The sequence below is a fragment of the Meles meles genome, chromosome 17, assembly GCF_922984935.1.
Source record: "Meles meles chromosome 17, mMelMel3.1 paternal haplotype, whole genome shotgun sequence".
In the NCBI taxonomy this organism is placed as follows: domain Eukaryota; kingdom Metazoa; phylum Chordata; class Mammalia; order Carnivora; family Mustelidae; genus Meles; species Meles meles.
In genome coordinates, this window is record NC_060082.1 from 27,039,604 (window position 1) to 27,324,539 (window position 284,936).

At 48.5% G+C, this 284,936-nt stretch overlaps 4 protein-coding genes, 1 long non-coding RNA gene and 1 other non-coding gene across 37 annotated transcripts; 1 reads left to right on the forward strand and 5 right to left on the reverse strand.

Moving 5' to 3' along the window:
- Positions 1–4,613: 4,613 nt before the first annotated feature.
- SNRPE (small nuclear ribonucleoprotein polypeptide E) lies at positions 4,614–10,260 on the reverse strand. Its single transcript, XM_045983403.1, has 5 exons — positions 10,147–10,260; positions 9,615–9,641; positions 8,282–8,344; positions 6,964–7,042; positions 4,614–4,837 (listed from the first exon to the last, which is right to left on the reverse strand). Exons 1-5 carry the CDS (start codon positions 10,198–10,200, stop codon positions 4,782–4,784), a joined length of 279 nt encoding a protein of 92 aa, XP_045839359.1. The 5' UTR covers positions 10,201–10,260; the 3' UTR covers positions 4,614–4,781.
- Positions 10,261–10,447: 187 nt separating this feature from the next.
- Positions 10,448–36,453, forward strand: LOC123928299. Its single transcript, XR_006815659.1, has 2 exons — positions 10,448–10,806; positions 36,334–36,453. It is a non-coding gene; the product is annotated as an uncharacterized LOC123928299 (long non-coding RNA).
- Positions 20,798–62,838, reverse strand: ZC3H11A (zinc finger CCCH-type containing 11A). Of its 23 annotated transcripts, none has more exons than XM_045983399.1 (20): positions 62,712–62,832; positions 62,137–62,198; positions 56,825–56,878; positions 55,393–55,452; positions 47,197–47,393; positions 45,954–46,073; positions 39,268–39,391; positions 37,970–38,173; positions 37,732–37,848; positions 37,180–37,260; positions 36,277–36,387; positions 35,404–35,466; positions 33,983–34,081; positions 32,239–32,307; positions 26,962–27,465; positions 26,543–26,622; positions 24,471–24,801; positions 23,069–23,235; positions 22,637–22,704; positions 20,798–22,217 (listed from the first exon to the last, which is right to left on the reverse strand). In XM_045983399.1, exons 5-20 carry the CDS (start codon positions 47,248–47,250, stop codon positions 21,959–21,961), a joined length of 2,451 nt encoding a protein of 816 aa, XP_045839355.1. In that variant the 5' UTR covers positions 47,251–47,393; positions 55,393–55,452; positions 56,825–56,878; positions 62,137–62,198; positions 62,712–62,832; the 3' UTR covers positions 20,798–21,958. The 23 variants fall into 23 exon arrangements, 21 of the variants coding, with proteins under 21 accessions (XP_045839355.1, XP_045839344.1, XP_045839353.1 ...); XM_045983388.1 differs by adding an exon at positions 61,891–62,042 and having other exon boundaries at positions 55,393–56,878; XM_045983397.1 differs by having other exon boundaries at positions 62,693–62,827.
- On the reverse strand, positions 23,761–23,866 carry LOC123928534. Its single transcript, XR_006815746.1, has one exon. It is a non-coding gene; the product is annotated as a U6 spliceosomal RNA (small nuclear RNA).
- Positions 62,839–82,004: 19,166 nt separating the features above from the next.
- On the reverse strand, positions 82,005–91,115 carry LAX1 (lymphocyte transmembrane adaptor 1). Of its 6 annotated transcripts, none has more exons than XM_045981934.1 (6): positions 90,860–91,115; positions 89,367–89,546; positions 86,451–86,563; positions 85,929–86,039; positions 85,264–85,349; positions 82,005–83,585 (listed from the first exon to the last, which is right to left on the reverse strand). In XM_045981934.1, exons 2-6 carry the CDS (start codon positions 89,447–89,449, stop codon positions 82,791–82,793), a joined length of 1,188 nt encoding a protein of 395 aa, XP_045837890.1. In that variant the 5' UTR covers positions 89,450–89,546; positions 90,860–91,115; the 3' UTR covers positions 82,005–82,790. The 6 variants fall into 6 exon arrangements, with proteins under 6 accessions (XP_045837890.1, XP_045837886.1, XP_045837888.1 ...); XM_045981930.1 differs by having other exon boundaries at positions 89,367–89,607; XM_045981932.1 differs by having other exon boundaries at positions 89,367–89,623.
- A 7,824-nt stretch (positions 91,116–98,939) lies between these two features.
- ATP2B4 (ATPase plasma membrane Ca2+ transporting 4) lies at positions 98,940–195,743 on the reverse strand. 5 transcript variants are annotated; one of them, XM_045982284.1, is made up of 22 exons: positions 195,347–195,743; positions 151,364–152,006; positions 140,187–140,384; positions 139,289–139,546; positions 138,486–138,611; positions 137,933–138,058; positions 136,799–136,834; positions 135,072–135,233; positions 131,778–131,992; positions 131,182–131,424; positions 130,376–130,617; positions 126,852–127,083; positions 125,744–125,923; positions 124,793–124,880; positions 123,112–123,218; positions 116,595–116,786; positions 115,923–116,136; positions 115,145–115,356; positions 114,024–114,131; positions 111,912–112,088; positions 108,648–108,755; positions 98,940–103,461 (listed from the first exon to the last, which is right to left on the reverse strand). In XM_045982284.1, the coding sequence occupies exons 2-22, from the start codon at positions 151,554–151,556 to the stop codon at positions 103,150–103,152; spliced, it is 3,729 nt and encodes a 1,242-aa protein (XP_045838240.1). In that variant the 5' UTR covers positions 151,557–152,006; positions 195,347–195,743; the 3' UTR covers positions 98,940–103,149. The 5 variants fall into 5 exon arrangements, with proteins under 5 accessions (XP_045838240.1, XP_045838236.1, XP_045838237.1 ...); XM_045982283.1 differs by having other exon boundaries at positions 103,303–103,461; positions 108,575–108,755; XM_045982280.1 differs by lacking the exon at positions 108,648–108,755.
- Positions 195,744–284,936: the final 89,193 nt, after the last annotated feature.

A 284,936-nucleotide genomic window follows, 5' to 3' on the forward strand; every position in this document is an offset into this window, starting at 1 on the left:
CTAAGAATTCAACTCACAGAAATTCATGAGTGGACAAAAACAGGTATGAAGATGTTCTTACAAAATTCTTATTAACAGCAAAAATCTGGAAACAGCCTAAAATATCCACTAATACAGGTGATTACTTAAACTGAGAGGCCCATCAAGGAATACATCACAGCTGTTTGGTTTTTTTTTTTTTAAAGATTTTATTTATTTATTTGACAGACAGAGATCAAAGTAGGCAGAGAAGCAGACAGAGAGAAAGGGGGAAGCAGGCTTCCTGCCGAGCAGAGAGCCCGATGTGGGGCTCGATCCCAGGACCCTGAGATCACGACCTGAGCCGAAGGCAGAGGCTTAACCTACTGAGCCACCCAGGCGCCCCTACATCACAGCTGTTTAAAATAGAAATATGTCCAAGTTTTGTTGGTAAGAGTCAAGCTTCAGGGAGTATACATACAAAAATAAGTTAAACTTACCTATGACACCAAAAGCACAGGCAACAAAAGTAAAAATAGGTAAGCTAGGTTACATCAAAATTAAAAATGGATTCCCATCAAAACAATCAACAGAGCGGGCGCCTGGGTGGCTCAGTTGGTGGAACGACTGCCTTCAGCTCAGGTCATGGTCCTGGAGTCCTGGGATCGAGTCCCGCATCAGGCTCCCAGCCCACTGGGAGTCTGCTTCTCCCTCTGACCTTCTCCTCGCTCATGCTCTCTCTCACTCCAAGAAATAAATATTAAAAAAAAAAAAAAAGATTCTCTCTTAAAAAACAAAAAACAAAAAACAAAACAATCAACAGAGCAAAAAAACAACCTACAGAATGGGAGAAGATATTTATGAATTGTTTATCTGATAAGGGGTTAATATCCAGACTATGTAAAGAACTCCTTCAGCTCAACAACCAAAAAGTAACCTGTTTAAAAACGGGCAAAGGACTTACAAAAGACATTTCTTCAAAGAAGATAAATGACCAATAAACATCCAGAGGCTAGCACCACCAATCATTATGGAAATGCAAATTAAAATCACAATGAGGTATCACATCACAACCACTGAGATAGTGGCTATCAAAAGTAGAAAGTAAGTTTTGCCAAGGGCATAGATAAACTGGAAGCCTTGCACACTACTGGTGAGAATGTAAAATGGTGTAGCTGCTGTGCAAACTCTATGATGGTTCTTCAAAAAGACTTCAGGTATATGCTCTCAAAAAAAATAAAAGTCGGGTTAATAGTAACGGTATGACCGTTCCTCAAGAGAAACCATTTTGGGTCAGGCGCCTGGTGGCTCCAGTTAAGCGTCTGAGTTATTTCTGCTCAGGTCATGGTCTCAGGGGTGTGAGACTGAGCGCCCTGTGTGGCTCTGCACTGGGCCTGGAGCCTGCTTCAGATTCTCTCTCTTCCTCTCTCTACCCGTCCCCGACCTCTTAAAAACAAAACAAAACAAAAACCATTTGGGGATATACTCAAAAGAACCGCCAACAGGCTCTTCAAGTGTAGCATTACTCATGACAGCCAAAAGGTGAAAGTAACCCAAATATTTACTGACAGTTCAATGCTAAAACAAAATGTGGTGTATAAACATATAAAATATTATTCGGCCTTAAAAAGAGAGGAAGGAAATTATAACACAGTCTACTACATGGATGGACCATGAGAACATTATGCGAAGTGAAAACAGCCCATCACAAAAAGACAAATACTATCCGGCTCCGTTTCTATGAGGTATCTGGATCAGTCAAATTCACAGGAACAGAAAACAGAATGTTTGCAAAGGGTTGGGGAGGGGGAGGGATGGAAGTTGTTGAATGGGTAGTTTCAATTTGGCAAGATAAAAAAGTGCAAGAGACACTAGCACAACAACGCCAATGTTTACACAACAATGTGAGTGTACTTAACATCACTGAGCTGTTCGATTTTACCAAAAACTGAAATTTTAAAAATTTTAAATAAAAATAACAAGTTGATAAACAAACCAAATTCTATGTACCTGTAAAGAGCTTAGAAATAACCACCTAACTCCTAATAGTAGTTATGTATGGAGAATACTAATGGGAAAGGGAAAGACTTTTTTTTACTTTGTATCTTTCTGTACTACTGGCATTTTAATTATAAACATGCTCTAAGTGGGGCATCTGGGTGGCTCAGTCAGTTAAAGCATCTGATTCAAGATTTTGTCTCAGGTCAGGATCTCACCGGTTGGCTCTACACTCAGCGGTGATTCTGCTTGAGATTCTCTCTCCCTCCCCTCTCTTCCCACTTTTATTCTTTCTCTCAAATAAATCTTAAAAAAAAAAAAAAAAAAAAAAGAAAAGGGAAAGAAAGCATATACCAAGCTAAGATTTTTTGAGTCAATTTTTAAAATTTTAGTGGATTAAATTTAAATTAAACTCTAGGTACAATATAGACTTAAGTTCTAATGCCACTTTAAAAATGTTACCACCCATATCTCCTCACAAAAGCACACCATGAGTAGGTTATGATTAGTTCTAAAAAGAATAATTAATTAAGGAGAAACTCCTGGCGTCATCCAGTTAACAGGAGATGCTGCCATTAGGCTTACCCCAGGAACTGCCCAAGACACTTACTAGCCAATAATGTCTAAATCCAAATTAGACAAAGATCCACTCTCTAATCCTGGAACTGACAAACCTGATACAATGACAATAGCTAGTGCCTGCAAATACAAAAATCCCAGGGTTTTCAAACTATTTTTACCCTTCTTCTCCCCTACCTACTACTAATAAAACACAAGGCCTGCAACAGTACTTAACTTTTTCAGAGCCTTATTCTCCTTCCACCCCCACTTCAAGAATGTTACAAGAGAGTTAGTGGGTGGTTAGCAAGACCCCATCAGAAACCAACAGCCATTCCAGAAAAATAATTGCTCACATACCAAGGGCTGCCAACAAGAGCAGCTTCCCAGCAGCATGTTTTAATAACCTTAATGAAGCAGAGAGCAACGCCTCCTATAATACAAATTCTGGTTGGAAAAAAGATCCACAGATTGTGGAAAAGTACAACTTAAAAAGCAAACACCACAGGCTCCAGTAAGGCAGGAAAGCAAGCAGAGATTTCTAAATACAGAGCTCAATTGTAAGAGTTCACTGTACCTTATTTCTATCATCGTTTGCTCTGTCAAAAATAGAACCTTCCATGTCTTGATCCATTCAGAGTAAGCCACAGCAGGCACAGCTTTGCTTACACAGGGCAGCCAGGTCAGAAAGGCCACACAGGGAAATGGAAAAGCAGCCAGCAGGTTTTCTTAGGGATTATACTGCTCCGGCTTTTATCCTTCTTCCCAGCTATTTTGGTGCCAAGAAAACTGCAGGGAGGTCTTTGCTCTGAAAAATCTTTTACTAGAAAGACTAAAGCAGTCCCAGGGCTGCAACTCCCTCTGCTGCCCAAGGTTTTCTTTGCATGCTGTCGCAGGTTCAATGCATTTCAAGCTCAACTATGTTAAAAGAGCTCAAGTAGCCCTTTATTTCAAAATGTGCCCCAAAAGGAACAGGTTCTAATAGTAGAGGAACCGCTAGAATGCCCCCTTCTGAGCTGCATGAATTTCTACACTTACCTACAAACCTGCTCTATCTCTTGAAGTGTTTCTTTTAGTTTAAATGAAAGTTCTCCATCTCCCTCACAGGCCCTTGGAAAAGCAGGAACTAGACTTCTTGTTCCCTCTTCACCCACCCTTAAGAATGCCCATTACCAAAATCCAAGGCAGGCCTTATTCACCTTCCAAGTCCTAATTTAAATAGCACTTAGCACACAGAACTGAAGCTATTTGTTTGGCAGTCTGTTTCACTGCATTAGATTTGTACCTGTGTAACAGCAGAAGCTCCATAATCACTTATCAGAATTCAAACTAGAAATCCCTTGAGATCTTTAAGTTTATTCAAGTAATCCCTACACCCAACATGGGGCTCAAACTCATGACCCCACGATCAAGAGCCACACATTCTATTGACTGAGTGAGCCAGGCGCCCCAAACTAGAACCATCCTAAGGTACTGGGGGAGTAAAAGATTTGCCCACATAATTCAATTTGGACATAAGCAATTACCAGGGGGAGGCACCAACATCTTTAGAAGAGTAAGAGGCAGGTGTTGCTCCCAACTAACATACCATCATTCTGTCTAACAACTCAGCAACACTGCTTGTGGTCTTTTTCAGGTTACTGATCTCATCAAGTCTCTGTCCTGGTAACTGTTAACAGACTCATTTTACATGTACTTTTAGGGCACTTTATTCTTTTCTTATACCCAAACACTTCTCACACTGTGATCTTAGTGGTACAAGAAGACACAGAGACCTCACAGAGTGACCGTGAGAGTGCTATGCAGATATGGAAGCTGTTCCAGCATGCCCAGCCTACTGTGGTCAGGAGCTCTTGGTGTCCCAGCAGCCAGAATGAGGACTGTTGATGAAGACACACATTAGTGCAGTAACCTCCTCTTCCCCACCACCCAGTGCCAGGAGCTTACCTGTCAGGTCGAAATCCCACTCTCTGCCTTAAGAATCTATACATCCAAGCTATGGAAAAAAACAAATGCCCAGGGCAACGGCCACCCTCCAGAAAACTTAGCTCCCACTGAGTGAAAAGTCTCTATCACTGGACAGAAGAAAACAATGTAAATTTTTAAATAAAAACAATACCACAGCATTTATTGTCCTCTGGTAATAACATAAAGATAATCAAAACAATACGAACAAATGTTTTAGAAATACACCCTCAACAAAGAACATCTCAGAAAACCCAAAACTACATGGCCTTCTCAAGCATTTCTCACTTCACTGATCATTTCTAGTTGGAGACACTTTGGAGCAGGGTAATATTATCTCCTTTTAGCATGATCCGACCTGCAACACAAAAGTAAAAAAAAAAAAAAAAAAAAAGCTATTAATAGCGACTCAGCAAGCATGTAACCACCATTTAGCCTTAGAATTTTGGATCATATATTTAAACAATTTTGAAAATGCTTTCTCTCTTGAGCAGGTATGTGGAAATTTTCAAATATCCATATATTGAAAGGCTGTGCATACTAGAGCCTATGAACTTCTCTAGCAATAACCTAATGAAGGTAGAGAAATGTTATTTTATGAAAAGTAGCACCATTTTTAGAGTTCTTAGTATATTCCTGCAATTAATAAACCTGTTTGAGCTTTACCACCATTTCTTAACCTTACTTGACCAAAGAATAGTTTTTCCCTGAGAATGTCTATAAAAATTTTCAGGGAACATTGATATTGAGTAAAATCAGTCTGAAAAATGTTCATCAATCCCAAAGATGAAGTTGTTTCACTTTCCGAAACTTCTATAACAGGTAATACTAATATATTCTGCAGGATAAATACTACCATGGGAATTTAACTCTCCAATCAATTTATAAAGAATAGGATGTCAATAAGGCCAGTTTGCCCTTCCTGGCAAGAGAAGTTTAATTGTGAAAATCCAGGCTTTCACAAAAATAGCCCAAGGAGAAAGAAGCATAGCAAAACACCATACCACTTCTCAGATTCCACTTTCCACATATCTACTTTAGGATCAAGAGAATCCTCAGGGTTTGGAAAAAAGAGGCACCTGAAGCCTACCACAGATAAAAGTACTAGTGAGCTGTGAACTGGGGCATTAAACAATTAAAAACAAAGTATCCAAATAAACTCCAAATGAATAGGATTTTTAAAAGAAAGGACTCTGTCTTAAAGTCATGAATCCTAAAGATCCTTTGTTAACTGGGTTAAGAAATTGCATTCATTATTTAAATATTTCTGAGTTTCTACTACATAGCAGGCACTGATTCAGGCAGTCGTCTTATTAGAGATCAAAAAAGATTAGGACTTATAGAACATCTGGCCCAGTGACAGAGACATGAATAAAATAACCCAACTAATGAGTGTTCTACTACAAATTCAGAGAGCACAACACATCTTGCTTCCCCCATCCCTACTCTAGTTAAACAAAACCAAACTCTTGACATTTGACGTCTAAAGCAACAGCACAGACCAAGATTTACAGTGGGGCAAATGTGCACATTCAAAGAACTGAAAGAACACAAGCCGGATGAAACTGAGAAAAATGAAGTGGAGTGATACAAAATGAGCAGAGGGGCAAAAGGCCAGATCATGAAGAACCTTGCAGAACACATTAAAGATTTTCTTATCCTCCTAGCAACAGGAAGTCACTGAAGGATTTCAAGTAAAAGGACGACCAGGTCAGACTGGTGCTTTTAAAAGATAACTGTGGCTTGAAGAGCAAACTGGAGGGGGATGAGGTAGTTATAATAAAAAAATCAATCAGTGAAGTGAATGGCGGCTAGTGCCATTCAGAAAGACAGGGAACACTAAAATAGCTCCAAGAGTGTATTAAGGGGAGGGAAGTGAGTTTGAAATCTTACATGCTAACTTTGAGGAGTCTTTGAGACATTCAGGCAGAAATGTTGAATAAGCTCAGAGAGGTCTAGGGCTACAGAGGTAAATCTGAGGTCAATATATAGATGGTAATTGAAAATATAGTCGAGTGCCTGGGTAAGTAACACGGAATGACAAGAGGACCTACAACCAAGCCTTGAGCAACTCAAAACATTTAATGGCTGGGTCCCAGAGAACAAATATACAGAAGGCTGAAAAGGAATAAACAGAAATGAAAAGTGAAAATCTGAGTACAGTACCACAGAAACAAAGGAACAAAGTGTTTTAAGGCCAACAGTGCCAAATGCTGTTCAGAGTCTGAGGAAGACTAATATTGACCGTTAGCAGATTTAACATCATGTCTTCGGTGACCTTGGTGAGAGCTGAGTGGAAAAACAAAAGCAGAAATGGGAGTGGGGTTAGCAGTAAGTGGCAGAGAATTTCAAGAGTGAACTACTCTCCCACACAGTAAATTTTCAAATGCAAACTAAATTTAAAAATGGACTGAGTTGCAACTCATTCAATTCTGCAACTGAATAAAACTTTCCACAGTTCCCAAAGGCCATCTATACTCTTACCCAGTTGTTTTCTTGACTTTGTTTTAGAATGAATCTCTTCGGCATCATCTAATACGAGGTTCATGTACTCATCGAAACCCTAGAAAAATAAACCAACTGAATGTGATTTTCAAGTAAAATCCTACCCAAACCACTCCAGATGAATACGCCAACCTAGATACAGAAATGCCAACTAACTTCAGAAACTCATCTTCCACCAATCTTTTAGCTAAAATACTATATCCCTCCTAAAGTTTTTTTAAATAACAAGAAAGCCAAATGTACTCCAAATTACCTTTGGAGCCTTTTGGATTTAAGATCTGATTAGCTATGCCTAAGACCCACTGTTCCTATCTTTTATAACTTGTCTAATATAGAGTATGTGTGTATACATGCGGATTAACTTCCACTTGCCACCAGTCTTCCCACGCTCCCTACAAAACACTCTTACTATTACCCATAACGTGTTTTTTTCCCCATAAACAGGGGAGAATACTTATAGAACTTACAATATCTAAAGGTATCAAAGTATCCTAAAACTTTTCAGACATATTTTATCTTTCCTTAAAACATTATTTAGGGGCACCCAGGTGGCTCAGTTAGTTAAGTGTCTGCCTTTGGCTCAAGTCATGATCTCAGTGTCCTGGGATCAAGTCCTATATCAGGCTCCCTGCTTATAGGAGAGTCTACCTCTTCCTCTCCCTTTGCTCCTCCTCCCACTTGCGCACTCGTGTTCTGTTGCTCTCTCAAAATAGTGAACAAAATCTTAAAAAACAAAACACCACATTATTTAGGGATGGGATGTGTGGGAGGTGCAGTTGGTTGGCATCTGATTCTTGGTTTCAGCTCAGGTCATGATCTCACTCCTGGGATCAGGCCCAGAGTCTGGCTCTGTACTCAGCAGGAAGTCTGCTTGAGATTCTCTGTACCTCTTCCTCTGCCCCTCCCCACCTCTGTCTCTATAATAAATCACCCACCTACATTATTTAGGATATTCTGTTATCCTGAAAATCTTATTTAACTAAACCCACCCAGCTCTATTCAGGTATCAGGTAATATAGAATATACCATTAGTTTTCACCCAACTCTAATGTTATTTCTTTTGTTCCCTCCTTCAAATACTAAATTGTTATTTAAATAATTTTTTAAAATTTATTTTCCCTCTTTTATAAATAACCCAACAGCCATCAAATAGAACAACGAGACAAGAATAGTGGCCCTGAAGAACTTTGCTTGGGTTGCGTCTTTGACTTTTTGTACCCTGCTCTGGCTGGGCATTTTTCGTGAAATCATTTTCTGTGAACAAACTGCTCTGAGAGAAAACATCCTGGGTACTCACAATGATACAGCCCTCTATCCGCATGTTCACTTGCTCATAAAGCCACACCTGAATTCGAGATCTCTGAAAAATTGAAAATAGATATGTTAAAAAAACAAGTACATAAAACTCAATCACTCCAGTCAAACAATAGAGAAATACGACTCCTAAACAAAACCTTACAAAGTAAACGTCAAGAATTTTAACTACTTGATTCATATCCAAGAATTGATAACCAAGACTAGTTACTTGCCAAGAAACATTCTCAATAAATGCTATACTAGGACTAAGTTAATAATTTTCCTGTCATCTTGGAACTCAATCATATTTCTTACTGCTTCTCATCTCAATGCATTTAGAGTGCAAATTGACAGTGTAGCACAATGCGGTAATTTCCAATGATCAAGGGCTTTCTCATCTGCTTTAGCAAAATCCAGTTTCAAAACAGCTTTCTCTAGGTTCCTAGCTTCCCTCACATTTAACAACCTGGAGAAGGGCCCTCAGATTTGGTCTGGGGCAACTGACTGGCTTGGTTGGTGAAGCCCGTGACTCTTGATCTTGGGGTTGTGGGTTGGAGCCCCATGTTGGGTGTAGAGATTACTTAAAAAATACAACAGCTTGAAATTAATCTGTTTCCAACTACGTTATCACATACTAAAATTTATCAGGAGTAACAGAAATTACATCTTATTTCCAAAATAATTCCAATACTTTGCCCTACCACCTCGCAGTCTGGGATGCCAGAAATTCTCCCAAAGGAAAGGAAGCTGTCACAAAATCCTCCGAGGCTATCCCTCCTCTCTTCCTTTTTTGGCATCTTTTCTATATTTAAGTATACTACCCCCCCCTCACCTTACTATGTGGTTTAAAGTCCACAGGAATCTTCTTCCAATGTTTCATCCCAGGGGAAAGAAAGGGGAGAGGTTCCAATGTTCTAGCCATAATGACTACTAAAAAAAGTACCCAAACACCAGTCATGTTTGCCAGTAATTACTTTCTGAAATTAGTGATTCTGGCCTTGCAAAGTAACGATGACACAATTCTTTCAACGCTTGGGCTGGCACTTCATCACATTAGAGCTTTCCCTGAGCCCCTTCCCCTCAAGCACCCCTCCAACCTCAAGTTTCACTTAATATTTATTTTTTAAAGTACTCTCTACACTCAACATGGGGCTTGAACTCACGACTCCAAGATCACGAGTGCATGCTCTACCGATTAAGCCAGCCAAGCTCCCCAGTTTCACCGATTTTTAACTCGAGGGCACACTGATCAGACAGGATGACACACACAGCCAAATAAATTCACCTTTTAAAGAAGTAATTACAAAACAACAAAGAACATATAACTTACGTACATTCTGCAAGTATCTGAAGATGAGGTTCTGCACCAGTGGTTAAGGAAAAAAACACACGCATAGAGCAGATAGGGCTCCCCGATACTGGTCGATCTTACCCTCATCTCGCCTTTGTTTTCTGAACACGAGGTCTGGTGCGCATGAAACGAACAGTGTCCAGCCGGGCACTCGTCTGGGGTTCCCGAAAGGTTCGGAAGGAATTCCCGCCCACTCTTACTCCCCAGCAATTTCTTGGCGCCCGCATCTTCCTCGTCTCCGAGACCGCTAACTCCCACTTCACTCAGTTCCTAATTAAAGCTGCCTTCCTTTCGCTCATCCGCGCCACTCCTGCCCTTCCCACCACAGGGGTCTGTCTGCCCAAGCCCACCTCCCACCCGGTCTTCAACTACCCGCGCTTTCTCCCGGCCACGGTCGCCCCGGGGGCTCATGGGATGTGGGCCGCACTCCGCTCCCCAGGCCCGCTGTCGGCCGGCTCCTTCGCCCCCCGCTTTCTGGCCCGAACCTGCTAGTCCTGACACGCTGCGTAGGATACGATGGGCTGAACCATCACCTTCTGCACTTTTTGGCCCTGGCCACGGTACGCCATGGTGGAAGCCGACAAAGACCGCACGCTACCTCAGAAAGCAACTTCCGGAATAAAGAACCGGAAGTGGAAGTCCATGGCGCCCGCGAGGCGACCTGGGCGGCTCCTGGGAAATGCCTCTCTAGCCTTGGTTGTTGCTTTTCTCTGTGCTCTATATCCCCTGGGGCAAGCCGGAAGGGGACTGTGCGCTTTGGAACGTGAGTTAGTCCTACAGCGCCGCCTGGAGGGACCCGGGAGGAGGCTCCCGCGCGGCTCCGTTTCCCGTGTCGGCTTTAGGAGTTGCACCTCCGTGTGTGAGATGGGTTGGTCTAGTGCTTTTCCCAAGGCCGGTTTCCCCGGAATTTAGGCATAACGGGCCGCACCGCCGTCTAGAGGGTATGGCGGCGAGAAGCCCCAGCTCCGGGGGCCTCCACACCTGGCCCTCGCAGCCACAAAAAATCCGAATTCAAAAGCCAGGCGCTGTGGTTCGCAGTGTAATCAATTCCACTCTCGTCTCCTTTGTGGGGCGTTACTGTAAGGTGGCGACAGGGCATGGCTAGCGGGGAAGCCCTGAAGTCTGATGGCTGGGCCCGATCAAGATCAAGATCGCTGACGCTGTGTGACCAAGGGGTAAGTTCCTCATCCTTGCTGTGTGTCGGTGTCGCTGTCACCAAGACGGAGATGACCCTGTCTTTCGTCGCGGGGCTGGAGATTCGGTGAAGGAGTAGCATGTGTGTGGACTCAGCAGGGCCTCCGTGTGGGAGCACATCGTTTCCAGGGTAACACAGCTGGAAGGGGAGGAGCCGAAATCTGTTAGGTTTTGTCAGTGACTTGTGGCCTGGCAGAAATGGTATTTGACCGGAAAACCCATTTTACCGATGGAGAAACTGACGATCAGAGTTGAAGGGATTCCTCCAAGGGTACCCCACGTAGGCAAGTGGCAGAATCGTAAGTTGCTTAACTGAGGTCTTCTGTTGAGGATGATATTAAGGCTGAGCTAGAAAACGCATGCCCTCCCCCAATCCCAATAGAGAGTTATGTTGTCCAGAGACTAAACAGGGCATTGGTTGAATTCAAAGGTGGTATGGCTGGAATAAACTCTCAGACTTGTCTCATCTCAGATGCAGAGATGCTTAACTAGCCTTACACTTTCCTGTCTCTGGAGTCACGATTCCTAAACTTTTGTGGATTGATCCCTATAACCAGTCATCTGATTATACAACTCATGAGATTTGTTTTATCCTTTATTTTTTAAAGATTTTTTTATGTCAGAAAGAGAGAGAGAGGAGGAGGGAGAGAGAGAATCTCAAGCAGACTCCCGGCTGAGCGCAGAGCCTGATGCAAGGGTCTATCTCATGACCCTGAGATCATGATCTGAGCCTAGAACATGACCTGAGCAGAAATCAAGAGTGGGATGCTTAACTGGCTGAGCCACAGAGGCGCCCCTATTTTTTCTAAGTGATTTTGCTTTCTTACATTTAAATCTTTGATCCATCTAAAATGTTATCCCAGTATATCCTAGAACTGATACAACTTTATATAATATCTATATATCTATCTACCCAGTTTTTCTTTAACCATTATAAAAAATCTGTTGTTCTCCCTTTAAAATGCCACATTTATAATATACCAAGTGTATGTAAATATGTATAGTTTATATTTTGCTCAATTGATTTTTGTGTGTATGGACCAGTGTCACTGTTACAAGTACTGTATAATAATTCCTTATTTGGCAGGACTAGAAGTCGATAGAACTTTCTTAGCTGTTCATATTTGTTTTTCTTACAAACTTTAAAATTATCTAATTAAAAGACTCCTTTTGGGGGCACCTAGGTGGCTCAGTGGGTCAAGCCTCTGCCTTCGGCTTAGGTCATGATCTCAGGGTCCTGGGATCGAGCCCCGCATTGGGCTCTCTGCTCAGTAGGGAGCCTGCTTCCTCTTCTCTCTCTGCCTGCCTCTCTGCCTACTTGTGATCTCTGTCTGTCAAACAAATAAATAAAATCTTAAAAAAAAAGACTCCTTTTGGTATTTTAACTGTGATTATATTAAATTTGAGAACAACTTAGAATCCGTTTTTTTTTTTTTTTTAACTAACTACCTGATGTCTATTTGTTCAAATTTTCCTTTGAGTCTTTGGAAATTTTTCAGTTTTCTTTAGTTTTCAGCTTCCTCTTGCAAGCTTATCTCGTTTAATCATAGATATTGCCTCTTTCTTCTTTTTAACAATTATCTTTTCCTCAGTTGTATGCTCTCGCTGGTTTTTAGAAGAAAAAGTGACAAATTCAATTATGTAAAAATCACATAAAGTTTTGGGTGACTAAAACACCACCACAGTAAGCAAAATCAAAAGATCAGGGAGAAGTTTGTCCCACATCAAAGACAAATGGGTAATTTTACTAGTATATAAAGAGCTTTTTAAAAAACGCTTTTCTGGTTCTCTATTGCTGTGAAAGAAATAATTCAAAACTTGGTAGCTTAAAACAACTTTTGTTATAATTTATGAATTTGTGAGTCAAGAATTTGGGCAGCGCTTAGATGGACATTTTTTTTTTTTTTTTTTTTTTTTGCTCCAGAAGGCCTATTTAAGGGTTTGGGGCGTGTGTGTGGAAAGCTGGCTTCACTGGAGTCCATCTCCATGTCTGTGCAGCCCTAGGGCCTCATACCTCATCTCTCTTGCAGAGTAGGATGGTTTCTTTGTTTTTGTTTTTGTTTATTTAAGATTTTATTTATTTATTTGACAGAGATCACAGGCAGGCAGAGAGGCAGGCAGAGAGAGAGGAGGAAGCAGGCTCCCTGCTGAGCAGAGAGCTCCGATGCAGGGCTCCATCCCAGGACTCCCGGATCATGACCTGAGCTGAAGGCAGAGGCTTCAACCCACTGAGCCACCCAGGCGCCCCGGTTTTTTGTTTTTGTTTTTTTTGTTTTTTTGTTTTGTTTGTTTGTTTTTTTTTTAAAGATTTTATTTATTTATTTGTCAGAGAGAGAGAGAGAGCGAGAGTGAGCACAAGCGGACAGAGTGGCAGGCATAGACAGAGAGAGAAGCAGGCTCCCCGCCAGGCACGGAGCCCGATGTGGGACTCGATCCCAGGACGCCGGGATCATGACCTGAGCCGAAGGCAGCATGAGCACATGCCTGTTGTGTGAGGGCCAGAGGGAAAGGGAGAGAGAATCTTAAGCAGGCTTCACACCCAGTATGGAGCCTCAATCTCATGACCTGGAGATCATGACCTGAATAGAAATCAAGAGTTGCATGCTTAACCAACTGAGCCACCCAGGTGCCCCTAGTCTACTTTCTTTTCTTTTCTTTCTTTTTTTTTTTTTTTTTAAGATTTTATTTATTTATTTCACAGAGATGGGCAGAGAGGCAGGCAGAGAGAGAGGGAAGCAGGCTCCCTGCTGAGCAGAGAGCCCGATGGGGGGCTCGATCCCAGGACCTGGGATCATGACCTGAGCCGAAGGCAGAGGCTTTAACCCACTGAGCCACCCAGGTGCCCCCCTAGAATACTTTCTTAAATGGTGGCCCAGGCCTCCAAAAACCAAGGCTGAAGCCAACAGTACCTTTTAAAGGCCAGGCTCAGAACTAGTGTCCAGTTCACACCTCAAGCCAGATTCGAGGGCTGGAAAAATAGAGCCCATCCCTGTTAAATATTACAGCATTTGCAGCGACAAACTGACACAAAGATCCAAAACAACAATTGGCAATGGAGGTGAACATTCAGTTTATAGAAAAGGAAATACAGGGGCACGTGGCGTTAAGCCTCTGCCTTTGGCTCAGGTCATGATCCCAAGGTCCTGTGCTCCCTGCTCAGCGGGGAGTCTGCTTCTCCCTCTGCCCCTCGCTCATGTTCTCTCTCACTCTCAAATAAATAAAATCTTAGAAAATCATAAGAGAAAATAAAATTTACAGTGTATTGTACACATATTCATTGAAAAAAACTTGAGTATAGGCTGGGCAGGCAGGGAGGGGACAGGGTTGTGGCAGGCCTGGCCCGGGTATAATGGTGGAGGCCTTGGTTTAGCAGGGCAGCCCCCAGGTGGGCCTGTGGGTTGTGACAAGGGCCAGGATGCCCAGTACATCTGCCCCAGTGGCCTGGAGGAGTACCACAGACCCTTGGCTATCGGCAGCTGCAGCCACACGTGAGTTAACTGGCCTCTGGGAACTTTCGGGGAGAAAAGGCACAGAGGACTCAGGGATCAAAGCTCCCTAGACAGTGCCATCTCTGCCCTTTGCGCTTTTGGCTCAGCCCACGCTCTTGCCTGCCAGCCCTCAGCACTCAACTTGACCACCCCAAAGGCACACAGGGCAGCCTACTGCTCTGCTCGGTCCTGGGGCTTCCAGGGGCTGCTGATGGCCTCAGAGGCCTCCCGAGGGAACTCAGAGGGCAGCAGCCTCGACGCTGCCATCAGTTGCCTTCTGTTGGGTCCCATGAAGACTGGGGCAGGGATTGGTAAATAAATGCCTTGTGGATCTTGCTGTCAATTCTTTAAAAAAAAAAAAAAGTCCATATATGAGTGGATCTGTGTAGTACAAACCGGTGTTGTTCAAGGTTCAAATGTGCCATCATTTCCATAAACTCATTAGGTAGTGGAAGGTACTACGAAACCAGTTTCCCTTTTAAATTACAACTAATCAGGGGCGCTTGGGTGGCTCAGTGGCTTAAAGCCTCTGCCTTCCGCTCAGGTCATGGTCTCAGGGTCCTGGGATCGAGCCCCACCACATTGGGCTCTCTGCTCAGCGAGGAGCCTGCTTCCTCCTCTCTCCCTGCTTGCCTCTCTGACTACTTGTAATCTCTACCAAATAAATACATAAAATCTTTTTTTTTAAAGATTTTATTTATTTATTTGACAGAAAGAGATCACAAGTAGGCAGAGAGGCAGGCAGAGAGAGGGGGGGAAGCAGGCTCCCCGCTGAGCAGAGAGCCCGATGCGGGGCTCGATCCCAGGACCCTGAGATCATGCCCTGAGCGAAAGGCAGAGGCTTTAATCCACCGAACCACCCAGGCACCCCAATAAATAAAATCTTTTAAAAAATTACAACTAATCATAAAGTTCTTGCAAAATTTGAGATTTTTATGATACTCCCAAGCTGTCTGCAAAATAGGCTAAGAATCACTGGTCCAAAGAGATATGCCCTGAGGGGTGCCTGACTGGCTCATTCAATGGAGCGTGCAAGTCTTGATCTTGGGGTTGTGAGTTCAAGCCCCATTTGGGGATAGTGATTACTTTAAAATAAAAAAATGTTTTTAAAGATTTTTTATTTATGTACTTACAGAGAGAAAGAGAGTGAGAGAGGAACATAAGCAGGGGGAGCAGGAGAGGGAGAAGCAGGCTTCCTGCAGAGCAGGAAGCCCCGATGTGGGGCTCCATCCCATTTTTATTTTAAAAATAAAATATTCACGGGGAACCTAGGTGGCTCAGTGTATTAAGCCTCTGCCTTTGGCTCAGGTCATGGTCTCATGGTCATGGCCCAGGGTCATGGGATCGAGCCCTGCATCGGGCTCTCTGCTCAGCGGGGAGCCTGCTTCCCCCTCTCTCTCTGCCTGCCTCTTTACCTACTTGTGATTTCTCTCTCTGTCAAATAAATAAATAAAATCCTAAATAAATAAAGTCTTCAAAAAACAACTACGAATACTGAAAATAGAAGAGTCAGCTCCAAGCTTCTCAAATACTGAAGAACATCCTTCCTCTCAACTTGAAGTTCCTTCCATCTCACAGCTTGCTGAATGGCTGTGATGGATACAACCCCAAAGAATGGGGTTGCAAAGACAGGGACAGTCGAGCAAAGATCAGCAGCCCCTGACATGGGTACATGTGTCAAGAGCTTTTTCATTCATTCAGCAAATGTTTATTGAATGCCTTTTGTTATGGGGTGAAGCGTGCTCCCTGAAATGTGTATGTTGAAGCTCTAACCCCCTAGCACGTCAGCATGTGACTGTTGTTGGAGACCGGCCCTTAAAGAGGTAATTAAGGTTAAATGAAGTCATATGGGTGGGCCCTAATCCAAGATGACTGGTGTCCTTATAGATACATTAAAACACAGACACGTGGGGCGCCTGGGTGGCTCAGTGGGTTAAGCCTCTGCCTTCGGCTCAGGTCATGATCTCGGGGTCCTGGGATCGGGCTCTCTGCTCAGCAGGGAGCCCGCTTCCCCCTCTCTCTCTGCCTGCCTCTCTATCTACTTGTGATCTCTCTCTGTCAAATAAATAAAATCTTTAAAAAACAAAACAAAAAAAACACAGACACGTGCCTGTAGGGGATAGACCGCGTGAAGACCTGGTGAGAAGGTGGCACCTGCAAACCAGGGAGAAGCCTCAGAAAAAAAAATTTCAAATACCTTGATCTTGGACTTCTAGTCTTCAGAACTGAGAGAAAATAAATTTCTGTTGTTGAAACCATCCAGTCTGTGGTATTTTGTTATGATACTAGGTACCGAGAATATAAAGGTTAGTAAGAATCTCTGTCCCAAGTTTATAGTGTAATGAGGAGGACGGACAGGTAAAGAATTTTAAAACGGTGGGGTAGACAGTGTATGCCTGGTGGATGGCACCAAACCCGAGTCTGGGGAGAGATGAACAGGGTGTTGGGACAGTAGCCTGGAGTCCAGAGGATATGTAGAGTTATCAAAAAAAAAAAAAAGAGAGAGAGAGAGAGAATTTTAGGGAGAAAGCATTAACAAAGGCAAGGGGCTGGGGAAATATCAGGGTTCCAGGGAAGTGGACAGCTTGTAGTTTTGCTGGAGTGGAGAGCATCACAGGTGAGGCACCAGCCATGGTGAGGGACTGTAATTGTGGAGGGAGAGGGAAAGATTGGACGACTTTTCAAAGCAGTGACTCAGATTTTCAGTTAAAATAATCTTTGTTTACACTAAAGCCAGGAATGGTTGACAGCAAACAGCCAGAATAAGACAGACCAGAGTCTGAGAAAGTACCAGTGGGATAGTGAGAGGTCAGTGAAAACAAACCTTGCCTGTTGTGTTGGCCTTCTTAGCAGCTCACACCATCTCCTTTGCGGAGCAAGCCACACAGAACTCCGGCTCTCACACCTCGAGGAAGCCTTCCCTTACCAGTTTCAGACTGACTTGTCATTCCCTCTGTAGCATCGTCTAATTACACTTGCACCTACTTCATTCCTGATGCCTTTTGACGTACTTTTGCACTTCCTCGGCCAGTATTTCTTGGGCAGGGATTTGGCGGCAGTAGTGCTAAGTGATGGTTAGAAGTTAGCTTCTATTTGGAGCCTCTTCAAGGGATGGGAGTCCAAAATACTCTACGGGAGTTCTGCTGATGCTGATTAATTTCAAATTTCCTCAGTTTTTCTAAGCTCGGCCACCCTCCTTGAGATCCCGTCCCAAAGAAGGGACCTCCTTCACCATATGCACCTGTCAGGTAGAGGAATTCCTTCCATTCTGCTTCACCCTTCCCTTGAAATTTGTCTCGAGTCTTCTTGATCCAGCCAATTGCCTATTTCACTTATTTATTCAACAGACAAGAGGCTGTTTGAATATCTTTTCTTCTCTTTTTTCAGAGTCTGACTGGCTCTGCGTACCCTTACTCTTAACTCTACAGACTGTTGTCTTACTCCTGAGGACAAACCAGTCACGGAGTCAGACCAGAAAACCCAGGAACAGACAATGCCAAGTTTGACTCTGTGGCTTCTTACTCATCACCATGGATTCAGCCTCTGTAACACCTAAATACAACCTAAGTACTTTCTTCTTAGGCTCCCAGCAAATCTTGTGACTGCTTAATTAACTTTTGCTGATTCTTTGCTTATTTTATTGTACAATGTTAAGAAAATGGTCAGGATCAAGTGTTTTATGCTCATGCCCATAACGTCATTTTGCAAATTCAAGTAAGTTGATGCACAGTTTGGAGAATAAGATATTAATGGGTTGCGGGAACTTGCAAAGATTTATCAAGCATCTTCCTAAAATCAGATTTAAGAAATAAAGAGCTCTTGAAAGTCAACGAATCAAACCCAATTGCACATAATATACCTTCCTATCGTGAAACCTGACCACACTGACACTATGGTGGGGATACAAAGCAGCGGTTTTCCAGGGCCACAGAGCATGTTGTGTCACAATGGATATGTGAATTAAGAGGTGCGTAATAAATACTCAGTAAATGTTAAGTTTTATAGGCAGCAACTGGAGACCACCCATTTCCTATTGCTAAACTAACAAAAGCAATCCGTTTTAAAGAATTGCAGAAATATTCTGAAAAAACGAGGCCACAGTTCTAAAAAAGTAACTGTACTTTGATAAACATAGATCAAAGTTGTTTTTAATGATTTCATTTGACAGAGTGAGCACAAGCAAGGGCAGCAGCTGAGGGAGAGGGAGAAGTAGACGCCCCATTGAGCAGGGAGCCCCAGGACCCTGGGATCATGACCTGAGCCAAAGGCAGATGCTTAATGGCTGAGCCACCCACATGCCCCTCAAACTTTATTTCTGAAATTGTATTATCAATCTTAGCTCTGTGGTGGTTTCAAAGATTGGAAAGGTGAAAATAAACTCTATCTGAGAAGACATGTCAGAATTTGAAGTTAAGGTCAGAACTTCAGGGATCATTTATCTTAAGACAAATACATGCATCACAAACTATCATGAGGCTTCTGGTTGGGGCCGGACTGCAACATTTGGCGTTTTCTCTTTTTTTTTTTTTAAAGATTATTTATTTTTCAGAGAGCAAGAGAGAAACCAGAGAAGGAGAAGCGGGCTCCCTGTTGAGCAAGGAGCCGGATGTGGGACTTGATCCCAGGAATCTGGGATCATGACCTGAGCTGAAGGCAGATGCTTAACCGACTGAGCCACCCAGGCATCCCCATTTGGGCCCTCTTTTGTTAAAATTGAAAACCATCATTTAAAACCCAATATACTGGGGCACCTGAGTGGCTCAGTTGGTTAAACATCTGCCTTCGGCTCAGGTCATGATCCCAGGGTTCTGGGATTGAGCCCCGTTATCAGTCTCTTTGCTCAGTGGTGAGCCTGCTTCTCCCTCTTCCTCTGCTCTACTTGTACTATTTCTGTGTCAAATAAATTAAAAAGCCTTAAAAAAATACAATCTTTTTTTTAAAAAAAAAGATTATTTTAGAAAGAGAGGCTGTGCACGAAGGGCCTTAGGGTCAGAGGGAGAGAATCTCAAAGACTCCGTGCTAATGTGGGAGCCAGCCACCAGGAGCCCCAATCTGTTTGCTTTTTGTTACAAGTTGTACTTGTTTAGACTATTAGAAAAAATCTTTGTTCTTTGGTAGCTAACAAATTTCTATTTCCTTAAAAAATTGACACACTAACACTTGGGTTTTCTGAAAATTTAAATATAACTTCATGCTTCAAATCTCTTAATTGAATCCATCTAAGATCACTTCTAAATCCTCTCCTTAAAAAAAAAATTAATGGCATTGGGGTCCTCGGGTGGCTCAATCATTAAATGTCCAATTCTTGATTTTGGCACAGGTCTTAATCTCAGGGTCATGAGATGAAACCCTGCATCATGGTCTGCTTGGGATTCTCTCTCCCCCTCTGCCCATCTCCCTGATGGCATGCACACCCTTTTTCTCTCTAAAAAAAAAATTTTTTTTTAAAGATTTTATTTGGCACAGAGGGACACAACAAGAGAGGGAACACAAGCAGGGGGCGTGGGAGAGGGAGAACAGGCTTCCTGGGGAGCAGCCCAATGCGGGGCTCGATCCCAGGACCCTGGGATCATGACCTGACCTGAAGGCAGACGCTTAACGACTGAGCCACCCAGGCGTCCCATAAATCTTAAAAAAAAATAAATGGCATTACCTGAGCTACAAGGATACTGATTCTGTATTAGTACTGGGTAAAAAAATCCTCCCATTTAATAATATTCTTTCCTGAAGTATATGCGGCTAAAACAGCACACTTGTTAAGTTTGGCAATACGTCCTCGTGAGCAGTTTCTAAAGCCACACAGTTATCTGTGAAATTTGAGCATTTACGCAAGAGACCAACAACATTCTGACTGGACCCCCATCGAGGCAGATCCTAGGCTGAAGGGATGTATGACCATTTAACTCACGACGTCCAGACTTTCCTACACCAGTTTTATTTAAAACACAAATAAGTATTTATCTTTCTTGTAATGGCAATTGGTTCAAATAATGCTGAACATGAATCATTGACTAATACAAGGACTTTAAATATGAAACAAAATTATTTTTAAAAAAGCAAAAGGATAAAGGTTATATACAAAAGGGACCTGGAATCTTTAAGTGGATTCCAAAAATGAAATGAGTAGAAAATCTGTGGTGAAACCAGAACATTCCACCCCTGCTTTGGAGAAGGGCTATTATACAACATTCAGTCAGCTGAAGATGGATTGGTGGAGAGGTGTCTATACATAAATTTCAAGTCATTTTTGCTTGTGCAGAATCATCCAGATCTTCCCAAGACTGAACGGGCAGTCCTGTGGCTTTCTTCCGTTTCCATGTTCCCAACAAGGCTACGTGAGGTGCAACTCTTGATGAGCCGCTTACAACAGCAGTTCCTTAGGAGCCAACGCGACAGGTGGACCAGATTTCCCTATGAGAAACAGAACTGGCCACCTACAGCAAAATTGCAAATCGGACAAGTCCTTCTTTCCTCTTCCTTCTGATTATGTACAATATGTCTCCTTTCAAGACTCTTATCCCCATCATACTTGTTCCTTCACAAGTCTAAACCTTGAGGTGGTATGAAGGAGACTGACATCAAGAAAAGAAAATTCAATTCAGAAATGAAAACTGGAAGGTATACAATACACCCCCAGAGCATCTCAATCACCCCCGCTACAGTACAATTCAGTGTACTGCTACAGTCCAGAGACAAATACTGGCAGCTTGGAGTAGTTCATTTTTTTTTTCCCTCTGGTTGTTAATGGGCATCAAATAAATACTGGGCAAAAGGAGTTTGCTGAGAGAGTTAGAATAAAAAAATTAACCGACTTTAATCCCTGTGATAATTCAATGCCAGTAGGAGGCAAGTACTGAAGAAGAGAAGGGACAACTTTCATGCTAAAAAAAGAATTCCTCTAATCATTATGTCACCATCTCTTATTAAGAATCCAGGGAATCCCAGAAATAGAAAATTAGTTTCAGAGGATCCCTGAGGCACTTTAAAGCCTTACAAAAATTACAGTAATAATAAATTAGCTATTGCTCTTCAGAGGCTTACAGAGCAGCAGAAGCATGGAAATCAGGTCGAAAAAGTTATGTCCAGATTATGAGCTTCCGGAGTTGCTCGGCCTTCTCTAAAGCTTAGGTGAATCTCCAAATACTTTTAAAAAGACATACAATTTAACGCAGACGGAGTGGATCTTTTGTTTAGTGATAGAGTGAAATTTGGTCCTTACTGGCAGCAGCTGGTCTTCATCCTTTTCAAACTCAGGTTACATGAATAAGTACATTAAGACAATACATAAAAGAAATACTACAGCAAAACGGGGGGGGGGGGAGCCCACATTGACAAACACCTCAAGGAGTCACTAAGTTCTCTTGCACCCTTCGACTTGGATCTCCCTCTCCGTTTTTTTGTGGAGAGGTCTAAGACAGAACATTTTTCTCACAGATGCTAAACCATGGCATCGAATGGACAAAATGGTTATCGAGGGACTTTAAAAATCTGACCCCAAGGAATCCAGGACACATACAGGCAATTCAGAGGTATACTTCTGATTTGGGGCAAATGCTAGACTAAAGAAATGATCATCTTGGGTAAATGTTATAATAGACGAAACTAAGTCCAGTTTTTTTTTTTTTTTTTAAATGTTCTACCGCCTTCAGCTATCAATCATCTCTGACAGCTCAAGCAGAAGGTCGTCTTCATCTTTCCCAGGATCCAGGTCGATCTCAGCTTCTAATTTGCCTCCTGAAATCTCCCATATTAGTTTCTCAAAATCATCCTCCACAGAAAGCGGGGGCTTTCCTGTCGAGGTGGAGCTGAGTCGGCGAGTTTTCGTGGCCATCTGAGAAGAAGAAGGGCCAGATACTTCTGGTGGGGAGGAATCTGAAGAGGACTGGGTTGGAGGCAACACAAGACTGCAAGGGAAAAACCCAAAAGATTATTAGAAACCTGCCCTTTGCTGATGGTTGACTGATGGTCCCGCGTGGTCTCAGGAACAGAGTTAGCAAAGAGTCATCTCTGATAATAAAATACAGATACTGATTTGAGACAAGGCATTTTCAACCTTTTAAAGAACCATTCAAACAGATATTTAAAACACTGTAAAAATAATGCAGTCAATATATATAAACAGTGGCACCTAAGGAGAACAGCAACCCTGTATGCATGTTTTCTTGTAATTAATTGGAAGTTTAGCAGATTTATTTAAGTTGGCTATTAAGTTGGTGTGAGTGGCTAAGCTGGACATGTTTGAAGATTTATTTAAGCACTGTCATTCTCTAGAGCGCATCAATAGTGGCCTAAAGTTTGGTTAGGAAGAACTGCAAGGTATTACCTGTCTCTAGGTTTTTCCATCTCAGGCACAGTGACTGATTTGTCCTCAGAAAGGAGTGGGACAACTGCCTAAAAAGTAAAAGGAAGGTAGTTCAGTGGGAGTCATTTGAGCATATTCATTTACTTTGCCACTTTCTTAGAATCATGGTTATCATTCCGTAAGCTTGGAAATCCAAGAATAAGTAATCTAAAGGTTGAGTGTAGAAATAAGCTAAGTATCTTGCCCCCCACAAAAATTAGTTAAAAAAAAAAAAAAATCCGTTCTGCCACTCCACAAATGTCTGTGAATGTAAAATACAGTAGCAACCTAAATAACTAAGATGCTTCGGAAATGGCAGAAGTAGCACAAGGACAGAGAGCGCTAGCAGAGTGACTGCTCCCCGCTTTCCTACCACACTGCGCAAAGCACCACCTAGCCAGATCGACTTCTTACCACAGCTGCTTTTTTGGTGGGGCTTTGCTGCAGGACACTGATGGAGCTGAGCGGCTTCACAGCTGCAATGACAGCAGGGTGGACCTCCACTGCCTTGCGTTTGGGGGCCAATTTGGGGGATGAGACAACTTTAACCACAGATGGCTTCACATTGACTTTGGGTTTAGCTATAAGGGACAGAAAATATCTGATTAATAGCTAGAATAATTTCTCTTTTACACGGAGAATAACTTTAGAATATCTAAATTCCTTCGCACTACTAGAAATACCATACACACCCCCAAACTGAAAATAATCCATAAACAATGTGCACTACAATGTGGCCATGAAGTGTATACTCAAATAATTCTTTTCCCTGGCTCTTGACTTTGCTACTGTTCTTCCACTCCCCGGTGTTTTTCTTCTTCAAAACCAGAGGAAAGATGCACCACAGAGAGTTTTTATCCCCCCACTAAGGTATAATTGACATACAACATGGTATTAGTTTTGGGTATACAACATAATGATTTAATATTTGTATATATCATGACTACATGATCGCCACAGTGAGTCTATTTAATCCATTACCATACGCACCTACAATTTTTTTGTGTGAGCACTTTTAAGATCTACTCTCCTAGCAACTTTTGAATATGCAATACAGTATTGTTAACTATAGTCACCATGCCATGTTACGTCCCCATGACTTACTTAAATATATGGAATGCTTCATGTATTTGTGTATCATTCTTGCAAAGGGGGCCATCCTAATCTTCTCTGGGGCATTCCAATTTTAGTATATGTGCTGCCAAAGTGAGCTTTAAGCAAAGCTTTTTATTTATTTATTAAAAAAAAAAGATTTTATTTTTAAAGAGCAGGCGAGCAGGGGAAGAGGGGGAGAGAGAGAGAGAGGGGAAGGCACAGACTCCCCAATAAGCACGGAGCCTGATGAGGGACTTAATCCCCAGACCTTGGGATCATGACATGAGCCCAAGGCTTAATTGACTAAGCCACCTAGGTGCCCTTAGACAAAGCTTTTTTTAATATTTTATTTATTTGTTTGACAGAGAGAAATCACAAGCAGGCAGAGAGGCAGGCAGAGAGAGAGGAGGAAGCAGGCTCCCTGCGGAGCAGAGAGCCCGATGTGGGACTCGATCCCAGGACCCTGAGATCATGACCTGAGCCGAAGGCAGAGGCTTTAACCCACTGAGCCACCCAGGCGCCCTAGACAAAGCTCTTTAAACAGCAATTTTAAATTCTGAGAAAGATGATTTGTCCTTTTAAGTACAATTATCAGAAATACTACTTTTCACCTATGTGACAAGTATACAACACAAATGGAATTTAACTTGTTGCTAGGGAGTTACTAGAAACTTGGTAATTTTCAAATCCTAAAGCAAGACACACTAGAAAAACGACTTACCTTTACTCCGTTTTTCCAAGCTCTGTGCTGCACACTTCACATTCAATATCGAGTCCCCAGTGCCTGAGGTTTCCATCTCTGCCTTTGGGGATGACTTTGTGGAAGGCCGCTTTGCCAGGTGCCGTGTGAGGCCCGGCACAGGAGTGAGCACCGGCTTCTCTCCTATCTGAGTATTGCAAGAGTCTACGTCTCCCCGGAGAGGTGTCAGAACTGATTTCTCCTTCTGTGAGGTTCCCCTCTCCAGCTGTTTCTGCATGTGCTTCTCTCTCATGGTCTCACATCTCTTGACCTGAATTTTAGTAATGCCAACTCCTGTGGTCTCTTCTGAAACCTGAGCGTAAATTTAAATGAAAGATTTAAAATTTGATACCTCTAACAATCTGTATGATGATTATTATTTGTAAGTTACCAGGCTTTATAGCTCAATTAAAACAACAACCGAAAAAAAACTTGGGGTCCCTGGCTGACTCAGTTGGTAGAGCAAGTGACTCTTGATCTCGAGGTTGTGAGTTCGAGCGCCACGCTGGGTGTAGAGGTTACTTAAAAAATAAAATCTTAAAAACAAAACAAAACAAAAAATTTGTTTGAAAGAAAAATACGTCAATTTTATCTCGATGAAGAAAATCTGGTTTAGAGCGCCTGGGTGGCTCAGTGGTTTAGGCCGCTGCCTTTGGCTCGGGTCATGATCTCAGGGTCCTGGGATCGAGTCCCACATCGGGCTCTCTGCTCGGCAGGGAGCCTGCTTCCCTCTCACGCTCTCTGCCTACTTGTGATCTCTGTCAAATAAATAAATAAAATCTTAAAAAAAAAAAAAAAAAAAAAAAAGAAAATCTGGTTTATAATTTACCGGGCTGACATCTATGTCAAGCAAAGTTTAACATGATCCATAACACAAGAGCTTTTGCTCTTTGATATTAAATAGAAAACACCTACCTGAAGATGAAAGTTAAAGATGTATGAAACAATGAAAACCCCAATTTTGTAGGCATAGACAATCATGGCCCTAAGTCAGATACAAATGCCTCCTAAATAATCAGACACTTGCACCAAGATTTATATACAATGATGTTCATTGCTTTAATTGTGTAAAGCAAAATCTAAATGTCCAGAAGCAGACTATACTGACATAATAGAACATTATGTTGTCAGTAAAAATAAACATCCTGAAAAATTATGAAAACAGAAAAAATAAAGCAGGCTGCTAAGTGTTACACTATAGAGTTCTCAAGTACTTTCTAAACATGAGTTAAACAATGAACAAGTTCACATACATATGTACATAAATGAAAGACTTGAGAAAAACACATGAAAAAAAAAAAGCTAATGGTTGTTTTATCTGGGTTGCGGAATTATAGGATTTTTTTTTAAAGATTTTATTTATTTATTTGACAGACAGAGATCACAAGTAGGCAGAGAGGCAGGCAGAGAGAGAGAGGAGGAAGCAGGCTCCCTGCTGAGCAGAGAGCCCGATGTGAGGCTCGATTCCAGGACCCTGGGACCATGAACTGAGCCGAAAGCAGAGGCTTTAACCAATTGAGCCACCCAGGCGCCCCGGAATTATAGGGTTTTATTAATTCTTTTAAAAGATAAAATTCCCCAACTTTTGTACAATGAGTGCCATTATGCTTAGTTAAAAAAAAAAAAAAAAAAAACAACAACAACTTTAAGGGGCAGAGAACAGATAAAAACACAAATACAAAAAATTCTCATAAAAAAGTATAAGCATAGGATGCCTGGGTGGCTCAATTGTTGGGCATCTGTCTTTGGCCCAGGTCATGATCCTACGGTCCTGGGATCCAGCCCACATTGGGCTTCCCTGCTCAGGGAGCCTGTTTCTCCCTCTCCCTCTGCCTGCTGTTCCCCCTACTTAGGCGTGCTCTCTGTCAAATAAATAAAATCTTAAAAAAAAAAAAGATGAAATTTAAGAAAGTATAAGTACAACTGTTTACCAAATTTATTGTTAAAAGCATTAAAAAGAAATGTATTAGCTAAAACTAAAAGGCACGTTTTATCATTCACCTGGCCTTTGCCTGCCATGAACAAAACCATGAAATGATCTTAAATAAACTCACCTCTTTAGCTTCTGTTCTATTAACCCCGCTCTGGGAAGCAACTTCACTCCCTTCTTGTAGTTTCTTCTCTTCTTTTATACCTATATTCACATTAAACCCACCATTAATTATTTCACTTAGGCTGCAACTTTAGAAACAGATGAGAGCTAAATTTTTCTTAATGAAAATAAAGGTAAGATAGGACAAATACAATTGTAGATGAAGCCTCATCATCCTCATATAAGTTTCAAAACATACCTTAAAATATCAAAGGTCTATATAATAGCGCTCTTGCAAAGAAAGAGCTTAACTGCATTTGACCCAGTGGTTGGAAGTTATCTGAGTAAAGTTCTCACAGAACTCCTAGGAAAATCCTGAGCAATACTGCCCTTTGAAATATGATCTGGGGAAATGGTACTACAGACCAACAGTGGTGTTACCTGTTTTTTTTGTGATTCGGAGAAGCCGCCTTGCCCCTGGGGTGGCCTCAGGCTGAGGCTGGGAGCTGGTGCTGCTCTCAGAGCTCTGCTGTACCCGCAGTGCCTTCTCCTGTTTAATTTCCTCCAGCGTCTTGATGTGCACCTCCTTCATAGACTTCGCTCTACCTGCGGGCTCCTCTGATTGTCCTTTGCTGGTAACTACAGGTGGCAAAACCACTGTTTTTTTAATTTCACTATCTGTCTTTAGCTTGATGCAAGTTACATCCTTTTTGCTTTTTTGTCTCTCTGCTTCCTGCTGCCGATGTTTCTTTTCAGCCAGGACCTCAGAGAAGGTTTTGATTCTGATGGTGGAGGGGCTTCTTGTTCCTAAAGTAGCTTCATCAACTTTTGAAGGTCCTTCGGCCTTCAGTTTAGGTTGCAATTCTCCACGTTTCTGACTAGCTTTTTCAAGAAGAATTTCTTCTAATGTCTTCACATGGATTTCACCAACTTTAGTGCCTCGCTCTGTTTTCACGGGGAGGGAGAAACAAGTCACTGTATTTAGAGCTCACCGCTTAACAACTTAGGCTCTAACTATTCTTAGATCAGGGCAGAGTCCTAATAGAGCGCTATCTTGTAGGCAGGTAATTAAAATGATCAAAGCATATTAGTTTCAATTTCAGTTTTAAAATACTGCACATTTCAGGTAGTGGACCTCAAAGAAAACTCTCAGGTGACAAAAATTTGTTGGGGTTCTAGTCAAAAGCTTATCCCTGAAGAATCTCAAAGCCATTTATTAGTTGGAGACGGCTGTCATTGTAAATCTTAACAAAATGGCAATAAATTAATTCTTCCATTCATTATAAACATGTGCTGGACACTGTGCTAGAAATATAATGATAAGACAACGATGAGTCTCTGACCACATTTAGTTTACAATATGATAATAGTAACTTTGTGGGTTTTTTTTAAGTCAGCTCTAAGCCCAATGGGGCTTGAACTCATGATCCTGAGATCAAGAGCTGCACTGCATGCCCTACTGCCTAAGCCAGCAAGGCGCCCCAATAATGACAACTTTCATACAGGAAGTAGATAGAATACTACAAAGAAGCAAGAACCCCAGCCTTTGTCTAAGAATTGGTTGAGGCAATCTTTTCAGAGGAAGTAATGTTTAAGTGACATCTGAAGGATGAATAGAAGTAAAACAGGTAACAAGACAGAAGAAAAATGGGGAAGGCCCAGAGACTGGCATGACACTGAAGAGCTTTTTTTTTTAAGTCACTGGTGTTTTATTTATTTAAAGAAATTTTCATTTATTTATTTATAAACATATAATGTATTTTTATCCCCAGGGGTACAGGTCTGTGAATCGCCAGGTTTATACACTTTACGGCACTCACCCCAATGTTCATAACCCCACCCCCCTCTCCCGACCACCCACCCCAACCCTCAGTTTGTTTTGTGAGATTAAGAGTCACTTATGGTTTGTCTCCCTCCCGATCCCATCTTGTTTCATTTATCTGAAGAGCTATTTTTAACGATATGTTAGTCATTCTACGTCTGTTTAAAGAGCAACTTTCACACTTGACAGATATGCTCATCTTTACTGAGGGCTAGAAGAAATAATGAAGTGATGTGGGAAAAACAAGAAAAATATGGAGATTGTACACACGCATTTGTTAACTAAAGGACAGCTTTTTTTTTTAAAGATTTTATTTTTTTATTTTTGAAAGAGAGGGAGAGCACGAAGAGGGGAATGAGGCAGAGGGAGAGGGAGAAGCAAACTCCCTGCTTAGCAGGGAGCCTGCCCCAGGGCTTGATCCCAGGACCATGAGATCGTGGCCTGAGCTGAAAGGCAGACTTAACCGACTGAGCCACCCAGGTGCCCCTGAGTAACAGCATTTAATGAAAGATCCGAAACAAAAAATATCCTTTAACAACCTTAAACACATCATGTTTGGCTTCACCTTCTGATCTTTTGAACATGCTGTGCCTTCTACAGAGAATGTGCCCTATTGGTCTCATTATCTTGCTGCCTAGTTTTAACTAAGTTTGGTTTAGAACCTGACACCCACCAATCTAGTTTGTTTCTCTGATCACAGCACTGCTCCCACAGTACGCAATGTCCTGCATTTCCAGCCATACTAGATACTTCATGAAAACTGACTAAATGTAATTATCGGAAGTATTTTAGTATATAATGGTACATAGGAAGCACTCAAACAGATACTGAATTACTTCCTTAGGCTTTAAGAAAAATTTTTTTTCCACTTTAAGATGGTGGAGTGATCTCAAAATAACCACTCCAAGGAATTGTGTGAATGGTTGAAGATCTTATTTCCCCACTCTACCAAAATTTTATCAAAACAATAGAGAAGACATTAAAAATAGAATAAATCCACAACAGCAGTGGAAAATAAGCTGCCACTGACAGAGCATAAATCTTGAGGGATTTCTGAGAGAAGAGAGCAGCTATATGAATTTACAGAAAAACAGAAAAAGAACAAATGAAACTGTAGGATTGAGATCTGTTCTTCCCAGCAGCCAAAGAAAACTGCCTAACTAGTAAGAAAAGCAACCGTGGGTAGAAATATAAGGATGTCATATAGCACAGGTGGATCGGTCATGACCACCTCCTGGGAACTGCTCCCTGGAAAGAGGAGAATCTGCTGGGAAGGGGAGCGAGTTAGGAGGTTGGGGCTGAAGGGAGAAGATGAACAAATGCCAAGCAGAAAAACAACAGGGGAAAAGAGGAAAAAGGAAAGCAAGGGAAGGAAAGAATCTTTCTTACTGTGGCAATGGTATGGGCCCCCAGACTTCTAGCCTGCAACCGACACAAGCTTTTATTTATTTTTATTTTTTTAAAGATTTTATTTATTTGACAGGCATAGCACAAGTAGGCAGAGGCAGGCAGAGGGAGAGGTAGAAGCAGACTCCCCGCTAAGCAGAGAGCCTGATGTGGGCCTCGATTCCAGAACTCTGGGATCATGACCTGAGCCAAAGGCAGACACTTAACCGAATGAGCCACCCGCAAGCTGCCTTTTAGCATGCCCTCCCCAACTCAGGCAGCCCTCACTTGGGCCTCCCAGTCAGGAGAGAGGACCACTTGGGAGTAAGACCTTTAGAACCGCCACAGGAAACCCAAGTGCTACGAAACAACATTAAAAGTGGATCAAAACAAACAAATGATGAAGATGACAAAATAATACACACATTTTTTTTTTCCTCTTTTTAAATGATTCCAAGTAGTAACTCTAGGGGAGCCCGAAATCAGGCTATAAAACGGAGAAAACAGAGACAAGAAAAAAAAAAGGTCTTTGGAAGACAAACGCACAGGTGCCCTTGGGGTACCTGGGTGCCTCAGTCATTAAGCGTCTGCCTTTGGCTCAGGTCATGATCCCAGGGTCCTGGGATCAATACTGGCATCGGGCTCCCTGCTCAGTGGGGAGCCTGCTTCTCCCCCTCCCACTCCCCCTGCTTGTGTTTCCTCTCGCTGTCTCTCTGTCGAATAAATAAGTCTTCAAAAACAAACAAACAAGACACAGATGCACAAATAAACCCTACCAAAGGAACTGAAAAGCATCAAAAAGACAAGGCTGGTCAAAAATCAGCCATCTAGAAGAGGCCTGGCAGACTACAGCAGATGGGCCCACTGTGGCCACAGCCTCTATCATGTAAATACAGCTTGATTAGGACGCAGTCGCACAGACACACGGATGGACAGACGTACTGCACAGGACTGCTTTTGCATGACGATGGCACAGTGCAGTAGCTGCGAGGAGAATGCAGCGCCAAAACCGTAAACGTTTACTATCTGACCTTCCACAGGAAAAGTCTGTCAATTCCTAACCTAGATAATAAAGCCAAGCAAAGACCAGAGAAGGTGAGGCAAAAATCAAAACCAAACAAAGAGACAAACAAAAAGCCAAGGAGTGGAGAGCATGACGGCAAGGTTAAAAGAGACGTGAAGCCTATGTCCTGCCATTCCAGCTTCTGTCTGGTAAGAATGCACAGAGAAACCAAAGGAAGTGTGGGAAGACATACTCAGAAATGAGAGCAATGTTTTCTAGAACTAAGTCCTCAGACTGGAAGGCCCAGTAAATACTGGGCTGAATAAACCGAAAGTGCCATGTTTAGACCTACTGTACTAAAATTCCAAAACAGTAGGGAGGAATACAGAGAAAATTCTAAAAGTTTCTGAAGAATAAACCTAGGTTCTTTACAAAAGGGTAGGAATGTCTGACATCAGACTCTCCTTTTGTGATGCTGGTAAAAATCTTAATATACAAACTAGATAAGGATAGGATGAAAAAACACAGGCTAACACCGTTCATAAACATAGACATAAAAATTAAAAACCAGCAAACTGAGGGATGCCAGCCTGGCTCAATCAGAAGAGTGAGGTACAAAAGAACAGGATGGCTGGGGTACAGGTTCATTTTACTGTTCTTTAAACTATATACATACAAACACTAAGTGGTTAGATCTTACGATTTACAAGGGTTAAAAATCAGAGTACAGGAAGAGTGTAGAATATAGAGAAGAAAATTATTTTGGTGTATTTTTTGCAGTGTTTTCCCCAGGCATGTATTTTTATCTTTACAAAACTGAATCATCTCATACATAAGGATGTTATTTCTGAGAATGAGTTTTTACAATAAGAAAATAAGCTTTGTCACCCCCACAAAATAAGATTCTTACCCTAAATCCAAAGGTCAAAAGCAGTTGTGTTCTTTCGTAACCTTTTTTCATTCAATACGAGGTGAGAAGTTTTTCAAATCATTATTGTTCAAAATATGACTTGTGACAATATTTTTGTACATAAGCACCTTAGTCGAATTTTTGTTGGATGTTTAGGTGGTTTCTAGTTTCTAGCTACTAATGCTGTGGTGAAGTCATCATTTCACCATCTTTTAAGAGGAGGATTCATGGGGCCCCTGGGTGGCTTTGTCAAACATTTGCCTTCGGTGCAGGTCATGATTTCCAGATCCTGGGATTGAGTCCCTGGGCAGACTTCCTGCTCAGCAGGGAGTCTGCTTCTCTCTCCCTCCCTCCCCACCCTCTGCCCCTCACCACTACTCATTCTCTCTCTCTCTCTCCAATAAATAAGATCTTAAAAAAAGAATTCATACTAGTGAGTTGTCAATTACTTAAAAAATATATATATAAAACCACAAAAACCACAAGCCCTAACCTAGCCACAAGTCCTAACCTAACAAGAAAATAAATCAGAGAAAAAGTAAAGATTGTTACAGGAAAGAAAAAAAATATTAGAAGCTGGTCTTAGGGTTTACTTACCTGCTGCCTCCTCACTGTTGGGACCAGCTGATATGCCTAATCGCTCCTTCAGAGACTTGGAAACGTGAACTGTAAAAAAATATATTTTAAAAAACCAAAAGTTGAATAGAGACCTTTTTTTTCAAAGTTCACAAATTAGGATTATGTATTATGCAAATACTTAAAAAAAAAATCTCTTAAGGTTCTTAAAATTTTTCTTTTCCACAGAACAAGACCTCTGCGAATCATGGATTCCCTAGAGTACTTGGAAAGGCTTAAAAATATATAATCTTTTTTTAGATCTGAAAAGCAAAAACTATTGAATTCAGGGAAATAATTTTTTTTTTTTTAAGATTTTACTTATTTATTTGACAGAGACAGACACAGCCAGAGAGGGAACACAAGCAGGGGAAGTGGGAGGGGGAAAAGCAGGCTCCCCGCTGAACAGGGAGCCTAATGCGGGGCTCAATCCCAGGACCCTAGGATCATGACCTGAGCAGAAGGCAGACGCTTAAAGACTGAGCCACCCAGGCGCCCCTCAGGGAAATAATCTTTTTATTACTATACAAACTTTTATACTCTTAATGGCATCAAAAGGCTCCCCCAATCTATTTAAACTGTATTTTTTAGTTATGAAAATTTTTAGTATAATCAATAGGCAAGGAGAAAAAGGTTATGACTGCAAAGAAAAAGTAGGTTGTTTGCTCTGAGAATCCAAAGAAAGACCCTAGATGAAAACATCTACTCATCAAAGCCTCTTGGGCTACAGGAAAAGTAGAAAAAAGTTTCTCATTTTCAAGAGAAGTTAAAACTAAACACAATAAAAGGGAAAAACCCCACCTATTCTTTTAGTAATTAACACCAATGTTTCCCTGCCAAGTCATAAAAGGAAAACAAATTCCAACCTTGACTTCTTTCTATAAATAGAACTTCAACCACGTAATCATTCTAACTCCCAAATATCTCTCAATTTAGTCCACATCTCTCCATACCAACTTTTAAGAACACTAAATCTATGCCACTAACTCCTCTTGTCTAGATTATTTTATAATAGGCTGCTAACTCATATCCTGGATAGCACTTTTGTCCTTCTAACCTTCCTCCATATTTTAGGCAGGCCGATGGTTCTAAAACGCAAATCTGAGCTTCTGATTTTGTTCATAACCTTCCCATGGTTTGCTACTAAGGCCAAACTCTCTACTATGGTTTAAAACGCTCCAAATGATCTACATCCTTCCTCCTTTCCAGTCAACATGCTCTTTACCCCAATTCTATGTTTCAACCACACTCAGTCCCTTGAGTACAACCTGCTTTCTTAGCTCTGTGCCTTTGCATATATTTTTCTCTCTGCCTCAGCATAGCCTCTGGTCCTTCAACATTACCTACCTATTCCTAACTCACGTTTCTGGTCTAGGTTTCAATATAATTTGCCCTGGGAACCCTTTCCTGACAGATGGTAAGAAGTGCCTTTCCTGTGTGCTCCCATAACACTGTGTATACTTTTTCTATCACAGAATTTATCACAATATATATAAATATTCCTATCTGCCATTATACTTAAGTTCCTGAGGACTGTGATGGTATTTATTCTATCCAGTGGCATCTCCCTAGAATCCAGCAGAGTAAATACTCAAATGTTTGTAGAACAATGCAGACACAAGATAATCTAATTTACCTGAACAAAAAAGGGTGACGAACAATGCCTGTTAACATTACAAGGGACAAGTGTCATGATCACACACACAGTGTATTACAACAAAGGTACCTTTCTTTGGTGCTTTGTCAGTGTTCGTTTCTGTAGCTTCCACTTTCTTCCCTAACCTCTGTGCAAGGCTACGCTTTAACGGAGGATCGCTGTCACCCCCTACAAACAGAGAGAACTTAGTTCAAACACATCTTCAACAAGGTCAAGAAATACAAGCAAAAGAGACAATGCAGAATATATGGTGTGTTCATTCACTAGTGTGCTCAGAGAACTCTATGTTAGAGAATAAAAATGTCCCAGAAAGAAGAAATGAGGAAAGGGACAAAGAGTAGAATGCACAAATCAACATCTATCAAATAATGGACTAAAACTACAAATGGAGAATGATAAGCCCTGATTAAGGCCAAAATTTAGCATTAATAATATGTGAAAAAAACTTCACATACAAAAAACATCTTAAATGGCCACTTGGCAGAATTCTAGGCGTATCTGTGCTTTAATGCACCTGGGATGTTCCTGGCAGACAGCAAAGGAAACTTTGTATTTTTTCCGTGACATGAAAAATGGGAAAACCAAATAGCCCCCCCTCTTCAACTATAGATAAGACGTCTAAGGTTATGAAAAACTCTATCTTACTCAAGTCACCAATTAGTGACAGAGCTAAGACCTTACCAAGTTTCCTGACTCGTGGTTTATTATATACTATTCAATATGAGTTGATTAAATGTCACAAGTTTAAAATTGTCTTTCACATTGCTCAACTAAAGATAATCTTTATGGCGTCCCATTAAAAATTCAAAAGACCCTACACAGGGAATGATTTTTCTCTCTACTCTATTTTTAATTTAAATGTGAAACAAAAAAATAACAAAGTTTACATGCATGTGGAATTTAAAAAGCTGTTATTTTTTACCTAAAACTTCTTAGGCAGTGAAAATGGTATCAAAGATAACACAAAATAGGTAATATTTCATATTTGTAACAATACTTTAAGAAAAGTATGAAGAAATAGCTGAAATCAGACAAAATTTTCAAAATTCTTTTGAGACAGACACATTAGGGTATATACATAACAATTCAATAATATGATAAAACACTTCCCTAAACATAACATAGCATTAATAAATTCAGGGACCAAATTATATTAACCAGACACTTTTTTTCCTCTAAGAAACTCAAATTTCCATTTGTCCAAAGAGACAAAGAGGTATGTTCTTTACTGTTTTTTCAACAGAGTATCTTCTAAAAAACTGGTTATAATCTACTTAAATTCTAACACTCTAAATTTCTGTAAATCAGTAACAGGTATAATGCATATGTGAAAGACAAAGAAATTTTATAAGTTATTTCAGCCAAGCATTTAGAGGGACCAGCAAAAAAATTAATATCGACAGGACATTGTATAAAGGCAGTTTGGGGGAACATTAGCTGTTAATGCACGAATGGAAGAAAACAAAGGATCTGCACAAAATTCATCTCACCTACTGAAAATTTTCGTTTTCCCAGTCTCTCGGTGAGACTCAATCTTACCAACGGTTCTTCTCCTAAAATGGCAAAAACAGAATTTCTCTAAATTAGCCAATTTTTCTGTATTCAGTAATAATAATGGGTACAAAATATGTTCTGATATCATAAGCCCACCCAGAAAGTCTCTTGAAAGTCAGATCTCAGTATTAAGACTGTCATATGGGGTAAAAAAAGATTTAGTCTATTAAATAGCAATTTAAATAGCCAAATGCACAGCCCAAAGGGAATCGGTAATACAGTCCTAATTATTAACAGTTGCCAAGGATATGAAAACAGGTGTGTTATAATCAACTGCTTACAAAACCCAACCTATACTTTTGCTTGTGCACTTCGATATGCTAAAATGAATCACACTCTACTCTCTCACTAACTCTAATGTAGAACTTTGATAACCAGGAAAAGGTGAGCTCTCTTTCCTCTAATTCTTTGTTGTTTGAACAGCACATTTAAATATATCTGTATACTATAATTACTTGTGTCATATTTCTTACCAGGTTTAAAACTATTAAGGGAAAAGTCCTACATTTTTCTAGAACTTACAAAGTTTACTATAGCTCTTTACCCATAATGGGCAGTCAATAAATCTGCTGAATGGATACTGATAAAGAGTAACTAAATACACCTAAATGTGAGGGCTGCTTGAGCAAGAATTTCAACCTTTAAAGTAAGAGTCAAATGCACTGATTTTTCTTTTCATCCTTCTATCTGACCAACATAACTAAGGTCATCCTGCAAACCCATCAAAGGCACACTACACTCAAGGACTTTGCTCTCTCAATTAAAAAGTGGCAGCCTGAACTCTCAACCTAGACCTACCTATACCTCACCTTGTTTGCTGGAAAGAGTTACTGTCCTCACTACAGTCCGGACATTCTCTTTTTCAGGACCTGGAATGGGCTGAGGTTGGAGTAAAAGACTGGGAACTCCGGAAGAACCTTCTGAATAAAGCAAGTCAAAGAACAGCATATAATTTATGGAAAATAAAGCTATTATAAGCCAAGAAATTTTGCTTCTGTGATCAGTTAAGTTCAATACCGACCACTGGATGACTACAAGCCAGTTTTTCTGTTCCTATTTGCCTATGGTGAGTTGGGGTAGGGTGGGAGAGAGGAGATAACCCCTATCTCTTATCTACTTTGGACATAAGGTAAAAATAAAATACAAAATTTTCAGTGACTCAGGCCCTCAATCTACTTTTATTTACCGAAAAGGCTAACATTCTAAGGTTAACCTGAAGCACACCACCAAGCCAATTTAACCTTTTAAAATTTATATTCAATCACCTGCAAAACACAACTCCACAGTTCCTACAGAACAAGCTTTGGCAAGCAAATACTTAAAACCAACCATTTGATCCTTTTTAATTGGTACATTTCACACTGTATCTGCAATTTTTAGGGATGGAAATACAGACTGACCAGGCTGAGTTAACCTTAGTAAATTCTAGCAGCTCCTAAGAAGAATTCATCTACTACAAAATAAAAGTTTTCCTCTCAATATGATTTTTATATGTAGTTCTTTGGAGTTGTATTTCTGAAGATAAAGCAGTTCCTTCAAGTACTAAAAAAGCAGCCCTGATTTAAATAAGTCTGTGTTTTACTTCAAACAAGCCATAGAAGTCAAAATCTATGTGCTCATTTTGGCTGTTGCCAGTGTCCTTTTTATCAGAAGTCTCCTTGTTACTCTTCTCCAGCAAACTTCAACTGTCTGTGTCATAACTGATCACTTACCACCTTGCTTCTTGGATTTGTCCTTCATTTTCTTTGACTTAATCTCTTCAAGAGTTTTTATTCCAAAATTCAAACATTCACCTGAGAAACCCAAACAGAAATCACATGAGGAACTAACATCTCATGCCCTTTGCATTTTATTTGTGCACAAGCAAATGTTTTCTGAATGAGTAAGAGAAAGCAAGTGTCAGTATGGTGGGTGTGTGTGTATTGTGGAGTCAGGGATAGAGAGGTGGTAGTGATCATGATCTAAATTTCTTTTTTTTCTTTTAAGATTTTATTTATTTATTTGACAGAGAGAAAGAGCACACAAGCGGGAGAACAGCAGAGGGAGGAGGAGAAGCAGGCCCTCCATCAAGCAGCAAGCCCCATGCAGGGCTCTATCCCAGAACTCTGGGATCATGACCTGAGCTGAAGACAGCAGCTTAACCGACTAAGTCAGCCAGGCGCCCCTGTGATCTGGATTTCAAATGTTTTTCAAGTAGTTTGGGCACATTCAACAGTGCTTTTAGATTGATGAGCAGGAAACAGATCAATGCAGCCTCTTCTTACCTTGCTTCAAACTGACTCCAGGTTTCCGGGCAGAGGCTGTCCGTAATCCATTATGAGCTTCAGGAGGCGGTTGCAGGATGGGTGTTTTGGTTTCATCACCTTCCTCGGAAAACTGATCTATGTATCGACATGTGAGGCAAATTTACAATTAACAGAGGGCCTCAAGTTTTAATCCTGATTCCAATTCACTGAGTGACCCTGATCATTTATTTGCCTTAAAGAAAGAGCTAAAACTTACCATCATCATCTTCATCATCATCAGCAGCATTGATTACAACTGGTGGATGGGTGGGGCTAGGAACATTTTCTGAACTTTCTACTTTCATAACACTTCGCAGCTGAGGGGAGGGATTAGACTGGACAGACAATTTGTTCTGCTGAACTGTGAGCTGGTTAGCCTTCACTTCCTCTTCTGGTGACTCAGGCACAGTAGGCAACACAGCTGAACATACAACATCAGTCATAAATTAAAAATAGAAGATAAAGTCCCGATTCATCAAAAATCTCCTACCACATATGCTAAGTTTGGTGCTTTTCCTTCGACCACTTTTGTCTTTTTACCTGATTTCTCCATTCTCACAATTAGGTTCTCAACTCCCAGGGAGGGAAAAAATGGTTTTTACCTAGTAACTCTTCACTGTACACAACGTTCAAAGTATGTGTTCAAAAGACAGAATAATCTGGACACCAGATGCATAAAACTTTACAAATTCTAGACATTTAATTTTAATATTGAAATTCGAGGCTTCCTGCTCAGCAAAAAAGTAGCTGTTAAAAAACATGGTAGGAAACACTTCTGAACTAAACCAGAGAGACGCAAGCCCACTTTTTTCTCTTAAATAGAGGGGACAAAATTTGATGTAGCCATAAAATTTTAATCACATAAGATGTGGCTTTTAAATGGCTGATCATTCCAGTAGGAAATGTTAAAGGAGATATGGGAAATAAAAACTAGCTTTTGGGGGAATATAAATTTTATTTTAGATTATAGCCTAGAGTTGGGTTGGCAAACCTTTTCTACGAAGAGCTAGATATTAAGTATTTTAGGCTTTGTAGACCTCTGTGTCTCAACTCTGTGGAGAAGGAGCACAAAATCCGGCCATAGAAAATATGTGAATGAACAGGCATGGCTTCCTTCCAATAAAACTTTATTTTATAAAATGGGTGAAGGACCAGATTGCCAAACCCTGGCCTGGAGAATCCAGTTTCTTTTGGAAAACTCACTGGATCGTCTAAGAAAATGGGAAATGAAAGTATAGTAATCTAAACTGTCATGCCAAGAAACATTTGGGAGGCAGCATGACCTTTGGTAATGAAGTTTTAATCCTGACTGTGATACTTAATTTGTTTATGACTATGACTATATACAAGTCATTTAACCTTACTTAAAAGTTCAGTTCCTTCATCTGTAAAGTGGAAGTAAAACTGCTCTCTCCCAAGACTAAAAGGCAATGTTGTAAAATACTCTGTCCAGTGTACATAGCAGATGTTCATTTAATAGTAACTATTCTTTTAAAAATTAAAAACACATCTTACTTTTGCTTGGAGGTAGGAAAAGGCCATCAACATAACGTCCTCTGTTGTGATGGAAAGCGCAGTTTAGTTTCTGACATCCCATTGGCTGATTTTCCCAGTAACAAGGAATCTCACTACGCTTTTTCTATGGGAAGAAAAAACACATTGTTTTCAAATAAAAAATGAGGTGTTTGGTCATTTGTTTTCTGAATAAAGTTCATTCAGGCTTTAAAACTCTGAGGCATGTGAGCTGACTGTGAGCAGGAAAAAGAGGGGTTGCTGAAAGGGGCCTTCCATGCTCGAGGGAGAGATGAAGGGAGTAGGAAAGTAGCTCATCTGCTGTTGGTGGAAGCCCGAGGTGCCTACGTTTAATTTAGAGAAGGACAATATCTTAGTTAAGATTATGGAACCAAAGATAACATTATGCTACATACTGGCCATGTGATGTTGGACAAATAATTTAATGCCTCTCAGCCTTAGTTTCCTCAGCCATAAAAATGGCAGTAAACAGGAGCTACCTACCTGGCTTCTTATGAAGATAAAATGAAATAATGTATATGAAACACTTAGTACATGGAAAGGACTCAATAAACTGGAGTTTATTTAAAACTGAGAGCTCACGGCTTTGAGGAAAATTTTCCCTTTCGTGACTTCTCAAAGTAAGGCACAAATAACACGCTAAGGATGGTACTTTTCCTTCCCAAGTTACCTCACTCTTATGAAGGGGAATGAGGATAAAGACACCTTCATATCTAGAATAAACTGCTGGATCATAGGACATATGTCCAGCCAAAATATATACATCAGTTCTCAGATATACATTACATGTGTATAAAGGGGGGCACCTGGGTGGCTCAGTGGGGGTCTGCTTCCCCCTCTGCCTGCCTGCCTCTCTGACTACTTGTGATCTCTCTCTCTCTCTCATAAATAAATAAATAAATAAATTATCTTAAAAAAAAAAAAGTGTATAAAGAATGGTTCAAGATAATACTATTTATAATAGCTCCAAAATGGAAACTCAAATGTACACTATTAGCAGCATAGATAAATAAATGCATTGTAGTTTATTCAAACAATAGCATGCTATCTGGTACTGAGAAGGAATAAACCGTCCCTACGCTTAACAGGACAGTGCAGAAGGAAGAAACCAGGAGCAACAGTGCACACTATGTGATTCCACTGATGGGGATATCAAAGCAGGCAAAATTTCTCTATGGTAGAGTACTCAGGATAGTGATAACCTTGGAGGGAATGGTTAGTGACAATCAAGGGACAAAGGACAAAGACAGATTTGGATCTGTTGGATTACGTAGGATCTCTCATCAAAAGCAAGCTAAGGTTTAAAATTCTAGGAAAGCACAGCAGCATTATTTCAGAAGCTGAAAATATAATGAGAGAAACAGAAATAATGACCATCACAAACAGATCCTCAAATGTACCAGAAAGGGCAAAAATGAAAATCTATTACAGGGAGAGACTGAAAATTTGACAGTACACCGTGTCAGCAGGGATGCCGAACCACACAGTCCAAGAGTACTGATAACAAAAACATAAATTAGCTCAACATCTCTGAAAGGCAGTTTGGTTAAAAAAAAAAAAGTATTCAGAGGATTTATGTCCTGAGTTTATTGCTACATGTATGGATTGCCCATTTTAAAGATTTATTTATTTATTTGACAGAGAGAGAGATCACGAGGAAGCAGAGATGCAGGCAGAGAGAGGAGGAAGCAGGCTCCCCGCTGAGCAGAGAGCCTGATGTGGGGCTCGATCCCAGGACCCTGAGATCATGACCTAAGCTGAAGGCAGAGGCTTAACCCACTGAGCCACCCAGGCGCCCCTGGACTGCCCATTTTAAAAAAGTACAGCAAATGCCTTTACCTTTCAAAGATCTGGATAGAATTTATCATTCTCCTGGCACACCCAAAAAGTTAAATATAATAACTACCACTGTTTTTTAAATAGAAACTACAATTACTCAATTACTCCCTCCTCAAGGTAGAACCTAATGCCAATCTTTCTTGCTCTTGGGTCTGTCTTTGCTTAAGTTTTTCATTCTTGGAAGCAGTTTTCAAATTACTGAAGGACTTCTGTAATGTACCCTCTATATACAGGAGTCACATGACATTTATTGTCAGTGTCGTATTTCAACTGACAAAATCTCCGAATCCTTCCATATCAATAAAGTTTCCCTTTTAAAAATGTACTTACTGGATTTTGTTTCTAAATGCAAAGTAACATACAAATAATGAAGACCACTTGGAAAATGGTTAATAATGCCTGACAAGCTATTACCCGAAGAGAACCACTTGAGTATAGAATTTTCAGACGTAAAAAAAAAAATTATAGGTGCGCCTGGCTGGCTCGATTGGCAGAGCATGTGACTCTTGATCTTGCGGTCATGAGTTCAAGCCTCACATTGGGCGTAGAGCTTACTATTGAAAGAGAGAGAAAGAGAAAGAAAAAGGAAGGAAGGAAGGAAAGAAGATTGATTTAAGTGTTTACATGTACACTTAAAAGAATATTTATCTATCTCAGCTGGCAGTATGTAAGTCAGGTGACTCCAATTTCTCAGTGCTCTGTACATGTCTGCAGATGGCCCATGAAAGCACAGCAAGTACTGATTTGGGGGGTTACAAGTAAATTTTAGCGAGCAGGCAAATTTGCAAACATGGAACTCATGAGTAATGAAAATCAACTGCATATGGAAGGGTTACAGTAAAAAGGCTCTTTTCCATTCCTGCCCCACTCCCTGACAGCTACTGTTGTCAAGTTTCTCCTTTATGCTCCCAGAGATTTTTTTTTTAAAGATTTTATTTTATTTATTGTCAGAGAGAGAGAGGGAGAGAGAGTGAGCGAACACAGGCAGACAGAGTGGCAGGCAGAGGCAGAGGGAGAAGTAGACTCCCTGCTGAGCAAGGAGCCCGATGTGGGACTCGATCCCAGAACGCTGGGATCATGACCCGAGCCTAAGGCAGTCGCTTAACCAACTGAGCCACCCAGGTGTCCCTGCTCCCAGAGATTTTAAAAATACACATGTGGATCAAAAACACATTCTTCTACCTTTTTTACACAAATGACAGCATATTCTGCACCTTATTCTGCCCCTCGCTTTTTCACTGACAATATAGCCTGATCTTTCCATACCAATTAAGTTTCCCTTTAAAAAAATGTTTAAGAGCTGCCCAGCACTTCACTGTATGAATGTAGCAAATTGGTTTTAAATGAAGGTATTTCGTATATTTTATTATTACAAATTATGCTCTAGAGTAATTCTGTATATATCTGCTTCTGCACACAGGAACAGAGATGAGACAAAGGTAGGGAAAGCATACAGTATTTTGAAAAATGTAGCCAAGTCAGTCTGTGCAAAAAAGAGTGAACCCAGCAGCCCTAAGACTGCTCCCTAAGATACCTTGCTTGCAAAGTTGACCCTTAGGATGTTCCTAGTCCGTCAGCTGATTACAGTGCCTAGACTGTGCGTGTGCTGAACACGTGCCATCCTTCTGTGAGTCTAGAATTTCAGTATGTGATAGGTAGAGGGTGCTTATGTGACAAGCCCCATTAAAAACCTTGGATGTCTGAGTCTCTACCGGGCTTCCTTAGGCAGACACATCCCACACACAGTGCTGCATTTTCATCACTGGGGAAGTGTGTGCTCTGTGTGAACCCTCGTGGGAGGGAGATCACAGAAGCAATCCACACATGGATTCCTTCAGACTCTATGTCTTTTTCTCTCTTATGATCAGTGTTATCTCCTCTCCCCATCACTGTAATAAAACTTTTGAAAATTTATTTATTTTAGAAAGAGGGAGAGAGGGAGCGAGAATCTCAAGCAGACTCCCTGCTGAGCTCAGAGCCAGACATGGGGCTCAATGACCCTGAGATCACAATATGACCCAAAATCAAGAGTCAGATGCTCAACCAACTGTGCCACCCAGGCGCCCCTCATGTAATAAAGCTTAGCCATGAATGTAACTATATGCTGAGTCCCAGGAGAGTCCAAGGAATCTCTCAATGTGTCAAAGACCTTGACATACCCTTTAGGGAGCTGAGTCAATTTAGATTGTGCCGGCAATATAACAGTGTGCATTTTCAAAAGCAGCACAGTTATTTCTCTGAAATTTATTCAGTGAATCCCCTGCTCTTTGGAAAAGGCAGCACAGAATGCAGCTAAAAGGCCATAAATCTGGAGCCCACATGGTGTAGCTCTGTGAGCCCAGGCCTAAAACTGCAGAGTCAGTCTCTACCTTCCTTCCCCACCTCCCTCAATTTAGTCCGAGGGCATCAGATGAGGCTGAGAGGTAAGAGGTAGGCTCTTGCTGGGAGAGGGAAGGGCACATGGCCCAGACCAGGGTGTTAGAGCCTGACTGTACGAGGAAGGCACCATTTGACAAGGCTGAAGTGACCTAGAGCATCAGAATTAAGGAGAGCTTGGGAGGGCATCTGTGTAGGAGCGTGCTGGAGCCTGAGCAGGGTGAGGAAGGCTTCTGTGCAGAAGAAATCCCTGTGTAGGATGAGGAGTGTGTATTTATGGAGGGTGAGCGTAGAATGGACAACAATGACTAAGCGGCATTAAAGCAGGCAGGGTCTTCCCAAGTGGGGACCTGGCACAGAGCTGGAACATAAGCAGGGTGAGAAAAGCATCTTACATGGGAGGGCTGCCACACACAGAGTAGTGGCGTCCAAAGGTGTGAAAAGGGCATTCATGTGGAGAGGAGTCAAGAGTAGGATGTTGGTCTCCGCATGGTGAGGACGAGGTGCTTATGGTGGAGCAAGGAGAGGCGCCTGGACAGGGTCACTGGAACCAAAACAAGGTGAGAAAGTTGTCCCTGTAGGAGAGCAGCCTCATGTGTGATGTCAGAGCCTGAGGGGAAGGAAGAGGCTGGCAACGGTACTGGCTTACCCAACAAGGGGACTGATAAAACCAGTGTTCTTAAGGACAAGTTTCTCACTTTTGGAGAAGAAAGTTACGAGTATGGAAAAAAGAGAAGCCTAGACTAAAACCTGCAGTGCCATCTATGTGAACTCATGACTTTTAAGACACAGACATAAAGAATAAATGATGGAAATATGTGTCTATGTAAATCCATTTATACATTCTTGTTCTGTCCACCGCAGTCCTGGAAGCAGTGAGACTCCAGGAGCTGCCCCAATCTTATTTCTATATATATCATTCTTTACCGAAATGATCCAGGGCTCCTTAGAGAAATGACTAATTCCAGGACAGGAGGAGGAAAAATATAGGATGAGCCTGAAAAATCTTGTCAGGCCAGAATGCACTAAGGTGTTCAAAAAATGAAGAAAACATCGGAAGGACACAAATCAGCTTGAACAGCTCTTACTGGGCAAATGTGGGTCAATCTGAGGATTAAAAATGATAGTAATGGAGTACAACACACTGAATAAAAGAGGAAACCATGAGTTCACAAACACAAGTACGTGGGAAAAAACTGAAAATTTGGTGAGAAATGGGAGAGCAGGGTCTCAAAGTACCTCTCCACAAAATGTGTATTAGTTACAAAGAAAAAACCTTTACAGTCAACTAATTTGGTAAAAAAAGTGATGCAAGTTACCACCACCAGTAATGGGATAATGAAAATTGTATGTCTGTGCAACCCAATAGTGTGCACTGAGAAGAATTATGATATTCCTGCCAGTGGTACACAACTTGAACTTAGTAATGAGGAAATACCAGAGAAACCCAAATTGAAGGACATCCTACAAAATAACTGGCCTAGAACTACCAGAAGTGTCAAGGCGAATGAAAAGTAAAGAAACACTGAGCAACTATTTAAGAATGAAGGAGAACGAGAGAGCAATGCCAACTATATTTGACACTCCATTCCGGACTTGCTCCGTCTGCAATAGAGGACGTAACTGGTACAGTGGAAAAACTTGAACAGCTTCTGAGGTCTACATGAAGGTACACTATCTGTGTTAACTTCCTAATTTTGATGGCTATATTACAGTTATCCAGAAGAATGTCCTTGCTTGTAGGAAATATTCATGAACGTATTTGGGAGTGACAGGGAATGTCAGTTTACTCCCAAGTGGCTTAGAAAAATGTTTTATAATGTACTTGAGGGTTTTCTCTAAGTTTGAGACTGTTTAAAATAAATGGAGAGGGGCACCTGGGTGGCTCAGTGGGTTAAAAGCCTCTGCCTTCGGCTCAGGTCATGATCCCAGGGTCCTGGAATCGAGCCCCACATCGGGCTCTCTGCTCAGCAGGGAGCCTGCTTCCCCCTCTCTCTCTGCCTGCCTCTCTGCCTACTTGTGATCTCTCTCATATAAATAAATAAAATCTTAAAAAAAAATAAATTAAATAAATGGAGAAATAGAAATATTCCCCAAAGACACACGTATCATTTTTACACTTTAGATACATTACCAAACTGGCTACCAGAATGATACCAACTCATACTCCAAAATATCAAGATATTAAGTGAGCATTATAACGAAATTTCATTACATCATTAAAAAAATTTTAATCTGTACATTATATAAGGTGTCATTTCTTAAGCAGCCTCCATGCCCAGTGCAGAGCACGACATGGGGATTGATCTCACAACCCTGAGATCATGACCTGAGCCAAAATCAAGAGTCAGATCTTAACTGACTGAGCCACCCAACTGCCCCTTTCTCCCTATATTTTTTATTGGCCCATCACAACACCAGGCTGCTTATTAGAACACAAACTGAAAACTTACGTCAATCTCCATGTGTCGGAACCTGCACACCTGTCGAAAACAGCGCCCCTCTTGCCATAATGTGCAAACAGTTTCATTTCCTAGCGCAGCTTCACAGTGACGGAAGGGACAGCTGTCACCCTGTAAATGAAAAGAATACAGAAAAGAATTGTGGTACCAAAACAGATCCTAGGTAAAGCGTGCACCGTAACAGTGTCCTGGCATCCAGACAAACAAAAAGGAGTAAGGAAAGACAGGCAAGGTACAAAACGGAGATGGAAGACAAGAACAATCTGAGGTCAACAAATTTATAATTTCCTATGACCTACTCCTTGATAGTTTTCTTCATTTGATTTCACAACATAAAGTGACATGAGCGGAAATGGGGCTGAAAAAGATAAGTGGGAGTATTTTAAGTGGTACTCTTTAAAAATGTATTTATAGTTCAAAACCATTTTATACATCTTGACTTGTGTAACTAGCTTTTGGTGGAAAATCACAAAGAGATGAGGCTTTAAGTATAATTCCATGCTTCATTATGTACTTCTACAACAGCAGTGTCTGAAACACAATGCTGTATATGCTCAGAGCTTTGCTCAAAACGGGTAATTTTAAACACAGCCCTGAGATAGTTGAGAAGTTTTTCTAACAATATATACACGTGTAGAATTAGTCACAAAGGAACAGAAGAGTGGACAGATCTGAATGGAGCTGCGAAAGAATCAAGCAGAAAAACAGGAAGTTTTGACAGAAAAAGCAAAAATGCTACAAAAGCATATTTAGAAGAATGCTTTATTATTCAGCAAGAAATCTGGAAAAAAAAAAAAAGTCAAATTCAACCCACGACAGTTTCTAGAAGTACAATACAACCCACCCATTCATTTAATACAAGTAAATAAAACCGAAGTTTACAAGCCAGGCCAAAGCACTCCTAATTCAAATCAAATGCACCCTGAACAGGGGTAATGATTAATAGGTAATTATTAATTATGAACAGATGATTATTACCAGTAAGAGAACCGTGAACGATGACTATATGCTGTGGACTTTTTCACTTTTGTAGAACATGAAGAACATAAATGAAGAGGGAAAAAAGATGAATAATGAATTCTCCTAGGAGTACTATTCTCTACTAAGAAAACTGTAGCAGATAATAAATGGCTGAACAAAACAAAACATGAACACTTAGTATACTGGGAAAATCTTATTAGATTTTATTAGAGAAATTACAGAAAGAACTGATTTTAAAGATGCCAATTCTTACTTTGGTACATGTAGAATAGAAAAAAAAATAGCAGTCTTCTCCTTGATTAGGCATGCTGAGTAGATCCTTATATCAGAAATGGCTTCTTGAAAACAAGCCACTGCTTCCTCAAGGCGAGGACCAGCTCCAAGTCCTCTCGAAATGGGTTTAATCTTCCAAAAGAACTCAATCAGAGAAATCGTCTTTAAAATGCAATCCTAAAATGAGGAGACACGAATTTAAGTATTTCAGATAAATTCCTTCAACTTCTTCCTCTAAATCATCTCAACTTAGAGCACATTGTTAGCCTATTTAGAGCTTTATGAACCCTGATTAATACTGTATTCTTATGTGAACATTACACATTCTCATTTATAATGTAAAACTTCTGTTAAGGACACCTAGGCCCTTTTTTTGTATTCTCTATGGAGCTTGTTACATGGCTTCAGCATAAGATTAAATAAGCCCTAACTCCATAAACAATCTACATTTTAGGTCATGAATGGGACTTAAACGTTATTTTACAGAGTATTTGTTAAATCTACAATCCTCACAAATCAGGTATTTTTCATCTGACAGAAGTCCCAATATTTTCACAAGCATTTTTATTTCAAAAGTATGTAATTTTAAGTAGGTGGGAAAAATTGCCTCACTAGAATAACTGAAACAATTTCCCTAGAATTAGCCTATGTAATGAAGATGGCCAAGGAATGTAACTGCACACCAATCACAACAAGGAGAAGTGGTCATTGGATTCTTCCTGTAAGACAGTGCTTACAAAAAACCAACTGACCCCACCCTCAGCCCTTGCCACACCCAGGCCCCACACTGAAGTGTTCCAGAAAGCTTCTACGAAAGTAAAAACACACCATAAGAGCACATATCAGAATGTGGAAAGGGTTTCTGTAGACTCATACATCAGAAGACAGAAACACTGATCTACAACTTGAAATCAATTAAATCAAAGTCAATCATATCTCCCACGAATTAATAATCCTAATCCAAGAAAAGGCGGCCACAATAAAAATCAGCCTTGAAGTCAGCAACCTAGGTTAGGAATTAAGAGTCTGCCATTAGGGCGCCTGGGTGGCTCAGTGGGTTAAGCCGCTGCCTTCGGCTCAGGTCATGATCCCAGGGTCCTGGGATCGAGTCCCGCATCGGGCTCTCTGCTCAGCAGGGAGCTTGCTTCCCTCTCTCTCTCTCTGCCTGCCTCTCTATCTACTTGTGATCTCTCTCTGTCAAATAAAAAAAAAAAAGAGTCTGCCATTAAACATATACTAAAACCTTTAAAATCTGCAATACCCTCTGACTCACAATTTCATTTCTAGAACTTATTTTGAGGTAAATACCCAACCAATATGCAAGGTAGTATACACAAAAAGTTCACTACCACTTCGCTTCTAATAATGAAAGCACATCTAGACATCTAAACGTTCAGAAACTGGGGTCTGTTTTAAAAACTTACGGTACACCCAAGCAATGTGATAATATGCAGTGTATTATAAATTCTGGTACCAGGAAATGAGGTGTGGCTGAAAAAAAAAAATCTAAAAATGTGGAAGAAGCTTTGAAATCAGGTCACCAGTCGAGGCTAGAAGACTTTTGAGGCACTCAACAGAAAAAGCCTAGCAGAAACTATTCCCAGAACATCTGACACTAAAGGAGCTTCTGATAAGGCTTCTGCGGGAGCATTAAGAGAATTAAAGGACAAGTCACAGACTGGGAGAAAATCTTTGCAAAATACATAACTCAGAAAGGACTGGTATCCAAAATATACAAAGAACACTTAAAACTCAACAAGAAAACAACTCAATTAAAGAATAGGCAAAAGATATACATAGACACCTCATCAAAGACGACACACAGGTGGTAAATGAACATATGAAAAGATACTCAACATCCTATATCATTAGGGAATTGCAAATTCCTTTTAGAATAGCCAAAATCCTGACCACTGACACCACTAAATGCTGGTAAAAATGAAGCAAGAGGGTTTGGAAGAGTAAGTCCAAAATGTTAGCAACGATTACTACTCGAGTGGTTGGTAGGATTGTAGGTGGCTATTTATTATTTTGTTTTATGCTGAGAATAGCATTTGATTTTCCAATACAAGGCAACATATATATAATAAAGAATTTAAGTCTGCCTTAACTAGCTTGCCAATCACTGATCCACTACAGAATGGGACAAGGACTGGACCTTTAATAGCATCCCACTGATCCACTAATAGGATTTCTCTGACCCCAAACACAAGGAATGTATTCTGTAATGGAGGGTACACCAAAAGGTAATTAAATAAACTGCCTCAAAAAAAGACCCAAAATGCCCCGCAAACATAAAAACTGCCTTAAGTGTCTAAAGGATATTCAAATAATTACAATGACACATACACAAAAAGTAGAAGTATTACTGAGAAGAGAAAAAGTTTTACAATAGAAAAATATTTTTAAAAAGACAAAAAAAAAAAAAGGTTAGGGATCAATTTCTTTTATTTATTTATTTGACAGAGAGGAAGCAGGAGCAGCAGAGGGAGAGGAAGAAGCAGGCTCCCTGCAAGCAGGGAGCCCCATGTACAGCTTGATCCCAGGATCCCAAGATCACAGTCTGAGCCAATGGCAGCTAGCTGCTTAACTGACTGAGCCACCCAGGTGCCCCCATAGTGATAAATTTCTTAAGCTTTAAAAGTTAAAACAAAAGTATTCAGGATGCCAAGAAAATATGAATACTTTTCAATAGCAAAAGTAGGGAAGCCAAGCAGAGTGACTGACCCTCTCCAATCCCACTCCTAAATTAATGTAGGAAAAAGGAGAAACTCCTTTAAAACTGTCATGTTCTCAATAAGCTTTAAAGGATACAGCTTGAGGGGATCCTGAGTGGTTCAGCTGGTTAAGCCTATGACTAGATTTCAGTTCAGGTCAGGATCTCGGGGGGTTGTGAGATCAAGCCCGATACTGGGTACCACACTGGGTGTGGAGACTGCTTAAGATTTTCTCTTCCTCTTCCTCTGCCCCTCCCCACCCCAACAGAATACACCTTGATACAAATGAATGTATCATTATGAAAAAGAGTGGAAACAAAAGAGTTCAAAAAATAAGAAAACTCAAATTTCTAGCTTCCCCCAAGAGATTTTTTAAAAAAATTACTTGAGAGGGGCACCTGGGTGGTTCAGTGGGTTAAGCCTCTGCCTTCAGCTCGGGTCATGATCCCACAGTCCTGGGATCGAGCCCCACATTGGGCTCTCTGCTCGGCGGGGAGCCTGCTTCCTCCTCTCTCTCTGCCTGCCTCTCTGCCTACTTGTGATCTGTCAAATAAATAAATAAAATCTTTAAAAAAAAATTACTTGAGAGATAGAGCATGCATGTGTGTGCAGTGGGGGGGCAGAGGAAGATGGGGAGAGAGAAAAGCAGATGCCCTGCTGGGCGGTGAGCCCAACGCAGGGTTGGATCCCAGGATAGAGATCATGACCTGAGCTGAAATCAAGAGTCAGTCGCTTAACTGACTAAGCCACCCAAGAGAGATTTCAATACAAGTAAAAGCACAATAAACTGATGGACAACACTAAAACTGAATTTTAAGATACTGTCAGGATATCTCTCAGAATGCTTAAAGTATCAACACAAGAGAAAAGGTATAGAAGATGGAAATGATTCCAGGAGATTCAATGTCTATACAATGGAAATTCTAAAAGGAATGAAATTGATAGAGATAATAACAAAGTAACAGAATTTCCTTAAAACGAATACTTTAGTTATTAAATTAGAAGGAGGTTCATCAGGGACGCTTGGGTGGCTCAGTGAGTTAAGCATCTGCCTTCGACCTGGGTCATGATCCCAGAGTCCTGGGACTGAGTCCTGCATCCGTCTCCTTGCTCAGCAGGGAGCCTCTTTCTCCCTCTGCCTGTTGTTACCCCTGCTTGTAGTCTCAGACAAATAAATGAATAAAATCTTAGAATACAAAAACAAAAACAAAAGGAGTTCATTAAATGCCAGGCAGGAAATTTCTTGAAAGACATCTCTACTGGGGTGCCTGGCTGGCTTAGTCAGTGGAGCATGCAACTCCTGATTTCAGGGTTGTCAGTTCAAGTCCCGTGTTGGATGTAGATTGCTTTAAAAAAAAAAAAAAAAAATCAGGGACGCCTGGGTGGCTCAGTTGGTTAAGCGGCTGCCTTCGGCTCAGGTCATGATCCCAGCGTCCTGGGATCGAGTCCCACATCCGGCTCCTTGCTCGGCAGGGAGCCTGCTTCGCCCTCTGCCTCTGCCTGCAACTCTGTCTGCCTGTGCTCGCTCTAATAAATAAATAAAATCTAAAAAAAAAAAAAAATCATAAAGACATCTTTACTGTACAGAGATATGCTGAGAATTTTGAATTCCAATGCATAAAGATAGAATCATACAGATTTCTAGGAAAGAGTAGAATAACAGAAAATCAGACGACATCTAACATCACCTGACTCTCTACATGCTAAAAGACAAAACGCTACATACCAGAATTTAAAGGGAAGATTATGCCCTTAGATTTGGCCTTTCAAATTACATTTGAGTATCTCAGGATTTGGAAGAAGTTTTAGACATAAAGTCTCAAAAAGTGTATCATCTATATACTCCACATATTGAAAAAATTACTTAAGGAAGTATTCTAAGTTGAGAAAAAGAACTTCACTTCCACTATTTCACTGCTTTTTAAAAAGTTTTAAAACAACTGCTTAAGATAGCTTATTTGGGACACAGCTGATAAATCCAAAATAAAGCAAATCGAACCACACTATATTTAAAAAAATTAGATCACATAATCAAAAAACATTTATTCTAGGACTAAGAGTGATTTAACATAAAAAAATTATTCATAAATGTAATGAGTAAAGGGGGATAAAAAGAAAAACTCTGGTATCTTAAAAAATTTTTTTTTAAAAAGATTTTATTTATGTGATAGAGACAGAGATAGCAAGCATGAGCAGGGGGAGGGGTATAGGGAGAGGGAGAAACAGACTCCACGTTGAACGTGACATGGGGCTCCATCCCAGGACCTCAGGATCATGACCTAAGTCAAACGCAGATGTTAACCAACTGAGCAACCCAGATTCCCCAGGTATCTTAAAGTTCCAAAAAAGAAAACAAGGTTTTACAAGACTAATGCTCTAAACCCTGAGCTATGGAGTCAAGCCTGCTTCCTCCTCTCTCTCTGCCTGCCTCTCTGCCCGCTTGTAATCTCTGTCAAATAAATAAATAAAATCTTTAAAAAAAATAAAATAAACAAAAAATAAAAATAGTATTTAAAAAAGGTAAAAATACAGCATATAGTTCTGATAAAAACTCAGTAAATTACAAGTGACTTTCTTGGCATACATGCACTCAATCATCAGAAAACATGAGCACAAGCAATATGGCAAACAATGGAAGTGACCTCATTCTGGCCAAAAAAGGAGCCCTTGTTGTCTCCATTATCTCTCAACACTCAGCGTCTAATACATGAGTTAAGGAAATGTATAAAGACTAGAAAGAAGGCAGAAAAAAAAAAATTTAGTACAGATTATATGCTTACAAACTAGCAAATCCAGCAATCAACTAAACCATAATTAAAATAAGGTATTTTTGAGGCACCTGGGTGGCTCAGGGGGTTAAAGCCTCTGCCTTCGGCTCAGGTCACGATCCCAGAGTCCTGGGATTGAGCCCCGCGTTGGGCTCTCTGCTCTGTGGGGAGCCTGCTTCCTCCTCTCTCTGCCTGCCTCTCTGCCTACTTGTGATCTCTCTCAAGTAAATAAATAAAATCTTTAAAAAATAAAACAAAATAAGGTATTTTTAAAAATTGGTAAATTTCCTATGTGCTAGCTTGGTAACAAAGTCCCATTCACAATAAAGCTATAAAATATATAGGAAGAAAACGAACTATACAAACCTACAGTAAAAAAAAAACACTGAAAAACTATGACACTAAGGCACTGAAGATCTAGATAATGAAGAAAGAATGGAGTAGAGGCTTAAAGCAGTTGACTTCTCCAAATAATCACATCAAGTGAAAATAGTTTATTATTGGAACCTGATGGACTGTAAAATCATCTTGAATAACCAAGAAAGATAAAGAAAAATTTTAGAAGTGGGGCACCTGGATGGCTCAGTGTGTTAAGCCTCTGCCTTCAGCTCAGGTCATGGTCTCAGGGTGCTGGGATCCAGCTCCACATCGGGCTCTCTGCTCAGCAGGGAGCCTGCTTCCTCCACCCCGCCCCTGCCCTCTACCTGCCTTTCTGCCTATTTGTGATCTCTCTGTCAAATAAATAAATAAACAAAATCTTAAAAAAAAAAAAAAAAAAAAATTTTAGAAGGACCGCACTCTCCTTGATATTATAAGGGATGTGAAATATATCATTTAAGTGTAGTATTTTCAAATGAGTGGAAGAGCCACAGAATTTAAGCAAGCCCACAAATGTGATTTGTGAAAAAAATAGCATTTGAAAAAACTGGCCTCCCATTTGGAAAAAAACCTTCTACTTCATACAAAGAGGTTCCAAGGGAATAAAAGCAAAGATGGAAAGAGGCTTTTTAGCTCACTAACCAAAGCACTATACTAAGATTCTGAGAGTGCGTAAGGTAGCTCAGTTGGTTAAGCCTCTGCCTTCGTCTCAGGTCATGATCCCAGGGTTCTGGGATTAAGTCCTATACTGGGCTTCCTGCTCAGCGGGGAGTCTGCTTCTCCCTCCCCTCCACCCCGCTCATGTTCTCTCTCACTCCCCCCCCCCCCAAAAAAAATTCTGAATAATTGTGCTCAGCAAAAAGGAAAGCAATATTTGACACCTTTATTGACCATACTCATGGGAAGGAGGGGCAATGCCATATAACTACAATACCTAGATTACATTTTTAAGTTTTTATTTTAAATTCCAGTTAGTTAACAACAGTTTAGTATTAAGTTTCAGGTGTACAAGAGTGATTCCACACTTCCATACCACACCCAGTGCTCAACACAAGTGCACTCCCGTACTCCTTAATCCCCATCACCTATTTCATTCATCATCCCACCCACCTACCCTCTGGTAACCATCAGCTTGTAGTTGAGTCTGTTTCTTGGTTTGCTTCTCTCTCTCTCTCTCTCCCCGCTTTTCCCCTTTGCTTGTTCTGCTTCTTAAATTCCACACTATGAGTAAAATTATATGCTATCTTTCTCTGATTCTTTGCTTAGCATTATACTCTAGCTCCATCCATGTCACTGCAAATGGCAAGATTTAATTCTTTCTTACAGCTAATTGTATACTGTATGTGTGTGTATATATACATATATATATCCCCCATCTTCTTTATCCATTCATCAATTGATGGGACACTTGGGCTGTTTCCACAATCTGGCTATTGTAGATAATACTGCAATGAACATTGGGTGCCCGTAACCCTTTGAATTAGTATCTGTGTGTTCTCTGGATAGTAGCGTGAATGCTGGATCATAGGGTAGTCCTAGATTGCATTTTTAATATAAAAAATATAACCATCCAAGTACTGCAAAAAACATTATGTAGGTTTTTTTTTAATAAGCTCAGATTGAAAAAAAACTTTTCCTAGCATGAAACCATAGTTAAGAATCGTAATAAAATTGATAGATTTTGACATAAAATGAAAAACACTTACATAGCAAAGGATCAGCAACATGACCAAATATTAATATTTTTACTAAAAAGGGTATATCGAGGACTTTTACAAATCAAAAAAGGCATCATCAATTAGTAAACCGGTACAACCTCTTTACAGAATTTGAATTCTACAAATTTACATCTGAGAACTGGTTCTAGGGAAACAGCTCACAAAGGGCTGTTACTGGATATGTGCTATTTTTATTTTTAATGGCAAAACCCCAAATGTCTATCAATGAGAGATCTATTAAACTATAGCACTTCCATACAAAGCAGTAACATCTTGTCATGAAAAACAACAAATGAGGCACAACTCTGTGTACGGATATGGAACTACGTCACGACACTGATAGTGCTTTCCTAGGAAGAAACGCAATCACAGGAGATTCCACCTTGGTATACTGCTTTTCCCTTTTTTGTGCATGTACTATCAAAAAAAGGGGAAGGGGAAGGAAATGTTTCCATCCCTAAACCAAAAGCTTGTAAGTAATTACAAGAAAAAAAGAGCTTGACAATGATTCCTTTCCTTGATTCAGGAAAATTATGCCTTAAAATTACAAAAATATTCACTCCTTTAATGAGAAAAAACCCATTCCCGCACTTACATTAGCTGGTTGCTCTCAACAGGAACCTCTGTGTCTTCACTGAGTTCCAATCTATTACGCCTGTAGGTCGAACCAACACTCAATCCATGAATTAATAATAATGGGGCAGAAAGAATTTTCCTCCTCACATTGCCAAGGAAACCTCTCAGCCACAATTCAAACACAGGACGTGTTTTTAAAGCATCTCCCAACTACTGGAAGATTAAGTCCATTCGAATAACCTTTGTCAGACTGGAGACAGCTAGGCTTAGTTATCTCCTCAAAAACAAAAATAAAAATAAAAACCAACAAAAACAGAGTTCATTTAAAGATGAACTTCAGAGTCAAAGGATTATTGGGAAAAAAAAAAAAAAAATCCATCTTCCATAGCCGAACAATATAATTTAAAAAGAAAGAAGAAAAAGAAAAAAGAAAAAGAACACCAAAATTCAATAAGATCCAATTTCTGGTCTTCAAGATTTCTTCACCTATTAAGAAAAAAACAGAAACCTTCCCCCATCTTTATTATCTGTATAATAAAAGCATACTTGTATGAAAAAATATAAAGTGTTTTATGTATATAATATACATATACATATATACTAACTGGCTTATAAACACACACACACATATACACAAATGTGTAGAAATAAAACATCTGGGTAAGTTTTCCCTTTTAAAACACACTACAAAAGCCTTCAGATTTGGGTTCATTATAAAAATAGTGAACTTACTCTCATACCAAAGTATCATGACGTGTATCGGTATTTTACACTAAATTTTGCCCAACCCACAGAATAAACATGAAGGGAAAGCCTTACACATGAATCAATGTGTATAATACGGATGTACGTACATCGTTATCATATTTATCATCTTCAGGGAGTGTTTAACCAAAAAAGATAGAAACGTATAGTTATCGAGTAACTACAGAGTGGTGCAGCAAGCTGTAGAAGGCAGAGCAGCATTATAGCCATCCTGAACTGGCGCTGTCAAAATACAGAAATCTTCTATCTCAGGGAAGACTTTTTCTTCCAGTGTCACTGGCATGACATTCAATATTGGCCCTGCGAAGGCTTGCTTATGCAGCCTGGTTTCTTTCTTTTTTTTTTTCCCCACAAGTGATGGCTCAGCTAGAGACTTTGTAATTATTCATTTACTCCAGTTAGTAAAAGGGTAAACTTTTGGAGTTGAAATTTCATTTCACAATGGTACATTTACCATTTAAGAATTAAAAAAAAAAAACCAAAAAACAAAAAACCCAAAAAACAAAAACAAAAAACGATTTTGATACATAGAAATGAGTTCTAAATTTTGAAACCAGCCCCGTAACAAAGCAATTTTGATTCTCATGTAATAAATACTACATAATTTCTAGGCTAAATCTTGCCAAATACTATCCAAGACAAAACTAAAATCAAAACTTAAAAAAAAGTGGACACCTTTTACTCACACTTAATACTAGTCAATTTTCCAGGAAATTTTTGGGCAGGGAATATCCCCAAATCTAAAATGAAAAAAAGGAAAAATTGGGATCTCACATTAGTTATTCAGTCTGAAACTTGTAATAGACTTTTACTAAAAGTCATCATTTTCTGGCCTCCCACTCAACCACAGAAACATACTTTAAGAGTGGAAAGGGACTTTAAAGATCACTGAGATCAATTCTCTCATTTTACCAGTGAGGTAATGATTCCTAAAATCTGAAAATATTGAGTGCTTATGTTTAGCTAAGATTAAAAGCCAAAAAACAATCTCATAGTTAAGAATACAGCATTATGGATCATTCAGCATATATATTTAAAGACATTTAAGATCACTTAAAATTAGAGAAACATTCTTTGGGAAATGGACACTGTATTTGTCAAAAGTATGCTCCTGGGGCTTTTACTCCAATTTCAATTTTTGTAAACTTTTTAATGTCATTTGCCCATACATTTGTAAAAAGTTCCCATACAATCTTTTGTTATTTTTACACTTTTTCTTAAGGTTAAAAAAGGCAATTAAAAAACTGAAAGTAATTTTTTTTTTCTGATTGTTTTCTGATGTTTTCCTTTTGCACAGATCCAATCCTAAATATAAAGGGTAACTCTATCACACTCAGTAAGTTGAAATGATAAAGCTGACCAGTATGAGGAGGCAATAGAAATTTCCAAATTTCACTTTGTTTTTGCCAAGCTACTTAAGTATGGATCAGGGTTTTCAAAGAAATAGAAAAATGGGAGCAAGGGGGAGGAATAAACAGCTTAGGATACTTTTTTCCCTCAATTTCAATGGTTTCAGAGCAAACTTCTCATGATGGGAGAAATTTTTAAACTTAAACTTAAAACCAATTACAAGTTTAATCTACCAGCCAGAAATAGTCTAAAGCCTTTCAATGCTGCACTATATTTTTTAGGTCAAAAAATATCTTTTCTCTCTTAATTGGTATAAACAAAATTTCAAGAGACAGCTACATTGAGTCACTACTGTGGAATTTTTAATCTTCACTTTGTCAGCATTACTATTACCACTGAGGAATTTTCAGCACGTTTTGTGTTTTCAGGTTTCCCCAGATTTGTGTATGAAGAATAATTAGTATAACTATATATAACAACTATAGCGATTCAGATACAGTAACATAGGTACAAGTTGCCCATTTCAAATGGAAAAAGGAAAAAGAAATTAAGGTAATATTTCTTTTTCATTGCTTTGAATAACTTCATTCCCAGGATCCCAACTCAGAACCAATGTAGAATAATCATAGTTAACATTTTTCAAGTTCATTTTCAAAAACATCAGCTGTTCTATATTGTCAAAGTCCAGGCTCATGATCTGTTTTGGATGAAACTGGCTATTTGCAGTAAAGATACATTCAGACTGCCAACTACACATGGGGCAGCTTAGATATTGAATGGCAACTTGGGTCAAAGCTGGCCATATGCTCACCTTCCTCTGCCAGTAAATCAAAGGGTCACCACCTCCTGAGATATCTGAATACTTCTCTTTGAAGTATTCATCCACTACTGCTATGGCGGAAGGAAACATGAAGCTTTTGCTTCCAATGGCAACATTATCTACAGCTGAGCTATCAAAAGACCCTGAACTGGAGGTGCCTTCTCTTATAGATGAGGTAAACGAATCAGCTCCTGCAATGGCTGGGGGACCAGAAGCATCTGACGTTGCAATACGGCACACCTCTGAAGATTCCATGTAACTGCAAACTTCTTCTGCAAGGATCTGCTTATAAGTTTCTAAATCAGCACCTTGAGGGAAAAAGTCTTCCAAACTGTTTTTAAAGCAAGGGTCTAACAAAGCAGCCAAGATACAGGGCTTGGATTTAAGCATGGCACTCAGCAGGGTATCAGTTTCAAGTTTCAGAGATAAACTGTCCACCAGATTGAGTGCCTGGGTAATACCTCTTATTTGAAAATCTTCTCTGAGTTTCTGCAGAGAAAGGAGCAGATGATGGATTAGGGGGAGCACCTGGTTCAATCCTGTGGTTTTGACACTCACTTTCTGGGTGGCTTCCTCAAATGGTTTAAGAATATCACAAACATAAGTCATTAAAGTCCACTGAAGTGAGGTGAGCACAACCCCACTAGCTCTACCCAGACTATGGTGAACTGAGTAGCAATGCTCCAAGAGCCATTTTAACATATAAAAGGTAGAAATCCAATGGCCAGTTTCATCCTGCTTCAAATTCTTCCACGGAAGCTGGTGATCATTTTGAAACTCCTGCAGAATCTGACGGGCCTTGACTGAATGACTAAAATGATGACAGGTTTTCCTAGCAGCTACTAACATATTCTCAATGCTTTTGTGCTCACAAAAAAAGTCCTGAATGACTATATTTAAACAATGCAGGAAGCACGGCACATGGGTAAAACCTCCATCTTTGATTGCATGTACCACGTTAGAGGAATTATCGGAAACAATAAAGCTAGGAATGAGAAAATTAGGAGAAAGCCACAAACCAATCTGGTCATTTAGTTCTTGTAAAATGTTGGTTATCAAGCAGTCTTTGGCCAACCCTGTTACACAAAGTACTGCCCACTTTCTGAAATTAGGGATCCTGCCATTACTGGAAGGTGCAGTTTCCAAAGAGACCCAGTGCACAGTCACGATGAAATAGTCAGTGGATGGGTCATGAGTCCATATGTCCACAGTCAGGTGGATCTTTTGACTTTGAACATTCTCCAAAGTTAAGAAAATTTTTTCTCTGACCCAATCGTATAATTGAGGTACAGCCTTTGTGAAAAAGTAAGTCTCAGATGGTAACCTATAGTCAGGGGCCACAATCTGCATGAACCTCTGAAAGGCTGGGGTTGAGAAGTAGTTGTAAGGATGCATATCCTCCACGATCATCTGAATAATTGCCTGACTTATTTGACTTGAGACTGAATTTTCAGAATATGTTGTTTCTCTCTCCTGTGCATGTGTCAGAGTATCTTGCTCTGCAACAGGAATAGGACTCTCAGATCTTCTACTATTTTCAACCTCTAACACAGGAGGTTCATCTGAATCTGAGTCACTAAGATCCTCAGCTGTTAAATCGTGGCTGCCTGTAGACTTCTCTCCACGCAGGGGATCCCTTAAGAGATCATTTCTCTCAGTCTCTCCCTCATCTAATCCATTTCCAACCGCACCACTGTCTTTGTTGGCAACAGCCCAATGGATGGGATGTGTGGCCTGCAGGTGACGTTGAAGTGTTGACGTTCCTAAGTGAGAACCTGGCCTACCCCGGCTCACACTTCTTTTACATATATTACACACAGCTCTTGAGATGTGCTGAGGATCAGTATAAAAAAAATTCCAAACTGCAGATGTCTTGGCTCTTGTTCCAGGAATTAAGGCATGCTTGACAATGTTACTTTTGATGAGAAATCTCCCTCTTTCTGCCCTCAGGGCATCAGACACTGATTTATCACGTTTCTTACCCATTCTATTTTCATCTAATGGATCAGTAGACATATATTCGAAGCTTCCATTGCTTCCAGCAGAAGAGGGAGATAAAGGCACATCCAAAGTAAAATCCTCTTCCCCACTAGTGACTCCATATTTGTTGGCCCTGGTCCAGTGAGGTGAATGCCTTGCCTGCAGATGTCGTTGTAGCGTAGATGTCCCCAGATGGCTGCCTGGTTTACCCCTGCTAACACTTTTTTCACAGAGGTTACAAATAGCCCGCCAGGTATACTGGGGGTCGACATGAAAGAAGTGCCATACAATGGAGGTCTTGGCTCTGGTACTAGGTAGATAGATCTGTTTTTCTATATTGCTCTCAAAAAGACTTTCTTCATCCTGCTCATGGGCACTGGAAGCTAATAAAGCAGGGGCATCTGCAACAGGCCTCCCAGACCCCAAATCCTTACTGAACTTTTTTGCAAGGATCAGTTTTTTTCTTCGCCTCTTCCCCTTAATCCGTAAGCCCTTCTTTCTTTTCTTTTTAGCGGGCAATTTTGCCTCTTTATCCATTCCTTCTGCCACCATCTTTCCCTCTACCACATCTTCTTCATCTGTATTAGAATTAATAGGAACACATCCCAGAATCCCAGCACCACTAAAAGTGCTGCATCGTCTTCCAGAAGAGAGTGAGGAAACTGGTACACTTAAGGTACATACACTCATTCTCTTTGTGTCTCCAAAATTCGTACCAGAATCTGTTAGTGGGTTTATTACTCAAGTAGAAATACAGCTGTTCCTCTCTAATTGCATTACCTTGTCTCCAATTTCTATGGGGAATCAAATTCCCTTTGGAACAATGACTTCCAAGCCAGGTTATTTTTGGAGGAAAAGTGACAGCAATGGAGAACATTCCCAAACTCTTTTCTTATGATCCCTTCCAACTTCTGAGTTCTGAATCTGATTTCAAATAGTCCAATCTCTTCATGTTATAGAAAACAAGAACTTGAGGTGCACTTTCCCAGAGTCAGAGTTAGTAGCAGCTAGAAGCCAGGTCTTCCAAATCCCAGGCCCATGTTCTTTCTGCTTCATCAAGAACTACATCTTGAAATGCCTTCAGCTTTAAGAATATATATTTTAATGATGCGTCATGGTAGCAACATCAATTTCCCTTAATTCTGAAATTATTTTCAGGAAATTTCACTTAAACAAAAACATAGTGCATCATTCAACATTCATCATTTAGGACTGTGATTTGACAATACAACCCAAAAAGTCAATTCTGGGAATATAAAGCAGACTCCACATACTGGTCATTAACAGCAAATGCTAGTTGAGCCCTTTCAGCTCTAAATAAAAATAACACAATTTTTTAAAATGTGGATGGCTTAAAAAAAAGTGTTTTGAGAATAAAAATTTAGGTCACAAGCTGCATTTTCAATTTACTGTTTGTATCAAGAGTTAATCCAAATTTAGTTTTCAGACATTTTTAGACTGGAGAAGCTTTACTGCCTGTAAACGAGTTAACTCATGAGTTGAACTCTATATGAACAGCAAAAACTGAAATTTGAGCTTTAAACCACTTTCATTCCTTTTCGGTTGATCCCTCCCCTTCCCCCAATACCTACATACATTTACCCTAAAAAGCATCGCTATCACTAGTTCCACAGCCTCCTTCTCAAGGTCCAGAACCAAGGCCTGCAAGATGTCAACAACATGGGCCTTCCCCATAGGAATCCGCACCGATTATGGGACTTTAGGGGGTGTTCTTCATTACGATTTCATCAATCCTACAAGGAGAACGGAAGTGTCCCTGTTGTTCTTGACTCCGATGCGGAGGGCTGGGGTGGGAGTTAATTAAGGTAGGGAAGGGGTGTAGGATACCGGATTTAGGTCGGTGGCTTTCAGTATGTGGAGTTTGAGAGTATCTCCCAAGTAGTGGGACCCTGGAGAGGAATGAGAGTAGGTAAATTCAGCTCCTGGCACTCAGTTTGATTTAGGCAGTGGGGGTCCGCTAAACTAGGGAAAGTGTCGCGAAGAAAGCAATCTAGTGTCAGTTCTCTCTCCGGGAGACCGGGAACAAGTCGGCTTTCCGGGGCTGCTCCCCGCTCCTACGGTTTCGCCAACACCGGATGTGGGGGAGGGGAAGAAGGTTGTTGGGAAAGGAGCAGGCGCCGTGGGGGTGGGGTGCAGGGGGTGGGGGTGGGGGTGGGGTGGATGGAACTGGGAGCGGGAGCCCCGGGCTCCCAGCTCGCCCCGGCGAGGTTGGCGGGCGGGAGGTGGGGGAGGAGGGTCGTTACCGCGGGGCCTAAGGACCCGCTCAGACTTCCCGGGCTAGGCCGCAACCCAGGGGCGAGGGGAGGCCGCGGCCACTCCCCTCGCCCTCTCCCCCACCTCCCTTGCCCCGAGCCACCGGGAATCAAAAAACGGGTCTAGTTACCAGAGAACAGAAACTTTACCGAACCGCCGACACTGTCCCCGACTCCCGCTTGCTGCCACGTCTTTCTTCTTTCTCAGCCGCTGCCGCCGCCGTCCTCACAGCAGCAACACCAGCAGAAATCCAAGACTGCCAGCGTCAAAGATGGCGCCTGGCTACGGGCTCAGATCTAAGACCCGGCCAGTAAAAGTGCCAGCACGACGCAGCGCGAGAGGATTCTGGGAGTTGTAGTTTCCTCTATGAGGCGATGCTTAAGATGGCTTCCCTGGGTCACGGGTCACGTGAGAGGGGAGGCGTTACGACGTGAAGCGTTTTCGTTTTGGAGAGAACGCGTTTTTAGAAATTTACGGGTTTCTTGTAACTGTCTTTGATTTTAAAAGTTTTTTAATCAAATGAGGCGATAAGCAAGAAGGCCGCGGGAACAGTGTCTACCAGACAGTAGGCCCCTGTAGAATTTGGTTCATGAATAAATCACCTGAACCATGTATAATTTTCATTTAGAGATAAACTACTTTTCCCATGCAATGTTGAAGGATTTGTGCCTTTATTTTTATTTGAAGAAGCAAAATTGGGCTTGGGGGAATATCTTTTGTTTCTTAAAACAAGTTTTTGTATTGAAAAAATAATTCATGCTCATAAGTTTCGTGGGTGCTGGAGTAGGAAGAGGGAAAAAACCAGTGGTCGCCTGCCTCCATTATTAACATCGTTCTGTACTTTACAATTTGAATGTGTTTACCTTTTCCCCCTCTGCTTATAAAAGTGATACATATAAGTGTTTTTTAAATTTTTTAATACGCAACCATAGAACATTTAACTCTATTGATTTCATCCCTGCAAAATGATCTCTCACTAATTTAGAATATATTCTTTCTAACGTTTTTGTATGCAAATATACCTAAATCTACTACTATGATGGACTAGGAGCCTGAGATCCCTGCTGGATTAGTGGCTCAAAAAAACTTGCTTGTGTGACAACATCGTACCCAACTTGGATAAAGGATACAGTTCTATCACTAAGCAAGCATACATTTGATGGTAAAGCAGATGGGACTCCAGGCACCTTTTCTTTCCTCCCAAGGCTTGTTCCGCCAGATACCAGCTTGGTGTGGGAGCCTCAGCTGGTACCACTCAGAGCGGTCTGGGGTCTCCTCACACGTGGGCTTTTACCTCCTTTCAAAGTGAGACGACACAACATTAGAATCCTAGCCCCAGTCCCTGACTTACAGGACAATACTCTGTGATTGCCATGTCAACCAGGCCTAACAAACAGGTTCCTGATAACCAGTTTCTGCCTGTGCCACAACACCTAGGATTTTTCAGTTTAGCAGAAGGCTAGCCAAACAGCTGAAGGGTTTTTCAGCCCAGGGCTTTGGGAACTGCAGTTCTGTTCTGATTGACATACTATATATAGTTCATTATATTTCATCAAATCTAAAGCAGTAAAACACATTTTATAGAACTCTAAGACCAAACAAAAACAACCCCCCCCCAGCCAATTAAACTCCGACAGCCATCCATTCATTAATCAGAGATGTTAAAAGTTGAAAGGTTACATGTTTTAGAATGAAAGAAATACAGTATTTTTAAGATATGAACAAGCTAAACTATCCATACTATCCATATTGTTTTGCAGTTTGCTTTTTTCCCCACTGTACGGTGTATCTTGAATATTTTTTAGTGGTCATCAGGGGTTAGAGGCCTACCTTATTCTTTTTAACAGTTCTCATTCCACTGTAAGGCTATTTTGAGTTTGTTTCAGCAGGGTATGAATAATGTGAGGCAGCGATCATGGGGTCTATCTTGGATGCTTGCTACCGTAGCAGGTATTAGTGATAACTGAATCTTCCACTGATAATTTTATAAGTGCAATGGTTGAAAGAATTTTCCACAGACTAGCTTCTGCCTCCATACATTTCAAACCTTGTCTCTCCTCCATAATCTGTATGCCCTTACATCAAGATCTGACCTCTGGCCCTATGACTTTGGGTCATAATGCCAGATGAGTCCACACAGTGGATAATAGGAGTATTCTTGAAAGCCAGTTCTACACCTACATGTCTCCAACTCAGTGTCGATTACCAGTATCCATCATTCCTCCTCTTTTCCTTCCTGCCTTTGGGGCTCGGTTGTCTGTCATGATGGAGAAAATAGGGACCAACAGAGCCTTGTAGCAAGAAACCTTAAACAGATAAATTTCAGCATCTTACTCTAGCTACAAGACCAGAACTGGTTTCACTGAAATCAACCTTCCTAGGACTGCCTTCCCCTCTTCACCCCCTAGTGTGTTCTTAGGTGGTTTTATTTCCTTATATGATTTTTTTTCCCTTGGTGTTTAATTTTGGAATGGGGTAACTGGTTTTACTGGGTGATGGTTATTTAAGAAAAGACAGACCAGTTTTCATCCTCATCATCCTGAATTACCTTACACTAACTATACTCCTATGTTTAGGTTGTGTGGTAGGCTTTGTGGGCAATCCCGAATGGGCCTAAGGTGTGGAAATGTCCATGTGGAAGTTTCTGGAAGACGTGATAAATATAAAGCTAAATAACCACCAAGTAGCGCACATCAAGTGTCCAGCCATGGTTTAGACTTGGCGTTATAAACGCAAATACTTAGATGAGCCAGGAATACGTGTATATGGGTATGTGAGCAGCTGCAAGGGTAAAACTTGCAGTCGGTGCCCTAGCCAAAGGGCCAGCTGTCACCATGAACTCCACCCCATTCTTGCCAGAGGGGGGATGCAGACTTACTGTCACCACATCTTCTTACTTTTAAAGAGAAACTGGAAATTCAGAGTTTTATGTGAAAATTTCTGATTCTTCAACTTGCGAGCTAATCCAAACAAAACAGCAACAACAGAAATCACTTTGTGGACTGATCTGAGAAAGGAGAAGGTGGCCATGGAAAAATGCAGTGTTTCGGGACATGCTTTCTGGAGGGAGTAAGACTTGACTTGCCCGAACATAGACCAGAGGTGAGAGGTAGGTGAAGACAAGGAAAGAAGCTATGTAAGGACACCCCTTGAAGGGGTGAGGAGAGAAATTCAACTGGAGGAGTCCCCAGGTTAGAGAAAGAGAGAACATTGTAAAAGTAGGTGGGAGCAAGAATTTGGAAGACCTTGAATGTTGGGAAGGCATTTGAATAATATTGTTTAGACAATAGGGGTTCCTTGAAGGTTTGGAACAGGAACAAAAGGGCAGAAAGTTTGTAGAAAGGTAGAAAGTGTGCAAAGTTGTGTCTCAAAGACTGAAATAGTGGTGATGTGATGTTCAGTCCCTTGTATTTTAAACTTTTCTCTCTATAATTGTTCCTCAAAGCCTAGAAACATAAAAGACTCCCCCTTCTATTTAAAAAGAAAAATTGGGGGCACCTGGGTGGCTCAGTGGGTTAAGCCTCTGCCTTTGGTTCTGGTCATGATCTCAGGGTCCTGGGATCAAGCCCCACATCGGGCTCTCTGCTCATCAGGGAGCCTTCTTCCCCTTCTCTCTCTGCCTGCTTGTGATCTCTCTCTCTCTGTCAAATGAATGAATAAATAAAATGTTTAAAAAATAAGTAAATAAAAAGAGAAATTGGATGGTGAGGAAGTCTCATGCTCAATTCCTTATATTTCGCTGGCACACCTAATTTCTCATCATATCTTTTATTTTTAAGATTTTATTTATTTATTTGACAGAGAGAGAGAGATCACAAGTAGGCAGAGAGGCAGGCAGAGAGAAGTTTGGGGGAAGCCGGCTCCCTGCTGAGCAGAGAGCCCAACACAGGGCTCGATCCCAGGACCCCGAGATCACGACCTGAGCCGAAGGCAGAGGCCCAACCCACTGAGCCACCCAGGTGCCCCTCTCATCTTATCTTAATTGCCAATGTCCTTGGCTGCTTTTTCACTTCCACATACACTATTCAATGTATTTCATTTAGATTTACATTCTCATGACTTCTCTGAAATTACTACAGTGGGGTCAAGTTTAAATTGAATGGCTCCTTCTCAGGGCCTGTTTTTCTTCTTCTTCTTAGTAACCAGCTTATACTGACAGTTTATCATGTGTCAGACCCTACGCTCACAGTTTCTTTATATACATCATCCAATTGAATCCTCAAAATTACTGTTAGATGACTACTATTATCTATTACTATTAGATAAGTAATTATCATTAACCTTCTTTTAGAAACACAAAGTTCTAGTGATGACTCCAAGGGTCATTGCTAGTGAATAGCAAAGTCAGGCTTCACACCCACATCTGTCCAACTCCAAATCATTATGCAATCATTTGACACTCATTCACCTTTTTTCTTTTCTTTTCTTTTTTTTTTTTTTAGGTTTTTGGACAGAGAGAGAGTACGCATGCCCATGCCAGGAGGTCAGGGGAGGGGAAGAGGGAGAGAGAGGGAGAGAATCCCAAGCACACTGATAGTGGAAGACCCTGAGATCATGACCTGAGCCAAAATCAAGAGTCGGATGCTTAATGGACTATGCCACCCAGGCGCCGCCATTTTTTCTTTCTTTAAACTCCCCCTCCCATAGTTTAAAGAACAAAATTGGACCTTGGTTTCCTTCCAGATGCTCTGGCTGCCTGTTCTCTAGTCTTTTTGCATGTTCCTCTTTCTCTGTCTCTCACTTAATCGTTGGTGTTTTCCAGGATTCAGTCCTCAGCCCTCATCATTTCTCACACTGCATTCTGTCTCTGGGTTATCCATCCATTTCCTTGGTTTCAACTATGAATTAATTTTATGTGGTGACTCAGACCTGTATCTCTGACCCAGATCGCCGTCCAGCTGCCTACAGGAATCTTCATTTGCATGTTTCAGAGTCATTTTAAATTCAGCTTACCAAAACGATGTCTCCCACATCTCCTCCTCTTCCTGACGTCTTTGTCTTAGTGGAGGGCACCACCCACTATCCACCCAGTTACTGAGGTTAGAAATCTGGGAGTGAACGAGAACGCCTCTCTTTTCCTCACCTCCCCTGTCCAAATGCTTAAGAACCTTATGGACTTGGCCTCCTAAATATCTCTTGAATCTGCATTTTTCTTTTCCATCCCCATTGCTTCTGCTTATAGAATGATAAAATTCTTTGCTCATTTTTTGGGATTGCTGCCACACCTCTTCACTGGTTTTGCTGCCTCTCCGCCTTGCCCTGTCTCATCTTTCAAGGAACCACAGAATTTCTCTTCCAAAATGCAAGTACAAGGGCGCCTGGTGGGCTCAGTTGGAAGAGCCCGCAACTCTTGATCTCGGGCTTGACTTCAAGCCCCACACTGGGTGTAGCAATTTCTTCAAATAAATAAAATTCAAAAAATAAAAAATAAAATGCAGGTATAATCTAAACATCACACTCTCACACTCACTCACACACCCACACACCTGTGCAAGGAATACTTTCTGGAGCATCTATTAAAAGTGATGAACGGAGGAAAGTGGAGCTGGATATGGGAGGTAGAAAGGAAACTTCTCACTGTACTTTTTTGGTACTGGTTTGAATCTTGTTTTACTATATATATGTTACTTTTGTTATTAAAACTAGTAAAAAATGGACATCTCTATACTTTGACCCAGGAATTCTACATATAGAAGTTTGTCCTGTACTTATACTCACACATGAGCAGAAATGATATACGTACATGGCTGTGATTTAACCTATAAATATGATAATGGCTTGATTCAAAATAGTGCAGCCGTACGACGAAGTTCTATGCTGTCAGGAAGAGCAAGGATGTGCTTTGCGCCGTTCACCTGTATTAACATGTATAAACGCGCAAAGGACTATTATAAAGTGTTACCATTTGTGTATTATAGAATGATCTTCAGAAGAATTTACAAGAGTAGTTGCCTCTGGGGAAGGTCAAGGGGGCGAGGAACCTGCTAGGTGTCATGGGGAGAAGCTTACTTTTCACTGGCTTTTGGTGTTTGAGTTTTACACTGTGTTTATGTATTAATCCACTCACATTTTTTCAATGCATATAATTTGAATAGGTAATCTAATCCATCCCATGAGAGGAGGCAGAGTTCCCTTGTATGGTCCTACACTAATTGGAAGCTGTTTCTTCAAACTTGCCTATCCCTGCGATGAATGAATTAATACTGATTCTTGGCAGATAAACAGTATTATGCAAAATGAAGGGCGATTATGCCAGTAATGACTAATTTTTCATTCCCTGATGGACTGCCTAATTATTGTTTTTATAGGACAGACTCTGATTCATGTGGTATACTCAAAACTATACGTAGGTCACTCCTCTTAGCTTTCCTTCCATGTTCACAAATACCAATCTCTCTGTATTGTAAGATCCTTAAAACACATTTTATTTTAGTTTTTTAGAAGATTTTATTTACTTATTTGAAAGAGAGAGTGAGCAAGAGAAAGGACAAGCAGGGGGAGCGTCAGAGGGAAAGGGAGAAGTAGACTCCCTTCTGGACAGGGAGCCCCAACTGGGACTCAATCCCAGGATCTGGGTATCATGACCTGAGCTGAAGGCAGACGCTTAACTGACGACGGAGCCACCCAGGCCCCCCCAAAACACATTTTAAACATGAACCTTAATTTGGACTTGTCCATGTATCAGAGCAATTTCAAACCTGTATAGTAAGATTAAAATTTACTTCCCTACTGAAAATCCTTCAGCTATGGCCCATTAACCTTAGGATCAATCCTAAACTTCAGTGGATATCTACTAATATGCAAAATCTTACTCTTGCCTACTTCTTCATCCCCCCAAATTGTAGGACCATTCTCCTCTAGCTCTTTGCTCCCTCATGTTGAATGACCTGGAGTGACCTCAGTGTGTTCTTCTCCTCAGGCCCCCATGTTTTTGCACATCTGCTTTCTTCTGCCTCAAATGCCTCTTCTCCTCCCTCAATCAACCTACTGACTGGGATCCAGCAGCCTAGGCCTTCTTACTTCTTGGGAGTTGGCTTATTCCTCATTTGCTTCCTTCTGTACACAGTGAGCTCACTGAGAGCAGCAATGTCTTGTTCATCTTTATAGTCCCAGTACCTGAAGACATTTGATGTGTGTTTGGATGGATTTGGGGCACAACATGCTAAGATTGGAGAGATAAGGGAACAGGGTTGGAAGGCCAGGGAGAGGAGTTTGGATGATTACAAATAGGGAACTGTTGTTTCTTGTTTAAGAGAAGGGTAGGACAAAATGGACTTGGGGAGAGAGATGCTGGAGGGACAGAGATTAGGTAGTCAAGTGCTGGGCACAAGTTGGGTGGGAAGAAAAGAGAGTGGAGATTAGGTTTGTGACCCTGGGATGGACAGGAAAACCCCAAGGAGAAACTGGGTTGGGGAGAAGAATGCATTCGTAGGGCAGAAACAGGCAATAACACTAATGGCTATCACTTCTTGAACATCTGTACCATGTATATGTTAATGCTTTACTAGCCTGGGAGGACCTTGTGTTCTTGTGGAGAGGAGTTTGACAATGACTTTCCTCCAGTGTATCTGCTTCCTTTGGGGATTTGTTTGCCTTCATCAGTGAATTGTGGTGAAGTCCCTTGTATCTTTCTGCAGCCACAAATTTATTGAGAAACAAACCCATCCCACAAAACAGAGGGACCAGGAACTCTGACCGCTTCCCCCCCCCCAACCCCACCACTGAGATTCAAGGCTGCAAAGCATGACTGATAGGTGGGGAAGGCCCAGCTGAAGTTGGACTTCAGGAAAGGAGGGGCAGTTTCTCAAGAGAAAAATCCCTATGAGGGAAAATAGTTCTGGGGCCAGTGATCCGCACTCAACTTAATGTCCTACAGGGCTGCCCCTTTAATGGTGTGTTGTGTGTGCACCAAAGGTGAGTTCCGGTGGAGGTGGCAGGAGGCAACGCTAGAGTAGTGTATGTGTGTGAACTGAGCGAGCTCACCCCTCGGAAAGCGGGGCAGCCTTTGCTGTGGGATGGCTCTGACTGGGTTTAGTAGGGTTGGAGCATGTTCCTTCCCACCGCACTGAAGTTTTATCATCTGGGGAAATGTAGGGATGCCCACATTAAGGCCTACAGAAGTCAGGAAACTAGAATTCGATTCCTTCAGGACTTCTGGGATTTAAGCCAAGAAATGGACACCAGTGACATTAACAGGTTTCTAGTTCTACCGAGTGGTGGTTCCATTATTAGCAGCCGCAGCAGGTGCTTGGCTGCCCCAAGCTGGGCAGAGGCCAGCAGGCATGGGTGACTTGGTCAGAGTGGCATCTGTTAGGGGCTGTTAGGGACCGGGAATTACAGAGACTAGCTCCCAGGGTATTCTGGTCTCCTTCTCACCAGGGTGCTGAAGTAGCAAACAGTGACCCAGACTATTCACAGACACAGAGGCACCATGGGGATTCTCAAAAAAGAGCAGAGGTAACCTTTGGAAAAGACTGTAACTTCCTATTTGTCAAACAGGATGAGGTTCAGCAACATCTGGAATGTTGTTAGGAATGCAGTGTCAGGGAATGCCCGGGTGGCTCAGTCATTAAGCCTCTGCCTTCAGTTCAGGTTATGATCCCAGGGTCCTGGGATCAAGCCCCACATTCGGCTCCCTGCTCCGCTGGAAGCCTGCTTCTCCCTTTCCTATTCACCTGCTTGTGTTCCCTTTCTCACTGTCTTCTCTCTCTCTCTTCCTCTCTGTCAAATAAATCAATAAATCAATAAATAAAATCTTAAAAAAAAAGGAATGCAAAGTGTCAATCCTAATGAATCTGAAAAGCTGTAGTTTAATAAGCTTTCCAGGTGATTCTAATAAACACTGAGGTTTGAGAATGACTGATAGACTATGGCTGCAGAAGTCATTTGAACTCAGACTGATGATGTCTTGGATACAGACTCTCCATAAGCCATACTCCTCAGAACAACACACTTTAGTAATGGAGGAAGTGAAGTCACCAACTCCTCCAAGTGGGCTAATCCAGATTCCTTGTCTGTGCCCCTTCTCACTCAGGCCCTCAGCCTCACTGGCCACAGGGACCAATCGTCCTTGGAAACAATCTCTCCGCATGGCTTCTGTGACCAGAGACTCTCCCGGTCTTCCTCCTGGGGCGTATGGGAGAACAGTGAGAAAGGAGGATGGAGACAGAGCCAGGTCACGTGGCACTGCTGAGCCCACAAAAGGACATCTGGGTTTATTCTAGTTGTCAAAGGAAGCCATGTAAGGGCTTTACGCAAAGTGATGTGATTTCTGCTGTAGAATGTGCTGTACAGAGAGAAAGACTCTCAGTACAACGACTGTGCGAAGACTGGAGGAAGTGGGGAAAGCAGTCCGGGCGCTTTTGCTGCCATCTAGGAGAGACACGGCAGTGGAGGCAATGGCTGTGGGCAGAAGCAGAGAGGGGGCAGCTTGAGACAGAAACAAGCTTTACACCATGTCAGGGATGACTCCTGGGTTTGGGCCCAAGCAAGTAGATGCCGAGGAGATGGTAGGCCATTTATTGGGATGTGGAAGGCTGAGGAGAACCAGATCTAGACATGGGGATTTAAGATCTTTATTTATTTATTTTTAAAGATTGTATTCATTCACCTGTCAGAACGAGAGCACGAGCAGGCAGAGTGGCAGACAGAGGCAGAAGGAGAAGCAAACTCCCCACTGAGCAAGGAGCCCGATGTGGGATTGATCCCAGCACCCCAGGATCATGACCCAAGCCGAGGGCAGTGGCTTAACCAACTGAGCCACCCAGGTGTCCTAAGATCTTTGCTTTAGATGTATGACTCTTGTTATAGTATCAGAGAGCTGGGTAGGGATGTCCAGTAGGTAATTAGATGGGATGTGTGGAATTTAGGGGAGTCATAAACCCACAGACAGACCATTCCTGCCATGGAAGGAGAAGTGGTCACCTAGGGAGAGAATCAGGCCAGAGGAAAGAGATGCAGGTCCCAGCCCTGGAATCCCAACATGTGAAAGCTGGAGAGAAGAGTCAGGAAAAGGAACCAAGTGCTTGATGAGTTGCTTGGTGGCCCTAGGCACCTAATGCAATCTAGTAGGTCTTAAGACACAGAAAACAGGGATAGCAGATTTTTATAATTTTCTAGTTAATTAAGAGGCTAGGCCTGTTGAGAATAACATTAAAAAAAAAATCAAGCCTGGTCCAATGAGGTAGCCAGCTGAATGTGTTTCTGCTGACTCCTGGTTACAAAGTGGCCAGAACTTAAACTATAGCTTGTCAGATCGTGGTTCCCGACCTTTCTATGGAACATCCTAACCATCACCTTTCCAAGAATATTATCCAAACTGCTTTCATCCTGGGAGAAATTATATCTGATGGAAGATACAAGAGTTTCCAAAATGGACTGTATGGGGCTGAATGAGCTAACCATTTTCATTTTAATCGAATAATTCCACATAAAAATAATAAAAGTGAGGCTTCTGGCTCTGTCCAAGATGGAATAAGCCCACTACAGCCACTGTGCCATAAATATTACAACTAAAAACTCTGGACACGGGGTGCCTGGGTGGCTCAGTGGTTTAAAGCCTCTGCCTTCGGCTCAGGTCATGATCCCAGGGTCCTGGGATCAAGCCCTACATCAGGCTCTCTCTGCTCCTCGGAGAGCCTGCTTCCTCCTCTCTCTCTGCCTGCCTCTCTGCCTACTTGTGATCTCTGTCTGTCAAATAAATAAATAAAATCTTTTAAAAAATAAAAACTCTGGACACAACATAAAAAGCAAACACATGAGGGGGCACCCTGGTAGCTCAGTCAGTTAAGCACCTGACTCTTGATTTCGGCTCAAGTCGTGATCTCTGGATCATGGGACTGAGCCCTGTGTTGGGCTCCGCGCTCCGTGGGGAGCCTGCTTGAGACGCTTTCCCTCTCCCTCTGCTCCTCCTCCTGTTCTCTCTCAAATAAATAAATATATCTGAGAAAAAAAAAGGCACGCATACAAGGATCTTGAAAATCAACAAAAGGGGATGAATTGTGGAGAGAAGTGAGCTACAGAAAGGAATTTTGTGTTTTCAAATTTTTCCCTTTTTCTCATAGTTTTGGCCTGAGGGCAGGTACCAGTTGCAAAAATGAACATGTGTTGAGGGAAGGGGAGAGCAGAGTCGAAGCCTAAGGTGGAAACTGCATCTTCCTAGAAAGAAGAACCAGGAAGAGGAGACTGAAGAGAATGTATGTATATAATCCTCATTTCTTTTGCCCTCTCTCAGCTTTTCCCTGAAGGTGGGCCCTTCCTGTGGAGCTGTGCTTTGGTGGCAGGTCAGGCCATTAAAATTCCAGTTGATATCCTCTGTGACCAGAGGCACCAGAAAGGTGGCTCTGAGGGCTTGGGAGCCAGGAGAACTCATGAGGAGTTTTTGTATAGGAAAACGTCCACACCGTGGGATCACGCTCGACCAGGACTTGAATGGATCAGACCCAAACCAGCATAGAAAAGTCTTTGAGAACTGAGCCACAGTGACATCACTGCCCACAGAACATGAAGCATCACTAACAGTGTGAACTTCACCGGGCTGATTATCTGCTGTCAAGGAACAAATAATTCTTCAGAGGACTTTGATTGTACCCAGAGTTTATACAACAAATATTAAAAGTATCGAGGATTGGGGCACCTGGCTGGCTCAGTCCCTGGAGCATGGGACTCTTGATCTCAGGGTCATGAGTTCAAGCCCCCACACTGGGTGTAGAGTTTAGTTACAAATGAATAAACAAAATCTTTAAAAAAATATCTAGGATACAATATAAAATTACTTAGCATAAAAAGAATAAGAAAGTGTGACTAGTTCTCCAGAAATAACAAATGCCAACCTGAGATGACCTTGAACTTGGAATTGCCACGCAGACTTTAAAGTAGGGAAGCAACGGTGCTTCATGAACTAAAGGTAAACATGCCTGAAATGAATGGGAAGATAGACATTCTTGGTAGAGAAATAGAAACTATAAATAACCAAACAGAACAATTTTGGATCTGAAAAAATGCAATATGTGAAATTAAAAAATTCATTTGATGGGCTAACAGCAGAATAGAGATGATAAAAGAGAGAGTCAATGAACCCAAAAATAGATCAATAGAATGTATTCAATCTAAAGAACAAAGAGAAAAACAATCGGGAAGAAAAAAGAATAGAATCCCAGGGATCTGTGGAACAATACCAAAAGTTCTAAATATTGAGGTGCCTGGCAGGCCTGGTCTGTAGAGCATGCAACTCTTGATCTCAGGGTTGTAAGTTCGAGTCCCACATTAGGTGTGGAGATTACATAAAAAACAAAATCTTTAAAAACACAAAAGTTCTAATATTTATGCCATTGGATTTCCAAAGAAGAGAAGAGACAGACTGATGCAGAAAAACGTTAGAAGAAATAATAGGTCACAAAAGACAACGCAATAGGGAGGAATTGCCATGGATTGGAAGAGATGAGGTTGTGTAAGTACATGTTCTGTGGGATCCTGGAATGGATCCTGGAACAGAGAAAGGACATCGGTGAAAAGGTGATAAAATCCTGGGAAAGTGTCTAAGTTGGTTAATAACACTGTACCAATGTTAGTCACTCTGTTGTCATCATGATATCAAAGTTATGCAAGGTGTTAACATTTGGGAATGTTCGCTGAAATGTATGTGGGAAATCTCTGCATTATTTTGGAACTTTTCTGTAAGTCTAAAATTATTTCAAAATAAAAAGGTTTTAAAATTTTTAAGTGAAAGGAAGGAAGGGAGGAAGGGGTCGTGGTTACATTAATGGCAGATGAAATACACTCCAGAACAAAGAAGATGGCTGGCGATAAAGGGGGCCATCGTCTGATGATGGAAGTCAATTCACCAAGAAGACCTAACCGTCCTAAACGTGCATGCAACTAACAACAGAATGTCAAAATACATGCAGACAAAGGGAGTAAAGCAGAACGGATAACTAGAAAAATCAACAATTACATTTGAAGACTTCAACACTTCTCTCTGAGTAATTGCTAGAACCCACGGAAGGAAAATCAGTAAGGGTATAGATGATCTGAAAAGCACTACTGATCAACTTGACCTAACTGGCATTTGCAGAGTACTCTACTCAACAGCATCCAAACACATATTCTTTTCATGTGAGATTCTGCAAAATTAGAATACCCTGGAAGAATTATGTCTTGACTTGGGATCATCAAGAATGGATTTCGCAGGGCACCTGGGTGGCTCAGTGGGTTAAAGCCTCTGCCTTCGGCTCAGGTCACAATCCCACGGTCCTGGGATCAAGCCCCGCATTGGGCTCTCTGCTAGGTGGGGAGCCTGCTTCCTCCTCTCTCTCTGCCTGCTTCTCTGCCTATGTGATCTCTGTCTGTCAAATAAATAAATAAATTCTTAAAAAAAAAAAAAAAAGAATGGACTTCCCCTCTTAGAGATCTCCAGGACACCTGGCACAAACCCGAGTTTCCGTCAGAGATTCTTGGCATCTGAGCGTCAGTGGAGACCTTCTCTGAGGTGTCTGCCTGCTATTTCTCGGAGCATTGGTGGTTTTCTGTGGCTGCCTTCTGCTTTGATGTTTGCTGTGACTTCCAGGAAAGGAAGTACTTCCTCTAAATTAATGCTGTATCTGGTACCTAATCTAAATCAGCTCATCAGGAGATCAGCAAGTGCACCGGCCTAACAGCGTTCTTCTTACTTTCTCATCTTTTAAAACCCAGGGTGTGTGAATACGTGTATGTGTGTGTGTGTGTGTGTGTGTGTGTGTGCGCACACATCTTTGAGTTTTATAACTCGTTTCCGATATTATCAGGTTCGTGTGTCATCAGATATTGAACTGCTGTGCAGTCGTGGGGGACAAAATGTGTTCTCGTCTTAATCCCTGGAACCTGTGAATATGTGACCTTACATGGTAAGAAGGACTTTACAGGGTGATTAAGTTAAGAACTTTGAGATGAGATTATCCTGGGTTATCTGAGTGGGCCCCATGTAATGACAAGGATCCTTATAAGAGGGAGACAGGAGATGATGAGTCAGAATCGTTAATTCCACTTCTTGATACGCCCACATTCTACTAACAGTCTCCACCGTTAACTGATGAGAAAGGGAAGACTGAAAGAAAAAACAAAACAAAACAAACTATGGATTGCCTTATTTTTCCCTTTCTTGCCAGGCCATTTTTGACATAAGTGGTTAAAACTAACATAAAGAAGGAACGGAAATGAGGAAGGATGTGGTAGGTCATCTGTGCTAGAACACTATTGCCTTCTTTCTGTAATCCCTGCTTATCAATTGCTTTAATAGTCAGAGTTTCTGGAAGTATTTGCACGTCACTACAGGCCCTCAGCCCACAGGGAAACCGGAAGTGATAACAAAGCACCATGATGGCAGGGGAGTGCCCAGGGAGGAGGCTTGGCAGAGGGACAGCAAGACCTTGACTTCTGCTCACCATTAAAGGGTGAATTATAAAGAGGAAGGAGACTTAGCAAACTGTATTTCATACTAAACAGTGTTCTGAATGAGGTCCAATTAAAATAATACAAACTTGAATAATTAATTTACTGTATTTAAATAATTAAGGAATCATAACGGATTTGTTATGTTCCTACTTCCTCATCCTTATCTTGAAAAAAATTACCTCCTCCTTCGCATTGTCCGGCTCAGGAGAGGAGCCAGTTACCGCACTCGGGCATTCAATTTAACTCAAAATTTCCTGGCAACTAATGTGAGAAGAATAAAACTTAAAGGGAAAGCACGAATTATAATGTCCTGCACAGTTTTTCATTCACTTGTTTGTAAAAAAGCTCAGAACAAGAAATAAACAGGAAGATTCCTCTCTCATACAGTTTAGTACTCATTCTTAATTTGGGAGAACGTACGTGAAGTACAACTGGCTTATTGGGGGTGTAGACATAAGCTGGCTTTATTTTTTCCAAGGCCTGCCCCCTGAAGGTGGTTGGTTCAACTTCCCTTTCTTACTGGGCGGTAGCCCTCTTTGCCAAGTCTCATTTTGATCGTTTCATTTTTCATTCTCCTCCTGGCTGTGAGAATTCTGTCAAGCCATTATGTAAGATTCAGTTCTGTTCAAGTCTTCATTCTCCCCTCTGACCCTCCCATCTCCTTACTTGACCAGGTTGGGTTTCTCCCCTCCCTGGGCTTGTCCTTACTTCCCTGCAGAGCCCCCACTGGCCGGTAGCCCAGACGTGGTGCATCCTCTGAGGCAGGAATGTCAACGCTGGTTACTCATGGGGTGAACCCGACAGCCCTGAAGAAATCTGCCCATGATACTGTCACCAGGTGTGGGAGAGTTAGATCCTGGAACCATCTGCCTTTACCCCCCTGTCTGAGTCTGTTCAGGCTGCTCTAACAAAAACCATAGACTGCATGGCATAAACAACATTTATTTCTCACCGTTCTGGAGGCTGGGAAGTCTGAGATCAAGATGCCAGCGGATGTGTGGTCTGGTGAGGCCTGCTTCCCAGTTCACAGATGGCTGTCTTCTCCACGTGTCCTCACGTGACAGAAGGGACAGACAGAGTATATTTCTGAGGTCTTATAAAAGCACTGGGCTTTTATATGGGCAATTCCTTGGGGTGCCTGTGTGGCTCAGTGGGTTAAAGCCTCTGCCTTCGGCTTAGGTCATGATCCCAGGGTCCTGGGATAGAGCTCCACATCAGCAGGGAGCCTCCTTCCCCCTCTCTCTCTACCTGCCTCTCTGCCTACTTGTGATCTCTCTCTCTGTCAAATAAATAACTAAAATCTTAAAAAAAAAAAAAAGCACTAATCCCATTCCTGAGAGCTCCACCCTCGTATCTAATCACCTCCCAAAGGCCCCTATCTCCTATCTCCCAAAACCCCCTATCACATGGGGGTTTCAACATATGAATTTTGGGGGTCACACACATGTTTGGTCTACAGCACCCAACCAAGTGCTTGTGAGGCCACCTCAGACGGTCTACATCTAACAGAGGCATCCTGGAGGCCCTTTACCTGGCACACTGTTGAGTGGCCCAGGCCCAGCCACCTTCCCCTGGTGATACTTTTATTGCTGTTCTGCCCAACAGTGGGTGACCGGCTGCTTCACAGAACACCCCCCCCCCCCAAGCCCCCTGTTCTTATAATACTGTCTTCTTCCTTTCCCAAGGATGCAAGGCACTCTGCAGAGGGAGGTGGTTACTGGCCCAGGGATGGGGACAGGGAAGGAGGAAAGAACCTCTCTTCCTGACCAGCATACTCCTCAAAGGCCGGCCTCCAACCCCTCGGCCATGGAGCAGGGACATGGGGTGGTGGAGGCGGTGTTTGGTAGGATTTATTTTCCTGTGCTCAGTAAACCCTAGGCTGAGGCCTAACAGCTCACGGCATGCTAAATTCAGAATGTGGGGTGTTTTATACCCAGCTTTAGGCCTTAGCCTGGATTCCTGAATGACAGGGAAAAACCCTCCCTCAACATTTTATGGCCTAAGTACATGTGCTGAAACCGTATCGTCAATCATCAATTATCGATAACAGGCCTCTACCTTGGGCCTTGGGCTAAGATATACGGTGGATACAAAGGACTTAAATATATTTTCCTGCGGGCAAAGTGATACAGATTAATAGGGAGACTGATCAAATATGTTAACAAAACAATGCAGAAAATCAAAATACCCAGAACAATTATACTAGCATATGCTTTAATGTTATGCCTGTTTTGCAGAAGAAGGGACAAGGCATATTTCTTTAAGTGGGTTGAAACTAGATGTCTTCACTTTAGCCATGCTTTAAAATAATTTTTTAAAATTTGGGAATAATTTACAGAAGAGTCACAAAAATAGGAGAGAATTTCTATATATCCCTCATCGAGCTTCCCCCACTGCTAACATCTTCCATAACCATGATACAATGATCAAAACTAAGAACTCACATCAGTGTAATACTATTTACTAAAATGTGGGCTTTTTGAGTGCTATCATTTTTTTTCCCCCACTAATGTCCTTTTTCTGTACCAGGATCCAGTCCAAGTTACCATTATTCTATATTTAGTCATCAGGCCTCTTTGGTGTCCTCTACTCTGCAACAGTTTCTTAGTGTTTCCTTGTCTTTCATGACTTTTACCACAGTTCAGAGTTCAGGTCAGGTATTTGTAGAATGTTAGGCAATCTGGATTTTCTGACTTTTTTCTCATGATAAGAATGGGGTTTGGGGGGTGCCTGGGTGGCTCAGTGAGTTAAAGCCTCTGCCTTCGGCTCGGGTCATGATCCCAGGGTCCTGGGATCGAGCCCTGCATCGGGCTCTCTGCTCAGCAGGGAGCCAGCTTCCCCCTCTCTCTGCCTGCCTCTCTGCCTACTTGTGACCTCTGCCTGTCAAATAAATAAATAAAATCTTAAAAAAAAAAAAAGAATGGGGTTTTGTGGATTTGGGGGAAGAATACTACAGAAGTGAAGTACCCTTCTCCTTGATCATAAAACAACCTGACTTATTACTGGCCAGTTAACCTTGATCACATGGTTAATGTGGCGTCTGCCAAGTTTTTCTGGTCTAAATTTGCCGCCCCTCTCCATCCCCACCGGCCTTTCTATAGTCTATTTGTTAGAAAAGAGTCACTAAATCCAGCCCACACTCCACACCAAAGGGAAGGGGAATTAACTTCCAGTGGAAGTATTGACTAATTTGTGGAGAGACATGTTAGAGTCATCCTCGCAATGTATAAATATTTGGGGGGAGATCTTTGAAGCTATGCAATATCTTATTTCTCTTTAAAGTGTCATCCACTAATTTTAGCATTCATGAGCACTCAACAATTATTCAGTGGGGTCTTCTTTTTATTATTAAGTTTTTATTTTAATTCCAGTATAGTTAACATACAGTTCTGTGGTGTCTTAGTAGTGATTTTCTTCCTTCTTCTATATTTATTATTCAGAATTCATCAAGAAAGAAGAGTTCTCCCTTTCCTCCATTTTATTCACTTGTTGGTATGGACTCAAGAATATTTACTTTGTTCTTTGACATACAAATTTATATTATAATTAATTTTTATGCTGAAATTGTTCTAGCTTTGCCCCCAGGAACTCTTTTAGAAAGCTCCTTTCGAGGTACCTTCATATTGCCTTGTCTTTTCTTCCCCTGACACCATCCTTTTTTTTTTAAAGATTTTATTTATTTATTTGACAGGCAGAGATCACAAATAGGCAGAGATGCAGGCAGAGAGAGAGGAGGGGAAGCAGGTTCCCTTCCGAGCAGAGAGCCCGACGCGGGGCTCGATCCCAGGACCCGGAGATCATGACCTGAGCTGAAGGCAGAGGCTTAACCCACTGAGCCACCCAGGCGACCCTCTTTTTTTTTTTTTTTTTTTTTAATCTACAAGATGGTCAAGCTCCCTGTCCCTGTGTTTTCCCTACCCCATCCCTAGAACTGGCCATTTCTCCAAGGAGCTCTGATTCCTTCTACTGACAATGAGATTTAAAAACCAAGACCTGGGTGCTAAGTGTGTTCATTGCTTCTAGGGTGTCAATTCTTCTAGACCCTCTAGTGGACAGAGCTAAGAAATATATGTCTGCTAGCCTACGTATACACATATCTATATTTCTGTATCTATTCATATATATATTAAAATAAACAAGAGTTCAAACTATAGTTCCAACTCTAATTCAGCACCACAGAATTCATTGTAGCCTTTTAAAAAAAATGTTTTATTTATTTGACAGACAGAGATCACAAGTAGGCAGAGAGGCAGGCAGAGAGAGAGGAGGAAGCAGGCTCCCTGCTGAACAGAGAGCCCAATGCAGAGCTCCATCCCAGGATTCTGGGATTATGACCTGAGCCGAAGGCAGAGGCTTAACCCACTGAGTCACCCAGGTGCCCCCACTGTAGCCTTTCTAATAGTGAGAAACCTGCCTCTCCTTATCTATATTTACTTGTTTGTTCAATCTTAGTATACATTTAAAGTAGTTTCAAGATTCCTAACCTATATACCTCTGAGATATGAATTTACCAACTAGAGTATAGTGTTTGTGTAGTTTTTTGTGTGTCTCTATCTTACAGTTTCAAGTGAAAACATTATTTCCCAAAGTTAATTAGGCCAGCTCCTTTTCCCTCCCACCCCATTCATCTGTAATATAGTTAGCTTTATTTGTCTTAATCTGCATTCCACCATGGCTTCCCCTGACAGCGTGGTTAATTAAAAAAATTTACATACAATAAAAGCCACTCGTGGTGCTATATAGTTTGTGTTTTGACAAATGCACCGAGTCCTGTATCCATCACCACAATACAATACGGAAGAACCCCACTAACCTAAAAATTCCTCTGGAGTAAACTTCCCTTTCCCTAAACCTGGCAGCCACTGATCTGTTTTCCATCCTTATAGTTTTGCCTTTTCCAGAATGTCATATGAGTGGAATCATACAACGTGTAGATTTTTAGGTCTAGGTTCTTTCACTTAGCAAAACATATTTAAGATGTGTCCATGTTGTTGCACAAACCAATAGTTCATTCCTTTTTCCTGCTGAGTATAGATAGCTTTATTACATGGATTACATCGATATGCCACAGTTCATTTTTCCATTTACCTCTTGAAAGACATCTGGGTTATTTCTAGTTTTGGCATTTGTGAATAAAGCTGCTATAAATAGTCATATATGGGTTTCTGTATGAACACAAGTTTTCAGTTCTCTTGGGTAAACACCCAGGAGTGGAATGGGTTGGCTGTATAGTAATTGCAGGTTTAAAAGAAACTGCCAAACAGTTGCAATGAATGACCCTTCTGGTGTCCACATCTTCTCTAGCATTTGGTTGTCCACACTCTTTTTCAACGGGAAACTGCCGCCCCACCCCAACTCTGACTTCTTCCTTCTTTTTGGCCTCTGCCAGGATTATCTGTACAGATACAGATTAATCTGTATTCTTGCTTTGTGTCCTGTTGGTATTTGCCAAGGTAACAATTTTGGACACTTCATGTTTCCACTGTGCATGAAAGTACTCTCATTTTTAATCTAGTAACCATCCTATAAGGCAGTTTCAGCAAACATTCTTAGGTTGGTATGAGAGTTACCAGCACTCTGCTTGAGAAGAATTCCTTTCTGGCTTTCCCAGATGTTGGCTTTTGTGAGTCCCTTAACTTTTGTGTATCTCAGCCTCTTTGTAGTCTACCTGAAAGAACCCTGAAATACAAGGATGGTCAGTGGTCTACACCAGCCCCTGTAGTGGCTATGGATCCAGCAGGATAGACTACTCCACGGGACTCTCCAGCTGGGGGCCTGGGTCCTAATTCGTCAGGAAGGAACTATGTGTGTGGCCTGTGCTTGGAGTCCCCGTCTCCTGACTTGGCAGGTAGCACATTCTCATAGTCGTTAGAAGTGTCATTTGACATTTCTTCGCCATGTTCTGTCTGACTAGTCTCACTCTGTGCAGATGGCTGACAGGTCACAGGTTCCCCTAGAGCCAGAACGCTCCCTGATTGCATGACAAATTGGATGTGGGTATCTGGACCCTCTGTCCTGCCTTCTATGTGGTCTGAGTTTGAGGGGATCACTTCTTCTTCCACCTGCTGCTGGTTTCCACTGGTAAGTGCTGATGGGACATTTTCATAATCTCTACAGCACTGGAAAGCCATCCGGGGCTGCTTCCCCTGGAGGGTCTCAAGATTCAACCCTGCCATGTTGACATAGTCATTCGAGGTCTCAGAAGAGCCTTCCTCATCACTGAGTGGATCATCACTCTTGGATCTTGGAGACCAAAAACTGGCATGCTCATTGCCATTCCCATAGCCCTTGTCTTTTTCGTCAATAAGCTCCAGCTCCTGGGCACTTGGGAGGGCGGAGAGGTTCTCAGGGGTACTGTTGGTAGAAGCTAGAGCCTTAGCAATCTCCTCTGCTGTGGGGACATTAATGTAATCTCTTGAATCCTCTGAAGAAATGCTCCGGCAGTCTCTGGCTATTTTGATATTGACATAGTTTGCTGAGGGAGTGAGGTCCCCACACATCTGGAGCCATGTGGCATTGTCATAGATGCCCACTGCATAGCCGTTGGCAGGAGCATGGTCTCCGTGCAGCCAGAGGCCACTGCCTGCTTGGGAGGGCTATAAGCAAGAGGAGAAAGCCAGTGAACAGGACGGAAGCAGAAATATGGGGGAAGACTTTCTCCTTCCCCACCCAGTATCGCTATCTGATAGCTCCTTCACTGGGTTTTCCACCTTGGAGAAGATGTCTAAGTTGGGGGTCTGCAAATGCAAAGCCTTAGATCCTAGGCAGGTATGAACAAAGTGGGTGAAGCTTAAGAAAAGCAACAGTATAAATGTGATCATAAATTCCTACTGGATTTTGGCCACAGTGTGGGTGTTCAGTGGAGAGTCTCTAGGGGGGAATATTAGAAGCTGGAGAGAGTTGGCTGCCTCAGAGCCCATCACAAGGCAGTACAGCCTAGTGTCCAAAGGTAGCGACTCAGCCTTAGACTCAGGGTGCGAATCCCGCCTCACTACTCTGTGTGGGCAAGTTACCTAATCCCTTCATGCCTTTTTTCCCTAGCATATAAAATGGGGACCATCATAACACCGCCATAATATGGGTTCTGTGAGGTGTTAGTGTATGACTACGTGTGAAGTGTATGGAAGGTTCCCCATCCATGGAAAGCACTAACACTCTTGGCATTATTAGTAAAGGGGCAGCCAACATAGAGACTCAGCCCCTCACAGCCATTTAGGGACGCCGGTCTACTGTTTCCAGAACTTCTGACTTTTCAAGAAAAGCTGGACATCCAGACTTTAATGTGAAATCTTTTCAATTTTTAGATGTTGGCAACTGGCTCAAAGTATCGTTCACACGCTACAGAGTCCAAGCCAAATGTGTTGTGGCCTTAAATGGGGTTGGGACGGAGCGCCGGAACTCACTTTGGCAGCGGAATTTCCTCTTTCCTGCATGTTATCAGTCAGGAGGACCTGCAACCCCAGGAAGTCTTGGAGATGGGAACAGAGCCCAAGCGTGGGACACATAGGGGTGGGACCAGGAGGTGGCCGCATGGTAACCGAACCCAGAGCTCTGGCTAATGAGAGGCTGAGGAGCATTGGGAGCAGCAGCCGTGGTAAGACTGTGCTTTCTTGAAACGACCGCAAATCAAAGGGACTGATTCTTCGAGGAGCAAGTGAGAACTTAGCTATGAGGATGAGCCCCCGAGCTTCAAAGGCCTCCTTTTACTGTCTCTGGGGTCTCTGCTCCACAGTGTTACAGGACTCCTACCTGGGGGCTGCCTTCAGATCATATGACACATACGGTCATGGTCATTCACCTTAGCACTCCCCTGGTAACCTTGGAAATCCCCCGATTAATCACTTTCTACACCAGCTACAGTCCTCAAGGACTTACAAAGATACCTGCCCTTGAGGAGAGGCTGCATTGTTGGAATATTTGTGTCCCCTCCTGAGGTGATTACTTGGAAAGGGACAATACTCTATTGGGATAAGCCGTTACCCGTCTTTCTTAGAACAATCCACTTCTGTTCCGACATCACTTCCTTGAATACGTGTGTTCTGATGCCTTCCCCCAAATCCCAAACAATTGTTTCCACCTTTCTTAATTTTTCTCCCTAGGCTGTAGGGAGGTCCTGAGCTTGTCTTCCTAATATATTAATAGGGTCACAGGGCACCTGTCAGGGGACATGCTGTTTGTCAGGAAAGGAGATCCGTGACCTGAACTCGTTTACCTCAGTTCTGTCAGAGATATGCCATTTCTCCCAAGGGGCTCGTCCCTTCACTTGACTCTTACCACAGGCTCAGAAGGAGGGCTATCAGAATTTCTGGACAGGAGGCTCTCGGTACTAAACATACGGTTACTTCTTGACTGACGTCTCCCTGAAAGAACAGAGAATGAGTCCTGAAGCTGGCAGGCCAGTCCCCAAACGCTTCAGCCTAAAAAGTCCCCGCAGAGAGGGTGAAGTGGGTTCCTGTGGTGTCTGGTATTTGGGGCTCAGTGTTCTGTGGCAAGAGAGTCAGAGCTGGGGGAATGATGTGCTCTGAGGCCTGGAACTGTCCTCGGCTTCTAGCAAGGACCAGAGGGCACTAACTAGCACAGTGGTTCATGGCTCCTGAGGCAAACCTTACCCACCTGTAATCCCGGAGGCCATGTTTTCCTTCTGTATGTCTCCCTCATCCCTAGACACATCCATCTGACTTTGGCCAACTTCGTACCAAGATAAAACAACCCCTCCCCTGACCCAGACGACCCCCAGCTCCCCTTTCAGAGCTCTCTAGGCCCCCAGTGGGGTTACATCCTGTTTCTAGTCTAGCTCATCCTCCTCCATGCTCCTTGAAGGGCAAAAGGGTTGAGGGTTTAAAGGAAGCTGCCTCTGGGTGGTGAGAGGTACATTCTGGGGGCAGAGGAGACATCCTCTGGTGACATACGTGCTCCATAGATTAGAAAGAACAACCTACCCAGCTCTTCTCGCCTCTGGGGTAAGGAGTCGTAAATATTTTTGGCTCCTTGTCTGGGTTGAGACAGAGACAGTAAGGGCATGACGGTAACTCGAAAGTAAGGAGCTTGTCCTGCAAGACAATGAGAGACCAGTGTTACAGAATGTGGGGGCCCCTGGGGGTGAGATGGTCCCTGAAAATGTTCCCCACTCTCACTAGGTATCATAAAAAGGACATTTTCACACTTGCCCAAGTCGCTTTGAGCTAAAAGACTTGGTACACAGAAGCAGGAGGAAGAAATGGGGGAGTGTGGGACACTGGGCATGAGCGTCCCAGGGCGACAACTTTCAAAATGGAACTCCAGTCAGCACGGAGCCTTTTGGAGCCACAGCTTAGACGAGTGTGACAGTGACCAGTGTGTCAGAGAAGAACGGAGGATTTCCCAGTGCAAGAGCTTATCCTGGAAGAATAAACGGGGCTTTGAACGCCAGGCTGTGTGACTGATGCCTGTCTGTCTCCACTTGGGACAATCAAGGGACTCACGGTACTTCTTCCATTTACTCCAGTTCCACAGGCTGTAGAAAATCACAGTGGTCAGGAGGATGGCAAGGAATCCTGCAAACCCAGAAAAGATGGCGCTGCTCTGGTCTTTCTCTCTGTGAGGAAAAATAAATGGCATGTCTAGCTGTAGGAGGCTGAGAAGGTTGGAGAAGAGGCTTCCTGCAGGAAATGGAGCCTGAGGACTTGGAATGGGAGCCTGAGGTGGGTGGGCTGTGTGGCTGGAGAGAGGGAGACTGGGCACAGGAGAAGGGCACTGTCCCTTTGGAATGCCTGCTGGGTGCCTCAGGTTTGTGTGTGTGTGAAACTCATTTGATCTTTACAACAGTCCCATCTCTTCTTGGGGCCAGAAACCTGAGATTCAGACTCAGCGAGGCAGAGTAATATATCAAAAATCACACGGTAGGGAGGAGCCAAGATGGAAAGTGAGTCTAGGTCTGTTGGGGCCCAAAGACCATGCTCCTTCTACTGCATCCCCCTGTCCTCCAAAGTTACCAAATCAGGTTCATCTGCCCTTACTCACCCTCATTCCCTCCTCCTGGGCGTCCTGTCTTGTGTGGAAGGAGGGGTTACCCACCGTGCAGGGAGGGAGCTGCTCCGTGACAGAGTCTGCCTTGTGGGCATTTGTTCAACCCCCGTTTACCAACTTGTGGACCTGGTCTCCAAGCAACACTTGCTGTTTTGCGGAACGTAACCAGTGCAGATGCAGGGGTGAGTTCTTGCTGCTTGTGATTCCCTGACAGGGCTGGGGTTACTGCCTTGCTTTGCCTACTGTAACGAGAAGTCGCCGGTGGGAGTGACTTCTCTATTTATTTATTTATTATTCTCTATTTATTTAGGTCTTATTTATATCTATTTATTATTCTCTATTTTTTTAGGTCTCTAGCAGACCTAAATATTAGAAACCAGATCAGCTACCAGGGAAGACTTTTGTGCTCTTGAGTCCTAGGCTTGTTTACCCAATTTATACCAGACCTTTCTGCTAGGCTGCCCAACGGACATCTCAAACCAGATACATCTGAAACAGAATGCCCGTTCTTCTCCCAGAAGCCTGATTCTCCTCTGGTGTTGCCCATCAGCTAGCGGGTGGGTCAGAAACCTTGGAGCCATTCTTGACTACTCCTTTGCTTTCACACCTCATTTCCAGTCAATGAGCAGATTCCATCTGCTCAACCCTGGGCATCTTTCCCAACAAAATCACCTGTTGCCTCTCCACAGCCGCAACCACTCCACCCCCCCACCCCCAAGCCACTGTGTGCTCCGCACGGACCCTTGCAGTAACCTCCCTAACCATTGTCTTGCTTTCACTCTTGACCCCAACATCCTATCTTCACATAGGAGCCAGTGTGATCCCCTTAACAGTAAGTTAGATCATGTCTCCTCTCTTCTTGTGACCCATGTGACTTTGATCACACTTGGGATAGCAGCCACAGTCCCTACCCAGTGAAGACGTCATGGCACCTTATGTTCTGGCCTCTGTCTACTTTCTTCTTCCTCTTTTTAAAAAAAAAAGATTTATTTAATTAATTAGAGAGAGAAAAAGAGAGAGTGCGTGCGCACGCATGGGGGAGTATCTCAAGCAGACCCCGGGTTGAGTGCAGAACCAACGTGGGGTTCGATTCCATGACCCTGAGGTCATGACCTGAGCCCAAATCAAGAGCCAGATGCTTAACTGCCTGAGCCACCCAGACACCCCTATGCCTACCATCTGACCTCATTTCCCACTACTTCCCTTCTGACGGCGGCAGCCAGGACTCCTGGCCTGTCCTTGTCCATGAACAGCACATTCCTGCCTCTGACCAGCAGCTCCCTTTCCCAGGTGTCTGCGTATGTAGCTCAGTGCATTTCCCTTGGTCTCTTCTGAAATGTCACCGGCTCAGACAAGCCTATTACTCTCAGGTCCCTTAAGTCTGTTCTGTGTTTTCCTCATACACTTAAGACTGATGGACATTATATTATACATCTCCTTGTTTATCTGTTTATATCTGACTTTCCCATTTGACTGTCAGCTCCAGGAAGCCATGGACTTGTGGATCCTGTTGATCTGGTGCCTGGAACAGTGCCTGGCAGTTAGCAAGGGCAGGATAGATAATTGTCTAATAAATGAGTGAATTAACAAACATGAATGAACACAGAAGTGGATATTTTGGGGGGGCTTCAGGGTTCTGACAGCTTTTGAATTCATTCCCCATCAGCGCTCCTGTTCACTGGCAGGGGACACATCTTTGTCACGGTAATTGCATTTATTTCCCGAAACGACAGCGATTTTAAATTGCTGAGTTACCCGTTATCACAGAGCTGAGAGTCATAGCTACAGCTGTTGCCGAAGCTCTAACTGCTGTTGGACTTTTTATTTTAGTATGATCCTGAAAGTTTGAGCAGTAAAATTTATAGCCATGATTAGTTCTGTGAGATTTTATATCCTAAAGATGTATCTTGATCACATGTATGATTACGTTTCCCACTCATGGAAAGTTTTTAGAACCTCGAAACACATCGTTGAAAAAAACGGGCCTTTTGTTTCCATCATGGTGGGGCCTAGTTTTTTTTGAAGGTGGGGGAGAGTGGTTGTTGGGACCTGAGACAGGAAAAATTGAGGACAGCAATCGGGGCCTCTGCGAGGTGAGAAATCCAGCCAGGCCAGGCAACTGAGGTCTTAGGAAATCCTGTGTTAACACGGCTTTCCCTTCCCCCCCGCGACTCCCAATTCTCTTTTAAACCTATTCCTTTCCTCCCAGCAGTCCTGAGCACGCTTCTCTAAGCCTAGAGTTTGGTGATCTCAGTGGACCTGAGTGTGGTTGTGAGGGCTAGGAGCACTGCTGGGGTAGAAACCCACAGGGTTGCCCAGGGCTGTCTGTCTAAATCAGGGGAAGGCGGAGCTCATCACCCCGAGTCACTTACCTGTCCAGGCTGCCTTGAGTCACCTGAAGAGTCCTGGCCTCCAAGGTCCTCCCTCCGATTTCGGAAAGAGTCGGGGTGATCATATCTGCTGTCACGGCAACCTCTCTGGCTTCAGCTTCTCCTCCTAAGCCTTTTCTTAATTGTCAACAGCTGACATGTTGCCACTTCTCCTGGCTCTTCCTAAGTCGCCATCCCACAGAAGAAAAGGCCAAACTGGTTTTACATACCATCGTAAACGCTTCTGTAAGTAGACAAGACTGAGAGAAATCCTCCTCGTCTCCCTGTTTTCCAATTTTTCTAGAACTTTCTTTCCCCCCAAACGTGCATCTCCCTGGCCTCTCCCCCTGAAATGTTAGGCTGCGTGGACCCCAAACACAAAAATGACGACAGGTTTGGTTCTACCTGGATGTGGCTACAGTGCCCACTGCGGGAGGTGAGCGCTCAGCCGGGTGCGGGGCTCCCCAAGAGAGGTGGCTCAGGGAGACGGCGCGCTCTCAGCCCTCTGGTGCAAGTGTGAGGGCACAGAGGGGGAAACTGCCAAGAGGCTTGAGAGAGACTCTGTGAGAAACTCATCCTCCCCCAACCCCCAAAGCAGACAGAAAAGAGCAAACATTTGCCAGAATGGAAACAGAGAGTCGTCACAGGAAACGACACCACCAACGTGCTTATGAAGCCCGGGGCACAGGAAATGCTGCTCAACTATAATAAGAGAGAAGAAAACATGTCTGCAGCCCCTGTTCCCCAGGTTGGCCGGGAACGCTGTGGTCTGTAGGGAGTGTGACTAAAGACAGGGCAAGGTGGTGGGGGATTCGTGACTACTTCTCTGGGCTTCTACAGGGGGAACAGGCGGTTTTCATCGACACTTCCCTGGGTGATTTTGACAAAGCTTGTCTGTGTTTCACATTTGGAGACTCTCTGGAGATGACGCTCAGAATGGAGCCCATGCTGGGGCAGCCGGGGCCCTGGAGGACATTTCCTTCTTGAAGCCCTGCCCTCCCTGGCCCCTGGCTGCCTCGCTCTCGCAGGGCTCTTCTGGAGATCCATCCCAGTCCTGCTTGCTGTGCACCTCAGAGGCCGGACCCCTCATTCCCTGTGTCGACCCAAAGTGTCCCAAACATAGACAGTTGTTCAAAATTTGTTTCTAGCTGCCTTCTCTTTCCCTTACCCATCTCCTGACACTCTTTGCAGCTTGGGGGAGTCCAAAGAAAAGGGGTCACTGAGACTTTTAGGAGGCTGTGACGGGCCTCTGACGAGGCTTTCCACAAGGAAATGGACTCCCAGCGGGCGGGCACAGAAGACAGCCAGTGCCTCAGCACCGTGGCTCTCCCCCATCTCTTCCCAGTGGACACCAAGGCTCCCGGCTTCCACGGGCGGTCCACCCCTGCCTGCGCATCCAGGCTCTCACAGGCCCCCAGGGGAGAGGGGGTCCTGCCTGGCTCTCCCGGGAACACTGCCTTCCAAGCCCTTTCTGCCCTCCTTCCTCACGGCCTTACCTGGCAGGAAGCGGAGGCGATTCCAGAGGTAGCTGGTCCCGAGAGCTGGAAGCTGGGTCTCTGCCCGTTTGTCCTCCGGAATGGGTCTGAGTAGAACTAGGACTCCTCAGGAGAAAAAGATCCCTCACTCCCTGGCCCCTGTGGCCAGGACTAGTGGGTGAGACAGCGAGGCTCCCCGAGCCTGTCCTGAGCCACTGGTACCAGCGGAAGGCTGTGTGTGAACTGGGAGCTTGGGAGGCGGTACGAAGAGAAGGGCCAACAGGACCAAGCCTCAGAACCCTGACTGCTACTTTAAAAAAAAAAAATTTTTTTTAAAGAAATTCTCCTGCATGATCATCTTAAGACTTTGCTCTTATCTATCCAGAGCGCTTGAGTCAGACTAATCTTCCCTCCAGTCTCCCGACTCCTTCCTTCCCCCACACTTGAGGGAAGCAACCTTCTGAACCGAGGCTCTGCGGTGGTTTCCAGACTGGGTTGAGTCCTGCCACCTGCTCTCCTCTCCCTCCAGGCTTGCCACGACCAACCAAATCAACCAACACAAACCTGCTGTGTGAAATCATTCATCATGATAATGGCAGAAAACGACTCATTCCCGGGCAACAGGGCACATGGTATAAACCGGATTGCTCTGGTGCTTCGCTTTAGCCACTTTTAATGATTTCAGGGTTCAACGTGACATATGATCCTAAAGTATTACGATTAGGGGCTCCTGGGTGGCTCAGTCGGTTGCGCGTCCGACTCTCGACATAGGCTCAGATGTTGATCTCAGGGTCATGAGTTCAAGCCTGGCATGGAGCCTACTTTTAAAGTATCAAGATTGGTTTTAAACGACAGAACTTGTGCCTCCAAGTCAGCAAAACCCCTTGAAGGGGAGGGGTTCGCCCCAACTCAGCGATGTTACTAATACTAAAAACCTTTTGGAATCCTCTGGAAAGACAGAAGTGCTGTGTCAAGAGCATCCACACAAGTTCAGATCCTACGTGACTGCTAGGGTTATCTGGGACAGGTCCTCTAATCTTTCTGGGTGTTTCCTTGGGTGTAAAATAGCAATACCACTACTAAGGCACTGCTGTTGTGAAAATTAATTGGGCTAACAATGAAAATGCTTGGCTGAGGATTTAGCATACGCAAGCTCGTTAGGTGGGGGCTGTTGTTAATCTGACTATCTCATTAGGCTCTGGGCTCAGTTCTTTATACTTAAAGGACTGCCCCCTTCGGACTTTGTGTCTTCCTCTCTTGATGCTCAGCCTGCCTTCCTGCTACGTATCACTTTATACCTTCGGTGCGGATTTACGGGAAGTCTCCCACCATCTGGCACTGGGCAGCCGGCTTTGCCCATGCACAGTGCAGTCTGGCCCGCAGGCAGTGCTAAGCCTCGGTGAGCACCCCTGTGCCGAACCCCATGCACACCCGGCTTTTGTCACTTCCGTGCTCTGGGCCTTTGCACTGGTCCTTCACTGTGACTGCAGTTCCTCTGTCTCATAAAATCCCAATAAAATCCATCTGAAGAGTTTATACCGGTTATCTCTGGGTTGTGGGGCTTGAGGTATTTTGCTACTTTCTTCTTTGGACTTCTGTTGTTGAATTATTATAAAGGTCAGGTGTCATTCAAAAAAATATTTTATTAATTTATTTGACAGAGAGAAAGAGACATCACGAGCAGGCAGAGAGGCAGGCAGAGAGAGAGGAGGAAGCAGGCTCCCTACTGAGCAGAGAGCCTGATTCCGGGCTTGATCCCAGGACTCCGGGATCATGACATGAACCAAAGGCAGAGGCTTAATCCACTGAGCCACCCAGGTGCCCCCAGGTGTCATTAAAAAAAAAATTGTGATTAAAAGAAAAATAATGTCATAAGTGTCACACTTATGGGGTGGTGTGCTGACAGGCAAGGGGAAGCAAAGACTTCCCCTTCCAGAATTGGGTTTTGCCCTTCTGGGTCCCCATGGCAACCAGGCATAAACCAGGCAAACCAGGGTCCTCTGGATTGTTGGGATTAGTTGTTTAAATGCCTGTCTCCTCAAATAGCCTTTGAACCCCTTTGGGGCAGGACTTTGATTTATTGAATCTCTATGGATGCCTGGGGGGGGTGGTCAGTCAATTAGGCATCTGCCTTCCTCTTGGGTCATGATCTCGGGGTCCTGGGATCGGGTCCCACATTGGGCTCTCCACTCGGTGGAGAGTCTGCGTCTCCCTCTCCCTCTCTGTGCGAGTGTGCTCTCTCTCAAATAAAAAAATAAAATGAAATCTTTATTTATTGCATCTCTGGCGTCTGGCCCAGTGCCTGACCGTCAGAAGAGTGGGCCCCCTGAGGTCTCTTAGGGGCCCACTGTTGCTGGGAATTTATGACCCTGAGTGTGTAGCGGGGGGAGCTACTGAGAAAGAAATGGGCATCTGGTATTTTTTTCCCACTGTGTGCTCAGCTGTGAAGGAAAGAGACAAGCCTTGCGTGGCCCTCGCTGCCCCTTGTAGGAAGGGCGACGTGGCTCTGCGTTGGGTCTCCTTTGCCCCAGGAAGGGGTGAACGGTGGCTTTTATATTTCTGGGCCCCCAAATGCCGAAGTTGCCCTGTGTGAAGGACAGCCCCAGCCAGGCTTTGCTCTTGAAGGTCTGGGGGCTGAGACAACCCTAGCCGGCGACAGCTGCGGCCTTAGGGGCGGCAGTTCTCTCCACCTCCTGTTCACTTGCTTCTGGGCTGGAGGCCTGCTCCAGTCCAGGCAAGTCTGAAGCCGAGAACAAAGGCAGCAAATACTTCCCTTTTAAGTTAAAGTTGAGAGACAGCAGGGTTAGGACAAAAAGATTTGGAAAGTATGAAGGATTTCTCTGCTCCCTGCCCCCACTCTGCCGGAGGCCCTTGAGGAGCAAGGGGAGAATTTGAAAACCAGGAGTGTGAGCCGTCTGGGGGATCGCTTGAACTCACTTAGGCTGGGCCTTGGTGGAGGAGGTGGGCTGGCATTGCTGACAGGCAAGAGAACCCTTTCCTTAAGGCTGGCGTCCTGAGAGCGGGGCACACCTCTGCGCCCGGGTCCTTCTGGAGTCTGTGCTTGGCAGCCCCCCTTGAGCCCGGGCAGCGGCAGAGCTGCGGAGCCGAGCAAGCTGTGAGGCGTGTCCCGATGAGCAACTATCTTGCCGACAGCCCCAAGTCTCCCCTCAGCTTCAGGGCTGCGGGTACGCTGCTTCCCCTCAGCCAGCCCACACACGCGGGGAGGCTCTGACCCTGGGGCTCTCAGCAGGAAGGGGGCCTCTCCTCCACAGCAGCACCGGGGTGGGTGGGCAGTCACAGCAGGGATCAGATGAGGCCCGGCCTACCTCAGAGGAGGCCTGAGGGCAGAGGCCCGGCAGGGACGAGCCAACCAGTGCGGCAATAGGAGTGGGAGGCTGGAACAGGAAGGGCACAGGTGGAGAGGGTTTTCTTTGTTCCCTTCTTGCATGAGTGAGTAGAAGATCATTTCCATCACTTCGTTGATCCGGGCGTTCCTGAACTCGGGTGACGAGTCATAGATGTGAATTTTCTTGGAACAAGCATTTTCTTTTCACTCTTCTGTGTGTCATAGGACACCAGCGTGACAGGGGGCTCGGATTCACCTGTGTCCTTCAGTATTAAGTTGGGCCCGCACGTGTATGGCAGTCGCACTCGTCAAATCTACATTGTCCTTGTGTTTCCTGCAGCTGGAAGCCACACGACAGTCCCTTCAGCCACAGGGCAGGTGACTGCAGTCCGCAGGTAACATCTTCCGGCTGTTTCCGGCTTCATGAAAGCCAACCTTACGATGGCTTCCAGGCTCGGCCGGGCTCCGGGCTCCGCGCCAGCCCTTCCCCGCTCAGTCACTCCATTCGGACTCCTGTCTCCCCTGTATGTCCTCAAACACATCGCGGTCTCCTGAGGCAGGACCTTTGCCCTTGCTGGGCTCTTTGCCTGGAATCTCTTTATTTATCTAGCTCACATATTTATCTAGCTCTCTCTCTGGCTCCCTTCACGTATCTTCATGAGTATCTGTTCATCAGAGAGGTCTTCTCTACAGAAGAGCAGCCCTTGGGGCGCCGGGGGGGGGGGGGGGCTCAGTCAGTTGACTGTCCGACTCTTGCTTTCGGCTCAGGTCGTGATCTCCTGGGTTGTGGGATCAAACGCCCTTTCTTTCTTTTTTTTTTTTTTAAAGATTTTATTTATTTATTTGACAGAGAGAGATCACAAGCAGGCAGAGAGGCAGGTAGAGAGAAAGGGGGAAGCCGGCTCCCTGCTGAGCAGAGAGACCCATGCAGGGCTCGATCCCAGGACCCTGAGATCATGACCTGAGCCGAAGGCAGAGGCTTTAACCCACTGAGCCACCCAGGCGCCCCAACCCCCTTTCAAGCTCTGTGCTCCGGGGAGTCTGCTTGAGATTCTCCCTCTCCCTCTGCCTCTCTCTCTTTCTCTAGAATAAATAAAATCATCAAGAGGGCCACCCTCATGTCCCATTCACCCTTTCCCCTTACACTTTCCCTTTCTCCCTGGTCCTTGTCGTCATTTGACATGCTACGTGTATACTTCTTTGTCTTTCCTCCATGAGACCAAATTCAAAGAGGGCATGGGCTTTGTTTTGTTCCCTGCTGCATCCCTGGGGCCTACAACAGCGCCTGGCACAGCACATGCTTGGTGAGCGATGAGAGGACCACTATCCAAGGGGAGGAGGTGAGACCATAAATAAACCGATAAGAGAGACCCTCCTGCAGATGTTGGTGAGTCGCTAGCTAGTTTGGTGCTAGAGTTTATTGGCTTTAGAGAAGAAACTGATTTCTTGTGCTTTAAGGACTGTGAGCAATTTGTCTTTGTTGCAGGTGTAAGTGGCCGACCTGCTTACACACGTCCCGGCATGTGCTCGTGTCCAGAGCACACGTGGTGATGCCGCGTTCCAGGGGAGATAAAGCAATGAGAGTGCAATGTCACTCAGGCATTCTCCCGTGATTACTGACAGCAATTTGAGACACTAGACTGAGAATGGCAAGAGTGTCCGTGTTGGGGAGACCCTTGGGTCAGGGTCAGGGTTATAACCTAGGTCTTCCAGTTCCCAGGCTGGTGCACACCACCATAGCTTAAGGGAGCCGGCTCGCTTCTCCTCTGTGATTCCGTGCCATTCCACCGCGTGAGATCTCTGCATCTCCCGACCACTGTTCTCTTTACAACAAATTCTGAAGGCGAATCAGCTAGATGGCCATCTTAGCAGGGTGGACGGACGCCAGTCACTAAGTTTGACTCTATTGCGTTCATGCTTACATGGGTGATTATAACGGGAAACCATCAAGACAGGATCCAAATAAGGGTTGCTCGTGTATCTATTCCCACAAGTCTTGCTGTTATGGTGTCACCCACGTTTGGATCATTTCGGAGCCGGTGGGGACCTCAGAGAGGACCCATTCACAGTAACTTTAAGTCATTTTTTTTTTTTTCAAAGCTATCGCTGACCTATAGGCTAAATATGATTTTTTAAAAGCTATTGCTCTGAATCATCTCTAAAGAATGTCTTTCGGATCTTCAAAGTGTAATCTGGAAGTCACTGATGTGCTTCACTGTCTCCTTGTCCAGATGGAAAATCAAGCCACTCGAGAGGCATGGTTGGGGATGCGGGTCTCCTGCCCCCGGGGCATCTTACTCTACCTCCCCGACTTCTCTGTTTCAGAACCTCTGCCACGGGGTGGGCAGCAAAGATTCGAACCCCTTCTCTCTCCTACTCGATCGGCAGCAGTTTCATTTCCTAAGGTTAGGTAGGGAAGATGCGGGGATTCTTGACTCACATGAAGGGTTCTGGATTACCACGGGAGTATTCGTTCTCCCGCTTACGGGAGCTGAAGGCCATTGCTAGTCCCTGACCCTGATGTCCTCAGCTTCACTTCCTCTTTCCAGTAAGCTTTCACGTGTACTTACTTTCAGTAAGGCCAACCCATGGGCATCTGGAGTTCAAAAACACGCCTCACGGTCCTTCAACATGGTGTTCCTGGGCCCAGTATGATGCCAAAAAACCCTATCAGCTGACCGACAGTGCTGCGTCTGGAGGGTGGACCCTGAGGCCTCTTATTACAGGGGACACAGGAGAAACTGAGTTTGGAAGAGCCTGAACGCAGGGGCCAGGTCTATCCAAGGGCAGAGGTGGAGGCACCCGCCTTGGAGTGTGAAGCCTCAGTGACTCAGACGGTTCTGGTCACTCCCCAGGCTCAGACGTCATGAGCAGAAGCCAAGCTTCCAGCGGTCGTTTGGCTTTTCTAGGAGGCGGGTCTCATTGTCAGGGTGAAGCGGCATTCTTGTTTTGCTGCTAGCCTCTGAGGAGATGGCAGAGGGAGGTCATTCCAAAGGGACTGCTCCCTTCTTCGTGTACAGCTTCTGAGGACAGGAAAGTGTTCTCTGACACAAGTTTGGGAGAGGTGAAGCTGTAGGATTCGTTCTGCATCAGGATATGGCCAAGCCCAGAAGGCACGCCCTCTCAAGGCTAAAGGACGGCGGTCTAGGGATCCAGCAGCCTGTTATCTCTCACGGCTCAGGTTCATGTCGGGGACAGCTGAGCGTTCATGGCACCACCAATATGGCAACATGTGTACAGATTTTACTTATAACAGGGTTTCCCAAGTATTTGCTGGTAGAGGCCGTGCCATTTCTATCTTCCTTCCTGCTTACAGTGACATGAAGGCTATGCCCTAATAGACCCAGGTCAGGGGCTGGTCACCAGCTCGCCGGTATGCAATGACCTTTGGATGGGCCACCAAGTTAAGTCAGCAGGGAGTTGCCTGGTTGTGGGCGCACTTGGGAGGGAACCAGTGAGTCTCGGTGGAGAGCTTCAGACAAACCCAGTGACCACAGGGAGAGAATACGGTGGCTCAGGAAGGCTTGCAAACCATTATTAAAGATGGAGGGCGGGGCAATTATACTTTTCTAGAATTGGGGGTGGGGAAAGAGACAGAAGAAAAGAGCATGTGCTTTTCTGTGCCGTCGCTCAGGCCAAGGAACTGAGCTGGCTCTAAATGCCATTAAAACAATACCCGACGATCCACTGGTCTCGGCCAGGGAGCTACTCTGAAGCTTTCTCCACACCTCACCGTGCACTGGGGTTAGGAGGCGTAGACGTTTAAGATTCAGTTTGGCCTCGTAGAGAGGCACAGATCCTAGGTCCAACCAAGACAGGGTGAGAGCAAGAGGCAATCCAGGCCCAAGCTTAAGACCTATCTCCCTGTTGTGTATTATTTACTTTTTCTCCCCTAGCCTGTTTTAAAGAAAGGAAGTAGGCAGTGTGCCTGTGCCCCTGGAGTGCAAGCTGGGGCAGGCAGGAGACGTGGGGATGAGAATTCATACTCCAAAAGCTTTTCCCTCCAGGGCTGGCTCCGCCTTCAGAAGTAGCCTGTTCAAACAGCCGGCAGGGTTTGGCTGTCTTTCTCTATCATACTTTTCCTAGCAGACCACGGGGAGCCCACAAAGTCCTTTCCTCCCTTTGATGTGTTCAGAGAGAGCAGGGAACTTGATGGAGCCCGGGGATGAAAGGTGCAGGGAGTTCTGAGGTCTGAGATACGAAAGTTCAGAACCCAAATGACCTTGCCAGGAAGCTGTTTTGGCCCGAACCTGGGGCCTCATCGGTCGGTGAATGGAACAATTAACAGAATGGAACAGAACAAAAACTTGGGCAAAAGGAGGGACAGGAGAGCCCCAGAGCAAGATAGGAAAAAACGGTGCTAGTATCAGAGGAATGAATTGGTCTAGAATGTATTTCATTAACAAAAACCAAACAAACAAACAAAAAGGGCAAAGAGAATAAGAAAGGACTGTCATCCTTCCAGGTTCACCCTTTCTCAAAAGCTCCGGCTTCATGTGTCCCAACTATGGATTCCGCCCAAAGCAAGCTGAGCCAAGCTTGTCCTGAGAGCACGCAGACCTGGCAAGCAGGACCACGAGGGGCCAGAGGGCCCTGCTGGCGGGGGAAGCGTGGAAGGGGCCAGTGACAAGCTGAGTCTGGGCTTGCACGGTCAGGGGCCTCGACGCGGCTGTGACGGGTCCCTTCTCAAACTCCAACAGATGCCGCCCCCCGTGACATCACCCACGAGTAGAGACACATTGAGGACAGTACAGGTACTGGTGGGCACGGGTTTTTATTCTCGGTGCACAGCAGTACTGGTTTCTGCTCATCAGCAACAAGCTTTATTGGTTCCAAAAAAAAAAAAAGATTATCCTTTTTTATCCCATCTTTTCAAACTCCTCTTCTTCCCGTCTCAGTGGACAACATATTTAAATTTCAGATTTGCCAGTTTACAGCATTTCCCCCCCTAAGAACCATATAAATACATGCAAAACGCTGTACAGAGAGCTTAAATAAGAGCTGAATGCAAACACCGTTAAGCCAAAGGCAGATTATGGCAACACACGCTGGGGTACACATTGCTTGGATGTCACTGTGTTTGCTTTTAAGTCATGCAGACCACAACCGTCAATCTTTTGTTTGTTTTCCTTTTTTGTACAAAAATACCAGTGCTTGTTATACTCATTACTGGGGGGAAAAAAAAGAAGAAGAAACTCAAAATTCCTATCTGCGTGCTGATCTGAAAAGCACAACGTAGATAGATTCTGTTGGCACGTACGTCCGGCGTATTCACATATGGCATATATACAGATGGGGAGCAAACACGAACCAAAGGCCAATTCGGTCACCGGAGCTCCCTTCCCTCAGTCTCTCCTCATCAGGAGGAAAGGGGACAGCAGGCCTGACAGCAGGGCCGGGCAGGCGAGGCACTGGCCCTGAGCTACATGGAAGGGCATCTGGTCTATTCTGAGGGAAAGGCTGGAATGGCTTCAGAATAGCAGCCGTTGACATGTGCCTCGTCCCTGCCGCCATGGCGCGTGGTCCCTAGATGCGGGAAGTGAGGATGTGCGCACTTTGTGATGGTATCACGGGCTGCTGAGAGCCATCACCAGGCCAAGGAAGCAGGAGAGGAAGGAGGTGAGGCATTTCGAGGCTGCATGCGGACTTGCCGCACCTTCCCGGGTTTTCGGCAGTGAGGTAATCGTGCAGAGACCACTGTACAGACTCTTCCCTCTGAAGCTCGAGTAGAAGAAGAATCTCAGACCCTACAGAACCCATGGGTGTCAGAAGGATTGCGAGGTGGTCTCGCTGACACCTTTGGGATGGGGAGTCATCATTTCGGAGGGCAGAGGGCACCTCTGGGAAGGACCTGGCCCCGAGATGGTCGCCGCAGGTTAGAACGGGCCTTTGTGACTTCCACTTGGAACTCTCTCCCCCATCTCACAGATCACACACGACCTTTCTAGGGGAGGGGAAGTCCCAAATCGGAGCCTTGCACAAAAACTCACTAATGGAAAACTCCTGGGGCGAAGAACCCGTAAAGCATGGGTGAAGGAACCCATGTTCCTGGGTGAATGCAAACCCCCATCAGAGCATCCTTGCAGCCCGAGAGATAGTCACGCCTGGGTAGCACTTTGCTAGCTACTCATTAAAAGAAACACATCCAGGCAAGGCCCCTGACACTGACTGCTGGTTACTAAAAAGCCTGGCACCCATCTTTATGGCGGTGGGGGTGGGGGGGATCATACACTCATTTCTCGCTGGCTGCTTTCCTTCCCATCCACAGTCCACTGCCTGCTTTCCTAGGTTTCTCTAGGAGAATTATCTCACCTTCTCCCCATCCGACCCTTTTCAGATCGAAAGCACCATATGGGCGGAAAGCTTTATTAACTTACGCCATATTTACTCACTGCCATTGGATCACTAAAACTGAATAGAAAAAAACTTATATAAAAAACATATGCACATAAACACTTAAACTTACTCAATTCCATATCAACAAAATTTATATTAAAAAAGTATAGAACCCAACACATTTTTCCCCCCTCAGTATAAAGATGGCTGTTTGGAGAAAGGAAGTATGGTGTGTGGGTTTTAAAACCAGTCGCAAATATACGAAGTCGCCTGTCATGTCAAACAGCTGGTTTTGTGCTCCTTCCACAGGGTAACACGACAGCACTTTACGTCAAATCCTTTAAACAAAATACATATGGCTGACTCGAAAATATCCATTTCTGAGCTAAAGAAAACTATATATTTTTGCATAATATTCTCTATTTTCTCTCCTACCGTGGGAACTAGAAGACACACAAAAGCCATTGACTTTAAACAAGTAGACACAAGCCTTCAAGAGGAACCTGTCAGGCACCATGAGAGTCTTCTGGGAGCAGGAATGGTACGATAGCCTCTGAAGTTTGTTATTGGCTTGTTTTCAAAACTGATCTGAGGTAAGAAAAGACTTGACAGAACGAAATCTCCCAAAGTACTTAATAAATATGTGTACACCTAACACCTCCGGTGAGCTGTTTTACTCCCACATGAGGACTTAAGACAGAGAAAAGATTGCCGAAGCATGTGACCTTTACAAAACCCAAATCAAATCTGGCGGGTTGCGCAGTAATGGGCTTGGGCAGGGGGTATTGGTTCTTTGCTTTTCCTACCTCAGACAGCCCGGGTGGAAGGGGTGAGGGAGGAGGGAACCCGAAGAGAAGGCCGGAGAGCATGGGTTCAGGCCGCCTTACTCTCACAAGTGGAAATTTGGCAGTTCACAAGAGCCTCAAGCCCCATCCCCCACTCCCATCATTTCTTTCATGGGAATCGGTAGACATGAGTTCATGGACCCCTGCACAGAAGAGCTGATGTCAACATCAGCAGGGATAAAAATGGAGCTCCCGCAAATGTGGTTCCACCATGTCCCATTAAGGAACACTTTAAAAAGTCTCCTAGTGAGGTCCCCAGCTCCAGAGAGGCAGGTGGGAAGGGGATGCTTTGGGCAGTGTTCAGGGAAAGAAGGCACAGGGCTTAATCGTGCAGCAGTCGAGCACATTCTAGAGAGGGCCTTGAGTGGGGCGTGTGGGAGAAAGGAAGAGAGGAAGGAGAACTTTTCAGGGTGGGTCTTTTGCTCCTTTAAGTCAGCAAACTGTCACTGGAGCCCACTTGGGATGCATATTTTCGAAAGCAGAACGACAAAGCTGAGGGGTGTGTCAAAGCTGGTACTTGGGCACCTAAGCTCAAGGAATCTGGTTTCTCAGAGGAAGGTTTCTCAGAACCTGCTAGTATGGCCCTTTGGCCTCTCCCAAGACTTCTCAGTACTCACTCCCCCAACAAGCAGGTCCTGTCCTAGAAAGAGCCTTGGCAGAAGGCTTCAAAAGCAGTAGTGGTCAACCCAGGGAGGATGGTAGAAGAGATGGCTTTGATGGTCTGTCTTGTCCTGGACCTGCCTGCTGCTGGTCCTCAGGATTCCAGGCTAGTAAGGAGGCAGGGCCATTCTCAATCCATTCTTTTGCCAACCCTTTAAGAATAGGAGAAAGCTCGGGCTTACGGTCAAAACTATATAATGAGCCTATGCAAGCTTCATGGTCAAGGCTCATCTCCCTAGCACTTAGAAAGGACACACACCTGAGAAGATGGCAGTTCAGAAGTGGAAGGTAACCTGGCAGCCACAGAAACACATTCTTACCAGCTCTCAATTGCTTCAAGGGGATCCCATTAGCAAAGCAACCTCCCTGCCTCTAGGACTAAGTCAAGGATTCCATTGGGGCCAGAAGGGAGAATGGCCAAAGTTGACCCAATTCAGCCATGTTCCACCCCACTTTCCTAATCATCACAACTTTAAAAAAAAATAAATAAATAAAGACGAATAAAAGTAAAAAAGAACAAGAAAGAGCGAAGGTAGGACAGACAGTGGTCGCAAAAGACCAAAAGAACCTTAGGCAGGTTTGACTAGAAAGGCAGAAAGAGCTAGAGGGCTTTAGGTGTAAGTTTTGAAAATGGGAAAGTCATTTTAAAAACAATTGCTCTATAGGCTGATTCTATACATTCCATTCCTGCCTCTGCACATTTCATTTGGGAACGTTTGTCTCTTGGAACCCTCGACTTAGCTTACAAATGGCACAGACTCGTCGGGTAAAATCCCGAAGTCAGGGGACGGTGACATAACTATGCACACTGGGGAGAGTCTGGGCTGGGGAAGATGCTGAGAGAATTGTCATCATTTCTTTACAAACGACAGCAGACACGCCCAAGGAGTAGACCCTACCCTTCGCTAAGTGCCTGGGGCTTGACTGGGTCCCGCTACAAACCCAACTCAAGTTGAAGTTGAAATCCTTGGAGGTCTGTGCTCTGGCCTCTTCACGGTCAGGTGGGGGTTCACACATACTTGGGAACAGCGGACACGACAGTGAAAAGTCCCGTCGTCACCTTACAGATGGGACAGATGAGAAAGGACACGGGGAAAGCGGGGATGGGAATCAGAGGACGAAGTTCAAACGGACGTCTCCAGGCTGTGCAGAGGGCTGTCTGAGTGGGAGGCGACAATTTGCACTTGGCTGCAGTCCACCGCATTGTTGTTTTTGTTGGCGTATGGCGTGACCTCACCATCCAACAGGAGCACCCTCGTCCCGGACATAGGATTGTCAAGATTTTCCTCCTCGTGCTCATCCAGGAGCGGTGTTCGTGGCACTTCCTCATCTATGGCGAATTCAGGGTGGGTCATGAAGTTGTGGATGGAGTTTTGGTTCTTGGGTTTCTGAATGCTTTCATGGAGGGAACTATGGAACGCTTTGACCACTTTGATCTACACCGGGGGGAAGGAAAAGGGGGATGAGAAAACACGAAGGTGAGAATTGGCTAGGAGAACCAAGAACTGGTGGCTTGAGGAGAGAAACGAAACCCCAACTACAAAACACTACAGCTCGGCAACCAAAACCAAACACACGAGAAGAGACTAGGGAACACGAGGAACGTCAACTTTCAAGCATGGGTGTGGCGTAGGGTGAGTGATGGCAAACAGCTGCATTAAAAAAAAACAATAATAAAAAAGGAAAAAAAAATGTAGAAAACCCAAAGCAAAGTTAGCATTCCCAAACAATCCATTCTTCAAACGAAATGGAAAATAAGGATTCAGTAGTTCTTTTGGATGAGGGCAAGGACGTGGGAACCGGGTGCAAATTAACAGCCGAACTTAAAAGATGATTCAGACATGTGGCTTTCTGTGTCGAGGCCAAGCATTTTGTGAATGTGGGATGGAAAACCTGCACACTGGAGTTATCTGTTTAAAACCCTTAAAGAGTCAAACGCGTACCAGTCCGCACAGAAGACACTTCAGGCGGTAAGGGGCTATGGATACCGTGCAGCAAGGCAGACAGAACACTCAGCATTTGTGTTAGCAGCATGCAAGAAACTATACTCTCCAGTTTAATCATTGCTCTTTCGGTCAGGAAACATGCATATATTTCTATCTCACAACTTCTGCCATGTCCCCTTCTTCCCAAGAGAGCAGAACACGGCCCCTTCCACGCCCCCCTCCCCCGCCGGCAGACGGGGCTGAAACACAGGTACGAGAAGATGCCTTCCTCCTGACTACGGGGAGAAGAGCCGGCTCTCACGGTTCAAGTGCACGTCCACGCCTCTGGTGCACTGCATGTGTTCCTGGCCTGCAGCTTTCTGCAGCTGTGGCTACATCGGGAAGGGGAGCATGACCTTGGGGGGAGCAGGGAAGGGACGGGACCAGGAGAGAACCCACCCGGGTGGAGGCTACAGAGAAGTGGCTTTTCTGAGGAGGTGGATGGAGAATGGAGGAATGGAAATACCACGCGGCTTCAGTGGGCAGAGGGAAACGCATGGCCCTGTACATGTCGAAATCTCTCTTACCGCACAAAAAAAGGAAGGGATTCAGTCAATTGGGAGAAAAGGAAAAAAAATTAACGGCAACTGATTCCCGTGGCCAGCCTTTGCCTCATCCACGGGCACCAGCTCCTTTGGCAGCCTGCTTTTCTGAATGGTAGGCCTCTCTGAAGTCTGGTTTAGAACCTGGGTTGGCAGAACTGGGGTCGGGGCCGTAGGCTGGATGCCGAGAGGGTGGAGAGAGAGGCCAGGGGGAAGGAAGGTGGCTGGAGGGCAGTGTTAGTCATGGGGAGGTGGCTGATCTAGTCTTGTCCAAAAATTCTTCCCTCGGGAAAGAAATGAGGCTGATGCAGGAGAGAAGGCTGTGGTAGGAGGGGCAAAGGAAGGAATGCTGAATGTTGGCCTGGGGCCCCTCTTCCGTGCCTCTGCTGTTTCAGCAAAGAATATGTCCCTGGAGAAGAGGCAGGAATGTGCAGACAGCAAAGACAGAGAGAGTCAGGCAATGCTTTATATCACTGGATAGACTCTCCAAAACCAATACACAAAGAGGGATTTACTGAAGTTGTGTCTTTGCTGGCTAAGGCTTTCCTTATCTCGCCTCACTCCAAGACAGCCTGGCAGACCCACCCAGGATGGAGGGTGCCCAGAGTTTAGAAGCCAAAGGACTGGGGCACCTTTGGCTCAGGTCATGATCTCAGAGTCCTGGGATCGAGCCCCACATCGGGCTCTCTGCTCGGCAGGGAGCCTGCTTCCCCCTCTCTCTCTGCCTGCCTCTCTGCCTACTTGTGATCTCTGTCTGTCAAATAAATAAATAAAATCTTTAAAAAGAAGGCAAGGGACTCTCTGGCACTCAGTAGAATTGGCTCCACGCTTCGGCCAAGAGGAAGCAAGGGAGCTGGGCGCACATGTGCCCGGTGGAACAGAAAGTAAGGACCTACGTTTCCATCCTTCTGTGATTGCTGTTGACTGTCTGATGGGTGAGTTTTACCTGTCATGTTCTCTTTGCTCCAGACCCGGGTGAGATCAGATGGAGCAGAGGCTCCGTCTGGTCTTCCGGAGGCCCGAAGGTTTCACTGATCTCTGTCAAATCTGAGAGCAAGGCAACTTGGATGAAGTCAGCCCAAACCCAGTGCTCTCTCCCTGGTTAATAGATGGGTTCAAAGTCATACCAGCCCCTGTAGGAGGGACGACAGAGCCCACACTTTGGACCCGCTCCTGCGATTTCCAAGTTTTTAACAAGTGCTGCAGAAGAAAGGTACCTTTATCCCACCAGCTGGTCAACTTTAATATCAGTGATTTTCAAACTTCTTGCTTCTATTTTTTTTTTTTGAAGAAACTGAATACTTAATGAAAATAATTGTAGGTGAAGTCCAGTAGAGAAAAAAGATTCTTAAAAATTGGGGTTAGGGTCAGGGTCTGGAGCCCTGTTTCCTGGCTTTTCCTCTCACCTGTTGGGGTGATCAATAACACTGTTACAGGCAAACAATAAGGGAGATGAAAGTGGATCGGAATGGGTAGATGGAAAAAACAGGGAAAATGTCTTCTTTGGGGGAGCAAGGAACAGTCATCCGGCTAGACTGCAGGGCTTCTAGAATCTAAAGGGAAAGCAGCATCCTGCAAGGGAAGGTCGAAGGAACAGGAGTCAGGGAGCTAGGCGGCCCATCTAGTGGCCTGGTGGCAGAGAGAAGGGTTAGGGGTGGAGGGCTCGGGGCTGTCACAACGCTGCTCAGCTCCAACATGGCCTCAGAGAATACGTAACACGTGCTGATGATCACACAGGTACATCCCCATCGATCCGCCCCAAGCAAAGGGGGCAACCTGCTTCCCTGAGGCCTGGTGCGTGAACGGGGTACGGGGAACAGGACGTGGGTAGCGGGTGCTGGGAAAGCTGTAGGCACTCTCCACTCAGCCAGTCAGCCCTTCCTTCCCCAGTTAATGTCCCTCCAAATCTCCTGGAAGTGGCTCTTCTGGGGTCCCTGCCTACAGGTAGAAGTGGCTGACTGAAGGGCAAGTCTTTCTCGGGTCTCAGGAGTCCCAGTGAGGTCGGACCTTTCAATCAGGCATGAAGGCTAGAAGCACTCCCTGGAGCCTAGTGAATGGGCAGATGAAGACTCCCTTTCTTCTGCCAGATTCTAGAGGCTTCTGTTCTCCTTTCAGAAACCAGGGGAAAAGAAGGGATTAGAGCTTTCCTAGAGAGGGAAATCTTCAAGATTTATTTACTGAAGGTTAGACAGATAACTGAATTCACTTGGAGATCTGGAATGGGGGCTCGGGTCCTGAAATGCGTGACTGTTTCTTCTAGGACATCCAGGTAAGGAGGAGGATCTGGAAAGAGAGCAGGTGTGGCTGTGTCTCCTGGCTGAATTTCTGTCTTTGAGGGTCAGTGGCTTACCCTCTACCAGCAATTCCATAAGAGCCCGATGGGCTCTGTCTTCTGCTTAGTCTCTTTCCACCTTCAGATTGCTGGGACGGCTGACACTAGCCCTTCCGCACAGAAAGGCATGATTCAAGAAGAACAGACACTAGTTAGAAGGACAGGGAAAAGCTAGAAGGAAAAGAGAAGCAAGAGAGGCATATGGAAGAACTAGAGGGAGAAGCTCTTAGATATTTGCAGGTAAGACTTACTCACTTCTTTGACTGCTTTTAGGCCTAAAGAAATATGTGTCTATAGTAAACCCACCCCTCATACCTCACAGCAGAACATTTTACATTTGGCCACAAAGACAACAAATAATTTAAGTCTGGTCTCTGGTCAGCCTGTTCAGCTCCCAATCACGTGAACCACGGACAATGCACCTGTTCTTTCCTTAGCACACCCCCCTTTAGGGGTTTTGGGGGCCTTGGTGGGGGTAGGTTGGAAGTGGGGGAAGAAGAGATAAATAAAATAGTCAAGTATCTGAAGCTCACAGTAGACTTAATACACAGAGACTTCTTCCCACCAAATACCGTAACAGCACTATCAGCAAAGAGCCTTCTCTCCTCTCTGTCCCATTTTGGGAAGGTAAAATGACCCGGAATAGGAAGGCATAAGCGTTAGCAAGAATCCCACCATCTACTGGCGGGAACTCCAGATCTTAGGTCAAACACTGACAGCATTCCAGCAGACAGGCTGGCTGAGAAAGGGGCTCCTGAAACTTTATGTGCAAAATAAGGCGTGAAGGGCTGGCTATGGGTGAGACAATCGAACTAGAGGAAAAGGGTAGGCAAAAAAACCCAAACCAAAACAAAAGTTGCTCTTCAGAAATTCCTAAAAAGAAAAAAGCTGGAGTGAGAAAAAGTGAGTTATTTGGACCTTTGCGTATACGTTTGTCCTGCACAGATGTGAACACATTGATTCTTAAACCAGAGCTTGGTCTGACGTCCCTGAAAAGTGAAACCTCGGGGACACTCAGCCCTGTGTGTGTGAACTGAACACCTTCTCTTCCTCACACTCAGCTACAGCTTCCACGCCAATACTGTCAGCTCACAACAGAGAGGTAACCCGGAAGGACCATTATTAATGGCCAAGTTCAATGTTGGCTCAGTGATGAGGGATCTCCTGGTAGAAAAACCCATGGAAAGGGTAGTTCTTTTCGTATTCTCTTTCAGGAGATCTGACACTTGTCCCCTTCCCCGCCCCATGAAGAGAGGGCTGGGTTTTCCCTGGCCTAACCTCACCTCTAACCTCAGGAGATCAAGTTCAGACTCAAAGGAGCAGGAGAGGAGAGGAACACCAACATATCCAAACAAAGAAAAACCAATCAACAAACCAACAACTCAAAGTAAAGCCAAACAAACAAAAAAAACTCAAGGAAGAAACAAGCAATGCAGAGGAACGTTCAGAAAACAGGATTATTGTCTTTAAAATGGTTATGGTTTAATAGTTTCTCAACATAATAAAATAAAATATAAGGGCACACAGCCTGGTTTGGGAGTGGGATTTCGGTCCCATCTTTCTTCCCTTAAGTCAGAGAAAAAGTGAAAAATCAAAAAGGAAAAGATAACCACAGTTGGTTAAAGTGGATGCCACGTGCTCTCTTGTGGTCATTTTAGCAAATCATGCATCATAATAGACTCTCACTCACTGCCCAGAGTAGGAGATGAGACAGCAGCAGGAACAGAAGTGGCGGGGGGAGATGTGACTGGCGCCACTGTTACATAGGATGAGCTAGGAACATGTCTAACGTCAAGGTGCTGCCCCATGGTCTGTCGCTTTAGGACTCCCTTAAAAGAGGCTCCCGTCTGGAATGTGTTAATTACGTCGATCTGCAAAGAATCAGAGAGTGAGACAGCTTTGCTCCACAGTCCAGAGAGAGGAAGAAAGGGGGAGGGTGGGGGGGTGGGGGGTGGTCCTGGAGGATCAGGGAAGGGGGTGGAAAGTGCTAGGAAAAGGGGACAGGAGCAAGAGCAAGAGAGAAGTTTCCCTCGTACACAAAGCAATGGTGAGGAGAAGGGTGGGGAGGCGGGGGAACCAGTAATCGCGCTGCACACTTCATTTAAGGAACAGTTTGCCATGGAGGCCAGATACCCAGCCAGAATCCGGTCTCCTCTTCCCTTGCAGTCTATGAAGGACGTTTTAAGTGTGCAGGGGTCCAGAAGTATTTACAGTTTAAAGGGACTTCTCACCCCGTGACTCCTAACAGAGAGTGACAGCTTATTCATTGTGTTGACCTGTACTCTTAAAAAACAAGGCATGCCATTTAAGATAGAAGGGAAAGTATATATATCAACTGAATTTTGAGCCTCAGGAACCTCTGAACCAATTAAGTTGACTACTGATTTTTGAAGATTTTGCAGGAAAGTAACTCCTGCGTTCAAAGAAAAAAAGTGAGGCATGTCGTAGACCACATCCAGGTGGTCGGGGCAGAAAGGCACTTAGACCACGACTGCTGGGCTCACCTGCTTCTGGGTGTCTGCTCTGAGAGCCCCCTCTCCTTGGGCTGAAACGGACAGGGCCCGAGAAGGGAGCTCAGGAACCCAGCAGCCAGGCTCTTTAGCAAGAGTGCCACCAGCCCCGGGGGTCCTAAAATGTCTGGCAATGTCTGACAGTACCTCAGTAGTTAGACTGAGGGCGGGGGAGCACGACATGCTGGCTGGCGGTGATCAGTGACAACAGTCTAGCCGGTGGTCTCTAGTTTTCTGTGTCCTACTTCTCGGACACAGGGGATTATGTGCCATTTGATTACCGATGACGGTCTTGGTTTGGGGCCTGGGACAAAACTACTGTCCTGGTCCTTGACCACTAGGTGACAAGGAACAAATCAAAAGGAATTCCTTTATCCTTTAGGATCTGGTAGAATCGTCATAAAACTACCCGCAGGCTTAAGACCAAGGGCTGATTCCATTCATCGGAATGGCTTCAGTTCCCCAGGTGAGAAGGGGACAAAGCAGGCGCCTTATGAGGCAGACAGCTGTTCTTATTTATAAAGCTTCCTGAGAAGCTACGAAATGTTTAGGGTTGGTTTCTGGATTCAGACCAAAGTCTGAGCTAGACTACCATCCCTTCATCGGGTTACATGGGACGGAGGAGCCTGATCCTGTGGGAGGGAAAGGGCTGCACGTGGGGAGGGGACCGGTACAGGTCCCCCCACCTCCACAGGGGACATGGATCCCAGGGTTACCTTCCCAAAGCTTCTGCTCCCCAGTGCTTCTGGGTCTCCCTAAACTAAAGGGACCAGGAGGGGACCATGGTTGGGCCACCCCTACCACTGCCCAGGTGTTTCAGTGAGAGTGACAGCAAGGATCAACAACCCGATGGCAGGGGGCTTTGTCTGAACCTGCTCAGGCTGACAAGCTGCTGCCAGGAGAGAGCTCCAGGGGTCCGGGCTCATCGGCTTATGGGGCCAGGTGTGCACTGGAAGGGCAGGGACTGGGTGCCCGTGGCATCTTCGAGGGCTGCGTTTGCTGCCTAGGTGTAGGCCTCAATGCCACTCTCGCCTAGCCACCCCCGGCTCCCGCAACGAAAGGCAGTCTGCCCAACGCCGTGAGGCCATGCATCTGAACCCAGGGTACAGTGTCAAAGGAGTGGGAACTGGTCGTGGAGGGGAAGGAAGATCCGTGAACCTCAGCACCCCCAGGACAGAAGACTGGTGAGGGGCCAAGGAGATGCTGGAACGAGGGAATCCTGGCTAGGAAAAAAAAATCACATAGGAGGAGAGGAGGCAGGGACCCTGAAGGGAAGAAAAGCAGACAGGTTATTATGAAAGGAGCAGACCTGAAGGAAAGCACCAGGGCTTCGGAGACAGGAGCCAGTGGCCTAGAGGGCGGGGTGGTGTCTGCAGGTCCTGGGGAGTTTCCCTCTCTGGGGGGAAGGAACCTGAGAGAGGGGAAAGGAGCCCCAGTGGTTCCCTAACTAGCCCTGCCCTCCCACCTCCATCATGGTCTTGCCTATGGGAGACAAGTTCCCAGGGGGTATGCAGTGGTGAGGTTTCATTTGATCTCTCTTCCCTATGACTGAAGGAGGTGGGCTTGACTAGGGAACTTCCTATGCCGTTGGCAAGGCCGATTTTAAGACTGGAACTTCTTTCCGGAATCTCCAGCCAACCAGCAGAGAGGAACAGGCCGGCTCTCTGGAGACGGAAATCTCAGCACTGATACAATAGAGGCATATAGGGCAAGAACAGGGAAAGTGATAGAATGACCAGGGCCTAGACCAGCCGCCCACCCAGGAGCAGGTGGTTACAGTTGCTGCATGGAAAGTGGGAAGAAAAATGTTACGGCAAGGCTCCACAGGCAAGGGGGCCTAAGGGCAGCATCTCTGCCAGTTCAGAAATTTCGAGAAGGGAAAAGGTTTGAGGAAATTATAGCTTCTTCCTTTTGGGGAAGCAAATCTGAATCCTGCAAAAGATACTCAGGCCCTGAGAGACTTTTGTCATTTATATACACTGAGCCGTCAGATTCCCCACCAAGGCCTTAAAGTACGAGTGGGGAAGATATGAGAGGGTGAGTTTCTCTGGCAAAGATCCCTCCAGATAACAGCTACGTTATCCTCGCAGCAGCTGGAGGACTTACACGAAGTGTACGCTGGCAATGCTGGTTTAGAGATGCTGCCTAGCTCCTTTCTCCAGAAGGGCGGGGAAGGACGCGGAGCATCTCCCACCCCGAGGTCAGGTCTGGTGCTTGCAAGAGACCTTACACAGGGAGCTTGCTGGCCCCATGAAGGGTAGCAAAATGGGCTCTAGAACCAACCAGAAGCTGAAGGAAGAGGCTACCAGTTTGTGTTCAGGGCTCTGGGCCCTCTGACTACTCTCCTATCAGAGGCGACCAGGCAGCTGGTCCCTGAGCTAGGGGAGCTCGGGCTGCCCACCAGCGGCGAGCCTCAGGGAGGGAAGAGATGTGAGCCACCAGGAACGGCTACTCCCCCACACCTCCCCAACAGAGGGATGGCTTCTCCCCGGTGAGGACAGGCCACTGTCAGAGTACCTGAGTCTGGATGCGGTTCAGGCCCCGGAACCACAGGATCTGGCCTCGGCGCAACTCCATCTCCGCATGGTCAATCTCGTCCAGCCCCTCCGCGTCCTTGGTGATCTCCTCTTTGGTGGTGCCATGCCCAGCCTCCTTCAGGAACTTCAAGGATTGGGTAGGTATCGTGGAGATGATCTGAGAACAGGTGCAGTGGAGGGGAGACACCAGAATCCGGGTGAGAAGGCGGTCACGCAGCTCACGCGGTCAGGCCCTCATGTAGGTCACTCTTTGCCCCATCAAGCACCGGGGCGGGGGGTGGGGGGCAGTGGGAGAGGTGCCAACCCGGCCAAGCAAGCACCCCTCAGGGCCTCCCAATGGCAGGCCCTCAGGAAGGTTTTCTGAATTTGTGGACACATGAAGGAGAACTTATATTCGCGTGTAAGTTTTCCAGCCATCTGCTTGGTTAGTTATACACTTGGTTCTCCTTCCGTCTCACTTCCTCCTTCCCATTTTGCCAGGAAAGGGAAGCAGAACTATAGCGCGTGGCACAAGGTAGGAAGGGACAGAGACCAGGGCCCGAGGGAAGACAAGGCTAGGGATAGGAGAGGGTGGTCACGTTGTTTGTGTATAGACAAGGGGAAGAGAAGTCTTGGAAGGGAAGGATCCTGTTCTAGTTAGCACATGCAAAGTAAATTCCTGTGTTGAAACAAGGGTGAAAAAAACAAACAAAAAAACCCACCCCAAAAAACAAGGGTGAATGGATACTAGAGCTTTTCTAGGGCTTGGGGTGAGACAGACCAGGGAAGAAGGGATATTCGGGTATCATCAGACATGGGGCAGTAGGCTGGGCTCAGGAAGCGTCAATCAGCTCTCCCTGACACACAGACAAGGAACAGACAGGATTGGGATGAGAGAAGGACTGTAGGAGCGGCCCAGCATGGAGTCGAGGATTCTGAAAGGGGAAGAATGTCTGCTTTTGGATGACTGGAAGGAGCCGCTGGGACACAGGAGCAGCGCTGGTATCCGGCATCAAGGCCGCGTGGCCACATGTGAGACTAGACCCAGGTAGGAGTTCCAGACAGTTAGTGAAACAACCAAGCTTCAGGTGTAAAAGGGTCCCACTGGTAAAGTAACGCCACCAAACGGGACAGGGAGGAGGGGCTCATGGTAGGAATCAGGACAGCAAGTCAGGGAGGCTCTGGGACACAGGAAAGAAACAACCAGCAGGTCTATGGGGAAGGCCCGTGGTCTCAGGGAAGGGGCCACTTAGAGCAAAGCCGTCACCCAGGTGGCTTGGCGCCTGTCGGTAGAGACTGGAGGTCCGCAAAGCAGAGCTTCTCCCAGCCCAGAGCTGGGGACAAGAGGGTGTGCAAAGTGCTATCTGGGAAGGAACAAAATTTGCCAGACCTGTTCCTATAGCTAAATTTTACTGTGTCCTTAGATAGTACTAGAAATTGTTCTAAGTCATTTCTGTGTTGTAACAGATTGGCCGATTAGCAATGAGGAACAATGATCCTGTTCTCCTAAGCTGAGGAAACTGAGGCACAGAGTGGTTAAGATGCTTGCACAAAGTGATTCAACTTGTAGAAAGGAGATGTGGGATTCAAAGCCGGGGAGCCGGCCCCAGCGTCCCTGCTCTTAACTGAGTGCTATGCTGCTTCTCGAGAGCCCGCGTGGGTCCGGATTTATCTCAGGTGAGAGTCAGCCATTCGACCCCGTCAACCCGCTCAGGCCATGGTGAACACGAGAGGCAGGGGAGCCCTAAACTAGGTCAGCCCAGTGGCTCACAGCCAGACAGCGGCTTCATTAAAATAGACTTCCGCTCTGTAAACATCTACTTCTAAGACCCTTAATTTTGTTTTTCTCTTTTTAACAAAATTCCATTGAATATTTCCACTCCCATCTCAGAGACACTAAGGGATCTGCCTGCCACTAGGCATGCTTAGAGATCCACAGCCTCCTAAGTTGGGGGCACTGACATGATCCTGCAAGATGGAAAGACCTGGAAAACTGGGGGGAAGAAGCTGATGGCGAGGAGCTGGGAGGCGCCACCGTCACATGTCCCATCTCCACCAGAGGAGAGAGTCTGCCGGCCGTGCACCCGCACTGGGCGAGCCGGCTGCCACTCACCTGGCCCCATAGCAGTTCTCCGATGCCAATGAACAGACACCAAAACCACTGAGACAGGGTGAGCTTCGTGCAGCTGAAGGGTTTACCCCCAAATTCCACAATGAGAATCTAGAACCGAGAAAGGCAGCCCACCATCAGGGAGGCGAGTCATGGGCAGCTAGCCCTTCAGCCGAGAACACCAACATGGCGTCAGCGCCCTGGCCCGTGATCCCTGTGGGCCCAGGCCCAATCTGCTTGTTGGAGGAGGAGAAAGAAGAAATCCAGGGGGAGGGGGGAAGAGAAGACAGACACAGTCTTTCTAGAGACTCTGCTGGGGAGAGAGAGCTACTTACTATGAATATTATTAAGGTAAGAGCTGGCGGATCCAAGGGACTGGAAGCTTCTGGTGACCATAGCTAGTGGGTGAGGTGCCAAGAGAAGGCACAGTGAGGGGGAGGAGGAACTGAGGAGGTGGGCCAATGAGGGGGACCCTGGCAGGGGAAGGAAGGACCCTCTGGTGTGGGGGAGTTCCTAGTCTCCTGTATCTCCTGTATCTGTAGGTGTTTAGTGTACCCGAGACTAGGGCAAGGAGGAAGGGACCCGATCTTCTACCACTGGGGCAGCCATGCCTTGACCCCGGTTCTACGAGAGGAACCCAGGCCAACTTTATCTGTCCACTGCTCGTGCACCCTGCCACCCCTTCTCTCTTTGTGGACTGCACCGTGTCTTCTGCCAAGGGCCCCCCACGAATGCAGGGGCAGGGACAAGGAGGGAGCCCATACAGCACGTGTCTGCCCATCTCATGTACGCTGGCAGGAGGGATGGAAAGGGCCTCGGCGAGTGACTCTCTTCTTGGCCACTCTGGGAAAATTCTGTGCTTTAGAAAGACAAGGGAAGGATCCCACCCATCTCATTTTATTTGCTACCAACGTGTTGCCTTGCACCACGGCACCTGACCCAGCAGGCTCCAGTTCCAGAACAATGTGCAGATGGAGGCCAGCTGGTAATCCAAAAGCACTTGATCTGCAGCCCGAGTCCCCATCATTCTCTCACTCCTTCTCCCGGGTACCTAGGCAACCCCACTCCCAGCTTCTGCCCTCTGCCATCCCAGCCCCCTGCCACGACTCCAGCTGGAGGCTCACCTGGCTGATGAAGGTGCCCAGGACCACGGAGCAGAAGATGAGGTTGCGGAAGATGCCCGCGAAGACGTTCCTCTCTCCGTGGATCTTGCGGGAATTGATCTCGTTGAAGAGCTGCATCAGCACGAAGGTGTTGAAAATAATGGTGTAGTGCTGGCTGGGTGGGGAGTGCAGGGGTGCCTTCCTCCCGCTGTCGATGTCAAAGAACCTCTCGCCTAGTGGGGACAAAGGAAGCGTTAGCGGGTTAAGCGCGGTCTCCACGAGGGCCCAGCTTGAGTCAGGACGACATGCTGGGATGGCCAAGCCGGGGTCCTACGGGCAGTGTCCATTCTCACGGGTTGGTATCTGAGCCACACTAGCTAACAAACACTCTGAGTGTCAGCTCTGGTCTCAGCGTATCTGACTCCCTCTCCGCGTCCGCTGCAGTGACTCTGCTTATGGTGCGGCGTTGGGGGGTGGGGGGCTGCGCAAGCGTCTGGCAGACACAGGTTTGATCTTAGTGCCGCTGTATACTCACCACGGGACCCGCGCTTCAGTTTTATAATCTTAAAAAGAAAAGGCTACAGAAAGCCACCCTGTGAAATTCTTAAGAGGAGTACGCCAAATCGCGCAGGGCGGCACAGAGTGGGGCAAGGGGACACACCCCGTGGGGGACACTGCTGTCATCACCAGTCCTGTGCTCGGCTTGCTCCCATGCCACCTTCTCTCCGCGGGCCGTTCTCTGCCCCCGTCCCCGCCGCTTAGCAGCCCGATCCCTGTCCCCAGCGCCCCCGCGGCTCACCGGCAAAGACGAGGAAGAAGATGACCGTGAGCTGATAGACGGCGTGGCCCAGGATGTTCTTCATCATCGTGCGCGAGATCAGAGGCTTGTTGCGGCCATAGGGGCGACGCTTCAACAGAGACTCCGTAGGAGGCTCCGTGGCCAGCGCCAACGAGGCAAAAGTGTCCATGATCAGGTTAACCCACAACATCTGCACAGCTTTCAGTGGGGAATCCTGGTGGGAGGAATCACCCGTCCTTTGAGCTTTCCGGGAAAACCAGCCCCTGGCTCACTCGCAGCCTCAGCTTTGGCCTTGCAGTGGCCTCGCTCCCGCCGTCTACCCAGACTTTGGATCCGGCCGTTCATTAGCTGAGTTACCTTGAGAATACTACCTAACCTCTTTGAGCCTTGGGTTCCTCCCCTGCAAAATGGGGGGGGGATACCCCTTCGCAAGGTGGTTTCTTAAGACCACAGAGGTACTCATCACAGTGGCTGACAGGCACGTGCTAAATTTGTGGTGGATAAGTTCTCCTCCCCCACGTGGGCAGATGGAGACCTAGGAGAGCTGACTCCTGCCCCTGCACCCCCAGGGGAACGCCTGTCCTTAATCCTTAGTAGCCAGGACCCCACCCCCCACGTTCCCTCGCCCCTGCCTCATCCCTCTCCTCCCAGCCCACCCCGCACTCCCTTCACCTGAGTGATACAGGCCCCGGTGAAGGCCACGATCACGGCTACCACGTTGACAGTGAGCTGGAACTGGAGAAACTTGGAGATGCTATCATAGACGTTTCGCCCCCACATCACTGCCTTTACAATGCTGGTGAAGTTGTCATCCGTTAGGATGATGTCTGATGCCTCCTTCGCCACGTCTGTACCTGCAATACCCTGAGTGAGAGAGGGAGGGAAAGCAGTGAGGACCTAGATAAGCAGACTTTATCTCCCTTCTGAACCCAGACTGCATTTCCAGACCCCCAAGAAGCTTCCGAACCGGCCATAAACACTAGAGGGCGCATGCGCCACACTAATGCCAATGACCAAGCCACGGTATTTTGAGTTCTTTCTTTCCAGAGAAAATATGTCGCCCTCAGGCAGGGCTGGGGCCTGATGCCACCGTCTTACTCCTGAACCCAAAGTGGAAATGACAGTTATCTTTGATATTCCTTTCTCCCTTCTTCGCTACTCCCCCACCTTAGAAATGAGGGAAAGGACAAGGAACCTACGTCCTAACTATTCTACCTCCAAATCCCTACACTCTCCCTACAACCTTCCTTCCTTCCTTCTGTCTTCCTTTCCTTTTTCCTTCCTCCCTTCCATCTTCTTCCTCCCTCCCTCCCTCCCTTCCTTCCTCCCTTCCCTTCCTTCAAAGATTTTATTTTGAAGTAATCTTGACACCCAACGTGGGGCTCAAAATCACAAACACCCCAAGATCAAGAGTCACACGCTCCACCGACTGAGCCAGCCAGGTGCCCCAAAATTCTTTTTTGCCCCTAAATTCTTATATTTCTTTTGCCGCTGCCAGTGTGTCACTTACATCCTTGTCTTCTCCACACCTCAAAGTCACTTTACATTTTTTTCTGGGGGGAGTAGTCTGGGAGCACAGTTCAGATGTCCTATCCTTGTTCAAGTTCCTGTTCCTGGGGACCCACTAAAGGTTTCTCAATAGAGAATGGTTGAAAGCTGTGCTTATAGAAACAGTAAAATTTCTAAGACTTGTAGTCAGAGCCCTCAACAGGTGAACTGGGATTCATTTTCCAGGCTGCTCCTACATCCTCTTTCTGCTCAAAACCCACTGGTTATTCACAATTCTCTGATTCTCTCCTTCACTCGAGAGTCTAGACTTCTACTCACACCATTTCCCTAAACCTGGAACATCCTCCTTCCTCACCTATTTAAACCTCTATCTAAATCTATCTTTAATGGTCTCTGGGACACAAAACCATCCCTAAGGTCCCAGCCCCTACTTCTATGCCATGTCTTGCAAAGCCTAAAACCCACAGAGGAGCGTGTTCATTGATTTGGCTCGCAGTAGTACACGATTTGTCCTCTTTACCACGTAGTAATGTTTTCCTATCCAGAAATAAACAAACATCTGTTATAGATTATACAATTCGGTTTCCCCATCTAACACATCCCCACAATGGGTCACATGCCCTGGAAAAAGAAAGGAGAGAAAAAAAAGAAAGGAGGACTATATATACTTTCTACCAAGGAATAATCTTCAGGTTATGTTAAATGAAAAAAAGCAATGTGAAAAAAGAGAGTGGATGCTATGTGTGTAGAAAAGTATACATACGAGTACAGATAAGTATCATTTATCGAAGAGGATAGGATGCAAATATATTATACATTTGATTATATTTTAGAGGAGCAAACAGAAGCATACACCAAAACAAAAGAAATGGTACTTAACTACAGTTAAGAGGGGGAGGCAATAGGATGGAGGAGATAGTGGTAGAAGCTGGATTTCTGTTTTGTATATTTGACTTTAGAACTATATAGCTACTTTATCTGAGTATAAATCAAGACTAAGATTAAAAGCAATCTCTAGGGGCACCTGGGTGGCTTAGTGGGTTAAGCGTTTGACTCTTGATCTCAGCACAGTTCTTGAAGGTCATGAGTTCGAGCCCCACATGGAGGCCCAATGTGGAGCCTACTTTAAAAAAAAAGCATCTCTAAAATGGAAAGCAACATGGTATGAATGAACTGGTACAACCAGTGGGTAGCACAATCACACAAAGGAAAAATATTCCAAATGACTTTTAAAAAAACACAGTACCTTGATGGTAGAACCTAGCAGAGTATAACTATAGGATAAAAAGAATTATAGGAAAAATCTTGAACTGTTTTTTGTATTATTAGATAATAATAATATATAATAATACATAATACTAATATATAATAATAATAATACAAGAGTATTTGTATTATTATTGCTATTTTGAGACTGTTACCTATATTTTAGGGCAAAATAAGTAAGGATTATGTTAATGCCATTAAGAATCAAAATTTTCAGCTTAACAGATACAAATATAAAATTAGGGAAATTAAATAAAAGTAGCTAGAGTTCTATAATTCTAAATTTAAATTGAAAATACCAACATGGGTTCATGAAGTGTTTTATCTTTAAAACAAAGAAATGCAAAAACAAAAAAGAGACATAAAAGATATATTTCCTAGCTCTGCCCATTGAAAAGATCTAGAAAAAATGATTTCCTTGATAGTAAGAACACTCTGACATTCAGATTGTGTTCTCTACGCACCATTTCTTTTTTTTTAAATTTTTTTTTTTTAAGATTTTATTTATTTATTTGACAGACAGAGATCACAAGTAGACAGAGAGGCAGGCAGAGAGAGAGGAGGAAGCAGGCTCCCCGCGGAGCAGAGAGCCCGATGCGGGGCTCGATCCCAGGACCCTGGGATCATGACCTGAGCTGAAGGCAGAGGCTTTAACCCACTGAGCCACCCAGGCGCCCCTCTACGCACCATTTCTTACTAAAAAGCAGGACTTTGAGAAATGGATGATTCCAGATCTAGGATGAGAAATATGTGTAATGATTCTGGACATGTTATCAAGCTAGAAACCAAGTAAGGTATTAAGGACAACTAGGGCTGTAGCTAAAGGACCCAGCAGGATTCATGAGGCTAATGACAGGTCAATGTGAATGTCAAAATAATAACAAAGGCAATGGATTGAAACACATCAAATGTACTTAAATCTGTGAGTTCATAATGATACTTTAAAAATGAGCTGTTTTGGGGGCGCCTGGGTGGCTCCGTGGGTTTAGCCTCTGCCTTTGGCTCAGGTCATGATCTCAGGGTCCTGGGATCGAGCCCCGCATCAGGCTCTCTGCTCAGCAGGGAGCCTGCTTCCTCCTCTCTCTCTGCCTGCCTCTCTGCCTACTTGTGATCTTTGTCTTTCAAACAAATAAATAAAATCTTTATTAAAAAATAAAAAAAATAAAAATGAGCTATTTTTAGTAGAGTAACTTAATAGGGTTATTTTAAAAAATACAATTCATGGGTGCCTGGCTGGTTCACCTAGTAGAGTATGCAACTGTTGATCCTGGGGTTTTAAGTGCAAGCCCTGCGTTGGACATGGAGCCTACTTAATAAATACAATTTAGGGGCGCCTGGGTGGCTCAGTCAGTTAAGCGGCTGCTTCTGACTCAGGTCATGATCCTGGGGTCCTGGGATAGAGTCCCACATCGGGCTCCCTGCTTAGTGGGGAGCCTGCTTCTCCTTCTCCCTCTGCTCCTCCCTCCTGCTTGTGCGCGCTCTCTCTCAAATAGAATAAATAAAATCATTTAAAAAATTAAAAAACATATATATATGTATGTATATATATATATATATATATATATATATATATATATATATATAAAACTTACTGGTTATCTTTGGGAGTATCCTAAAAAGTCGACTCACTTTGAAAACTAGTAAATAAAGAAAAAGGATCAGACATTTAGCAGCCTTTCATGTAGGAACCTGAACCTGAACCTCAGAGTTACCAAATAATCCTTGAGGGCAGGTTTCTTTCTATAGAAGTCTTCAAGTTAATCTGGAAAGAAAATCTGGACATAATTTTGCAGCCCCTAATGAAAGATGGGATCTAGAATCTGATTGCATATGACAAGAATACAGTCAACAAAATCCATGTTATGCATTATTCTAGGTAAACAACCAGCCTGGTTCCTTCAAAACTAAATAGCTAGGACAAAAGATGGAGGGGGTTGGGCAGGAGAGCTAACACCGCATCCTGTTATCCTTAGAAAAGGCTATTTGTGAGGCTGGCCCTCAGCTGGCATCTGGGACCTTGGCTCTCAGAATGCCGCAGTCAACAATTAACTGAATATTAGTTGGTGGTTCATTGTGCCTAGACTGTGCCCAAATAGTATGTTTTCTCTTGAACACCTCTTTTCCTTCTAGGAGTCTGGAATCTCTCTTAAAAAAAAAAAAAAAACCAAACTAACTAAAAAACATTTAATTATTTATTTGAGAGAGAGAGGGAGTAGGAGCATGCACAAATAGGGGGAGGGGAGAGGGAGAGAGAGAACTCAAGCAGACTCCCTGCTGAGTGGGGAGCCCAGTGTGGAGCTCAGTCTCACGATGCTGAGATCATGACCTGCGCCCAAACCAAGCGCTGGTTGCTCAATGGACGGAGCCCCCTCTAGGCGCACCTAGGAGTCTGGATCTTAGCTCATATTAGGCAGAAAGTGACTATATGACCAAGCCCAACAAAAACCTTGGGTGCTGCGTCTCTGATGAGCTCCCCTGGGTAGAAACACGCACATGCGCTGTCAGGGCGGAAGAGCGTGCTCTACGTGAGCCCTCATGGCGGGAGAGAACAGAGAGCCTGCATGCCGGTTCCTCCAGACTCTGCCTGCAACTTTCTGCCTTACTACACCCGTGCAATAAAAAAATCTTAGCCATGACAAACCATAAATGACTCTTAATCTCACAAAACAAACTGGGGGTTGCTGGGGGGAGGTGGGGTTAGGAGAGGGGGAGGGGGTTATGGACACTGGGGAGGGTATGTGCTATCGTGAGTGCTGTTAAGTGTGTAAACCTGGCGATTCACAGACCTGTACCCCTGGGGATAAAAATACATTATATGTTTATTAAAAAAAAAATTGGAAGGGGAGGTGAACTATAAGAGACTATGGACTCTGAAAAACAACCTGAGGGTTTTGAAGGGGCGGGGGTGGGAGGTTGGGGAAACCAGGTGGTGGGTAATAGGGAGGGCACGTACTGCATGGAGCACTGGGTGTTGTGCAAAAACAATGAATACTATTACGCTGAAAAAAATAAATAAATTTATAAAAAGAGTTCAAAAAAAAAAAAATCTTAGCCATGAGGACAGCTCTGTGCTGAGTCTCATGAGTCCTTCCTGTGACTCTACAAATGTAAAGCTGCTCTTGGGGACCCCTGACAAAAGGATCCTACAGGACCTGTGGTTCGCAACCTTTAGGGTATGACAGAAATGTCCAGAGCTCGTGAAAGCACAGATTGCTGGGCTCCAACTCCGAGCTGTCAGATGCAGGAGAGCTGGGGCGGGCCTGAGAATCTGCATTTCTATAGGTTTCCAGGTCCAGCTGGGAGGAGGCCCACGCTTCCAAAACCGCTGCTATAGATTAAGAGCTCTAGGAGAGACAGTCAGTGATTGCAGCCAAGGATCTTATTTAGATCTGATTTGGACAAAGAAAGATAAAAAGAGAATAAAGATAAAGAAAGAGAGAGGCACTTGGGGCAATGAGGGAATGGACCAGATGATTAATGATGATAAGGGTTCGGATTATTGTGAGACAATGGTGGTCTGATTCTTCTAGATGTATGCCCTCGATGCACACTTATCAGAGGCGTATACTAACATTCTTCCAAATGAAATGACGGGGCGGCCCTTATTTGCTTCAGAACAGGTCAGCGGCAGATGGGAGAAGTGGTGGGGCGAAATGTTCAGTGAAACAAGATGGGCCAGGTGTCGATAATTAATGTTGAGTGACAGGTACATGGGGATTCATGAAACTATTCTCTCTACTTCTGTGTCTTCTTGAAATTTCCAAGAATCAATATTCTTGTGGGTGTTAAAGGGAACACGGATTACTTCTTGAATCTCTTTCCACTGCTTAAAAATCACCAATAGTTCAATACACATGAGAGGCTTATAATCACAAGCCACTTGAGTGGGAAGATGTCCCTGGCCATCTTGGGGCTCCCACGTTTGCTACAACATCAGAATCAACAAGCGTGCCTATTAGGAAATGCCAAACATCTCTGGGCCTACCCAGATGCCACTGAATCAAGATAGTCACCCGCGGAACCTTGGAATACGGGATTTTAAATGAATTTTCCAGGTGACTCTGATGCTCCTGGCCTCACAAGTGAAAAGCAGAGTGATGAACTGTGTTGGCCATGGAATACATGTTTCACAGGGAACCCAAATTTTCTATGGTGCGCCTAGACAGACAACATCACCATGTTCGTGGTAATGAGGCGTCAGGGTTTTCCTGCCTGGGTCATCTAGTCTTCTTACTTGATGGGTCTCCCATTACACAGAGTTTTACCGGCCAGGTCAGCAGGAGAGACAGCGTCGGAGCAAAGAGCCCAGGGCGGGGGTGAAGGTTCAGGAGGGGGCAGGCTGCCGGGAGGCCCGTCCTGGCTCCCGGGTGGAGAAGGCCGCTCGCAGGCAGAGACGGCATGCCCAGCTGCTTACCATGGCAAAACCAACGTCTGCTTTCTTCAGAGCCGGCCCATCGTTTGTACCATCACCCGTGACAGCCACCACCTGTCGCTGCTCTCCAACAGTGCTGTCGATGATGCCTGGGAAAACAGACACACCCCGTGAGTCCACGCGCGCCGTTGCAGGCCGTGGGGCGAGCCCTCTGCTCCCCACGCAGGCCCTTTTTGGGTCTTCTTCCCTGGTCCCTGCACCACCTCTCTTCCTTTTTTCTTTTTTTCTGTGGGTGACAAGCTCCCTTTAGAGCATGTTGTAACCCCCCTTCTGAGCACGGACAGATCTGTCGGCTCCCGAGAAGCTGCTACTGGTCTGCCTTGGTCTTCTGTTCAGGCACTGGAGAGTGAGAGGGAGGGCCGGAGGCGCACCTGATCCAGGCTTCACCCTGGCAGCAGGCAGAGAAACGCGTACACAGAAGTCCAGCTACTAGCTGAAAACAACCACAGGAAGGGGTAAGCCCAGGCCCCATGGGGGTGAGGTTGGCTGACCCCGCACCAGGCAGCCACTCCCGCAACTGGAGCGGACAGTGCTCTCCTGCCCCCTGGTGGTTGGAGGATAGCAGTGTCTCAGCCTCCAGCGCCAGTAAGCACAGCCCCTGGAAGAGGGGGAAGCCCAGGGTCCAGTGACAGCCAGCCCGAGGTCACAGGTATGATACAATCAGAGGCCTGGAGGGGATCCAGAGAGATCCACGATCTAAGCAACTCCTATCACCTTACATATGAGAAAACTGAAACCCAGAGAGGGGAAAGGCCTTGCAGGGTCCCAAAGCCAGCGGGTGAAGCCCGAACACCACTCCTTCCCATCTCCGCCAACGGGGGCGTGCGCTCCTGAGCAAGAGCAGGAAGCAAGACAAATGGAAGGAGGAGTCAAGCAGGAAATCACCCCTTCCAGGAGGCGGGCTTCTTCCGACCGCGGAACAGCGGAGAGGACAGGAGAAAGCGCAGGGTGTCAGAGCTGGACCGCACAGGCACACACACGCACGTGTGCACACATCTGCACACACATCCGTGGAACCTGGGTGCCCGCTCTCTGGAGCCTAGCCTGGAGCCATAGGAGAGTGAGTGTGTGCGTGTGAGTGTGCGTGTGAGTGTGCATATGTGTGTTATGTGGGTACCACCTCCCTTTCTACTCTGTTCTTTCCTCCTTTCTTCCCGATGCTGGAGGCTCTACATTATCACCCAAAGGCTGTCAGTTGTTTCTCGGTGGCCCGCTGGGCTCTGAGTCTGTCCTCGACAGGCAGCCTGGCAGGGGCCCCAAGGCGGCCAGGTTGGGCTGGAGAAAGCGCCAGGTGATTTGAAGACAGAGACCTGGGGGTTGAAATGTGCCACTTCCGCTCACCAGCGTGGCAATCTGGGTAAGTTCTTTGTCTTCTTAGCCTCAAACTTCCTCAGTGGCAAAAATAGGAGTAATTTAACCTGCTCTGACTAGTACACAGTACTATTAGCAAACACGATATGATGTTTAAAGACACCTTTACATGTCTTCTCTATAGATGTTTGCTGACCTGTCTGCTCCCCGCTCCCCCCGTGAGCTGGAGAGCTCTCCCGATGCCTTCCTATTCAAGACACGAGACTTGCTTTCGCCAGTGGTTCTTGTTGTGTGTCTTGTTGCCCAGCCTGCCGTCACCTGCCCCAGGCATCCGGTTAGGAGCCAAGCTCACCTTTTACCAGTGTGTGCTTGTCCGTGGGGGACGATCGCGCCAGGACTCGAAGCTTCGGCCAGATCTTGTCCAGCTTCTCTTGCTCTACCTGCCAACACCAGACCACACCGGGTCAGTCAAGCTCAGAGCAGCCATCCAGGAGAAGTTCACATCTCTCCACGCTCTGAGATTCCACAGCCCATGGCGAGTGTACCATCCTGGCCTCCGGGGCAGACGAGACAGCCAGCTCGGTCTCCCAGAGCAGACTCACTGATGGTGCCCATTCCAGTCCTGCATGTCTTCATTTCCCTTCCAATTCCCTACTGGGGAGCCAATCCCCTATTTCTTGGACCCTTGACAGGAGGTGGGCCAGAGCTGGCTGTTGGTTCAGGTGGCCAGAGTGCTTCTGAGGTCTTTGGTTTGGTTTCTAGGCAGACCAGGAAGCTCTGGTCTGCTCCACACCCAGACCACATCCTCTCGCAGACCCATGCCACCCACCGCTAGTCACAAGGCGGTGACACAGGACGGTGAGGTGGAGGGGAATCAGTACGAAAGCATCCTATGACTGAGCACAATCGGGAAAAAGTGAAAAGTTAGTGACGCTGTCTCAAGAGAGAGCGTATGAAGGAAGATAAAGAGAAGAAAGAAAACTCCCAGTTTTCCCACCTGAGCAGCCCTGGTTGAAGGAAAGTTCGCTCTGAATAGATTTTAGTTTAAAAACCACCCGCTGGTGGTCCAACTCCTCACAGCTCGCCCTACTAGCTACATGGGATTCTGCTGGAGTCATGAAGCCATTTAATAAAGCCAATTAGATCTTAAACAAACAAACAAGAAAGACAAAGCCCAGAGGCTTTCTCCCATGTCCCAGATGTGTGTCCCAGGTGGGTTACAACGAGAGCCCCGCCACCCCCCCCGCCCCATCCCCCAACCAGGTGCCAAATGAGGCCCCGGGTTTTCCCCGCCGGGACCCACCTCTCCCTTCTCATTGCGGATGAGTCGGTTGAATTCCTTCCCTTCTAAGCACAAGAAGTCATCCCCAGGTGTCACAATGCCACATTTGGTGGCGATGGCCCGGGCTGTGTTGATGTTGTCACCTGTCACCATTCTGACAGTAATGCCAGCTCGCTTGCATTTGGCAATAGCTTCGGGTACCTGTGGAGGGTAAGGCAAGGGGAGAGAAGGAGGTGGGAGCGGTGATGCCTGCCCCTGTTGGGGGTCCCTTCACTGTGGACAGGAGAGAGGGACCCCGGGAGCAGTGCCACAAGGCACGGCCCACGTCTGGTCATTGCTATATTGGTTGGTGCCGCCTCACTTCCGTCCCACCCAGAACGCTACACTTGACCTTGCCTTCCTGTACCACGAACTGAAGAGGAAATCTGCTTCAGAAGCCAGATGCGAAAGCGGACTCTCCCTACACTCTAGACTCCTTGACAGGGCGTCTATCTCCTCTTTTGGGATTTGGCCATTGCCTTCCTTTCTGGCAGAAGTTTTCACCATTCTCCACCTCCCTGGTGCATACTCCAACCCGTCCGTTCTTTGTAGTTTCCCGTGCCCTTGGGCCTTGACCAACTCACAGTCCATCTGTCTGGACTTCTTATAAGCAGAGACTTTTTCAATGCCTTAGTGTTTAGAATACGGTTCAGCTATCCTAAGGGCGCTCAGCAAGAACGTCCTGACTGAAAGAAGGTGGCTGGAGGCAAAGCTGGCAACACGGTTAACCCCGCCTCCTGACTGCTCTTAGGAACCAAATCACAAGCTCGGTGAAACCCACGCCCACACCTCTCACCCCTCGGACAGCATTCACCCTGAGAATGCCAGCTCCTACCAGCTCAGCACTCTACAAATTTGGGAAGCAGGAGGCACGGAAACATCTATCCGGGTAAGTGAGAAGCTGCTGGGTAACTTGCCTGGGGTCACAGCTAGAAATGGAATGAGTCCCCCCCCCCCCCCCCCCAGTTCCCGGGACTCTGGGGTGGCTTCCCAGTACGTCGTGCTCGCCTCGCTCCGGGGCCAGACGCTATTGGAAGGCTTCCCGTTATGTTTCCTTACCCTTCGGTCAAAGCCAAAGCCAAAGCCTCACCTCTGGGCGCACGGGGTCCTCAATGCCCACCACTGCAATACACGTGAGTTCAGTGAGGATTTCACTCTCATTGTCCCATGTGGGCTCTCCGTCGTTGAAATCCCGGTAAGCTATGCAGATGGTTCGGAGGCCCTCCGAAGCCATGGGCTCGATGACAGTGCGGACCATCTCGTCTCGGTCCTTATTCTTGAATGGCATCACTTCCCCTTTCTTGTCCAGGATCCGGTTACACCTAGGGAAGCACACAGTCAGGAGTGGCTCCCCCTTCCCAGCCAGTACGTCTCTATGCTCACTTACAGACCTTCGGGTGACTCTGCTCTACTCGTACAGACACTGTCCTAAGGCCAGAAATCTCTACCCATCATCCAGCCGAGTCCCTCCATGCAAGGTGGGGTGGTCTGGAGGCGGATATGGTCTAGGTAAGCAGAGGGGGTGACTCTCTCATGTCATCTGTTCCTACTCATCTGTGAATGTGATGCCGACGGTCATTTGTGGATGGATCACGTGCTCTTTGAACTTCTCAAAGAGGGAGACACATTTTTAATTCCCAGTACTAGCATAGTACTAGAATGGTACTCGGTGCGGAGGGTGGGCTCCACAGGAATGGGCTGATTGTTAAGAAGGTGGTGGAGCCAAAGAGAGGCTCCAGTTAATCCAGCTACTGGCCCTGGGCCCACACAGGTCAGCCTTTAATGATCCGTGAACGGTCAAGCTGCTTGATGAAGTTACGCAACTTCCTGTAATTGGAATTGAACATGAGAAGGAAAAGGGCACGTACAACTAACATTTCTAGTACTTGCTATGTGCCCGGCGTTTTACGTACCAGCATACCTCATTTCACTGCACTTCGCAGATAATGTTTTTGTTTTCATTTTTTTTTTTTTTTTATGTACTGAAGGTTTGCGGCCACTGAGCAAGTCGGTTGGCCCTAATTTTCTAATGGCATTTGCTCACTTCATGTCTCTGGGCCAGCTTTTGGTAAGTTTTGCAATATTTTAAACTTCTTGGTTATTATTATATTTGTTATGGTGACCTGTGATCAGTGACTTTCAATGCTCCTATTGTAACTGGGGACATCAAGAGTCACATGCATAGAAAGTCGCAAACTTAACTGATCATGTTGTGTGTGCTCTCACCGCTCTGCTGCCCTGCTCTTTTCCCTTCTCTCTTCCTCTCCCCAGGGCCTCCTTCTCCCCAGAGAGACAACACTATTGAAAGTAAGCCACGGGACCCCTACGATGGCCTCGAAGTGCTCAAGTGAAAGGAAGAGTCGCCCGTGTCTCACTGTAAATCAAAAGCTAGAGATGACTGAGCTTGGGAAGGCAGGTCGAAAGCCGAGAGAGGCTGAAAGCTAGGCTTCTGGCACCCAACAGACCAGCTGGGAAGGCAAAGTTCTCGAAGGAAACGAAAAGCGTTGCTCCCATGACACCAAAAGGGCCTTACTGCTGATCTGGAACAAGTCTGAGTGGTCTGGAGAGAGGATGAAACCAGACACAACACTCCTGATCCAAAGCCTGACCCAAAGCAAGGCCCTGACTCTTCAATTTTATGACAGCTGAGAGAAATGAAGAAGCTGCAGAAGAAAAGCTTGAAGCAGCAGAGGCTGGGTCATGAGGTTTAAGGGAAGAAGTCGCCTCCATGATATAAAAGTGCGGGCGGAAGCAGCAAATGCTGATGGAGAAGCTGCAGCAAGTGATCCAGAAGGTCTAGCTAAGACCATTCACGGAGGCGGCTACACTCAACAACAGACTGTCAATGTAGATACAACAGCCTCATACTGGAAGATGGCATCTAGAACGCTCACAGCTGGAGAGAAGTCAGTGCCTGGCTTCAAAGCTCCACAGGACAGGCTGGCTTGCTTGTATGGGCTCATGTGGCTGGTAACTTTAAATGGAAACCAGTGCTCATTTACTATTCTGAAAACCCCAGGGCCCCTTTAGAATGATGCCGAATCCACTCTGTCTGTGCTCTATAAATGGAACGACAAAGCGTGGATAACAGCACATCTGTTTATAACTTGGTTCACGGAGCACTGAAAGCCCACCGTGCAGAGCTACAGCTCAGAAAAGATTGCTTTCAAAATCCGACTGCTCACTGACAAGGCACCTGGTCAACCAGGAGCTCTGATGGAGATGCCCAACGAGACTAATGTTGTTTCCCTGCCTGGTAACACGATGTCCAGTCTGCAGCCCGTGCATTAAGGAGTCATTTCAATTTTTAAGTCTTATCTTTTAAGAGATACATTTTGTAAGGCTCTAGCTGCCAGAGAGATATTCCTCTGATGGATCTGGGCAAAGTAAATGGAAAACCTTCTGGAAAGGACTCACCAGCCTAAATGCCATAAAGAACATTCACAATTTAGGCCAAAATATCAACAGTAACAGCAGTTTGGAAGAAGTTGATTCCAACCCTCATGGATGACTTTGACCCTCACGGTTCAAGAGCTCAGGGGACACAATGAGTGTAGATGTGGTTGGAAACAGCGAGAGAGCGAGAATTAGCGGTGGAGCCTTAAGATGGGACTGCATGGCTGCAATCTCGTGATCAAACTTGAACAGATGAGGTGTTGCTTCTTGTAGATGGAAGAAGAAAATGGTTTCTTGGGATGGGATCTACTCTTAACGAAGATGCTGTGAAGACCGTCGCAACGACAAGAGAGGATTTAGAATCGTGCATAAAGCAGCAGCAGGGTTTGAGGGGAAAGGACTCTAAATGGGAAAGAAGCTTTTCTGTTTGATGGAAGTTTTACTATCAAATAGCATCTCATGCTACAGAGAAATCACTCATGGAAAGAGTCAATGAACGCAGCACATGTCCGAGTCCTTCAACACCCAGTGCCCTGATCAGCCCCCAGCCAGCAACACCCTCCAGCAGTCAAAAGATGATGATCGCTAATGATGGTGAGCATTTTTTTTAGCAATAAAGTATTTCTAAAGTAAGGTATGTACTTGTTTTTTTAGACAAGAGGCTATTGCATACTTAATAGACTACCGTCTGTTATAACTACCTATGGTTATACAGTCTGTGGAACTATGAGTTTTGTATGCTGGGAAACCAAAAAGAATCATTCGCCTCGCTTCATCGTGGCAGTTTAGAACTGAACTCACGCCACGTCCGAGGCGCACACCGAACCATCTAATCACAGTAACCCCGTGGGTGTTCCTCGGGTTTCGCATGAGCAGATGAAAGTTTGGATGATCGAGGTCTGAATCCTGGCTGCCCCTACTAGCTCTACCCCCTGAGCAAGTTACTTCGCTTCCTGTACCTCTGCTTTCTCATCTATAAAACAGGAATGATAACAGCACCTACCGCTCTGGGTTGTAAAGATTACGCAGAAGGGGCCAACCGAGGCACTCGGAAATAAGCCTCGGCCTGAGTAGGCGCTCAGCTATTTGTGATGGTGTCATCCCCCCTGGAAGGGGGGCTCACGGACCATTCAGGTGGGCTCAGCATGGCGCGTGTCCCCCAGACCTTCTGGCAGGGAGGATCTGGAAGGGAAGGAGAAGCGGGGGCGGGGGGCTCACTTGCGCAAGATGATCTCAGAGGCGCCCTTGCTGTACATGCGGTAGCCCCCGCTGGGCTTCTCGATGACCGTGCTCATGGACTTGCGCACAGAGTTGAAGGTGTACACCTTGTAGAGCTTCTCCTCAGGCACCTCGTTGCGCACCGCGTGGTAATCCTGCTTCAGGTCGGTGACAAAGCCCAGCAGGGCACACTCGGTCTTGTTGCCCACCTGCCGCGGGAGACCTCCCTCCTTCTCTGGAGGCTGAGAGAGAAATTGGATATGCGGTTGATAACATGCCCCGACTATGGAGAGAGCTCAAGAAGGAGAGAACTCCCTGAAGAAATGTTCATGTATGTACCTGGAACCCATGCAGGGAGATAGCATCTGCCCTTTTTCCAAGGGTAGGCAGACAGCAGTCAGTGGTGACTGTGGTCCCCAAGCCATCCCAGGCTTAGTGAAGTTCTAGTCTGCCTTGGGGCTGGTGCTGGCATCTCACCCTGTGTGGGTCTCATTTGAACACCCTCTCTCAGTTTCTAGAAAGTATGTAATTTACCGCTGATATGCCCATCTCTCCTAGAGATACTGACATGATGTGGTGACTGGCGGGCCTCTCAGAGACCTGGATTTCTACCTGCCTCCGGCCCCTGACTCTACTCCCATGGATCCATCCCTGGTCTCCCCAAACGTGTTCACTGAGGAGCAGGAAATGGAAATGTGGGGTGGCAACTCAGGCAGAACAAACAAGGGACAATTCCTCTGTCCAGAGAAAATCAATGGTTCCCTCCAATTACCCACTCTAAGTGTCCAGGCAAAGGAAGAGCTTACCAGAATCTTGGAGGTATAGGCACTGTTGATAGAAATGCCATTGACAATAAGGTCTAGGACCTTGGGCACGAGGGCATCAGGGCTTGGGATCTGGTGGTAATGAGTGTCTCCGATGTAAGCCTGTACCACAGTCATGCGGTTCATGGTCAACGTGCCGGTCTTATCAGAGCAGATGGCTGTGGCGTTGCCCATCGTCTCACAAGCATCCAGGTGCCGCACCAAGTTATTGTCTTTCATCATTTTCTACAAAGGAGATGAGAACAGACTTGAGGGGGGACCGATGGAGCTCTGCCATATATAGGTCAAAGGCCATTTTTTAATTCAGCGGGTCTCCACGTCTCACGCTCTGATCTGCGCAAAAATGCGGGAGACGCTTTTTGTGAATCTTCTTCAGATTCTACTGGGTTATCTCACCCTGGATGCCACTGATCAAGATGGTCCTTTTGTCTCTGAGCGGAGCCAGCGGCTTCTGCTCTCGTGAGGGGCCACCCGGGGGTTGTGCAGAGGGGATGGCCCACCTTTTCACCGGAGGCTACGGGGCACCCTCCCCTCCCATCTCTGTCCTACAGGAAGAGCCAGTCCTGCTGCAGTCGCACCTTCACAGAGTAGGCCAGCGAAATGGTGACAGCCAGGGGCAGCCCCTCCGGCACGGCCACCACGAGGACGGTGATGCCGATGATGAAGAACTTGACGAAGTACTGGATGTAGATGGGCGTGCACTCCGCCAGCCACGATCTGCGGTGTATCACGAAGTTCTCGATCACAAAGTACAGGATCAGGATGAGAACCGTGATGGCAGACATGAGGAGACCTGTCCAGCAAACAAGCCACGTGAGCCCGGGCTCAAGGGTGTCCCCGGGGCCCTCGCTGGAAGGCGGCAGGCATAAGGTGTAGCCTTTGCTACCGAGGTTTAAATCAATTATCTCCAAGGACTCATGCCCACATCCCTTACCCATTCTCGGTTGTCTGTACACTGTCGCGTAGGGGAAAGGACGCAGGTTTTGTCCTCCATAGACACTGATTCTAGTCTCAGCACGACACTGACTTGACTCATGGCTTTGGACTAGTCAATGTCTCTCTCCCGGCCCGTTTCCTCATTCACAAATAAGGAGTTGGTCTAGTTTTCTAAAAGAGCATTTTATGATTCTACCTCAGACCTACCTTCTTCTGACAATTCATAATGTAGTGACTGCATCTGCCTATTTCCTAGGAGTTTAATAATTTGGGTTTCTCCCCCAGCAGCCCGGGAACGGCGGGTAATTCACCCGACTTGTCTACAGTGATGACCATATGGTCTTACACGTCACTTATGTGGCTAACCTTCAGAACGGTGCTTCCTGACTTTTCTCTTATCATGGCGTAGACAGAAGATGACAATAATGTATATGTTTACACTGAGCAAATATTTCTACAACGCTTACCACACAGGCCAGAGCACTTCATGTGTACCAACTCGCTGAATCCTCACAAAACCCCTGGGAGGTTAAGTTAGTATTATTATCTCCTTTTGAGGGAGTTGAGGCACAGAGTTTTTTTTTTTTTAAAGAAGATCAAAAGACAATTATGATTTTTAAAACATGTTCATCTTATTTATTTATTTAGATCACGGTAAGTGCCGTCTTTCATCCCTGTCACCTATTTCACCCATCCCCACACCCACCTCCCCACAAAGGGTTTCTTGGCAAGGGCACCCTGGCTGGGGGACCAACTATTCTAGTTTGCCTGAGACTGAGCAGCTGGGATGTGGGACTCTCAATGGTAAAATCAAGAGAGTCCCCAGCTAGCCGGGACAAGTTGGTCATCCAACAGACTGATATGAATGGAAGAATTTTTTCAAGGTCAGAAAGCAGCTGGCTTAGGGACTCCAACATTGCTGGGGGCTGCCTGGCCACCCCGAAGGCTGAGGGGATCAGAATCTGGGCACCCCGTGCGGATCTGTGGCTCAGTATCTGGGAATAGCTTTGCTTCACACCATAGCCTAGGGTGGGTCTTTGCTTTTCCTGAGGGCCTAATGATGCAAGAGCATCCGAGCAAGGTTAGAGGTGATTATTTCAATAAAAGTGTATTCTTCGGAATTTTGCTTCAGCAGAGTCATGGCTAAGGTGAGGTAAACAAGGTGCCTAGGGTCCGAAATTAAGGAAGCACTCCCAGCCCGGGTGGTACAAAGTACTAGACTTGCCTCCCTTCCTCTGGGCCTGGCCTGGAACGTTAACTGAAACAAGAGAGGGGACCAGTGGCCGGCCATCAGGTAGCCTGCACTCCCTAACGAACAAGGCAGGGGTTCGTGGACCACAGGAGGGGTCGGTGGGATGTGTTTAATGTTTCACACAGGTGTGCCAGGCTCAGTAACTTGATTCCACACCTGCAACTCATGTCCTCCATGTACACTTGATACACAAGAGATTTCACGTGCTCGCCATCAGCTGGGGACTGGAACTAAATGACTACGCTAGACGAATGCTGTCCCAGCGAACTCTCTGTGATGCTTCCAATGTCCTCCCTTTGCATTGTCCAATACAGTAGCCGCTAGCAATGTGTGATTATCAACCAACTGAAACAAGGCTGATGTGATGGAGGCACTGAATGTTAACTTGTATTTAACTGTAATTCATTTAAGGGGCAACAAACAGCCACACGTGGTTAGTGGCTACGGCACTGCCCTGCAGAGATTCTTGCCACTCAACATGAGGTTAGCACATCAGCGGCATTGGCATCACCTGGGGGCCTGTTAGAAATGCAGAATCCTGGCCCTGCACGGGACCTCCTGAATCAGAATCTGTGCTTTAACAAGATCCCAGGTGAGCTGTCCACGCAGATGTACAGGACTAGACTGACTGTGGTCCACAGAGGGGTGGGGTCAGGAGCACATGAGACAGTGGGTCGGGGTCCGGAGCACACGAGACTGTGGGGCGGGGTCAGGAGCACATGAGACAGTGGTTCCGGGTCAGGAGCACACGAGACAGTGGGTCGGGGTCCGGAGCACACGAGACTGTGGGGCGGGGTCAGGAGCACACGAGACAGTGGGTTGGGGTCAGGAGTACAGGAGACAGAGGGGCGGGGTCAGGAGCACAGGAGACAGAGGGGCGGGGCCAGGAGCACTGAAACAGTGGGGAGGGGTCAGGAGCACACGAAACAGTGGGGCGGGGTCAGGAGCACAGGAGACAGAGGGGCGGGGTCAGGAGCACATGAAACAGTGGGGAGGGGGTCAAGAGCACACTAGCCGGTGGTACCAGGAGGTCCCTTGAGAGGTGTGTCCACGGAAGGGGCACTCTTCCTTTTGTTTCTTCCTCCAACCCCTGCCCCAGCCCCCAACAGAAGGTGGAGAGAGAGTGTAGAGGCAGGGGCTGGAGAAGCCACGTCCTCTCACGATGGGCAAGAGTGCCCTAGTGACGCCCTCCTCTGGAAAGAGCCTCTGGAAATCACGGTCTTCCCGCTTCCTCTAGTCCTTGTTCTGCGGGCATCATCGCGCTTTGCCAGGCCAGGCGCTAGCCCTCCGCTAGGGCATTGCCGCTGGCAAACAGGAGTCTTCTCTCTCCTGAAGGGATTTACAAGCCAATACACGAAACAGGTGTGTGGTTGGCCAGGTCTCCTTTTTGCTAAAGGAAATCTCCCCTGTCAGACAGAAGTCCTTTATCTCCCTTCTGTTGGGAGGAAAGAGACCATGCGGGGTCTTTAACCCTCGCCCCTCGCACACAGGTGCACACTTCTCTCCAGAGAGGCCCGGACTAGCCAGACGGGGGGGCAGAGAGAGGGGCACAGCCACCCTGGGCTGCACAAGCCCCTGAGGAGGGTCAGCTTCCTTCCGCCGGCCTGGCTGGGACAGAAGGAGGACAGCCACAGTGGCAAGGATCTGGAGTGGCCCAGTAACGAGAAAATTCTGCCCTACTCACCAGCTTTCCCGATCTGAACAGCCAAGCGCGTCAGCTTGCCCTGCAGCACTGACTTCTCCTTTTTGGGTAGTTTGGTCACCTTTTTCTCCTTTTCCTCATTGTCGATCCCCTCCTGGCTGTTGAGTGGCTGGATTTCGAGGGCCACTCCATCCTGAGTCTTTGCTAGGGTGTGCACACAAACAGGACAGGTGAGCGCACGAGCTGGCAGGACCGAGGAGGAGCACATGGGAACCAAAACTCCTGTCTCCTTCCCGGAAGTCACCTGGACCCCCAGCATCAGCTCTGGCCACTCTCACCCCATGCCAGGCAAGGGACATGACTTCCACCCTCTGCTAGGGCCTTTAGAATGACATTCTGACGAGGGAGAGGAAACGAGAGTGCTTTGAGGGTATGGATTTCCTCTTCGGTGGCAGCTTCCTGGCACCACCTCAGAGCCCCAAGCCAGGTTTATTCCAGCAAGAGGATTAGTCATGCCACTAAGTGCTCTTACCAACAACCATCCTTCCTGGAATTCAGTGCTTAAAATAGTGAATCTTTAGTGCAGAAAGGGGCTGACAGGGAAGGCTGGCAGATTCTTCCAGAGCATAAGGGTCCTAGTCTGCTCTGCTAAAAGGTTCATCTCTTTCTCCTTTTAGACCATCAGGGAAGAAACACAGACCCCCAAACGATATTTTCTAGTTCCTTCTTATATCAGTTGAATGACTGGGGAAGGAAATGTCCTTTCTCCTCTGTCTGACGAAGGTGGGGACGTACAGAATGGGGAGGGTTAAGTCTTTTGGGGGAGAGGGAAGAAGCTGGTAGGAGGGACCCTCTGGAATGAGAGGGATAAAGACAGACATATAAATCCATTTTGCTTTCCAAAGAAGAGTTAAAGAGACCTAAAATTAAAGAATTATTTCTGTGAGGCCCTGCTTCTCCAATGTGATGACTTTATTCCTAAAGACTACTATGACGTGGGTACAAAGGGGAAAAAAAATCTCCAGTAGCTGTCTCAAGAGAGCTTTTCTGGCCGGTTCCCACCCTCCCCCTCCAGCTTCACCCCTGTGCAGCTCGGCTCTTTTGCTTACGATGCCCTTCCTGAGATACTGTCTCTGTTGTCAGACTTCACAAACAAGACAGAGACGGGATGTAAACACAGCCACCAAAAAAGAAACACACACCAGATCGGGAGGAAGAAGACAGACGGCGAGAACAAAGAAGGAGGTGGGGAGAGGTACAGAGAACGGGCTCTGTCCAAGCACCCCAAGAAGACTAGCAGAGAAGGATCCAGGCCAGAAGAGGACACCGATGAGGAAGCTAGCAAGAGGAGGGTGCAGGGACTGCCCACCCCAACTCCCTCCACTGTTGGGACCCTGAAGTCTTCTAGCCCAGAAACGGATGACCATGACCATGACCATGACCGTGGGTGTTTAAATCCGGCCTAGGGCAGTGAAGCGGGGAGTTCAGCGGCCTGGGGAAGAGCAGGTCCTTCCCACCTGCTCCTCAAGAGAAACCTTGACAGGAGGGTCCGTGAGACAACAGCAGGGGGTGCTGTTGTCGCGTCTTAGATGGGGACCTGGACCTGGTGACCACCCCCAAAATCTCTGCACCTTCCTCAGGATGAGGCATCAGGCCCCGGCAGCAGATAACAGATTTATGGAGAGGGAAAGGGAGAAGCAGATGGCCTGGAAAGGTCTGGTTTGAGTGTGGGCAGGTAGACATGGTAAATGAGTGGGTGGAGAGGTTACCTTTGTTGCGATTTTCAGGGACTCCTTGTTTTTTACCTGTTTGAACAAGAAAGAGAAAAGTGGGGTGGAGACCCAAGGTGACTATTAAGAGATCAGGTATCCGATCTGCAGGTCCTGCTCCGAGCCCAAAAGGGCCACCGCAGAAAGGGGCGGAGTGGTGGGGAAGGGAATGGAAAGGAAGTTCATGTCTCTGCTCACATCCATGCCTCCTCGGGGTGCGCAGGACCACCGGGATGCGCACCAGACCTCTCACACAGGTGAGCGCACACCCGCAGCCAGGGCTGCTGGGAGGCTGCTCCCAGCTCGAGTCCCCTCCCTCGCAGAAATGGGGTAGGGGTTAGAAAGTGAGAGGTTGGAACCGGTTCTGCCTGATGGCAGAGGCTCTGAAAGGTGTCTCTGTGTCTGTTCACCAGCACCAGGCCGGCTCCCTCCTTACGCATCACCAGGTGGCCTACAGTCTAGTTCCCGACAGAACGGGTTTTGTTTCCTTCTGATAAACTGCCCTCCACGGAACAGCCTCAGATGGTCCCCTGGCCAAGTGACAGAAATCCTTCTCTTCTCCAAGGAAAGAAGGAATGCTGAGGGAAAGGTCGATTTCTCTTTAGTATCTTTTTCTTGTTTACCTTCCTTCCTTGTTTGTCCTTCCTTTAGGAGCAAGTGAATGGCAAAGACAGGACTAACTTTGAGGGGAGACGTTACCTCTGTGTTCCCACTCTCCCAGCTGTGTCTCCCTTCCACCGACAGCCCAGGCTTTCAGCAGCCTTCCCTCAGCCTGGACGGTTCGCTCACTGCCTCATGTTTGAGGGAGGAAGGGGCAAGCGCTGGGGGACTACGCAGAGGCCTGCTGGGTCCACAGCACCCAGCCGGCTCATTTGGGGCAAGCTTTATGTCTCTCGCCTTCACAACCCACAGAGACACACAGGAGTTGAGGCTCAAAGGTGACCTGATTTGGTTTTCATCAGAGCACCCTGGGGAGCCAGGCTCGACATCTTTATCTCCGCAAGAAGTTTGGATATCTGCATTCTTCATCCAGCAAATTCTTCACACCAGGCATCCCATGTACGTCCGGTTCCTTGCTTCCTAGTCTGGCCGTGGGGACGGGAGGGTTCACAATCTCATCCCACATCACCTTACCTTTTTTCTTCTTCTCCTCCTCTTCTCCCTCATTGGCTCCCAAAAGGGTAAAGATGATTCCAGTCTGGGAGTTGATACCCACGGCTGTTACTACCATCCGGCCAGAACCTTCCATGACATGGGTCCCTGTATGAGAAAGGAGAAGATGGAAGGAGGGCTGTTTTTTATACCTAGCCATGCTTTGGTGTGGAACACAAACTTAGAAAAAACAGTCCCTCTTCCTTCCTCCCCCACGGATAATGATATACTCAGCAGATAGCAGGAAAAGGTCAAGAGCTGGGCCCATTTAAAATAGACCAAGCAAACTGGGGGGTAAGGAGAAAAATGTGTCTAGTTGCTTTAGAGCAAGGCTTCTTCCCTCATTCCCCAACCACTAACCAGCAGAGCCCTATCGAGGCCCCTACAGCACTCGCTTCACAGAGAACCTCTTTTTGATTGACTGATAACCTTGTATTCAACCCACTAACATGCTCCTGCCCCAGATGAACCCAGGGGAAGGAGATGGGGCAGGGCCAGAGTAGAGGGAAAGGCCTGGAGCAGCCAGAGGCCATACCTGACAGCAGCATTGGGTCTCTTTCCAAGGACTTCTTGACATGGTCTGATTCCCCAGTCAGAGAGCTCTCGTCAATCTTGAGATCATTCCCCTGGATCAGGATCCCGTCTGCAGGCAGCAGGTCGCCTAGTGTGCAGAGGGGAAGGGGCGACAGGGAAAGAGGGGACAGAAGAGCTTGTCAGAGGGTGGGAACCATTCAACCCCATCTCGGGGCTGCTCCCACGGGCCCTACCTATAGGGCAATGGCCCAGATGGCATCTGGAAAGCCTCTGAAAGATGCCTTTTTTTTTTTAAATTTTTTTTTTATATTTTATTTATTTGACAGAGAGAAATCACAACTAGGCAGAGAGGCAGGCAGAGAGAAAGAGGAGGAAGCAGACTCCCCGCAGAGCAGAGAGCCTGATGCGGGGCTTGATCCCAGGACCCTGAGATCATGACCTGAGCTGAAGGCAGAGGCTTTAACCCACTAAGCCACCCAGGCACCCCTGAAAGACGCCTTTACCTCTCACCACCTGAGACAAGACTCTTTAGAAATTCAAACAGTAACTGCTTCCCCAACACCTTCCCATGGCCTTAACATCGTGTACTTTTAACCCTGAGACACACAGGGTAGGGTGTGACATTCTTTGGGGAGACTTTCTTCTTTCTTTGAATCCTCAACAACCTCCTTCGGCTAACCTAGAAGCTAATGCCATTTGGGGTTTTATCTTTCTGGGTCCTCAGTGATTCCCAGCTCCCTGTGCCAAAGGACCCAGCGCTCAGGTCAGGAGGACGACAGAGGTTCGAGAAGCACGAGCTCTCACCGTATTTGATTTGGGCGATGTCACCCACCACGATCTCCGCCACAGGCAGCTGGATGATGTGGCCATTTCGGATCACAGAGAACTTCTGCTCCTTTTCGATGCGGTTCTGCAGCCCCCGGAATTGCTTCTCCTTGCTCCAATCGTTGAAGGCAGTCACCAGCACCACGATGATCACGGAGAACAGGATGGCTGCACCCTCAATCCAGCCAGCTTCCGCCTCTCCTTCATCTTCTGGGCTACTGACAGGCAGACCACACTCTGGCCCCGGGAAAGAACAGAACGTAAGGGTCATCGGGGGGCACTGGTGAACACTAAAAATGGGAGGAGTGCTTCCACAACCCCCCAGAATGGAAAGTCGGGGAAAGAGAATAATTAGAAAACACAACCCTCGGGCAGGTGATCTGTCCTCCGAGGACACTGGAGGACAGCAGGGCTGTCATCACCAATATAAGCATTTACATTAGCCCAAAAGAAGTTAACGGGTAAGTAGCACAAAGCACATCAGTACAAATTACTGGTCAGTCATATGCATAGAACTTACAATTCCCAACAAGGCCAGGCCCCTGCTTCGGGCTCTAGGTCACTGCAATTTCCCATAATGCCAGTTAATTGGTGGGGAGCACTTTGAGAAGCAGGTTTGGGTGCCTGGGTGAGGGTAGAAGTACTCTGCACAAGGATTTGGTGGGAGAAGGGGAAGAAGACTCTGGAATCAGGTTGGGTGGAAGAATGGCGGACTAGCTACTCGTTGGTTTTCTTTGGAGAACCCACCCTGGGAAGAAAGGTCAACTTTTAAGCTACAAACCTGTCAATCACGAATACTAGTGCTTTTTTGGTGGGGGTGGAAAGAACACGGATCAGAGTCACACAGATCGACAGCCAGGCTGTTCTAGATACTCACGTTCATTTTCTTCCCCAGGGGGGCGATAGAAGGACAGGACGAGGGAGATGATGGCTGCGATCTCCAGGATGATGAGTGTGACATCTTGAAGGGCTTCCCACACCAGTTCTAAGAAGGTCTTGGCCTTTTTGGGGGGGATGAAATTCTGTCCAAACACTTGCTTACGTCTCTCCAGGTCTGTAGGGTTCCCAGATAGACCTGAAATGGAGATACGAGTGGGAGGAACAGGTAAGAAAAACAAAGGGAAGAAATGAATGATGGGAGGAGGAGGTCCAAAGCTTCTTGAAATAAGGACCTCCCTGCTTCCTGTTCTGCCCAGGCAGGAGATCCAGTTAGGGTGACCATTCCCCCCCAGTTTGCCCAGGACGGTTCAGTCTCAGAATGGGCAAACTGGGACAAGATGGTCACAGGGGGTCCTTCACTGCTCTTAGTGTCCAGGGTGAGCGCCCCGGGATCTGAAACCTCACCTCCTCTCACCAGTAGGCTGCAGGTTCCAGCTCTAATAATACAAACATTCAAATGGTTCCTGGCGCTGACAGAACTTTTCTCTCACGTTAAACATGTATCTGCTGTTGCTGATTTCAAAACTGAGTTAGCTTCCATCCACTGGCGCACACACCAAGGCCGGAAAGAAGCAGCTCTCTGCTCAAGGTCAAGCTAGGAGGCCGGCAGACAGGGCCCAACCAGCTGTCCTGATTCCAAGTTCCAGGGGCTTCAGGAGATCAGCGGGATGGGCTTTTAGCCCCCCACTCTGGGTGCCCAGGTGCAGCGCCCATTCCCTCCTTGTCAGTCCCCCACCCACACACAGACACAGACACCTAGCGCTAAGAGGTACTATCACTCTGTTAAGTACTGTGTACTTAGTACTACCGAGACTAAGTTAGGTATTAATAGGACCACTGTTACTCATGTTGAATAAAAAAAGAACAAAAAGCTGAAGCCATGAAGTCAGACAGCACACAGTGCTCGGTTACCCGGGTCTCCCGGTGACCACACACGTCCTATGTGAGCACGCTTGCAGGGTCCAGGCACGTGCCCAGAGAGGGGAGGGACGGGCAGACTTGTTTCCTGGGCCTTCTCTATCTCAGGCCTGATATTTGGGCCCCTCTGCTGGGCTGTCAGGAAAGGAGGGAAATCCTGAGACTTCAGTTAAAGTTGTTGACACACAGCAGCAAGTAAGCCGGGGTTTTCACACATGAAGTTGCTGGCGGCCCTGTTCATGGGCTCCCACGCATAGGCAGGGGGAGGGGAGGGTGACCTTTATCTTGGAAAAAAGTCATTGCAGAGGAGAGTTAGAATCAGAGGACAGGGGCACTCTAGCAAGCGTCATAGCACACGAGGGAAAGCAAGGAGAACGGGGAGCTACTGAGGCCAGAGGATGTCCTCACACTGGGGTCCGTGAGAGGGGCTGTTCCCCTGGCGGGGACCAGAGCATGGCATGTGGGCAAACCTCTACTCCCCATCTCCACTCCATGGGACCCAAGAGTGGTACCTTACATGGCGAGAGGAGAGATTTGGCTCAGCCCTAAGGAAGACATTTGGACAGAAAAAGACTTTGAAAAATGGGAAAATAGGTCCCCAAGGGGGTATTGCTTGCAGGGCCCGAGACAGCTTCCCTTTCTCTACCCCAAACCCAAAACCAACAGGGGAGGTCCTCGAGACCCTTGGCTGCCCAGGAGGATGGACGCAGGACCCTGCGTGGGGGAAGTGTTGGGGGATGGACAGGCGTCCGCACCTGTGCCGTCCGGGAAGGGAGGCCACTCTGGGCAGCCAGTGCTTTGAAGAGGGAAAACGGGGAGCAGGGCAGATGTTCTTATCCAGGGCCTCCGGCCTTCTGGTGCCTAGATGCACCACCCTGGCCTCTGGCTGAGTGGCACAGCCAAGCTCCGCAGGGGAGGGGGTTTGACCAAAGCACAGGAAGCAAATTGGGCTGCTTCCCAGAGGCTCCCTGTGTCCACCGCTCTGGAAAGTCAGGTTCCCAGTGGGAAGGGAAAGCAAGGGCCTGGGAAAGGAGTGCTTCTGGGCAGGGCTTCTTGACCCCCAGGCAGGCAGAGGCTGAGCAGCCAGGGGGTCCTGGCTGGCTCCTTCTCCCCAAGGACCTGAGAGCCTGGAGCTCTGCCAGTTTGGGGCTGCTGTACTGGAGGCCAGGTTGGCCTGAGGGAAAGGAATTCTGATCCTTTGTTCATCTCCCTGGGAGATGCCATTCCTCCCTTAACGTGAGGGCAAAGCACACCGCAGATACTAGAGATCATCTCAAGCTAGCAGAGGCCAAAACAAGAGCAGTGAAGACAAAGATCTGCCTGAAAGCCCCCATCGGAGGTCATCCCGCCCTCTCTGGTCTCAGATTAATACCCATGACCACCCTTGCCTCCCCTCTCTCTCTCCTCACTCTATCCATGCAGCCAGCACGTCCTGGCAGCTTTATCTTCAAAGAATACCCGTGGTCCTCTCACGTCTCACTTTCCACTGTCACCGTCCTGGTCTGAGCTGGCACTGCCTCTCGCCTGGGTGATGACAGCCGTCCTCTAAACGGTAACCTTGCTCCCACCCTCGCTGTCCTGTGCCCAGTCCTCCCAACACAGTGGCCAGAATGATCTTCTTCAAACCCACCCCTGCCACTCACCGACTCAGAATCCTCTGCTGGCTTTTACTGGGACTGAAACTGGGCTCCGAAGACGTTATGATGCTCTGTAAGGCCCCTTAAGAGCCCCCGGCCTCCCACCCTTTAACTCCTACTGTCTGCTCCTGGTTCGCTGAGCTCCAGCCTGGCGAGCCTTCCTGCCATTCCCTGAGCGCGTTAGACAAGCTTCTATTTTGGGGCCCTGCACGAGCTCTCTGCTTGGCTCGGCGGGCTCCTCACGGGCTAGGTAGGGCTCCTTCTCTTGCATCTTTGGGGTCTCTGTGCACATGTCCCCTTCTCAGTGAGGCCGACCCTGACCACCCTATTTAATATTGTGGCTTCTCTGCTCCAGGACTCCATGCCCCTGTCCTGTGTCAGTGTTCCCCCCGACAGGCCTTCTCCCTGAGACAGCCTATGACGCATTGCCTTAGGAGGTCTGTCTGTTGCCCTCCACAAGGGCAGGACTTTCGTCTTCGTCCCTTAGGTCTATAGCCGCGCCTGGAGCATGGCACGCATACCAATGTGCTGAATGAACTGAATGGATGAGTAATAAATCGGGCTGCTAACATCTAAGTGATTACTATGTGCCAGATGCTTCAGCGGGCACGCTCGTGTCTTCTCATCCAGACACCGCGAACCCCTAGGTGGCAGCTACCGTGAACCCCATTTTACGCTGGAGCTGACTAAGGCCCGGGGAGGTTAGTGAGCCGTCGGCAGAGTGACACCACACCCCGGGCCGCAGCCCGGCCAAACACCGAAGGGGCCGGGGGGTGGGGAGCGGCTACAGGCGGTGGCACTCAGGCTCCTGCCCCGCTCCCCCCACCACGGAAACTGTAGCCCCCCTCGGTCCCAGGCCGACAGGATGGTCGGTCACCCCACTTCGTTCGGGGCAGAGCAGCCCATGTGCCGCTCTCATCTGCGCCTCGAAGCCAGTCAGCCCTGTTCCCACTGTTCGCGCCTGTGCTGAATTAGCCCTGCCTTCTTCCTGTCCTCAGAGCTGGTGACGCCAGGCCCGTCAGAGTCCAGCCTATGGATCTGGTACTCGATCAAAGATCCATGATGGCCCTTTTGGACCCAAAAAACCAAACGAGCCTCACTAAGGAGAGCAACAAAAGGCCAGGCTTGGCTCCTGCCTAGATGCTCTCAGAGTCACACGCTTACTGCCTTCTTGCCATTTTCTCTCCTCTGTCCACTCCACCTTAAGCGACCCTCAGCTGTTGTGGTGGCTACCTTAAGTTGGCAAGTGGCTGTCCCAGTTCCCAGTGTGCCCCCCCCCCCACCCCGGGCAGGCGGGAGGGGTGGGTGGGGGCTGGAGCCTCACAGCCTTGGGAATCCTCTCTCTGGACCTGTGGAAGGGGCACAGGAAAGCCATGCGGGGACCGGGAGCTCAGTCAATCCCCAATTTTGGGCTTTCCATTCCATTCTTCCTGCCTCCAGAGGCTCTCAGGCCCTGCTCTCCGCAGCTGTAATTTCACAGAAATACTCGGCCAACCAAGGAGAGGGTATGAGTCCCCGATCTCTGCAATTGCTTCTAAAATACTCGCACAGCTTTCTGGAGAGGGGAAGGAACACTTGGCAGGGAGAGAATGCTGGAAACGCAGGAAAAGGATTTCCCTTAGAAATACATTAAAAAAATAAAAATGAGAGGAATCTTTGTCCCCAAGAACATGAGCGAGAAAGCCCCACCCAAATCAGGAGTACTTTTGGCCGTAAGAACCGGACTGAACACATGAGCTGGGAGAGGCGACAAGAATGTCAGGCTGTGAGGTCATCACCCCACCCCATGCTGTGGAGTTGCACGGGCCCTGCCAGCAGGCAGCGGTGGAAAATCTGCGTCTGCTGTGAGCCTGTGCAGGGAATCAGAGCTTGGTGAGGAGAGGCTGCAAGCCCAGCCCTCAGTGGCTTGGGTCCAGCAGGGAAGGGCCACGGCCATCCTCCCTAGGACGCCAAGGACTGCGGCAGAGGCACCCCTTATGAGAACCAGCCCAGCCCCAGAAAGGGTGGGGTGAGGTTAGACATCAGGAGGGACTTCCCAGCTGTCTGAGTTATGCTGCCTTGCCAAAGAGACAGCAGAACCTTCTCCCACACAGTTAGTACAAGGGAGAGGTTTCTCGTGTTGATTCGAAGGCAGCCAGCTTTGGTGCATAAGAACAGACACTGGAATACCTCTCAAGTCCAACGAAAGAAACACTACCTTTCAAGTCCTACCTCAAACACCTCGGACTGGGGGCTCAGGGGAGGAGGAGCTCAAAATCAGTACAGGGACCACAGGTTTCAACCAAATGCCCCTTCTCGAAGAGGCCGAACATCTCCCTATGTCAGCATCTGCAGCTCACCACACCCAGAGCAGGGAGATGTGCTCTCAGTCTGCCTGAATTCCAGCCCCCAGAGATAAAGCCCGCAGTCCAGGGCGGTCCAGGGTGGCAGACTTCGGGAAGAATGGCCTCTTCCTGATTCTCAGTTCAAAAAGGCGGCACGTCTCCCACTGTCTGGCCCTCCACTCTATGCCTTTTCTGCACACTCCAAAGGGGGCGCAGAGAAAGAAAGCCCCCTCGTCTGCGCCCTGCAGCCCTCTGCTCCGCCACCGGCTCCCACACGGACTGCGCATGTATGCGCGTCCCTCCAGTGTCGCGCTCCCTGGTGCTCACACCTCGGAGCTAAATTAAAAGAGCGAAAGCCCTACTTCCACAGGGAGACGCGACATCTGCCTCAGCCAAGGAGGGAGTGCTATCTTTCTTCCCAGCTCCAGCTGACGTTCCATGCTAGGGAAGAAGGAAGTTCAGAACAACACTGAACTTGCAGGAGTTTCTGCAGAGCTCCCAAAGGAGTGCAGCACAAAGGGCTCCTGGCAAGGTGGAAGGGGAGTGAGCAGGGAGGGTTCTCGGGTCCAGGAAGCCTTCGCCCTTCTCCTCCTCAAGACTTCTCTGGCCCCTGCCTGGCAGCATTATGCCAGCTAGCCCAGAAGCCCTGCTCTGGGCAAGGAGGGGCGGAACAGATTTCCCAGCCTGGGGCTGGGCTGGGAAGAGAAGGCCCAGAGCGGTCACACACTGTTGGCCTCCTTTGTTCGTTCAGCCCTGGGCATGTCAGTCCTGTCAGTCAAATCCGACAGGGAACTCCCAGGACTCAGAACTCCCTGCAGGGGAAGGAGGGGCAGAGGGAGGGCACTTTTACTCTGCTCCTTCGCCATCACCCGCCCTCCTCTTTCCAGCTGTTGATGCTGCTTCCCAGGTGTTTGGTAGGAAGCCTTTCCCACCCCTCTATAAAAGTACAAAGTATTTCTTTTATGAAGCTACTGGACTTGCCTCAACTACTTCCATCACGGGGTGGCTGCTTTCTGGCTGTTTGAGCTGGTCTGCCCACCTCCACCCTCTCCCTTTCCGCCAACATATTCTTCTGGCTTGAGTCCTTCCCACGTCTCCAAGTAGAGCTAACGGATCTGCCCAAAGCGTGATGAGCAGACCGGGCCCGACTTTGGCCTCTGCTGCTGGGCCCACATACACCGCTTTTGGGATCATTTATTTGGCATCTTTGGTCCAGTTGGGGCATGAGTTCAAGGTGAGGGCCACAGGGCAGCGGGCTGGAGGAAAGAGAAGGAGCTTGGCTATACTTCTATTCTGAAATTGATGTGCTCCTAAACACAGCTATTCTAAAACACACCATACGCTCTAAAGATAGGGAGGAAAATGCCAAAGAAGCCAGTTGCCATCTTCCTCTCACACCCCTCCCATGCCATAATCGCTCGCCTGGTTCTTTCCTCCCCCCCCCAACACTAGCATTCTCGAAAGCAGTGGTCTCTAAGTAGGGCGCATACATCCGTCTGCCGGAGTGTGGGAGAAATACCAGAACTTTTTATATTACTTCATCCACTTCCATTTCTTGCCTACCTTACTATGTAAACAATACTAGCATTGGAGGTACTAAGAGTAATGCAGTAGTACTGGGGGTAAACATTTATTATTATTTTTTTTTAAAGATTTTTTTTTAATTTATTTATTTGACAGAGAGAGATCACAAGTAGGGAGAGAGGCAGGTAGAGAGAGAGGGGAAGCAGGCTCCCTGCCGAGCAGAGAGCCCGATGCGGGACTCAATCCCAGGACCCTGAGATCATGATCTGAGCCGAAGGCAGTGGCTTAAACCACTGAGCCACCCAGGCGCCCCGTAAACATTTATTATTTATCACTGGGGCTATGTATTCAATTTTTCTCCAGACTGAAGATGTTCCTGGAGATTTCAATCTGCCCCATGGAGGAAGAGCCCATCCCTGCACATCCCAGCTTACGGAAAAATGGACAATACCAGGTAGAACATGCCACTGACCCAAGGCTTGGGAACAGGAATGTAAGAGATCTTAGGGTGGCAGGAAATTTTACCCCAAATCTTGCCGTTCATGAACCAGAATCATAATTTGGGCTGGATTGTCTTAAAACAGACTCCTTCCCTTCCTGCTTTTTATTCCCCAGAGAATCTCAGCTCCCCAAACCTGGCGGCTGCTCAGTGATTCTGTGAGGCAAAGATGCTCGCATCTTTTATCAGGAGCATTCAGTGAGTGGTAGCGATTACCACAGAATGAGGCCAGGCCAGAGCCGCCCCAGACAATCAGATGTACAGGAGTCACCTTCACCTTCCAAGCCCCTTCCCCTCCCCTGCAGTCCCTTCAGCTTAGGTCCCTGTCCTGGCTGCTTCCGTCACACCCAGCTCTTCCCCATCATAGCACCGTGATGATATTTCTGAAATTGGCTCAGTTTCTGTGCATCCTCTTATCAGCTCGAGGGAAGGAGGGACCAAGTCGTCATATCCGCATGGAGTCCCCAGCTCCTGAATATGGCTGGAAGGGAACGGGAAGCCCTCTGGATCCCTGTCACAGCCTCCGCTCTGCAGAGAAGTCGCGGGGTACAGAGGGAATGTGAAATAGATGTTCCCACCAACATTCTGCTCCACTGGATCCAAATCCACAGCAATGTCTTTAGCTTTCTGAAAGAAGCCCTCAGGCAATGCTTTATTGTTCAGTCAGGGATTCCCTTGTCTGCCCTTTCCGGTCTGGGCCCAGACCTTCCTCCTGATTGTGGTCCTAGCTCCCCGTCAGAAGACATCACTCTTCCTCCAAAGAGGGCAAGCAGAGCTGAGGACCAATCTGGAGAAGTTCTACGGAGGAAGAAGGATTCACGCAACTCTTCTGTCTAGACCCAAAGAATCTCATGAGGATTGTCGCTTCTTCCTACACACAAAGAGAGACCGAGTCTCGGGAAAATGACTTTTTCCTTCTCCCCATGCCCCAGAGATTCCCTTTCCAGAGTCACAAAGCTTTCTCCTGCTCACGAACCACGAACCACGAACCACGGAAAGCCAGTTTGGAGGTCAAAGCCTATCCAGACACTCTGCTCTTTGGGGGATGGAGAGACTGGTTGGGGAGGGGGTGATGGGGTGGGCAAGAGGAGGTAATAGAAGGAGGGGGATGAAGACACTGGAATGAAGAAAGAAGCAGCAGCCGACTAACCACTGGTGTGAAATGCTCAGATTTTCCCCCACATGAAGCCCAGGCCACGCAGCTCACTCACTCAGGCCTGCCTCTCTGCTTTTGTCTGACAAAGCTGTGAAGGCTGAGGCCTTTAGTCACTGAGACACAAGCTTGTATCCTCTTTCATGTCTCTCCCACCCCTTCTGGGTTCCCTAACTTTCCTTCCCTTTTTTGCACACACTCTCAGCCTGGCATCTTGTTGTTACCGGACGCCGTGTAAACCGAGTGCCTCCCAGCATCCTCGCGGCTAACCAGCTCTCGGCCCCCGAGGCAACAGCTCTTGCTGAACTAGCCCCGCATACTCAAGGCACATAAGCTACGACTACATTAATGTTAGCACTGTGTCACAATTAGACATTTTATCAGGCAATGAAAGATAAAACAAACTTTTCAACGATCTCTGCTTCATCACAGTCTACCCAGTCATAAGAACTTAGGCGGGTCACTTAAGCCTTTGGGCCTGGAAGGGGGTCTGGGGGATGAGTAGCACTAAATTCCCCCCTGCCTCCACAGCTGTGTCCATCTCCGATAATAAAACCACGTCAGTGTCATAAATATTATAAACCCCACGTTCCATGAGGCCCCTTACTAGCTATGGTGTAAAACAATCTGTCAAACCGACACAAAACCCAGCAGAAAATAAAAGGGAAGGGTCATCCTGTAGGAACCTGTCTCCCCAGTTGTCACCAGGTTTCCAACTGGCAGAATTCAAGCACCAGGTGAATTTCTTTATTCTTGTTCTTAGTCCGCAGGGGCCTCCCACCGGTGACAGAACTATGCCAGGCTGTCAGGCCCCTCAGTCTGGTCTTCTGTGAACCGGCTGGCTTTTTAGAGCAGCAGCTCACCGAGGCACCGGGATAGTGATGCTCTTTTCTTGGCCTGCCCCACTAAATAGCTCCACATCATCTTTGTCTGGGGACTTCTGTGTCATAGCTCTTCTATGTCTCCTTTTCGATGCCTTTATTCCTCTCACACACGAGGAGGTCACTGTCGGCACTGGGGAGTACATATTACTCAGGGAAACATTGTTTTCGGTCACCCTGCGTCCCCAGCTCCAGCAGCAGCCCTCTGACAAGTCTTACACTGCAACAGATCAGGATACAGATTTATGATCTAAGGAAGCAGGGGGATGGCAACAGACAATGGTGCCCATGGTAGGGGTCCCAGGGTTCAGGCACAGCCAGGGTCCAAAGCAGCAGAGGCACCTGCCATCAGAAGGCGTGGCTTTCAGCTATAGGTCTGAAACTAGCACTGGGAAAGAATCAAAGGGCATTAACTACATCGATGCATCCCAGGTTCCAGCTGATTTGGACATCTGAGTTTCACTTTGTGAGAGAGACAGCTCAACACAAGAATCACGAATGGTGTAGGAAGGGAACAAAGGTCCCGCCTAAATTCTGACGGGTGTTCCCAAGCTCCTGCATCTCTCAGCCAACATATAATATGAATAGCCTTTATTTAAGGCCAACACTACTAGAGCAGTGGCAGAATAAAGAAATCTTGCTGACAAGAAGTAAGCAGTGCCCAAAGGGCAGTCATTAGCTTCTAGCCAGAAGGCAAAGAGTAAGCCTAGCCAAAGCAGCCGAGCATCCGAACCAGATCTCTCCAACATCAAGAGGTGAAAGGAGGAAACGGCCGCCAGCTAGGGGAGCCTTTCCAGAGAAGGTAATGCATCGCGCTCCATGGGCACTCACATTTCGGCAAATGGCTTCAGACACATGGGCTCTGTTTTAATCTGAGACAGCCCACCTATCGAATACCCATTACAAGCTTGAGCACTGCACACACATCATATGTATCTGTAATCCCAAAGATTAATCCCCATAACCGTACGGGCTAAGTGCTAACATCAGTTTCAAAGAAAGAGACTCAGGGAGGCTAAGAAAACTGTTCAGTGATATGAACACTAGTAACTGTAAGCTAAAAAAATGATGGAGCTAGAGTTTAAACTCATGAGAGATAGGAAACTGAATTCTAGAAGGAAAGAGAACACGGAGGGCAGCTCTCTCTGATTGCAAAGAAAGCAAGACATGGGCGATGTACAGAAATAGACAGAAACCTCGCTCTCTCTTTAATCCTGAAGAGTCTGAACTCTAAATCACAAACTTACAGCATTGGCCAGGGGTCAAAACTTCTTAGACTTGGCAAGAAAAATGATGTAGCCTCCAAGAGAGGCTCAGAAATAGTACCTGAGTCAAGAAGCTAAAGGCATCTAAAGGGCAAGATCTTTGCTCTGTCTCGTGCTGCTCAGCCGCGCCCTGCCTCACTGACAGGACCAAGTAAGAACCTGTAAGAGGGAGGCTGTGACCGTGCGTATATGAGAAAAGAAGGTTCCTTTGGCTCTGTCTCCATTTTGAGAGGGCAAAATTTTGTGTTACCATGGCTTATCAGGCAACTGAACTGAGCCAGGAAGCATGAAGCCAGGTTTCCCCTTCTCTTTTTAGAATAGATTAAGAAGAATGATTCGTAAAGCACACCAGGCGGGGTTGAAGAAGTCATCAATAATTCCCCGACATGACAGAAAGTGAATAATCCAAAGATATGGTAGGTGCACCCATGTACCCTATGACTTTCCACCCTATTCCTAACTGTCCACGATGGAGAGGAGTCACCGTGGGTAGATGGACTCATCCATTGTTCCGGTGCCCCTTGTCCCCAGTCACACTGTACGATCAGTGTGGAGCAGCAGAACCGAATCTTAAATTCTTTTGGGATCAGAGACCGATCCTGAATCAGAGACTTGATTGTTTGCTGATAAAAGCATCTAACACAAGCATTTGTAAAATAGAGATGAACCGTCTCCTTTCTGTACGTTGATACAGAAAAAGGAAGAAAAGCTTGATCTTCAGAGAACACCATCTCTAGGAAAGAAATGGCTCTCCACGGCCTCACCCCCCGTTGGTGCTTCAGAGACCACGTTTTTCGCAAAAGACACAGGTACACCAGGCAGGTCTCTCCCTGCCTTCTCCAGGAGCTAAGGAAGCAACGGTTTGGAACACCCGCCACCTTGCTCCGGGTCCCCGCCCCTGGTCCGGCCTTTACCTTCCACGGGGTCGGTTTTCAGTCTACTGCACAGATTCGTCACCCCTCCGTAGTGGACGTTGATCTGGTCGATTCCATCAGAGGAACGCAGCTCCATGAGCTTCCTCAGTTCCATTACTGTGCAGCCAAAGTCCCCTTCGTGGCTCTCAACCACCGAGTTGGCCGGCAAGGCATGTTCTGTTGGGTTCGTCATTTTGCCTGCTGTTACCAAGCCCCTCGACCAGAGAAAATGCGGAGTTTCCCTTCAACTGCTCGGGAACTTCTGCCTTTCTGCCTCACTTCTTCTTACTTCTTGCTTCTCGGGGAGCCCAGTGAGGAAATAGATGGGACTAGAGCAGCCTCTGGCCCAAATCCTTTTCTGTATGTGAAGCTTGGCAGCGAGAGGAGGAAGAGAATGGGGGAACCGAATGGAAGCCGGACCACGTGTCACGATGATTGGTGTCCCCAGGGAGTGATGGAAGTGCTTGTCCAGGGTAGGTAGGTTCCTAGCTTAGACCAGCTTGCCCAGATGGAGGTATAAACAGGATGTGCATGTTACCATGGAGGCCACCTTAGCAACAACCAGCGACGGCAGTGGTAGAGAGGCGGCAGGAGGAGGAGGAGGAAGAGGAGGGCTCCCTGGATACCGCTGACAACTGGATCTCTGGAATAAAGATTCAAAGACAGACAAAAACAATTAGAACGGCCAAGAGGATCGGCATCTGCGAGGGCAAGAGGGACTCATTCTAGCATAAGGGTTTAGGTGACAGTTGATGCCTGAGCCCAACCGGTGGCCGAGGCCCGAGATGAGCAGACGGACTCAGGAGGGGCCCGCTCCTCCCTGGGAGGCCCCCGCAGCCTGTGAACCCCTTTGTAGAGAAGTAATTTTAGATACACCCCCGTCCTGCCATCACAGTGCTCTCGAGCCAAGGGACACGGATCTGGCCGTTTTAGAAACTAACAGCTCTCATGCTCTCCCTTGTCTGTTTATTTGAGGGCCCCGCCATGAAGTCCTTTGGTCTGACCTTGCCTCGAACGGGGGAGAAGAGGTCAGAAGAGGAGTCCAGACCAGAGTGACCTGGAGGGTGGCCCGTCAGTCTGCTGCCCACACACCCTGTACCCAGCATACACAGGTACAAACAGGAGGATAACCTCATAGACAATGCCTGTGTCCTCTGGGGCTCCTCAGAATACTTAGCCTCTGGCCAGCCGGAAATCCCACGGCTGGCCGCTGCCCTCAATGGGTCAGGAACTGGGTTCGAGTCTTGGAGTGAAGCCCCACCCCTCCAAAAAGCTTCCCCTCTGTCTGAAAGGGGAGAGTAAAATGAACCGGCTGTCGGCCATACGGGGTGGAGCTTTTTTACATAAAGGGGACAGAAGGACCTGGGAGGAGAAGGAAGAGAGTTTAAGGGTAAATCTGAGAGTTAAAGTTACTGCGCTGGCAGGGATAAGACAGCAACAGTTCGATAGAGCCCAAGGCCACAGCAAGGTCAGCACGAGAGCAGTGTGAACCTGCAAGTGAGCGAGCATGGGATGGTCTCAGACCAGCATTTCTCTCCTCAGACAGCCAGGGGCTCCCCCTCTGACTCTGGCGAGGGGCCGAGCTACGAGCAAGTGAGGCTATAAAGGGCTGAAGGTGGCAAGGCTCATCCCCGCGCTGTTCTTACTTCAGAGAGCAGCTCTTGCCTGTCACATGGGACCCACTGTCACACATCAGCCCTTGTTTATTTGAGAGAGAGAGAGAGCAGGGGAGGGGCAGAGGGAGAGAGAATCTTTGGCAGACCCTGTACTCAGCGCGGAGCCGATATGGGGCTTGATCCCATGACCCTGAGACCATGACCCGAGCTGCAACCCGAGTCAGACGTCTAATTGACTGAGCCACCCAGGCGCCCCCACATCATTTAAATGTGAAGAGGCTCAAAACACATGAAGGGGCATTTTTCCCCTTTTTTAAAAAAAGATTTTATCTATTTATTTGTCAGAGAGCGAGCGAGGGTGCAAGCAGGGGGAGCAGCAGGCGGAGGGAGAGATAGATTCCTCACCGAACAAGGAGCCTGATGTAGGACTCGATCCCAGGACCCTGGGATTATGACCTGAGCTGAAGGCAGATGCATACCCGACTGGGCCACCCAGGCATCCCAAAGGGGCTCTTTCTAAATGTAGCACCAGAACGCACTGACTTGAGTTCAGTTACCAGGGGGTGCCAAGGAGCTCTGGACAGCCCCTAACACACAGATGACATCCTCCCTGCTAGAAGGTGACTGGAGAAGCACAAGAACCCTGAGATAAAGGCTTGCCCATTTTACCAGTTACTTTTCCAAAAATCATATGTGGCCAAAGCTGCGGCTGATTTCCATGAATCCTGTTCCTGGCAGGTCCCAGGGGATGGAGTTGGCTACACTCCTGCCTCCCCCCTTAGTGCACCCTTTGCTTCTTCCTTTTCCCAGAGATTTTTAGAGCGACTCTGGCTGACAGAGGGCTAAGCAGGCAGGGTTTTGTTTTGTTGTTATTGTTTTTCACATATTATACTGCCTTTTTTTTTTTAAAGATTTTATTTATTTATTCGACAGAGAGAGATCATAAATAGGCAGAGAGGCAGGCAGTGAGAGAGGGGGAAGCAGGCTTCCCGCTGAGCGGAGAGCCCGGTGCGGGGTTCGATCCCAGGACCCTGGGATCATGACCTGAGCCGAAGGCAGAGGCTTAACCCGCTGAGCCACCCAGGTGCCCCTCTGCCTTTCTTTTTACATGTCCAGCAGCCTGGGGAGCAGAGGTCCGGGAGGAACGTGAGGCAGTGTGTCAGATTCCCTTCACCCTGCTGGCACAAGGATTCCAGGGGTACCACAGAATGTCTCTCCAGTGCAGCCTCCCGCCTAAGCTGGGAAGCAGTGGGAAGGGCTCTAGCCGTAAGAAACCCATCTTGACCCTTAAGTAGAACTCCTTAACCTTTCAAGAGGATGTTGAGAACCACGCTGATGGAGTACTAAACCAGAAATCAGATTTTATTTTTTTTTCTATTTATTTGTTTTCTATGTTCCTTGAGGGCAAAGGTGTGCACTGGTCTCATCCAGGGCTTCATCCCCAGTGCCTGAAGACAGCCTGCACACAGCAGGCATCCAGTTAATCTGACGTTGTTAAACAATTGGTAGCAGATTCAAAACCAGATTTACCATCTTCCCAGGCATCCTCTAGGCAAGTCTCTTGTCCTTCTTAGGGCTCAGTTCCTCCCACCTTTACCTGGGGGGGAAAAAATGAGCCCTACCTCTTCGTGCCATCCTCAGAAAGCGATCAAGGACAGCAATGAGAGCTAGAACTAGTGCCTGGAAGGCTTAGATGAAAGATGCCCAGCGTCCGGCATGTCTGCTCTCAAGTGCTGGGAGAAGGCTTACTTTGATCCTAATGAACTTCTGGGATCCAGCCCTTTAAGCAGAAGGCCAGTAAGCTCCTTGCGCCCCTCCATCTTTCCTTGCCGGAGGGAACTCCCAACCCTCAAAAAGAATGGAAAATTCCAAGGCAGCTTCATCAGCAATAACCATTAGCTAGGGTATAACCACTGGCAATACCACTAGGCCAGGCAGCCTTAGATTTCTAGAAAGGGGCAAGTCTGAGTCAGAATTCCTTACTTTGACCCTTCCCTCAAGATATCAAAGAGGAGACATTTTTCACTCACTTGGGAACCAGTGAGAAGAGGACACTTTAGACGAGAACGTACGGGGCGTGTGGTTTGTGGGAACATGATTTGTTGCTTCGGGTTACCTCTAGAAACACGCACAGAGGAGGGCAAGCACTAGAGTCAAGGCGGGCGGTGTCAGCTGGGGCCCCGGTTTAAGGTGGGATCTCTAGGAAAGTTCTTCTGGAATTCGGAGGCGTTGCGGGGACCCATGCTTCTCTCTGAGCTCTTAGAATGTGAGCTCTCTGCAACTGCTGAGCCTGCCTGGCCTCTGTCCTTATTAGGCAACTGGCAGAGAATCATCTGTAAGCACTCACACCGCCTCAGCCTTGGCCTCAGACTCAACGCTCAGACGCCTGGGAGGTACCACCTCTCATCAGGTCAGGATTAGTCATTTAGCTCGGGGCATTCTGGGTAAGGTATGTTCTCACTCCCGGTTTCTAGCATTATGCCTGCTTAAAGGATGATAGCACAGAAGAGCAAACCCTCCCATCGCTTCCTTCAGGGGCAAGAAATCGTATTACTTTACATGATCGCTGAATCATCTCAATGTTTGTCTTCCTAAAGTCCTGTAACGTTTGTTCTACAATTGGGATGACCTGTGAAAGCACGGTCATGTATGAGTTCTAGGGAGGACAGCTAGGATTCCCCATGCCCCCCCCCCACCCGCCGCCACTCCCTTTACAGATGACGACACTGAGGTCCAAGGAAATAAGTGATTTAGTCTTTGGCAAGTCAGCATCCTTGGCTGCCTGGCACTCTTTTTGTGACACCTTACTCCCTCCCTCCTCACTTTCGGACAAACATCTAAGAGGTCCTTTAAAACACAGCATCTCTGAAGTACAGAAAACACCCATTTCCGCTTGGAGGAAATGCGACCTCTTCCTCTTCTTTCTCGTTCAGAATCCACTACACTTACGTTACAGGGGCCGAGACAGACCCTCTCCTGCTTCCATACGCACCTGAGAAGCAAACCGCCAGCCACTTCTTGGAAAGTGATAAGCCTCAGGCCTCCTGGGCTTGCTCCAGAGCTCCAAAACGGAGCTGCCAGAGAAAAGAACCGCATGCCCTGAGCCACCAAACCATAAACAATAGTCAGACACTCTGTTTCCTCCAATTTTGTCCAAGGAATCCCTTATTCTTGGAAGCTTTCCCAGCACTAAGGAAGAGGTGCAGCCTCAGACTACGAGGAGAAAGGGTAGCTCCGTCTTGGGGATAGAGTGGGGTCTTCTGAGGATCCAAAAGGAAGCCACCCCCCCCCCCCCCAAACACACACACAATCTCCTCTGCCAAAGGCTCCTATTGAATCTGGCCCGATGCATGGGAAATGAAGTATGAATGGAAACAGGAGGGCCAGGAGCTGGGGAATCAGGCTGGCTCGGCTCTGCAGCTGGACCTGCCTGGAATAGTTAAGGGCCGCCCTCAATTCTGGCCTCCAGGCTGCACTGCCCTGTGGGGATGGGAGAGGGGAAGGAGGGAAGACTTGAGGGCGGCCCTTAAGCTGGGGCAGGGAGGGGAGGGGAGGCCAGTCCCACCTTAGATAGCACCAAACTGAAACAGGAAACCTGTACCAGCGCCCCACCCCCCATACCCTGTTCCCATCTCTCTGATCCGGAGGCTCCCTTTCCCAAGTGAGGCTCTGTTTTCCTCCCTATTTGCAGGAACAGGGAGGCAATGGGGTCGGTCGGGGCTTGGACAGGAGGGAAATAACAGTACTTGAGCGCCTACAACGAGCCAGGAACCACGGCAGGCACTTTATGTGGGAACGACAGAGGTCAGAAGCATGGGCGTGCGCCTGTGTGTTATATGGGGCCTGGCAGAGCGGCCGGTCTGTGCACAGCAGCTCTTACCATAACTGCGCATACTGTTTCTCGAATCCTCACCGGCAGCCCCGCAGGGAGGACGCTGCTGTTTTTTTGTGGCAGGGAAACAGAGCTTCAGAGAGCCAGGATTTGTGCCCCAGGCTGAATCCAAGCCACCCTGCCTCAAGGACAAGGGCCATCCTGTGACACAAAAGAAAAAAAAAGCGATGGCTTTACCTCCAAAACCCTACTGAGAAGGTCCACATAAACCTTTCTGTTCCTTGCCCAAGAGCCAGCTCTAAAGGCTCTAAAACGGCCCAGGAGACCACCTCCTCAGTGGTGATTGGAGACACGGAGACCCTGCTCTAGCCTCTCTCTCTCCTGTCTCCAGCAGGGGCATTGCCTGGGCCACTGCCTCCCATTTCTGAAGCTTTACTTTGCCTTTCAGGCCCTCCCAGGTTTCGGAGAGGTCCATGCCCTGTCAAGAAATCCGGCAAGCGCTTGAGCAGGGCGGGCTACCTGGAGTGAAGCTTCCCTGGCCGGCCCTTCTCTCTGATGGTCTAAACGCCACACACAGGCTACTCTGCTCCCTCCAGTTTACAGGCCCCTCATTTCCATGACTCCACTTCTTGCCATTCAGGTCTGGCAGCCCATCCCCATCACAGTCCCAGGCTCGCTCTTCCCTCCCCAGGCCTGCCCTGCCCTGTGGCTCCTCCAATGCCTGCTGCCCTGCAGAAGCATATCTGAGCACATGCCCTCCTTCAGTCTTTGGAGAACCTTTGGAGGCATGGGGGAAGAAGGTCAGAGGCAGAGAACATGGGCAAAAGTCCAGGTGGCGGGCATCACCCCCATCAGCATGCCCAAGAGGCATGCCCATGCCAAGAAGCCAAGTGAGGGCCAAGGCATCAAAACCAGGCTTCCGTACTGACCACAGGATGGCACGATGTGGCCTGTGGTCTAGGCCCTACAACCCCATGCTAATTCTCAGCCAGTTCCTAGGACCTGGGTTCTAGAGGATTCTCCCTTCCTGAAGAGAGAACCTCACTTCCTGGTTAGAAGGGAGCACCCACGAGGCTGTCTCATTGACCCCTCTCCTCCCCGTCTGCCACGCTGAGCAAGTCTTCAGTCCCACAGCAGAAATGGAGTGCGAGAATCAAAGCCATCTTTCTGGAGAAAAGGGGTCACCCTCCACCCCTGAGCCTCAGGGATCCAGAATTCTTCCTTCTTCTCCAGAGTCAGCTGGTACTTCCTAGTCAAAACTAGGTCTATGCACACTCTGGCCCTATCCTGTACTCTGGGGCGCGTCTCCCAAAAAATGATCATGCAAGTTCAGCCGGGGGGTGTGTGTAAGGGTGTTCACTGGAATGTTACCGCTGGTGATGGCAACCAGAGATTCCCCGTCCAGGCATGGGCAGGCAGAATCTGCGTGCTAGATAACAGCGGTTATTAGGCAAGAGTTAGAAACACAGATCAGATGTACACACGGTGATGCCGGTGATCTTAGAAACAGCACTGGGGTGGGGCAGGGCACTTTGATGGCTTCTACACAAATTAAAAACACACACTCTAAAGGGATGCTATCCATTTTAAGGGATGTATTTAAACAAAAAGATACATATGAGCCCATGAGAATGCTGCTCATGGGCGGGGAAGGGGACAGATGTGGGATATGGGGTAACAGTGAGCGTGCAGAGGGCCTCTCTTATCACTGGGCCATGAACCAATGGTATGGTCATCCTCCTACTCTGCACTTGAGATCTGAACAAATAAAAACAAAACCTACCATGATCCTGAAAACTTGCATCCTGGAAGTACTGTACTGTCTAAAACACGCCATGGTGAAGAGGACCGAACTTACCGGCTTCAGGGGGCAGGGAGAGGGAGGGCCCATCGAAAGCTCAAACTCTCTCTACACAGTGATACCAAGAATTGACCCAAGGTTGGTAACCTGTCCCTAATCATCTGGCTTGCTGAGATTCAGCTCCCGTCAGAGACCCAGAAACCATCAAGATAAAAACAGGAAGCTTCGAGGCATGGGTCGGGATGCTAGAGCAGAATGTGCCTGAGAGGGCAGTGTCCCCCCTCTAGCTTTATCCTAAAATAGCATCAATCCATCAAGATGAAAAAGGGCAGCCCTTCAGGCCCAGAGCCATGGGGAATATGCCCTCTTCCACAGAATCTGAGTCATATCGGCTTGGGTCACTCCTGTGACCCCAGGGGTGTGGGGAAATGTTCACAGCAAGCTAGAGCTTCATGTGCAGGATGGAACTGAAACACTGACCATTTCCTTCAGCTGCTTAAGAAGGACAAGAGCCCATTTCAGGAGGGAGGGACAGGGCCTCGCAGCCTCTCCCAGTCCCTCCCACCTGCTCACGGGAGATGCTCAGGATACGGGTTTGCAAGGCTATCTGCTGCTCACACCCAAGTCGGGAGCAGCTCCTCAGAACTGGGACGGGACACAGACCTTGGGCTGTAACATGCAAATGTCCAATATGGATATTCTCTTGGACAACATGCGTGGCCTTTCTTGGGGCTGCTTTCTGTGGTTTTTCCACGTTTTGGTTCCAAGGGAACAAAGGGGCTTTTTAGCAGCGGGATTGGATCTTGGGTTATTTTTAGAAACAAATTTCAGCAGAGTCATGCCAGGCTGGTGGAAAGGAAGAAGAGGGTCGATCTTTCTTGGCTCTTGGAGCAGGATCTCGTAGCTCCTAGGCTCAGGTGCTGGTGGAGTCCTTGGGGCGGTGGCGGGGAGAGGGGGAAGCCCCTGGCCTGGGACTGAGAAGGCACAGCTCATCCTCCAGGAGGGGGTGCTGCGGGCTGCAGCTTTGCCCCCAGAGCTTGGCAGCCAAGGAAGCCAAGGACTATCCTTGAGTGACCCAGACGGCCGTCAGGGTACCGCACACTGGACTTTATGCCTGGGGGACAGGCCCATCACACCCCTCCCTTTTATAACAGTCTCCACTGTACAGAGCACAGAAAACCTCCCCCCCCCCAACCAGGCCTCCTCTCAGCCCACCCATTTCCTGCAAGTCCCAGGCAGAAGAGCAAGGACTCCACTTGGAGAAGATGGTGGGCATCAGGATAGGGGGCTGCACTGGCAGCTGGCCTCGGAGCCGTCGTTCTGGAGCACAGGTGAGCACCAGAACCTCTGGGAGGGCTGAGTACAACCTATGCACGGGCCCTGCTGCTGCCACCAGACCCTCTGATTTGGTGGTGTGAGGGCATGCCTGGGAATACGCATTTCTAACACGCTCCCTAACAAGGGGGCTGCTGCTGCCCATCTGGGGCCCACAGCAGAGGAGACAGAGCATCTCTGCAAACAACACCTCCCATAATACCAGGGGAGTGCCCTTCACAGGTGTCCAAGGGGGGCCTGGTTCGGATGGGGTTCTTGAACCTAGGCTGATGGCGGAGGCCCGGGAGGAGGTCTTGTCACAAACCCCCTCCTGCTCTTCCTCCTCCCAGAGCACCGATCTCTCCTTCCAGTTGTCTCAGGGCTCCCCCTTTCCCAGACAGACCACGACCCCCCCTTGGAAAGCCCCTCTCCTGTGAGTCCTTGAGAAAATGGGACTCCAGAGGACCTCCAGGGACTTGCAACAGGAGCCAAGGCTTATTGGGAAAGGCAAAACAAGCTCCCCTGTGAGCTTCAGAGAACACCCAGGCCTCTCCTAGGTTCAGGTGGAGCTAAGCCCCCCTGCACCGGTTCCTACAGCCCACAGCAGGAGATGGGAGACAGAGTGGGCCGCATGCAGGTGACAGGAAACGTGGAAACCCAAGACGCCCAACACTCACTTTGGGCTCCCCCAGTGTTCCCGCCGCTGGCCCATCTGGATCCCAGGCTGCCCTCCCCGCCACCCCCCAGCCCCGTAGCCCCTGAGTGGGGTGGGTGCAGGCGGCTGCCCACAGCTCTGAGGCCCAGGCTGGGGGTGCGGCTGGGGGAGAAGCAGCTGTTTCCCTGTCGGGGTGACAGGCTGCTATAAACACGCGCTCCAGGTTGCTATGGCAAAGCGAGTGTGCAGCCTGGCTACGTGAAGCTATTTATGTGCCTGTAATGGCAGAGTGGTCTGTTTTTTATTATTTTACTTTTAAAGCTTTCCTTTCCCAACCCCCCCCAAATACAGCTTTAAAAAATTAAAAAAAAAAAAAAAAAAGCCACTGCAACTTTCTCAGGAACAGAAAGAGGGTAGCTGGGAAACAGAGTTTCGGACTCGGTCCCGGAAAGGGAAAGCTGATGTGAAGAATATGGTCCATTGCTTTCAAGCAGGGAATGTGCGTCTTCTTGTTCCTACCCGCCTGTGCCTCAGCTCCTCAAGGAGGAAGGCCAAACTCCGTGTCCTCTCTCCTCTACGCACTTACGATATGAAAAGGAGACACAGCCCCTCTGTCTTTTATCTTCCTGTCAAAGGCAGGCTCCAGGCAGTAGCATTCCTCACAGCCCCCTCTTGCTGCCCCTCAACCCCCACCATCAGCCCCCATTGGCTGCCAATGCCATCAGGGTACTTTCTACCAGGAGTCAGGGGGAGAGAGCCCCAGAGCACCCCCGTGGCTGGAGGTCTGCCAGGACTGACCTCGAGGTGCCTCGGCAGGGACACATGTTTCTCCACAGAGAACTTCCATCCAATGCTCACCCTTCAGGGAGCTCTGGGGTGAAGGGGTGTCCTGCACAAGATGGGAGGTTTGAGTCAGGGTGGCAAGGACCCCCAGCTGGTGCCGCAGAGTTAGCACTCAAGGCTCAGAGGCTGAAGGGGGACCAGAAGTGAGACTGATTCCTCCTCGGACACACACACACGAGGGACCAGGCACATGGGAAAGGTTTTGGGCAGAGAAGGAAGGGAGTGATCAGAGAGTAGCCACTGGCTGGGGGCACTGTGGCCTTCTGCCTTCTCCACTCGTCGGACCCCAAATAAAGTAACAAATAAAAAAGAAATGGGCTGTGGGTCATAGGCAGCTGAAGAAGGGCAAGAGAATGGAAGGAACTAGTCCACGTGGTAGTCACACGCATGCACACGCACGCACGCACGTGCACACACGCACTCACACGCACACACAAGCACACGCATACCCCTAAGCAAGAATGTGTACCAACTTCGTCAAACATGCTATAGGCTGACCATCCCTAAATGACATCTAAGTAAGAGAGAATCACCTTCCAGAAACAGCGGGTGGGAATACAAAAGATACCACAGATTTTATCATCCCTCTTTCTCCGCCTTATTCCAGCTCCTTTTGGATTTGGTATATCCTTTGGAGGAGAAAAAAACCCAAACAACCCCACTGCTGATGGGCATGTTAATCAGATAAAGTTAGGGCAGCACTGAGAAGAGAAAATCCCACAAACTGTTCCAATTCCTTCCATCTCAGATTATAACTGAGTGTTTCCAGATGCCACTGTAACTCTGAAAGGATATTGAGGAAAACAACTCCATGAGGAGGAGGAGGAGAGAGGACAGGAGAAGGGAGAAGCATGCTCAGCTGCCCCAGGAGAGGTCAAAGTCCTAACTGACAGCCTTGGTTAGCTGATGAAGTCTTGCTGGGAAAATCAGAACTTGGGACAGAATCCGTCTTGGCAGCACCTTGGGGTCAAAAGAGCAGAGCAGTCACGGTTTTTAAGCCTGTCAAACCAACTGTCATCAACGTCCCATTGTTCCTGTAGGGTAAGAAGGGAGGAGGGAGGAAGGGAGGAAAGGGTCCAGAATGGGGCACTGTCCCGGAGAGTTGAGAGGAGGCTAATGGTGTCCCAGACCCCAGTGGTTCTATTCCTAAATCTCAGCGTATGAATTCAAGCCGAGTGGCCATTACTTAGGGATACATAAGAAGACAAAGAGAAGCAGACACGTCTCAGAACCCCCAAGGTAGAGGAAGCTTCCAAAAATCACGGGGCTAGAAAGAACATCTATTCAAAAAAGCCCAGATCCATGGTGATAGACACAGAGCCCATTGTTGAGAGACAAAGAGGGCCGGCGAAGGGGTGGCTCAGCTCCAGCTGGGCATTGTTGATGCAAGAGGCGAGAAAGTGGAGAGTTCTGTGTCTTACTCTTCCAAGTGAGCAGAAAGGTGGTCTCACCTCTCCACCCCAGCCCCCGTGCCAGTGCCTGACCTCACATGGACTTAATGAGGGAACCAAGCTTCTCTGCTCCAGTTGGCTTCCATTTCTCAGAGAATGAGAAGTGTGAAAGTGCCAGAAGGGGACCCAAACTCCAGAGCGAATCGGTTACCTGTGAGTTCCAAGAACTACTCTTTCCCCACTCGCCTCATCTCCCCCTCCTCCCTCTTGGGATCCCGATAGACTGGCTGGATTGGTGCCTCTCTCGTTCTCCAGGACGCAGTCCCAGGGATCTCTGGGTGCAGGTACAGGCAGACCACCCATCGTTGCCGAAATCACCCACTCTCAGGGGAGAGGCAGAGGTAAACATAAAGAATTGAAGTTCTCCCAACACGCATTCGATTCTCCACTCCCACACACAGCATTTTAAACACCACTGCAGAACCTCCAAGGAAAAGCCTGGGAGAGCGATGGTGATGGTGGTAACAGGGACGCCTGTAGGAAGTGGCAAAAAAGGATTCTTTCTGGATTATTTCTGAAGCGCTGTGCTGCCAGAAATCATTGGAAAAATACCTAGCACCAAACTCTTTCGATCTCCTCATTTTTCTCCCTATACCTCAGTTCCAAGCTTCTCACTTTATTTTTTTATATGCACATATATCACTTTCCCCCTCTCTCGCCCTCTCCCAGTCTACCAGTCTCCCTCCTTCCTTCTCTCCCTCCCTCTCTATCTCTCCCACCCAGCTCCCCCAACCCTGTTTATCTCAATCTCAAAATCTCTCATTCTCTTTCCGACATCTTCAGCAACAGCCCAGTTGGATAGAATTCCATTCTCCTTATGTGGTAGTTTCTGGAACCGCTCAACCCTGTCTGGTGCACATTGGCACGAGGAGCGGAAGGGGCATGGGCACGCTGAGAAGCAGGTGGGCACTGTGGGGCTATCATCATGAGCATTCACGCAGCACGAATCCATGCCCCTGGGCTCATGGATGATGGACCAAGGGCACACGGCGTGAAGTCTGTGAGGCTACCTGCATCCCCTCACAGCCTTCTGGAGCTTGCGTGGCTAAGCCAAAGGCGTGCATCTAACTGTGTTTGAAGTACAGGCAAGTAAGTAGCTACCACCAAGGTCCCAGAAGTGAGGAGCCCTAATGAGACTGGGGACGAGAAAGGATACCGGACCACTGCACGGATTATAAACTAAAATCGGGATTGCATATGCTCGGCCAAATTCTCAATCTGGCATAAAGAAGGGGCCTCATGGAGAAAGGCGCTGGGAGCCTCGACAGACTGAAAGGCACCTGAGGGTACAATGTGACTCTGGCTCCTCCCAACGCATCCACAGAGGTGGAAAAGTCAAGAACTGAACAGAATAAGCTGCTCCTGCCCCACCACAAGCTGCAAGATAGTCCCAATCTCCCACTTCATTTTCACTCGAGCCTGTAACACATGGGTGGGGAACAGACAGATGGCGGCTGGATCCAGCTCCCAGGAAAGACAGGGCGCCTTCTGTCCCACCACTGTGTGAGGATTCGAGGATTCACGGAGGGACCGTGACCCAGCCGAGCCCGACCTCTGCAGGGGTCTTTCGGTATCAGCCTAACACTGGCTTCTGCGAAAGTCTGCGGGAGCACTCTTTCCCCCCCGCGTCCCCAGGCTCACACGCTCTGGCCAGCTGTTCCAAATCAGTAAGCTCTCCATCACCGGAGAACAACCCTCTTCGGTTGGCGGGGAGGGGGTCAGTGCTCTCCCTTCAGGGTGTCAGCCGCTGAACCCTCCCTCTGCCAGCAGCCAAGTCCAAGGAGAAGCTGAGGACACGCAGCCGCTCTCCCTGCCCCACCCCCCTCCTCCAGGCAGCGCAAGAAAGAGGACTCCTCCGCGGGGGAAGTCCCAGAGCAGCGAGGCCTGGAAACTTTGCCGTCTAAGGCTGTGGAATTCTCCTACTGGGCTCCTGCAGTTAATCACTGTGGCTCCCTGGATGCCCGATTTGGGCTTTAAAAGGTAGCACCAGAGCAAGAAGGGCAAACATGTTGAGGAGAAGAAAAAGAAAAAAAAAAAAAAAAAAAAAAAAAAAAACCAGTTGGTGGAAGCGAACAGATAGCCGCCCCCACCACCAGTCTTCTAATGGAGTATGTGTGAGGAGGGAAGGAGAAGAAAAGAGCAGAAGAAAAAGAAGCACAGACCACATTCCAGAATGTTCTTTAGGGCTCCCAGCTAACCTTGCCTGTGTCCATACTTGGGCTGGGACCCTACAGAATACATCGCTGCCATTGCTGACCTGCTTGTGAAAAGATCGTCTAGGGACTGGTTTGTTGGAAACTTTATCCCCTTAGCAGGTCTGAAAGATCAGAGGCTCTTGTCCCCCTTTGGAAAAAGAAGCCGGAGAGCTCACAGCTGTGAGTGTGAGGCTTTGGGACATTAACTTCCAAGATGGTGGAAATGGTCTCTGAGGCCAGGTTGCCATGGTTTCCAAGAGAACAAACAGAGGTTTGGATCTAAAGAGGGCTACGAGGGTGAACTGCCTTTTCTTCCTGTGGGAATAGTTTCAAGAGCCAAGACAAGAGGGGGAGATGGTAAAATGCTGAGGTTACAGAAGGTTCTAGGGGAAAGAAAACGGACAGTCTTGACAGCTCCCATTCTTCCTGGGAGGCTGGGGTGGAAAGCCCCATTAATAGAACAACAAGGCACTTCTCAGGGGCTGAGAAAAAAACCCAGGAAGTAAATAGGAAGACAAGCAACCACGCTCTCAAAAAAGGCCCAGCCAACCAAACCTAGGAGGCAGGGCTGAGCTGCTTTGGGAGAGGCAAGGACCTCCAAAGACTGAGTTTTTCTTGCAAGCAGGGCTGGGAGATGACCATCCCCAGAAGTGATGTGGAGAGATGCTGATCCCCAGAATTGAAGCCCATCCCACTGCCCACCTTTAATGCCCCACCTTCCCAGGCCCTCCCGTCAGGACTCTTTCACTCTCTTTCCAAAGGAGCCAGATGGGGCAGAACCCTGGCCGGTGCCAAAAATGCTACTATGTCCTAGCAGAAGCTGTCTGGGCAACAGGGCCACATGGCCCAGGAATCCCCTTTCAGATTCAGGGGCAGTGATCCGCATCATAGGAGAACCCCTTGGCTGTCTCCTCCAGAGCTGGTGCCAGCTCAGCTCGCACTGGGGAGACGGGAAGGAGACAGAGCTGCTCGGGACTCTGCCAGGTGTGGCAGAGTCCCGAGCAGCGACCATGGCAGCTCCGCAGGTGAGGGACCACGCACGCTCTGCTGCCTTCTCCAAGCGGAGCAGGGCCCGGCGTCGACTGACCACATGCGAGGAGGCAGGCCAGACCTAATCCCAATTTCATCCCCAGCAACTGCACTAGCCAGAAAATTCCTAGCCTTTTCGGGGATCAGACCCTCTGCTTTTCCTACCTACTATATCAGACATCTCATGGAATTCCAGAATCACAGTCATAAAGGGAACTTCAAGGAAAATATAATACAATTCCCCTTGTTTTACAGCAAAGCACTGACAAGTCCAACACGATGCTGGGCATTGGGACAAAAAGGCTACATAATCTACATGGAAAAGCATAATATAGGCAGAGGCCGAGGAGGCAAAGAAATCCGTGAACGGGTGTCAAATGAAGGGTGTAGATCTCTCCTCTACTTGCTCCCCCGTGTGTATCCAATACCCCCAGACTCTGCCCCGCAGGATGGCTCGCAGACCATCCCAGCTGCTGCCAGGGAGAGTCCGCTCACAGCCTGGACTCTCCTGATGGCCTCGGGCCCACACCACGAGTGGAGGGGAGCTTTCTTAGGGCTTTCCAGCCGTGCAGAGTGTGCCCTGAACATGGGTGCCAGGGAAGGAGGTTGCTGGGAGTGAAGGACAGTTCACCGGACAGGTCATGTGCCCATGGGCTGTGGTCATCTGAAGGGGCATCTTTTGAACATCTTTTACAGAGGTGCCTTGGGCTAGTAGCTGCTCTTAGCTGTCAACCTGGCATGTGGCCTTGGGTCGCTAGCCCTAAGAAATATCTAAGGGAAAACCGGAAGTGTGTCCAGTTTGACCAGGGGACGCACCGGAAGGGATGATGTGCCATGGCAAAGAGCACCATGGCCCCAGTCCCTCCAGGAGCTCTGCCTGCAGGCCACAGCGGCCCATCATTGGCCAGAGTCCTGCCCCTCTCAGCTCATAGGCTCCCCCATACCAGTTCTTCCCAAGCCATTGGGCTTGCCTTTCTCCCCCGCACCCTCCTCCAAATCCATTTTTCCTGGTCCTTAGAATCCTCAGCTGAAAACTAAGAATAATGAGAATAGCATACCTCAGACGAAAGCTGAGAGGACTGTCACTTCCTTTGGGTACAAAGGCCCACGGCCCTTGCACTGAGAGGCTATTGAGCCACGGAAGCCAAGCCCGTGTCTCGGTCAGAGGCTCCCAGCGCCTCTGGCCACCTTGTTCCTATGCTTCCCAGTCTTGGGTCTGGGTCATGGACTCTAGGTACCAGGAAGTCACTGGTATTCCCCATTCACTGACGTCTCCAGAATTTCCAACTTTCACAGCTCCGTCTGGGGAACGGTCTGCCTGAGGTTCCTTGTGAAGTGGTGTCAGCAAGACTGAGCAGAAAGGCAGAAAAGCTCATGACAGTCAAAGACGCTTGTGGTAAGAACTCACATCCGGGTGATGCCTCGCCATTTCAAAGCACTGACGTGTGCTCGTGGGGGAAGGCTTTTTAAGGTAGACAGCACGGATGATAGTACTCTTTCTACCGGTTTTATAACACGTGGTCTTAAAGGTGATGTGCCTCCGTGAAGGCCACGCAACCGCAGGAAGAGCCGCGAAGACACTAAGACGCACCACATGCCACACAGTCCTTTGTGACAAGGGGAAAAATAGGAAAAAGCGAACAAGAGAGCAGCCTGTGTTCCCCCGTCAGGTAACATGAGGCTCCACCCAGGACCCTGGAGCTGGGGGATTCCTGTCCTGACGAGCTCACAGGATTAATATAGATTCTTCTGCTTCCTCCCATGGGTATCTGTGAGACACACTGATGGTATGTGTGATGTCAGCGTGTGTCATCTTCGTAGCCTCCGGACACCTTGAGGGTACAGACTGCGGTTCAGACAGAGACGCCATGGCTGCTGGTATACAAAGGGGTAGAAAAGGGGGACAAAGAGAAAGGAGAACAGAAAAGGGTGGGGAAGAGTCAAGGAAAGGGAGGAAGGGGCCCCGCCCTGAAGGGAACTCCCAGACCTAGAAGTCTTCATAAAGAAGACAGGACATGCCTGTACCAAGAAGGCCCGGAGTCCTAGCACAGCGCACACAGCAATCCTGAAGGGCATCCAGCCAAGCAGGACACTGGAGATGACACCTTGATGGGGGAAGAAACACACAAGAAGAAACCCTCAACAACAAGCATAGAAAACAAAAGCTGCTCTGGAGACTCAGCCCCTTTGCTTGCTGTACTGAGAACGAAGCACCCCTAGGCCAACAGCAGCCTCTGTCCCCTGGGAAGGCAGGTTAAGGCGAGGTCGAGGCTCCAGACAGCCCCTGCTCTCCTTTCCAGCTAGCCATCCATGTCCACATGGCGTCACTCACATTATCTGTTGAGAAGAGAGACCTCTGGAAGGGCAAAACCCCAGAAGAGGTCCCAGAGCAAAGTTTACAAACAGCGCCCTGGGCTGCACCCCTGCCCCCTGCGACTGCCTCAGTTTCCTGCTTGTAGGAAAGAGACGGTTCTCTCCATATTACTGCAAACTACAAGCTACCTGAGGAGGTTTGATTCAAAACAGATGTGGTCTATCCAGACAACGAAGTATGATTCAGCCTTAAAAAGAAAGGACAATCCAACACCTGCTACAACATGGATGAACCTTGAGGACGTTAGGTTCGGTGAAAGAAGCCAGGGCACTTGGGCGACTCAGGTCATGATGGAGTCCCACATCAGGCTCCCTGCTCAGTGGGGAGTCTGCTACTCCCTCTCCCTCTGCCCCTCCCACCTGCTTATGCTCTCTCCTCTCTCATATTCTCTCTCTCAAATAAAGAAAATAAAATCTTAAAAAAAAAAAAAAAGAGCCTAGACTCAGAAGGATAAATATTGTAGGATTCCGCTTAGATGAAGCACCTACTCTAGGCCCGAATTCAGAGGCAGGAAGTAGAGCAGAGGTCGCCAGGGGCTGGAGGGAGAAGGTGGGGTGCTATTTTTTTTTTTTTTTAAGAGAAAGAGTGGGAGGAGGGGGAGAGGGAGAGGGAGAGAATCTTAAGCAGGCTCCACACCCAGCGCGCAGCCTGATCTCACAACCCTGAGATCATGACCTGAGCCTAATCAAGTCGGACACTTCACCAACTGAGCCACCCAGGCGCCCTTGGGTGCTACAGTTTAGCGGGTACAGTTCCTACTTGGGATGATGCCAAAGCTCTAGGAATGGATGGTGGTGACGATTGGACAACAATGTGAATTAATGCCACTGAATTTTTCAACCAGAGATAGTTAAAAGTTAAATTTTACGTTCTCTTATTTTGCTGTAATAAATTTTTTTTAAAAAGATAGGAAAGCAAATGGAAGTGCTGGTGCAGACAGGTGGGAAGCCAGAAGGGAAGAGCAGAACAAAGTTCAAGACCGAGGAGCCCAAATGCAGCTGCCACCAGGAGCTCAGCCACATCGTGGTAATGGAGGCCCAGTGGCCCGGAGGTCAGTTATCCCAGACAGCGGCCTCTGACACGTCCAGGGCCAGGAGCCCACGGAGGGCCTGGCGCGACATCAAACAACACGAGAGGTGACCTGGCAAGGCTGAGTGGCAAGGCCAAGGGGAGGGGAAACAGCCTGGGCTCTCTGAACACCAAGCTCCGTGTGTATGTGTGTGTGCGGATGGCAGGGGTGGTGGTGGAAGGGCATAGAAGGGAACAGACCAGTTCTCTTTGCAAGCAGGACGGAACAAGTTGGCTTTCACCTACTCACTCTCCCAAAGTTACCCCATCACTGGCTCAGAGCACACGGGCACCTGCGTAGAGCAGGTAGAGCAAAGGCCTTCCTGACTCACGGTGGAAATACAGGGTCTCCAGCCTTTCCGAGAACCTTGTATATCATCTCATTTGATCCATCCCGCAAACTTGGGAAGTGGATTACGCGGCCCCATTTATTTTTTTACAGAGAAGAACACTGGCTAAATACTTTGTCTAGGGCCACATAGTAAAGCAGAGCAAGAACCCAAACCAGAGTTTGGCAAAGGCTACACTTCTTCCACAATATTGCCTTGAAGGTGTTTTCCAGAGACGAGGGCTCGTTTTCTCTTTTTCTCTTAGGGTATGATGCAGTGATCAAGAGCACCAGCTCTGTGAGCGGACAGACCCAAAGCCCACATTCACTGCCGTTACCTGTCTGACCTTAAGGAAGTCAGTTAATATCTCTGTTCATCAGTTCTGGCAGTGATAAACGGGGGAAAATAATAGTAATCTCATTTAAAACATTAGGCAAGATTTTGAGATAAATAATCCACATAAAGGCACACTTTTGAGTAAGCACTCAAATAATTATGGTGGTTATTATGGAATGTTATCCATCAGCCCATTTCTTGGGTGTGAAGCCACGAGGGGCCTGCTCACCAGTCCGAAGGCAAGTGTGGAAATAGCGCAGTGTCTCCTTGGAACCTTCCTTGGCTTCTACGTAAAGGAACCTTATGGTTGGAAGGGGCTTAAAGTCATTTAGACTAATCTCTTGTCCAGTGTTAGGAACCACTCTCCTCTTGCTGCTCCCTATGAGCCGACTCATAGCTCCTACTCTCCCTTATATTAAAAATTGGGACCTAATTTGTGATCCCCCCCGTAATTGGTCTGCATTCTCCAAGTCTTACGACCCGTTTGTGATAGTTTCTCTTATCTTCTCTCAACAGTTGAAGAAATTAAGGCCCAGAGTCGTACAGTTAAATAGCAGTCATGTTGCGCCATGAACCTGGGTCTGCCTGATTCCAAAGCTCATAGTCTCAGCTGCTACATGATGCTTCTGCATTGGAGAACAGAGGCAAAACCGATGACATCGTAGAGGGGAAAGCAGCTATGGTCGAATTCCAAATCTACCATTTAGAGAGCATCTAGCATTTAATCAGCATTCGTTGGCATCAAGGACTCTATGACTCATTTTTACAGGTAAGAAGACCGAGGAGAAGACTGGGTGGCTCAGTCAGTTAAGCGACCCACTCTCGATTTGGGCTCAGGATACAATCTAAGTCCCGACATCGAGCTTTGCGTGAAGCCCCCACATCAGGCTCCACACTCAGCAAAGACTCTGCTTGCAATTCTCTCCCTCTGCTCCTCCTCACTATGTACAAGGACATGCGTGTGCTCACTCTTTCTCTCAAAATAAATAAATAAATTTTCTCAAAATAAATAAATCTTAAAAAAAAAAAAAAAGACTGAGGGGCATGTCTATGTTCAATACCACAAAGTTCTTAAGTAGGGGAGGCGAGTTTCATACCCATGTTGACACCTTCCCTTTCACCATGCTATTTCTCAGGACCTCAGTTTGCGCATCTTTAGATGGACTCAATATTCACTTCCATTTCCTTCATTCTTTAATGAGTATCTACTGAGTTCCAGACCTTGTTTTGAATACAAAAGATGCAATGAGAGACGCCTGGGTGGCTCAGTGGGTTAAGCCTCTGCCTTCAGGTCATGATCTCAGGGTCCTGGGATCGAGCTCCACATTGGGCTCTCAGCTCAGCGGTGAGCCTGCTTCCCCCTCTCTCTCTTTGCCTGCCTTTCTGCCTACTTGTGATCTTTCTCTGTGTCAAATAAATAAATAATCTTTAAATTAAAAAAAAAAAAAAGATGAAGGGGCGCCTGGGTGGCTCAGTGGTCTAAAGCCTCTGCCTTCAGTTCAGGTCATGATCTCAGGGTTCTGGGATTAAACCCCATCCTGAGATCAAGCCCCGCATCAGGCTCTCTGCTCAGCAGGGAGCCTGCTTCCCTCTCACTCTCTGCCTGCTTGTGATCTCTCTCTGTCAAATAAATAAATAAACCCTTTAAAAAAAAGATGAAATGACAATAGAAACTCTGATTTTTATGTTTTCTTTTCGCCTGGTCCTCTTACACATATCACATGAAATTCTGAATGTTAATGAATCAAAAGGACTCCATGGTAGCTGTTCAGTAAATGATAATAGTTACTATTTTTTTCTAGATCACAACCTTAAACCTTTTTCTATTGTCTTCATTCATGTTTCCTTTTCTTTCTTCCCACTTTCTTCCCTAGTTTGACATCACGTTAGTCCTAGTTTTTAGTGTTAGCCTAGAAATCTTAACATGTGTATTTAACTTAAAAACTCCTGATCATCAGTATCTGAAACCTCTTCCCAAACACTACAAGGACCTCAGAACACTTGAACTTCAATTACTCACTTTCCAATTTATATGCTATTGTTACTGGGGATTTTAACTGTACTTTCATTTCATCCCTATAAAGTAAACATTGTTGTTTTCATTTTCCTTGACATCAGTATTCAGATTTAGCGCCATGTTTAAAATTTCTTTCGCTCATCATTCTTTCTTGAATTTTAGACTTCTTTTAGGGTGATTTTTCTTCTTCTTGAACTATTTCCTTCAGAAGTCCCTATTGGTAGAAACTTGTTTTTGTCTGTCTGCAAAGGCCTTTATTTGCCCTCATTCTTGGAAGATTGTCACTGATGCCACAATTCTGCATTAGCAGTTATCTTCTCAGTGCTTTGAAGATATCCCACTGTCTTGTGGCTTTTCTCCTTGAGGTTGAGAAATCAGTTGTCAGTTTAAATGTCATTCCCTGGAGAGCAATCTACCTTCTGGGTTTATTCTAAAATAATTTCCCCTTGGTGTTCTATAGCTTTATTTTGATGCGTGTAGGAGTGAATTTTATGTATCCCTCTTGGGGTTCATTAGGTATCATAAATATGGTTGCATTTCATCAATTCTTGACTGCTGCTTCTCCAAATATTGTTATATTCCTGTTTTCTCTATTATCTCCTCCAGGAACATTAACTAAAGGCACACTGGGGCCTTTTTCCTCTATTCTAGGGATGGGCAGATTATAACACAGGGTCCAAACCTGGCCTGCTGCCTGTTTGTGTAAAGGAAGTTTGGTCAGCACCGGGCCATAGTCCTTCATTTACATATCGACTACCGCTGCTTCCACTCCACACAGCAGAGCTGAGTAGTTACAACAGAGACAAACAGGCCACAAAGCCTAAAACTATTTACTCTCTGGCCCCTTAAAGAAAAAGGTTGTCAACCCCTGCTCTATTTTCCTGCCTGCACACCTCTTCCACACTTTCCATCTTCTTTTCCATCGTCCATATAATTTCTTCAGAAATACCTTCCAATTCACTACTTTTATCTTTAGCTGTAATATGTTATTTTTTAAACTATTTACTGAAATTTTAAATTTCCTTTATGGTGATTATAGAAGATGTTTTCATTTCTAGAGGTTCCCTTTGGATATCTGCCTGGTCAGTTGAATTCCTGTCCATCATTCTTTCAGTACCCTCTTATTTCTTATAACATTTTATTTATTTATTTTTTATTTCTTTTCAGCGTAACACTATTCATTGTTTTTGCACCACATCCAGTGCTCCATGCAATACGTGCCCTCCCTAATACCCACCACCTTGTTCCCCCAACCTCCCACCCCCAACATTTTTTTTAATAAAGATTTTTATTTATTTATTTGACAGACAGAGATCACAAGTAGGCCAAGAGGCAGGCAGAGACAGAGGAGGAAGCAGGCTCCCCGCTGAGCAGAGAGCCGGACACGAGGCTCGATCCCAGAACCCTGGGATCATGACCTGAGCTGAAGGCAGAGGCTTTAACCCACTGAGCCACCCAGGCGCCCCTTCTTATAACATTTAAAAAAATATTTATTTATTTATTTATTTGAGAGAAGAGAGAGTCGGAGGAGGGGCAGAAAGAGAGAGAGAGAATCTCAAGAAGAGATCCGCACAGAACCTGACGTGGGGCTCGAACTCAGGACCCTGAGATCATGGCCTGAGCTGAAATCAAGAGTCACATGCTCAAACAACTGAGCACCCAGGCACCCCTCTTAGGACATATTAAAATATATATTTTATATTATTGTATTTATTTTAACTTTTTTAAAGATTTTAAGTAATCTCTATACCCAACGTAGTATGGTATACTGAGTTGAACAACAGCCCTGAGATGAAGAGTCTCATGTTTCACTGACGGAGCCAGGCAGGTGTCCCTATGTTTTATATCTAATAACCCCAATATCTGCAATTTCTGTGGGTCTGATCTATTTGTGTTATTTCTCTTGCTCAACTCCATTGGTAATCAGGGAACTGCAAATCAAGACCACTAAGAGATGCTATTTATACCACTCAGTTGGCCAAAATTAAAGTCTGACTATTTCAAGTCCTCGAGAGGACATGGAAAAACAGCATTTCTCATACTTCACTGGTAGGGACAAAACCACTACCAATGTATTGGGAAACAACCTGTTATTATCTTGTAAGGTTGAATATTCATATACCAAGACCTAGCAATTCCCTTCTGAGAGCTATACTCAGGAGGGACTTGCACACATGTACCAGGAGACATGAACAGGAATGCTTGTGGCGGTCCTGTCCACAACTGTGAAAAAGGATGATACCTTCACCGACAGAATAGTATATAGCAGTGAAAATGAACGAACTACAGTCACATTCCACAGGGATAAGTCTTAGTATCATAATAGTGAATGAAAATAAAAAAGCCCCATAAGACTTCACATAGTATATACTTTTAATGAACAATATAAAGCAAAACTAAGTAATGTATTTGCTTAGGCATACATATATTTATCAAGAGAATGATAACACAAAATTTAAGATAGTGCTTGGAATGGGTGATAAGGGGGGACATGGGTTAGAAAGGGCACACAGGTGGATGCAAGTTATGGTAGTGGTCTTATTTTTGGCTTAGGTGGTGGGTTCAGGTGTCTTCATTAGGTTGTTAAAATACTAAATAACCTACATAAATAATTAGTGAAGAGAGACATGCATAAACCAGTGAAGAAAAATGTATCATGAATATTCAATTTTGTGCACCAGAGAAATAAAGAAAGCTAGAGATGAGAGAAAAAGAAAAATAGGTTTCCACTATTTCTGCCTGCGACATTTTTTAATCTGCACGATCAAAGATAGCCATGGATCTACCAAAACTTAGCAAGACTGTTTTAGATGAGAACTTCTATCGTCAATTTCATGGTCTAAAATTGTCCTTGAACAACACAGTATACTGCATTGGACTCTATGAGACTAAAAAGAAAGTTATCAATCAACTTAAAAATTCTGATTCTGGGGGTGAGGGTGCAGGTGGGGGTGGGGGTTGCGGGGATGGGAGTAAAGGGAAACCAGGCCCAGGGGCCCATATTCCTCTAGGGGCTGGGAGCCAGAAGTAGGGAGTGCACAGAAGGAAGGTGGGAGGGAGAAGGCAGCGGTGACCTGGTCTCCTCTTGGGGTGGGGAGAGGTGAAGAGCAGCATCATTTCATGAGGGAGGGAGACTCAGGGAATTAGCAACTGGGGGGTCCAGGCCCAAGAGCCCATGTCCTCTTGGATCCAAAGTGAAACAGTTTGGGGAGACAGCAAACCCCTTCCCGCTGAGACTTCCTGGGATCCTACAGCCGGTGCCAACCCCATCCAGGCAGGGAGCACTGGGCCCAGGGCTCGAGGAGGGGGATGAGCCACCGAACTTCCTCCCACACCCGGGCACCCAGTCCCGTCGCAGTGGCCCGGCCTGCTGGGTGGGCAGGCGGAGAATCCCACACCCGCGAGTCCAGGGGCGCGGCTCTGCAGCCGGTGCATCCTGCGTCTCCCCTTCAGCTCGCTGGGCCTGGTGGCCAGGCACCCACCCTCGCCCTCCCCCCCGGGGATGGGGGGCTGGCTGGCTCCGACCAGTAGATGAGTCGGCCAGCCCCGCTGGGGCTCTGCTAGCGGCGTCTCGCCCCGGGAGCAGCGAGGGTCACTAACGCCAGGCCATAGCCCTTTCCGAGTCTGGCTCTGGGCCCAAGCCCCCCAGGAAGGCGGGCGGCTCCACCCTGGCCAGCTAGCTATGGCTCAGCTAGGGATGGCTCACCAAGGAGCCGTGACTCACTGCGGACCGGCTCCCTCCCCCAGGACCCTCATCCCCACCCCTCCCACCCCGGTGCCCCGCCCCACCCTTCAGCCTCGGGAGGCCACTGGGAAGCCTGCCAGTTCTCACCCCACCTCGTCCTTCCCTTCACATGGCCTCCCTAACACCCCAAGAGCATCGCCCTGTGGTTTCAGCGGCTCAGCCCACTGCTCAGCAGGGTTTCTTCCTTTCTTTCTTCCAGAGAGCCCGGACCCTGAGCTGCCCTGGTCGCTGGCAGGAGGGAGAGCCCCAACCCTGAGAGGCCCTGGCCACTGGCAGCAGGGACTAGCCCCACACTTAGCCTGGCTGAGCAGAGGCTCCCTAAATGCAGATGATCAATGCTTGCATGATGTCAGAAGGCTAGGAGGAAACTGGGGTGATTTTGGGATGTCAGCAGGTAAGACCCAGTCTACAACCCCCTAGAAGGGAAGGCCCAGGTAAATCACAGATGTTCTAACACAGGCTACTACAGCATATACAGAGAGAACGTCTCAGTCTCAGTCCTCCCTCAACAGTGCTGGGATGAGGGGGAGGTAAACTGGAGGGAATCCCTCTGCGCCTGTGGGGAACCTGAGCCCTAGGGTAGAGCCTGGCCTGGTCAGGGGACAAGTGGGAACCAGGTGTTTCCGTGGCCGCAGTTCTGCTGTAAGATTGAAGGGCTGGAGGTGTGGCTCCATCCAGCACTGATGTAATAGGATTCTAGGACTTCGGGTCTTAATGGATCCCTGGTTGGGCTCAGCTCAGTATCCTCAGGAACATCTCTGAGCTCTAACGATGTACTTTCACACAGGGAGAGTGCTTTTAACTTCTCCAACACTTATGTGTGAATTCTATACTCTCCCCCAGGTTATCAAAACAATCCTTTGTGATTAGGAACAAATAACCAATGAGGAAACTAACCTCAGAGGTTAAGGGACTTGCTCAAGGTCACGCTGTGAGCTAGGGGCATGGTCAAGAGTGGAACTCAATTAAGGTCCCAGATTCTTCACCTTTTCTGAGTGACTCAGTCATGCTAGGACATGCCCTCCCATCTACAGCCATAGACAGAATCCACCGCACCCAAGGAAGAGGGGCCAAATTTTATATAAGCTGGAGAAGTGGCCTTCCAAACCGCAGAGGAGTCAGGTCCCCATCCAAGAATCTTCATACATCATAACCCACATATTGGAGGCACTCTACAGTGTTAAAAGCACTTCCATATCCATCACCCCATGCGATTCTTGTAGTAACCCAATAAGTTATTCAGGACTCTATTATCTGGTATCTTAAGTAGAATGAAAAGGCTACCGTTCAGCAGTTAAGTGACATGTGCAATGACAGCACCCTGTCTTCCTCCTGTGTGGCTGTAGAAGGTTCTGGAAGAACCAATTTGATCATAAGACTCCTCTACATTTATAATGGAAACCCAAAGCATCTCTCTCCATTTTTCCCATCTATCTCCCTAAGATGGCCTCGGAAGGAGGGCAACTCCCCTGTACACCAGAGGACAGATCACGGGCACTGAGTGGTGGCCTGTCTTCCCCAGAGTCACACAGGGAGGTGACCCCAGCTCGTGGATTAACCCAAGACCTCCTATCTCCGCTCTGGAGCCTGTACTGAACACGCGCCAACATTCCTTCGATAAGACTGTGTCTGTCATGGAGGCCACCAGGACTCTGTCACTCTTGAATTTATAACCGGCGGTTGGTGCAACCTTCAAGAGGCTGGCGACTCAGCTGTCACTCCCAAGAGGTGTTGTCGAGTCACCTACCACAAGCATCAGTCTGGCCTGTCCTATAGGCTCGATGCTGTCTTTGCCGCTGGGCCTGCATTTGCTCATTCTCTTACGGCTAGTGACAGCCTCCTGTTCTTCCTCTGCTCCTCCTTGCTCTATTCTTGGATGAATTAAAAAAAAAAAAAGTGTCTTTTCTTTCAAAATAGAGCCGCAGATAAAATCTACCCGCCTCTTTCACACATACACATTTCAGAGAAGGGAGGCAGGAAGGCCTCGTGGTTCTGTCCTCCCGGAGGCCAGTGTGTGAGCACACACGCGCCAGGCAGGGCAGCCTCTCTGCCGTTTGTGAGTAATTCCACTCCCAGGTTTATAGGAGGCTCGATGTAGGGTGTTCCAGATCTTCTTCCAGAACTCCCAGCCCTTAGCTGACCCCGTGTAAAAGCCACTTCCCAAGTGTGACTCTCACTTCAAACACAAGTGGGCCTGCACATCCATGTGGGATCCAGACAGAGAGGGAGGGACGGAGTGTCTCAAAGGCAGTTCAAGAGTTGCAAGCTTTCTCCCCTCTCTGATCTCTTCATTCCAGGTTCAGGTTCAGACCTCTGCGCCCCACCCCGGCTGGCTCCAGACTGTCCACTTTGAAGGAAGAGGCTGCGGGCATCTGTATCTTTAATTCTCCTCTAAAATCACACCAACCTTTTGCTTCTGGTTGCCTGCTATTATTAGATTCCCTGGGCCCTATCTGAGACTGAGTTGTGGCCCATTCCTCATAACGTAGGAGAATGCTCACAATACAGATAGGATCGGGGAGGAAAAAAATTAGAACCCAAACCACAATATTTAGGGGCGGCTGACTGGCTCAGTCGGTGGAGCCATGTTGACTCTTGATCTTCGGGTTGGGGGTTCAAGCCCCCACACTGGGTGTAGAGATTACTTAAAAGTAGAATCTTAAGGATAAGTAAAATCTTAAAAACATCAATATTTAATGTGTTTCCAATTTAAAGATATGGATATGCTCACCTATAGATTTACAAGAATACTAGAGAATACACCAAAATGTTAACAGTTATCTCTAGACTTATGGATGTCTTATTTTTTCTTTTTTGCTTTTCTGAATTTTCCAAACTTTCTAGAACGATCTTGTACTGAAGCAGTACAGCTCAGACTCTGGAATTTGAGAGGCATGGTTTGAATTCTAAATCCTCCACTTAGTAGCTATGGCACCTTAGATAAAATATTTCATCTCTCTGAGCCTCAGTTTCTTCTCTGAAAAAGGGAGAATAGGAATGACACCTTCCTCACAGAATTGCCCTGAGGAGGAAAAGGAGGTCATGCAATTTCAACATTTGGTATGGGTGCCTAATATAAAGTTAGTACGCAGTAAATATTCGAGAGTTTTACGCATTCCTGTTATTCGGGAGTGGGGAGGGTAGAATCTATAAAAACATAACGAACTATTTCTCTCAATAGGCACCACCTGGATGAAGGGACACTAGGAAAACAACAAAAGCCCGCCTGAACCTGCCGTGTCTCTGAAAGTGACTAGGACAAGCATAATTGTCATGCACACTGGAGTTTAGATATGTCCTGTCCGTACGGAAGGTGTCCAGTGAGGCATGATGACTATGAGTAATACCTGGCAGGGGAAAGGAAATAGAGACTTTTTTTTTTTAAGAACAAAACACACATGTACACAAGACTAGTCCAGACCATGGAGTAATTGATCAAACTAAAAGTCACACGCTAAAGAAAAGCGTACAAAGCGGAAAGTACAAAGAAAAGACTCAGTGGGTGCGTAAGTCCGGGATGTGCTCCCTGGTTAAGGTCACAGAGGCAGAGCTGCCTGGGAAACAGCCCTGACTTCAACAGGGGCACATGTTAGCTGCCAGTAGATAGGGGACTTTGGGATCGGGACCCCGGACTGGGCCTGCCCTGGGGAGCTCTGGCGGGCAGCTGTTCACTGCAGTGGCGCAGGAGAGAGCCTAGCTAGGGGAGACTGTGCACCCCACTTATCCCCGTGCAGCTGCGATCCTGGAGCGCCTCACGTGACACTGAAACAGTTTGGTCTTCCGATGCCCTGCCCCGCTTCGTGCCAAAGATACCAGGGGGCGTTGGACAGCAGAGAGGAGCAAAAAGGGAATTACAGCCATGGCCAAAATTCTGAAATGGAGCCCCAGCCTTCTTCCCACTTTGAAACAGTGGCCACAGAGGTATATTTACACAGTTACAGAGAATTACACTCCCGGCATGGGTCAAGGAGGGGGAGACGCAGCTTGGCTTGACAATTCTGGGGCCACCAAGTCCCTAAGCAAAGTGTCCCGGGGCACTGGCTCCTGTTTCTGTTCACACACCCATCACCCCACTCCCCAGGAAGTAGCCCCTTGTCTCTGCCACCTAAGCCCAGCCGAGCACGAGACGCTCCGAGCACGAGACACTGCCCCCACCCAGGGTTGTCACCCCATCCTAGGGGCCCTTGCCGCCACACTTACAAGTTTCATTTTTCTCATTCTAGGTTTGCAAATTCAAATGCCTAAGGGACCAGGCAGGCACAAAAGTAAGTGAAGCAGGGTGAGTAGTAGGTGACAGGGGGAGAAAGAACCCGGCAGACACTTGTTTGAGTAGGACAGCGGCTAGTCGGCTCCTGCTAACTGTTGCCCTGAGAGAGAGAGGGCCCATGGAGTCAGCGCTTGTCACTTCTGAGACAAAGCAAGAAACCTGCATTTCTATGTGAAATCTTCAGATTTTCAAATGTTGGTAACCAATTCTCATTAATCCACAGGCTTGTTTGGTAGGAGGAGGCAGATATTTGCGAGTCGAAATGTCCTTGAAAAACATCAAGGTCAGACTGCTCAGGTCATCCGTGAGCAAACTAAAGCCTGGAACGATAGGCTCAGTAATTTCCCAAACGTGATAAGGCAACTCGAATGGTTCGAATCCCAGGTCTCCCCACTCCTAATCTAGAACCCATAGCTCTAGGTGCCCCTCCGGGCAGCGGGAAGCCTTGGTCTAGGGCACAGACGAAGGAAGTGTGGAACAGGGATGGTGACCCTGGAAGGAAGAAGGTAAACTTGGCCACAATCTCGACTCTTGTTTAATGAAAAATTTCTATTTGTTTATCTAGTTATTCATCCATCCACTCAACATTTAGTGCTGATCGTCCTATGAACCCAGCGCTGTGCTAAACACTGGGTGTTCAGGGATGACTAAGGAACCATCCCTCCTCCCAAGCGGCTCACAGGCTGTGAGTGGGCTCGGCTGACGCTGTTGCCAGCACCGGCCAGCTGACGTACGTAGCCCGCCAACCACGCCGCCATGGGCCCGCTCACATGAACTCCTGGCTCAAATTCACACCCTCCTTTCCTCTGAAAGCATCTTCCATTACTGGTTGCCATCCTTGAGAAACTGGGAGGGGATTGAAGCACGGCCCCCACTCCCAGAGGACCTGGAACACTTAAGCGATCCATAGGAAGCAGGAGAGAGAACTGGGACCCAACCCAGCTGCTCGGTGCTAAGCCCCTCCCTGCTCAGGGAAGGCAAGTTCTGCCTTCTGTACTACCTTGGCCGAGTTGCCACCTTATCCCTGCTAGAGTTTTCTGTGTGGGTGTGTGTTGGGGAGAGGGGAGGGGGGCTCCCTGACTGGGACTTTCCTGCCCGTTTATCAAGGGGTACTGCTCAATTCCAACGGCAGCGGGTAGCTGACCTGGGTGAACAAAGAGTAATGACATCCCTGGGTCATGGCGTGACTCAGCCTGGCTCCCTCTATCGACAAGGGATTTCCCAGCACTGGCTTTTACGGCGTCTACTTCCAAGGGAGGAATGCAGGGCGGAGCCCACAAGGTAAGACTGGTTGCTGCCATTCTGTCTTCTTTTCCAGGACTGTGGATGCACAAATTTCCAGCACATCCCTGGAGGGTCACCTGTCATGGGCAATGATGGAACTGGAACCCAACCCATGGGCTTGGCCCCCGTGGGGCCCTGGGTGGACAGTTGCAGGAGGCTGGGGCGTCTGGGCTTTTCGGTTACTGGTGGATAATGGGCTATTATCCTTCTGTAAATGTACTGAGCCCAAAGGTTAGCAGGAAGCAGGTAGGCAGGCTCATGGCAGGATCCATGGAGAAGAGAGAGAAATGAAGATCTGGAAGAGGAAAACTGAAAATGTGGTGAACACTTAAGCTGTGCCAGTAGCTTGGAACATGAGAGGATTGAGTCCAGAAGGTCAAGTGATGTGTTCATGGGCACACAGGTGCCCAGGCAGACTTGAACCTAGTTCCATTGGTTGCTCCCAAATCCTTGTACGGTACCATGCTGCTGGGACTGGGAATGCTGACGGGATGACGGAGAACACAGAGCATTGCATTGCCGTAGAGAGGGGTGTGGGTAGAGATCCAGAATTTGGTAAACTCTGACCCCTGGGACTGAAAACCTAATGGAAATTAGCATTCTTTTCTCTAGCCATCGAGGAACTTGGCATTCATTTCCTAGTTCCAGAAAACAGATTTTCCAGTGTCAGGGAAACCTTTCCCCTCCTCCCCTCACAAGACGAAGTTTCTTAGGTCAGATATGTTTGCCAGGAAATAGAGAAGGTTCCAGGACCATAGGTTTCTTTGGTCTCCTCCACACTGAGGGACGGCTCCTAATGTCCCCTATCAACAAGGACTGTGGAAGCGGAGTGGGGATCAGGGGCACTCCCGGTGGGTCATTCTCCAGGGGTTAAAATATTATTACCCTTTTGTCTTCTGACCATGGGAAGCCCAGGAGTACAGAAGATACCAAAGCAAAATCCACTCAAAATTTCCCTGAGTCCTTCCTACGTGCCAGGTACTGTTCCGGCTGCCTAGGAAACAGTGGGGAACAAAGAGAAGAACCTTGCCCTCATGGAGTGTATATTCCAGCAGAATCAAGGTAAAACAGTCCTTTTTGTGGGAGGCCATGGTGCAGGAGAGAAAAGATATGAGTCTCAGTGTCAGACAGGCCTGGGTCAGAGATCAGTCCAGAAGATCTCTGGGCGAGCTACTTAACTCACTGGGTGTCAGCTTTCTTACCTCTAAAATTGGGACAATATGGGGCGCCTGAGTGGCTCAGTGGGTTAAGCCTCTGCCTTTGGCTCAGGTCATGATCTCAGGGTCCTGGGATCGAGGCCCGCATTGGGCTGTCTGCTCAGCGGGGAGCCTCTTCCCCCTCTCTCTCTGCCTGCCTCCCAGCCTACTTGTGATCTCTCTCTCTCTCTGTGTCAAACAAATAAAATCTTAAAAAAAAAAAAAAAAGTTGGGACAATAGCATGTCCTAGTAGTGCTGTAAGGATTAAAAATAATGTATATGCAAAAAAGGGGGGTGGTGCCTGCCTGCTTCAGTCAGTAGAACATTTGGCTCTCCATCTAGGGGTCATGAGTTTGAACCCCATGTTAGGTGTAGAGATTACTTAAAAATAAAATCTTTTTTTTTTTTTTTTAAGTGGGTTCCATGCCCATGGAGACCAACACTTGACCCTGAGATCAAGACCTGAGCTGAAACCAAGAGTCGGATGCTTAACCAACTGAGCCACCCAGGCGCCACCAAAGTAAAAGCTTAAAAAAAAAAGATCATATATATGCAATGCCTGGCATATAGCAGGATTCACAAATGCTGATCTTATTTTTCTAGGCCTCCTAGCTGGACCCCAGATTCTGGGACAACAGAATCACATGTCCTCTGTTTAGAGGCTGAGACCAGGGCCTCTTCTCTACAATGTCCTGGACACTGTTTGGTGTGGTGAAGAGAGTATTTGGGTTTGAATCCACTACGTGAGGTCAAAGAATGTCCCCTCTAGAAATATCTGCTCCTTCCTAGAGCCACTGTTGAAGGGAGAGGCCTGGGTGGCCACATCTTATTCCTCCCCACTTCCCTCCAGCAGGCCACAGATCACTGGCGCCGGGACAGACACGGGACCTAGGCCACAGATCACTGGGGCAAGGGTGGACACAGGACCTAAGCTGGAATCAGCATCTCTTGGCATCTCTTCGGACTGAGCGACTCTGTTCATCTACTTGGAGAGCTATGTAGGAAGGTCATATGGATTCGGAGGCTGGCCGTGCTGCCTGGGTTGACCACAGTGGGTGCCATGCCTGCAGACAAGGGAGCAGAGAAGGGAGGGCACAACCCCAGAGAGAAACGCCCGCCCAGGGGGGCTACACTTTCCCCTACAAGGTCTGTGATATTTCTTTATAAACTTCTAATAAAGCCCCCCTTTTTTCCTGCTTTGTAATCAGATGAACTAGAAGACGAATCCTGTACCTGCCTCAGAAGGTGGTTGTTGTGACATAATGTGAAAGCAGCTGGCATTTAGCTGACATTCGATAAATGCTGTCGAATCTCCCCATGTTCTTGTCAACCAGTCAGTCACTCACTCGGCAATGGAGAGAGGAAATCTATGTATGCTTTTGGCTAGGGTTGGACCTCAGCCTTACGCTCTATGAATACCTTCATGAATCTGTAAAACGAAGACTTGACTGCTTGTTGCAAATATTACCTGCGAGAACCCTAGGATCTAGCTCCTAATGAATGAATGGTGTGTAGGACTATCATTTCTGCTGCTGTCGCTATTGTTGAAGACACAACTCATGTTGTGTTGGGGCTTGATCTTGGCAAGCAAGGAGGACTCAGGGAGAGCAGCGTCCCGAGCGGGCAGTGAGAGAACAGAGAAGGATATGCTACGTAGTAGCATTAAGGCGCTGGGCAGCAGACAGAAGGAATGGAAATGAGCAGTGGCAACACCCAGGGGGGCTCAGGCAGTTAAGCATCCGACTCTTGATTTGGGCTCAGTTCATGATCTCGAGCCCTGAGTCAGGTTCAGCGCTCAGTGCGGGGTCCGCTTGGGATGCTCTCTTTCTCTCTCTCTCCGTCTCCCTCTGCCCCTCCCCCTGCGCTCTCTCTGTAAATGAATAATAAAATCTTAAAAAAGAAAGAAAGAAAGGAAGGAAGGAGGAAGGAAGGACGGAAGGAGCAGTGGGGAATGAGGGGAGGCCCTGGGATACGAAGCCTTATGCTTATCTAGCACTGGGACATCCCCAGCCCTTCAGTGTGTACGCCAGGCTTTCCCCCACTGCATTTCATTTGTCCATCACAACACCCTATAGGGCAGATCAGGAAAGGTCATAATATATACACGTTATAGAGGGGAACATTGAAGTTCAAAAACGATCTGCGTCATAGGTACCAACCAAATCTACATCCACTCTTTTATCTGGTGATACCACAGTGTCTCCGGAACGTAGGGGAGAAGAGCTGAAATGGGAAGTCAGGATTGGAGGAGAAACTGGAGGGTTTCTCTGGGAAGTCTGTTTTCATTCCAAGGTCTCATTCAGATCCTTTCTGGGCATCCCAGCAATGGAACGGCTCTGCCTAGTCCAGCTCAGGGGCTCCTGGATGTAAGCAAGGGATTGCAAACTCAGACAACACGGTGCGGGTGTGGAGGGCAGGCTAAGGATTGATACAGCGGGCTAGACGGATGCCCAGCCTCCGCACTGCACCCTGGCCCGGGAGATGGCTTCCTCTAGTAATGGACAAGGGCACAGCCTTCACCATCTGGCCAGAAGTCCATAGGTAACATGGGGCTGCCCTGCAGGGGTCTCCAAGGCCCCTCTCAGCTCAATGATGTATGGAATCTAGGCCTTATGTTTCTGAGGTCAGAGGTTTTCTTTTCCCGCTCTCCACGGACACAAATTCAAGTTCTCTGGAACACTGTGCCATTCAGGGCTTGCTATGGGCCCCCAGGCTCAGGACACTTGTCCTTGAGCGGAGAGGAGTGATTCTTAGCCACTCTGCGTCCTGGACATGACTTCTCCCCAAATCCTAACGTAGTGCCTGGCATACAGTTTGTGCTCACGTCATGTTTGTTGAAAGAACAAATGAATAAACAAACAAGCAAATGAATGACAGATTGGCCTGATGATCACATCAGCCTGTGCTGTGTGTCACACGACAGTGGCCCCAATCTGCTGACTCTTAGCCCCCAAATCAAGAGCTCTGTAGCCAACCCAGCAGAGGGGGAGATCAGAGGGCTTCCCCTGCACACTTCCTCTGACTTTTCAGAGATGGTACACCCTGTGGAAAGGGAAGGGCCAGGGTTATCCAGACAGGCGGAAGGTTCTGCCCACCCCTCCCCAGGCCTTCGGCTCCTCCTCTCAATCACCTTGCTTCTCCCAGCTCCAGGCCCACTCTCTGGGAGGAGCCGCAGAAAGTTCCAAGAGAGGAAACCTAGCTCCATTAGGAGCACCACAGTGATGAGGGTGGGGCCAACAAGTGCTTCTCCTTTGCATTTTCTTCAGTGTTAATGACCTTGATTGTTAAGAAAAGCAGAAACAATAACAATCATGGCACAGGCTTTTATGGTTTCTGACATTTTCCAAAGTGCTTCTAACACATGACCTCACCATGCTACTACACGCCATCCTTGGGGGCCGGGCTGGTCCTCCCTGTGACTTGGGTAGAGAGACTGGGTAGTGAGGAGGTTGGGCGTTGATCTGGGTCACACGTATGGCACTGATGGGGTCAGGGGCCCAGCCACAGACCTGGAGTGGGGAGAAGTGGGATCTAGTTCAGGCATGGCCTCAAACTATCAAACTCACTAGGTATCCTTGGGTGAGTAAGTCTCCGGGTTTCAGTTTTCTCTCTTGTCAAAGAGGGCGATGGCCCCATTTCCCCAACTCTGTCCATCTCGAATGCCCTGGCTCAGTAACATGAATAATCCACTCTGCCCTCCAGCCCAAGCCTGGTAACTTGCACCAAGGTCAAGGGAGCCCCTGGAAATGTGGGTGCCAGCTGTGTCCGTCCTAGCATGCTAACAGACATCATCTGAGTGTGTCCCACAAAGAAGGCTGTGGTACAGAAGGCAGGGAGGAAACATCAAAAAAATCATCCTAATGGTCCACAAGCATGAGGAGAGCATGCATGCAGAGGGCTGCTACTGAGGCCAGATGCCATCCTGACTGCGACCCGGGTACTGGCTCAGACAAAGGCTGGAGCCATTCCAGCGGGGGGTGGGGGGCCTGGGGGTGGTGGGTGGGCAATAGACAGCATTGGACTCTCCAGGATGCTCAGTGTCCTCTGCCCTCAGCCACATGCAGCAGCCCAGCTCTACTTCCTAACCAACCTCCCCTCCCCCAACCTCAACTCCATCAAATCTATGCTCTCTCCCCATTCAGATCCCATCTGGCACTCACCTCCTCCAAGAATAATTCCAGATGAGCCCTGCGAAATTCCCACTAGTACCCTGTAGACCAAGCATCACTGGGTCAAGTGTCCTGGGCCAGATGAGGCTTCAAGTGTGCGATCCTGCTCTTGTCTGCCACCAGACTGGGGGAGCAGGGAGATGAAGAATAGAGTGGGTACTTCTGATTTGCTCCTTTCTGACTTTTGTCCAGCCTCAGCTCCCAAGACATGAGGCAGGGCATTCGGGGCAGAGTAATAGTGGGCTGTGGATGGACGGCACTCCCCTTTCTCCCCCATGGGCAGCTGACCTGGTCAGTTACGAAGAAAGGCTAATGTTGGAATCTCGGCCAGAGTTCGGACAAGGGTTTGGCTGATGTGTCTACCTCCAAGGCCAAAAGTCTGGATTGAGAGGGAGGGCAGGCTGGCCCAGCAGGTGGCCAAATTTCTCCAAACCTGCCACACGGTTCAGATGAAAACATCTATCTCACAGCACAGAGTGCACTCAGTGATTTCCAATAACTGCTAACATTCCTACGAGGCTGCACCATATGAAATTGCCTTTTATCGGTCAAAAGTGGTTGCATCTCGGCAATTTCATATGGTTCGTGGTTCAGTCGCATACCTCTGGGGATGTCATGTCCCCTAGGAGAGAGTAAACCCCTGAAAGGCTTGGACCTTCTGTATCTCTAACTGATCTTCCTTCGTTTCTGGCTTAGGACAGAGCAGAATTGTGGCTTTGAAAGGTACAGCATAGATACGTCTTAATCCACCGTCCAGGCAGGTGAGGTGGGGAGTCTTAGAACCTGTCCTACTCCTGAACTTCAAGAATGGCTGTCCCCAGGACAGATTCCTTTACGACTCCTTACCTCTGGTCATCCTGATAGAAGGACTCAACTTGGCTACAGGCTGCTGTGCTACATTGTGCCAGGCCCTAAGTTAAAAAGAGTTTGGTTTGGGCATTGAGAATTTTACCCCTTTGTAGAAAAGGAGCCTTGAATCAGAAATGCCCTTGTCCAACCAAGCCTGGTTTCATTTTACAGCGGGGGAGACAAAGGCCCAGAGACATCACCGCCTTAGTCAAGGTCACACAGAAGGGAAGGGGCCAGATCACCAGTTTTCTGACTCCCAGTCCCATGCTCTTCTGGCAGGCGTGGCAGCACCCGAGGACAAACTCTGCCCTGTCTGCCCCCTTTCAACTTCCTGGCTCGTGCTCTTACAGGCTCCCCAGCAAGACAGAAGGGGAATTGACTAAGGGATCGATAGCCCTCTCCTGCATGAAAAGAGCCCTGAGTCATGCCAGGGTTTCCAGGGAGGGGAGAGAGAGACACACAGAGAGAGAATGGCAGTCCTGGAAACCTGATCTCTCTCCAGAGCTGGGACCAGGCTGGAAAGGCGGGGGTGGATAGCACGGTGATGATCTGGGTCACTGACAGTGCAGCGGGTTTACAGGTCCCTGCCAAGGAGGGTGGGGGGGGGGGGCGGGGGGGGGGGGCATGGGCCCAGAAGGCCTTGCTTAGCCCAAGCATGAAGGCTTAGGGCAGGCACTGCCAGCTTCTTTCAGAATCACCAAATTACAGAATTCAGAAGGGATACAAAAGGCTGGTTAGAAACAGCCTTGGGGTCGTCAGTGGATTCCTCCTCTCCCAACCTGGGACCCCTCCCCAAAAAGGAGGTGGATGATTCTGGAAGCCTGCAGCTCCTACGCTTTCTCAGCTGGCCCACAGCATGGTGGGGAAATGCCTGCTCCCCACCTGTTGCCCCTGGCCCAGCTGGCCTACCCACTGTGCCCCAGCTGCTCCTACCCAGAAGTTTAGAGAGCTCGGTGCTGACAGCAGCGAGGGAGAAATGAGGACCCCCAGGGGAAACCACGCTGTCCAGAAGGCCCCTCCCTGTGTTGTATGGGGCTGGGGGAACTGAGAAAGGGTGGTCCTGTGGGTCAGGAGCCTGGGAGAGGAGAGAGAGGAGTCCGGGAACCTAAGGGGTCCTTCCTGGGTATTGACGTGTCTCCCCAGCTTAGTATCAGAAAAACTCCAAAACTGAAACACTGAAAAAAATAGTACAATAAACAACTCCAGACCCTTCACTGAGAATCACCAATTGCTACTATTTTGTATGCACATACATACCCACACACCGTACTATTTTTGCCGAACCATTGGACAATCACCTGCAAACCCTTGGCCCCTAAATACTTTTGCATACTAAGAATGAGAATATTCTCTTACAAAACCATTCTCATTACCACTGTGACATCTTCAACAATTAATAATTACATATCATCTCATACCTGTATTAAAATAATTACGTATCATCTCATACCTGTCCCAGAATGTCTCTTATGGTCTTTTTTTTTTTCAACCCAAGATCCATTTAAGGTTTATTCATGGCCTTTGGTTATAATGTTTCTTTAGCTTCTTTACACCTGGCCTGGCTTCTGCGTTCCTGTCCTTCTCCCTTGGCACACAATTTCAACGTTTTCTACTAACGACGTCCGCTTTTTTGAAGCCTCAGTCCCCGGTCATGTGAAATGGCTCACATTATAGATTTGCCTCTGGTCTCCTCACGACTAGATTCCAGATCAGCCTTCTCGACAAGACCACAGGTGACGTCTAGCTCATCAGGAGGAATTCGGGCTGGATGGGCCCACTAGGGCTGATATTTGGTTATTAGGCGTAATCAGTGCTAAATGTCCCCGTCGCAAAGACAGGTGTTTCATTTTGCAGCGAGTAAGTAATTCATGAGGTGACAGGCACTGAGATCAGCCTTTCATGCAACAGGTTTAGCATTCATTAGTAAGCCGGGCGCGAACCGGCGACTACATGAGGGGCCGCAAACTGGGAAATGTCAAGTTCTGTCAGTGCTGCCATCTTTCCTTAGCTGGCATCTTTGTGCCAAGCGGTTTCCCTCCCTGCTCCACTTTAACGGTAAGAATGGACCCGTGGCATCTTTTATTCGGTGTCTCACAATCTACGACTCTTATTCTTTTCAAGGCTCACTGTGTCCCAAAACTGCACTGGGTGGGGGAGCCTCCTGAAGCCAACTCTGGTGTCCTTTGGCCATGAGCATGTTCTAGCTTTCTGGCCTCACATGATCCACGTGTACGTCCCCAGTCCCACACTTAGAACCTGCCATTTCTCCAGGGAGCACTGCTTTCTGGTGGGGGGAAGTAGTCCTTAGAAAGAAACATCTGGGCGCCAGATGTGCTCACCGTTACCGGGTAGCACTGCTTCTAGACCCTTCCAGGGAATAGGCCTAGGAGTTAAAGGATCACAGGGTTCTGCCTCACCTTCCCCGGTTCTGCATTTCTGTCTCTCTTCTTCCATAGTGAAACCCTCATTTCCAAAGCTATCAATATGGTTACTCATTGGATCTATCCTATAATAAACAAAAAATTGTTTCTAATTTCTGACACCAACCGTGACTAATAACACAATGATAAAGTTCAAGATTTTTTTTGTAGTTCTTTTCATACCGAGAATATACATTCCACTAAGCATCGAGGCATTACACCAAAAAAATTACTTGAATTAATTATTTTCTTTGACGAGTAATCAGACATTCAGTTAGGTTCATTATTTCTGTTGTGGTTGGCTTTGGGGTTTGCTGTTTTCTTTCTCTGGGATCTAATTTAACTGGTGACTATGTAAAATATTTAAAATATTAAAACCCAAAACTGTCTAAAAAAGTGTCACAGTAAAGTTTCATTCCCATCTCTATCTCCTCTACCTTGTTCCCACCCACCCTATAGGTAACCATTTAAATTAAGTTCGGGTTTAACCTTTGTATGTGTTTGTGTGTGTGTGTGTGTGTGTGTGTGTTTGCAAAAAACTGTTCTGATTTCTCTTGCTTTCTCGATGCAAAGGTGGCCTACTACACAGACTCTTTTCCATCTTGTATCTTCCATTTAACATATGCTAGAAATCACGTCATATCAGTTCACGGAGCTCCTACTTTTTTTGGCTGCATAGTACTCCACTGAGTGGATATGCTATTGTTCATTCATCCAGTCTGTTAAAGATGGCCATTGGGTAGCTTCCAGTGATTTCCTTTCCTGTTACAAATATGCCTTAAAGAATCACCTTGTGCATATGTCTTCTTGTATCTGTGAATGTACATTTTCTGGATAAGTTCCTAGAAGTAGGACTGCTGGGTAAATGCGTATGCTGTTTGGTTAAATACTGCTGGCTTGCCCTCTCTAGGAGTTGTACCGGTTTGCACTTTTAGCACTGACTTTGCAACCTAGGTAGATCCTGGGAGAGGTGTTCTGAGCTGAGAGTTTCCCCGAGCCTCTAGTTGAGAGTCCTTGACCTCCCACCAGTAAACACACTGCCTCCCACTCCCCCTGCCCTAGTGATCTGGCAAAGGGGTCTCACCGATGCCATCCCAGTTCATCATCCTGAATTATTCTAGAGCTTTCTGTACTTCACTTGGGAAATCAGAGCACAGAGAAGGGATGGGGCTGAGGACGTCAGCCAGAGAGGAATTAGAGTGGGGAAGGCAGTAGAGAGGAGGGATCCTTGCCCCTTGCTGCCTAAATTCTCACCTCCCTTTTCTCTCCTTTGGTCTCTCCACATCCCACCCCCACCCACCCCCCAACACAACTTGGCTCCAAGAGCTCCTGTGCTGCCCAGGAGCCCTTGGCTCTGGTCCTAACTGGATCCTGCCTGGTTTCCCTCCCACAGGACTGTGGGCTGACCGCAGTGGGCTGGCTTAAGGTGGAGGCAGAATCCAGAAGTCCCTGTCATTTCTCTTTTAACACGTGCAGAGGAAATAAGTCAGTGGAGCAAGCCTGGCTCATACCAGGGAAAGAGGAAAAAGGAGACAAAGAGAGATGTTGGGAGAGGAAGCACAAAACATTCCACACAAACCTTGGGGACTCCAGCCCCAGGGGCTGCTCCCTTTCTATGACCCACTCTACAGAAAGGGGAAAGGGAAAACAAGCAGGGGAAAGGATGTCCTCCCAGTCTGACCAAATACCAGTTGGGGATGATGGGGATCAAGTCGGAGGCGCAGGGACCTGGGCTGGGAAGGGAGTGCTGTCTGAGGGGCAGGCTGGGGGAAGACATCAAAGCACGGGCAGAATTCCTCCAGGGAGAGCAGTGAGGGCTCAGGGTCTGGCATTCCTCTTCAAGGTCAAACCAAACACCTGGGCAGAACACCTGGGTCAAACACCTAAGCCAAACACGCTCCTTAAGGTCCTGGGGAGCCAGAATGACCGCCCTTCTTTCCTCCTTACAAAGCTTCATGGATCTGGAAGGCCCCAAACAAGCAGAGTTTATCCATGTCTTTGGGCACTGGGTCCCAGACCAAGAACATAGACCAAAAAGAGAAAAGGGCCCATGAGGATTACTGGGAGCAGCTGAATTCTTGAAATAGAGGCAGTTTCCCGTGGAATGTTGAGTAGCTGACAGGTGGCAGCTGAGTCCGGGCTGGGCCAGTAGCCCCAGGGGCTCTCTTCCTCTGAAGATCCTCCAGCCCAGGCTGGGGAAGACTGAGGCTCCCAGCATCATTGCTCAGGGACCGCCACCCTCTCCTCCACAGCACGTGACTTCTTCCAGCACTCAGACCCCCGGCAAACTAACTGCTCTCCTTCTGCCCTTGACTGGGCCTTCCCGTTTTGACTTTGTTCTGACACCAAAGACCATAGAGATCGGGCAAATCTGACTCAGCCACTCCCTCCCACCCCACTCCCTCCCACCGTTACAGCGGGCGCAGGCGTTTCATTGTGCGGAGGGGAACTGAAGCCCACAGGGCTAGCTAGGCATCAGCCCCGACGACGAGGGGCGATTCTGGGGCTCTCCCGAAATGTCACTTCCTTCTTTCAACAAATGTTGACCAAGCACCTTATAACATGTCAGGTACTGTGCTGAGTGTCCCGGGGCTAAGACTGTGTCTCCTTGGATCCAGCCTTGCATTCAAACTTGTCCTTGAATCCAGGCAGGGACACGGAGGTGGCGGCGGGCCGGGGAGGGGCTGGAGGCTCAGCGCAGGCCGGGACGCAGCAAACCTGGGCTCTGCGGCTCCGGCGCCACCCGTGCGCAGTACTCGCGGGAAGGCAGCGCCGGGGGGCGGAGCCGAGCTGCGGGAGAGGCCGCGACGGGGCGGGGCGCCGGCCGTAAAGAGCCCGGGGGCTGTGGGTTTGCTGCCGCCCAGGCGGGAACCAAAAAGAGGTGCCCCCATCGCCCCCGCCCCGCGACTCCAGGCCTCGGCTGGGTCGGGGGATGGGAGATCCGGCGCCTCGGCGCGCGCTAGATAGGGACCTGCTCCTCGGGGACAAGCCCTCCCCGAACCCACCAGAACCTACCCCTAGTCAGGGCACTGAAAGTAGGAAGGCCAGCCGCTGGGATGGTGGGATTATGGGCCCCCGCGGAGGCAGGGCGCGCGGGGGGAGGGGTGATTTCGGGTTGAACCTCAGCAAGATGGTGGCAGGGAGATGGGGCTCCCCAGCAGGAGGGGAGAAATGGATCCCCCTCCCTCTTTCCTACAGAACAAGAGCACGGATCCTGTCTTGGGTCCCTTGCCCATTGGGGAAGGCCTCACTTCATTCTCCATCAGGAGACAAGGAGGGAGAAGCTGCCTGGCCTTGGAGTGCAGTCAGATCAGTCATCCAACGCCTCAAAATAAAAACTGGTTCCTGTTGCTCCCTGGGCCCCCATTTAATCTCTCCTCCAACAGACCTTTGCTTCCTTCTTCCCAGCTGGTAAGCTCCCACCTTTACCATCAGCTGGGGCACCACCAAACCAGCTGGGGCAGAAGGCAGGTGCTTCCTTTCCCCCACCCCTCCCCCAGACCGACCCCGCTGATCCGTCAGCTTCAGGTCCAGGACCCACCTCCCAGCGCCCGCTCCCCAGGCCACCACCCCTAGCCAAGCCCGACCTAAGCCATTGGAGCCACCCCCTCCTCCTGCCCCCCTCCTCCTTCACCTTTCCCCAGCCAGCCCGTCCTGAACCGCCTAGGCGCCCCCTCCACGGCTTGTCCCAGCCTAGGATGACTCTGATCTCTTCCCTTTTTCCACGGAAAGAGGGCCGGCGCTGAGGGGGCTGGAGGGGGGCTTCGGAATAAGAAGGGCAAGAAGGGGCAGCTCTGGGGAGGAGCTCCAGAAGGGAGGGGAGGATCTGCAGCCTCCCTGCCAGACACCCCACCCAGAGGAGATGGCGCTGTAGCCGGGATTCACTTCCCCTCCCCCGCCGCGGCAGTTGCGTGCCCGCGATTTCTCCATCCGACATCCCCCCTACCAGGCCAGCCGGCGCCGACACCGAGTCTGCGAGTTGTTGTAAGTCCGGCAGGAATGCCCGGGGGAGGTGCCTCTGACCAGCAGAGTGCCCACTCGCTCTCGGGATGCGCAGGCCACTCCCGCGTCCCCCCCCCCCCCCCACGCAGCTGGAGAAGAGCGGTGGGTCCTCCGGAGACGCGGGAGTGCGGGAGGCGGGCCTCGCCTTGGGGAGGGTGCCAGCCGGCCTCCTCCACCCCAAGAGCCAGCCAAGTATGTGAGGGAGCGAGCGTGTGCAGGAGAGCGGGAGGGACCATCCCAGCCCCATTTCCAGCTCTTCTGCAAGACGGCGCCGTGGCTCAGGACGCTTGGGGACCCTCCCCAGGATGCCTGTGACCAACCCCCGGCAGTCCAACGCTCACCAGCCCCACAGGCACCAGCCCTGGAACTGCAAACTTTCCAACTTCACCCCCTGCTCTTTCCTCCCCTGTGGGACCAGAGATGTGTGGGGCGGTGCCCTCAGAGACACTCAAACAGTTGGTTCTTGACGCTCCGCACACACTCAACAACAGCGGGGCGAGGGAACTCCCAGCTTTTTCCACAGCTAATTATAGACGTGAAAGTCTGAGGATGTTTTGCAAGCGGCAGAGAAACTGCTGAGGTTTCTCCACGACGCTAAAGAAATTTAATTTGTGCACTCCCCCTCCCTACCCCCCAACTTCTCCGGCCTCCACCGCCCCCCCCCCCCCGCCCCCAGTGAGCCCCTCTCCCAGTCCCTCATCGCAGGCCCTCCTTCCTGTTGGAAATTTCTTACTCAGTTTTTTTTTTTTTCCATCTCTCTTTGGGGCTTTGGAGAAAGGGAACAGACGCGGAAAATATTTTTGCAACAGTTTTCCATTCTGCGTCTCATTCCCAAGCCAAGGGGGGAGGGAAATAAATGCTTTTTCCAAAAGCGCAGTTTGGGTGTGAGAAAGACAGTCTCTCCATCGCCCTACCCACCACGGCCCAGGAATGACAAAAACTAGGAAAAGAGAAAGAAATCACTTGTTTGATTACGCGGTCTCTCAGAACGGAATCTAGGAAATACAGTGACAAATCTGTGCGTGCACACACACAGACACACATGCACACACACAAACACACACACTCCAAACCCAGTCGCAAGAAACGTGCTAGGCAAGAAACATGCTAGGGAGTTTTAGAAGCCATTGGGAGCAAAGAAAGAAACAAAGTTTGCAAATCGCGAGTCAATTCATTCTCTGCAAGCCTACCTCTCTTTCTAGCAAAGATCCAGGCTTCTCCAAGCGGGACTCTCCCTCAGGGTTTCCATGGATGGGGTAGGATGGGGGTGACCACCCACTGGTCTCCCCAGTGTGGCAACCACGTTATTGATGCTGGCTTTGCTCTCTAGCCTTTCCAGCTACCGCCGGGGAGTGGGCTGAGTCTCCTCCCCCGGCCAAGGGAAGGACCGCTCAGGTTCCGGGAAGAAAATGGGTGCTGGACCGGTGTCTCTGGCCTTGCTCTCCTCGGAGGGATGGTTCCCCAGGAAGTTCGTGCTTTCCCCCTCAACCCCCAGCTTTGGACGGTCTCAACAGCAGAGCTCTCTTAAGAAAATGCTTGTCATGGCAACAGCTCCAGCCAACTCCGGCCAGACTCTTGCTCACCAGCTCTGGAGCATTGAGGGCGGAGAAGGGGGAGGAGCGAGAGCTGGGACGGAGGTGGGGCTTGGCTGGAGGCCAGACCACTACTCTACTGTTAAGGTGGCCCGATTTCGAGCCGCCGCTGCTTCCTGGTTTGTCTTAAGGGGGAATGGAGAAATGGAGGGGAGGAATCCTCTCTTCTCTCTCATTTCCTCCCCGCCCTTGCTGTCGCTTGTGGGAAGGAAAGTAGGGTGGGGGGTGGAGGTGGGGAGTGGATGTGGGTGGCGGTATTCTACCGTTGCTGGGTGGAGGGAAAAAAAGGAAGCTTCTGCCGGGGTTGGTTTCCTGCAGCTCCTAAGGGCCTCTCACCCTCTTACTCACTTGGACCCAGGACCCCAAAACCCAAGGTGTATGCTGCACTTTGGCCACTGGCCCTCCACCCTCCTTCCCCTGTCTCAATAGGGGGCTCCCTGGAGGAGAAGGAATTGCTTTGAATGCACACGTGTACACAGCTTTGCTTTCACACAAATCTTAGCCCGCACCTCCTCACCCAGACTTCACACACACATGATCCTAGGTCATATTTTGCTCGCTCTTGCCTCCTTACCTACCAGGGCCCATCCACAGTGCATGATAATAGCTGATTTCTTGTGAGCCCTACTATGTGTGGGCTAAGGCAGAAAAGCTTGTATACACGGTATTATTTCCTATGCTCCTGGCAATCTTGGCAGGTACTAATTATCATCCTCATTTCAGAGTTGGGGAAATTGAGGACCAGTGTCTGGCCCAAGGTTATACACCTGGTTAATGACAGAGCCAGGATGCAAAGCTAAGTCAGACCGACTCCAAAGTCCATGAATTTTCCTGTGCTTGTGTCCTGCTCCAACACACATTTCCATGTTCATTTGCCCTCACTCGGGCATCCATGCACACTTATGCACAACCTATAAATGGTTAATCACGCCTCCACAGCCACACCCCCACCAGCATTGTGCAAGAGTGCCACCCATAGCTTTTGCCTGGATTTTGATTGTGGCTTTCAAGTACAAACATGTACTGTCCACTGATTCCCACAACAAATTTGCATTGACTGATCTATTCCCACACCTACCTCAGCACACCACTCATTCATATTCATGTGCTTCTGGAAGGCACGTTGATCTATACTTCACAGGTTAGGGCTGTCAACTGTGCAGTGGAAAAGGTGACCCAGCAGAACTTCAGGGATTCAGGAAAAGGCCTCTTAGATCCTTTCAGCCTAACACAGCCCTTCACACCATCCCCCTCCTGCCTTGCATCCTGTCCTCCAAGCCCCGGGACGGAGAACCATCCGCACATGGAGAAACAGACTTGTGAATTAGACTTCTAGGGTCTACTTTCCTTCTCTTAGCATCCTCTCTGATTTCCTAACATTTGGGTCCTTTTCTCCTCTCTTTACTTTCCTATCCTGCTGCATCTCAGGAACTCATACTCATCCTATTTCTGACCCCAGGGAAAGTTAAACAGATAAAAAGAAGGAAACTGTTTTAGATTTGTTATGCTGGGCACAGAACTTAGAGCTCCCCAAGATGGAGACTGTCTGGTGCCATCCGTCTGGGGAACCAGGTCCAAAATAAGCCTCTGCCTGTCCTGTGCTGCTTCTCTCCTGCCCAGCTGGTAGAAGGTTGCAAGGGGAAGGGGGAGCACATAGCACCTTCTATGGAAACCATCCATGGACTTTTTTTTTTTTATTAAAGATTTTATTTATTTATTTGACAGAGAGAGAGAGAGAGATCACAAGTAGGCAGAGAGGCAGGCAGAGAGAAAGGGGGACGCAGGCTCCCCGCCGAGCAGAGAGCCCAATGCGGGGCTCCATCCCAGGACCCTGAGATCATGACCTGAGCTGAAGACAGAGGCTTAACCCACTGAGCCACCCAGGCGCCCCCATCCATGGACTTCTTTCCAAGCTTCACCCAAGGGTGAGGTTGGTTTTCATTCACTCCCCGCCCCCTCCCAACTTCTTGGGTCCCTCCCACCCCCCTCCCCAGGGCATTTCCCTGGAGGACCTGCTGGCAGGGATAGGGATGGTACCTTGTTAGAATTTGGGAAGTCCTACCCAAATGTCAGCTTCAGGAGCCCAGATGGGTTGTTGGGGAAGACATGGGAATGGAAGGAAAGGATTCCACTGAGCAGGCTTCAGATTTAACAGCTTGTCGGGCTCCCTGCTGGATTGCCATAACTTGACATTTCAGAGCCCAATGAGTGTCAGTTGCATCTTTATCCTGAGAAAGCCAGTCTCCAGAATGGGGCTTTAAATGTATTAAAGTATATTTTAAGCTTGCCTGCAGTGGCTGTGCGTGGAAGCATTGCCCAACTGTTCAGTAAACTTGTCTTGGGGGAGTAACAAGTTAGGCCAGATGTGTGGTCCCATTAAAGGAGAAGTCGCCTTCGGATGCCTGGCATGTGGGGGCTGAGACATGATACCAGTTCCTAGCTGGTTAGTATGTGAAAGGCAAGATCCTCTCTTCAAACTCCCTGGGGAGTTTTGGGAAGACAGGCTCTGGTAGGGGGAGGTGTTGCCAAAGAGGCTCCCATGTGTGTCCCACCTCTGGCTGGCTGGTCCTCCCTTCTCTCAGAGCCCAGGGCTCTGCCCAGGTGGGGGTGGTGGGATGAGAGAAGAGGAACCCCCCACCCCATTCCAGCCCCCAGCCCTTGTGGAGGCAAGAGAGGAGGATGTGAGAGGTGGGTCAAGGTGACTTTAGGGGTCTTTAGCCTAATCTCTGCTGCTGAGCCAGCCACAAAAACCTGTGCTTTCTGGAAACCTAGCAGCCTCCATGCCTTATTTCTTCCAGTAGCAGGCTTGAGGTCTAGAACAGATAAAAATAAATCGACCCATAGAAATAATCACTAGATGTAAGACAGTAGAGTTGTGCCCCTCCCCCAACCATGGCAAGAGGGAGGGGGCTACGGTCTACCCACAAACGGTTCCTGCCCGGGATGTTGTGTATGGCTGGCTGCTCTAGCCTTCGAGGAGCCCCCTTTTCTTCTTATCTCCATCGCTGGGCCATGGCCTCCCTGGAGCAGGCCAGTCTCAGCAGGGTGGCCTTCACAGAGGACCCTGTCCCCCACCCTCCTCTCATTTGAAGAAAGTACATTCAGGTTTGTTTCTCCCTTAGGTGTTTAACAGAATATATCTGGCCCCTTGGGAGCTCCCTCTTGAGTTCCCCAGATCACACTCACAGATTCTCCTCACTTTGCGAGCTGCCTCACCCTCCTGGGGGATCAGCTGTTTGCCTGCCTAGAGCAACAACCATCCTCCCCACACCCACACCCGCTTCTTTAAGACTGTCTTTCTTCTCACTGTTAACAAGGCAACTGTCATTTTACTAGCGGTCCCACCCCTAACTGGCCCAAACTGAGCCAATTAGATCCTTTCCTGGGATTTTTGAACTTAGGACCTCAGAGAGAACTAGGTTTGCTTCCCTCCAGCAGGGGACACTGTGAGGTGCGAGGCTCCTGAATTATCAGCGGCCATGTTTCCTGCACACGGAAGAAGGCAGCCTGTGGGAAAGAGTAAAGCTTATATGGGGAGAAAGGCTGAAAGGAGAGGGAAGAGTGAGTCCTAGCAACATTTGAGTCAACTGTACCTCATATCCCACTGTGCTCTTCCTGTTCCTACAAATGAGCTGGTTATGTGACTCATTATGCATGCATAAGCTAGCACTAATTTGGGTTTTTTGGTCCCTTGTACCAAGGTGATACAGAAAGTCATACAGAAACCCTTTGAGCTGGTATCTACCATTTAGGCATATTCATTTCAGTGAATTTTATTCATTCATTGTATTCATTACTGGATACCTACTATTCAAATCAGGATGTATTTCTTGAATGTTGAACGGCTTCAACATCCACTGGGCCCAGAGAAGATGCACAGAGATAATAAAGCTTATAGTTTAGGAGAGGAAAAATATATATTTATAGCATAAGTAACCACAATAGAAGGTGTTATAGTTATTCTTTGAAATTTATTTATTGAGTGCTAGATAATACGTGTTAAAAAGTGAAGTATGAAAATACAGTAGTCTCCCCGCCTTCTTTTTTAAAAGATTTTATTTGACAAAGAGAGAGCAAAAGCAGAGGGAGTGGCAAGGAGAGGGAGAAAGAGAAACAGACTCCCCATTAAGCAATTAGCCTGACCTGGGGCTCATTCCCAGGACCCTGGGAACATGACCTGAGCTGAAGACAGCTGCTTAACCAACTGAGCCACACAGACGACCCACAGTAGTACCCCCCCACCGCTGCCCCACTTATGTTCCAAGACCCCCAGGGGACACCTAAAACTTTGGATAGTACTGAATCTTAGCTATGCTATGTTTTTCTCTATATGCACCTACCTACATACCTATGATGAAGTTTAATTTGTAAATTAGGCAAAGTAAGAGATTAACAGCAATGACTACCATAATTCTATGGACACAGGGACTCACTATTTCTGACAAGAATGTTAGAAGACTCTAGGGGCGCCTGGGTGGCTCAGTGGGTTAAAGCCTCTGCCTTCAGCCCAGGTCATGATCCCAGGGTCCTGGGATGGAGCCCTGCATGGGGCTCTCTGCTCAGTAGGGAGCCTGCTTCCCCCTCTCTCTGCCTGCTTCTCTGCCTACTTGCGATCTCTGTCAAATAAATAAATAAAATCTTAAAAAAAAAAAGAAAAGAATGTTAGAAGACTCTAGAAAGGAGATGGTATTTGGAGGTACCTGAAAAACCTCGAAGAGTAGGTTTTAATCTGTTTTGGAGGGGTTGGTGGGGAGGGTAATGGCATGAGCAAAGGTACAGAGGTTAGAAGGATGGAGTGTAGGCTGGGGGCCGGACTACTAAGGGCGCTGAGTGGCCCCTCCAGGTCTGTGTTGAGCAAGCTTGCTGTGGCAACGGTGTGGAAGGTAGATTGGAAACCTAGGTGGCAGGCAGAGATGACCCATGCCCGGTGCCATGCCGGGCAGTTTCATATAACATTGTTATATATAATACAGTCCTTGTCTTCTAGAAGCCTGCCATCTAGTTGTGAAGACACATAAAATAGATAACAGCAGGGTTACCTGGGTGATGCAGCGGGTGGTGTCTGACTCTTGGGTTTGGCTTGGGTCGTGATCTTGGGTTCTTGGGATGGAGCCATGCGAGGGGCTAAGGGAGGAGCCTGCTTAGGTTTCTTGCTTCCTCTCCCGCTGCCCCCTCCCCATAGCACAGGTGAGTAAGTGCCCTTTCTCTCTCTCTCAAATAAAAAACAAAAGTAATCTGAAAAAAGAGAGAGAGAGAGAGAGAGAGAGAGAGAGAGAACACCAAAACAGTGTGTGATCATGTCTAAAACTTGGATCTAGATGAAAAAGCCAAAGACAGTCTAGTGAAGGGGAAGCTGAAGATGGGCTGGAGCCTTTGGGGGATGGCTTCTTCTAGCTGGTGGGGATCCAGCTGGACTTTGAAATTCTTCCCAGTGTCTCTCTTCCCACTCCCCTGCAGAGGAGTCTGGTGATGGCTGAAGGCAAGCTCTTTATCCAAACAACATCTGTCCCCATGCCTCCGGTCCTCTTATACATAACCCCGGGCAAGGGGAGGAAACTGGATCCAGGAAGTCAGAGCTGGGGAAACTGATGCAGCCACAGGTTGGCCCCAAGGGCTCGGGGACAAATGTGCCCCCATAGGGACAGGGGGTTAAGAGGGACAGGCAGAGTCATCGAGACAGAAAGTCCTTAAAATTGGCCTGAGCCTAGATGAGAGGAGATAAAAGGAGGCTGCAACTAGATAACACAGCCAAGGTTCAGCCCCCAAGATGATAGATAATATAGTCAAACAGCTTGCGCCTGAGTCTGTGGGGAGGGCTGCTCCAGCAATCAGATAGGGAGCACTCTGCTCCTGGGAAGACAATAGTGGCTTCAGCAGGGAGGGTCCAAGGGCAACAAGGACGGACAGTTCTGGCTGTATTTGTGTGACCAAGGAGCAAATCTCAGCAGCTGTCTCAGGGCCATTTCCCCCCCTGCAGGAACCTTGCTGGGTCCTCAGCAGGAGGCCTGGCTTCCAGCTCTCCCCCTTGCTGAGTGTGGGTGGTCATCTACACTCGACAGGCAGCAATTTCATTTTTCCCACTTCCTGCCATTCCTGCGGAGAGGACTGGATGGGACAGCCCTTACTGCAGTCGTTAGACGGCGTGGTGTCGGAATGGCAGGGGTGCGATGCTGAATTAGATCAGAGCACGCCTCCTCTGCTGGCTTGGACGAGCTGGTCTCAGAGGATCGCCAATCTTTGTCACCGCAGAGGTCTTTGTGGCTCAACTTTTGTTTGTTGGGGTTTTGGGTTTTTGGTGTACTGATGGTTTCAGGCTCTGAGGCTGGCAATCACAAGGTTCAGTGGGGGAGACGAGAACGTCGTTGTACTGAGCCATGTTGGGCAGAGCGGTACCGGGGGAAGGCACTGGCTCTGGGCAGTGCCAGTATGCGCACAGAGGGCAAGCCTGTCCGACCACGTGGTCCTGGGTGGAGGAGACTGTCTCCTTCATTCCCCCATCCCCAGGGATTCAGCACCTCTGGGGCATCAGTAGGCATCTGGGGAAAGGAAGGAGTACAGAATCTGATGCAGGAAAGCCAGAACCGCGGAGGTGAGGGTCGAGAGCGGTTTCTTTTGGATCCAGGGTCTTTGGTGATCTGAAGAATCGGTTGGATTTACTTGGGGGCCTGCTTTGGTCTTCCAATTGTATTCTGTTTTTGAGGCTATAGTGGTTTGGTGTTAATTTCACTTTGAACTCATGAAGTAGGTTTTCGATTTATTTTTTGTTTTTTGTTTTTTTTTTTTAAACTCCAGTTTGGTTCGTAATTTGTTTTTCTAACAAAATATTTGTCTTTCATTTGTTTCAGTGTAGAGCAAATGAGTGTATAGCCACTTTAAAAATAGTTTTCGGTTAACGGCTGTGCTCAGCAGAGCCGAGGGAGTGAGTGTGGAAGGAAGGGAACGAATGATGGCTTTTGAATTTAATTTTTAATCCTAATTAGAGTGTCAGCAATGCCTTAAGTGCTCATTAAATTTCAAATGCAGATCAAAGAAAATCCAACTGCAAGGATCCTTCCTGGCCCCCGTGCCAGACAAGAATTTACGGTCTGCCCCATCTCCTGGGTCCTCTGCTCCAGAGCGTCCACGGACTTGTCTGTGTTTGCAGAGAACTTGACAGTTTACGAAGTGCTTTTTCCTCACGGGGTGTTTAATTTGACCCTTGCAATAGTCCTATGTGATAGGGAGAAGGGGGTGTGAGGTATTATTCCCATGCTGCAGCTGAGGAAACTGAGGCTCGGACAGACAGATTGACTGAACTGCTTGAGATCACCACATTTGGCAGGCAGGAATAGAACAGAGGTCTTCTTCTTTTTCTTCTTCTTCTTCTTCTTCTTCTTCTTCTTCTTCTTCTTCTTCTTCTTCAGATTTTATTTATTTATTTGACAGAGAGAGAGAGAGAGATCACCAAGTAGGCAGGCAGAGAGGTGGGGAGGAAGCAGTTTCCTCACTGAGCAGAGAGTCTGACTCTGGGCTCGATCCCAGGACCCTGGGATCATGACCTGACCTGAAGGCAGAGGCTTTAACCCACTGAGCCACCCAGGTGCCCCTAGAACAGAGGTCTTCTGACGGCTAGCCCAGGACTCTTCTCCCCTGCTTGGAGCTGACACGTCCTCTGACCCTGCACAGCTCAAGCGGGTTCTGCAGGCTTCAGGATCCATAGACTCGGGGAGTGTTGGGGAGACCTGGGGAGATCAGCCTTGCTGAGAGGGAATGTAGGGAAGGGGAGCCAGAAGTGGAATCTGCCTCCATCTCAAGAATTGGATTCTAGCCCTTCTGGTTCATTCTCAAGCCGATACTGAATCCCAGATTCCAGAAATTCCCTTTCCCTCACCTTCTCACCTTGGAAGGACCACAGGAGGTGGGCCCTTACAGAAACCTACAGTGGGATTGGCTTTGCAGCAGAGTCTCGGGCATCTGGCACCGCCAGTCATTCCCATTAGTTAAATAACTCTTGAGCCCCCCATCTCCATGGCTCCTTGAACCAAGGCTTCCCCCTGGGACCTGGCCAGATGCTTGGGTTGGGTACTTACTACCTTTCAGTCACTCATTAAACTATTTATCCCCTCCTACTATATGCCAGACAATGGGCAGCCCCTTTTCTCGCATCATCTTCTTGCACTCTGGCAGTCTTGAGAAACAGGTGTCATTACACTGGTTTCCCAGGGAAATGACGATCGGAGAGGACTGATGACCAGTAAGTCACAAAGCTGAGGCCAGCTGTCCTCATTCTGACTCTGCCCCACCCCTCGGTGCTACTTGAAAAGAAAGAAAAGAAGCAACAGAAGTCGAGAGAGGGCGGTATCCAGGCCCAACCCAAAGGCAGGGAGGAGATGATTTAAGTGTCTGCCTAGCTTGTGTTGTCCATCTCAGTTTAAGAGCTTCCAGAAGGCAGGATCTGAAGATGGCAGAAATGTCTGTGCCCCCTGCAAAGGCTTTAGCAGAGGAAGAATAAGGAGGGGAAGGGGTAACCGCTTTCCGTATTTAACCTGGGCAGTAGGGAGGATGGGGAGGGGAGAGCGGGAAATAGAGGGGCAGACCCAAGTGTGGAGGGAGGGGTCCGGAGATCTGCTGCAGGCTGTCTTTAACAAAAACCTCTTGCTACCCAACAAGGGCTGTCTGTCTGGTTCCCTCCCTGCCTCTGGAGAAGTTGGCACCCGCTGCTCTGGGGAAGTCACTCCGTCTGTCTGTCTGTCTGTCCATAGCCCTCCCCTGAAACAGAACTGCATATGACTCAACAGGTAGAAATACTCTTCTTTAAAATTGCCCTGAGGAGACTACTGCCTTCTTGGGTTACACATTTCTGCTTTTATCTTTAAGAAGCGAGCTGATTCTTCAGAAGGTCTAACAAGCACTTTCTTCTCGAAAATTCTGGCAGGCACCCACCAGAAACAGAAGGAGGACAATAATGGAGATGTGGGATGCTTGAAGACTGGTATAGGGCCATCCCTAGCACCCGGATCCACGCTGACCGTTGTGACCGAGTGGCGGTGCAGGGAAGGGGGGTATGGTGGGGGGGGTTCTACCCCAGAGGGACCTTTGTCTATGGCTAGTGTAGGCAAGGATGACCGAGAGTGGCAGCCAGAGCTAAGTGGAGGTGAAGAGGGATCACTTCAATTGGTTGCCGCAGTCTGACTTCGTTTATCTTCTGTTTTTGTATCTGGGGTTTGGTGTTCGGGGTGACGAGACAGTGGGTAGGCAGGAAAAGCTATTCCTCTTTGAGTCGCGTGGAGGAGTGTAGCTTACCTGACCAATGCTAGTGGCCAGCTTCTATTTAGTGTTTGCTGAGTGGCCTTTTGCAAAGTGCTGCAGTTCTGAACACCTCTTAGGGGCTACCCACACCTGCAACACAGGAGTCCGGGACACCTTTCCTTTTTTTTTTTTTTTTAAAGATTTTATTTATTTATTTGACAGAGAAACAGCAAGAGAGGGAACACAAGCAGGGGGAGTGGGAGAGGGAGAAGCAGGCTTCCTGCCAAGCAGGGAGCCTGATGCGGGGCTCGATCCCAGGACTCTGGGACCACGACCCGAGCCGAAGGCAGATGCCCAATCGCCACCCAGATGCCCCAGCAGGACACTTTTCCTATTGTGGAATGAGTTCTGGCTAATTAGTTTGAGGGGAAGACCAACAGCGGTACCTTGAGCCAAGATCCATGGAATAAGTTAGAAAAGAGCCAGATTCTTAAACTGTCCACTCCCCTAAAAAGGGGGGACCTCTAGAGGTCGTCTGGTTCTTTCCTTCCGCATTTTAGGCAGCATGGTCCTCATCACCACCCACACAGTCGCTGATGCTGGATCAAGGGGAGAAGATGATTCCGTGATCTGCCCCAGTGGGCCACCACTCCTAGTGGTGGATCAGTAGAGGATCAGGCCCTTCCAGGAACTTTCCTGCACTTTCCATTGAATGGGGAGCCTGCAGCCAGCCCTCTGGTGCATCTCGCTCAGGGCTGTAGGGCATCATTCACCACAAGAGGTCTAGTGCCCAAGCTATTATCACCCTGGAATCACAGAAACTGGCCTACAATTTCTGCTTGGTAATTGCCCTGCGCAGTCAATGTGATGTCATCTCCATGTGATAAGCAGCTCAATGATGACCAATGTTCGGCTTCTTGTGTGATAAAGGCTGAGAAACAATAGTCACAAAATAACTGTTGCTCGTACCTGCTCGCTCAGCCGTCCCTTAAGACTCAGCTCAGGTGTCACCTCCTCCTAGAAGCCTTCCCTGATTTCCCTTTCCCAAAGCCAAGTTAGGGGCCCCTGGGATCTCCAAACTGTTCAGAGCCAGTCTCTGTTAATGTGCCTACCATGTACTGCAATGACAGTCAAGGTTTTCCTTCCCTCTGGACTCCAGACCCCTTGAAGTCAAGGGCATCTTACTCATTTTTGTATTTCCAGCAGCTGGCATGCTACCTGGCATAACAGGGGCCCAATAATTATTATACCGAGAATGAACCCACAGTTGAATGACTGCCTGCACAGAGGTAAAGTGTGGAAGTATGGTCGATGCTGGAGGTTTCGGAGTTGGTCACAAGGAAGAGCATCCTACCTAATGGAATTCCAGAGGCAAGGAGGCCAAGAAATCTGTTTCCTGGAGGTCTTTAAGAAGGAGGGACATGCCACCTGCCTGGTCTGGGCTGATCCTAGTTTTTGCCAGGCCTGGGAATGGGGCCGTGGGTCTCTGACTCCACTGGGAGCCACAGATACTAAGCAAGGAAGTGAAGAGTAGGGTCAATATTTCTCCCTCTAGGAACACACCCCTCTTTCCCCCTCCTCTGTTTCTGAGGCTGCCTGTAGTGTAGCAAATGTTGAAATTTTTTTTTTAAGATTTTATGTATTTATTTGATAGAGAGATTGCGATCACAAGTAGGCAGAGAAGCAGGCAGGGGGGGAGGGGGAAGCAGGCTCCCTGATGAGCAGACAGCCCGATGTGGGTCTTGATCCCAGGACCCTGAGATCATGACCGGAGCTGAAGGCAGATACTTAACCAACTGAGCCACCCAGGCGCCCCACAAATGTTGAAATCTTAAAAAACCTTTGAAATAGGAAGTCTTGGGTGGAGTCTATACTCACTGTTGATCATATACTTTCTGACGTTCCAGATACTGTGATAAAGGCTTATGTTATGCTCTTGTATTTGAGCCTATGATAATTTGAGGGGTTAGTATCATTATCCTCATTTTGTGGAAGAGGAAACTGAAGGTCAGAGAGGTTCAGTAACTTACCCAAGGTCACAGCTGGTGTACAGCACTACTAGGTTTCTTTTTTTTCTTTTCTTGATTATTATTTCTTTTTTTAGAGAGGGAGAGAGAGAGTGGATGGGAGGGGCAGAGGGAAAGAGAGTGAGAGGAGAGGCAGAGGGAAAGAGAGACTTTTTTTTTTTAAGATTTTATTTATTTATTTGACAGAGATCACAACTAGGCAGGCAGAGAGGTGGGGAGGAAGCAGGTTCCTCACTGAGCAGAGAGTCCGACTCGGGGCTCGATCTCAGGACCCTGGGATCATGACCTGACCTGAAGGCAGAGGCTTTAACCCACTGAGCCACCCAGGCGCCCCGAGAAAGAGACTCTTTTTTTTTTTTTAAAATATTTTATTTATTTGACAGAGAGAAATCACAACTAGGCAGAGAGGCAGGCAGAGAGAGAGGAGGAAGCAGGCTCCCTGTAGAGCAGAGAGCCCGATGCGGGGCTCGATCCCAGGACCCTGGGATCATGACCTGAGCCGAAGGCAGAGGCTTTAACCCACTGAGCCACCCAGGCGCTCCCCGAGAAAGAGACTCTTAAACAGGCTCTGTGCCCGGCGTGAAGCCTGATACAGGGCTCAACCTCACAGCCTTGAGACCATGACCTGTGCTGAAATCAGGAGTCAGATGCTTAACAAACTAAGCCACCCAGGCGCCCTGGCACCAGGTTTCAAACCCAGTTTCCTCACTCCAGAGCCTGTATTTTCTCTTTCAAAGCCTAGAGTCCATGGCTCCTGGACCTCTGGCTTTTCTCCACACCTATTCCCTACCTCTACTTTCCCTCTCTTCACATTTAGTCAGAAGTTTAGAGTTCAGGGCACTTGGGTGGCTCAGTGGGTTAAGCCTCTGCCTTCAGCTCAGGTCATGATCTCAGAGTCCTGGGATCAAGCCCTGCATCGGGCTCTCTGCTCGGCGGGGAGCCTGCTCCCCCACCTCCCCCATCTCTGCCTGCCTTTCTGTGTACTTGTGCTCTCTGTCTGTCAAATAAATAAATAAAATCTTTAAAAAAAAAGTTCAGAGTTCAAAAAATAGTTTATTACTGGGTCTGGCATCTTGGTGGATAGACTCAACCTCAGGGAGCTAACTCAATTAAATAGATTCCTGAACTGGGAAAACTAGACTTCTCCAAGTAGCTTCTACCTGGGCGGCAGAAGTCAAACGCCCTGGCCTTGTGCTTTAAGACTGAAAACAAAGGTGGATAAGACTGACTGGAGCCCTTGGGGGACTGGGAGTATGTCAAAAGTTCCTCACATCATCCCCCTGTCAATGCTTCCCCTAACCCTGACACATACGTTCGTGGTCAGCTGGACGTCCTCATGTTAGGAAGCTTGATTCGCTGATTCCAGGTAGGGTCTGCAGTGGACATTTGTTGAATCTCTGCTTCTGGTAACAGCACTTTGACTTTTGTTGGAAAAATCACTGCTCCCCTGTGCTCAGATCTTGTAGTCTGGGAGCAGATGACCCTCCTCCTGGATTCCAGGAGTAAGAGTAGGACCCAAACCGGGCAATAAGACTCAATTCTGAGACTTTGGTCGAAACTCCTTCCAGTAGAGTGGAGGCAAGTAGTGTTAACACCTGCCATTCCTGGGGTCATCTTGCTAATGTCTGCTAGAGAATGGAGCCAATGCAGTTGAAGGTCTAGCTCTAAGTTGGAAGGAAATCAGTCTTGACAACATGGTGAGAGCTCTATACAGACAGACCTGATGTCCTTACAGATTTAGCTCAAGCAGGGATAGGTGGGTTTCTTTTCATTGTAATGAGAAAAGAAATCCTAATTTTGGACTTGAGCCCCATACTCATTAATATCTATCTATCTATCTATCTATCTATCTATCTATCTATCTACCTACCTACCTACCGTCTCTTCCCTCCAGTCCCAGAGAACATGAGTGAGTTTCTCTTCCTCCTCACCTCTCCTCTTCTACATTGTCCATTTTCACTTCCCTTCCCCTTCCAAGTTGTCCCTGGAGTTTGGGTCCACGTGATTTCATCAGGATGAGCATGTCAGAGTGTATAGAGGAGGAAGAAGAGCAAGCCTCCAGAAAGTATGGTCCAGACAGGACAGGTGAGGCCATGGGGAGATCCAGAAGCAAAGCAGTGTTCCTTAGGAGCCCTCCTTTTGGGGTGACCCCAGCCTTCACTGAATCCCAGGAACAGCCTAAGGCTGTCAGTAACCACTAAGTTTGGGAGAAGCAGTAGCCTTGGTCAGTAGACAGTAATACAGCCTCCTGAGAAGCTGTCCACCCCATGCCTTCTCATTCCTGAGACTGAGGTAACTACCCTCTTTGCCTCAAAACCCCAGGATTCCTGAAGGCCTTGCTTCCATCCTTTTCAATCCAAGGCCCTGCCATTCAGAGAATCAGCTGGGAGGTGGATTTTACCCACAAGAGCAAAGGGATTTTAGTCGGAATCGGGATCCCATCTCAAGGCCACATCTTAGAGGGGCCGCACCATGAGGGGATTTCTCTCCCTAGACGGTAAGATATCTGGAGAATGCGGTAGACTGAAAGGCCCCGGCTCTTCGGTGTATCTCAGCTAGGAAGAACACCCTACCTAGCAAATGCCGGAGGGAGGGAAGCTAAAGAATGTTCCAGTCTGGGACGAATGAGGCAGCCACACTTGCGGGGCTCCTGTGCCCCCCCCCCGAGAGCCCTCTCCAGTCAGATGGGGGCCAGTGCTTGGTGATGGCCCAGTCCAGAGTGCCTCGCCGAGATTGGATGCTACCTTGGCTGGGGTGCTTCCGCATCTGAACTCTTCTCCCCTCTCGTGGGCTCCAGACAGTTGGCTGGCTGCCTGCTATGCCCTATTAAGCTGATTAGATCCCCAGCACCAACTCCTTTCATGTTAGCTCGGGGACGCTTGTTCCCTTGGACTGTGTTCCCAGCCTGCCTGAAGCTGCCCCAGCCGAGACGGAACAGCGGTGCCTGTGTTGCCATCTCTGTCTGGTTCTCTCTGGTTGTTCCTTGTCCTATGAGGCCCCAGTCACTTTGAATGAGATCAGCAACACAGAAAGCAGTTAAGGTGAAGGAGGGAAAGGCTCTGGACCCTTAGCTCTGGCTGAGTGGGGGAGGCTCATTCATACTCACTCATCCGTCCCTTAGTAACCAGCAACACCCAGCGGCAAGGGCGGTCTGCACTCTGAGAGCCATCGACAGCTGGGACCCCAAACCCCCATCTCAGCGACCTAATGATCTAACTAAGCTCAGCTCATTCATTCGTTTGAACAGCTTCGGTATCAGGTATGCGTCTAGCGTTGTCAAAGCCACAGAAGAGTTCTGAAAGGTTATGGTGTCAGGGGTTTGATGCAGGTCTTAATTTTTCTAAGGTTCCAGACCAGGTCATCTGGCCTCCCAGGGAATGTCTAGAACCAAGGCAAGAAGCCCAGAGCTGTGGGGGATCTTTCCTCCAAAGAGCATCAGACGCGAGGTCAGTCTAGCTGAAGCCACGGGCTCTTGCCACGGGCAGCGGAAGAGGAGAAGAGAGCATGCCCCTCCTTTCCCCAACTTGGGATACATCTAGAACTTGGCTATCAAGATAAGTCATATTTATGGCTAACACCTTTTACACAGATGAACTCATTTAATCCCCCAAACAAGGCTATGCATTTGGTGTTTGGGTTATTCCTGGTTTTGAAGATGAAGAAGCCGAGGCCCGGCGAGTTTAAGGTTTCAGAGCTACATCAGGCTTGAACCAATGTGTGCTCAAAATACTTCTTTTCTCACCATGTTATGCTGCCCGCCCCGCCCCGCCCCACCCCGCCCCACCCCTCACTGTCCCTGGGCCCTCTTTCCTGTGGGTCCTGATGACTCACCCTCTTGCTTGGCAGACATTGTGGTTTTTGATAATTCGGTAAATGAATGACGTTGTGGCTGCCGCTTGCGCCGCGCCCACTGGTCCCTTGTCCCTGAGCTCCTGGGGCTCTGCAGCAAACGGTGCCTGAGTCTCTTTGGTTGAACAGTCCGCAGGTGCACAGTCCCCCATCGTTGACCCAGAGTCCTCTTTGAAAGAATTTAGACCGGCTTCCCCAGGAGTGTACCAAGGCCATTTGAATGATGTGCTCAGTTATCTGAAGTGTCTTTCTTATATGTCAAGAACCAGTGTTCTTATCTCGGGGCGCACTTCCTGCCCTCCCAGAGCCTCTGACCCTCGATGTGCTTGGGGTACATTTCATCCTTCCTTTTTTTTTTTTTTTTAAAGATTTTATTCATCCACCTGACAGACAGAGATCTCAAGTAGGCAGAGAGGCTGACAGAGAGAGAGGAGGAAGCAGGCTCCCCACTGAGCAGAGAGCCCGATGCGGGGCTCGATCCCAGGTCCCTGGGATCATGACCTGAGCCGAAGGCAGAGGATTTAACCCACTGAGCCACCCAGGAGCCCCTCATCCTTCCTTTCTGTTTGAAGCCTGAAGTCTAGTGTGTCAGCAGCCTGATTACCATCCTGAAGCCCTTTACCTCCCGCTCCCCACTCTCCTGGCCCCCGATCAAGATGATGTCTTGTTGTCAGTGTCAGGCTCCCAGAATCCCCCAGGCGGGTGTGCAATTGGGCGCACACTGTGTCTGTTGCCGAGGAAGACAGGCAGGCGGGTCACAGCGAGGGAAGCGTAAGGAAGTGAACGTATCCTGAATAACTTCTGTGAGCTAGGCACAGTGCCGTCCACGCGTTCTAAGGCTTTATCACAGTAGGGTATCTGTCCTATTGGCCTCATTCTGCACTTGAGGAAACGGACACTCAGAGAGGTGGGAGCAACCTGCCCATTGAGGGCGGAGCCAGGCTTCTCTTGATCCTGAAGTTGTTTTAACCCCTGTGGCATACTGCGTCCAGCTTGAACTTCATCCCTGGGTACTGGGGAAGGACTGAAGGGGCCAGGCAGGGAACTGAGACAGTAAAGGAGTAATATAGGGAGGCGCCTGGGTGGCTCAGTTGGTTAAGCGACTGCCTTCGGCTCAGGTCATAATCCTAGAGTCCCAGGATCGAGTCCTGCCTTGGGCTCCCTGCTTGACGGGGAGTCTGCTTCTCCCTCTTACCTCTTCCCTCCCATGCTCTCTTTCTCTCTCATTTTCTCTCTCTCTCTCTCTCTCTCTCAATAGTAAATAACATCTTAAAAAAAAAAGGAGTAGTTTAGGAAGAATCACCGGACAGCAGTATCTAGAATAGATGAGAGAGAGACAAGCCACAGCTGTGGGGACGGGGCAGGGGTGAGTGCCACGAAATCACCTTGCAACAGCTCCAGGAGGGTGGCAGGAGCAGAGATGAGGGACAGATGCAAGGGACATTGAGCTTTCAGTAGCCGGGGAGTCCCGGACGCGATGAGGAGACTCTTTCTTCTTTCTGATCCCTTGGGGGCCTCCGGAGTGTTGGTGGCCTGTGCCGGGGGTGAGACCCAGCTGCCCCTTCCCAGGTGAGGCCATCCAGGAGCAGAGGGACACGTGTGCCTAGAAGAGGCTTTGTTCTGCCGCTTGGCGAGGCTGGGCTTGGTCAGCTGCTCTTCCTGGGCAAGGCGTGCACCTTTGAAAGGTCTGTTTATCCAGCACAGGGGACTGTGTCGTGTGTGCTCAATAAACCGTAATTGGCAGTGGTGAGCGCCGTGCGTCTCTAAAAGAGACAGTGAGCAATCATCGTTTACGAGCAGCCTTGGCCTGCAGCTAGAGCAGGCAAATGCGCGTAACGACTCCTCTCTCACTGATGGGGAAACGGAGGCTCAGACTCCTCTCTCACTGATGGGGAAACGGAGGCTCAGAGGTCACCCGACTTTCCCACGGTCACCTGGAGAGCCGGAGGGCAGAGCTAGCAACCAGGCGCACAGTCCCCATCTTTGACCCGGAGTCCTCTTGCTTTCCCCAGCTCTTCTCTCTTTGGTGTCCAAGAAACAAGGGGAATGAAGGATAAGCCGTCCCTCCAGTCTGGTGTTTTACAACTCACGAAGCTGCTTCCCACCCATTAGCTCATTGGATCCTACGGCAACCGGGTATTAGAGTCCTGGTGCAGAGAGATGAAGAAACTAGGGTTCAAAGAATTTGAGGCTGTGCCCATTCAGCTGTGAGTGATCGAGCTGGGACTCAAAATGAGGTTGTCTGACTCCCAGTCCTCAGCTCTTCCCAGGAGCCAGAGAATAAAGCAGCAAATGAGAAACAGAACAGGGAAGGGGCCAAGCAGAGGTTTCCGGGGAGGGTGGTGGATGCTGCTTTGCTGGTGCTGCCTGACCTTCAGGTTAAACATCATAGAAGCTTCTGGGCAGCGGAGACTGTTGGCTACAGGCTTGGGCTCCCTGGGGGCATCTGTCTATCTGTCTATCTGCTTGGGGAGTATGCAGTGTTCTTCCTGGAGGTGGAGGGATGGAAGAGGTGACTTCTGGAAAGTCTCCTGGCTTCCCAGGGGCAGACTTGTGCAGGAAAGAACCAAGAGAAAGAGGAACAAGTGAGGTCTTTTAGGTGCCCGGGAAGTGAGAATGTTGGGGCGGATGCGTGGAGGGGTCTCTGGGGAATGGCAAATCGACTCGGGAAACACCTTCCCGATCCCATGGCCCTATTGCCAACCCCCTCCCTTTGCCTGTTAGCCCACCATTCTCTTGGGTCATACATGGTATTTCCAGCCCCAGAGGAAGCTACCGGAGGAGTAGCTTAAGATGTTGGGTGACTTCTTTTGTCCCAGGAGGGTGAGGAATGAGTAGAATTGAATGCTTCTTCCCACCTGTCCTCTGGGTTGAGGTCTCTCAAGAGTCAGGACTCCTGGGTCTTAAGCCCAGAGGAACAGCCGTCCTCCCACAGGGCAGTAAATATGGCTTTCGTGGTTGGGCTTAGAAAGATAAAGAACCTAGAAGGACCCAAGAGACCAAGAAGTCTACTGACCCAAGTTCCCTTCACTCTGTGTCTTCTCTGCCCATCTTTCAGCAGAAGCTGGGGGAGGGGAAGGCCAAAGCATTGGAGATGGTCCACATAGGGTTGTGCCTTTGCTCCCTGCTGAAGCTCAATGACTACTCACCGCCCCTGAGCCGGTAACTCTGGCCCAAAGGCTGTATGGTGGTTTAGCATAGGTACCTCAGAGGACTGCGTATGCCCACTCTGGTTTCCGGGTCTGCCCAAGGTTTGACATAGAATTTGTATACAGTAGGAGCTCACTAGACATCTGATGGAGTGGATGAATGAATGAAATAATTAGCTGTGACCTCGAGCAGACTATTTTCCTTTTCTAGGTCTTAGTTTCCACATCTGTAAAATGGTGATCATAATTCTGACCCTGTCCCTCCTTCCAAGTCACCCTCCAACCTTAGGAGGGAATGAACAGATGGACGTGAATGTTGTTTATACACCATAAGGTTCTGGGCTGTACCAGGGATGATGTACTAGGTGACATCTGGGCCACCCCGCCTCTACAGCCCCTGTGCACCTGCTGTCTGCTAACCAGGCTGCTGCTCACCCACTCGGCCATACTCTGCACCTGGGCACACTTTTGTTATCTTTCCCTGTTGAAGTGTGACTGTCGAGAGTAACCTGCTTTCAGGATCTGTGCCCTACATTAACCCACCAGCGGTACCGTGTTCCCTTTGGGAAAGCCTAGAATATGACAAGCATTTAGAACATTATCTCCTCTGATTCTCACCTGAGTCCTCTGTGGGACTCACACAGTGAAGGGACCCACCTAAGGGGGCATAGTGAATGTTGAACCAGGATTGTACCCTTGTCTCTGATCCCACAGAGGGGGCTTCTGACCTTCCAGCTGTGGATCCTGGTGGCTGATGGCCTATGGCGGGGGGATACTCACTGCAGTGAAGAGAACAGAACACTTAGGGATGAAAGACCTGCGTTCATGGGGCACCTGGGTGGCACAGTCTGTTAAGCATCTGACTCCAGGTTTCGGCTCAGGTCGTTGTCTTACGGTCATGAGATCAAGCCTTGCGTTGGGCTCTGTGCTAAGCATGGAGTCTGCTTGAGATTCTCTCCCCCCGCCCCCCCCACTCATACATTCTCTCTCTCTCAGATAAATCAATCAATCTTAAAAACAAAACAAAACAAAAAAACTTTGTTCAAGTTCAAGTGTTAGTGCGTACTGAACTGAGTATCCTCAAGCCAGCTATGTGAACGTACTGGGCTCTCTCTCCTAATCTTGTAATTGTGAGGATCGAAAGCAAAGGTGTGTTCAAACCACATGGTTAGTGGGAAAGTGTCCCTCCAATATTGGGGATGATTTCTTTTTTTTTTTTTTTTAAAGATTTTATTTATTTATTTGACACAGAGAGATCACAAGTAGACAGAGAGGCAGGCAGAGAGAGAGAGAGAGAGGGAAGCAGGCTCGCTGCTGAGCAGAGAGCCCGATGCGGGACTCGATCCCAGGACCCTGAGATCATGACCTGAGCCGAAGGCAGCGGTATTGGGGATGATTTTTACAGGTCTTCTGAAGGTGTTGGTTTAATAGAAAGAAATATAAAGAAATGGTGGGGACTACATAGTCCCTAGCAGGCTGAGGGCATACTTTGGGGAAAGACGTATTTCAAAGTTTCTCGGGTCACATTAGGAGAAGGCCTTCTCACTCCACAAGTGGTTAGGAAGGGCTCTGTGCTCTGTCTCCCGATGGTCCTGATCAAGGACAGAGTCCTCACTTGTGTGGTAGTGTGAGCCTGGATCCACTCTCTGAATTAATCTGTACTTCCTTTCTTTGTCGAAGAGCTGGCCCACCTTTGGGGAGACGACCCCAGAACTTGGAGGTCCCTTCTCTGCCTCCACTCTGCCCCGGGGCCTTGTGTCAGGAAAAGAAACGGCTCAGTTATAAACGCATCCCAGCTGAGCCTCTTATGGGAACACTGATAGACCCTTCTCGACTAGCCCCCAGCCCAGTGTGCCTTTCCAGACCCCTGGCTCTGAGCTAAATAGAGTTGCAGGAGGGAAGGTGGTATGGATTTGGGGGGTGGGGAGGGACTCAGAAGAGGGAGGGAGCTTGGAGGAGGATGGGAAGGGAAGGGCAAAGGGGGATACAGGAGGCAGTGATCGCTGATGGAGAAACCAAGGAAGAGGGGGACGCAGAAAAGAAGTTGAAGGTTGGGGAGGAAATAGGAAGAAGAGGGGCAGGTGGGAGTTGCAGGGGAGGGGAATGGAGGGCGAGCTGGTGAGCAGAACAAGCAGAACAAGCAGGTGCACCTGCAAAGGCAGGAAATCTCCACAGTCCTGTATGGGTGAAGGGTGCTGGCTTGGTGGGGGAGGGGGGCGCACAGGGTGACACAGAGGTAGCCCCAGGCTAGGCCCCTGGTCTGGCCACTGGCCCAAAGCCCTTGGCAGTTGTTTATCTGCCGCAGTGATTAGAACAGAGGCAGCTGCTTCGATAGACCCCTGCCGGCCTCCTCCCCACAGCCTCATCAGGAGCCAGGCCTGCTATTGGCTTACCCCAAGGCCGACTTCAGGCAGCTGAAGGTCCCTGCCTGCGGCCCTGGGTGGGGGTGGAATGGTCGCGGGGTGCCCTCTGCCTGGGTAGCCTGGCTGGAGTGAGAACGGGATTATGGCATGGTAGGGTGCCTTCTCGGGGGACTCTCGGGAGAAATCTGCTCCTGCAGCTCCAAACACCTGCCGCCGTGGAGGGAACAGGCAGGTGGAGGCCCTGACTTGGAACCCAGCCAGGGAAGTCAGACTCAGCTGAGTTGAACCAGCCCAGGCTGGCAGTGTCAGCTGGTGGCACCACTGGGGCTGGGACGAGGTGGGCGGTCTGGGAGGAAAGAAGCCGGTGCTGAAGCCCCAGCAGAGGGAGAGGGAAGCAGAAACGTGGGGACCTTTGGCAAATCCACTGCATTTTGGTCTAAAATCCAAAACCATGCAAACATCCGCTGCAAATGGAATTATTTTCACCACTTCTGAGTCTATGGCTCTGGTCCTTGGGCTGTGGGGGAGACTCTGATCCAGGCCCCTGGCTCCTTGGGCGGGGGCGGGGGCGGGGGGGGGGGCAGGTGGGTTGGAGGGATGTGGGGGAAGGGTAATAGGATTTGCCACTCTGAGTCAGCAGCACTTAGTAGATGCTCAGGAAATACTGGTGGGTGGTGGTGTAAGGTCGGCATATTGAAAGCCTCAGGGGAAGCAGGAGAGACCCAAACTCTGCCCTCTTGCTTAGCCCATTCCCTGCTCACAGAGTCTGAGAGGGAGAGATGGGCAAGGCAAGAGGGGGAAAGAGGCATGTTCTCTCACTAGATAAAGGAGGCTCCATGGGAGCAGAACAGTTCCTGTCCCCTGCAGGAAGATCAGCTATTATTTATGAGTGTCTGGAGGGGGCACTTCAGGCTCCCCTCCCCCGCCAGCTGGGGAAGGGGTGGGAAGTGTGTGCCTGGAGGCTCGTGTTTTCTTAAAGGCACAGAAGGCCCTTGGACCGAGGGCCCAGGTCCATCCAGCCCACACCTGAGCCCTTGGCAGCTTCCACTTACAGGAGAAGAGGTGAAACTTGGTCCTGCTGCGGGGAAGACCTCATTGACGGCAAAGGACACAAGCTGCCCGCCTGAGTGAAGGAAAGAGCGTGGGGCTTTTCTACACCCTGAGTCCTCAGGGACAGCTTATCTGGGCTCTGCTAGGGCTGGCCTCAAAGAGGGCTGGTGGGCCAGATGGGAGCTCACCTGACCAGTTGGCACAAAGCAGGAATTACAGGCTGGGAGTTCGTGGGATGGGCAGAAGTCCAAGTGCAAAAAGGCGGAAGGAAGGATCTCCCTATCCCAGGTTTGGGGGTCAGGAAATGCCACCCGAGTAGGTTGGAGGGAGAATGACTGAGGGTCTAGGACCCCGAGAAAAGGAGCACAAGCAGAAAAGGGAGGGAACTGGGAGGTGGTGGCTGGAGGGGTGGGGATGGAGAAGGAAGAGAGAGGGAACACAGGGTGGACATTTAGGGGAGGATGGTGGGGGAGGAAGTAGGATGATCAGCCAGAGAGACCGGCAAATGGAAGGGGCAGGGAGCGAGGGGGACAGAGTGACCTCAAGGCCAGAAAGGGGCCAGGCTGGGGAGCAAGAGCCAACAGAGGCTCAAAAAGAGAACAATAGAGAAATAAAAAGAAATAAAAAGCAAGGCTGGTGAGGAGATGTGGGGGATGGGAGGTGGGGAGAGGAGTGGGTGCCTCAGGCCCCAAGTCTAGCAAGCACTGGAGGGAGGAGTAGGGCAGGAGGGCTAGGAGGGAGGGCCACCTAGCTAGCAAAGGAGAGATGGCTGCTTTCCCCCTCTTTCATTTCAATTGCTCTCAATAATACATTCCCAAGGAGCTGCCTTTGACAGCAATTAAAAAAGCATTTATGCTCCCAGAGAGAGATCGAAATGATTTCCTCCCACCTCCCTACGCTCTCTGGGCAACGGTCCCTAGCGATGATCTCCCTGGTGGCGCGCCGTCCAAACCGGGGACACGCGCGGGAGGGGATGGACAGAGGCCAGGGCGTCTTCTCCACCCCCTCCCCAGAGGTAGACTATCTGAATGCTTTCCACCAGGCTCTGGGTGTGTGGGTGGCTGTGGGAGAGGGGGGTGGGGTATGCAGGAGCTGGGGAATTTAAATATGGTACAAAAACCTTTCCTGATTACCAAGCCTCTGTGAGCTTGAGAGGGAGGCTGGCCGCCTCTTCAGCCTCCTGGCTGGAGGTGATCCTTGTCTCTTCGCTGAAGTACCAAGAGTCTGGGAGGTAGGGCTCTGAGGGATGCTTGGCACAGCTGATTTCAACTCAGCAGACCTTTCTCCAGCATCCGCCGTGTGCCGGGACCTCTGGCAGGCAGCAAGGGTGTTTCAGAAATGACTAAGAGGGTCTCTGTTTTCTGGAAATGTTGTTACTTGGTGAGCAAGAGACACACTGAGCTCCACAGAGAGCTGGGATGTCAGGCAGATGGTGTCAGGACTCACTGGGTGCACAGGACCCGGAAGAGGAGAGGAACCGAGAGGGTGAGAGGGACCACCAGTGGGAGAAGATCCTTCCTGGGACTGGGGGATGGGAAATGATCTCTGGGTCCCTCCATGAACCAGGCTGCATGCTGGACATTTTATTTATATTGTTTCTTTTACCCGAACCCTCACTGCCACCCTGCAGGGAAGCCAACACTTTAATGGACTGGGAAACCAAGGGTTAGTGACATTCTGTATCTTGCTGGAGGTCACACAGCCGGTAAGTGACAGAGCCAGGGTGAAAGATATCCGTATACTCTCCACCAATCTGTTCTGCTTCCCACTGGGAATGTTCAATTCCGGAGCCCACTTACTCAGCAGCTTCATGCCTTGGAATTGAGCCTATAGATAGATGTCCATGCACACGGCACAATGACGTTACACACAAGGTTTCTCACTGAGACACTCTTTTTCACAGCAGAAGATCAGAAACAACCCAAATGCCCATCACAGGGGACTGACTGAGTGGGTTGGTAGACAATAGAATACTTTGCCGTCGCCAAGAGAAATGAAGAACACTTTATGCATGGGTATGGAATAATTCCCAGAACACATTGTTTAGTGGGAAACGCAGGCATGGAGCAACGTGTATGATATCCTGTCATTTGTTTAAAAAAGATAGGAGAGGGGCGCCTGGGGGGGCTCAGTCGGTTAAGCATCCCACTATCGACTTTGGCTTGGATCACGATCTCAGGGTTGTGAGATGGAGCCCAGCGCTGGGCTCTGCGTGGGGCGTGGAGCCTGCTTGAGATCCTCTCTCCCTCTCCCTCCCCCCTCCCCCCTCCATCTCTTAAAAAAAAAAGTATAAGGGAAAGAATACTTCTACATAATTACTTCTTTTGCATAATGTATGTATGGAAGGAGATACAGGAATCAGACAACAGTGGTTATTTCTGGGCAGAATAACTACATGTTTGGGGATCAAAAGTGGGAGAAAGACTTCACGGAATATTCTTGTCATGTATGAGTTTGTGACTTTTTGAATATAGGACCCATTAGAAAGAAAGAAAAGAAACCATCAATGTTCTGATATAAACTTGTTGCATCATGATGTTGTTACACTTGAAACGAACGTAACATTGTGTGCCAACGATACTAAAAAAAAAAATTGTCATGACCTAGGTGGGGTGCAGTCTTACCGAGGTGGAGGTGGCTGTTTCCGGGGGGGCAGAATGGGGAGCTTGTGGGTATCGGCTTTGGAAGGACCTACATTAGGATTGGCATGCTGACACTTATTAGCTACAAGTCTTCCCACGAGTTACTTAGTCATCCAGTCCCAGCTGGCTAAATGAGGGAGTCTCCTTCCTCACAGGTTCTTCTAACTGGGAAGACACAGGGTAATGCAGACGTGTAGTCAGAGCGGTCCCCTGTGCTAAGCGCTCCGACAGGGGCAGCTGTGAGTACTGTGGGCCCCAGAGGAAACCGAGAGAAGGATGCTGGGTGCTGTTTGCATCTGGTGAAGAGTAAGGATGCCTCGTAAGTCGATCAGAGAAAGACAATGATCATATGATTTCCCTGATATGAGGAATTTGAGAGGCAACATGGGAGGCTTGGGGAGTAGGGAAGGAAAAAATGAAACAAGATGGGATCGGGAGGGAGACAAACCATAAATCACTCTTAATCTCACAAAACAAACTGAGGGTTGCCAGGGGGAGGGGGATAAGGAGAGGGGGGTGGGGTAATGGACACTGGGGAGGGTGTGTGCTATGGTGAGTGCTGTGAAGTGTGTAAAACTGACAATTCACAGACCTGTACCCCTGGGGCTAATAATACATTATATGTTAATAAACAATTAAAAAAAAGAGTAAGGATGACTCTCTGATTCTTTTTCTTTTTAAATTAACATATAATGTATTATTTGTTTCAGGGGTCCCCGTCTGTGTTTCATCAGTCTTACACAATTCACAGTGCTCACCATAGCACACACCCTCCCCAATGTCCATCACCCATCATCCCATCCCTCCCATCACCCTTCCCCTCCAGCACCCCTCGGTTTGTTTCCCGGGGTTAAGAGTCTCTTATGTTTTGTCTCCCTCTCTGGTTTCATCTTGTTTCATTTTTCCCCTCCCTTCCCCTATGATACTCTGTCTTATTTCTCAAATTCCTCATATCAGTGAGATCAGATATAAGTCTTTCTCTGATTGACTTATTTCACTTAGCATAATACCCTCTAGTCCAACTACATTGATGCAAATGGCAAGATTTCGGTTTTTGATGGCTGCATAGTATTCCGTTGTAGATATCCACCTCATCTTTATCCATTCATCTGTTGATGGACATCTAGGATCTTTCCATAGTTTGGCTATTGTGGCCATGGCTGCTATAAACATTCGGGTGCACGTGCCCCTTTGGATCCCTATGTTTGTATCTTTGGGGTAAATACCCAGTAGTGTTATTGCTGGATCGTAGGGCGGCTCTATTTTCAACTTTTTGAGGAACCCCCATACTGTTTTCCAGAGTGGCTGCACCAGCTTGCATTCCCACCAACAGTGTAGGAGGGTTTCTCTTTCTCTGGCCTTGCTGATTCTTGAAGGCCTCAGGTCATTCCCGAGTCTATCTGTGCTGCTTCAGAATCCGCTGCTGTCCCCGTTGCTGGTGGCCAGGAGGAAGCAGTGTGCTCCTCGGGCTGGGAGCACTGGCTCCCCAGCAGTGATCTGTGCCTGGGCACGATTGGCCTCCATCAGCAACTGGGCTGATCAGCAACTGGGCGCCCCGCTCCCCCCCCCCCCAAGTCTCTGGCAGGCCAGGAACCCGGAAAGCAATCGCAGCCATGCACAGACTTGAAGGCTATCTCTGTCTTCTTTCTTGCAAAAAGTTTGATTATCCTCAAAGATATTTCTATCCAGCCTAAAAGCATTGATGTCTTTCCTAGAGGTGGTGCTCTGTGGGAGGCTGCCAGGGCTGGAGAGAGAGCCAGAGGGGTGTCAAGGCAAACTGGTGGACGGAATCAGAGGGCCTGTGTCCCAAACCTCAGTTTCCAAATGTGTAGACCGAGTCACTGCTGTGAAGATATTCTGTGCGGTATAAGCAGTGTGTTCGTGGGGAAGCAGGAAAGCCCCACGAAGCATGCTTTTGTTGTCTTAGGGTTGGTTTGGCTGCAAACACTTGTGGAGGCTGGTCCATGGTCAGACAAAGCTTCAGATCAGGTCCATCAAACCACAACAGATCAGCCAGGGCTTTCAAAGGAGCTTGTTGAGACAGATGGGAGCTACTTCCGCCTGGGAGGGACCTGTGGGTGGGTGGGTTGGGGGGAGGAGAGGCTAAATGGGCTGGCCACAAAGACTTTCCTAGAGCTTTTCTCCAATCATGAATGGGTGTCCTCTTGATTGTTTCTACTGGGAGATTCTGAGAAAAGATAAGATGTGGGCGGTCCCATCCTGGGAAACTCTCAGGCAAGTGTGAGGGTTAGAGAACATCTAGTCATTCAACAAACACTTACGGAGCCCCTTGTAAAAATGGTGCGAAAGATGCCCAGGATGGATCAGCCTGGTCCCTGCTCTCTAGAAGCTCACAGTGGGGCAGGGAAGACCGTTTGCAGCACACAACGCTGTCTTTTCACAAGAGGAAATTGTGCCAGTTGATTGTGTGAGAACTAAGGAGTGTGGGGCGGGGGTGGGGGCAGGGGACCGTGCTCAGGGCCGGGAGGTTTCACTAAGGAGGGCTTCCTGAGGAGGACGGAGCCCAGCCAGTAGGACAAGAGCCAGGAGGCACGCAAAGAGGAGGTGGGCTGACCCGTGCAGAATGCCAGGGAGCAGGTGTCCCGTCAGGAGACTGATGTGTAGGTAATGAGCTGGAGAAAAGCCTGCTGCTGGCGGGTGGACTGGGGCCTCGGGGGGTGCAGTGGTTCTCTCCCCAAAACTCCCCCCAGTCAGGCAGCTGTGTTGCTGCCTGCACAGTAGGGGGGATAAACTGCTCATTATTCTGTTGGTGGCCTCATCCAGGGGTTGTGTCCTGCCTACCACCAGAGGAAACAGACTCTATGAACCTCTGGCAGGGGCGGGAGATGACACCCCCAAGAGACCAGGCACGCACACCAGACCTGGCCCTGGAGTTGCAGGGACTGGCCGGCTGGCTGAGTTCTGTGTCTGAGTTACAGCCTGCCCATGCTGGGATTGGGGGGGACTCTGCCTCTGTCTGCCGGGTCTCCCTGTCCAGTAGGCCTGGCGGATTCACAGAAATATTGATTGTCTGCTTGGCCATCTGGAAAGGGAGAGAAGCAGGGTGGGAGGGGGAGCCCTATCAGGCAGCCCGGGGGAGAGTGGAGTCCTGATGCCAAAGACAGACCCAAGGACCTCTTGGGCCCGCTCCCCATAAATGAGGCAGGGATCCTAGGATGCTGAGTGTCCGGAAGGTGGTAATGACCAAATCCCAGAGAAGGGTCATCTGGGCCTGACCCTGAAGAAGAGCTTGTGGTCAGGGAGGCGAGCAGGGTTTCAGTGGGACTCACAGTGGTTTTTTCCTGGGAGCCAAGAACAGCTACAGTGCGCCGTTGTGATCTTGCCCTTTATGTTTTCTGTATGTCTGAAGGTTCATAATGTGGTCTGTTTAGTGACTTTGAGAGCTCACGGCATCCTTCCCCCATCCTCTACGCAAGACCTTCCAACAGCCTACTGGAAACTGTCGATGTTGGAAGTTTAAAGCTCTAAAGGAATTCCCGAGACTCCAACACAGCCCCGGCCCCGTCTTGCTGTCTACCCTTCCTCCAGCTTCCCCGAAAGTCCTGACTCTGTGTGAGGAGGGAGGACCGTGGCTCTGGGCTCTGGGCAGCGGCCCCTGTAGTGTTCCTTCAGCGCCCCTCAGCTGCCTCTGCTCTGCTTCCATTATTCTCACTCCCTCCCCCGCCCCACCGGCCCCACTGTCTGAGCAGCTGGCAAGGGAAGCGAGGTCTGTGGCCTCTCAGGCAAAGTGGGCCTTAGGGAGAGAAGCACAGACTCCAGACAACCTTCGGACTTCCCTCTTTTCCTTGTTTACTCCCATTGTCCTAAGACAAATGGCCTCAAGAAGGGCCGGGGACAGAGTGGACTAAGAATTTCCATGAGACGATGTCCCTATCTGATGGGCCCAGATTAGGTGACCGAGAAAGACATTGCAATCCCCTCTGTCCCTGTCAGTGACTTGGACATGCCTCTGCAGCAAAGGGAGAGCTATTTCCATGTTAGGGGGAATCCTGGCAGCCTGCAGATTCAAACATGGGAGGAATTCTGGTAACCCCAGTAAATTATGGGGGGCAGAGACCTCTTCTGTGATGCTGCTGGGCATCCAGCAGGTGCTTAATTAATGCTTATTGACACGCTGGGGGAAAATTCAGCCTAGGTGAGAATGCTTTCATAGCCGGAGAACAGTGGGAAAGCCTGATGCACAAGCTTCGGAGTCAGACGTGGACTTGAATCAGAGCCCTGACCTGTCTCAGCTGTTTGACGGGGGGATGTCGCTTTGCCTTTCTAATCTGGGGTTCCCTGATCTATAAGGAGTCATTAACAATAGTGCCTACCTCGCAGGGGTGTTACAAGGTATCTAACAGAATGCCACTGACCCACGGCACGGGTCGAGGTCCCCCCCAGCGCCCAGGTTGCACCCCTCCCTTCCTGAGAACTTCTGGAAGCTCCAGATGAAGATATTCTTAGAGTTTGGTCCTGGTCTTGGTACGTGTTTCTGGGTCATTCAGTTTCTTATTCTGTCATAGCTCGCTCTCGCTCTCTCTTTTTTTGTCATTATTTTTTCCTTTTTCTGTTTCTCTTCTCTCATACCAACCGCCCCCCCCCCCCATGCTGTCTTCCACTCCACGCTTTCCCTCCCTCCCCTCTTTTCCTCTTCCTTTCTCCTTTCTGACTCCCAGCCTCACGGGCCGCTGTGTGACTGCCCTGCTCACCCGGCTGGCTCTGTTCCACGTCCCTCTGTTCCATGGCACAGGATGACTTTCCTCAGGGAATTCAAAGAAATGAGGCAGAAGCATTTCCCACCTCAGCAACCAGGTGCGGAGCTGCTCTCCACAGAGAACTACATCATTGTTTCTGGAAAAACTTTTAACTCTTGGAACCCAAGTGGCTTTAGCCTCATGTTGTTGCTTCTGTTTCTCAAGGGCCCCGGACTCGGCAAACCAGCAGCAGGGGTTCTTGAAAACTGTGCTAGATGGGCAGAGGACTGCCTCTCCTGGGTCTACTCCTGGGACAAGATTCCGCAGGACCCTGGGTGAGGGGGCTGGGGACATGCTGTTCAGCAATCAGGAAGCCCCCGTCTGATGAGGGAGAGCGCATTCCCCTGCATCAGGGCTGACACAAGCACAGACAACAAGCAGCAGAGAGAAAAGCCGTTTTCCTCCAGAGTGCTTAGGAGCTGTGACACTGAGAACACAGCAGATGGAATCAGAGAAGACTTCTTGGAGGAAGCAAGGGTGGGCAGAATGGGGCAGGAGCAGTGACCTGGGTTCTCTCAGAGGGCGGGTCAGCATCCCAGGGTTGTGTCGGGTTCAGGGACAGAGGATCTAATTTGATGGGCTGGAGCCAAGAGCCATCGCGGGGGAAGTAGAGGAGTTGGGAAGGGAACCAGGGAAAGACGCGTCTCCCCAGTGCAGCTGGACGAAACGCAGGGATGTCAGGATGTCCGTCTGAGGCAGGTGCAGGCTCGTGGGCAGCAGGTGCTGCTCCCTTCCTGCCAAAAATGCAAATGGTGCCAGTTATTCCCCCGACTCTGGGTCCTGGACTTTCTGGAAGATGCCCACCTCGTGCAGGAGGCCAAGACAACTGGAGTGGGGTAGACGGAGTGTGATTTCCTGTGACTGTCTAATATGTCTGGGGGGAGAAGAAGGGTACAACAGGACCTGGAAGTGTGCATCTCAGCTTTGGCGACTGGAGAGGTGTATAGCTTCGTACACGAAAAAGATGTGTTTTGGCCAATCTGTGAAAGTGGGAGGTCATGTGTGCGTGTGTACACGTGTGTGTGTAAGTCCCAGGGCCACACTCCTGCTGTTACTATTAACAGTCCCTTTGGGTTATTCTCAGGCTTTCTTTTTCAAGGCCTGAGGTTGCTAAACACGGGAAGGGACCTGGGACCTTGGCGTTGGCTGAGTCCAGTTGCCCTGTTCTGCTCTGTAATGCCTCAGATTGGCCATGCTGGCTGCAGAGAGTACAGGCCCTGAGCAAATAGAGTGGGGGAGAAGGTCTGCTGTCCTCTCTGACTAGGCTGGTGACAGACAGCCCCGTCTGCAGGAAAGAAAGGACAAAAGGATGTGTGGTTGTTTAGGGATTGATTCAGCAAAGCTCATCCCACAGGCATTTTTAAAAGCTTCTTTTGGGGGCGCCTGGGTGGTTCTGTTGGTTAGGTGTCCGACTCTTGATTTTGGCTCAGGTCATGATCTCAGGGTCGTGAGATTGAGCCCCTCATCAGGCTCTGTGCTCAGCATGGAGCCTGCTGAAGATTCTCCATCTCCCTCTCCCTCTGCCCCTCTTGTCCTCTAAAATAAATAAATAAATAAATGAAATAAAAATAAAAAGCTTCTTTCGTGCCTGGTGCAGGGAATTCCTTACATCCAAAGTCTTGAATTTGTCCTTTTCTAGAGAAGCCAGCAGCTGGGACTGGGATCCCCAGGTTTGTACCTTCCCCCTTCTTCCCCCTTCTTCTCTTGCCCTCCCTCCGCCCCTCCACCTTTCCGTCCCTCCTACTGCTGCAGCCCAAGCTGGTGGGGGGCCCGGGAGGCGGGGGCAGGACAGAATGGCCCTTTGGCCCCTTTAAGCATTTTGAACTGGGAGTGAGTGGGTCAGCCCCACAGCAAACTGGGCCAGCAAAGCCCAACTTCCCAGGTCCTTCCCTCTGAAGTCAGAGGAGGCTTTGGTGGCCTTGGATGAGAAAGGGAGCCTGTGCGAGCTTCTGGCCCTTTGCCCTCAGGTAGTCCTCGGTTCTCTGCAGGCAGCAGCCTCAGAAGGCCGGGAGCAGAGGTCTGAGACTGTCGTCCTGAGTTTCCCCATCTGCTCTCTTGGGAGAGGAGAGCTGTGGCCCAGGGTTGCTCTTCCTATGAGGAAAGACAGACAGGTGGGGGGTCAGTGTCCCAGAGCGGTGCTGGCCAGGGTAGCAGGGCTGCATGCTTGGGTCTGCTCCCGCCCCCTCCCGCCCGGTCCCTTGCATTCGCCCCCCTCACCGTCTTCTCCATTCTCCGCAGAAGAAGCATGGCTACACTTAACTTGCAATTTAGGGGGTTTTACATAATTATTATTTGGTTTCATGAATGTGACCTGCTCTATACCTTTCCATGCTCCCAGACCAGAAATTTCCCGAGTGCAGAGACCACCTGTCTTCGGAATGGAGCTCCCTAAGGGCTACTTACCTTTTCCCTATATCCTGACTTCCATCTCGGGGGCTGCAGCCTGGTCTGACTTGCTTCGGAAACTTGCCTCCTGCTGGGAGTCCCTGGGCAAGCAGGAAGGTGAGGAGGGAACAGGAAGCCTAGCATTTCCCTCACAAACCTCCAAAGAAACCTGGGAGGCACTTAAATAAGAAGATCCATATGTCTTCCTGTGATGTCTGGGAGGCCAGAGGACAAAATCACCATTTGTCTCCATCAGAAGAGGGAGCCCCCCGAGGAATTGAGCACTTCAGCCAGACACACAAATGGGGGAGGAAGAAAGTCAGGGCTCAAGGCCTCGTCCTTTTTTCTCCCGTCCTCTGCTTGGCTCCCCGACTCCTATTTGACGGGATGTTAGCAAGCTAGAAAAAGAGCTCAATGCATCAATAAGAGATACTCAAACAGCTCACCGAACCTCGGTGGTTTTGTGCAGTCAGGGGGCTGGCTCCCTCCTGCTAATGAATAATTCAGCCTGGCTGTGTCAGAGACGACGGTCAGACGAGGGGCTACGGCCGCATGCAGAACAGAAGCACCGGTCTGACTAAAGGCAGGTTTCCAAACAGTGTAAAAGGAGAGGAAGCCAGAGAAGAAAAGGAGAGTGGCAGGGGGAGTGCCAGGCAGGCAGAGAATGTTGTAGAAGGGGCCACAGCAGGAGGCCCCTGAGCCTAAGGAGAGATGGGTCTCTTCCTGCGGAGACCAGGAGGCCAAAGCTACAAGGAAAGGTGGCCAGCCAGAGCGGCGGCTGGGAGAGCGTCAGGTGGGTGACAGACAGGAGGGCTGGCTTGCGGATGGAGGGTTGGGGACTCTCCGGGGCAGAAATTAAAAGACTTGGCTGGGACGCTTGGGTGGTTCAGTCTGTTGGGCGTCCGACTCATGATTTCGGCTCTTGTGATCTCATGGGTTGTGACCTCATGGGTCATGGGATGGAGCCCCACGTTGGGCTCTGCACTCAGCTGGGAGTCTGCTTGGGATTCTCTCCTTCTGCCCCTCCTCTCTCTCTCCCTCCCTTTCTCTCTTTCTTTCTCAAATAAATAAATAATCTTAAAAAAAAAAAAAAAAGACTTCCCTGAATGGGTCAGGGAGGGCTGGTGGGTAAGGGGATCAAAGTGTCCTTGGTCACCCATCGTCTAGCTTCTGAGAGTGACACGGGAGGGGTGGTGGGGAAGGGGCAGAGTCAGACAGGATGCACCCACCCAAGCCTGCAAGGTACACAGGGAGTTGCAGAGAGGATCCCCCCCCCCCCCCCCCGTCTGCTGGGGCATTGAGCCGCGCCCTGTGTGCCATCAAAACTGCTTTCCACTTCTCCGATGTGTCCACCTTCACTCGTGGCCCAAACTGGGTGCCATGGGGCTGGTTTCTTAAAAATGGAAGAAGAGGCATTTACTGATTCCTTCAAAATGTGAGCTCCTCTCTCCTGCCCTCTCAAGTAAGCACATTCCCACCTCTTCTCCTGACGCCTTTCTTCCCAGAATAAGCCAAGATATCGCTTTGTCTTACTTTCCCCGGGACTGGGAACAACAGTTGCCCGCACCAAAAAGAACTTGTTAAGTGCCGGGAATTCCTCTGGGAGGCGGGTGTGTTTTGTGAGCTGGAGCTATTGTTATAACACATTAGAATTAAAGCTTCTCTGTCGTTGGTATCCTTAAAATCGATGGCAATCCATAAAGGCTTCGTGGAAATCAAGGCATACATCAGCGGGTGCTAAGAATTCATGTGGGAGAGATCCATTAGCAGTAAATGAAGGGCTGAAAGTGGGCAGAGGGAGGCTGGGGCCTGAGATCAGAGGCCAGGACCTCTGGACAGGCACAGGGAGAGGTCCTTGGCTGACACCTGCCAAAAGGAGTCCTTGGAACTGCCACTGCCTGTCTCCAGAGGAAAGAGAATTAGGGGGCCTAGGGGCGCCTGGGTAGCTCAGTGGGTTGAGCCTCTGCCTTCAGCTCAGGTCATGGTCCCAGGGTCCTGGGATCAAGCCCCACGTCGGGCTCTCTGCTCCGCAGGAGCCTGCTTGCCCGCCCCCCTCCCCCGCCTGCCTCTCTGCCTATTTGTGATCTCTGTCAAATAAATAAATAAAATCTTAAAAAAAAAAAAGAATTAGGGGGCCTAGGCATGGTCACCTTGTCTGTCCCCTGTCTCAGCCATGTCTGGATGGATGGGACACCCACACGGATACTCAAGGACATCCTAAGGAGTGGGACCATCTGAATTAAAAGCCTAAACAGGGGTGAGAGACTGCCCCTGCTTTCCCAGTGGAAGGTGACAGGCGCGGCTCTCCGAATCTGGAGCTGGAGGGGTGGAGCAAGGCTCCACAATTTGAATTTTTATGAATCTTATTACTATCGGTGATGTTATAAATAATTAATAAGGCAGCTGAATTGGAGGTATTGTCCAGCGGAGGGAAGGAAGGAAGGAAGGAAAGAAAGAAAGGAGGGAGAGAGGGAGGGAGGGAGAGGGAGGGAGGGAGAGGGAGGGAGGAAGAGGGAGGGAGGGAGAGGGAGGGAGGGAAGGGTGGCAGGCTAATATTTACCGAGCCATGACATACACCGGGCTCTCTGCTTGGAACCCGCACACACATTATCTCCTACATGTTAACCCAGACAGCTGCAGGCCGAGCTCAACTCTTTGTCTCCCACAGTTTTTCCCTGTTTGTTTACCTGTCTCTGTCTGGGACTTTGGAACTCTGGTCCGTATCCCCTGACTTTCTGTCCCAGGGGCTCCGTTGGAGGCAAGAGCTCTCAGGACCTATTGGCCAGCAGTGACTAACCTCTAAGCCAGGAAGGGAGCTGAAGAGCCTGCTGGTGGCTTCTGTAGCTGGCTAGGAGGAAGAGGAGGGGAAGAGGGAGAGGAGGGAGGGAAGAGGGAAGGTGGAAGGAAAGGGGAGGAGAGGGGCGTAGGGGACTCAGTACTTCTCATCTTCCCGGATGGGCACGGGGACCCTTGCACTTGACAGGCCCTCTGGGAAGGAGGCTGGGGCTGGAGTCACAGCCATGCCCAGTCTTTCCTGTCTGAGGTGCCGGACCGAGAGGCTGAGGCCGTTCTACCTCCCCCCTCACCCACTTTTCCTCCGGAAGCTCCGTTTCCTCCTCCGTGGAAGCCCACTAGCTCTCTCTCAGGCCTGGGTCAGTTCTGACCTTCAACCGTCCGCTGTAGAGTGTCAGCCCCGTGAGAGCAGGGACTTGGCCTGTTTTGCACAAAGCTGCGCCTGGCACATAGTAGGCACTCAGAAAATACTCACTGAGTGAGTCTGCCCTCCTTTCTTCCCTGGGAGAGACATCGTTTGCAAGGAAACCCGCGTCTCTCTGCCCTTGGATTCGCTCCCAGCGGCAATGTGGACAGAGCAGATGGAGACGTGCCGGTCCTGGCTGTTCGCACACAGCTTCCCTGGGGTCCCCGCTTCCCAGCAGGGTCAGTAACCTGCTGTGGAAACACCAGCCTGTCCCTTCCTCTGGCCTAGCAGAGCAGAGAGGGACAATGAGGGAGTTCTTCTTGGCGAACTCCCAACAAGGCCACTCAGCTTGAGGCTTGAGTTCGCAGTCAGAGGAGGAAGGGGGTATGGGGGCAGGCATCGTGCTGCATGGGGTGAAGGGGTAGGGTGTTGAGAGAGAAGGTAGAAAGGGACCAAGGAAAGCCTGCCCTCTTCAGTGTGAGTTTTATTTATTTATTTTTAAAGAGATTTTAAAAGAGGAAAGCCTCTTCTCTTAAAGACTCGGTTACAGCTGAGGTGACCATGGTTCTCTCATCCCTCTGCCTGGGTTACGCTGTGGAAGGCTTTCAAAGTCTAGAATAGAGTCCAAGGATGCTCGGGCGGGAAGAGTTCTCCAGCGGTCATCTAGGTCATCCCTCTGCCGCAGGTCCCCTGGGTGCCTCCTGATTGGCAAGCTGGGAAGGAGATCGTCCACCAGGGTCCTTCAGCCTTCCTGCTTCCCTTGCCAGGAATTCCCCTCCGGCACCCACACCTCCCCTTTCCAGCCAGGTCAGGACCTGAGTGAGGCTTAAAGTCCATTCTCCTGGGCGGAGCTAGCACGCTCCTGGACTTGGTGGCCGTGGGTTCTGCTTTATTCAGAGGGAATGCCTGGAGTCTGGGCTCTAGGCTTTGGAATGGAATAGCCCTTGCGGCGGGGGTACCAGAATCTGGGGCCAGAATCTGGACAGGGTCTTTCCTGTTCATTGATGGAAGGTTGGACCTTCCCCAACAGATCCAGAATGAGCCTTCTTGTAGACGGAGAGAGAACACAGTCGCTATCCTGCCTGGTCTTCTGGAATTGCTGCCTGAGAAGGAAGATAGATTTTGACTCACTTCTCCTTCCATGGCACCCGTTTCATCCCAAAATTCAGGGAACTAATTCTGGGTCCTGGAATTTCCCTGTTTGTTATTAGACCCCTTCCCCCATGTTTCCCCAGGTCGTGAAGCTAATCCAGCTCGGAAGAAATCCAAGTTGGGAAACTTTCCCCAGGACTTGGGGGTACCAGATGCTTCCATCGTATTAGCCGTTTGGTCTCTGGAGCAGCCCCCCAAGGGGGCGTTACGTTGGGCACTGGTCTCTGCCCATTTGGGATCTTTGCTTGGGTTCCAGAAGGACAATCATGTCATTTTCATTAGCTTTGGCTCATCGTTACCTATCTCCTGTTCCTTCTGGGGGTTCCTTCTCCTGCCTACTCCTTGCACCTCTCTTCTCGGTGGTTAGCAGAACCTGGAAGGGTATCCTGCCAACAGACGGCCAAAGGCAGAGCAGGCAGCCGTGGCTGTGGCAGTGCCAGCAAGAGGACGGGTGACTAAAACGAAATGATTCATCTTGGGAAGGAGTGCAAATCGCTTTCCATTTACAGGAATCGGGGCTGGGCTCCAAACAGCCTCTGCGGGCTCGTGCTCGTGGCAGGGATGGGAGTCTGGGCCATTGACCGGTAAGTAATGAGCTTTGCTGAGTGCTCCCTGCTGACTCTGCGGAGAGGAGCTCTGGCTGACCATGTGGGCGGGGGAGCGAAGGAATGGGCAGGAGAGGCCTGAGGCTGTTCGGCTCTGTTAGGAGGCAGGGGAGAGTGGGGCAGGGCTCCTATAGGCAGTGACCCTGGAAATCCAAAGCGGTCCTGGGCCCCCTTATTTTTGGAGGCCTCTGGACACATCAGGCTAGGGTTACCTACCTGTTGGTGGGTCACAGAGATGCGGGAGTCCGCAAGGCTACTTCAAGAGTATGCCAGGCATCGGGGAGTCAGAGATGAATAAGGCATGGCTCTTGTCCTCCAGGGGACTCGTAGTCCAGGGGCAGGCCATTGGCAGGTCAACAGAGAAGGCTAAAAGCACCATGAGAGAGACGGCATCAGAGGAGCCCAAAGTGGGGAGAAGCCTGTCCTACCTGGAGGGGGTGAGGGTATCCCAGAAAGGTACCCGGTAACTCTTGAGCTGCACCAGAGATGACTAAAGATTCTCCAGGTGGACTGAGGGTGTGTAGCACGTGGGGGAGGGGGGTCAATGAGGCCAAAGAGAGGAGTGTGAGGAAATGGCATAGGAGATGCCTATTTGGAAAGTGCTAGAATTGGGACAGCCTACCATGGCTGAGTTGGGGAGAGGAGTGGAAGCTGAGACAGGGATTGGGGTGGGTTTGTTGGGGTTCGGAGGACTGGGTTGCCACATGATGGAGTTTGGGCTGACCCTAGAGGCAGTGGAGGCCACTGGGAGCATGAAGGCATGGGCGTGATGAGGTCAGGCTTGCATTTTTTGGGAACTTCCAGGCCCCGTGGGTTTTTCAATTATATCCCATTTAAACAAACCTACTCTGTTCTAGGTAAAGAATCAGAAACACGTCTGTCATATGGTTAGCGTTTATTTTAAAAAGGCAGTGGGTACATGGGTGTATATAATTTTATTCTCTGTGCTTTTCTTTGGGTTTTTCAATTTCAAAATTAATAGTGAATTTTTGCATATTTATGCGACAGAATACCATGCTTATAAAGGGCCCTTGGGTGGCTCAGTGGGTTAAGCTTCTGCCTTTGGCCCCGGTCATGATCTCAGGGTCTGCTCAGCGGGGAGCCTTCTTCCCCCTCTCTCTCTGTCTACTTGTGGCCTCTCTGTCAAATAAATAAATACAATCTTTAAAAAAAAAAGAATGCAGGTAAAATATGTCGTCCCTTGTCATAACTAAATGCTTGCAATCGATTTTTAAAAAGTTACAAAACAGGATCTAATAGGATGATTCTATTTTTGTGAAAACAACAGATAAATAAATAAATAAATAACACGGATTTGGAAGGAAACCACCAGGCAGTAACCATGGTACAGTTACCAGTGAGGGTGAGATTTGGATGCAGATAGAGACAGGGCAGAATTTTCATTTTCTATTTTATACCTTTGAGAATTGTTCGATTCTTTACAAGGTACCTATATTCTTTTAGAACAAAACGCTTTTTTTTTTTTTTTTGGTCTTTCTACTAACGTTTTATTTTGATGCAATTTCAAACCCGCAGAGTAAAAAAACTGGCCTGTCATCTTTCCCCAGGGCTCACCACTGCCTGAATTCTTGCCCCTCATCTTCACTCCTCTCCCCCATTAAACAAAACAAAACAAAAAAACCACATCATTCATGACTTCCAGTTTGCAAATCCCAATGGCTGCTTTTCCGTCTTTACCTTCTGGACCATCTCTGCTTTTGACCCTGCTGTCCTCTCCTTCCTTTCCAGAAATTAGGGCCTGGAACCCTAATTCTCCTGTGGTTCCTCTCCTGCTTCTCTGACTTTCCTCTTTTTTTTTTTTTTAAGATTTATTTTTTATTTATTTGACAGAGAGAGAGAGAGAGAGATCACAAGTAGGCAGAGAGACAGGCAGAGAGAGAGGGGAAAGCAGGCTCCCTGCTGAGCAGAGAGTCCGACTCAGGGCTCTGGGATCATGACCTGAGCTGAGCTGAAGGCAGAGGCGTTAACCCACTGAGCCACCCAGGCGCCCCTCTGACTTTCCTCTTGTGTTCTCTTTCTCAGGCTCCTCCTTTCCCGTGCTCCTTAAACACTGGCCTTTCCTGGAGCTCCAGCCCAGGGCCAAGCACTCTGTTGAGGGCGATCTCTTCTTGCAAGGGTTCGTCCACTCCACTGATGCCAGCTCTCCTCTCTATGCTGAGGACACCCAGTTATGTCCCTGGCCACCATCCTTTCCTTCCGTTTCAGATACCCACATTCAAATGCCTGTTGGACACGCGTGCCCTTTGGCCATCTATAGATATTCTACATTCCCTGGTCTCAAGTACGTGGTCATGTCCTTGCCTTCCTACTAGCCGTTCTCCCCCTTCCGTGTCCCCTGCTTCCGGTAACGGCTCCAGCATCCTTCACGTGGCCAACCAAGACCGACTCCTCCCGGGTCTCCTGGGCTACTGTCTTCCTTCAGATGAATCCCTCTCTCACCCTACGGTCAAGTCGACAACCTTAGGATGCAAATCTCACTGTGTCTTGCCCGGAAAACACCTGCTGGGTGTCACCTGCAGGTCCCTGCTCCTCAGCCAGGGACACGTGGCTGCTCCCCATCTCTCCAGCTCATGCCGTGCCCCATCCCGCCACAGGGGCCCATGTCCCCTTGTGTTTGCTCAAGTTGTTTCCCTGGCAGGAAGCCACTTTCTCCTTTCTTTTCTTGCAAACTCCTCCTTCAACATGGACCCCCGGGGGCTCCTCCCCCCAACACCAACTCCAGCTAGGACCCCTGCCCCATTAATGTGTCCTTGGGTTCTTTTTCTTATAAGTATCTCTACATCTACCAAACAGTTTTGATAAAAATCTGAGGTTCGTGTTTGTCTCTACTTTCTGCGAACCTTGGAGGGTAAGGGGTGTGCACGTTTTTGTACATGGTCCTACTCTTTTATACCCTTAGTGCCCGGCACAGACTGGTTGCTGATCTGTGCTTGCTTAACTGAGGGAGGCCTTCCCTGCTCACTTAGCCACCTCTCCCTGCCTCCTTCTCCCGATTGTCGCAAGCTCTACTGCGTACCCCCTCTTTCTCGATCAGTGGCCCTGGGCTGTGGCCTCCGCTCCTGTCACACTCTCTGTCCCTGTCCCCAGGCTTCCCTCCTTCCTCTTCTTCTTTCCTCCTTCATCTTCTCTTCTGCTTGTTCCCTTCTATTTTAAGCAGTTCTTGCTACCTTTCCAGAGGCTTCTCTCCCACTCTTCTCCCCTGTGGGGGCCATTCAGGGCAGTTTCAGCCCACTCCTGGACCAGATGTCTGCACCAGGACTTCACATAATTACCTTCACAATGGGGCCTAATGACTGTAAAGCATTTTCACGTCAACCCACGCGATTCCAGATTTACAGCAACTAAGACCTGGTAACAGCTGAATGCTTATCCCGCCGGCCCCTCTTTGGAGTGTCTTTTGGGGAACCTACCTTCCCAGCCTCCCGGGGAAGAAGGTCACTTGCTGACAGGCTTTTTTTCTCTACTACCTGTAAGCATTAGTAGCAGGTGCTATGGGAACAAAAAAGAAGCGCCTGAGCTTGTCTAGGTAAGAGGGAGGCTTGATGGAAGTGACGTTGGAGGAATGACTGGGAATTGATTGAGGAGACAAGAGGGCCGTGAATGGACATCTGTCATGTGTGTGATTGCCCAGGATCTGAACACCCTTCCTCGTTTAGAGGGATCTCATATCACATGAGTCTCAGTGGAGGTGGGACTCCATCCTCTTTTTTCTTTTTCTCTTTAAAGATTTTATTTATTTATTTATTTTAGAGAGAAAGCGAGCAGGGGGAAGGGCAGAGGGAGAGGGGAAGGGAGAACTTCAAGCAGACTCTGTGCTGACCATGGAGCCCGATGTGGGGCTCAATCCCATGACCAAGGTAACGACCTGAGCTGCAACCAAGAGTCAGACGCTTAGCCAACTGAGCCACCCAGGCACCCCGGGACTCCATCTTCTACTCCACATGCTGAGGAGGCAGATTTTCTGTCTCTTGGCCCTCCTTGCGGCACAGGCATACGCAGGGGGAGGGCAGAGGGACGGTAGAGGGAGGTTGGAGGGAAGGTGGGTGCCTGGAAACTGAGTTTAACCAATCTGATGCCCCCTTGGGGTCTTCGGGATTTTAAAACTGGAGAGAGGGACAGAAGGGCCAGGACAGTTGGCAAGGGTAGCCTGTTCTGGAATCTTAGCAGCAAATATCTAGTCTGGGGGCAGTGGGATGCCAGCAGGGAAGAGGCAGAACCAGCAGCTGTCCCCCAACCAGACGCCGCCCACTGGCCCCCTCTGCCATGCAACTTCCCTTGGTCCCTGTCTGTGGTGGGAGCTGCGGCTCAGCTTGGTCCATCAATTCTTCAGCCACGAGGGTACCTGCTTCAGCTAGTGCGAGCTGGTTTCTGTTGTTTGCCACCAGGCTCCCTACCCTGTCTATGCTGGGAATAGCATTGAGGAAGCTGGGAATGGTAGAATGTGGAGTCTGGGGGAAAGGCAGGTGGGGTGATGTAGCTGGAGCGCAGCCGATGTAAAGAAAACAGGTTAACCACACCTGGAGGAGAGGCAGATGTTCGTGGTCTTGTCAACCAGATTAAGAAATTTGCCTTCCCTCTCCACCCCTGCCTCCCACCCCAGAACAGCCACTGAAAAGTTTAAGCAGGGAGAGTCATGGTGAGGCTTGTTCTTTAGGGAGATCCCAGGAGATCGTTGTGGGGCTGGCTTAGAGCAGGGCCACTACTATCCCTGGAAGAGATTTAACAAAACGACACCTCCTCCAGGCAGCCTCTATTCTGCAGGGTATACTGCTAGGGGGCAGAGTGCCACTAAATTTCAGCCCCATTTTTCTTGCTCCCTTGGTACCAAGCACAGGTACCACAATCTTTCTCAGGGGCCTGGATTGAGGGATGCAGCAATATCCCTAATCCTAGGGGGCTTACAATAGTGCCCCGACTTTGCTTTCTCCTGACACTGACACCCCCCCCCCCCCCCCCGTCTCTCCTGGCCAGATACTGCCTCTCTCAGTCCCTGAAACAGAACCACTTTTCTTGGCTTGTTCTTAAGAGACGCAGTTCTTCATTTCAAGCAGAAAATTGGCTTTCTAGACAGGGCCTCTGCCCTGAGCTGGTTTTGCTAGCCTCTCTAATGCCTCTCCCTGTTCCTATAACCATTGGGGGTTTCCTTACATGTCTACTCAAGCCCTCCAGGAAGAGTAACGGCCACGTCCTGTAGCTGATCCGTATGAAGGTTGCCTGCATTGTGAATGCCGGAGTGTGGAAGGAAGGGCTGACCCTTCTGCCCTCGGCCCTTGGGCCATCGCACACAGAGCAGGCTCTAAACTGGGGACTTGGGAATCTGTCTGTCAATAGAACCTCAGAGATCATTTGGCCTAAGTTCTTGCTCAGAGCAGGAACCTCCTTGACTGCAGCCCTGTCAATGAACCCTGGCCTCTGCCTGATACCTCCAGTGATGGGGAACTCACTACTTAGGGCAGCAACTTATGCGTTGGCTAGACAGCCCAAATCATCGGCAAGTTCCTTCTTTTATAGTGAGGTTTGCCTTAGTTCTGGGATGTGAGAGGTACAGAAAAGCCACTGCACTGGTCAGTTTTACAATCGTTGGTTTATTACTTGGCCTCTGCCCCCTCAGGATCCTGGTCACATTTGGAACACATGGAGAGGCCAATCGATGCCTGTGTCCCCTTTCACAGAAGCTGACGTTGGGTAGGTATTTGGATGACCCTCTCAAGGTCACACACACTTTGACACTGCTGTGGAGCTTCTGGGTCATTCCTGCATGTCCTTTTGTCTGCTTGGTGCCTCTTCCTGCTCCCAGCCTCTTCCTCCAGTCCCTGGATAGCCTGACACTGACCCAGCCCGAGGGGACAGGGTGCTGTTGGAGTGGGGGCTCCAAACCTCACCAGTGACACAGTGGCGAGCACGGAGGCTCATGTGGTTCTACTTGGGGGCCGGCAGGGTGAATTTCCCCCATCTGTGTTTGCTCTTCTCTCCTCCCATTAGGTGCTGCTGGCCCAGTGGCAGGAGCTGAGGTGTGTGTGGGCAGTGGGAGGCTGTGAGTGTGTGTTTGTGTGCGTGTGCACAGCTGTGTGGGAGGGCATCCCTGCAGGAGGCTTCAAGACAGAGCGGTCTCTCCTTGCCCACTCACTCGGGGCCTCGAAGCAGTCTTCGTCCTGAATGGGCCTTCCGAAGCTTCCTGGGTCGGAAAGGAACAAAACCGAAGCTGCGGATAGGCTGTGTGGTTTCCTTGGCAACTCGGAAACATGGGTGGGGGGAGGGGACGGTGGGAACCAGAGAGAAGGGAGTGATTTGGCTCCACCACCAGCTTCAACCCCCCTCTTCTCCCCTCAAAATAGCTCAGGATAGAATGTTGAGCTGGTCCCAGCGTCCTCCTGGGAAAGGGGGAGGGAACACAGGCAGCAGGGAGGGAACAGAGGTGCCCCTCAGAAAAGGGAACCAGGAGCCCGGCTCCAAAACCTGTCTTCAGGAGGAGTCCCGCACCCCCTGCTTCTCCTTTCCTACAAAGGTGACTTACCTCTGTTACCATCCATTCTCCTCATCTTCTTTTCCTGGCAGCTCTCAGGACCTCCAGCCTCACCCCCTCCCAAAACTAACCAGAACCCCAGGCCCCCAGGTTCTCCTCCTGACTGGCAGGGAAGCAAGGAGTGGGTGTCTCCCCCGGCCCCCCCACTGAGCCTCAGGACTGCTCTATTCCTAGAAAGCAGGAGTCTGAACCAAGTTGGAGGCGGAAAGTCGAATCGGTTCATTAAGAACAAAAGACGTTTATTAGTAATTAGTAAAACTGTCTCCCCTACTGCAGGGTCCCCTCCCAAGTGAGCAGGCTCCCGGCGCCTGCCCTCGCTTGAACCAGCTCCCCAGGGCTCCCTACGATTCACGCCCAGCAATTCCCTGACAGCCCTCTGGCCTTTCCTAAAGGGTAGGCCTCTGGACCTAATTAACCCCATCCCTGATCCCTGGTCCTTGGGCTGGGGTGCTAGAATTCCTTTCCTTGAGAACTGTGGGAGTTCTGGAGGCATTTCTGCATGCATTTCCAAACCAAACAATGCTGGCGTGGCCCTAGCCCTGCCATTAAAATTTAGTGGAGGCACCCCAGCCTGCCCTTGGCACAGACCGGACTCCAGCGAAGCGGGACTCCTCACGCTCTGGGAGCAGCCCTTCCTTGTCGAGATGCTGGATGCACCACAGGGCAGGTGGGAGGCAGGAGGAGGGCGGAGAGGGCTGTAGGGCGTCGTGTGCTCACAGTCTTCCCTGATGAGTCAGTCTGGGGCTTGCATGGAGGAAGGTCCTACACTGGGAGTGACGAGGGCAGGGTTCTAGTCTGGCACAGACTCCGAGCAGCTGTGGGTAGGAGGAAGACAGCCACGCGTCTGGTGGCCACGGCCCCGAACCAAGCACTGGGACACAGTCTGACAAACACTTGGTGGTGGGCAGGGACGATGAAGCAGATTTGCAACGGAACAGATGGTTGCCACGACCGTGATCCCTTCACTGAGTCTGGTCTTTCCCGTCTCCCTCCACACCCGCCCAGTCCATACTGTCCAGGACGTGCCCGTCTAGATGTGCTTGGCCTTCTGCCTCCGGGTGTCAAGGGTTCCAGGGGCACGGTTCCACCGCCCTTCCCCACTGGCGGCCCCTTCCCTCTCTGCTCCTTCAACAGCAAGACAGCAGGGCCCAGATCATTCCCCAACCCCGTCCAGCCCTGGGGGAAGAGAGGACGGCTGCCCACCTCCTCCTTCTGGCTAGCCGGGCAGGCAGCCGCGCTGGAAGGCCACCCAGGAGAACAGGGAAGACGGAGTCTTGGGAGTTGCCCATCCCCCAAAGCTCCGAGGAGGAGGAGGAGGAGGAAAGCAGCTCTGAGACCGTGATAAACGGTGAGATGCTCCAGTGTGGGGCTGAGAACAGCTCATGAGGAGGGCAAAGGGGCGAACAAGAAGGAACAGAGTACGGGAGAGGGAGAGAGAACAACTCGGGGGACCCACTTGTTCCTAGGTGGTAGTGTAAGCGTGTGGGTTGCTGTTAGAGAAGCCCTTTGTCTACTCTGAAATGTTCTCCCCAAACATTGCACATGCACAGACATCTCATTTAAAGGAAGGAACCTTTCCCAGCTATCTTTATGGGAGGAACTGGGGATAATGGATAAAACAGTGCCTTCTCCACATGGCTGCCATTTTGGGGGCTTCTCCGAGGTCCCTACTTTGAGTGCTGGGATCTTAGTTTCCACTGGTTTTCACCTCCCTTAACCTTCCACCTGTGGAAGTTTCCCCCAGGCCAGAGAGATCACGGGGTGTTTTCTGTGACTGGCATCCCTGGCTGAGAAGGAGAAGTGGGCTCTGGAGGTCCAACAGGCAAAGGGTCTATGGTGGACCGTGACCTCTCACACAGAGCCTGTGAGGGAGGGAGCCTGGGGAGGACCAAGCATACGGAGACCAGAAGATGCGAGCAGACGCGATGGTGAGACAGGAGGACGGCCATCCCCAGGAGTGGCCTGAGGCTCACACTGAATGGTCGCCAAGGGCAGTTCAAGTTGGGGTTTGTATGTTCCTGGGGGTGGTTATGAGGGAGCAGGAATAGGGGGGCTACATAATAGTAGTTCTTTTTTGTTGTTGTTGTTGTTTTAAGATTTTATTTATCTGTTAGACAGAAAGAAAGAGATGGAGCATAAGCAGGGGGAGCAGCAGGCAGAGGGAGAAGCAGGCGTCCCGCTGAGCAGGGAGCCCGACACAGGACTCGATCCCAGGACCCTGAGATCATGACCTGAGTTGAAGGCGGGTGCTTAACGGACTGAGCCACCCAGGCGCCCCTAAGAGCTCTTACTTCTGAAGATCCTCTACTGAGAGGCCCTACGGACACCAGCGTTTGGGCTGTTAGACCAGATGTTGCCCCGGAGCACTTTGGGGCACTTGGAGCATCTCTGGAACTCGCCTGCCCAACTCCCTTGTGCTGGTTTCCTGGGGCTGAAGAAACAATTCACCACAAACTTGGAGCTTAAAATGAGATATCCATTGTCTCACAGTTCCGGAGGACAGAGTCAGAAATCAAGGTGCCGGTGGAATTGGTTCCTTCCGGAGGCTCTGAGGGAGACTGTTCCATGCCTCTCTCCTGGCTTCTGGTGGTTCCCGCCATTCTCCAGCCTTCCTGAGTTTACAGCGCATCCCTCCAATCTCTGCTTCTGTCTTCCTGCGGCTTTCTCCTCTGTGTGTCCTTTCCTTTTCTCAGATGGACACCAGTCATCGGATGTAGGGCGCACCCTAAATCCAGGAAGATTTCACCTTGAGATCTTTAATAATTACATCTACAAAGACCTTATTTCCAAATAAACTCACCATCCTGGGTTCTGGGTGAACCCACGACTTCCATTACTTCCACGCTTAACCCTGGAGCTTGGGAAAGGTTGAACAGACCTTTGCACGTTCGTTCACCACCCATTTGTTGAGCTGCCTGTGACAAGGCAGGGTGATCAAGGGACACATCAGGCCCTAACCCCCACCACCCCCCAACCTTTCCCACCTTCTTTTTATCCTGAGTCTCCTAGAAACTGGCAAAGCAAAACCTATCACACCCCATCCCCATCTTGGACAGGGATGCGTCTCCTTCCTTGAAAAGAGGGGCAGATGTCCAGATGTTTCCTTGGAAAATTCCGTACACCATGCCCTTCTTCCTGGTAGCTGGACAAGTATTTTTTAAAGCCTCTCTTCACCTGTCTCTCAGCCTCTCGGCCATATTTCCCCTTGCTCTGTCCTTGAGGGTGATGCAGAACAAGCCGGGCCTGATCTCCCTCCCACCCTGCTGAGGCTCAGACCACATTTAGTACCATGTCCTTCCCTGTTTCAGTGGGGGACATTTTTGCCTGGAGAGGACGTGCTGGAGGCATTCAGATGAAACACCCCCCCCCAAAATGCATGGATTTTGAATTTTCTCTATCAACTGATTATTCCTCTGCACCTCTCTCTGCCCTCACGCTGAGCCGTGACTTGTTTCTCATCTCAAAGCCCTTAGCCACCCCCACCCACCACTACTCTGCACGATTGCTCTCTAGTGAAAAAGAAAACCGTAAGGACAAGCTCCAGGTGGCCCGGCCATCAGTCACCATGATGCTCTAGAATCAGCAATCATTACTGTGACAAATGGCTTTGGAGTTCCCGTCACAAATAGTGCCACAGAAGGATGTCAGATTTGGACACCAGCCCCAGGGCATTCGTCTCCCTCTGGCATTTTAAGGAGAAAAAGGGTCAGCAGCATTGCAGGATTACACTTTCTTCTTCAGCAAATGAGGGCGGTGGGCGGTCAAGGGGAGGGAGTTCCTGTAACCACAGGGTTGGGCAGCTCTCAGCACGGTCTTACTTTAGAGGATCCCCAAGGTTATAGTGCTTGGGGTCTGGAGGTAACGGCAGATCCTGCTCAGGCAAAGCCCAAGGGTGGGTGAAAACAGAGGAGACGGGAGCAGGGCTGGGGCGTGGAGAGAAGGCAGGGAAGAGTATGGGATCAAGTCTCCGCCACAGATCAGTGTCTAAACCAGAATGATGGTTCAGACCCCAGCTGCTGTGGGTCCCTGCCAGAGCCACGAATTTCACCAATGAATAGACGACCTCTGTACACACTTTATTGTTTGGAGAAAGGAAGTTCAGAGAGGTTAAGTAATTTGCCCAAGGTTACACAGTTCATTGTTGGAGTCTAGATTGGAACTCAAGTTTGTCTCATCTCAAAGTTAGCAAGTGCTCACAGGCACCATGCCATCCAGCCTCCTTTTCTCCTTGTTCGCGGGCAAGCCTCGGAAGTCTGGGACTGTGACTCTCTGCTGGTAGAAAACAGGAGCCAAAGTGTCAGGGTGGCAGGCAAGGTTGCTGATGAAGAAGAGGAGGCTTCCAGTGACTTGTCCTGGGTGCCCATGCAGTGGGGGAAGGGGTCTGGTTGAGTCCCCAGGTTCAGAAACCGGCAGACATTGGAAATGTGGGGTTGGCAAGCAAATACAGAGGAGTGATTGACTGGTTCCAGGTCCATCTCCCTCATGGAGCTCAACCTTCTCCCCAGACAGAAGGACCCCTGCTGCCGATCTTAGATAACATGGAACTAATCATATTCCTTAAGTCACTGGTCTGTGCAAGGGCTGTGTTTTCTTCTATTTTATTATTTTCCCTTATTCCCATTAGCCGCTCGCTGTAGACACTCACCCCAGTGCATTAAATATTTATCTTTCCATCTGCCTTTCATATGCTGATTGAGGTCTCTGTGTATTCTTGAAGATTTGTGATGGGAGTGTGTGTGTGTGTGTGTGTGTGTGTTAACTGACATCATTGGTTTTGGGCTCGAGGTCAAACTTCACTGAGTGGCGGTCATTTGAGTCGTCGTATGTGTCTGACAGCACACTGTCATACCGAATTCACACATGCCACGTTGACTGGCCACGTCTAGGATGCTCCCAGCTCCTGGGCACCAGAAACAGGGCCCCAAAGAGTATCTGGGAAAAACCTCCTTATCCGCCTGTGGGCTGTTCCTCTGGAACGGGGAGGCCAGGCCACAAGCTGTGTGAACACATACGTCCCCATCTTCTCCACCTCTCCCAGCATTCACTCCCTACAGCCCATGCTCATTTCATTGTGTTCTGGTTTTTCACTGCTACTTTATCTTCACGTGTCCCTGTCCTTTCTCCCCTGCTGGATCTGAAGCTCTTGAGGTCAGTGACCACGTTTCGCTCATTTTCATTGTCTTCACAGGTCTTCATATTCATCTCTCACCGAGTTGGTGCTTAATAAAACATTTTTTATCAGTTAAGCATCTTGATTGTGGCAAAAACAAACAAACAAGCACTTTTTAACACACTGAATTAACATCCTTTCCCACCAGGACGTTAATTTTTTGAGAGTAAGCTTACTGTGTCTCATTCGTCTCAACTGAGGTCAGAACCTCACCCTTCATAAACTCTTTATCTTAAATATCCCATAGGTTTTCCTTCCATATGATGTGTGACTTTGTCAGACGTGGAAAGACAGTACTTAGGAGTGAATCAGATTGGGCGTTGGGAGATCTAAGTGTCAGGTGACCTGTTTTCTGACCTTGACAGAGTGAATTTTTCCTCTGAGCCTCAGTTCTCCAATACGTACGGTGGTGGGGCGGGGGAGGTGTTCAGTGGTCTCCTACCTCAGTCGGCACTCAGGGAAATGATGAGCTGTGTTGACAAGGACTGTTACCTGCCCATCTCCTGTTCGAGAAAACTGCTGGAGGAGAAGGTGTGCTGAGAGGAAGACAGGGCCTGGCCCATGGCCGAGGGGCCATTGTTCTTGCCCCCTCAGCTTCGCCTTGTGCTGTCTGCCTTTTCCCGTTGCTACAACATTTATCGCTGAAGACATAGGGTCCCACAGAGGGATCAGGGCTCTGCTGGGAAGAGCCAAAATATAAATCACCAGAGAAGAAGAAGCAAATGACCAAAGGAAGATGAAAGGCTTCCAGTAGCCATTGGGGGAACAAATGGAATTCAAGGGTTGTGCCATGTCTATACAGCCAGGTGAGAAGACAGAAGAGATGGGGCCGACCTGCAGCTCATTGTCACCTCTGAAAGGGGCACCGGGACTGATCCACGGGATCCTGCCACAGTCCATCCGGGATACCCGTTCAAGGAGGGGTTAAGGTGGTAGGGGACAAAAACAATGCGGATTCAGGCTACCCTAAGAAAATTCAAAAGGGACACTTGTGGTAAGTGCAGGACTGGATGGGTTCCCAATTGGGATGCAAGAGAATTGCTCCTGGGAGGTGTTTTAGAAGTAAAACCTACCCCAGCAGAAAAGGTCAGCAGCTTTGGGAAGCCGGGGGGTGGGGGGATGTAGGAGGAGGACACCAATGCTGAAGTCTATGGTAACCTATTGGGGTTCAACTGAGAGATCCTGGGATCTCAGTGGTGACAAGCTATAGGTGATCAGGGTTGAAAGTAGACCTGCTCTGGGCTCCAGGAGACCAAGGAGGGAGTCCCTATCTCCTTAAAGGCTGGGTCTGCAACAGACATAACCACATTTCTGTTGTATTCCATCAGCCAATGTAGTCACAGACCATTCTAGACGCAAGGGGAGTAACAATAGACCCCACTTCTTCATGGGTAGAGTGTTCAAAAACTCCTGGTCATCTGTATTCTCCTGCATGTGTTACAATAAAATTCTCCACTCAGCTCTTTCCCTTCCACTCTCCCTGATTACCTGTTCCTAACTCACCACCATCTGCCTGCAGTTCAACCCCCTCCCTCTGACCTTCATGTCTAAGCTCCCAGCAAGGTCATTACCACCCTCCAATGTACACCCCACCTTCCCTGCCCTCCAACTCAGTCGCTCCACTAATCCTATTCACAGGGCCATTTGGACCCTCTTCCATTGTTAACTTCTTCTTGGATAATCTTCCCCTCCCTCTCCTCAAATGAAATTTAACTTTTCCTCCAATAGAATCAGACCTTTCTTGGCATTTTCTGTGGGAGGCAGCTGCTTCTCTCATGAAGAGGGCCCAACTTCCTTCTCGTTTCCTATTACAATGTCCAGACTCTGCACAAAACAGTACATAATTGAAATCAAATTATTTCATTAAAGTCTCTCAATACAAGTGGAGGCTGAGATGGAGATACAATTAATCAGTCAATAAACATTTATTGACTGGAACGCCCAGTCCAGTGGGGAGCTAACTATACAACAGATAATCAGTATACGGTGTGCGACCAGCAAGTATGACCAACGTAGTAGTCTGCACCAGACAGCAAGTTCCTTGAGGTCAGGGACTGAGTCTTATTCATTTGTGTCCTCGGAGCCCAGAGCAATGCCCCACAAATGCTAAGTACATGAGTGAATGAGTGAATGAATGAATGGTTGCACACTTATCATGGATATAAAATTACTTCTAGAAAGCCAACTTCTCTTGGATTAACTAGAGCTTACATGAGTCATGTAGAAATCTCTAGAGGGTATACAGGATCAAGAATTAAGATTCTTCTTTAAAAATCTTTGCCGTCTGGCCATCTGCTGACCCTGGCTTCTCCCCGTCCTGGCTGATGGTGCTCATAACTCCAGGACTTTCTAAATGACCTCAGCGTCTGACTCACACCATGCGTACCCTGCCCTCAATCTCAGTAATTCAATATCTATGCATAGCTGTTTCTTTTCTAGCCCCCTGATCTAATGATTCTTGAGCTTGGGCCACTTTTTTGTGTGCTGCTGCCGGCTCAGCTTTGCAGCCTTCCCTCTCAAGATCACCTTTTACCATACTCTGTCCCCTCAAACTGGGTGCCCCCCTTCCCCAACACAATTATTCACATTGAATGAGCACCAGCCCCATGAGCCAACTTCCCACCCATACCTCAGAGTTCATCTCAATTGCTACCCTCTTACCAAGACTTGTGCTGATTCACCCCACAAGATACAATCTCTTCTTTCCGGAAAATTGTGGAGAACGTCAGTTGTCCTTCTCTGAAATGGTATTTGTTATGACAATCTGTTTTAACATCTGCCATCGCCAGCCATTGGGCTGCTATAACAAAAAATTCCAACGCCTAGGTGGATTAAACAACAGACATTTATTTCTTACCGACCTGCAGAATGGGGAGTCCAAAAATCAAGGCCCCAGAGGATCTGGTGTCTGGAGAGAGCCTGCTTCCTACGTTCCAGCCGTAACCTCACACGGCAGAAGGGGGCAAGGGAGAATTCTTGCCCTTCTTTTATGAGGGAACAGTCCCATTCATGAGGGCGCCACCTCCCAAATGCCCCGCCTCCTAGGATCATCACACTGTGGGTTAAGATTTCAACATAATTTGGGAGGACACCAGCCCTCTGGCCATAACATTTGCCTTCTGTGATGTTACGCGCGTCTTTGCCTCATCTTCTTCACTCTGCTGTAAGTTCTCATGGAGAGGAGGCTGTGCCTCACCCATCTTCTCATCAGGCCCTTTCAATAGCACCCACAGCAGAACCCCGGACATAGGTTATCTTGTCTTCACAGCATCCGTCTTTTAAGGATTCCTCCTCCTCCTTCTAGATGGTCCAAGTGGGACTGGTAATCATGGCGCCTCACATGGTGCAAAGCCGGGCAGCGGCAGGCTGGCCAATGAAAACACGCCATCCCCAACTCAGAGATGGCACGTGACCTGAGCGAACCAATCAGAGTCTGGTTGAGATTTGCTACAGGTTTGCTACACAGAGATTTGCTACACAGAGAACCTTCTTTTTCCTCTGAGACCAGAAGCCCTGAGGAGGACGTATGTTGGGGTTTCTGGGGCCATCTTTCTGGGTCACGGGGAGGAAGCTGTTTGCAACGAGAGAGAAAGAAGCAGAGACAAGTAATAATAGCTGGGGAGGGGTGGGGGGAGGGGCAGGAGGGAGCTCAGTGGGTTAAGCCTCAGACTCTTGATTTTGGCTCAGGTCATGAGCTCAGGGTTGTGAGATTGACCTGGTGTTGGATTCTGCGTTGAGCATGGAACTTGCTCAAGATTCTCTCTCTCTCAAAAAAAAAAAAAAAAAAAAAAAAAAAAAAGTCCACAATAATAGCTGGCACGCCGGGAGCTGACTCGGTGCCAGGCCCTATTCTAAGCACCTGGTGTGGATAAGTGCATTTACTCCTCACAAGAACCTGTGAGGCAGACGCTATTATTTTACCTGTTTTACAGATGAGGACACGAGGGTGCTGGGAAGTTCAGCAATTGGTTTAAAGTCACGCCGTGAGTTTGGTGGTGGAGCCAAGATCTGAGTTCAGCCTGTGGGATCCCCACACTATCATGCTGCCTGATACATGAGCCAGGATGAACAAACATGGGAGAGAGAGGCATTTACTCATTTATAAGCACGAACGAGAAGGAGCTGGCAGCATCATTTGCACTCCTGGATCTAGCCGTGCCTGGAGCCCGCTGACTCATGTGCTTTTTAATTGAAGAAGCCAGTGCTTTCTCTTCTTTTGCTTAAAATAGTTTGTGTATCAGTGACTTGCAAGGTCCTGGGTTCCCTGAAGAACAGTGGGTCTCAGAGGTGGAGTATGGCTTCAGGATTTGCGTCCTGCCACCCCACCCCCCACCCCCGCCCTTACCCCCTTACTTACCTCCTAAACTTGGACAAATTACTTGACCTCTCAGGGCCCTGCAGGTAAATGACCCTGCCTGGCCAGGCTGAGGGGACTGTGATGGGAGATGAGATTACATGTAAATGCACTTAACACTCCACTAACACAGTTTAAGTACTCAATAATTGTTAGTTCTCGTCTCTTCCCCTTTCCCTTATGAGGAGTAGCTGTTCAATAAGTATTTGTTGAATTGAATTAAATCCTCAAGAGGCTGCAGGATGCTGTCTGAGCTTGAAAGCAGCTGGATTTACAGAGTCCCCAGTCAGGGGAGGCTCCTCAGCTGGAGGGGTCGGAGGGGTTGTCTAACAGCTCTATTTGGCCATTAAGAAAAAAAAAACCTGCTCTTCTCCCATTTCCCTGGGAAATGGCTTCCAGATCTCTGCCTTCCAGATTTCTTCAACCAACTAGGAGAACAAAGTCTGTCTGGCCCCCTCCATGTTCCTTTTTCTTCCTCCTTAGTTTCCCTCCATGTCTACCTGCTCACTAGGTGTTTCTGATTAACCTTTTAGATCTTTCCCAGACCTGCTCTGTCCTCCTTAACCAAGGCCCTTGCTCAGACCTTCATTGCCTTGCTGGATGTTTGCCTCGATCTCCTCATGGACCTCCCTCCCTGCAGCCTGCCAGCTCCCCTCCCCGCACACACATACACACTGCCAGGAACACTCAAGTTCAAGATGATCAAACCATTCTTCGCCTTAAAACTGCCATTGCCAAGAGGATGGCAGGCAAGCCCTCAGCAGACACAAGGCCCTCTTTGGCGGAAGGCTGCCGAACCCCCAGGTCTTCTGACCTGATGTGTCAGGCCTCCAGGCCATCCTCATGCTGTTCCCTCCACTGGAACATCCAGGACCACACCCCCACGCCTCATGGCCTCCTCCCTCAACTCTCCCTCAGCCGTTCAGACTCTGATCAGTTTTTTTTTCATTTCTTATTTCTGGAACCTTCCCTGAACTTCCGCCTCCCTCCCTGCCGTGTTCCTACAGTGGCTGTACGTCATTCTGTCTTCTCATGTTTCACTTTATAGTGGTGTGATCACTTGTGCATCTGTTTTGAGAACTTTGAGGCTGAGGGTGAAGTCGTATTCATGTTTGTATGGCTGGCACCCAGTAGGTCCTCACCTGCAGACCTCCCAAAAGCCGACGCCAGGGGATGCGGAAGGAGAAAGAGGAGCCATGACATTTCTTGCAGACAAATCCTGATTGGCGTTTGTTCTCCTGGTCGACTTCCTGGATCCCCAGATCGGAGCCCGTGCTTCTCCAAACAGCAGCTACTAGAGCTCCAGGTTTAATTGCTGGGGGGAGAGGGGGAGTTTCTTTCCTTCTCAAGTGGGGAGGGGTGCTCTCGCTCCGTGGCAAGCACAGAAGAACCTTCTCTGCGCTCCCATGGGGTTGTAGGGTTGTTTGTGAAATTGTATAATTCTCCATACAGCTTTGCACGTATGGTACGCGAATAGGTAACCTTTGGCTACCTTAAAATAGCCCCCATCTCGGTTTTAAAAAGGAGAAAGTTATTTCATGACATCTAAATATAGGCAGAGTCTGTACTGGTGCATAACTTAAGCAAATCCATGCAAATCCTTGCAGGCTGGGGAAGGGGGTGCTGGGATCTCCTCACTGCGGGTTACTTAACCTCTCAGCCCCAGGGCTCCCCTCCCCTCAGACTGCTGACCTGGGGCTCCTCCCTTCTGCTGCTGACCTTGAGCAATCCCATAATCCCTCAGAGTCTTAGGAAAGTCCTCAGACGGAGTGGGCTAGTGATTGCTGTCGGCCTGCTTTGCAGGGCTGGTGGGAGGATGGAAGGAAAGGCAGCCAGTGACAGGGCTGTGCACGTGGAGGTGTGACCCCGTGGCTGGCGGGAGGGGACCTGGGAGGGGGGCGCTGGGCAGGCCCGTCGTGGGAGGCCACATTGGGCAGGCCTCCAGCGGCTCTGCTGGGCTTTCTGGGCCTTCATTCCTCTCTAATGCTCGTTTTTTTCCCCTCTCAAATCTGGTTCCCATTAAAAAGAAATGTGTCCTCCTCCCTCTCTCCCTCTCTCCCCTAGCTCTCAGAACGGCTGCGTCTGCTCTAGCTCAAGGCACCCACTGATTCAAACCAAAGAAGGCGGGAGGCAGATTGGCCTCACAGCCACCCCCGGGCACCTCCCTCTGCCCCGGGCTTGCCCTGACTCCCGCCTTTCTCCCCGATGGAAAATTTGGCCTCAGACTGCCCTTGTGACTGGAAAAAGCAGGGTCAGCTCATCAAAGCAGAACAGGGGTTGTGAGCTTTCCTCCTGCAGAGGGTCATGGGGAAGGCGGGCCTGGCCGGCCCTGCCAGAAAGGTGGGGGGAAGCCCTGCCAGGGGCGGGGGGCTTTACTGGGAGATGCTGAGACTCCAGGGAGGCTGGGGGGAGTCGCTGTGGAAGGGAGACATATGTGTGCTGGTGAAATGGTTGCTGTCCTCTTTGGGCCAGCCAGAAGGGAAGTGACTTGTCCTATATGAAGCCCATTGTCTCTTGAAAGATGCTGAGGCCAAGCCCACTGCCCCCTCCTCCTGGGTTGTGGGAGGAAAAGGAAGGAAGTGTGTACAGCTGTGAGGGGGGAGGGCCCTGCATCTGCAAGGGGGCCTCTGGGGCAGCTGCTGGGCAGTCTAGCGTTCATGTCCCAGTAACTGCAGGAGACTGTCTCTTTCCAAGGGGCCGTTGTGATACCACTGTGGGAAAATCTGAGCTGCCATTTTGAGTTCCTGAATTCTCCAGCAGGAGGATAGGGTTGAGGGTATGGGCTAGAAGGGAGCACAGGGTAAGAATAGGAAGAGGGAGACTGGATAGGAGTCACTTGACTTGAGGGACCCCAGAAGGTGGGGTGGGAGGGAAAGCAGGCATATGTGAAAGCTCAGTGGGCAAAGGTTGAGGAAGGAAGAGCATGGTGGGGCAGGGTTTACAACTTCTCCCCACCCCCAGCAGAGGGCTGGGCCCCCTCCCCCACTCAACTGTCCCAAGCTCCCCCATGTTTCTGTGTTAATTCAAGAGTTTGGACTCTGGAAACACAGAGAAACAACAGGAATTCAGATTCTAGAAAGGTCTCCAGCTTCAGGGCTCCCTGAGGTTTACTGATAAGGATGTAGGGAAAACCATGAAGCAAGCTGAACTCAGCAGAACTAAGGAGGTGAAGTAAGCAGCTAAAGGACAAAATATCATTTCTGTTTAAACCAACATACGCAATTACTAGATTGGCATTTGTTGGCTGACAGAAAATACTGTTGGCAACATGGACAAGTCCTACTTTGATTCTTCTGATCCATTTTTATACTTTTCCATCTTTCTTTGTTATCCCCTGAGTTGTTGGCTCTTTAGTTTCTATCCCTGTTATACTCACTTTGTGGGATAGGCATCATAGTAAAACAAACAAACAAACAAACACCCTCAGAATTTCAGTGAGGCACCAAGACTACATCTCCCAGCATCCCCTGCAGTGAGCTTCAGCCTTGTGATGAAGTTCTAGCCAATGGGATGTGAATGGAAGGGATGCATGCCACTTCTGGGTAACACCCTAAAGGGATAGGCATGTGCTCCACTTCCTTCTTGTCTGCCCAGAATGTGGATGTGATGGCAGGAGCCAGAGCAGTCATCTTAGACTTTGAGATGGAAGCCACATGTTGAGGAGGGCAGAATGACAAAATAAGATGAGTCTGGGTCTTCTGCACTGGGAAACTGCCAAGTTTAGTCCTGGACTGCTTATACAAGGACCATTCCTGAGGGAGAAATACAGTTCCCTCTTGGTTAAGCCACTGTTACTATAACTTCAGTTACAGCAGCTGAACTTGTGTCTTAACTATACAAATAACACAAGCAACAGTTACTGAGATCTTACAAGGCATACTGTGTGTCACTGTTCTCCGTGTTTTCTGTGCGGCATTGAACCTGATCACAAGCCAATGATTTGGTGAAGAGCACCCTATCCTGACTCTCGAAACCCCGCAGCCTGTCTCCTCTATCTTTGCCATCCTCAACCCAGGCAAGGTCAGGTTACTGGAGACAAGTCCAAGCACGTGTCCTCAAGACCCTCATCTGTCTCTGCCATGTGCCAGGATTTGGATGACGCATGTGCCAAGAACCCACACCTATGAGCCAACTCAGGGTGAGACACCCCCCCCACCCGTTCACGTGGATGCTTTTTGATGGTAGCCTGTCGTTCACAGTAGTCTGTGCACTCATTGTTAAGCACCAGCATGCCACCACCCCTGGCTGAGCCCAGTGCCTCTTGCCAGGTGGCAAGGTCACTCGGAGTGACCTGACAGAGAATTTAGTCTTGATTTTTGCTCTAATTTATTTTTTAGAAGGTAAATTCCTCTAAAAGTGTTTTTGAGCACTAGGAATCCCACATCCCTGTCTTCCCCCCCACCTCTGACTCTGGTGGACCTGGTTGTCACCACGCTGTTGTGGGCCAGCCTGAGGGACTGCTTCATGTTGGGTGAAGTCTGCAGCTGGCTAGCTCTCCTGCTTGGGGTCTGTAGCACCAGAGGGCCAGGACAACAGGGTGCAAGCTCTTTGGTACGGACAGAACCCACAGACACCATCGGAATGGGCATCTGCTTGTTTTGCTGCCCGAGCATCCCTTCTGCCCGTTTCTGCTCATAGCATCATGCTTTCCTCTCGGGGAACTGCCTCCTGCCTGTTCCATGTGATCAAGGTCTGCTCTCTCCACCGATGAGGCATCAGACCCAAACCCAACTACAGAGTCTCTCCTGGGTCCCCACTGTTGGGTCCTGGGCAATGAGATGGATGGCTGTTAGGACTGGGTTGTCTTGAGTCATGACTCCTTACTATTCTGAATATTGAATATCGAGTTGATGTAGCTGACTAATCAGAACAAATTCAAGGTCATCCTTAAGTGCTGTCACTCTGTCTCTGAGAGTGCTGTCTGATATGCATTCTTGAAGAAGTGAGAGAAAAGGGGTGCCTGCATGGCTCAATGGGTTAAAGCCTCTGTCTTCGGCTCAGGTCATGATCCCAGGGTCCTGGGATGGAGCTCCGTATCGGGCTCCCTGCTCACCAGGGAGCCTGCTTCCCCCCCTCTCTCTGCCTGCCTCTCCTCCTACTTGTGATCTGTCAAATAAATAAATAAAATCTTTAAAAAAAAAAAAGAAGTGAGAGAAGAATCACATCAGAGTGAACAGGGTGGAAACTATTACACTGAACTGCATGATGGATATGGTCCCAGGTCCTGTGCTTCTCTGGTGTGGTTGACCAAACCCTCCTTTCTTTCTGGAAGCTCCCCTGTGACCAGCAGCCACATGGACAATTTCATCGGCACCATTCCCATGCCGTCTCTGGAGTCATTAGAGAGGTGGTCTTGCCTGGTAGCCTTCCGGTACATTCCCTGTTGTGGCCCTAGTTAGTCCAAGTCGATTTCTGAGAGCTACAGCCACAGAAGCTAACCTGAAAGTTGTAGCCATTCTCCCACCACCGAGTAATACGGTTCTCAAAACGTCCAGCAGCCTGAGCTGCTTCCCTTTTCGTTGAAGTGCCTCAGGAGTAGAGTTCTCAAAACAAATTGTTGTAAGTACAAATATAACTAACTACATGCATACATAAAGTATGCTGATTTTAGTATAAATACGTCCTATGCAATATGTGGGCACTGTGTGTTGTATCTGGCAACTCTAACCAGGGAAGAAAATGAAGTCACACCTTTCGGGGTTGGTCTAAAGACACGCCCCTTTAATCCGCTGCCCTTACCCTGACTGTAAATGACTTCTTTCAGGGGGTGCGGAGGGCTTATTATTTTCTGGATAATTCACCTAAAAGTAGCCTTCCACTACAACAGGGACCAGTCAAGGCAGCTCTCTAGGATTTTCTTACAGAGAGTATGAAAGAATGAAATGCTTTCAGGTGTTGGACTTTGGAAAACACTAAGCCAGGACAGGAGGATTTCCTGCTTGGGGCCTGGGTGGGACTGGTGTTTACTGAGAATGAGTCGAGCAATCAGGCGGCAGAGAGAAGAGAGGTAGGCAGCTCTGACAATGTTTCTTTATTTTAAAAGATTTTATTTATTTATTTGACAGGCAGAGATCACAAATAGGCAGAGAGGCAGGCAGAGAGAGAGGGGGAAGCAGGGTCCCTGCTGAGCAGAGAGCCCGATGCGGGGCTCAATCCCAGGACCCTGGGATCATGACCTGAGCCGAAGACAGAGGCTTTAACCCGCTGAACTACTCAGGCGCCCCCTGACAGTGTTTCAGTGTCAAGCTCCAGTTCTTCTTCTTCTTTTTTCTTTTCAAAGATTTTACTTATTCCAGAGAGAGAGGGAGTTCACGAAGTGTGGGGGAGGGGCAGAGGGCAAAGGCTCCCTGCTGAGGGGAGAACCCAATGCGGGGATTCGATCCCAGGATCCTGGGATCAGGACCTGAGCCAAAGGCAGACGCTTAACCAACTGAGCCACCCAGGGGTCCCAGGAGACACGTGGTATTCTTGAGGCCTCCTTACCCCTGCCATATTTTAATTTTTTTTAAAGATTTTATTTATTTATTTATTTATTTGACAGAGAGAGATCACAAGTAGGCAGAGAGGCAGGCAGAGAGAGAGAGGAAAGAAGCAGGCTCCCTGCTGAGCAGAGAGCCCGATATGGGGCTCAATCCCAGGACCCTGGGATCACGACCTGAGCTGAAGGCAGAGGCTTTAACCCACTGAGCCACCCAGGCGCTCCTATATTTTAATTTTTGATGCCTTCTTAGATTCTATGAACTATTAGGTTCTTTTTTGCCCAATAGTTGAAACCAAATTCGTACCTGGTTGTAGTAGAGTAAGCTGGGAGTGTCTGTGTTCCCAAGATGTGAGTGGGAGCCGTGTCTTACTCATCTTAGCCTCCCCAGCTTCTAACCCCGCACCTGGCATAGAGTAGGGGCTCAAGCATGGTTAAATAAATGAGTAAATGATTCCATGCTCTTGGAGATCAGTAGCATAACACATAGTTGATGAATTTCATCTCTTAAAGGAAAGTCACTGACACCAGTTTACCTTTCTCAGCAGCTCACTGGAAGCCTTGAAAATTAGAGCATTGCTTCCCAGCCTGCATTGAGATAGGCTACCATGGGTTGGTTACATGCTTTTGCCTAGAGAGGAGAGTAATGAAGCCTTCATGGTAAAGACTGTGGCTGCTGAAACAGCCAGACTTCTTTCTTTCTTTTTAAAGATTTTATTTATTTATTTGACAGACAGAGATCACAAGGAGACAGAGAGCCAGGTGAGGGCGGAAGGGAGCAGGGAAGCAGGCTCCCCACTGAGCAGAGAGCCTGATGCGATGAGGGGCTCAATCCCAGGACCCTGGGGTAATGACCTGAGCCGAAGGCAGAGGCTTTAACCCACTGAGCTACCCAGGCACCTCAAAACAGCCAGACTTCTTAAGCTAACTTTCTTGACTCTGTAGTTGTTTCGATTCCCTTCTAGATGGATGGGAATGGAAGAGGAGTGAGTCCTGTTGGGCCTTCCTAAAAAGGCACTGGGAAGATGGGTCTGGGGCTCGTGGTTCATGCCCAGAACGGGTCCTGTCAGCAGGGAGACGAAGGGAAGGGTCCATGTGGGGCATGCAGACAGGTCATCAGCAACAGACTTAAGCAATCAGGCCCCCACACTGTCACTGCATGTCCTGCCTGGGCTCTGGCCCTTTGAGGCCCATTAGCCAGGCTGGGAGCTCTTGAAAGCCTGGAATTTCGTGGTCTGGGGTTCAAAGTTCTCAGGTTACCCCAGAGGCCGAGGACCTGGAGCATAACCTCCACCCCTAACTTCCTGGGACTTGCAGGAAAGAGGAGTCTGCTTTTGGCCCCAGTGCCCAACTCTCTGGACAAAGGTGCCAGTGAGGGCCTGGCCCTCTCCCCTGGACTCCGGTGGCTGGTCCCCCAGCCCGTGCGGGGAGCCACCTCTTTCTGCCAATGGCAGCATGAATGCTTTTCCTTCCTGCGCTCGAGGAATTCCATCCCCCTGGATTATTTGTGTCAACCATTTGAGTAGAAGGAGAATTTCAGAGCTGGGAGAATTTGTTTGTATTTTCGCAATTTATAATGCTCTTTTTGTCAGCCCAATTTGCCGATAACAAAAGGATGGCCTAACATTCAATTATGGGGAGAAGAAACACAAAAAGCAAACTAACGCTTTGCAACATCAAAGTGAATATTATCTTCGGCAAAATGTAAAGAGATGTAGGAAAAAAGGCTGATCGGAAGGTTCTGCTAATAATGGGTTTCTCAGCTGATTCCTGAGGCCCCTTTTGAGCTAAAGTTCTCAAGACTGAGATTCTTTCCTCTATTTGTTCTATTTTCTCTGGTTTTGTGCTCTTATCCCATTTCCCTAACCACGGTCTTTGTTTCTCCCTTGCTCATCATACTTGCATGCTGATTTTTGTAACAATAGTGAGAAAAGCCTCTCTCCCATGGAATGGCTAGTGAAGAAATGCTTCCTCTCTGCCATGTGTCCCCATGAGTGTGTTTCTGCTGGGGGTTTCTAGGTTGTTTATCTTCTTGTCTTTACTCCTCAGAAGAATAACCTGGTCATTTATTGACCGACTGACCTACTGATTCAGTGGTTATGACTTCTTTATCATCAGCGCTGCATCAGTTTTCATGGCCAAGTCCTTACACATTATGTCACTTAACATTCTGTGTGATCCTGTTAGGACCTATTATTACTCCCATGTGACGGATGAAGAAACTGAGTCCTAGTGAGATGAAGTAACTTGACTGATGTCACAAAGCTGGAGAGTGGCTGACCCAGCCAGAGTTGGGACTAAAATCTTACTGACTTCAGAATCTTTTTATTTATTTATTTATTTATTTATTTATTTATTTATTTGACAGAGATCACAAGTAAGCAGAGGCAGGCAGAGAGAGAGGAGGAAGCAGGCTCCCTGCTGACCAGAAAGCCTGATGCGGGGTTCGATCCTAGGACCCCGGGACCATGACCTGAGCCGAAGGCAGAGGCTTTAACCCACTGAGCCACCCAGGCACCCCCTGACTCCAGAATCTTAATGAGTTTTTCTAACTGGCTCCCTTCCCTGACCCACAGGTCAATTCCTTCTTTCCTCAATTTCCTTCTGTTCTTCTCCTCCTCTTCCCTCAAGACATTCCAGCGTCTCTATGTTCTCTAGGGAAGTGGTCTTAATCTGGGTTTGAAGAAGAGATTTAGGGGATCAGTGAAGCCCCTGAGACTGCATGCTCCTTTTCTGTGTAGGTATTTGTGGGCATGTTTCTGGAAAGAAGGGCCATTGCTTTCATTACATTCCCAAATGAGTATGAGACCCCAGGTGCACGAGGGGATTGGCTCTTTCCAAGAAGCTCTAGGTTCACATTCTAGGACAGAGGTTCTCAAACATCAGTTAATATTGGTCTCATGCAAGGAGCTTATCAAGGTGCCAATGCATTTGGTCCATCAGGACTCTACAGACCGGAATTCTACATTTTCACGAGCACATTTTCTCTGGGATGAATTACTCTGCAGTACCCACTCAGTTTCCTGGTGACCTTAGATCCTATATTTACCGCCCCCCCACCCCAACAACTTTATTGTAGTAATTCCTTTGAAAGGGATCCAGGCGTTTTCCACTCCACCCACCAGAAATGTCCATGAATGTCAGGGTTGTGTTCCATAGAAAAAGGAGGTCCAGAGAATCAGGAGAAATTGAAAAGAATTTCAACAAATTCTCCGTAATGGAAATACTCAAATTGTTGGACACCCCAAGACTGAAGCCATCAAGACACTTCCTAGTCAATATTAATCTTTACTCCACCTCCAGCAGCAGGTTTCCAAGACTGTCATTGTCCCCTTTCCATGCTTCAAGGGCACAACTATGATGACTGGAGTTTAAAACACTGAATGTAGCTCTTGACCATTCTTGGGGGAGTCCCTTGAGAAGGCCAGTGCTTCTCTACCCAGGTGTTTCATAAAGGAGCCTTTGTGGTGAGTTCACAGAGGCCCAGGAGGGGACCTCGACTTTGCAGATTCTTAAATGTTCATGTCAGATGGGTCAGTTTGTCTGCTCTGCCCACACCTGTCCTAACCATTTGTGTCTTCTTTCAATGCCCCACAAGGAGCTGGTGGCATATGAAACTCCATGACCCTCATCATTGCATCTTGGATCAGGCATGGCTAGAGTGGATACCTGATTCATGCTAGGTTAATTAAATAGTTGCCTTCAGGAATTTGAAATGGGGGTGCTCAGAGATGCTAAACTTTCTGGAAGTGGGAAGTTATGTGAATTCAGGTCTGAGGTAGCTGTGTTTGGTTTAATAAGCAAATGGAACAGAAATGGTCTATTAGGGAGTAAGATTGGAAGAAAGAGGGAAGTTGCCAGTTCCCATCCTCTCTGAGGCCCACTTGTGCTTTCTGTTGTGTTTCCTGGGTTTAATGAAACCCCTCTGTTGTCTTTCAATAAATTGCTCTTTTTTGCTAAGTCCGAGTGCATTTTGCTCCTCCCAATCAAGTGATTTTTTACTACAGCGCTTCCAAATCTTTGTTGCAGATAGAAAACACTAAGACCTGGATGGCATTTACTTAGACCATGGTATGAGTGTGCCTTGTACCATTCATGGCGCCACACTGGGGAACTTTGCTTTACTATGACATCAACTAGTGTAAGGAAGAGTGTTTGTAATCAGTGGACCGACAAAGAAAATGTGGATGGCCATGGAATTGAGAAGAGACTTCATGACGAAGTGCAATGACGGTGTGAACATCCCTTCCTCCCAGGACAACTGACCAGTGGCCTTTAGTGCTGTCCACTCTCATCCTCTTGGGACCTAGACATGGTCTGACTCCCTGGGGTCAAAGCTTTGGAGGACTTTATAGCTGCAAACCCTGGGCTAATGGATTGTGTTGGTTCTTTCTTGCAGTCATGCATAGAGGATAGCAAGAGAGGGACAAACTCCAGTCTAGCTTGTCCAGCTGAAAGCACACGATGCAATTATGTACCCCTTTGTTGGATGCTCTTTCCGTTGTGCCAGTATTGAGAATTCTGAGCTGCTCGGGCCACATCAAGAAATGATTAATTTACTTGGCTAAATTGTGACACTGAATTCTCTGCCATGACCTTTCTATGGCTCAAGTTAGTGCCTTGATGAGAAAAGGAGAAGAATCCTGATAACTGGTAGAGTGTATAACTGAAACATGAGGAACCTGAGTCTCTCCGAGAGCTTTCCATGCATGCCCTGTAAACAAATATTATGATGCATTCCACTGTAAAATGCATTCTTCTATTGGGACATTCATACATAAACAAAATCAAAAGATAAGCAGACTTAGAAAAAAATATCTGTAGTATGTACAGCGGAGAATAGGCTACAATCCTTTATAAATAACAGTTTCTGTAAATTAATAAGAAAAATGGTCTAATTATTTAAAAAGGTACTTTATGGGCACCTGGGTGGCTCAGTGGGTTAAAGCCTCTGCCTTCAGCTCAGGTCATAATCTCAGCGTCCTGGGATTGAGCCCCGCATCTGGCTCTCTGCTCAGCGGGAGCCTGCTTCCCTCTCTCTCTCTGCCTGCCTCTCTGTCTACTTGTGATCTCTCTCCCTGTCAAATAAACAAATAAAATCTTAAAAAAAAAGGTACTTTATAAAAGAATATGAACTTAGAAACTCATCTCACCAGCAAACTAAAATAAGACTGATTTACTATTTTCTACCCATCACGTTGACTCAAGTTAAAAAGCAAAGTGATGGATAATTAACGTCTTTGAAACATGAGTGATTACATATGTCATTGGTGGGAATGGAAATGTAAATAAATACCAAGTTTTGGGAAGGCAATATGAAATATCTATTCCATTATAGTTCAATTTCTAGGAATTAACCCTATAGAAATACTTACCCAGGTTCAATCATTAAGTAATAGATGGGTACAAGGATGTTTCCTTTAGCAGATTATAAGCATAAAAAAACCAGAGCAAAACTAGGTCATTCCCTATTTCTGTCACACAGTCTTTCTTTGAGCAGGGTACGATTGATTAAGTTTACCCTCAACAAATTACAATTTTATCTTTCTGAAATTATGCCCAATTTATTTTGATTAGAGTCTAGGGTGTTTCCAAACTCTTGAGTCACACTTTACAGAAAACATCTCAGTTTATTCCCACATTCACTGTGTATGAATTTTACTATGCTAATGCTCAGAGGGCAATCTTAGTTTCTAGCACCCGTGTAAGAGCAGTTAGAAAACTGATAAAATGCCCCCACGAATCCAACATGTTATTAACTTTCCTTTCCCATTTTTGAGTCAAGAGGAGCTGTTGCTCTAACACACTCATCGTCACTTTGCTGAGGCAGAGGAATCCTGGGTGCAAGGTACAGGCGTGGGGGATCCAGAAAAGAAGGGAACCAAAATACAATCAGTGACTGCTAAGTGCCTGGCACTGTAAAGAGCAGAGTCACACCCATGGGTGATTTTACTCTGCGAGAGACATTTGGCCACGTCTGGAGACATTTTTAGTTGTCACAACTAGGAGCCCGTTACTGGCATCTAGTGGGTAGAGGCCAGGGACTCTGCCAAACAGCCTACAGTGCACAGGACAGGCCCCACAACAAAGGATTAGCCAGCTAGAATGTCCGTTGCCCCAAGGTTGACTATCGACATTAGGCGACATAAAGCATCTCACAGAGATTATCTCATTAATATTTGCTCCACCCGCATGGAGTAAGAACAGTAGGAATTCCCTTAGTGAACTTGCACTAGATTAATTCACTAACCTAATTGTTTTTCTCTGTTTCCTCCATAAAACACAATGAGTGATGTGCACGGAACACAAAATGCTCAAGGCTGGTCACTGTCTGGGATGCTTTACACTTCTGTTTTATCAATAGAGCTCACCAAATTTTTTTTTTTAAGATTTTATTTATTTATTTGACAGACAGAGATCACAAGTAGGCAGAGAGGCAGGCAGAGAGAGAAAGGGGGAAGCAGGCTCCCCGCTGAGCCAAGAGCCCCATGTGGGGCTCAATCCCAGGGCCCTGGGACCATGACCTGAGCCGAAGGCAGAAGTTTTAACCCAAAGAGCCACCCAGGTGCCCCATACCAAATTGCCTTTGTTACTGCTTTATCAATAGAGCTCACCAAATTGCTTTTGTTACTGATCCTTGTAGTTTCTTATTGTAATTAAGGAATTTAGTCACATAGCACATAAATCAGAGTTTCTCAGTCTTGGCACTAACAAAGAAATCAGTGAAATATGGGTGCAAAGATAGAGGGAGTTGTTTCTGTGATAGTGGACTTGGCAGAGGGTGCCTAGCCCTTATAAACCTGTCTCCTTTAATGCCTGGGCAACAGCTGGACTACATTTCCCAGACCCCTTTGCATTGGATGGGGCCAGATTTCTGCTTCTCACCAATGCAGTGTGAGCAAGGTGATACCATCACTTGCAGGCATAGGCAGCTAAGGAGTAGGTGTGCCTTCATCACTCTTTCCCCTGTTTCCCACTTGATTCATCCCCAAATCAAACCACGTGCTGAAGATTGCAGAGCCAAAAATGAAGGTGCTTGATTGTTAGAGCCAACAGCCTTTCCTTAACTAAGACAACTGGGTTGAAGACTTTGGAAATACTTGTGAAAGTGAATCCCTCGAAACTTGCCATTAAATTAGGTGTAGGGGAGACAATGGTAAAATATTAGGGATAAAGTCATACACATCTCAAAGAATTTTATAGCCATATTTCTTTTGAGGAGGCTTTAAGTCGTCACTCCATTTTATGGTTTTTTTTGTGTGTGTTTTTTAAGATTTTATTTATTTCTTTGACAGACAGATCATAAGCAGGCAGAGAGAGGAGGAAGCAGGCTCCCTGCTGAGCAGAGGCAGGATGCGAGGCTCGATCCAAGGACCCTGAGATCATGACCTGAGCCGAAGGCAGAGGCTTTAACCCACTGAGCCACCCAGGCGCCCCTGTCGCTCCATTTTGAAGTAATCACTGATTATGCATTGCCAGTACCGTTCATGTGAGAAAATTCTCTTGGAATCCGATCAGCAAACCCCAAAGCCCTGGCCTTACATCAAAGGATTGACCTATACGTGTCCTTGAAAATAAATACTTAGAGTAAATATGTATTGCTTTTATGATTTCTTGCTTTTACTGACCAAAATGGACTGGACAAGCACTCACAGTAGGTAACCTATTTACCCCTAGTCCCAGTCCCATCGAATGACCAGACTCCTAGCGCTTTCTCATTTCACGAATAAGGAAACTGGAGGTCAAGCAGGTAGGGCAACTTCCCAAATCATCCGGCTAGCAAGCGGCAGAGCCAGAAGCCACTTCCAGATTCCCAAACCGCCCACTGTCAGCCCAGGTGGTGGCTTTCCTTGCTCTTGGGAGCTCTGGGACTGCTGCGCCAGACTCGGGTGGTGAACTCTGTGTGACGGAGAAGCCAGCTCTGGCTTTCAGAGGCTTATTACAAACCACAAGTAGCAAATGCTCCCATGGAGGTCGGTCATTTGGCAAACGCTGTCGTTTACAGGGTATTTAATGGCAGGAAACATGGAGCCAAGAAGCCCAGGCCCTGGTTGCATGTCAGGTCTGCTCAAAGCCCTCAGCACCAAGCTCTCCCGGCATAACCGCTACCCCTGTCATGGCAGGGCTGGGGCTGCCGGTCCTCAGGAGAAACCCTGATCCTTGGGCTCCCTGCCACTGCACAGAACTTTCTTTTGCAGTTTACAGACAGACCTCTGAAACGCTGTCTTGGTTAAGGCGCCCAACCACCCTCTCCACTGAGACAGGCAGGGACAGATGTAACTTCGTTTTACCGAAGACTGAGCCTGAAGGGGGTTAAATGACTTCCTGAAGTCCCACGGCTCCTGCCGTGTGGCAGGGATGGAGTGAGAGAGATGTAAAGCCTGGCCGCTGCTTCCCGGCCCCACGTTCCTCCTGCCCCCACACCAAGTGTGACCTCCCGTCACCCCGAACCCTGTGCCTCCTCAGTGGAGGCAGCTTGGGGCCCTGGTGAGAGTGCGCCTGAGGAGGCGATCAAGCCCGGATCAAGCCAGAGAGCTCTGACTCTTATCAGGCCTGGCGGCCGTTTTCATCTTCTGCACGGGAATGAATAGCCTTTTCAGCTCCTCCATGCGTGGCGAGGGTGGCGTGCGCATTTGGCGAAGGCCACGGCGACGGCGCCTGGCTCATATAAGGCGCTCTGTCCCTGCTCACCCCGCACCCACTGCGCTCCACAGCTGTCCCGTGCTTGTCCGTGACCGAGTGTCGATGTCTGCGGTCGGCACCTGTGCCCTGCCTCTCACCCTCACAACCAGCTACCTGGGGGGCCTCCCACGCCCGGCTGGACGTCTCCCAGGAGCAGGCGCCATGTGCCCTCCACGCAAAATGCTTATGAAGTGTCTCACGTCCTTGACCGGGAGCCAGGAGATCTGGATTCCAGTCTTGGGTCATTTCTTCTGACTTTCAATTTTCCATTTGTAAAATGAGGGCGTTTCACTAGATGATCTCTCAGGTCCTTCTGACTAAAGACATTCTCTGGTTTCTAGCTCTCTCACACAGAATGGGAGCTTCCTGAAGACAGAGGAACTGTGGCTCCTTCTCCCCCTGGGTACTCCCTATGTCCAGCCCATTCATGAACGTTTTGGTGAGCGGAGCGTGGTGCTACTATCTTGAGAGACGCATAAGGATGACAAAAACAGTTCTACTCTCCAGGGGTCCTGTCTCCCTCAGGAGTCCCACGCTCCAGACTCCCTGAAGAGACCAAAGAGGCACACATGAGAACACTCAGGACCCTTAGTTCAGGCCTTGGGCATCTCTCCCTTGGGGGAAACAAACAACCTTCTAACCTCCTTGCTTGTAGTATCTCCCCTTGCTGACTCATCCCCACATGGCTGCCAGGTAGACAAAAGCCATATCTGGTCAAGTCACTGACCTGCTTCGAATCCTTCCATGCTTCCTCTCTCTTCGTAGAGAAATCGGAGATCATTCGCATGGTACCGGACTCTTTGCTGTCTGATCCCTGCCTGCCTGGCAGGGCTCCAGTTGCCTTCACTCCACCTCGATACCCTTCACACTGATCATCTGGAGCCACCTGCTCCCATCATCAACCCTAGCCCCTCCCCACACATGCTGGAAAGCCTCTGCAATGACCATGACTTGCTTGACCAGCTTAGGTACAATCCGATCACATTTCTTTCACTTATCTCAACATTTCAGCCTAAGGTGCCCTTATCACCAGGAATTCCAGAATGTTCCTCTCAGGGCTTCTCCTACCCCATACTCTGCCCACAATTACCTAACAACCTAGCAGAGAGTCCAAAGAGATGAGTGCGTGAGAAAAGGCAAAGTATGGGAAAGATCAGAGCCATGCAAGGTAAGCCAAGACAGGTTTCCTGGAGAAAGAATTTTCATCAGGAGTTAGAAATGCACGAGAACTTGGGCAGGCAGGTAGATTGTGCCGGCAAGGGGCATGGGGTTACCTTTGAGCAATATATAGCTGGGGAATCCTGGGGGGGCTCATTCGGTTAAGCATCTGACTCTTGATCTCAGCTCAGATCTCAGGGTGGTGAACTCAAACCTGCTCAGCGTGGAGCCCAGTTGGAAAAAAAAAAAAAAATAGGGGGAATAGCTAAGAGGTAGAAAAAAGCAGCATCCCTGGGTCAGAATTCAACGACTTGAAGTTGATAAATTCCCTTCTGGAAAGGCTTTCAGGAAATGGGTGCACTCATTCAGGGCCGATATTATTCCAGATTGGTGCCATTCTTAAGAGCCATAAACATGTTCATGTCTTTGACAAGGGATCCTGCTTCTAGAATATTTATGCTCAAGGAAATAATTCAATAGAACACCAAAAGCTCTTTGAACAATAGTGTTCACAGAGGCATTCTTTCTAGCAGAGAGCATTTGAAAGCCATCAAGAGTTCAACAATAGGAGCTGGTTAAATAAAACATGAAATGTCCGTATAATGAAGTGTAAGGAGGACATGAAAAACGATACTTCAAATTTGTATTATTCAAAAACAATTCAGCTAATATTGATGGCAGGGGCTGCGGGCCTTTGCTGGGGCGGCCCCAACAAAGGACCACAGATTGGCTAGTTTAAACAACGGAAATGTATTTCCTCCCAGTTCTGGAGGCTGGAAGTCCGAGATCAAGGTTTTGGCAGGGCTGATCTCTTCGGAGACCTCTCTCCTGGGCTTGCAGATGGCTGTCTTCTCCCTCTGACTTCAAGTGGTCTCCTCCCTGTATGGGCCTGTGTCCTGCTTTCCTCTTCTTAGAAGAACACCAGTCTTAATGGATTAAGGCCCACACCCACGACTTCATTTTAACTTAATTAAAGATCCTATCTCCACATACAGTCCCATTCTGAGGTGTGGTAGAGTGGGAGGACTTCAACATATGAATTTGGGGGACATATGATTCAGCCCCAATAGGCTTATTCTGTGTCTGGGACTGGAGTGTGGCTTTGGGAGACTGGTAGGAAAAAGAGCCCGCCACAGGTTGCCAGACTTCTGGGGGCGAGGAAAAGACCGGGTTCAGTGGGAGGATAGAGAGCTGTCAGGGTGTGGGGGGGGGGGGTGAGCAGTCTTTACAGGGGACGATTAAGGCAAAGGCCCAGAAGTAGAGCACAGGTCACATTCGGCCTCTGCAAACTGGGACCTGGACGTGGTACCCACAGGACGCAAGGGCTATAATCTCAGAATGACCTTATTTGTCTTCCGCTCCCCTTCAAATGTATTCAGCTGGGGGGTGCCTGGGTATCTCAGTCGTTAAGTGTCTGCCTTTGGCTCAGGTCGTGATCCCAGGGTCCTGGGATTGAGCCCCACGTTGGGCTCCCTGCTTAGCGGAAGCCCGGCTTCTCCCTCTCCCACTCCCCCTGCTTGTGTTCCCTCTCTTGTGTCTCTCTCTCTGTCAAATAAATAAATAAAAATCTTTAATTTAAAAAAGATGTGTTCAGCTGGGAAGTTTTCCCCTCTGCTCCTATACAGCACACTCTGTCTCACAACTTTCTGTTCACTCTTAGGTAGGAAGTCCTCTGGTTCATGTTTAAGTTATTATTGTCCTAATTCAGAAATTAATGCAATAAGGCTTCCCACTTAAGTTGCAGCCCCTCTCTCCCTGGCTGGGCCTACTACAGGTGGGCTCTCTGGGACAGGGGCCTGGGTAATATTAACCCTTTCCCTCTACTCATCCTCCCTCTTTGCCTCTGTTTCTGGCCCCTCCCAGGCTGAGGTTCAGGGAGGAGAAAAAAGATAGACCATTCCTGTGTACCCATCATTTCCATGGCTAGAAAAGGATTTGAGACTCTCATCTACAGAGTGGTAACACTGATTGGACTGTGAAGGATAGATTGCCCTCTATGGGAGTGTTTCACTAGATGTGGACCAGTCCTCCAAGAGCAGGAAGTGTAGGGAGTCATCTCCCAAGCAAGACCTCTTGGCTCCAAAAGAGGTGACATGGCCTGGTCTGCGGTTTCTCCAATGGCCATCTTATCTTCAGTCTGGTCCAATCATTAATTATCTTATGACCATAGCTAGTTTTTTGAGAACCTCTCAGGGCCAGAAACAAAGTCAATCAACTCCAACAGAAACTTCAATGGAAATTGGGTTTCTGGGGCCATATTAGTTTTCTGTTCTCCACGGAAGTGGTAGAAGAGGTCAAAGGTGGTGGTCTTCATGGAAGAGAAACAGGTTCAAACTTCATCTGAGGTCTCACGGTGGATAGCAACTGCGTCTACAGACTTCTGCCCCCAGAGATGCTGTTGTAGTAGCTCAAAGGAAGCAGCACGGTCTTCAGAGTTAGGCCAGGTACCTAAATTCTTCCCTCATCTCTATATTAATTAGCTCTGTGGCCTTGAACAAGTCACTTGGCCTCTCAGTTTTAATTTATCTGGTAGGTAGTAGGTTCTCATTCGCAGAATTGTCATGAGGATTACAACATAAAAAAAATGTAGAAAAACATCCAGCCAGCACCTGGGACATGTACATTATTTTCTTCTCCTGCTCTGATTAATGCTGACATGCTACCATCTCCCTGGTCTAAATAAAGGACCACTGAGATATGGCTGGGCTGATTCCCCAGGATGCCAGACCATATTTAGAGTTTTCAGGACCTCAGGACGCAGGAGATACCAACGGGAAGGATATAATTAGCAGTTACCCAGGCAGTGATGATGCTCAAGGAAACTTGGACCCACCAAGCCCTGGGTCACAGAAGGCTCACCCTCTGGGCAAATGGAGTCCTAATAGCTATTGGCTGTGACATTGGAGTTGTGGTCCTAGTGACTTCACCAGGAAAGGTCTATTGCCTGTCCTCCTCCACTGGCCACCAGCCAAGTAGTTTGTTTCTCACTGGCTGTGGCTGCTCTTCATGCCGGAGCCCCATCAGGTAAAGACACATTGTCTACTCTTCCTGTTTCTACCAGAAAGGAATTCTGTAGAGTGACACTCCTAACCTCTCATCCCAGTCCTCTCGGATGCTTAACCAGACCGAGCCACCCAGGTGCCCCAACACGTACTGTGAATGAATGTTAATGAATCTGGGGACTAAACCATAGTCCACAGAGCTCAAACAAAGACTCAGTTCTCCTAGAGAATTAAATAAGTCCTGGTGGGGCTGTTAGACAACCATCGCTATAACGTTGAGAGGACAAGCAGTCATTTGTTTCGTTATTTCCAAGTTCTTTATAATTCATGGTAATTTTCACAAGGGTAAGTTCAGTCCTGGTGGAGGGGATATTAACAAGCAGGTGTGAATATTTTGTTAAAATCATTTTTTTCTTTCTCCATCCTTAAAAGGTCTGGATCTGTCTCTTCTCTCTTTTTCTTCCCACTTGGGTGGAAAAAAGAGGAGTGTTAATTATTGAGCCTCCCAAACCCCATGGGCCATGGGCTGATGGCTCAGACCTTGTCTCCCACCCCACCAGGCACCACCTATTTCCCCTCTCAGACGAGGAAAGCACAGGAGGAAACAGACTTACTCATTTTTTTGTTATAAATTTGCTGAGATGCCAGTGTAATAAACAAAATAAATATTTCTTCCCAACACTTTTTCCCCTTATGAATATGTATGAGCTCTTAGAACTTAGGGAAGAGGCGGGCTTCTGGAAACAGCTCCTGAATTTAGAGGCCCATAGACAGACAGTGGCTGAGGGCTTGGGTGCTTAGTCCTCCACTCCTCGCTCTACCATCCACATACAAGGCCTCTGAAGACGCTGAGGAGGAAAGAAGAGGCAAATGGCCATATTATATAACCAACCGAGAACCACACAGAGAATACCTACTATGGGACAGTCACAGAGATAGAACCAAGATGCGTGGTTGAAAATGACCAAGATGTATCATCTTAGTCCTTTGCAAGTTCATGGTCTCCTAGGAGACAAACCCAGAGACAAGCAAATGGCAGGTGGGATGTGATAATACAGCAACAGAAAGAAGGCTGTGTATGGTCTAGGGGTTTGCTTGTAAGGTAGCTCGGGGCAGAGAAAAACCCCTGGACCATGTCAGAAGACACACCTAGCTTCAAATTTCAGCTCCATCACTTAGTGAAATGTTTTAGGCAACTTATTTATCGGACCAGGTCCTTGCCTTCCTCACTGTCTTGGCGAGTGTTGGAATTCATGTATTTAAAGCACTAAACGCGATGTGCGGCACCTGTTGGAACTCAGTGAATGATCGCTATTAAGGAGAAGCATTGATCTTTTTTTTTTCCTTAGCCACAACGAAGAGCTCATCACAGAATTGCCCTTCGTAATGGCTGAGGCACTTATCTGCACACTAGGAAGGAAGTATTTGGGGCCCTCGTTCACCAATGGGGGATCAGAGCTCAGAGAGGTGAGGTATCTTGGTCAAGGTCCCGGAGCTAAAGTGGAAATGCTAAGAAAGAATAATTTTTAGGAGCACCTGGGTGGCTCAGTCGGTTATCTGTCCAGCTCTTGGTTTTCCTTGGGTGGTGATCTCAGGCTCATGAGATTGGACCCCTGTGTTGGGGCCCCACACTCAGCGGGGAGTCTGCTTCTGATTCTCTCTCCCCCTCTCCTTCTTTCCACCCCTCACCCCCACACCACCGGCTCTCTCACTCAAATAAATGAATCTTAAAAATTACGATAGAAAGCTAACGAGCTGGGTGTCACCCAGAGGGGTGGGAACTGTTCTGCCTTGACTGCCTTTTCAGGCCCAAGCGCGAAGAGGAGAGACTACAGGGGACAGGAGTCAAGGTGACCTTGGCTAACATAGAAAGGGTCGGAAGGTAGTTGAGGTCATGTAGGCCACTTGGGGATAACACAATCAGAGATCAGATGCAAGAGGGGCCCCTGTTCTCTCTTACTATCTTAGAAAAGAGCCTTAGGCCCTGGGAGGCCAAGGCTATCTGAATGCCCAGAGATTCTGGAAGCTTGTCACTTCCCCTCGCTTGGTGACTTCATCCCCATCCTATTCCCCTGCAGGATGAGCAATCAAATCCGAATAAGGAAAATCACTCTCTGCATAATTTGGGGGCAGCAAGGAAACAGGAACCAAGGAGACAGCATCCTACCCCATGGGAAAGGGGGAACCCCAAGGGATGTGTGGGTGGTGGCAGCTTTTCAGGGGAAAAGGAGGCAGACAGAGTCTCTGGCACATTCCAGAGGCTGGGAAGGAGAAGTGAGAAAAACACCAGAGGTGGGACCAAAAGGAGTTCCGGGTCCTCAGGGTGGAACGGCTGCCTCGATGTCCCCATGTGGGCCCAGACTGGAAAGCAATGTCTTCCGATTCCAGACTTGCCACCACGCAGGAAGATCCTGGGAGAAGTTCTGAGAAGGGCAGCGGAGGGGCTGAAAAACGTTCCTTCTTCCCTTCCAGGTTCTTTGGCTGCTAATAGCTGAGTTGATACAAGAAAAGATTAACAGGAGGAAAAACAAATTTAATTTCCGTACGTATGAGAGCCCCAAAGACATGAGAGTCAAGGACTTAAATGCCAGCTTGAGCTAGGGAATGGAATAGGGGCCCGGGGCTTTGAGGCGGAGGAGAGACGGTAAGAAGAGCAGATGTTTGGTAATTTGATGTTTGCCCTTGCAGACTGTCTTTAGGATAAAAAAAAGTTATCTCTGCTAATAGCTTTCTTTCTGGGCCAGACCCCCTATCTAAATTCTTAAAAAAAAAAAAAAAGTTTATTTATTTAATTTAGAGAAAGAGAGAGCACAATGGGGAGGGGCGGAGGAAGAGGGAGGGAGAGAAACTCCCAGCAGACCCCGTGCTGTTCCGAGCTCAGAGCTGACTCTGGGTTCCATCTCACAACCCTGTGATCACGACTGACCGGAGCCGAAAGAGCAGGAGTCTGATGCTAAACCGACTACACTCTCCAGCTGCTCCCCTGTCCAAGGTCTTTAAGGCAGTTAAGGGGGGGGGGGGGGGTAAAAGCCTTTCCTGAGTCTTTTGGGCCTTGACTGACTTCACATCAAAGTGACCCACAAGCCAAAGTGGCACATTTCAGAGCGGATGTCCTGTTCCCCTTCAGGAGAAGAATGGGCGGCCGGCTGGATCTTCTGCTGGCCGGGTCAGGAGGTAAGCCACAGAAGATGGCTCAGAGGCTGGGAGTTCAGGGACGCAGGTGCCTCTCAGACTCGAGACCTAGGGAAGAGCCACGGCGGCATGGGGAGTGTTCTAGGTCCTGGTCCTGGCCCTGCAACAGACTCACCTAGGCTTCTCATTACACAGCCTCCCTGGCCTCAGTGTCTTCATCCGTAGAATGGGAACAAATAATTCCAGCCCAAACCATTTCTGAACAAGACTCGGCGGAGGCGATAGGCAGAAAAGCACTGACGGTTGTCACGAAGTCTGAAGGGCTAGGGGAGGATTTGGGGTATTTGTACATTTTTAGGCATTCATTATTTTTTCTCCCTGTCTAATCCCCTAGTGGGGCACATGCCATTCACTGCTGACTTGTGTGTCTCCAACCAGACTGCGTGCAGGCTGAGAAGACCAAAAATCCTACATCACCATTTTTCTCCCATCCCTGTCCCATCTCTCCCTGTCCACCTCCCCCCACCCCCACCTGCCCCGGCAGCTCAGCAGGGCTGGCATGCCACAGTGTGTGCTGAGTGGCTGACTGACAGTTCGTGGGCGCAGAGATACCCAGTCGCTGCCTCCTTGTCTGTTTGGGGGCCCAGGTAGGGGGTGGGGCGGCAGGTGACAGCCAATATGACCATAGAAGGGCACCTGCGACCCTTGCAAGGGAATGGGTTCAGGCTGGACTTTACATAGAGTAAGGTAGCCAGAAGGCATGGGGGATGCAAAGGGAGAGACCAGAGACCCTGTGAAGCTTTGAGATTCTCTTTGAAGATGTTTTGGTCCTTGGGTTTTTTTTTTTTTTTTTTCTCCTGAAGTAGTTTAGAGTAGATGACAGATGATTTTTTCATTCCTAGATGTTTCAGTTTGCATGTGTGAAAAATTAGGGCACTTTCGTTGCTGCAGTGATGATGGCGGCAGTGGGGTGTGTGTGTGTGTGTGTGTGTGTGTGTGTGTGTGTGTGTGTATGTGAGCACAGGCGGCTCTTTTAGGGAGGATTTGGATATTGCTCTTCTCAGAGGCGGGAGGATGGACCACAGCTCTTCTCCTCACATCCCTCCTGGCTTTCAGAGGGTGACCTCTCCTGCTCAAGCAGGGTGTCCCCAAGCCCTGAAGGAGGTGGCTGGGAGAGCAGATGGGGAGGCTGGCTCCGGGGTAAGGCTCCTGGCCCTCCGCCTTCCGTCACAGCCGCTCTGGGAGCCCCTTCAAACCCATGGCCACCAACTCCACATCATCCTTCACAGAGAATCCCGAACAAAATCAAGTGCTGAGTGTGGGACCCAAATTGCAAATCAATGGAGTCTGAATTAAATATTGATTTCCCCCCTTTTCTTTCAGGGAAGCTGCTTTAGAATAATTGGCTCGCCGGTTTTGTTTCTTACTTTTTAATTTTTCATCCTGGTCTTTAAACACTGTAGTGCCGAGAGACTAACGATCCTGCCAGGCGGAGCGCAGTCCTCCTCCCCGCACCTCACGGTCCTCCCGGCCCCCCTCCCTTCCCCTCTGGTAACTTTCCTCTGTGAGGACAGAATGTCGGGAAGTGGGAGATGTGGCTTCTGAAGTAGGGCTGTGAGCCATCAGCCCGCAGGGCTGGGGCTGGGCAAAGGGCAGCCGCCCCCAGTGGCCCCTGGTCTGGGCGACTCATCCCAGAGGGGAGGGCGGGGCTCCACCCGCAGACAAAACCTCACAGGGGCTTGACTTCACCGGGACCCAGGATGCTGGTCTCTTCACACCCCACTTAGGGAAGCCTTCCTTGCTCAGCTCCTCCTAAAACCGAGGGTTCCTCTCCTCCAGATGCGGGCCCACGGGCACCAAAGGAAGATATTTGGGAGGTACTAAGCTTTAAAAAGATTAGGGTGATTTCTCAACTTCCCGGCTTCCCCATGTAACAGAAAATGAAATATAAGAGAAATGAAGAGCAAGGAACTCTAAAGGAGTTCTGATTTTCCCGTAAGGATGAGTAGGATATAGAACGGGAAGTCACTTGGGTATCAGTTCGGTGCCCCTGCTTTGCCAGGGTTCCCGCAGGTGTCTGAGGGCTGGGTGTCATCGCAGGACAGGCCCATGTCTGAGGGAAGGCTGGAGTCCTGGCGCTCTTTGCCTGGTGGCCTTTGGCTCTGGGGGCTCTTCTGACCACTCTGGGAGAACCTGTCTGTCCCAGGCCCCAGGTGACATGGAGCCCAGACCCCGCCCTCTTTCCCCACGGGGTGCCCAGCTTTCCAGAGCCTCCAAGCCCTACCAGTCAGTCTCTGGGTCTGGCAGCCGAAAGCGAAAACAGCCACGTCCCTATTCCCAGGGGACCGCGGCTGGAGGGGCGGCTGTTCCGGGATGAGCTTGTTAGCAGACAAATTTAATTAGTGCCTGGCCGCCAGGCTGACGGTCCTGCTTCTGGGGCACCTCCCTCCCGGGCACCCCAGAGTTCTTTCTGACTGGGTCTGGGGATCTCAAGGTGAAGGAGTGGACAATGGGAAGATGGAGGCTGGCCCAGGAGAATTCAGAGGCATCCCAGGGAGGACTCCAGCCCTGTGTGCTTCTTCCCACCCTGCTTCCCTTCTTTTCTAGAACTTCCTCAGCCTCAGGAATGGGCCCAAATCTGGGCTTGAATGGCAGAGAACGGCCAGTCAACAAGCCACTGAACTCTTGTTGAGACCTACTCTGTGCAGGAGCGTTAGCTAAGGTGAGGGGATATGGAGATAAAACAACACAGCGTGTGATCTTAAAGACACCTGGCTGGGAGACAGACACAGAAGCCATTACAATGCTGTGTGCAAAGCACTTTGGCAGGCAGGTATGTACACTAAAGCACGTAGGAGGGACACCTAAGCCCGGTGTGGGGTGGGGTGGGGTGGGGTGCGGCGGTTAGGGCTGATACTGAGCTGATGGCTGCAAATGGGTTAGCCAAGCCAAAAAAGGTTGGGGGCTAAGGAACGATGTTCCAGGAAGAGGAAACAGCAAGGAGTCAAAGAAGGGGGGCGCAGTGCATTTTCTGGAATGGGGTACTGGGGGCCATGAGAGACGGTGGAGCCATACCCCATCAGACCATGGAGACAGGCTGCCCGAGAAGGCATCCATGCTCTGTGATCTTGAAAAGTCCGTGAATCAGGGCCGAGTGGGGCCAGCTTCAGGAGATGAGGGAGGTAAGGAGAAAACAAGTTGATCTGTACCCGTCTACGCATTTGCACTGATGCTATTACTGATGCCTTGAAGGACCTTGCACGTTACTTTAACAGCTCTTATCCTCAGTTTTCTCATCTGTAAAATGGATTTTTTTTTTTAAAAAAGTATCTGGTTGTGAGCAGATGGAGGGACGGCCTTACAGACTCGGGCTCCTGGGCTCCTGCGGCGATAAGTGTTGCTCGTTCCCTTCCCTCGAGCTCCCTTCTTGCTGCTCCGCTTTGGGCTGAAACCCTCGAACATCGGTAGCAGCTGTTTGTTTTCCTTTCAGTTCAGGGTACATTTTGCTCTATACTCACCTTCCAAAAATAGATCTGACTCCAAGTTCAGCCCTCTTCCCACTAAAGCCCAGTTGCACAACATATTTTTAGTCTAACAATGACGTATAGATTTTTGCCTAACAAATGAGCGATGCGTTTAAAGAGAAATCCAGTGGTGGTAAGAATACAGAGAAATGGGCACATTTATACATTGCCGGTGCCATGTTTCAGAGATAATCTATAAGCCGCTAAAATCCTGTAGGAGAGATAACTGACAATATGTAATACAACCCTAAAAATGTCTAAGTTTTTTTTTCCCCAGGGATTCTTGATTTTGATCATCAAACCAGAGGTAATAATCCTTAATACACACTAAAAAAGAAATAATAATAAAAAGGCTGTTGCACAAATATATTTGTTGCCGTGTGACTGATACTAAGAAAAAAATTGGAAATAATCTATACCATTAATCCTAAGATAACAGTGAACTAACTAAATTTTGATAGAGCCGTCTACCCAAATGTATGCAACTGTGAGCTACCTAGAGTAGTCAAATTCACGGAGACACGACTTAGCATGGGAGTTGCCAGGGACCATGGGGGAAGGGGGGAAAAGGGAGTTACTGTTTAACAGGGACAGGGTTTCAGTTTGGGAAGATGGAACATTCTGGAGACGGATGGTGGTGATGGTCGCTCAACGATGTGAATGTGCTTCCTGCCGTTTCGTAACCGTTCTCACAGTACATTTTATGTTATGTATGTTTTTCACAATAAAAAAAATGCACTGAAGAAGACAAAAACGATATTTAAAGTTCTCTTTTCTAAAATCCAAATAGAACTTGTCTGGAGTCTGGAATATGAGCCAGGTCCTGGGTAGATCAGGTGGGCCAGACCATTTCCAGTGAACCCCTCTGTGTTGGTCCGCCTTCCAGAAAACTCCTCCTGTGTGAGATGGCGGTTTCCAGCTCACTTAGGTCTAGGCTTTCGGGAGCAGGTGAGACTCATGGAATGGGCAGACATGTAAGTCATCAGGGAAGCACTGTGGGGGACTTCTATGTTGGTGTCACGGCCCCACAGCCACGAGGAGGGTAGAATCAGTGTTTGTGACCTTGCCAGGGTGTGGGAGAAGGGACGGGAGGGCGCTCTCCCATAGGCCAAGGCCTCACGCTTGCCAACGCTTGCTAGAAAAACATTTTAGAACATCCCCAGACTCTGGGATGGAGGGTTAAATGCAAGAAAAGACAGGGTGAGTATGCGGAATGTCATCGTTGGGAGGGACCGGGAAAGCGCATGCAAACAGGAGCCCGGGGAGGCTTACTGCCTGAGACCGCTGAGGACACGTGCCAGGAACAGGGGCTGCAAGAAGCCACACCAGAAAGGGGGTTAAGTGCACAGACAGTAAAATCGGATCTAGTTCGAATCCTTCAGCTGCTACTTAAGGTTTGGTCGCCTTGGGCAAGTTATTTAACCAACTCGGTGACTCAGTTTCCACATCTGTGAAGTGAGGCTAAGAATAACAGCACCCTTGTGGGTTGTTATGAGGAAGAAATGAGTTTAGACGTGCAAAATGCTTAAAGTGATGTTTGGCATGTGGCAAACACTAGCAAGCTTCTGTGACAGGTGATTCAATAAGTCACTGGCTTCACAGAACTCACAGAGAAAGAGGTTCTTTTTTTTTAAGATTTTATTTTATTTATTTATTTGACAGAGAGAGAGACAGCGAGAGAGGGAACACAAGCAGGGGGAGTGGGAGAGGGAGAAGCAGGCTCCCCGCTGAGCAGAGAGCCCAATGTGGGGCTTGATCCCAGGACCCTGAAATCATGACCTGAGCTGAAGGCAGACACTCAACGACTGAGCTACCCAGGCGCCCCAGAGAAAGAGGTTCTTGAAGCCCAAACCCCAGACTCAGACCTGTAGTGAAAGATGCAGGTGTTGGGGGCTGCAAAGCCCACAGACACGGGGAGCAGGGTGAAGCCAGGCTGCCCGTTTCGGCTGGCAGCCCCCGCCCCTCGTGGTGGGCTCCAGGGGACTGCTCTCCAAGAGCAGAGCGATGCAGAAGGGGATGGAGACGGATGAATATAATCACTGTGTTAGTCGCCTCACTCACTCCCCCACTCTTTCCCTTAATGGCAATGATTAGACTTATTAGAGGCTCAGCTGCCAATGGCTATCGAGTCTCTCTGTGGCAGCATTTTAGACTGAGATTTGTAGCTAATGTTGGTAGCACGAGCCACCGAGGACCCCAGGACAGGTGCGGAGCTGAATGCTGGGACCTTTCCAGGCAGGCAGGCGAGGTCCTCAGGGTTCCAGAGTCATACAGAGCACTTAGCCAGAAATATCTGGTCTCAGTCTGCTGGCAGCAAAGTGGGGGATGGAAAGGGCAGTGGCCCCACCCTGGGCTTCTCTCCACGAGGCTGATCAGCAGTTTTTTCCAGCGGAGGCATGGCGGGCACTGGCTCTCCCGGATGGACCACCGTCCCCCCCTCCCCTGGCCAAAGTGTCCAATCCTCCCTGCATCCCTCCCTGACCACCCAGCAGGCTCACCCACCTCCCTCCAGTCATGCAGAGCGCTGAGCTGGATAGAGCTTGGGTGACTGCAGAGCCAGGAAGGAGCAGTGGTCATGGAGAGGTGGGCGTGGCCACGGCCCCCTGTCCTGGTCTCTGGGGTCAGGGGCGAGGGTGAGTGAATGAACATTTGTCGAAGCCCGACTCCGTGTTAGGCAGCGTGTTAGGAGCTCTGCCCGCGTAATTTTCTTCAGTCTTCACACGTCAGCCTTTCCAACGGCAGGCATATCACTAAACCCATTTTACAGAGGAAACTGAAGCTCCGAAAATCAAAGTGACTTGCCCAAGGTCACTCAGCTAAGAAGGGGTAGAGCTGGGCTTGGACTCGGGTCTTATATTTTGTAGGTGAGGAAAACCCCATTTCATAGACTGGTGGTGGCAGAATCTTCTAGATCTTTGTGGATGTCAGTCCTGCACGTCCCAACCTTGTTCTGTGCAGGCACTGAGGATCCTTGATGAGTTTTACATTCACCATGCACTTGAGCCCAAGAGAACAGAAACTGCCCCTGGTGAGGGCTATTGGCCTGGGTTCCGGGGTTGGGCTATAGCCCTGGGCCGCCGAGAAGAGCTCCTGGGCCTTGCCCTGGGCTTCAGCTCTGGCTCCTGGCTATGCCCTCCAGACACCCTTCTGCACTGGCACGCTGTGGCTGAAGCCCTTGTCTCTTACTGCCTGGCTGGGGGACTCTCGTGGTCTCAGGGTCCTGCTGCTAGCTGGTGTCTGGCACTCTCCCACCCCCTCAGGATGCCGTCCTGTCTCCTGGCTGGGTTTGTACAAACCAGGGCCTTGTGAATCTCCTGAAGCAAGTGCAGAAGGGGGGGAGTAGCCAATAAAAGTCAAATGAAAATTCAATAAATCAAAAATATTAAACATTATGAAAATGGATTTCATATACCCACAAACAAATGGATGTATAATGTGAACATTTTTCAGTTCAACTGAAAATATTAAGTGAATTAGGTGGTAACAGTTAAAAATGATTGCAGGCCTTTGTGCTTGGCGCCTGCGAATTCTGGGTCCTTCTGGGGGCCTGCCCAACACCTGGCTTGTGCCCCAGGGGTCAGGACAGGCAATGTGTTGCTGAATGCTTGTACTGGAAATGTCACAGAAATCTGTTAGTGGGGATTTGTCCCTGTACAGACGCATATCTTAGTGCTCCTTTGACATGGGGACCCTCTACTTTCTGGGAAGTCTCCAAGGCCTGTCTTCCAGCTCCGTGAGAGGGGTCCCTTTCCCTCTCTCTTTCTTTTTTTTTCTAAAGATTTTATTTATTTATTTGACAGAAAGAGACACAGCGAGGGAGGGAACACAAGCGAGGGGAGTGGGAGAAGGAGAAGCAGGCTTCCAGCTGAGCAGGGAGCCCTATGCCGGGCTCTATCCCAGGACCCTGGGATCATGACCTGAGCTGATGCTTAACCCGACGGAACCACCCGCGTGGCACCACCCTTCCCCACAGCCCAAGTCCATTTCTCATGCTGCACAGAGAGCCCCTGGTCTCCCCCTCCCTCCCCAGCTTCCCTTCCCTTTCTCCCTTTTCTGTCTTCTCTGAGAGCTGCCTCAGGGCTTGGGGCACTGGCAGGCCAGGCTGTCCTCTCAGAGCTCAGGCTGGGAGACCTGCAGGTGACTTCTGTACTTTGGACAGGGCTGCCCACATCCAGGGCCTCCTGCTCCCAGGGAGGCGCCGTCGCCTTGGCCAGGTTTCTTGGCCCTCGACATCTCTTTCGGGCCCCGGAGCCAGCCCCGTTGTTACTATTATTTGAATTAGCTGGTGCCTCTTTCTCTGCCAACCCCACGCCCACCATCTCAGAAAAGGGCAGGTACCCTGGGTACCCAGTTCCCCACTCAAGGGGCCTGGAGTGCTGGTTGTCCCCTGGTTCCCCCCAGGGTGCTGCTCTAGGCCTCTGCCGTCCAGGCCCAAATACCACCAGCTCGACCGGCCTACCAAACTTCACCCTGCTCTCGCCCCCTGACCTCCATCACTCCCTGCCTGACCGTCCAGAGGCGGCCCGGCATCCTGGCATGGCTGTGGGGAGGGTGCACTCCTCCCGGAGGGGCCATAACCTGGGGGGAGGCTGGCTAAGGACTGAGGCTGGAGCCTGCTGATTAGCTGCGGGTCACGTGGTAAACCACACCCTCCTTCTGAGCCTTGGATTTTTCTCGTCCGTAAAATGGACATAGCACCTGGTCAAAGGTCTGAACCGACGGCGAAAGTGCGTGTTCAGTGTAGCCCGGCATCTGGCACGGGGTGGGGGGTGGGGATGGGGCACATCCACCCTACTTCTGTGTTTCCCTTTCCTCCTCCTAGCTAATTTGTGTTCTTCTTTGCATCTGGCTGGGGCTGGGATGTGACAGGCCTGCGGCTTGTCCAGCACCAATGAGCCCGATACCGGCGGGAGCTGCTGACCACTTTGGCCTCCCCTGTGGGGCCTGAGGCATTAGGCCTTCGTTCCCGCTCCTGAGAAATGATGTTTCTGGATCTCCACGGCCTCTGAGGCTCCTGACGCATCCTGAGACTTGGCAAATGAGTCACAGCAAGCTGATCACACAGACAGGGGAGCAGCCGGCGCTGTGATCTTCGTATGATAATGAACATTAGAAGCTTCTCCATGAAACCTGGGAAGGCATGAGAGGGGCAGGCTGCTCTCAGTCCCTGCCCTCGATGGTTGGGATTCCCTTCCACACACCTGCTGCTCCTGGGCTGTTTTAAATGACATCAGGGAGAAGTCTCCTAGGAAAAGAGCCTTTCCAGGGAGGAGGACCTGGCTTCACATTCCAGGAACTGTCCTGTGGTCGCTCGGAGGCCCCAGAGCAGCCCCTTGGTCACCCCGACTGCTGGCTGGGCTCCAAACGGAGGCTCCCAGAGGGAGGGCTTAGCATCTCTCTTAGTGTCTCTGATACAGCACGATTCACCATCACTTCTCTTTGTCAAGCTCTGCGCACCAAACCATGGCAAAGCACCGGGTGTGCGTGCAATATTTCACTCAGTCCTCGTAATAACGCGGAGAGGGAGGGCTTGTCCCGTTTACAGGTGACAAAGGGAAAACACAAGAAAGATAACTTACGCGCAGCAGAACCAAGATTCGAACCCAAGTTCCTCTCCATGCATTACCCAGACTGGGTGTCCTCCCGGACGATCCTCTAGGGCCAAGTTTTCTCCCTCTATCTTCCTGCAGGTGAGGAGAACAGGGCGAAGTATGTGTGAGTTGGGGTCCGCTGGGGGAGAGATGGCAGGACCCCCTCCTCCCCCCTCCTCCCGCCTCCTCCTCGCTGCCCTGGGCAGGGTGAAGGGAAACTGGCAATGGGGGTATAAACTCTCCTGAAGGGACCTGGAGAAGAGCCATCCCAGGAGCCTTGGGAGAGCTGTGGCCTCACTAGAGGACTGTTCCTGGAACCCCAAGGCCCGGCAGGGCCTACAAAAACCGGAGTGAATGAGGACTGCGTGGTCTTGGCCCTCTCGCAGCCCATCTCCCTCCGCTGACCCTGCGGAAGCTGCAGGACCAAGGAGCCCAGATGCTGCTGCCTTCAAGGGGGTCAATCTTCCAGGCACAGGGCACAGAGCAGGACAGAGAGTCAAGGGGTGCGATGGAGGGGGTGATGGCGACTCGTCCATGCAGGGAGCTTCTGGAACTTTCTGAGAATCGTACCCTGCTTGATGTTCCAAGAGAGGGGCTGGCCGGGCAAGCAGTCCGTGCTGTTTGGCCTGTATTTAGGGCAGTGGCTTCACCTGGAGTCCAGGATGCTGGAGCCCGGGGGGGGCGGGGGAGGAATCGGGGTCTGCCTGTTTAGAGAGGGGAGCCAGGTACAGAGGCGGGGAGTCAGAGAGAAAATGACGGTCTGCAGGAAACAGGAAGAGGAGAGAGGGACCAGCAAAGGCCAGCCCACCCAGGACGAGTGTCTGCATGCTTCCCACCTCCAGAGACACCCGCGCTGCCAACAGTCACTCTCTCTCTGAATCTGCGTTATGTCCTGACATAAGGCCCGCCCCTGCTGTCATCACGGATGCTGCTGTCCCTGAGCCACCTGGCCCCTGAGAGCTGTTTTTCTAAGCAAGTGAAGAAGGGCCAAGTTCCCGCACTGCCTCCTCTAGGCAGTCCTCCAGCTGACCCCAGCCTGGCCCTCCAGAGCTTCTGTGCTCACCGCGTTAGCATTGCTAACAGGCCTCCCTCTGTGGCCTTCAGAGTGTGAACTCCCTCGGAGGGGGTATGTGTTTGATTCGTCAATATAACCCTCATACCTGGGAGTTAAGGGCCACAGGGCTGAGAGTGTCTACTGGAGAGAAGCTCTATAATCCTGACCGCCACATGCTCACCTTCAGAAAAGAGCTCAATGGCCCCATCATGCTGTCCTTTTCTGCCTGTTAGGCAGGCAAGCCCAGGACGGGCAGCTGGGCTCCAGCCCCAGGACCTCCTTCCCCTAGGGCTGGGCCTCTTACCAATGAGCCACTGGAAAGCGTGGCTCCCTTGATTGTTTCTTTGTTCCCCCTCCCCCAGCAGCTGATGGGAAGTTGGGGGGGGTCGCAGGGGCGATGGTACCCTGTGAGCATCCTTGCTGGCCTGTGCCTGCCTGGATAGGATACCGTGCAGCCTGGAGGCCTGAAATGGCCCTCGGGGGCTGGGGAAGAGTGGGCTGCAGCCTTCACACCTATGGACTGCCCAGTCGGCCAGGCAGCTCACACAGCAGCTTCCGGACAGATCGCTGCAGTTCTAGTCTACCTGGGGCTCTGGAATGGAGTCCTGATTTTTCCTACTCCCACGAGATCGGTCTCTCCCTCTGCTAGCTGCTGGCCCATGTCTTTTATGCCTGAAGATGTGGGGTTCAATGGAGCCTGAATATATATGCCAGGAGAGCTGGGGGCTGGGCCCAGTGTTGGGGCACTGGCCCCGGGAGCAGCCTCGGCTCCTGCGTGAGCCACTCCTCAAGGTACCCCGTGGCTTTTCAAATCCATGTTCCAGAAAAAAGGGAAGAGATCATCTTTTGGACCTCCATCTCTCACCTTCCTCTGTCAGCTGTCCCCAACCTCCCTGTGTCGTTTGTGTCGTGGAACTTAGCACCTGGTTAGAGAGACAGACAGGCAGGGGGAGATGGCTGAGAGAAGGACCGCTCCCCCGCAGCCCCGTCTCCAGCCCCTGGGCCTCCCTCTTGTTTCCGAGTTGCTCTGTGGTCATATTTCTCTCTCTGCTCAGCCCCACCGGCCTCTGTTGCCCGGAGCAGCGCTTGCCTGCTCATCCGTCATCCTGCCTGTGGGGCTCCCGAGTCCATCTCGCAGGGAAACCTTCCTGCCCTAGGCCTCCAAGGAGACGGGCTCAGCTGTCAGAAAAGAGCGGGGTTTCGGAAGGGGTCAGAATCCCTTGCCCTGCAGGATTGATGGGCTGTGAATTATGGATGTCACATCCCACTCGGTCTCAGAGCTCCTGAGCCAGCGAGGGTGTCCCTGCCTCCTTCCTTCCCTGATAGGCCCCTTCTCCCTGGCATGGCTTTAGCACGTACTTCTACTCTAGGTGCCTTTCTTATTATTACTTGGTTGTGGTTTTAATGAGTGGGGATTTTGTGCCGCCCCTGGCCCCTATAGCGAGAGCTCTCGGAGCAGGAGGCTCTTGAGCTGTCCATCCACCGGAGCCTGCTGAGAGTCCTGGGGGCCAACGGTGACTGATGGTGGGTGGTGGAAGGAAGACCCCAGGGATGAGGGGAGAGGAGGCGGTGAGTCCCAACTGCTCGTGAGCGGCCAGGGCACTGCCACACTGGCACACTGGCTCCCGGGGAGGCCCGCCCTACCGTCTCCCTCCTCTTCCCGCCTGGCCCCTTCCTGCCCTACTGGGTCTCCTCTGCGGCCGCTGCTACTCAGCCGCTCTGCTGTCCCTCCTGAGCACGCGCCCATAGGGCCATCCCGGGCCAGTGCCTGGCCAGGAGCGCCCGGAAGTCGGTCCCACGGTCACTCCCGGATGCCGATCGCCCCAGGGTGGAGAGTCCCACCCGCACAAGAGATGGCGGACCGTCCCACACACAACTCACACCTTCCTACTAATTCCCGCCCCATCAGCCTCCAAGCCGGCTGCCCACCCGCGTCGGTCCCCGTCAAAACCGCTTTGCACTGAACTTCCCCGACACCAGCCAGGCCCTTCCGATCCCCGATCGATCCCCGATCCCCCGTGCAAAGCCCGGGCCGCCCCCCCGGCCCCTTCTCCTGCAGGGGCTCAGCCCTGAGCACCTCCCCCTGCCCCAGCCGCGCCCAGCACTGCACGCGGAGGCCACTGTTCGGCGGAGCCCAGCGCGGGCCTGGAGGGCTTCCCGCCCGGCCGCCCTTCACCCCGCGAGCGCCCCCCTCTGCCGCAGGCCTCCTCTCCAGCACCTTCCGCACCACCCCGCCTCCAGCGCCCCTTCCTGGGTCTTTGTCGCCACCGGGGAACGGGGAGTGGCCGCCCCAACAGCTCCGGGCCACCTCGGGCCGCGGTTACCCTTTGTGTTTTCACCTCTTATTCCCTGTACCCCCGCAGCCCCGCGACAGGCTCCCTCCCCAGCGCCGGGGGTCGCCGGCTCCTGCAAAGAGATGACTCCGAATGACTGAATGAACGGAATGAACCCGAGTGATGGGGCGTGGGTGGGCCCCGAGGGGGCGGGGGGCAACGGCTCACAGGTGAGGGGCAGGAGGACGGGACCCCAGGCAGGACAGAGGAGCAGCAGTGCAGGGAAATGAGAAAATAGGGCCAGATTCAGTCACGGAGGTACTGAGGCTTTGCATATACAAGACACCCTTTCCCCGGCTGTCCCTGTCAGCACCTTCTCAAAGTGAGGGAAATAAGGCTGTTTTCCTTCTGCCGGAGCCTGACTTGATGAAACCTTCTCAGCTTCCCAGCAGGTGCCAGTGGCCCCGCTGGGTGGGGAGGAGGCAGGAGAAGAAGGTAAGGGTGGGGGAGAGAAACAGAAGGGAGGAGAGAGACAGGAGCGGGGGAGGAGAGGAAGAGAAAGCTCTTGTTCTGTGCACTGATTACTAATGTGGTGGAAAGCGCAGCGGGTTCTGCGGGGAAGCATTTATTGTGCATGAGAAAGCAGGCGGTGTGTTCGAGAAGCTCTCCCGGGTTCCTGCGGGAGCTAGAGGGAAGGAGCCAGGAAGGAGAGGGCTGCCCAGGGTTTGGAGACTGTTCAGCCCTGAAGCAACAAGGTGAAAAGGACAGAGGGCCTGAAATCTTGGCTCTGCCAGCCTCTCCCCTGCCCCCACCCCCACTCACCCTCCTCCTCCCCCCTCCTCAGTCCCCCTCCCCTGTCCCCTGCTCCACCTCCCCGCCCCTCCCCCCCAGGCCCTCTCACAAGGAAACAGGGCTCTGTTGCTCTGGGCGGGTTTGGGGGGGGTGGATCATTCCCTCACTGAAGTCACAGACTCCTTCCTTGCGGGCGGGCGTGGCATTTGCACGGTCACTGGGGCCCTTTCTCTGCCTTGCAGGGGGTGGGTCTGCGTCCCGCCCAGTCCTGGCGTGGGAAGATGGCCACTTATGGAAGCTTCTGGGAGTTCCTGTCCCTGAGGGAGGGGCAGTGCCTTGGAAGGGGCTGGGTCTGAGGAGTGAGGGCACAGACCCCTGTGAGGCTGCTCCCTCCGTACTTGGGTGAGGGGGGACACCACAGTTGGGAGGCCACTGTTCCTGGGGTGTCATGGGGGGGCTGGTGGGCTCTGAGACTCAGTAGGTGGCCTCAACTCTAAGCCCCACCTTCTCAGGGCTCTGTCAAGAAAACCAAAGGCCATGTGGCATCTCAGATTCCCAGACTGTTTGTACCTTGGGGATCATTGAAACCACCTCCATCAAGGCCAGAGGAGGGAGACAGAGAAGCCACTTACCTGAGGCCACACAGCAGGGGAAGGTGCCAGTGGGGACACTTCTCACCAGGGTTCCGGTCTCCATGGCACCCAGCGCAGGGGGCTCTGCTCCCTGCTCCTCCTGCGCCAGCCTCCAGCGCCTCAGGCTGTCTTGCTGTCACTCCACCCTCAGCCTGAGACGTGTCCTCTCTTCCTCCACTTCGCTCAGTTCCCACCCATTACCCTACAACCCCTTCTTCCTCCACCTCCGCTCCCTATTTCCACCCATTATCCTACCCAGTCCCAGAGCCAAGCTGGGGCGTCTTCCTCCTTAAAACATCCTACTGGCTCTGGTCACTGTCACCTTCCAGTTGTGAATCGCGCTTCCTTCCCTCCTTCCTTGCTTCTAGCATCACGAACAGAGACACAAAGGGGTTA

Excerpts from the sequence above, each read along its gene's own strand:
- SNRPE (XM_045983403.1), bottom strand. The coding sequence starts at position 10,200 with ATGGCGTACCGTGGCCAGGGCCAAAAAGTGCAGAAGGTGATGGTTCAG. Across the intron at positions 9,642-10,146 it reads AGGTGATGGTTCAGCCCATC|AACCTCATCTTCAGATACTT; the intron begins GTATCCTACGCA and ends CCACTGGTGCAG. Across the intron at positions 7,043-8,281 it reads GGATAGAGGGCTGTATCATT|GGTTTCGATGAGTACATGAA; the intron begins GTGAGTACCCAG and ends TTATTTTTCTAG.
- ZC3H11A (XM_045983394.1), bottom strand. The coding sequence starts at position 47,250 with ATGCCTAATCAAGGAGAAGACTGCTATTTTTTTTTCTATTCTACATGT. Across the intron at positions 37,849-37,969 it reads TGATGATGAAGATGATGATG|ATCAGTTTTCCGAGGAAGGT; the intron begins GTAAGTTTTAGC and ends GTCGATACATAG. Across the intron at positions 23,236-24,470 it reads CTTGGAAAAACGGAGTAAAG|CTAAACCCAAAGTCAATGTG; the intron begins GTAAGTCGTTTT and ends TGTCCCTTATAG.
- LAX1 (XM_045981934.1), bottom strand. The coding sequence starts at position 89,449 with ATGATCACCCCGACTCTTTCCGAAATCGGAGGGAGGACCTTGGAGGCC. Across the intron at positions 86,564-89,366 it reads ACTCAAGGCAGCCTGGACAG|AGAGAAAGACCAGAGCAGCG; the intron begins GTAAGTGACTCG and ends TTTTCCTCACAG. Across the intron at positions 85,350-85,928 it reads CCAGAGGCGAGAAGAGCTGG|GGAGACGTCAGTCAAGAAGT; the intron begins GTAGGTTGTTCT and ends CTGTTCTTTCAG.
- ATP2B4 (XM_045982284.1), bottom strand. The coding sequence starts at position 151,556 with ATGACGAACCCAACAGAACATGCCTTGCCGGCCAACTCGGTGGTTGAG. Across the intron at positions 139,547-140,186 it reads CCCTGGGGAAGAAAATGAAC|AGTGTGGTCTGCCTGTCAGT; the intron begins GTGAGTATCTAG and ends TCCCGGGGCCAG. Across the intron at positions 123,219-124,792 it reads CAAGCACACACTGGTAAAAG|GCATCATCGACAGCACTGTT; the intron begins GTGAGCTTGGCT and ends CTGTTTTCCCAG.